The sequence below is a fragment of the Ambystoma mexicanum genome, chromosome 2p (assembly GCF_040938575.1).
Source record: "Ambystoma mexicanum isolate Mex_15411 chromosome 2p, UKY_AmexF1_1, whole genome shotgun sequence".
NCBI lineage: Eukaryota > Metazoa > Chordata > Amphibia > Caudata > Ambystomatidae > Ambystoma > Ambystoma mexicanum.
The window spans coordinates 909061649-909350006 of NC_090923.1; the positions used below are offsets into that span (position 1 = coordinate 909061649).

The window sequence follows — 288358 nt, forward strand, 5'->3', positions numbered from 1 at the left end:
AAGGCCAAGAGGTGCCAAAGGCCATGTACACTTCAAAGTGGTCTATAGAGCATGGGTTGTTGTTCCCATGTCTACCTCCAGACCCCGTGTCTCCTGCCAAGCATCCCCCCTCACGCTGGACGCCCCCCTGCAAACCGCATAATGCCACGACATATACACGTCATTCATTCACAAACACACCCCTGTTTCGAATTCTTTATAACCCACTTCATATTTCTAATGAGAACTTCTTTGCGCTTTGCTAGTCAACCCGTGAAAGTGCTGGTTATCTGCTCTTCGTCTCTGTGAACTTCCGTGACCACTTCGAGGAAACTCGTCAGTTTGCAACCTGTGAACTGCTCCCTGTTCTACGACAAGACACTACTCTGATCCCTGCATCTAACTGTTTGTTCGTCAAGGTAAGGCCATGTACCATAATCATTTTGCGTCCAATTTCTTTTCGTTCAAGACAGTACATGCAAGGAACTAGTCACATGTTCTGAGTTTAGTGAAATTATTTTTCTATTTTTTTAAAGTTATTCAAATACTTATCCGCATGTGAATAACGTGTATAGTTCCAAGAACCAAAACGAACCTTGCATTGAACCTTTTATGTGTCATTTTATTTTTTAACACATTGGTATTCATAGAGAATTGTTGATCTTTACTTTTCAGAACTTTCCACAATGCCTGCCTGTTCCATTGGCGGTTGCCCTTCGAAGACTCATAGTTAATCTGAAGGTACTATAATGCAAGTTTTCCCTAAGACAATAGATCAGATAAGAGAATGGGTCCGATATTGCGGATATCCACCGTCTGAGCTTGAAAGTAGAGTCCTAGAAGTCTTTGCGGACAAGAGGGGTGATCGATACCGCATCTGCAGCAGGCACTTTACCTCTGACATGTACCCCACATCATTGCTAATAAAGAAGAACACACCGCGAGCGAAGCGAAAATTGCTCTCAACCGCTATTCCCACTCTATTCGTCCACATCCCTCCACTGGTGAGTCAAGTTTACGGATTTAGCTCTCGGCCTTGCGGTAGTGTGTAGCATTAGCTAACAATAATTTCCCCATTTATGTATCCACTCAATATGAAGGCGGAAGATTCTCCATCCGTGTCGTTATTGCAGTCATCAGCCACTTCAAGCGCCTATCGGGTAATCTTACTTAGCTATTCTGCCACTGACTTGTTTTAGGCATGTAAATCAATAGTTTTAATTTATCGTGTGATTATTTTACCTAATGGTACACCCTTGTACTCGTCCTCTAGTCTTTGTTTTCAGTTATAATTATTGTTATCCAAAATAATGCAAGTACTGTCTTTCAGGGAGATGCTGAGGAGTCCAACGCATTGACGACAACCGTTGATGTCACTCAGATGCTCGAGGTACGTTTCCGGACAGTTCCATCGATGGAGATCATCAGATCTTGCATTCTTGTAGCGTGATTGTTACTCACAAAGTTTCTTTCGTTTTTAGCCATTGATATGTCCTTCTGTCGTCGCCCTCCTATGTGTCTTCTTTTTTCAATATTGTGTTCATTACTAATGAAAGTCCTATGTTTCAGGGAGTCGATGGAGCATTAGTCCAAGAAGAAGGGGGAGCATGCAGTTACGGGTTGGCGCAACAGCTTGCAGAAGTGTGCACCGCAGTTACATCGTCCCTTGATGTTCTTATGCATTTCGAGGTATGGATACTGACAGTTCGATCAAGCGAAATCATATGACGTGATTACATCCGCTATACTTCCTTCTTTATTAACGCAAGTACTATGTTTCAGGGAGATGACGGAGCTTCTTCTACAAGAACATCACCCCTAGTAGTTGATGCAGATATCTGGGTGGTGACACTTCCAACGATCGAGCAAATCGAATCATATTTAGTTATCCATTATTGATTTTAGACAACTGACCATTTGTGCAGGTCTATTTAGATGAGCCGTTGACGCCTGCACAAAGTGTATGTTCTTTATAACAAAATAGAAAACCATACTAATGCTATTACTGTGTTTCAGGGAGTTACTGAAGCATCATCTTCAATAATATCATCAATGGAAGTCTATGAGGAGCCCGAGGTATGGATCTTGACAGTTCCATCTAACTAGATCAACAATGCGTGAATAATTGTCGTTTGAATGTTCTACACAAAGCGTTCATTCGTGTTTTGCTATTGAGATGTATGTGGGTATTGGTCCCCAAGTACATTTTGTGTTTTCAACATTATTATACATACTAATGAAAGTTCTATGTTTCAGGGAGTCGATGGAGCGTCAGTGCGTGATGGATGTGCTTATCATGAAAATATAGTCGTTGCAGCGCAAGAGGAAGTGGAGACATGCACACACGAGTCGGAGCAACAGCGTCCCGATGTTGAAGTTCGAGGCAAGAAAGTTTCAAAGAAAAGAAAGCAAAAGAAGGTTAGTGTCCTGGTCACTATATTATGTTGTTTTTCACTGTTAATAGTTCAATACTGTAAGTTGTGTTTAAACTGAACATACCTTTTCCAATCTGTCCTCTAGTTGCGAGTGGGTGTACGAACTAGATCTACACAGACAGTGAAGCGAACGAGAGATGTTGCTTGTCAAACCTTTTGGCAGGGACTTGAGACTGGAGATGCCTCGTGCCAATGGGAAGAATATGAAGTGATTGACAACGGAGCTATACCACATCCAGCCATTGATAGTGAATGTCCTCCTGGTAGTTCGGATGCAGTCGGAGATCAATTCACAGAATCCACACCCGCAAAAACTAAGACCGCGAGAAAGTTGAAGAAATTGTTTTATCCACCCATCGCCGGAGAAGGAACAGATGTTGCAATGGAAGAGAATGAAGTGGACGACAATGAAACACCATCAATATCACTGAACATTGCGGAAGACGATATCAGAGATTCTACCTTTCATGTGAGTGACATGTCCTCAACGTTACAGGCCGAACCAGCTGGGATGCAGAGTGACAGTATAAGGAAAGAGGCCAAATTCATTGTATTCGATAGTTGTTTGATTGATATTATTATTCGGATGAAATGTGGGCATTCGGTTGGTGGGGAAGTATGTGGGGAGCCATTGATTAATGTGGCTCGTGCAATTCGAGGCACTAACCTTAAAATACATGCCACCTGTACAAAATATCATCCTTTCTCATGGTCTGCACAACCCATGCTGGGGCAACTGCCAGCAGGCAATCTACTTTGTGCAGCGGCTGCACTTTTTAGTGGTTCAAGTTTTAAAAAGTTAGAGTCTTTCTTTCAGTTTGTGGGAATCCATTTCATTGCGAAAACTCAGTTCTACAAATACCAAACCGATTATCTATTTCCAGCCATTAGCGAAGCTTGGAGAATGGAAAAAATGTCTATTGATAGTACATTCGCGGGCAAACGGTTCAGGCTAGCCGGTGATGGACAGTGCGACAGCCCAGGATTTTCAGCCAAGTACTGCACCTACCACTTTCAGGACATGGAAAGTAAGAAAATTGTGAGTTCGGTGGTCGTGCAGGTGTCACAAAGTACATCCTCAGTGGCCATGGAGAAAGTTGGCTTTGTAGCATCATTGCAAGAACTACAATCGCGGGGAATGGTGATCGACCTGATAGCCACGGACAGACACGTTTCAATTGCCAAGACAATGAGAGAAGAGTACAAAAATATAAATCACCAATTTGACGTTTGGCATCTTGCAAAAACAATCAATAAAAAAATGTCGGCTGCAGCTAAAAAAAAAGATATGCAAGGTATTTCACAGTGGTCCAAGTCAATCAGCAACCATCTTTGGTGGAGCTCAAAAACATGTGGAGGGTCGTTGGAAATTCTACTGGAAAAATGGCGGTCAGTAATCCTACACTGTAGCAACGTCCACCACTGGAACACAAACCAACATTTCCACAATTGTGAACATGGCCATTTGTCCACAGAGGAGGCACGGAAGAAGAAGTGGTTGATTCCTTCATCACCCACTCACAAAGCCATTGAAAAGATTGTATTTGATAAAACTATAACAAGAGATTTGAGGGGACTCACGGAATTCTGCCACACAGGAGATTTGGAGGTGTTCCACAATATGTGCCTAAAGTACAGGCCAAAACGATTGCATTTTGGCATGGAGGGCATGATAAATCGGACTCTTCTAGCGGTCTTGGCACATAACCATAATGTTGGCCGTCAACAAAGTAGGACGACCGGAACTTTAGGGACGCTTCGCTACAATAAAGCCTTCACTAAAAGAAGTAAACAATGGGTGATCAAACCAGTGTTTGAGGATATGCAATATGAGTTTATTGAGAGACTTATTGTTGATGTCCTAGATAGGCACATACATGGAGTTGTGAACGAACCTGTGCAGGGGACAACTGCATTGCCACCCAACATTGCCTCTGTTCCATGTCCACCTAAAGAAGAGCTCATTGAGAAATACACATCACGGTTTAAATGATTGTAATTTGATTGTCTGTTCTCTCGAGTCTCCTCATGTCGCAGGCCCATTGAATATGTGTAGCTATGTATTGTGTAAATAAAATTGATTGCTCAGTGTACATGCAATGTGTCTATCCAACCTTGTTCATTTGCGCATTAAATTAAGCCAAACTGTAATATAAATTATTTTTCAAAAAATAAAGAATTTATGGTTCTCTGGGTCTGCAAATGCAAATGCACGCAGACAAAATGCAAAGTTGGAGTGTAAATTTCAAGTCCTGTGAGATGGCCTTACACTGAATGTAGCTAACTAGGAATGTGTGCTCGTTCAAAGTGAAGGTCAGCTGCTTTGATTTTTTGCTCGGGTGCCGGAATGGCCCACGACTCAGTATAAGGTTCTATTGTTATTTGACCTTGACAGGCCGGGACCATCCCGAAAGACTTCTTTTTGGGGGTGTGGTGCAATAACGTAAACGATAATGAATATAAATTCAGAAACGAAAGCCATTTCATGTTCGTTCATTAGAAGAAATAACGTCGGCATAGAAGGAATGGTATTTCGGGGCTGCCCTACGCACAGACACAATGGAAAATGCAAATGTAATATAAGTAACTCTTTAGATGAGTTTATACCGCAATTTAATTACTATACAGTAGCTTTAAAGACGGGTTAAGTTGTACTTGTTCGTTATATGTAGCATATTGTTTTGTACCGCGCACTATCTTGAGGAGAACCATCTTCTTTTACGGAAGCACCTCAAAACCTTCCTCTTTGTTTCTGCTTTCTCTCTCCCTCTCCCCTGCTACAACTGGTCCACTGTTTGCTACCTCGGTCCTGGGCCCTTCCACTCTCCACCTGCACTGCCACCCTGTCAACCCCTGCACTGGGGGACTGTCTCAGTATCCTACAGCCCCCCCTTCCCAGCACTTGTTCTGCACTTACCTTGCACTCGCCACCAGCTGGCCCTATGTATTTATTATTTTATGCTACTTACCTTGTACTCCACTTCCCCCCTCCCCTTCCCCTTGCACTTTTACCTTCCACCTACCCCTGCACTTGCGCGATCTGAATGACACCTGGCCTAGTAGGATCCCTGCCTCGCCACGCCTTGAAACACTTGTGTATAGGCGCGTTGCAAATGCCATATTATATCATATCAGTGACAAAGTGGTCCACTGGCGCTCAGGCGGCTCTGAAAAAGGCAGAGGAGAGGGGGTGGGTTACTGGAAATGACGTATAATAGCCAGTTGCACTGTCCTAGCTATGAAATAATTTCCCGACCTAATATATATATTATATAATTTTAATAAAGATCTGATGGTGAGACTAATTTCATTTTTTATGTTTTTAAAACAGGTACACCGTTCATTATTGTCAGTGTCACGAGTACCAGACACCGCCGGATGGATTTTTCACCCGCCAGTTACTTCTCCGCGTGAACAACGTTACCACCCTGACCATTTTATGGGACGATCGCCAAGTACAAGTATGCCCTTACGCGGTACTAATGGCTAGATGCAACATACATACCGTTGTGGTGGCCTAGTGCCTCGTTGTTGGAACAGCCATGCGATTATCAGTGCGACCGAAGAGCTTATTTTATCGTAAACCAACACCCTGTGTACTGCACGCCTCAAGACGAACTATTTTGGATCGAGAGCAAAGAAAAATGCAAATCGCTGAATATTCTCTAAACATTTGATGTCAAATAAATGTACTTTACCAAATTTACAATCTTGCGGTTTGATTTAGAAGTACAGTTTCATATTCCGAATTGTGGTGCGCTGTGTTGTGAGCTGATCTGTGTTGGTTTCCGGGTTCTGTGTGGAGTCGCGTAGAAGACGCCTGGGCGCGTTTGCCTACGCAGCACAGTCACGTCACGGATAGAGGCGGGGAATATGAGTGTTTTGATAACGTCTGTTTCAGGGGCGGGGGATTTGATTTAGTGCCGCAAAAGCAGGCGAGCCAGGGCGATGGGGGGAAATGATAGGATTATCAGAAAATGGCGGCTGATTTCGAGTGCGTTAATGGACGAAAAGTCGGGTAAGGTCCATAGGAAAGTTTTCTACGATCTACCGATTTATGCTTAAAAACACATGGCCGAACCGTAGGGACAATAAAAAAAAATCCCGGAACTATCCTTTAATCCTCATGTTTTTCCTGCCCCTCAGCGCTTCACCTCAGGCTATTTGCTAAACATATCGCAGTCTTCAACTTGCATCCTATCTCAGTCTCCTCCTCCTGCTCTTTTTTTAAAAACACTTTATTTAAGTGACAGGTCAGCAGGTTACATCAGATACCAAGTTCACACAGTAGCACTATCACATTTGTATTTCTTTCTTTGATATAGTTTGAATGCTAACAATCTACTTTCTGTTTTATAGCTTTATATATTTTCTGATTGCCTATTAATGAGGTAGTCTCTAAATGGGCCCCATATGACCTTGGGCCTAATGGTCACGTGGACTGCCCATGTTTATCTCTCTTCCATCTCACTCACAAAAGTCATGTCTTTCAACCATTCCTGGCTGGTAGGTGCTCTTCTGGATTTCCATTTCATCACATAAATTTTTTAGCAATTATGCATCCCATATTAAACAGTCTACAAATCTCAGTGGAAACTTTGTCTATGGGCCTCATTCCGAGTATGGAGGTAGTCATGGCGCTATTTGCGCCATGACTACCTCCCATACTGGTACCGAGTCCGACCTGGTTCAATGGGGACTTACCGGTCCATTCCGTCCTTGGAGGGACCGGTAAATCCCCATTGAAAAAACCATTCCCAATTCCCATTTCAGCCCCCACAGGGCTCAATGGGAATGGAGAAGTAGCTAATAACGGTACTGCATTTTGCAGTACCGTTATTAGCTCTCTGGTCCCTTAGCGGATCCCTCTAAGGGTGCCTAGTAAAACCGGGCACCCATTGCTGGACCCGCTAAGGGACCTCAGAATAGGGTGCAAAGGGATTACCGGCACTGATGTCCTTAATGGTGCCCGGTATCCCTTTGCGCCACCTCGGAATGAGGCCCTATGTCTGCCAGTACATATTTCAATGGTGAGAGTAGAGGGGGATTCCAATCATGTTGTGTAATAGCTCTGCCACCTCCCGCCAGAACTGTGTTATATTTGGCCAATTCCAGCACATTGTATTGAGTCTGCCCCCTCATTTCCGCATTTCATACATACATCTAATGAACCAGGAAGAATTGCGAGATTTTTGCTGGTGTGTAGTGCAATTGGTTTAGTTTTTTAAACCATATGAGTCGTAAGCGTGCATTCAGAGAAATCTCTTTTGTCAATAAACAGTATCTTTGCTGTTTGGTTTAATTGATGTTCACTGCTAAATCTCTTTCCTATTAAATTATTGCTTTGTTCTGTTGTGTCTGGCCGGTCTGTATTATCTTGTATATTCTGGATATCAGTGCCCGCGGTATCTATTCTGTCATTATAACTTCCATGCATGTACAGCAGTCCCTTTCCTGTGGGAATGAAGACCATCTTTGGCGCACTGCCGCCCTTATGCGAAAATATTGCAATAGCCTGACAGGGCTGTTACCTAGTTTTTCTGTGAACTCATCTTGGGTCACAAATGTCCCTCCCGGAGACAAGTCACCCAGTCTCATGTTCCCCTTGGGGTCCCAAGCCTTGTGTATATCTGGATCATACGTTGAGGGAAGCCCTGGGCAATTCCATAGTGTTATCTTACTATTGCATGGTGTGTCTATATTCAGGCATTTGTACACCCATGTCCATGTGTTAACTATCGTGCGCACCGGATTAAATACACATGAATCCTCACACCTGTCTTCCAAGATTACTGCCCTGAGATCCGTGGGGGCTGCACCATATCGTTCCAATGCTAGGTGAGTTGGGGCCAGGGTCTATGAATAGCAATGTCCTGCATATTGTGCCTGTGCCGCTATGTAATATAGCTCGAAGTCTAGGCAGCTAGACCCCCTGTTCGTATGGTTCCGTCCGTCCCTGCCAACTCATCCTGGGCACGCCACCTCTCCATGTATATTGTATTAACATAGATCTAAATCTAGTAAAGAATTTGCATCCGGCCCATATCGGGATCGTGGTAAAGTAATAAAGTAACTTATTATGCACATGCTACATGTTACATATGCTGATGCATGTACGCATCTGTTAGTTAACATACTATTTTATAAATGGAGCCTCAAAAAAAAAATCCTCACGCAAAATTTTACTCATTTATACTGATTGAGACAAGATTACAAAGAAACAATCTGGCAGGACAGTGTGGATTTAATGCCACATGACCTCCCTTATCTAGGTCCAGGTCCCGTCTTTCCTTCCTGGTGCTGGTACAATGGCCACCTAACCCCATCGCCTGACACATCCAGCCACTGGCATGCCGGTAGCTGTGCCCGTTCTTCGCCACTGCAGAGCAAGGTGGATGTGCCACTGCTGCATGCACAGATGGCCAGGCTCGGACTGGCGGAACCAAAAATGCACAATGCTGCTGTGGGACAGTTTACTGGGGCGAAGAGGGCCACTTTTTTGGCGAAAGTGGGCCAGTTTGATCAGTTACTTCACTATGTGGCTAATAGTTTTGGCCAGTGTTGCTGAATAAATATATTTTAAAATGCACAATTTGCATAATATTTTATCCCAAAACTAACCTGTGGATACTATTCAAACAGTGTCACAAAAGGAATTAATTGCCGTTTGCAACTGTGGGCCACTTTTTTCATTGGTGACCGAGACAGTTTTGAGGCCCAGTCCGGCCCTGCAGATGGCTCAGTTATCAACCGCATCGCATAGCCTTGCATACAGGAGATCTGTGTGTCACTCCACACAAACCATGAATGCACTGGGCACAGGAAGTTTATTATTATTATTATTATTATTATTATTATTATTTATTAGTGTATTGCCTTGAATTATCAAACCTTTCGCTCATGATGCAAGAAACATACAAAATTCTTCACGTAGCATCAAATACAATTTTACAGTTTAAAATGTACAGTTTAAAAAACCAACGTGTTTATCAATAACTGATAAGCAGTGGTCAAATGTAGCTTCTCTGCAGTCCAGATAGATGCTTTCATAGTTCAATTAATTCTATTAAGCCTTTTGACATACATCTTATTTTAAACATCCTAATTAAAACATCTTGAATCTGTTTTAGATGATATTAAATTACCAGATCAACTACTTGAAGTGTGGTGCCCATCCTCTGCCCACTTCGTGACTGCACCCACTTTGCTACATCACTATATGAAAGAAACTGCTGACGAATATGACGTAGGCAGATTACTCTCATGTCAGTCAATTTCGGCCCTTCAACTGGAATATGGTACGGCACAATATCTACAAACACGTAATTCAAAATCCAGTTTAGCCTGGGAGCCCCAAACTGCTTTAGTAGGTAGAATATTAAGTCTCAGACTCAGAAAGATATTTCTGTAGGACGCATCTGGGAACCTACTGAGGTAGTTTGGAACATGCCCATTTTACTCTCACCACTTAATTTAATCGAGGTTGTATAAGCATTTCACTCTTCCTGTTTGTCAATCCCGTCCATTGTTTGGAGTTTTGCTTTTGCTTGGCCTGGATTTTGGAGGAGGAGCTCTTCCTCCACATCTGCTCTGAGAGCAATTTCCTGACAATTCTTTACCCAGTTTTGTAATCCCTGATTGGATTGCATTTCCATAGCCATCGTAACCCAGGAAACATTCCCTGAACTGAGAAAAGGGTTTCCAGCGCTCCCTATTGTGCAATGACATACGCCCTATTTCCCAGCGCAAGTACTGAATTGGTATAGCTTTAGAAAGAGAGAGGACCTTTTTCCAAAAGTTACCTTCAAGTAGGTTCCATAGGGTGCTTGTGGTACACAGTGCTACTTCTGCTCCATAAGTGAACGTAGGTACGTACCACTGTTGTCCTAAAGAACAGGAGCACTGGCCGCAAATAGAATCATCAATTTTTCCCAGGGATTGGCAGGCCCTGCACAGGCAGGGATTCTAGGACTAGACCGGAGGTGAGCATTATGCTTATTCACGGTAGGCATGCGCCGTAGGCTCTGCTTGTATAACGTTCCACTCAGAACGAAAAGGAAGCGTCTCGCCACACCGGAGCAGTTTTGAGCATTCTATGCGGCAAAAAAGAGCATTCTCCTCACAATTTTGAAGCGTTTTCATGAACACACAGAGGCTGAGCCCAAATTATGGTTTTAGAAAAAAGAAATATATATATATATATATATATATATATATATATATATATATATCTGAAAACGCTTCGCCAGAATCTGTGGTACAGACAGGTCAATTTAGCAGAGCCACTAAGCCTGCAGCTCCACTTCCCTATCATACCTCACAGAGATGGCCTCTGACAGACCAGAGGAGTACTGGTACGATTATAGCGACCAGGAACCCGAGTTCTCGGAAGAGGAAGTAGACCTCTCACAGAGTTTTAAGAGAGTTCTGGGAGACTCTCTAGTAAGGGCATTGGCCCAGGGAGTGCAGCCTATTCAGGACATTTTGCAGGTCCTGGAGGAAATATTGGGCACCAGAGCTGGCACGCAAGATGATCCAGGTGAGGGGACCTCCACTAGACAGCCTCTAAAAAATAACTCAAGGGGGTGTAAGGTCGCCCAGAAGAGGAAACACTCTTCTACCCCCCAGGCTCAGAAATGGGGAAGAATGAAAGGTCCCAGGAGGCGGCTGATGCATTCAAGAGACTTAAAGACGCCTTTTATCAAAGACATCAGCTGTGCCCAGCCTCTTACCCCCTACACCAGGGGCTGATAATATAGGGGACGCTCTCTCTTCCTCTGAGGAATACGACCAGGAGGAAGGACAGGAGGATGCCAACAGCCTCACCAAAGAGGAGAGTAGAGAGCCAGTGAGTAAAGCCAGTTTAGTGGAGAGTACCCCAGATGAGGACACTTCAGACATGTTTGAACCTGAGGCAATTAGACACCCCAGATCCACAGAGTGGACCCCATCTCTGAGAGTGGCTATCTATATGTCACAGGATCAGAAAACCACTGGAGAAGGAGACCAGATTTCGCCTTAGAGCAGAGTGCCCAAGACCTGAACTCTCAGGCAAAGTATCCGAGACCCCAGAAATGGATCCAAAGATGCTCACTTTCATTATGAAAGCTAATAAGGATACTCGGAGGTGCATGGATAGAGCGTGGAAGTCTTGTTGAGACAAGATCCTTGATCTTACGGGACCCATTGCTAAGATTATGGACCTGGCAGAGAGGTCCAAAGACACGGGAGAGCAGGTGGACCCCTCCATTCTCACAGGATGGGCCCAACGGGCCGTATGTTTACTCGGGAATGCAAACAGCGCGATCTCTGCAGAAAGAAGGAGATCGATGCTATTGAAAATTGACAATAAGCTGTGAGGCCTAGCATTTTATGAAGCGGGCGAGGGGGCGCTCGGTCTATTATTTGGCGACACATTCGTCAAAGAGATGAATACGTTTGTAGGAACTTACACAGCACTCGAGAAAGCCCAGTCCTCCATAAGAAAAGTATTCCCAAGTCGGGTTTTTGCAGGGACCGGCCGTTATAGAGGTCGATCGACCGACCGATACAATTCCAACAGGAGACATCAGGGCCCAAGAGCCCAGTACTGGAAATCCCGACAGCAGGACGCCTTCTTTCCCAATAGAAGTAGAGGATTCAGGGGACGCCGAGGCAGAGGTTACTACAGGCAGAATAACCCCACAGGTGAGAGAGAGAGTGCTTTACGCCCCAGTAGATGGGAGGAACCTGCTTTTCACGCACAATTGGCGCAAGCTTTCATCAGATGCTTGGGTGCTGCAGACCGCGCAGTGTTTCCACCTAGATTTTATTGCAGAGCCAGAGCAGCTAGCAGCCCTGCAGCGCATGCATATCCCTTTAGCAGAAAGGAATCTTCTAGATGCAGAGCTTCGGGCACTAGCGCGCAAGCAGGCCATAGAGAGAGCTGATCCCCACTGTACAGGTTTCCTCAGCAACATGTTTCTCGTTCATGGAAAAGGCAAGGTACATCCAGTTATGAACCTGAAAGAGCTGAACAGCTGGTTGATATACAGACACTTCAAGATGGAAGGAATCCATCTGCTCTCAGACCTCCCCAGGAAAAACAATTGACTAGCGCGCTTAGATTTAAAGGACACTTACCTCACAATACCCATAGCACCCCAGTTCCGACCGTATTTGCAGTTCGAGTGGGAGAAAGAGATTTGGCAATTCAAAGCCCTTCCTTTCGGCCTCGCCTCAGCACCCTGGCCTTTACCAAGCTTCTGAGGCCTCTAGCGTAGTGCTGAGAAGCCAGGGAATCCAGACGATCATCTACCTAGACGACATCCTTTTCATGGCAGAGGACAAGGAGAGATTACAGAGTCAAGTTCAATGGGCAGCTTCGCTCATATCGGGGCTAGGTTTTCTCATCAGCACTGAGAAATCAGTCCTGATTCCATCCAAAAGGATAGAATTTCTAGGCTTCACTATAGACACCAGGAAAGCCACGTTAGAACTCCCGACGGCCAAGATAAGAGCAATAAAAAAGGACCTGAGGACGGCTCTGAGGAAGCCGGTTATATCGCTTCGGAATCTAGCCAGGATAGTTGGACTCCCGGCAGCCTCCATACAAGCGATCTTCCCGGGTCCTTTACATTACGGAGCCCTCCAGAGGCTCAAGATCAGGTACTTACAGAAGGGCTGGAGATACCATCGGATAGTGGCGTTGGACGAGGACAGCAAAACAGAGCTCATATGGTGGCTGCCCAATGTGGAGGCTTGGATTGGTCGTGCCATATTTGGAGACCTTCCAGAGCTCACCATAGAGTCGGATGCCAGCAGTTCAGGATGGGGAGCCAGGTGCGGTCACACAGAGACAGGAGGAAAATGGTCGCAGGAGGAACTAGCCCTGCACATCAACTGCGTAGAGCTCCTAGCAGGCTCCTTTGCAGTCAGAGCCTTTACGAAGGACAGAGTGAAATGCTGCATCCTCTTGCGGATGGACAACATATCAGCTGTAAGGTATATCAACAAGCTGGGAGGCACGAGATCCATGATGCTAGCGGAGCTAGCCAAGGACTTCTGGCACTCCTGTCTAGAGAGAGAAATATAAGTCAAGGCCGAATACCTTCCGGGAGTGCGGAATAAAGTGGCAGACTGGAACTCCCGATACTTGGTAGATTCCAGCGACTGGAGTCTACACAAGTCAGCCTTCCACAAACTACAGCAGAGATGGGGACCTCTACATACAGATCTCTTTGCCTCGAGGCTGAATTCACAGCTCCCCAGATACCTCAGTTGGAGGCTGGACCCAGGAGCGCAAGGCACAGATGCCTTCCTGCACTACTGGGGGTGTCACACACATTACGCCTTTCCCCCCTTCACAATGCTGGCGAGGGCACTAGCAAAAGTGCGCAGGGACAAAGCGGAGATCATCATAGTGACACCAGAATGGAAATCGCAAGCTTGGTTTCCAGTTCTGATGGAACTTTCCACGGATTTCCCCCAGTGGATTTCTCACAGACAGGATCTCCTCTTAGATCCAGCAGGAGCTCCTCACCCTCTGATTCAGGATCAGACCTTGACCCTCTTAGCCTGCAGAGTTTCAGGCGCAGATGGTGCTGCCAGGACTTTCAGAGGAAACTTCAGAGCTTATCAAGGTGTCATGGCCCCCTCAACAATTTCAGCAGGACACGATTTAGTAGACTGTGTCAAGTGGGAGAGCACCCAGCAGCCACCAGACTCCTGAAAGGAGTAAAAGTAAGCAAGCCCTCAGGGCCGAGATACTCATCCCTCTGGGATGTTAATAAGATACTCCATCTATTCGAGGAATGGCCGAGAAATGACCTTTTATCAAAGAGACAGCTTTCAGGAAAGCTGGCTACACTGCTATGCCTAGTTTCTTGTAGAAGGGTGTCATAAGCAAAAGCTCTGGAGATCGACAGGAAGATTTTCTATCCGGAGGGAGGGCGTTTAACTTAGCGCAGCGTACAAAAACTAACTCCAGGATTATTACCTATCCATACTTTCCCGACAATAGCAAGCTCTACGTAGCGCAATGCATAAAAGCATATGAGGCATCAACAGCAGATGTAAGACCTAGAAATGTAACTCAGCTCCTAATAGCACGCAGGAAGCCATATAAGGCAGTTGCCCCAGCTACTATCGCAAGATGGGTGAAAGAAGTAACGGACATGGCAGGCATAGATATTTCTGTATTCGGAACTCACTCGACCAGATGAGCCATGGCTTCCAGAGCTTTTGCAGCAGGAGTTCCGCTGCAGGAGATCATGAAGGCAGCAGACTGGTCCAGTGATTCAGTGTTCAGAACTTTCTATTTTAAACCAGTACCGAACATTGCAGCAGCCTTGATACAAAGCTTTGAACAAGCATAATGCTCGCCTCCGGTGTTGTCATAGAATGAAGATTGTCAAAGTGCATAGCGCAGGAAGTCTTGATTCTATTAAAGACATGGAGGCGAGCATTATCCCTCCCAAGAGGAATTCGATCATATGCATTAATGTACGCAATTTGGCAGGAGAGACCTGCACAGGAATTTAGCTGTTTATGCATTATATCAGAAATCACTGGTGTTGAATGTATAACTATCATGTGATTTGCAGCGAATTCCCACCACCAGAAGAATCCTCGAGAATAACCAGCTAGCAGATCAGCATGGAGGATCTAAGAATCGTACTGCATAGAGAAAATAGCAAGTTCAATTATGAGACTGTTACTAGACTTTCGTCAAAGACAGGCAAAAGAAGAGGAAGGCACCTAGTCAGAGGGACACTTATACCAGAGGAGGACACCTCATTGGAGGACAGGAGTGAGGCTAGGACTACCAGAGAGCCAGAGACTCATGGGGGATGTAGTTAATACACTTCTATTTCGTTCCAAGTTTATTTTATTGTTTCTTTATTTTCTGTGCCAGTTGGGCACATTTAAAAAAAAAAAAAAAGGAAACTATATATCAGAAGAAATATGAAGATTTAAAAAGCTGTTGTTAAGCAGAATTAAAGAAGAATAAGCATAATGCTCGCCTCTGTGTCTTTAATAGAATCAAAACTTCCTGCGCTATGTGCTTTGGCAATCTTCATTCTGCCCTTAGTCTCAGTGCTGCCACATTAACATTAAACAAGTCTCTTGGGCCTGTGTTCCTATTAAACCCTAGGTACTTGTATGACTGCACACATTCCACCACCTTGCTCGAAATTATCCCTTTGCACTCAGTGGGCCTCATTACGACTGTTGTGGTAAGGCAACAACGGCGCCGGCAGTAAGACCGAGATTCTCCTCATCGGCACACCTGCTCCCTCATTTCCTGTCACTCTCTGGCCGGCCTCTCTTGGCCCTCTTCCTGCTCCCACCTGTGAGGCTAAAAGCCTTGTGGTCATCTTTGACTCCACACTCTCTGTCTCTCCTCACATCTCTGACGTCTCTAAGAAGTCACACTACCAGCTGAACCTCTTCAGAGGTATTCTTCCTTTCCTCTCCTTCCTCCAGAAGGTCACTGTCTCCAGAGCTCTGGTTCTCTCTAGGCTGGACTACTGCAACAGCCTCTTTCTAAATCTGCCTGCTATTACTCTCTGCCCTCTGCAACTCATCCAGAACAGGACTGCAAGACTTGTCCTTGGCCTCAAGCCCAGGGATCATTTCTCTCCAGGACTGAAATCTCTACACTGGCTCCCAGTGTGACGCTCACCTGACTCCCACGGAGGCGCTGGCCTGGTTTGCGCTGCTGTGACCTCTTCTAAGGTGATGCGCAGGGTTCGGAAGACGGACTGGACCGGGCCCCCCAAATCTGGCTTGTCTGGCTCGCAGAAGTATCCTTCTGTAGGCGAAAATAGGGGATTAACTGTCTGCGGGGTAATGCAATCAGCCTCCCACTTTCCCCTCTCACCCTCCTCGAAACCCTTCTGTGATTCCTCGTAGCGTCTCACCTTAGGGTCAGGAAGGTCGAGCTCTCCATCCTGCTTCTGATGCAGGGGCGCGTTGGTATCCAGTTACTTCACTGGATTTTCGGATTGGTGAGAACCAAACTTGCTTGGCTTCCAGGTAAGTTTTTTGATAAGAGGTTCCCCTTGTGTCCATGCATTAATGTACTAATGCTAGTGTCTTATTCCCCATAGGGAAAGGGGTACGGAATGCCGGAGAACAGGCACCGACCCGAGATGAGAGGTGAAATCCTTGTAGAAATCAGGTTAGTCTTTAATGAGCCTTTTTTGGTAATGTCTTTTCATTCGCTCATTAACGCTGATGTCTCTTTTTCCCCTTAGAGGCTGGGGTCCGGAAATGCCAGGATGCGGCGCGGACCCGAAATGAAGAGGGAATGAATCAACAGGTAAGTCTTAACATGGAGATTTAGCTTTCCTTATTCCCTTCTCTCTCTCCCCTTTTGTTCTGGTCTTTTTCTCCCTAGGCACTGGGGCGTGACTGCGAATCCGGATGATCGCTGCTGAACATGGAGGCGCCCTGTAAAGGTGAGTGGAATGCGGCGCTGCAGCGATCGACGCGATGAGCTTTTAAATAAAAGTCTTGCTTTTCAGGATTGTCGGCGAGATGTCTCCGGGATGCGGATTTAGCAGGTAAGGACTTTTCCTTCTTCTGTTCTCTTCTTCTCTTCCTTTGCAGGTGATCCAGGATGCTGGCAGGCGTGGCAGAAGTCAGGATGCAGGAGCAGACACGGTGAGCGTCCAGCTGCTAGATGCAGAACAACGCGAAGCACGTGTGGCTGTTCGGGTGGGGTTTAAGTAGCCTTGGAAGAAGTTCCAGGTATGTATCCTTCCTCCAATCAGGTATGTATCCTTCCCCGACCACGCCCGGATGGTAAATTAGTCCCACAGGTAAAGTAGTTCCTTTCAGGCCTCAAGGAGGCCAGGATCCTGCAACATGGTCTGCATCAGGTAAGTGCACCCAAGCACTTCCATAATGAGCCTGGAGCCTATGACGCCAGGACTGATGTCTTTTATGAGCCTGGCGCCATAGGCGCCAGGACACTGTCCAAAGGGCCCCTATGTGGGGTTGCTGGGTCCTTCCTTGGGGACTGGATGTCCGCTTTCGGGGACGCAGGGCTTGAACCGGCTCCCCGGGAGCGGGCATCATGACAGCACTCCCCCCCCAAGGCCCCTCCCAAGGTTGTTCCCTCCGGGGGTTTTGGTTTGTCTGGGAAGAGTCGGTGGAATTTCCTGACTAATCGAGGTGCATGCACATGGTCGCTGGATTCCCACGACCTCTCCTGAGGTCCGTACCCCTTCCAATCAATTAGGTAGAACAGTTTTGACCTAAACATTTTTGAGTCTAAAATGTTCTTCACTTCGAATTCGGGCTCCCCATCTATTAGAATAGGTTCTGGAGGTTTGAGTAGTCGGGTTCCGGGTACCACTGGTTTCAGAAGTGACACATGAAAAACAGGGTGAATTCGCATACTAGCTGGTAAATCAAGTTTAACAGCCACTGGGTTAATTATTGCCGTAATAGAATAAGGTCCCAGATATTTTGGGTTAAAAGTTCGAGGCCCTTTGAGTGGTAAATGTCTGGTAGCTAACCACATTTGATCCCCAATCTGATACGGAGGTGCTTCTCTCCGATGTAGATCAGCATTCTCCTTGTATTTTCTCTTGGCTTGTTGTAAATGCGTAGTTGACTCTTTGAAGGCTTGGGTAATTGTAGAATGCAGATGTTCTACTGCAGGCATTCCGAGGTTCTGAGGTGAGTCAAGGTTTGAGGTTCGAGGGTGATGCCCAAACAAAGTATAAAAAGGACTGTGGCCAGTTCCAGAGTGTACCGAATTATTATATGCGTATTCGGCTATCCAAAGAATGTCTTTCCAGTTGCTTTCAGATTGCTGTAACATACACCGTAAGTATTGCTCAAGGGTCTGATTTGTCCTCTCGGTCTGACCATCGGTCTGAGGGTGGTGACTGGTCGATAATCTTACGTCGATCTGCGCCATTTGACAACATTTGTGCCAGAAGTGGGAAATGAATTGGCTTCCCCGGTCAGAGATTAGTATAGATGGGAATCCATGTAGCCGAACAATATTTTCGAGGAATTCTTTGGCTAGGACAGAAGCTGAAGGTAAACCTTTCAAAGGAATAAAGTGAGCCATTTTGGAAAACAAATCCACAATTACCAGAATAGTATTGTACCCCGAACAAGGAGGCAGGTCCGTAATAAAATCCATTGATAGGGTGTGCCAGGGTGCTGGCGGTATGTCTAGAGGTTGAAGGAGACCGGCTGGTCTTTTCTTTTGACTTTTATTTTGGGCACAAACACCACAGGACATCACAAAAGATTTAACATCTTTTCGCCAAGAGGGCCACCAAAATTGTCGTTTCACCTTTTCCTCTGTCTTGGCAATACCGGGGTGTCCCTCTATTAATGCATCATGATAACCGGAAATAACTAGTTCGTGTAATTCCTTATGTGGCAGGAATAAGCGTCCTTGGAAATAAGGTAAACCATTATCTATGGTAAAGTCTGATCCCTTTTGTATCCAATCCTGTAAGGTTGTAGGGTCCAGGAGTTGTTTCACTCTGGCTTGAATGTCTTCAAGCGTCTGTAACAAAGTCATGCCTAGAATCCTCTGTTCGGGAATTATTGGTACTGGTTCTGAGTTTGTATTAGATTCTCCCATTCCAATTCGGGATAAGGCGTCTGCTTTGCCATTCTTGCAGCCAGGTCGATAGGTTATCACAAAATCAAATTCAGCGAAAAACAAAGCCCATCGGAGCTGCCGTGATGACTGAGCCTTGGCGGTTTTCAAATACTGTAAATTCCGGTGATCAGTGATCACTGTGATGGTATGTCGAGCGCCAAGCAGATAATGCCGCCAGGCTTTAAAAGCGGACTTAATGGCTAACAGTTCTTTGTCCGTGATTGCATAATTAACCTCGGGTGCCGAGAATTTTCTGGACCAAAACGCTACGGGATGCAGTTGGTTGGTTTCGGGATCTCTTTGGGACAAGACTGCTCCCATGGCTAGGCTGGATGCGTCAGTCTCGACGACATAAGGGAGATCTGGACGCGGGTGTTTTAATATAGGTGCAGAGGTAAACTTAGCTTTTAAATCCTGAAAGGCATGCTCGGCTTCTTCAGACCATTCAAAACGTTTATTTTTCCTCAAGAGTGCAGTAATGGGTTGTACAACGCGTGAAAATTCTGGGATAAACCTGCGATAGAAATTGGCAAAGCCGAGCATGCTTTGAACCCCTTTTACAGAGCTAGGTGATGGCCATTTGAGGATGGCATCCACTTTTCTTGAGTCCATTCGGACTCCTTTGGGTGTCAGGATGAAACCTAGAAACTCGACTTCTGTGGTATGGAAAACACATTTCTCCAATTTAGCAAATAGTTTGTGTTGGCGCCGTTTTTCAAGTACTGCCCTGACGTGTTTTCTGTGATCAGATTCCGAAGAGGAGTACACCAGAATGTCATCGATATATACGACAACACAAACATCGATGAGTTCCCGAAGGACATCATTCATGAAGTATTGGAAGGCAGCCGGCGCGTTACACAACCCGAAAGGCATCACCTGGTACTCGAATAATCCGTATTTAGTACGGAAGGCAGTTTTCCATTCGTCGCCTTCTTTAACTCATACCAGATGATAAGCCCCCCGGATATCTAACTTGGTGTATTTGCAAGCGTCCTTCACCTGGTCAAGGAGTTCAGGGATCAGAGGCAGAGGATAACGATTTTTAACCGTTAAATGGTTCAATGCGCGGTAATCGATACAAGTTCTAAGGTCGCCTTCTTTTTTGGGCACGAAGAACAAAGCCGAGGATGCCGGGGACTTTGACGGGCGAATAAAACCATTAGCTAGGTATTGATCCAAATATTGTCTCAAATGCAGATTTTGAGGTTCGGTAAGGGCATAAATCCTGCTACAAGGGGGTTGTGCACCGGGCACCAGATCGATTTGGCAATCGTACGATCTGTGAGGAGGTAACGTGTTGGCCTGTTCCTTTTGGAAGACGTCCTGAAAGTCTTGGTATTCCGGAGGTAGTTGCATGGAGGCAGAGGTTACAGATGCTAGATTAATCTTCAGGTTTTCTGGGTAGTAGGTTTGTGTACAATCCGGGAAGGTTATTCTCTTAGCTCGCCAATCAATTCGAGGATTATGTGTCTCTAACCAAGGGATTCCAAGAATAACCTGAAACTGTGGAGCCTTCATTACATCAAACACAACACCCTCCCGATGGCCGTCGGGACCAATAAGAGCCACCTCAGTAGTGGAATGTGTTACCGGTCCAGAGACAATTTCAGTTCCATCGACTGTGGTGATGACATCTTTGCTGGTTTTAGGACGGAGAGGGAGGTTAATCCTAGAGACCAATTCACGATCCACATAGTTTCCAATAGCCCCACTATCGATGTATGCCTTTATTGCATTCAACCGCTTAGGCTGTTCTGGATCTACGAGAACCATTGGCACAATGAAATGCGAGGTCTGAGAGTTCGTTTTCAAGCTCGGCAAGCGGACCCCTACACTTGTCGGGCGGAGTCGTTTCCCGAAACAGAGTCTTCATGGTTTTTATCAGCGGCTCCTATCGCCTTTCGGGGCGGTTTTGCCGGGCAATCTCGTAGAAAGTGTCCTGAATTCCCACAATAAAGACATAATTTTAACTGCCGCCTCCTTTCACGTTCCTTTTGAGTTAAGGGTCCTTTAACCCCTCCAATTTGCATAGGCTCAGAGACATCAACTCCCTTGGGATTAGCATGGGTCTTGACCAACACCCGGGTCTCAAACCTGGACCGATCTGCTTTTCTGTTTTGAAGTCTGTGATCCAATTGGACCACTAAGTCTATATGCTCTGTCCATTCTTGGGGCGGATTTACAACTTGGGCCACGACATCTTTAAGTTCTCCGCGTAGGCCTCGATAAAACAACGTGACTCTTTTATCCTCTGGCCATCCCGTTTCCACAATTGGTCTATTAAAGGTTGCAATATAGGATAGAAGGTCCTGATTGCCCTGTCGCAGGGATAGAAGTTCGTCATCCAGAGCCTGCCCCTGAGAGTGTCGAGCAAATAACCTTTCCATGCTTGCTTGAAACCTTTGAAAATCACGGAGAATCGGGTCATCTTGAGTAACCAGTGGAACTGACCAATCGGCAGCGCAGCCGCTGAGATATGACAATACAAAGGCTACCTTGGTCTGATCATTAGGGAAGGCCCCAGGTCTGCATAGGAAGTGCAAACGACACTGATTCATGAATACGGCGAATCGTTTGGGGTCCCCAGCAAAGCGTTCGGGTGGGGCCAGCGGCATGTTTCCAGGTAGATTAATCTGCACAGGGTTACTGGAAACCACAGGAGCGGGGTTCCCTCCGGAACCGGGTAGAGGAGTTTGCCCAGCTTGACTTTGCAAAAGCTGTCTGGCCAGGTCATCAGTTCTTTCCTTTGATATTATTAATTCCCTCCTGAGGGCATTAGTCTCTTGACGAGCGGCATGTACTTCGGCCCGTAATTCCCCCAGTAATTGGCCAACTGATCAGTCTCAGAACTTTCCATAGCGCTTGGGTGGGAATTTGTAGGAAGGCTTCGCGTTCTGTGACGCTCACCTGACTCCCACGGAGGCGCTGGCCTGGTTCGCGCTGCTGTGACCTCTTCTAAGGTGATGCGCAGGGTTCGGAAGATGGACTGGACCGGGCCCCCCAAATCTGGCTTGTCTGGCTCGCAGAAGTATCCTTCTGTAGGCGAAAATAGGGGATTAACTGTCTGCGGGGTAATGCAATCAGCCTCCCACTTTCCCCTCTCACCCTCCTCGAAACCCTTCTGTGATTCCTCGTAGCGTCTCACCTTAGGGTCAGGAAGGTCGAGCTCTCCATCCTGCTTCTGATGCAGGGGCGCGTTGGTATCCAGTTACTTCACTGGATTTTCGGATTGGTGAGAACCAAACTTGCTTGGCTTCCAAGTAAGTTTTTTGATAAGAGGTTCCCCTTGTGTCCATGCATTAATGCACTAATGCTAGTGTCTTTTTCCCCATAGGGGCCGGGGTACGGAATGCCGGGGAACAGGCACCGACCCGAGATGAGAGGTGAAATCCTTGTAGAAATCAGGTAAGTCTTTAATGAGCGTTTTTTGGTAATGTCTTTTCATTCGCTCTTTAACGCTGATGTCTCTTTTTCCCCTTAGGGGCCGGGGTCCGGAAATGCCAGGATGCGGCGCGGACCCGAAATGAAGAGGGAATGAATCAACAGGTAAGTCTTAACATGGAGATTTAGCTTTCCTTATTCCCTTCTCTCTCTCACCTTTTGTTCTGGTCTTTTTCTCCCTAGGCGCTGGGGCGTGACTGCGAATCCGGATGATCGCTGCTGAATATGGAGGCGCCCTGTAAAGGTGAGTGGAATGCGGCGCTGCAGCGATCGACGCGATGAGCTTTTAAATAAAAGTCTTCCTTTTCAGGATTGTCGGCGAGATGTCTCCGGGATGCGGATTTAGCAGGTAAGGACTTTTCCTTCTTCTGTTCTCTTCTTCTCTTCCTTTGCAGGTGATCCAGGATGCTGGCAGGCGTGGCAGAAGTCAGGATGCAGGAGCAGACACGGTGAGCGTCCAGCTACTAGATGCAGAACAACGCGAAGCACGTGTGGCTGTTCGGGTGGGGTTTAAATAGCCTTGGAAGAAGTTCCAGGTATGTATCCTTCCTCCAATCAGGTATGTATCCTTCCCCGACCACGCCCGGATGGTAAATTAGTCCCACAGGTAAAGTAGTTCCTTTCAGGCCTCAAGGAGGCCGGGATCCTGCAGCATGGTCTGCATCAGGTAAGTGCACCCAAGCACTTCCATAATGAGCCTGGCGCCTATGACGCCAGGACTGATGTCTTTTATGAGCTTGGCGCCATAGGCGCCAGGACACTGTCCAAAGGGCCCCTATATGGGGTTGCTGGGTCCTTCCTTGGGGACTGGATGTCCGCTTTCGGGGACGCAGGGCTTGAACCGGCTCCCCGGGAGCGGGCATCATGACACCCAGTGCCTGCGAGGAATAAGTGCAAAGTCCTCTGCATTGTCCACAAGGCCTTCTGGGGCTTGGGGCCTCAATACATTCAACTCTCTCTTCCTAAATATCTTTCTTCCCGAGCTCTCCGCTCATCCTCCTCCAACTCTCTCAGGGTCTGTCGCTTCTCCAAGCAACGAGTTAGTGGTCAAGCTCTTTCTTCGGCTGGGGCCTCCCTCTGGAATAGCCTCCCTGCCTCCCAGTAACTTGGGGAGAACCATCTCTGGTTTTAAGCACCTCAAAACCTTCCTCTTTGCTTCTGCTTTCTCTCCTCCTCTCCCCTGCTGAACTCTTGGCCATAACTGATACTGCACTGGTCACCTGGCTACCCTCTGATCTCAGGCCCAGGTCCCCTCTCCTGCAGTTGCACTCCTGCACTTCCCCCCTGGGAACCGCTGCAGTTGCTGACTGTTTTCTGTATCCTTACAGTGCCCTACCAGCACTTGACACCTGATGTCTGCACTAACCCTTGCACTTGACAGCAGCTGGCCGCACCTTTCACTTCTTGCTTATTTATTCTATTTATCTTGCGGTCGATCCCATGTAATGCACTTCCCCCTTGCCCCTCTCCCCTCTGCATTTTCCCCCTCCCCTTGCCCCTGCACGTGTGCGATCTCAATATCACCTGGCCTAGTAAGAATATTGTCTGTCTTCCCTCTGTTCCCCGTCCCTTGCCTCGTCGCACCTTGAAACACTTATGTACAGGCGCGTTATAAATGCCACATCATATCATACCTATCAGTGCCTTAGGTACAGGTTTCTTAGACATCCTTTGTCCCAGTGTCAGGAATTCAGCACTTTCTTTCACAGAGCCTCTTTTTCCTGGCCCCAAAAGAGGCTTTAACACAGAATCTCTCATTATCGGTTCAGCCTCCTGGCCAGCGGTGCCATCCATAGCTTGTCTGGCTGTAATCAGTGCAGTGCAGTAAAGCGGAGAGAGCAAAGAGAGCACCAACAGATCCAACAACTCTGAATTTTCATTCTCAGTTATTTCTTCTATCTCCGCTACCAGCAGTAGTGTTCTCTTTTTCTGCTTCTTTGTTTTAGCCGGGGTATCTTCTCCGTCCACACTCAGTGGATTATCCTCAATTGCCATTATAAGAGGGCTTAGGGCCTGATCCTGCATCCCGCATTGCCCCCAATTTCCTGATGTGGTTTCAAAGCTTCTTCCCATATATAAGGTGGCAGGCTCCCCTTTGGCTCTGAGGACGAGGGCAGAGGCACATTTGGCTCAACCACCAGTACGTCTTGTGTCTGCTTTTCTTCATTCTCCCTTGATAGCGCCAGCCTAGTTGGCTCTTTAGAGGCCATCAAGAAGCCCTCTATCCATGCAAGTGTAAACCTGCATTGCCTGTGGGTTTTTATGTGTGCACGGGCTATGTGTCACTTTGTTTGGTGGGCACGTTTGTTTGTTGTCCTTTTCTCTTGTCATTTTCACCTTGCTGCATGGATTTTGGTGCGCACCATGTGCGAGAACAAATTTGGCAGGGTCCACCAGCAGGAGCAGCGGGGCCATCTGGGAGGTGATTTCACCTCAGGACCGGTGCAAGCCCCCCTGCTGGTGGGGACATGTGAAGGGGTCCCGGGTGGATAAGAGCCCGTGGGTGTTAGGCAAGGGGAGATCGCCGGCTGAGACGAGAGAAAAGGGAGCTCCAGTCTTCCACAGAGGGCATCCAGGCCCTCGTAGTGTTGGGGATGGGCCCTCTGTTGTGTCGGCCTCTGTAGTGTCGGGGCTGGCCCCACCCACAGGCCGTCCGCCTGACTTGTGCTGCAGTCCTCTCTCCACCACCCGGAGTTGAGAGAGTGTGACGGAGATCGAGCTGAAGGAGCTCAGGGCGGGTGCTCTAGCCTGCCCGCCACCGCTCCTGAGAGAAAGAGCGGTAGCGGTTTCTCACACAAAGTAACAGCCCCCAGATAGGAAAGAGAGAGAAAGGGAAGTTAGAGCCCTGTGTGAGCCGTCATATGGCTGACAAGTGGACCATGCACGTACTGTATGGAAGGAATTATTATCCTCCCCCATCCCAAGCAAGCAGGGAGGCGGTACACAAGCAGTAGCCCCTCTAAGGAGGGTTTGGCCCGACTCTGGGGGTTTGGATCACCCTTGTAAGGGAGGTTTTGTTTTATCTACTGAAGGCCAGTCTGGCTTGCCTTGTATGTGCAGTATTAACTCCGACCTCTCCGATATATCCCCATTTGGGTTTGGGACCGTGAGCTAACTTGCTGTATGGAGCACTTTGCCAGCTTTGTGGGGAAGTCGAGAATTCCTGCTGGGGCCTTGCTGAGCATGGTGCAGTGGTGTCTTTCGGACTGGTAGCCTGACTGGGCGATTGATGTATGGTAGTGATTAGTGTTGTACGTCCCCGTGGTAGTCTGCAGCTACCTGTAGTGAATGGGACACCGGTAGGATCAAACTGGTTATTTATTTATCAAATGTGAATGCACACGTTCTCAAGAGATCCTACTGATATGTAAGACAAGTTATTTATCAAATGTGAATGCGAACGTTCTCAGGTAATCCCACAGAGATATCAGCCTATTATTTACCAAATGTGAATGTGCACGTTCTTAAGTGATCCCACTGAAATGTCAGACTATTTATTTGTGAAATGTGAAAGCGCCCGTACTCAGGTAATTCCACAGGGATATCTGGTTATTTATTTATCAAATGTGAATGCGCACGTTCTCAAGAGATCCTACTGATATGTCAGACTATTTATTCATCAAATGTGAATGTGCACGTTCTCAGGGAATTCCCCAGAGATATCTGGTTATTTAATGATCCAATGTGAAAGTGCTCGTTCTCCTGGACCACCACATGACCAACTTAAACATTATGACAGCAAATGTGTCATTTATGCTAACGTAAGGAATGGAATGAGAACTGTAAAGTTTAGTCCTTACATTTACTCTCCCAAAGCGCCTCTGCTAGGAGCACAGTGGTGTAATACTGTTCATATGTATTGAGGATTGGTTTGAGAGAGTTCTATTACATAAACCAAAAGCGGTGCATGCTTGTTATGAAAAGTAATACTGTGTCTGTGTATTTAATTATGGGCAAGTCCCGAAGTCAGTCATCTGGGCTGACTTACTTTAGGCCTGCATAGGGTCTGTCTATCATCCTCTGGGTTGTTTACATTTTGCACATGTGTGCTTTAAGGTGTTGTATTCCTATGGTCAGGTCTCCTATAGGTTGCCAATCACACAGTCCTACTGACTAAAGGGAAGAAACACCTTACACAACCTTCACCACAACTATAGTCAATAGAGCAGTAAAGTCATGCATTTTGCCATCTATCGATTCATAGAGCTTCATCATTGAAAGCAGATCAAAATGAAGAGTCTTTGACGAAGTTGAGGAATCATTAGTACCCCCCACATGAGTCTCACCCCCTCGAATATACCTAGACACTTGGTATGAAAAGACAGAGGCCGAATCACTCGAGGAGGAGGTTGAGTATAACGGTGGTGAGTTATCCAGAATCGGCGAGTAAGTAATTCTGTCTCCATTGGTCCCTATTCTTGACTCTGTGTCCCCCCAGCCTCTCCTGCTTTTATCTCTGTTGCTGTTGATGTACTGGTTGCCCCCACAACCACTAAATCCCCCATGGTCTTACAAATGATTGTTTGATGCAAAGACTGCAAGAGCCTCATTGGATCTTTGAATGGTAATATGTGCTGACGAGGAACCAGGTCAGTTGATTAACTCTCTGCACACATATCCCTAGATGGAATAATAGGGTTAACTTAGTCAATCATTTTAATGTCAATATTTTTTTCCACTATCTGATCCAATTTTGACCCCGCTGGAGAGGGCTGATATGATTTCTGAAAGTTTGTTTGTTTGTTTATTATATTTATATAGTGCACCTGACCCAGGGGTATCCAGGTGCTTTAGAAGAATAGTTACATATTGGTTGCATGTACATGGTACAGATTGGCAGAAAAAGCATAGATACATAAGACCTTGAGTAGGATTCAATGTGCATACAAGTATGGTACAAGCGTAGTCATTGCCGATTTTCGCACACAAGAAGTAGAGCAAGCTGGTGATTGAAGCTTAGTCTGTAAATCAGATTCAACTCCTGCCCTGCTTTTATTTCAATTGGAGGGGGAATAGCCACAACATCTTTTGGGCCCTCCAAGGCTGCTTCGGCCATTCGTTCTATCTTTGTTTCACAGACACTTGTGGAACCCTATGGCAAATTGTCAATTTTTATTACTGATTGAGGATTACTTCTAAGTGCACACACATGTGCTACTGGCCACAACAGTTTGGTTGTTTCAATAGCTTTTACAGTCCATAATATAAACAAAAGGCATGGTGAGCCACCGAATAAGTCTGAAAAAGCATCTTACCCAGCCACTCTCGTCAGGGGCGAGGGGGTGGTGGGGTAGTAAAGCATAGCGCGGCTGCCGAGTCCACAGTCTCCGATTCTGCAGGTCCGCAACTTACAGCAGACTACCGGTGACTGCCAACACTTCGCCAATGCTTTTGTGCTGGCGCTTCGCACTGGTCTTAGAATTAAGTAGCTCCGCCTCTGGTGCTTTGCCTCTGGTGGATTAAAGGGATAGTTGCTCCAGACACAGTAGAAGCATTCTGCCGTCGGTACTACCGCATGCCAACACTTTGCCAACACCTTTGCACAGAGGAAATTTAAGCTTGCCTAAACAAGGGGGTACACTACTAAAGAATTGACTCACAATGGGTTCATGCAATATACTGTTACTTCATATATAATAATCATGTTGACCATTAATAAATTAGACACCACAGAGTTATTTGTCTCTTGGCTTGCTGACACCACTTAAAAACCATCATCTGCCTGAAAAACAAAACACCATATATCACAATGTTTAGTGCCAACCTTCGTTCCAGCTTTATGCATACTTACAAATAAACATATATTTTGTACTCTTCCTCCCAAGGCACCAACACGCGCCTGGAGCACAGGACGGTGGGGAGGCTGGGCAGCCGGGCGGGGACGGCCTCCCACACCAAAGCAGGGAGCCGGCCCATTCCTGAGGCACCTCGGGCTAACCACTACTACCAAACCACCTTCAAGGCTGGAAGGCGACGCGCACACCTCTGCGGGGAAGCCCAGTAGCTTACGAGGCTAATGAGAAAGGGGTGCACGCACCAGAACAATAAAGCACCAAGGTGCTCATGACATTGCGGTTGCCAAGAATAGAAGGACCCAGTAACGGAATGCAAGGCAAGAGCTTGAGCCCCTAACTGACCCACGTGGCATCTACGCAATAAGGCAAAGGGCCACAGGAGGAGTGTACAACCAAGTAAACCTGTGGGAAGAGGAGGGGAGTCGAGAAGGGAGGACTGGAGGCCACCCTATGTGGCACATTAAGGGGCACATAGCCGAACCCGGCACTGACAACCCACACCTGGGACAGCACCCCCAAGTTGATTCATCTGGCCCACCAAAGTCGGAAGGGGACGAGCGCACACAGGCATAATGCCAAATAAGAAAACCGAAGGGAAAGCCAAGCAGAGTACCATGGACACCTTCACTAAGACGCCAGGGAATAAACAGTTGACGCCAACAGACACGGCAATGGCTGCAACTAATGCCCCCACCTGGCAAATGGTGCAAACAAGGGCACAATCCTCGAAGCAATAGCAGCCATGAAGGCATCTCTTGAAAATAAAATGGACACAGCAATAGGAGCCCTGAAGGCATCGCTGGAAAATAAATTGGATACAGTGATGGTGGACGTGGGCCTCCTTCGCCAGGACACAAGGAACTTGACAGAGAGGGTGACAGCGACGGAACAGCAGGTGCAACAAAACACGGCAGGGGTCACCACAACACAGACGCAAATGTTGTAAGTACTGCAAAGAGCCAAGGCCCTGGAACATAGAGCAGAGGACGCGGAGGGAAGAGCTAGGAGGAACAACATCTGTATAATTGGACTTCCGGAGGGCGAGGAAGGCAATGATCCCACGGAGTACATAGAAAACATGTTGCTCCAAGAGATAGAGGCGGGAGCACTATCTCAGGGTTTCGTGGTGGAGAGGGCAAACAGAGCACTGACTAAAAGACCTCAACCGGGTGCCCCTCCGAGAGCGATAATTGCCAGGATTATGAACTTCAAAGATAGAGACAAAATACTGGCATTCTCAAGGGGGGAGGGAACGATCGCCAGACACTCCTCCAAGATCACTATGTACCCGGATTACACAGCTATGGTCCAAAAGCAGAGGGCACAGTTCGGCCCAACAAAGGAACGTCTCAGGTGTGCAGGGGAGAGATACATGCTACTGTTCCCTGCCAAACTCAAAGTGATACATCAGGACAAAACATGCTTCTTTGACTCCACGGACGAAGCCCACAGGTGGATGAATGCACAGGGCATCCCCCAGCTGAGGCAAAGAAACGCCAACAATAATGGAAACAGACCCTGATAAGGCAAAAATGGAAACAATGCGGCCAAGCACAATGATACCAAACATTCGATAAACAACTAAGCCACAGAGAGAGCGATCTACAAGTTTAGATGTCAGTTTTAAGGCATCACGCTGCTGCAAGTCGGCCCCGTCTAAGGGAGCACGATGAGGGAAGTGGCGGAGCCCAAGCAGGGGGAGGGTGGCTGGGCGTTAGTTCATCAGTTTTTGTTTGGGTTAAAGACGTTGAATGGTGTGAATGGACAGCATATGGCGCAGGCAACAGAAAAAGGACCCCGAAAGACAATGGGGAGACACGAGTGCAAGGTGACTGGAGCAACATAAAGCAAAAAACAGGGGACAACAATTATAGTCGCACCAAGAAGGAGGGCCCCGCAATGGAGACCATAAGAGACTCCCACACAGGGATGGAGGAGGTTAGAGCGAAAAGATATGGCTGTGGGACGAGGAAGCCAGACCATAAGAAGAGGACATGGAGCCAGATGGCACGACAATAGTCACCTGGAACGTGAGAGGACTTAAGGAGTATGTCAAGAGACTCAGGGTCTACGCATGGCTAAACCGGATGAAGGTCAAGATAGTGATGCTGCAGGAAACACACCTAACTTCAGAAAAGCAGACCAAGGTGAACAAGAAATGGGGAGGGCAGACATACAGCGCCACGTATTCGAACTATGCATGGGGAGTACTAATATGGATTGCCCCGGGGGTCCTGTTTCAGATGCTCCAGCAAGAGACAGACCCAGAGGGAAGGCTGGTACTGGTGCATGGCATGCTGGAACATAGAGAAGTGTGCCTGGTTAACACCTACGCCTCAAACTACGACGCATGGATTTCTTTAAAAGATTGGTGCCCAGGCTCACCCAGAACAGGGAGGCGACGTTCATCTGGGCCGACGACTTCAATTGCACCATGAATCCACTCCTTGACAGGTCGGACGACAAGCACAGGAAGCCAGCACCCCCGGCCAAGGAACTGCACAGGACCCTTGAGGGACTACAGCTGGTCGACATCTGGAGACAGGTACATGGAGAGGGGAGAGGGTACACACACTACAGTGCACTGCATGGAACATTCACACAAACAGATTACATATTCACAGGTAGGGAATCGCTACAAGATTTTACAGAAATTACTATTAAAGCAGGCACACTCTCCGATCATGCCCCAATACTGGCGACATGGGCACACACCCATAGGAAAGCCCCGATACCAACCTGGCGGCTCCGAGCAGAGTCCCTGAGAGAGGGCGATTTGGAGGAACACCTCCAAGAGTCGATAGAGGACTACTTTGAGCAAAATGAAGGTAGTGTTGAAAGTAGCGCCACACTATGGGACGCAGAACAGGGGGGCTGACGGGAGCGGCCATGAAGGAGCTCAGTGAACTCGAGAAGGTGATAGAAACAAGGGAGCGACGAGCAGAGACAGAGGGGAGAGAGCCCCGAGAGCTAGTGGAGTTGAGAACAGACTGTATGGTACTCTGGGAAAAACTAGGGAGGCTGAATTATGGGAGGTATCTACAGTGCCTACAAGCGGAAGGGGATAAACCCAGTAGACTCTTAGCGTGGCTCACTAGACAGGAAAGCAAAAAAGACCCCATAACAGTGTTAGAAGACCACACAGGAAAGGAGATTAGAAACCAGGAGCATATTAACAACATATTTGCTCAATTCTATGAGAAACTATATGCCCCAAACCCAGAGATAGACCCGGAGGATATAGCGGATGCACTGGCAGAAATAAGACTACCAAAACTAGCACAAGAACAGGCTCAGTTGTTGGACGCAGCCCTTACGATAGAGGAAATAGAAGGCATGATTACAGAGCCTTCTGGACAGATGGACTCCCGGGGAAGTTCTATAAAATGTTTAAGAGTACCATTTCCCAGAAGTTACTTGACACCTATCAAGGCGCATATGAGAGCAATCAGCTGCCGACTAGCATGTCTGCATCAACAATCGTCCCAATCCTTAAACCCGGGAAATCGCACAGGGAAAGTGCCTCCTACAGGCCGATCCCCCTCATCAATTAGGACGCTAATTTCTAGCCAACTGCCTAAAATAAGTAGTGCCCACTTTGATTCACCCGGACCAAACGGGTTACGTCCCGGGGAGGAATACGTCATGGACCCTTAGTAGACTGCACCATGTAATAGATGAGACAAACCAAAAACAGGGCAAGAGCGCAATAGTGTCCCTGGACGCTGTTAAAGCTTTTGATTCGGTGCGTTGGGAGTGGCTGATGAGCGTAATCGCCCATTTTGGCATTGGAGAGGGGTTCCTCCGGTGGATCAAACTGCTATACAACGATCCTAGAGCAAGGGTGAAGACAGGGCGATTCATCTCAAAGGAGTGGAGGATAAATAGGGGAACCAAGCAGGGATGCCCACTGTCACCAATGTTATATATTCTGGCCCTAGAGCCACTCGCAGCCTTTCTCAGAGCAGAATATGGGCACACCGGGAAAGACATAGACGGGGTGCTCCATCAAATCTCGCTATACGCGGATGACATGCTGCTATTCGTAGAGAATCCAGCCGTTAATCTTCCATGCCTCTTAGAGGCGATCAGGGCATATACCAGATTATCGGGCATAGCAATTAATAAAGAAAAGTCCCTGGTCTTCCCCCTGGCATGGATGAGGCGGGTTCCCCTGGGCGGCCTCCCGGATCTGGGCCTGGCATGGGCACCAAGCTCCTTCAGATACCTGGGAATAGTGATGCACCACGAAACTGCTGACACCCACAGAACCAATACATTGGCAGCGCTGGAAAAGACACAGAAATCAATGACCTTCTGGGGAACACTTCCGTTGGGGATGTTGGGGAGAGCAGCGCTCCTGAAAATGGTGGTGTTGCCGCGCCTACTATATTACTTCACGAACATCCCATACACCATTCCCAGAGCCTTCTTCAACAAATTAAATACAATAACACGGAACTTCCTATCGGGGGCAGGAAGGAATAAGATTGCAATGGGGAACCTCCAGAAGGACTATGAGGATGGGGGTATCAGATTACCGGACTTTGAAAAATACTATCTAGCAGGGCAGTTGCAGTTTGCAGTGAAATGGCTGGGGGAGGACGAAACAATAGACACAATCATCGTTCAGCCAGCACTGAAACAATACCACTTGAGAGAAATACTGTGGCTTGACAAACCCCTGCTGAAGACCCTGCCGAACATGCTCAACATCGCAGCGGGGCTATGGAAAAGCGCATGAAGACTCCAGGGGACGAAAGACCCGTTCTCGGCACAGATCCATTTGGCGGACCTCCTGGGGGGGAACACAAACATGCTGGCGACATACCGAGCGGACTGGGAAACCAAAGGTGTAGCACAAATTGGAGACCTGACGAGAGGGGAAAGGTGGGCAGACTTTCAAGAAATGGTTGATGACCATGAGATACATGAAGGCCAATTCATCTTCTACAACTGCATGATACGAAACATCAAAAAAAGATGGCCAGAGTGGACAAACCAGGAGGAGGAGGAGATGACAAAGCTAGACGCATGGTATGATATCTCAGAGGGAATCCACACAACCTCCAGGTTATATGAACAATTGTTAAAAACAGTAGATCCGCAGGAATCACACACGAGGCAGCGCTGGGAGGAGGAACTTCGGAGGCCCTTTAGCGACCAGGAATGGGCCAGGGCACTAAGATACCCAAAAAAAGTGTCAATGAATGCACGGTTTAGGCAGGCACAGCTATACATAATGCACCGAGCATACCTCATGCCCAAGAGGATGAACAAAATGCGGAAGGAAAACCAAAACAGGTGCCCCCTCTGCCTGGCAGAGGGAGCTGACATGATACACATGTTCTGGACCTGCCCAGTGATACAGGCCTTCTGGGACAAGATCAGAACCAAAATAGCACAAAGTGGACTCCAAATACAAGCAGAGCATCCGGAAAAATACTTACTGGGCCTCTTCCCAAGAGGAAGTAGACATGAGTCGCACCAAGCAAAACTGAAAGACTTAATATGCATTTTTGCTAAAAGAAGAATAGCAATGACATGGAAGTCAAGGGAGGGACGGAACATAGAAGCATGGTGGTCAGACCTCCAAAAGTGGGCACTGGCAGAGACTGTGGTGTGGATAAGAGCAGTGAAAAGAGGGGAAGGGGAAACAGTGCAAAAACTAACCGCATGGAACTCTCTGATGCAGGACCTATTCGACACAAGAGAAGAGGGGGACAGTGATGAAGACTAACGAGTAAAAACAAGGAAGCCCGCTATAAAGCCCCATGGTGAGGCACCTCATGTAATGGACTCTGCGTTAGACCCAACAAAGGTGCTGGACATGAACGGTATGGTCACCTGCGAACCCCGACATTGCGGATGTACAGCAGGATCTGAGAAACATGCCAACGTGCCAGTCATGTTGTGTTATGAGTGTTCGTATGTTCTGTTTTTGTTGCTTTGTTTTTGTTGAAAACCAACAAAGAAATTAAAAAAAAAATATATATATATATTTTGTACTCTTCACCGCCTTCCAATATTGGTTTATGTTTCACAGTTTTGATTGTTCCATCTTCCGTGCAACCCTAACCAAGATGAACGGGAGTCACTGTCTACTGCTGGGGGAAGACTATCATGCTATTTTTTATGGAATCCCACAGATCATCTATAGATGGGTGGTGGATGGGTGGTCCAGGGATACCAAGGAAGGTGGCCTAGTCCCCAAAAGCTATGGGTGGGGGGTGGGTCAGGACACTCTTCTTGGGGACCCATTTTCACACCATACACATTCGCTCTAAGTCCTTGAATGAGAGCTGTTACTATCCAACATATTGATCATCACTTTATCAACCCTCTAGGGAAGAAAGACTGGTCTAGCAAGGATTCAGCTCTTGCACACAGGTTAGTGCTATGTTTACACAGATCATACCAAATAGATGGTTAATTCTATATAGCCTTGAATCTCAGTGGCCACATGTGGCAAATACCGGGACAGTGTGTACACAGTTCATTTTAAACATTGTTTGCCAATGCAACACATGTGAATCTTGAAATGCAGACTTATTTCGTAAGGCATCCCAATTTGTTAATGACCCTTGCTATGATTCCACATCTAATGTCACTTCTTAAGAAGCCTGTGACAGAATGGCATCTGCAAGTTTGTGCAATCCTGAGCTTTATTGATTTTTGCTATGCAAAATTAGGCTGAGTGTTTACTCTCTTGGAAAGGGATCTTTATTGAATAGGCAACACCTTCCAAATGCTGCATGATAAAAAGTGCAGTTCACATATGTACTTTGATGGGTCCTGTCTACTGACACGCCAAAAGCTGAGATTTAGCAACATGGCAGTTACAGAGTAGCACATGTCTTCTTGCAACAGCCTGCAGGAATCCAATTCATGCAGGAGATATGTGACCAAGCAGTTCGGGCTTGACTGCCCCTTTTGGGGTGGGCCCAAGCCTGATTTGCATATGTTATTTCCCTTTTGTAATGGTTTGGCAGGCAAAGATCGATGGCCTGGAGGGTTCCCCAGAGCAATGCAAGAGGTTAAGATTAATTCTAAACCTTCCAGACATCACCTCTTTTGTTTTGCTCTAATCAAATTAATTCCAAAAGCCAGTGCCGGCCTTTCACAATGGCCACTCATGATTCAAACAATATTTAACTGAATATCCTCATGGCCTGGTGGCAGAAATGTGGTTAAATATAAAACTATATATACTTATAGAAACATAATGGGAGATACCTTTAAAGCTGCCAAAACCCATACAGATGTCATTTTAATATTTACACTAGGTTTCCACTGATGTACAGTTGCAGGGTCATTTGTGTATTAGCACCTGGGCATGGAAGTTTCACCCTCACAATATAGTGGGACTGGCCCATAAAGCACATTGTTCTCTGCTGTGAAAGCTTTATACTGTCCAGGAAGGTCAGGTCATACCTCCTCAAGGTACAGGGTGAGGTCTGGGTGCTTCACAGAGGCCTCTCCGACACAACGGGGAAGTCAAATTAGATCATTGCTGGAGTTTGTTTGATCTCTGGCATGTAGGAGATGGGGGAAGTATAGTGTCCCTAGGGAGAGGGAAAGGACCGATAAACAGAAGAGTCCAATCATCATGAATAAAGCCAGGCCACATGTCATTCCTGAGACACCCCTAAATTACTGTAGACAAAGATGAACCCCTTATACAAGGCTTAGAATTGACCAATACTCCTGTGATAAAATGACTATAAAAGGGTGTGAGAACCTCCTCTTTAATTGAATTTTCTTTGCATATTTGGATCATCTTCATGGGACCATCTTATTGAAGCCTTTTACAAGGTTCCCTGGAACCTTGTTTGGATAAAGACTGCCCAAAGTACCCAACCATTGGGGTGAACATAGGCACTGCGAAGGAGAGTGTCCAAACTCTTCCACTTAACCATTTCTGGGGAATATTGGAAGTGACCTGCTCTGCAAAAGGCCTGACTACAGCTGGACAGTGGTACCCAGGACTGTAGGATATTTTGTGTAGGTTTGGGGTCTGGCAGTATTTTCTTACCGCCAAAACAAAATAGTAATTTGGCGATCACTTATCTTTGCATTTATATTGGGTTTGGCCTTACCTCTTTTCAGTGACCATGTCTTGTTACACTATATTAGATAATTTTGTAATATACACTATTGGTGGTAATTTCTAGTGGTGAGCATAACTTTCCTGTTCTATTTATGGCCCCAACATACACAAAACCTTCCTTATTCTTATAATATTCTTGTGATCTATAGAGAGCCTTGGACCTACATTCAGAAACACCACAATTTCACACAGAGCGTCATCAATAACCTGTGGTGTTATCACTGATTTATCTACATCAGTGAACTATGCTTCCATAGGCCTCATTACTGATTCATTACTGGTTCATAGACCCCCAGTAATCTATATTTTGTATTAGATTTCACCCAGACTCCATGCACTGGGTGAACACAAGCATACATCTATTTATCACCGCTAATTCTATTATTCCATCTGCATGGGAAACATGACAAATGTACTACCTAAAAATCTTCCCCGTGTCATAAAATGTTATTCCAAAGGCACCAAGAAAAGAGAAAAACAAAAACTCTCTACACGTTCTGCTTTTATATTTTGTGTATTGGAAACAATTGCAATTCAAAATAACATCTTACCAATTACAAATGAAAAGAAGAAAAGAAACAATACAAAAAAAGAGCAACATTCACTTTGCAACATTATCATATGACAAATTAAATGCATGGGATTTCTTTTGCTTTGCTATCCTAACTGCCTAGCATTTTTAGAACACATTTACTGAGTAATCGCATAAAAATAACTTCACTTCGAACTTGGCTGCTTACCAAAAGATTTGTGGTTTTCTCCCCCAGGCGATTTCCTTCAGAAGAGCGGCCCGGTCGGCAGGGGTTGCCTTCGTAATCTCAGTGTCTAAAGTGTGTGTGGCGAGAACATAGGGTTCTCAAGCCAATGTTAAGACGCCAAGATCATCCGTCTCTGGAGCCCAGCAAAAGTGATCTGATTTTCCCTCTGTCATTCTTTCCCCAGCAGAACTCTGCTGCTTACGTGGCATAACTGCCGATGCACTTCCTCCCAATCATATTAGCAGAAAATGTATTCTGTTAACACACTCATGTCCCAAACAATGGTAACTTCAGATTATAATAACTGTATCTTTTTTTTCCAATTTCCTGCTGCCTTCCTGCCTTCTGCATTCAGCACAGCAAGAGAAAATAAGAGATAAAAATGCACGTTTAAAAAACGAATTTCAAAATATGTGCTTTCACCTCACTTTGTACATGGGACTACATTATAATGTTAATGAGTTAGCATTAGTGATTAGTACTTGTTAATTAAATCAGTCATTTATATAAATAATATTCAATAATGTAGTTCTTTATGAATGAGGAAATCCAGAGAAAGAAAAAAAAGGATGCACATTTACTCTCTGTAATTTTATATTGGGCTTTGGCTGCATCATGAATTCCATACCTTGCATGGCCCCAGCCACATATTCACCTGTTATACTGGCAACATAGGACTGGCTCTATGTGTATGCCACATTATTGCTGGTAACAAGATGCCATCACATTCAGTGAGTTGCTATAAGCATCAAGGCACTATACTTCAAAGCACTATAAGTTACACTACATTATCCCTCCTTTTCTGACAATGTGGCAGTGGTCCAAGCCACAATTGGAAGAAACCCAACTTGCGCTCCTTTTTCTTTTTTCATCATAGCAATTCAACAAAACGAATATTCACATTTTTTACAATAAATCACTGTTTAACCACCATAAAATCAAAACTCATCTCAAAGAAGTCCATCAGTTCTTATAAAATATTTTACATATTTCTTTCCAACTGACATGTCCATAGTCCAGTGTTTTGTTTTTATACTTGAAGTCAATCATAAAACAATAAAATAAAATAAATAATTAAAACAAAGAATTAACATAACAAATTAAATTAATTAATTAAAATAATAAAGATGTGGAACTCCATACTTCCAGGATACATCTGAATTAATGCACCCAAAACACTGCAGTTTATTGTTCCTCTACTGTTGTCCACCTCTGAGACGTCCCAACCAGCAACATCACATCATCTGGTTCTTTTGGGGAATTCTTTCATTCTGGCATTCTTGGATGCTTTTCAATAGAAGTCATCTTTTTTTTTGCGTCCCGGTTACTTTGTCTTCAAGTTACTTCGGAGGCAGGCATCACTTGATCTTTATCCCGTGGACTCCAGGACTCCATTGCCTCCCGTGTCCTCCGGTCCTGTGACCTCTGACCTCAAAACACAGGTTAGTGTTCTAAATCAAATAGAAAAGAAACTGATTAAGTATATAGCACAGTACTAATTTCACCCTTTTACCAAAAATAAAATATCTATGTATTCAAAAATATTTCACCCTTTTTCTTTCGCTTTCTGAAATTAAGCACATGTTAGAGAGAAAACAAACATACATAAAGCATCATTGATCATTTAACATTTTCAAGTTTGTAAAAATAATTTCATTAGTTTCACCCCTCTTTTAATGATCATCACATATAGTCTTTTTATTCACATCTATTCCATTACAACAATCACTTCTATTTTTATTTCTCTGTTATTGGGCCCTGTGAATAGACTCATGTGTCTACTTTCATGTATTTAAGGGACCTGATCTGTTTCTACACGCTCAAGTCTCTTTACCTCATGCTTGGGGTGCCAGGGCATAATTTGGTTAACATGAACAAATTGTTCTGTTACCCTTTCACCTTCAGTTCTCAAAATATTATAGACCACTGGGGATACTTTATCTATAATTTGAAATGGCCCCTGCCAGGCTGCTAGAAATTTAGAATTTTTCTGTTTACCTTTTCCAAAATGAAATTTATACACCTGATCCCCCAAACTATACTCTTTCACCGATGTCTTTTTATCATAATATGATTTTGCACTGTCAGCAGCCCTTTCCAAATTCCGCTGCACAAAAGCAAATGCATGTTGTAAATGCTTCCGCAGTTCTTCCATATATTCATGAACTGTAGATGTGCTTACAAATGTCTGCTCATGTGTCCTGTATAGCAGGTGTTGCAGCAACACCGTTTTCCTACCTGCCAATACTTCTTGAGGGCTGATACCTGTTGCTTTGGCAGGAGTTGATCTGATTGCCATCAAAACCAGAGGTAAAAGTAAATCCCAGCTGGAACCTGCCTCTGCCACAAACTTCTTTAATATATCCACAACAGACCTATTACAGCGTTCAATTCCAACAGAAGAAGCGGGTCTATATGCAATATGTAGCTTTCTTTTTACTCCCAGTATTTGCCACACCTTACTGATTAAAGCGCTTGTGAAATGACTTCCTTGGTCTGAGTCTATTCTTTGTGGTAACTCAAATCTTGAAAATATAAGATTTACCAGTAACATAGCTGCTGTTTGCGCACTACAATCTGGTGCAGGAATACACTCTATCCATTTTGATATTAAACAACCACACTCAAAATATACAGGTTCCCCCTGCTCAACCTTTTTACAGGCCCTATATAGTCTATTTGCAAATCTGACCATGGAAGAGTTAAGCTTCTTTTCATTAATGGGGCTCTACGCATTGGTGAAGCAGGTTTACATTGGGCACATACTAGACATCCTCTACTGTATAGTTCCACATCTTGGAACATATGTGGCCAATAAGCATAATCTTTAAGTATCTCAAATGTTTTTTGTGAACCTCTGTGTCCTGCAGTTATTGCATCATGTGCATGGTGTAGCATTAGCCCTCTGAATGAAATGGGCACCACCCACTGTATTTGTCCTGTTATGGACTCCCTAATCATGAGTCCATCCTGTAGTATAATGTGTTTCTTATTCTTTAATAGCACCCTCAACTCTTCTTTTCCCATACAATCATTTTATGTTAAAGGGTTTTGTTCAGGGTCTAACAAATGATTATAATAGATTCCCTAAATTGGATCATCTTTTTGTGCCTTAATCAGATCTTGATCTCGTGTATCATAACTCCACTGTACCACTGGTTGATCTACCTCTTTTGGAGCTTTAGAGCGTGTAACTGCATCAACTTGTATTTCACCAAGTAAATGTTCAATAGGCAGCAACTCTCCCATCACAGCCCCAATTTTAGCTAAATGATCTGCTTTATCATTTCCCTCCTTATCCTCTCCTGGAGTTTTTAAATGTCCACGAATTTCCCTCCAGTATATTGTTAAATCATTCTCTTACACCAATTTGTCTAAGGTTTGTATCATTTGTCCATGTTTACAGGGCTTTTTTTGTATGTAATCATGCCTCTCGCTTTCCAGCCGGGCAAATATTCCACAAAACTATTTCGTGAATAATCAGAATCAGTCACCAGGACAATTTCACTAAATTTATTATCAACTGCAGTAGTAATTGCTTTATAAATGGATGCCAATTCCGCTACTTGACTGCTCCTAGCCCCAATTCTCACCCCTATACTGGGAATGCCTTCACATTTCAACCAGACATTTCCTATTCCTGACACCAATTGTTTATTACTGTCATTTTCAATGTGAAAAGCACAACCGTCAACATATACAGTTGGCAAATCCTTGCATGTCTTTTCATCAAAAGCTTTGTGTGGTGATTGCTCAAATTCATGTAAACTAGATTCCACTTCTACTTCGTTTGATACATGTTCAGCTGCACAGTCATGTAGATCTGCCAAACCTTGAGCAACTGGGCTCTTTTAATTTTGGCCATACCTCACTTCTACAGGAAAACCTTGCAATGCCAGTGTCCATGAAGTAATTCTGGACTGTGCTAGGTTGCCTGACCTAATTCTTTTACTCTCTAAAAACTCCAAAGGTTGATGATTTGTCTCAATAATTACCTTTTCTCCCTGAACAATGGGGCAGAAATGTTGTAGCGCCCACACAGTGGTCAAAAGGGCCTTTTCACATTAACTGAATTTAATTTCAACTTGGGACAATGCCTTACTTGCATAAGCAATGGTTTTGTGATTCAAATCATGTTTTGTGATAACACTGCTGACATACAATGTTCAGAGAAACCTATTTCTATAAAGAAATCCCTATCCTTTGTGGGGTATGCTAAACATGGTGCCTTTATAAGACATTCTTTTAATTTAGCTACTGCCTCAGACTGCTCTTTTTCCCATTTCCAGGGTGTATTCAACTTTAGTAGTTTAGTCAATGGTTGAGTAATCTCAGCATAACTTTCAATAAACTTTCTGTTATAGCCCGTCATTCCTAATAAACTTTAATCCTTTCACACTTTTAGGATCTTTCAGCTTTTGTATGGCTTCTACCTTCTTCTTTTGTGGGTTTAGTCTATGTTCAGTCACTTCATGGCCTAGAAAATTCACTTTTTTCTTGCACCATTGTGCTTTTTGTAAAGATACTTTGGCACCTGCCTTTTGCAATTGGCCAAGAACATGTCTAATTTCATCAAAATGGCTTTTCAAGTTTTCATTTTTTATCAGGACATCATCCACGTAAACTATGGTTCCTCTTTCCGCTGCACCAGGCATAGTCTTTCTCAAAAATATTCCAAATTGACTCCCACTATTAATGTACCCGAATGGAACTCTAACCCATGCGTATTGGGTTTTATCAAATGAAAATGAAAATAAATTCTGAATCTCCTCTGCCAATGGCACGCACCAATATCCAGATGTGAGATCTAATGTAGTAAACACTTTTGAGCCATGCACCTGAGCCAGGCCTTGATCAATGAATGGCAGTGGCCATCTGGACACTAGCACTCTTTTATTTAATTCTCTCAAATCTTCACATAGACGCCATTGACCATTTGGCTTTAACACACCTAATATAGGTGTATTGGATGTGCTATGAATAGGCCTGATAATTCCCCGAGACTTCAAATTTTTAATTATTTCTGCCAATGACTCTAACCATGCCAGTGGTAATCTATATTGGCGCACATATACTGGGCTTCTACTACACCGTTCCGGTAGTGTGGCAACATGTAAATTAGTTAGGTCGCAATCATAAGCATCTTTAGCAAAGACATCTTTAAACGCCATAAATATTTTTCTCAGTTCATTTTTATCTTCATCGCTATCGCATGCATCTGCTGATAAAATATGCTCCCCTACCAGTTTTGAAAATTCTGGGAAATCTTCCAGTGGAGGAATCTCTGTGTTTTCTTCTAACTGTGTGGCTGTTTCTCTCTGTAAAGCTGCCACTTTTAAATATTTTGGCATATCAGCTTCCACTTCAATGGACTGATTTTCTGTTTCCTTTTCATTTAAGTCAAATACTATATATCCTTTTGATGACAGCACACTGTCTAATTTGAATCATAAGGGTACACAGATTGAATTTTAAAGATTCCTTTGGGCTGAGAATCCAGGTACTCTGACAACACACCCCTGGCATCTACATACCTTTTAGGGATATTTCCAATCACCATGCTATTTAGATCTGCAGTATAATGTGATTTTTGTATGGCCATTTCTAATGAAGAATTTTCCTCTAAATGAATATCTTGACACCCTTTAGTATTCACCATAATTTTCACAGACCCTTCACCAACATCTATCAATGGAATGTATTCATAGTCCAGGCCTTGCTGTTTCATGGATTCATTCAAGCACACAAATGCATCAGAATCCTTCATCTGTTGTCCATTTTTGCATGTTAGCATTATGGCAACCTGCTTGGTGAATGCAGGGATAATAGTATCCTTCCTCAGCTGTAATTCAATTGTATATGGGACCAGCTCTGATCAATGATATGCCCTTCTTTTGTCTTCAAATTCAGGTGCCGGGCCACCTAGCCGTGACCATATTTTTTGATTAAGAAAATCTAACAACATACACATTCTGTGCATGATATCATTGCCCATGTAAAAGTCATTTTGTGTCCCACTCACTATCCACACATTATGGTGAATTGTTTTCTGTCCAATACTATTCAAGCGCTAGTATGGCTTTTACTACTTTAGAACAGTCATTTATACCAATGTGAACCCATGGTTGCTCATCTTCTATGTGCTTTTCAGCAAGAGTAGTAATGTGTTTTTCTGTGTCTGTTTTAGGAGTAGTATGTGTGAGTTGTAATGTGTGCTCATCTATTGCTGTTTGCCATTTTTTCCTAGGGTCTAAATAAATTTGTACAGATTGTCTCTCATTTTTGTTTCTCATTTTCACTTTGCATTTTATTTGACATATCAAGATAACAGTGACGCTAGGTATACAGCTATTCTGGAGATATACCTCTACTGCATCATTTGTTTTGGCAACGTGTGGCATTCATTTATATTGCTGTTCTGTGATTTTATTTTTTTAGGACTCAATGGGCCTCATTACGAGTCCGGCGGTAACCGCAGCGGTAAAATCACCTGGTTACCGCCGGACTCGTATTACCATTCCGCCTCCGTGATTCCTGGAATTACCGGGGCATTACAACCCCGGTTTTCCGGGAATCACGGAGGCAGAATGGTGTTAATCCCCATTCCCATTGAGTCGGATCATGGAAACACCGGCAGAATCTCGTAATGCTGCCGGTGTTTACTCGTCCGCCTGCAGGCGGGCAATGTTAAACCCGCCAGGTCAGACCTGGCGGGAACATCACCTCCCGCCTGCAGGGTTTGTGATCGCCCGGCATGGAAACAACGGTGGCGGCGGGTTTACCGCCACCGTTGTTTCCATACCGGGCTATTTGTAATGAGGCCCAATGTTTTTTTGGTTAATGACCACAGTACTCCATTCACCCCATCTATGAGGGGAGACAATCTTTTCAGGCAATCTGTACCCACCAGAAATGGAATTTCACAAATAGATGTGATCAATACCTCCTGTTTCATTCTGTGTTTTCCTATTTTTATGTCAACCTCGGTAACACCTATAATAGGCACCTCCTCCCCATTAAAATTATGCACAGGACCTTCATTTTGCCTCACTGTGATCTGATTCTGTGGAGATCTCCCCTCATTAATACTTTTTACCAATTCTTTGGACATAATTGTGGCCTGTGCGCCAGTGTCAATCATTGCAAATTTATTGCATTTCTCTGCAGTGATGGGAGCATAATACCTGTCTTCAACTTCCTCTAACACACATAAGAAGTGCAAATTCTTACTGATTTCAGGACTCACCTTTCTCAGGCCTTTTTCACTTTTGGCTAAACACATTGGTAAATGGAAAGATATTTTTCCCACCTTTCTGTCCATTTCTGTGTGAGACACTTTAGTCATTTCCCCATGTTCGGAGGTTTTTTGCAGTGTGGCCACTGTTCGCCCATCCATCCAGGTATCATCAGAGGTCACATTACAATCCTCCAACTGAACATGTTTAACAAACATCACTTGGCAATTTGCATTGTCAAACTCTGTGCATTTTTGATCATTTAGTATGGTACCAATCCTTTTAACTTCTTCAAAAATATGTGGCTCAAAGAATTCTTCAGGTGATTGACCTGTACCCTCCTTTTGAGTATTTCTTTTTTCTGCCTGTGTTTGGTTATTGTTTTGATTGCCCAGGTAAGGTGTTATAGCATCCCCACTTACTCCCTGTTCACTGGTATTCCCCATACATGAGTCATTCTTCTTAAATGTGTCTCTTTGTTCTATTGGAATTTCAGGTTTTCCTGTTTCATTTGTACAAATCTCCAACGTTTGATTTAGCTCTAGGTTAAACCGAACTTCCTTCATATAGGTATTTGCACTTTCTGTCACATGTTCATTTACCGGTATCTTTATCTTTGAATCTTTAGACATCTCAGAGTCATGATGCAAAATCACGTCAGGGCAATCTGTGTTCTTAGCATTGCAGGTATCATTAATACTTAGTCACTTATCAGAAACCACCCGGTCAGTGCTATGGCCTTCTGCCCCCTCCTTTGATGACTGTTTTTGTGCTGTACAGAGCTTTCCTATTTGCTCAGCCAACATTTTCACTTGGGCCTCGAGACACTGGAATCTTTCCATTTCTCTAGAATCCTCTCTCTGTGGCCTAGATCAATATTGGTTGTTTTCCCCTTGATTGGATCTATTCTGATACCTCTCAGGGGAATGATTTCTATTGGGCTTGTTCCTGAACTCTTGATTCATATGTGGAGGGGAGCGAGGTGCACCCAACCTTTGGTTGTAGTCCCCTGGTGGTGGTGAATCATTGTATTGACGTGGAGCATAATTCATATTCTGCCTCATGTCTTGTCTCTCATGTTGTGGGTACTGACCCCTATGTTGATTCCCATTATCAGTAAATCGATCCACATATCGAGGTTATCCTGATTACCATATATCATGGTGTTGGGATCAAATCTGCTCTGTGTCCCCAATGTCTGGTAGGGACCATTATTTCTTTGATCCTGACTTTGTCTCTGATTATTATTCATATCTAACATATTAGGCCGATAGCCTGCTCGCGGCCTATCTCCTAAGTACCTAGGGCTAATGTAGCTCTCCCTATTACTAGGATCATGTGATTGGAACATTGGTGCAGGAATTGACAACCTTTGTTGATTACCCCTTTGTTCAGGTGTCAAATTATTTTTACCTGGACGTTGAGCAGGCTCAAGGGACATTTTGGCTGACCTGATTTCCATCACTGTTGCTGAGGGTTCTTTAGATTTTGGTCTAGTGTCTTTCATTTTATCATTTTTTCTACCCTGACAATAGAGTACCTCATATAGTTTTGTGCTTTGGTGTACAATCCATTCAAGTGATTTGTCACGTTCAAATTCACAGACCAACTGTGATAAGATGTCTTTCTGTAGCCCATAGAAGTAGGCAGTTTTAAACTCATGAGAATTGTGGTCAAAAGATACATCAAAGCGAGAAAAAGCTCTTTTTAATTCTTATAAAATTGGTGAGGTGATGTATTATACCCAGCAGTAATCGTGTAAGCAACTTTCTTCGCCTCCTGTAATGACTGGAAAGGAGAAAAATGACGTCTAATCTCTTTTTCAAACTCAGCCCATTTCTTATTCTGCTGTTCATTTAATCCCCTTATGATACTGGCTGTGGGAGCATCTAGAGTTAAATGAAAATACTGTCTGTATTGTTCCTTCGGTATCTGGAGGGCTTTAAATATGTCATGCACCGCTTCTAAGTGATCCTCTATGCAGCATTCCCCTCCCTTTTTAAATGGTTTGATCAGAGCTTTGATGGATTTCATTATCTTTATGGGGCTACTCGTTGCAATGCATGGAATTGCACTACTTGGTGATTGAACCCTGGTTCCAGGTGTATGGGATTGGTGGGGGCCCCCAATGGGTGTATCAGATCCCCCAAGTGCGCTGCAACCAAGTTCAGTCACCGACCCACTCACTGGGGCACTAGCTCTTTGGGTAGAAATAGGATTCACCTCAACTCCATTGAATGTGGTGCCCTGCCGTCTATCCTAGGACCTGGAAATTCACATTTGCTGTTCCAAATCCTTACACTTCTTAAGGAGCCTGTCTGCCTCTTTTTGCAAATAGTTGTTTTCCTCACTCATTTTATTAATTACCTCCTGCATATCGCAAATTTGCATTTGGCATTCATTGAATTCTTTGTTTCTCTTGTCTCTTTCTTGAAATATTTTAACCATTTCCGGTTCAACATTTTGAATATCACTTTCTTTTTCACAATGTTCTTTTTGTAAAATCTGCATTCCCAAAGCAACCTCATCTTTGTCTTGTCTAATATTGCCTACCAACGCTTTTAAATGTACCACTTCTTGTTCACTATCCTCAAACTGTTTCTTGCTTTTAGACAATTGAGTATCAAGATCCCTACATTTTAACTGCATGTCTTTTTGACATACCTCCAATTCTGCTCTTAACATTTCCTCCTTTTTACTTGCCCCATCTATATCAGCTTTTAACCTGTTAATCAATTTAGTATCATTTTCTTGCATCCGCAGGGACCTATTCAAAATAAACCATGTCTTGGCGCATAGCCGTATCAGACAATCTTTCTCTGCATGCTTATCAGCTGCATTTAATAATCTCAGAAGGCAGACCGGAATTATGCTGCCTTCTGCAAAAATGCTGTCTAGTGGTTCTTTCTGTACTTCACCATAAATACGGTCATGTCATTCTGTGGCATTATTTGATGACCATGTCCCATGAGCATATAACTTTGCCTCCAGATATTGTACTAGTTCTGAGAATGTGGCTACTATTTGAGACATTCTGAAATTCACTTTTAGTGACACACTGCTATTATGAAATGGGTTTCCTCTAATACATGGATGGTGGTGTGAGACACACTTGCCACGCCCAGTAGGTGCTCTATGATCACTTTCCCGGCCTGCAACACACCATATATATGTGGGATATTTTGTGCAGGTTTGAGGTCTGGCAGTATTTTCTTACCGCTAAAAAGAAAAAATAGTAATTTGGCGATGAATTATCTTTGCCTTTAGATTGGGTTTGGCCTTACCTCTTTTCAGTGACCATGTCTTGTTATACTATATTAGATAATTTAATAATATACACTATTGGTGGTAATTTCTAGTGGTGAGCATACCCTTCCTGTTTTATTTATGGCCCAACATACACAAAACCTTCCTTATTCTTATAATATTCTTGTGATCTATAGAGAGCCTTGGACCTACATTCAGAAACAACACAATTTCACACAGAGCATCATCAATAACCTGTGGTGTTATCACTGATTTATCTACATCAGTGAACTATGCTTCCATAGGCCCCATTACTGATTCATTACTGGTTCATAGACACCCAGTAATCTATATTTTATATTAGATTTCACCCAGACACCATGCACTGGGTGAACACATGCATACATCTATTTATCACCGCTAATTATATTATTCCATCTGCATGGGAAACATGACAAATGTACTATCTAAAAATCTTCCCTGTGTCATAAAATGTTATTCCAAAGGCACCAAGAAAAGAGAAAAACAAAAACTCTCTGCACGTTCTGCTTTTATATTTTGTGTATTAGAAACAATTGCAATTCAACATAACATCTTACCAATGACATCCTGTTGTTCTCTGTAATAAAAACAAGAAAAGAAACAATACAAAAACAGAGCAACATTCACTTTGCAACATTATCATATGACAAATTAAAGGCATGGGATTTCTTTGGCTTTGCTATCCTAACTGCCTAGCATTTTAGAACGCATTCGCCAAGCAATCGCATAAAAATAACCTCAATTCGAACTTGGCTGCTTCCCAAAAGATTTGTGTTTTTCTCCCCCAGGCGATTTCATTCAGAAGAGCGGCCCAGTCGGCAGGGGTTGCCTTCGTAATCTCAGTGTCTAAAGTGTGTGTGGCAAGAACATAGGGTTCTCAAGCCAATGTTAAGACACCAAGATCATCCGTCTCTGGAGCCCAGCAAAAGCGATCTGATCTTCCCTCTGTCATTCTTTCCCCAGCAAAACTCTGTTCCGTCCCATTCTGCTTACGTGGCATAACTGCAGATACACTTCCTTCCAATCATATTAGTAGAAAATGTATTCTGTTAACAACCTCATGTCCCAAACAATGGTAGCTTCAGATTATATTAACAGTATCTTTTTCGATTTCCTGCTGCCTTCCTGCCTTCTGCATTCAGCACAGCAAGAGAAAAGAAGAGAGAAAAATGCATGTTTAAAAAACGAATTTCAAAATATGTATTTTCACCTCACTTTGTACATGGGACTACATCATAATGTTAATTAGTTAGCATTAGTGATTAGTACTTGTAAATTAAATCAGTCAGTTATATAAATAATATTCAATAATGTAGTCCTTTATGCATGAGGAAATCCAGAGAAAGAAAAAGAAATGATGCACATTTACTCTCTGTAATTTTATATTGGGCTTTGGCTGCATTATGAATTCCATACCTTGCATGCCCCCAGCCACATATTCACCTGTTATACTGGCAACATAGGATTGGCTCTATGTGTATGCCACATTATTACTGATAACAAGATGCCATCACATTCAGTGAGTTGCTATAAACTTCAAGGCGCTATACTTCAAAGCACTATAAATTATACTGCAGGACTTTGCCTGCTGAAGTGGGAAGCCCTCCATGTGTCCCATGGCTGGAAATCGCAGAAGATGCATTTACCATTCCCCAGAGACACAGTTGAGCATCTCACAGCAACCCAAGACCAGCAAATGCTGCCTTGGGTCAAACTCCAATCAGCAAGAAGAGTCAGAGGAGGGAGAGGAGTCTCCAGAAGGGAGCCACCCTCTTCCACAACATGCACCTGTACCTCCGTCACTTCCCATTGTGACCCCAGAAGGTCCAAATCTAAACGAAGAATATATTTCACTTGAGAGACTAAGATTAGAATTGGAATTCAAAAAGCTTGATGTACAATCTGAAAACAAATATCAGGAGGTGAAACTCAGTAAAAGAGAAATGCAGCATTAAATGCAAATGAAAAAGATGCCCTGTGATTCTGCTTCCCTTTCAGTGTCTTCTAGGTCTACTAGTCCCAAGGGGCCTCGCCTGCCTAAAGAAGCAGTGAGCATGTATGATCCTAAACCTGACGTGTTGGATTGGTTGAGCACATTTGTAAACACCTATGGTCTTCAAGGAATATGTAGGACTGTTTTGATTCCATGGCTTTAAGATGGATGTGTATGACACCATTCCAGATACCACAAAGGAATATTATATGGACAGTGTTCTTCTGAATGGTCAGGACACACCTGCCATGGGAGACATAGGGGCCAGCAGAACAGTAGTGGATGAACGTTTTTTCAAGCCTCAGAATGTAGCTAAGGTACCCAAAGGTCCCACTAGATTTGCTGGAGGACCTGTCCAAATGGTTCCAATTCTGCAAGCTCTCATTCAATGAACCAATATGACAGCAGGGATCCCTGTCAGTGTGCAGAAGTAGGTGAGTGGAAGGGACAAACTTTAGGAGTAGTGTCCAGTAGCCCCAGGCCTCCCAGTAGGAAGAAATAGGAACAAACCAAATTGGTTACTGCTCTAGTAACCTTAAGAGACCCCTCTGAGCCTGTGGAGCCTTCTACCGCAAACCCCATTGTAAGCCCTTGTGTTAGTAAGTTAACCTCTAACAAAGGCATATCCAAGACTAGAATATCAGGGAAATGAGAGCCCAAACCATGCTCCATCATTGCCATTCCAATTGTACATTCATTTACCCACACTGCATCTGAGGAAGAGGTGGACAGACACATTGGATCCCTATCTAGGCCTGTGAGAACTGGTAATTCTCAAAACTAGTGGAAAACCAGGAAGACCAGTGTAACGCATAACACCTTAAGACTGTTGGATATTTTGCTGAAGACTCCAGTGTAAATCCTAGTGTTAGGAAAGAAACTTCTAAGACAGGAAAAATAAGATATAAGAGGAAGTGGAAGCATGTAGCTTGCTTAACCACAACCCCTCCAACCAAGATACCAGAGACCCAACCTGCTCATGTGAGAGAGGTGGTGAGGAATCATGGAGACCCTTCTAGGTCGGAATCGTACCAAAATGTCGCCCTGACAATTACGATGGCTGGAAATACTGATGTTCTTTTTTTGGGGTATAGAATAGAATATTAATATGGGGGAGGGGTGCAGGGGGTCTCCCCCACATATATATGTGGTGCAAAGGTTTTTTTTATTTTTTAAAGTCGCCATTTACGGCCGATGCAATAATCACATAGATCCCTCTAGGTCTAAGGGATTCCTTTCTACGGACGCCTTGAAAAAGCCTATTGTAGGTTCGAAAGATGTCACTACTTCCGAGGGACTGTGAAATCAGATCCCCTATACTTTAAACAAGAGAGATGTACCCAACAGTATGTGTGGGTCATATAGCTTACAAATGAAAACCAATGTTAAAAAGTGCCATATCAAGGGTTACAAAAGATTGCTGGTGGACTCAGCATCCAGTTTAACCGACTTGCAACAGGAGATCCACCCTGATGAGGATTAGATCCTCCGGTCCCTGAGTCTGTGGGGGACTAGTTTTAGGGAGAATGTTCATTTATGTGCTAAATCCTCCCCCCTTAGAGACCCTGAGCTCTTTTTCTGGACTTAGGACTTTTTAATTTTAACCCTGGAGTGAGTGAGACCTTTTTCTCACTCTCTCATGTGTTTTACCTGATATGGATTTCTGTGTTTTGACTGTTTTTGGAGTCTGACAAATTCCATAGGCATCTGCATTTTGTATGGTGACACATAACACTTTCAGTGCAGTGTCTGTCACAAAGACATCATTTGGATTTCTGATAAGGTTTAAATATCTTTTCTTGTGTGAACTACAGTTCCCAAGAATAGTAAAGTGAAATCTGCTTAATGTTTCTCTTAGTAGGTCCAGCACACACCTTTTTATGTGGAGTGCTGGGGTGTTACCTAGTAGCCCCTTATCCTACTTTCTCAGGTAATATTTTTATGTTAACCTCACTACTCTAAATGGCTGGTGGCAGTGGTTTACATGTTCCTTCCATTGTTCTTTTCTACTGCAGGCTGAACCCTCAGCTGCAGTACAGCACCCATGGGTGACCATTTTGTCAAAATGGCCCCTTTCCTCTTTTTTGCCATTTTCTGTTTGTGAGGTCTTTCTTCGGTTTTACTCTGTGTGTGGAGACAGATGTGAGTCCTTAGTCTGTCTTGCATTTGGCGGGCTTCAGTCCTGAAGCCTGACTCTGGCTCCAGTGTGTCTGGGAGGACAGGATGTGAGGGAGGGTCCCGAAACTCCCCTGTCCTTTGTCTCTAGGTGTCCTTTGTCTCTAGCTAGGAATGCCTGAATGCAACTAGTTTGCTGGCTGTCCTTGGAGGACCGCCACCCTGCTGTGTGCCTGACAGCCTAGGCTGTACATTAATGGGAGAAACCATCTTAAAAGGAAGGGTTTTGGGACTACAGGCATGGTAAATCACAGGGAGAAACATGCAACAAAGAAACCATGAACAAAGCTTGCTGCAACCTCCCAGACCTTTGAATTGCCTGGTGAAGTCTGCTGCTGTGCTGAACTCCTTTTTCACCTCGACAGAGAAGCTCTGGACAGAACGATTTTTCCCTTTGGGTTAGTGGGACCAACTAACCCTGAGACAAACTCCACTGGACCACTATCCCCGACTCGCTGTACCATTCCATTGCTTCAGAAGCCCAATGGCAGGGGTTGAGTGTCCATAGTCGAGTGCAACATCTGCCAAAGAACAAAACCAGCCTGAATCTCCAGGAGACTCACGAGGACCATCCCGAAGCAGGACCTCCAGATCCAGAGCCCCTCACCAGAGTGCAGGACCGAGGGAAAGAAGAGAGTCCAACTGGTGCCCGTGATCTGCATCAGTGATATTTGTTAAGCGCTGAAACCGCAAAGTGCTGCAGAACCGAAAAGAGCCCATAGCTGCTGACTACCTCCTGAGTACTGCTGCAGGAGCCCTCCAGATGTCCACCGCTTGTCCCCACGACTGAGGATCAGGAACCAGGGTCTGCACTGATGTAGCAAGACAAAATCCAGCTGACCCACTCTCTTCAAATCAGACGTACTGTTTACGCTTGGGGTACCTACCTTATTGCCTTTAGCCACGCTCTTCTCACTTGGGAATTGCATTGGGTTACCTTTTTTTGAGTTGATTTCAACTCACTTCTCACAAGTCTAACAGCTTGTGACCCTACAAGTGATTTTACTGAACACTCTAACTTTGTGCAAGACTTTGATCCAAGAAGTCCATCAGATCCATAGATTGTGTCCCAAATTACTTTGGCTCTCCTGGCTCCATGAAGGCACTCTTCTAGTCCATTGACTTTGATACTGTGTGTCCCTCATAGGTGGTAGCTTATTGTATACTGTTATTGCTGGGAAAGGCTTATCTAGTCTTCATTGGAGGATTTAGCTGTCCTCAGATGTACTGATAAATTGTCCTTTCTTTGCCTAACCTTTCCTTTCCGCAGCCTCAGAATCTACAAAGTATACTAGTGTGATATGTAAATGCCATTACTGTCCTTGTGATTGAAGTCACCTCAGAATGTAGGAATTGTATATGAAGCATATCCAAAGTTTATCCACTAACTTGTTTTGATTCTGAAAAGTAATTTAAAAGTATATTTACATTGTTACAAAAAAATTGCCTTTTTAAAGAAAGCTTTCTTAAAAATGTATTTTAATTAAAAAAATAACTATTTATAACTGAAACCTTGGGTGTAAGAGTTACTTGGTTACATGTATTGACGAATTTCATTTGTACACCTCACATTTACCCCTCTTGAGATAGGCCTGGCCGATCAATCACACTACCACCTTGTGTAGTACAGACCTATACCAATCTGTGTGTTACCTAATACCAAGCAGATAAGTGTTGTGTAGTCTCACACAGTGTGACTGCACCAATTCTTACTTAACAAACAGCTTGAAATACTAGAGCCATTGGTAGAGTTGCTGCAGTTCAGTGCAGTGAGACATTTTAAAGCCTCTCACATACAATCAATTTCAAAGAGAATTCAAATCAGGGTAGTCAAAGGTAATGATGTCTATTACTGCGATTAATGATCATCTGTGCTGGTTGCCAAGGGAACGTCACACTTGAGATGCTCTCTGGACGGATGTGTATCTGAGGATGGGGACGTAGCACATCATGACACCCTTTGTCATGTAGAGTCGGATATTTAGTGGCATTCCCATTGTGACAAGACGCATTTCACAGAAATGATCCTTAAATTAAATCTAATCGCTTCAATTGCAATTTCTCTCCTTATCCCGGACTATTAACCTTTTCTCTTTCAGGGCGTTCGTCCAAATAGTTTTCTCTATGACATTTTTCTAAGGCTGTTAGTTTCTGTGCCTTTCATTATACCAAAACAAGCTTATGTATTCATTTTCGGCACAAGCTGGGATATTGAGAAGTATCCAGCCTGCGTATAGGCGTGTACTCTCAAGATGTAATGGGTAATGTGCGTTTTTGTTTTACCCGTCTCACAATACTTGGTTGTATTTTCCAATCTGATAAATATAAGTATGAGAGCATTAAGGTACGTTATGACGTCTTGATTGGTTGCAGCCGAAAACAATGACATTTCAAGTAGGTTCACATAGTGGATCTTGCCTGGAAGGTGCTACTGAGATTTGTGAGCAGTGGCACATTATAGCAGAATCCCTGGCTACTGTGTGGTTTGCATTTGGTAGCCGATACTGTAATTGAGAGGGAAATTTGCAAAATGGCCGCATCATCAACACATCACCCCATTGCCATTCAACAGTGCTCATTATTCCTAAACTTGAGACCCATGTGCAGAACTTACATTGCTGCACCGTTAAGTGCTCAGATGCACATCATAGTCAGAGCATTGGCGGACTAGTCATTAGATAACCCTAAGGGGGCGGTGGAGTGAGCAGCGATCTATGAGTTGGGCGGTGAGTGCTGAGAACAATCATCATTACTAATGCACTCCTTTAACCTTTTAAAGGAAAACATTACGAGGATGGCGGGAAAAAAGTGGCGGCAACGGGATTACTGCCACTTTTCCTGCTCCACCATACTACGAGTTTGGCCCTGGAGTGGGGATTTACCTCCAGCATAATGATGGAAGTAATTCCTCCAACTTTCTGCTGAAAAATTAGCTAAATCGGAGGAATTACTGTGGTGGTAGTTCTGCCGAAATCCCAAATGGAGTCCTATGGACTCCAAATTAATGGTGACTAACACCACCACCACCACTTGTGATCCAGTGATAAATCCGCCGGACCAAGTGGCAGTAACAGTAATTCCATTGGGCAGTATTCTAGTGGATTTACCACCGGAATAGCGGCCAACTCGTAATGAGGCCCATTTCAGTCATCAACTAGATATAAAATAAGAGGCCATATTACAGAAGCTATGTATTTGAACAATTAACACTAAGTGCAAAAAACATATAGAACTCTTGTACCAGGGCAGAGGACTGGTACTAGGACAAACATGTTTTTGCAGTAGGACAATGTTAGCGATGGTGGTGATTGTACTTGGACTGGTGGCAAGTTTGAGTAATACCTTCTAAGGTGTTCCATACTTGAAAGCAAAACATGCAAAATGCTATATTTGTAATTATAGACACTATAGTAAACACAATTTGCCTCCTCTGCAGCATTTGTTAGAATGTCATCATACTGTACTTGTCATTGATGTTTTTAATATTGGCTGAAACTCATGTAACCTTTGCCTTGATAAGAGACTCTTTGGGCTGAAATTACTAAAAAATTGCCAAGTTTGCGCAAAGTTTTTAGTGCGATAAAGAAGATTGCATGGACAAACAGAATAGCGCTGGGAGCAGATACATGGAACTAAATGCACGCAGAAACCTTCAGCGCAAACAATAACAAGTAGAGTCCAGAACGCCCCCAACATGCCCCATGACAAACAGAACAAAGCGGTTTCGAACTACCGTTGCACCGGACCCATGGAACAAAGTAATCACGGATTACATACCAGCAATCCCCATTACTACCACTCCACTGCGGCGACCGAAAAGTCTTCTTCCCAGCCCCCCTTCTAAACGGTGCTCAGGTACCCTAACTGAAGACATCACTCACATACCCCCACTAAATTGTGCCTCGGCTCCCTAACTGAAGGCAGCAGCCACAAGTCCTCCCTCCTCCTAGTACACCCACTGATCTGCGCCCCCAACCCCCTGGCTCAAGGCAGCACCCACAAGTCTTCCTTGTCCCAGTGCCCCAACAGATCCGTACACCAGCCCCCAAACCTAAGGCAACACCCACATGTCTGCCCTTGTCCCAGTGCCCTCACTGATACGTGCCCCAACCCCCTGACTCAAGGCAGCATCCACAAGTCCTCCCTTGACCCAGTAACCCACAGATCTATGCACCAACCCGCTAGCCTAAGGCAGCGCCCACAAGTTCGCCCTCGTCCCAGTACCCACACTGATCTGCGCCCCAACCCCCTGCATCACGGCAGCGTCCACCAGTCCTCCCTCAACCCTGTACCTCCACTGATCTATGCCCCAACCCCTTACTCAAGGCAGCACCCACAAGTCCTCCTTTGTCCCAGTACACCCACTGATCCATGCACTATTCGCCTAAACTAATGGAGCACCCACAAGTCAGCCCTCATCACAGTACCCCCACTGCTTTGCTCCCCAACCTCCTTACTCAAGGCAGAACCCACAAGTCCTCCCTCATCCCCATATCCCCACTGATCAGTACCCCAAACCCCTGACTCAAGGCAGCACCAACAAGTCCTCCCTTGTCCCAGTACCCCCACTTATCTGCGCCCTAACCCCATGACTCAAGGCAGCACCCACAAGTCCTCCCTCATCCCCATACCCCCACTGATCAGTGCCCCAACCCCCTGACTCAAGGCAGAACCAACAAGTCCACCTTCATCCCAGTACCCTGACTAATCTGCTCCTTGACACCCATGGCCCAGTTCACTGTGGAGCAATTACCTTCCTCAACTCCGCCGGTCAGTGTCTTCCATGAACCACACCTGGTAGAAATCCTTCTCCAACATGATCATTTGGAATCAGTGCTGGTGTATCCAGGACAGTCACTTCTTCCATGGCATCCCCTTGGCTCACACTCAGCTGCACACCATCAGCCAACCGCATAGTAGCTGCAGCTATACTTTGCTCTCTTGAAGTACACGTGGCATAGTCCACATGTGAGGTGTGTGGCCCAGTGAATCGGGGTGTGACCACATCCCTACTCCTCATCCCCACTGCCAATGGGCCATACCTGTTGTGGAATTGTGAGCACATCCACATGGACAATCAAGTGCCAAAGTCCCACTAACCTGCTGTGGTAGCATCAAGGAGCACTGCATGGATGAATTGGCAATCTGCAAATGTGAATGGCCAGAGGTGAAGGACCTGGCTCCAGATGCCTCAAATATCCCTGCACTGGAGAATATTTGGCCAGACACCTGAACTAATGTATACCCATCCACAATAAGAGACCTAAAACATATTCAGATGAATACCTCCCATAACAAAATATACACCCACATCGCCACCAATAGACACACAATGCAAATAATGCTTCACCACTACTGATACGCCAAAAGCAAACATGCAATGGCCTTGCACCATACATGGTGTCAGTCAACCATGGTATGCCACCCAGACCCTTGTGATATTCCCTTCCCTACTGGCAAACTATATGTCCATATGGCATGTCAGTCAAAGTAATGTCACCAGGCCTACCACAAATAACTCCCACCATCATTCAATGTCCATCAAAGAATTTACAAAGGAAGCACCATGCCAACTACACCATACATGTTTGACACACCCTTGACCACAACATGGACCTCATTACGGGTCCGGCGGTAACCCTGCCGGTGCTACCAGCAGGTTGCTTCTGGACCCATAAAAAATTACCAGTGCCTGACTTCCCGGTGCCACTGGGCTATTCCAAGTCTGGCGACCAGGAAGTCAGGCCCTGGCAATTTTGTTTCTCCCCATTCCCATATAGTCCCATAGGACTCTATGGGAGTGGGGACCATGGAAGCAGCGGTACTGTTGCTAATGGTGCCAGTGCTTATGTGACGGTCTGCCTACCATGGCCGCTGTGTCCGGCAGGTTCAGACCTATCGACACAGGGGCTCCGGCAGGCAGACCTGTAGTATGCCAGTCCGGAAACAATGGTGCAGATAAGCTTGCCAGCACCGTTGTTTCTGGACCGGCATACTTATAATGAGGCCCCATGTACAGAAATGCCAATATACCTGTATTGCAAAGCAAGGAAGTAGCTAAGCAACAGATGTGAAGAACAAAGATGGAAAACATGTGTAACTACAAACATGTCATCTCCCCACATCTACCATTGTCCACATACATACATTGGGCCTCATTACTAGTTCGGCGGTAACCAAGGCGGTAAAACCGCCTGGTTACCACCAGACTCGTATTACCATTCCGCCTCCGTGATTCCCGGAATTACCGGGGCATTACAACTCCGGTTTCCTGGCAATCACGGAGGCGGAATGGTGTTAATCCCCATTCACATTGATTCCTATGGGACTCAATGGGAATGGGGATCATGGAAACACCGGCAGCATCTAGTGATGCTGCCGGTGTTTCCTCGTCCGCCTGCAGGCGGGCGGTGTTAAACCCGCCAGGTCAAACCTGGTGGCAACATCACCTCCCGCCTGCAGGAGTCGGGATCACGCGGTCCGGAAACAACGGTGGCGGCGGGTTTACCGCCACCGTTATTTCCGGACCGCCTGATTTGTAATGAGGCCCATTGTCTGTGAAGGCATCAAACCAAACATCACACTCACCTGAAGCATGCACACAGTCCCACAGCAAATAGGTCAGTACCAATATAACCCAGGGAGCGTGCCCATAACCCACATGAAAGCCATCAGACATACGTACTTGGAGAACTCATTTAAACAAAACATGCAGATGGACAAAGAAGCACAAATGCACAAATAGTTGGCAAATGGTGGTAGTGAATGTTAAAATAGAAATATATTAATCAACAACTATGTACAAAAAGAATAAAAAATATTCAGCATCGAAAAAATGAATATAAACAAAAGGAAACCTACATCTAAAGAATTATATACATCAGTCAGCGGGCTGGTCCATGAAATGTCTGACAATGCCTGTGCCAAGGCCGACTCCCCATCAACATCTGCCTCCTGCAGGCCGACCTTCATTGTTTCCCAAAGGTCTTGCAGGGCTTCCCTCATACGACACTCATCTCCTCTGTTGGCCTGCAAGAATTCTCAAGGATGGCAAATCGAACCTGGGCAACCCTCTCCTCGACCTCAGCCCTGGCTATTGCCACATTGTGTGCCCGCTGCCGCTCCTGCTCCCTCACAAAGCACACCTGGGAGGACAACAGTGCCTGTACATGCAGACTTGCCTCCTGTCTCAATTGTACCATGCATGTGCCCCCTTACCTCTGCCTGGTCGCAATTCCTGCAAGAACTTGACTACAAAGCAACAATAACTCTTGCTGCCTGGCAATGTGTCTGCGATGCAGGTACTCCTTCCGAATGGATGACAGTCTGTGTCAGGGGAGTACACCACCTGCACTGCCATCAAGTGCCTGCCCTTCCGCCACAGTCTGTTCCCCTGTATGTTCCTCTGTGACCACCTCATCTGCCACAGTATGGACTTCCACCTGTATCAGGGGCACCAACACATCCAGACGGGCCAATGGTAGGACAAGGGCACAGGGGGCCATAGTGGTAGCTGCCATGGGGACCTCAGTTGAGGATGACTGGAGCACAGATGATGAAGAGGCAGGGGTCATTGCAGTGGCCTCTCCAAAGTGGCCACCAGAAAGCAGTGCTGCTGCCAGTTGTGACATGAGGTGGCCCATCTGCCTGTGATGCTCTACAAGCAACTCATGACTTGTCTGCCACCTCAAACCACCTGCCAGCAGTGGCAGCACTGCATCCCGGATGGTCACATCACCCAGAAGTATGGGCTTTCTCTGGATGGAGGCATCACTCAAGGTGGGCAATGCTGCAGCCGAATGCCCTGGAACAGGAGGTTGTGCTGACCCCTCTACAGTGGACTGCATAGCCTCCTGTCTCAGGGCCAGATCTGCAGCCTGCACATTCGCCTTGGTATCCCCACCTGACACTGTACTGCCAAGATGTCCACCACAATGATGGAATCCTGGGACTCCTCCTCAGCAGCATTGACAGATCTATGGGACAATCCCCCAGGCACATCACCCCCAGAAGAGCTTGTAATAACTAGGGATGCCCGGGGTCTGCATCTGCATCTGAAGGCATTGTCCCTGGGTTGCAGCTCCACAGTACAGCTGCTGCTCTCTCCCTCCAGCCACTACATTCCGTGGAAAAGTGAACAAAGAACATAGGAATCAATCATAGGTGCCAATGCATGTGTACTCCCATCAAACATAGCAGTAATGTGCTGTCTGCATCTGTCAAGAAGCAACTGCCTCACACACACAGGCCTATGCTCGTTAATCTGGCAAATTCCAGTTTCACAATTAAAGGAAAATGGACGAGTCACAATGAAGAGAAATGCGTATGCGAACAGAGCACATTGATGTCTGCCCACATATACATGACAACAAGTCCTTTCACATCACAAACACAAAGTAGCAGTGGCCCCAGTGTATTCTTCAAGCAGAGCTGTGGCAAGGGCGCCTGGCCACCTGTGCCCACAGCACCATAGACACATCAAAACCTAACCACATCTACCAACATGTACCCCTTACTGTCCAACATGAAAGCAAGCAACATGTACATGCACCCAAAGCTGATGATTAAGCAGCAATTCTCTTGCTCCCAACACAAACTTCATGATGAAATACCGTGGATGCCCCCACTCTCAGTTCCCTGACAGGTCCCAGTGTAGATCCGGGTAGCAAAACAATTAACTAGCTCAATTCATGCATACCCATGCAGGAAATATGACATCTGTGGAAAGGTTTGCCCTTTGAGTACTCACAACAGATTGGATGTGTGCATGCAGGTCAAACACCTGGGCAGGGACCTCTGGGTTCACCCTCTCTAGGGCCTGGAGGTGAAGGGTTGACACAAAAATGACGGCCTGCAAGGTCCACCTCCACGGTGGCACTTGCCTCAAGGGCTGCGTTTGCCTGGCTCCGGATCCTGAGGTCATCCCATCGCTTCTTTGTGTGGTCCACTGTATGGACTGCCACCCCCCCGGATTGATGGCAGCTGTGATTTCCACCCAGATCTCAAGTCGGCCAGACGGTCAAAGCTGCTACTACGGCATGGACAGGGCATCATAATGGGCGAGGACCTGGTCAGGCAGGATTTGTCCAGCTCTGAAGTTGAAGGCCCTCAGCCTCGCCTTGGGGATACTGGTGGATGGTACAGGTGGAAGTCCTTAGATGGCAGATGAGGTGGCCACTGAGCCTGACATGAGTGGCACATAGGAACAGGCTGTGGGGGAATATCAGGTACTCCTAAGAAGTGCTAGTTGCAGCAGCCAATGCCACACTACCAGGCAACAGGGGATATTGAAGTTTGGAGGCAAAATGAGGCTGGAGGAGGCAAGATATGGCGAGAGGCAGGAGTTAGAGCAAGGCACAGGTATCTCCAGTAATGCACGAGGCATCAGTGACAAAATCAGAGGAAGTGTCCTGTGTGTATAACCTACGCGCTGCACGCAGCACCTTTACACACGCGTAACGCTGCCTGTAACGTGCATTCCCTTGTGGAGCATATTAGGGGGTTACGGCGTGCATTTCCTGGTGTGCGCGGAGGCAGAGACATTTAGGGGGTGCAATGTGCATTTCCTGGTGTGCATGGAAGTGGAGATTGTTAGGTGGTGCAAGGTGGAATTAACGCAGAGACCTGAGGGTAACGTGAACCCCATCAGCACCAGGAGTGGGAAAGCTCAGCAGAGAGGGAGAGGATGAGGACGGGGAAGAGGGCAAAAGAAGGGTCCACCTGCTGTACGTGGTGGCTAGCCTACAGGATCCCCTGTACCACCAAGGGCCACTAGGGGCAGGAGGGGTCAGTCTGCAGAGCAAGAACAGGCTGCGCCCCATAAAGAGGCACAGGTGAAGAAGAAGGAGCCAGCAAAGAAGGGGCGCCTTACAGATGAGGAGCTGACAATCCTCACTGATTACATCAGTGAACACCATGGTGACCTCTACACTTGGGCAGGCAGTATCCTCCCTGTGACCCAGTGGTAGCGGATGTGGCAGCATGAGGTCACAGATCAAATAAATGCATGTGGTGTGGAGAGGCGCACTTCGTAAGAGGATGGGGGACCTCATGCAATGGACCAAGGAGAAGCTCAGCAGCAATGTGGCCTTTGCCTAGGCTAATGGAGGTGGATCACCACATGTGGAAGAGCTGCCTCCATTTGAAGAGGTAGCCATCAGACTCACCAGCAGTGAGTAGGTGGTTGGCATGGGAGGCATGGACACCTATGCATCCTCATCAGGTAGATGGCATGTGCGCATTTCATGTATGCCTCCATCTTCACATGTTATGCTGTCAAATGTTGTGGTACAGTTGTCTGGGGTACTTCTGACACATCCATGGCCTTTTCCATCACATGTTGTGCATCCTCCAAGATGGGTGTTTGATCTCTGTGTGCGGTTGACATCGATCTTACAGCACATATTACTGTATTCATATGTTTTCACTACAATAGACCAATATCTGGTAGTGGCCTGCAAGACAGATGTCACTGATATGCTCACAGTCTCATGCTTGTGGATAGTGCTTTGTGAACACAAACTCTGACTCACATGGAATGACACCAGGCATTGGACAACGTCAAAGATATCCATTTACTGGTCCCAGTGGCCAGTGGGCATGCATGAGTGACAATGTCAGTGCAAAGTCACATGAGAGTGTGTTCCAGGCTGGATTTGCAGTGGTTGGCCAATTAATGCTTGAGTGATGTTCATTCCAAATTTGGAGTGTCAATTGATCAGTGGTTCATGTCCATGTTGCACTCTCCTCGCACATAGGTGCAATGCATGTGAGTGTGTGTAGCCACAAATCTGGCCTTGGGCAATTTGCTGTAGGGGTGATGGGGATTTTGGCAATACCAATGCCTGCCATCAGGTGTGGTCAGCAGGAGTTAAAGTGATACTTCCATATGCAAAAAGTAGGATGGTTGACGTAGAGATGGGCTCAGCAATGAGGCACATAAATCCATCTGTCTACTGTTAGGCCTTCCACTCTCATACATATCTGTATGTATATATGGGCACCTATCTCCCCAATCTGTGGCTTGTTGCATGGCCTGATACGCACCATCATGATAGCACAGATGCCAGTCAGCTGTGCCTTTCACATTTCAGAGTGGCCACTTTCAATGTTTGATGTATCTCTGGCTAGCCCTATTGTGTCTGTATGCATTTAGATTCACATATGCATGTTCTGCCAGATGGGTAGGCCTCTGAATATTCTCTGAATTTGTGCAGGTGAGGATGCAGTGGATGAGGGAGTGGAGGAGGAGGAGGTGGCAGATGAGGCACAACCATCCACCAGTACAGCCCGGGGGTTGCTATGCCTGGTGAGAATCCACGTGTGTTGCAGTCCATCATCAGTAGGTCTGCTGACTCTTCAGATGATGCTGTTGAATCTAATATGGAGGGTATATTGAGGGACATGGTGGAGGGTACACCACTGAGTAGTCCTTGAGTACCTTGATGTCCTTGAGAACCATGACACAGGGCTTCCCACTGTCAGGGACAGGGTCTCCTGGCTCTCCTCCTCAAACTCAGGAGACCCGTGCCCTGACAGTGGGATGCCAATGTCTACAAGTTTGCCTTCACCAATCATGGAGCCAGCAGCAGAGGCTTGTGTCAGTCGTAGGGTTGTACCCTGCCAGCCAATGACGCTCACTGCAATGGGCCCGGGCTTCGGAATCCCGGCTGGGTAGGCCCCACACAGAGGTAGACATGTGCCTGGCGGACACTCAGATTGATTGTGAGGAGCAGTTGCTGTGTGCAAGTGCCCAAGAGGGCAAGGTGCTGCAGGAGATGACCAGGGACATCCATTACCTGGCAGAAAATGCAATCTCCTCAAATGCTGCACACACTGCAAAACACTGCCTATTGTTCCAGGAGAGGAGAGAGGACATGCAACAACTGAGGCAGGTGATTTGTGATGATGGTTTGGCTTAGAGACAGTGCCTGCATGATGAGTTGTTGGCCTCAAGGGAGTAACAGAGGCAGGAGATGGTCACCTTGAAGGAAACACTGAATACAGAGATATTGTCCTCAAGGGAATCCCAACATCAAGATGTGGAATCCCAGAGTAAATGCCTGCAGGCGGAGTTGTTGACCTTGAGGGAGTCCCGCCATCAAGACACAGATACCTTGAAGCAATCTATGCAGGATGAAATGTTTGCCACAAGGGACAAGCACCACCAAGAGATGGAGTCCTTGAGACAATCTCTCAGCATTTAGTTTGAGATGTCAAGGGTCACCATACAAAGATGACTCTTTGGCCACTCGTGACATGCATCACCAGGACCTTGTAGCAATTGGGGGCCTCATGCACACTCCCCTCTCATGAGTGGCCATAGCCAATGAGTACCAGGTTTTGGCATTTCGTGGTCAGAGTTCCCCATACAGGATCCACCACAGGATAGGGCTTCCAGGTATACGCAGGTGGTGTCATTGCCCATGCCCCCACGCATCCCGCTCCTCTTGCCACTACCAAACCTTCTTTGTGCATCCTGGTGTCAATGTTGCTGTGGAGGGAGCATGCTTTTTTCTATTTTTTTTTAACCCCATCACCCACCATCACCCCTTCTCCATGTTTTATTTTGGGTACAATTTGTGTATCCCCATCCAAGGAGGACTGTGTCTTTTTTGTATCCCCGTCCAAGGTGGACTGCATTCTTTTTTACCCACACCCAAGGTGGACTGTAATTTATTTTACCCCTGATCCAAGGTAGACTGTATTTGTTTTTTGTCCACGTACAGGGTGGACTGTATTCCTTTTTGTGTCCTCATGTCAGGGCCATTGTGCTCATGCGGACAGTGGGTCAACTGCTCATGGTAGTGCGTACAATTTTGGACTGTGGGACAGGGCATGCAGCCATGCTCATTGGAGTCAACTGACATGGTGTTGTAGACTGCTACAACCTCCCACATACAGGTTAACATTCCATCATACTTTGATGTGCATATGTGCAGTATGTCAGACATACTCCTTTAGCTGATTCCAACAAATGTCCAATTTTAATTGAAGTATGCTGCCTCATCCAGTGCCCACACTCCTTGAGAGGACACCCCAGTAAACTATTTGCACCCAAGTCCAAATTCCCTCAGCTGGACACTAGCCCTTCTAGCACCAATGCAGAGGCCAAGTGTTAGATAGAGGTGGTGAGGGATGTACGGCACCAAAGCTGTACCACCAGGTAAGGTTGTGCACTATCATACATTTTCATGGTTGGTGACATATGCATCCCAATTGTGGCATATTGTGGCACACATTGGGATTGCATGTATGATGTGATTTGGTGATATTTGTGTGATGGTCACTGTCACTGAAGGAATCTGTTCTACATAATGGTGTGTGTGCATTTCTCCTTGATGAGCTATGCATGTGCTTTGGTTTACTGGCTGTGCATCCTTGACTTGCTGCTTGGAGTCAGTCTCCTTGGGATATTCCTATGCACATGTTTTTAATGAGGGCTGATGCAGTAGCTACATTTTTCATGTAGCATTACATTTGCACTTCTGTCATGTTTTCCTTCCATGCCATATCCATATATGCCTCATGCTGGGTAGCCACTCTATGAACAGGGATGGACTGGCCTATTGGAGACTCTGTTTCTTTCACAGTAGGACCCGGCATCCTCTCTTTTGTGTGGTGTAGATGTAGAAGTGTGATATGGGTCTAGTTTGCATATTATTTCCGTGGCCTCTTTTGGTTATCAGTCCAAGTCCAAGCCTGTCCATATTGCATGGGCATGCAAAACACCTGACTGTCAAAATCCACACGGTGCACTGCTGGTGAGGTGATGAGTTGGGGGCTGTAATCTCCTTATGTGTCATGGGGAATGTTGTTGATGTGTTCCCAATAATATGTTCAGGCCCAGGACCAGCAGCAATGGTGCGGAGGGACACATCAGCATGATGGCAGGCAGGTGAGCCCTTTTTTGCACTTGATACATACCTCTCAGGGGGACACAAGTTATGGGAACATTGTGCCAGGGGCTGGCTTCACCATGTCTTGCATTTTGGGCATGTGATATGGTAACTTTTCATTCCACTTGAAATGACTAAGGCAGTGGTTTGTGCACCTCATGGGATGTATGTTGATGGGGTAGCATTGTACTTTTCCTGTTGTGGGGCACACACAGTTTGCCAGTCTGAGAGGCGTATTCTCAGGGTGTTGTTATGGGCAAGCTGCATTGGCCCGATTGCATCATTGAAGACCCACAGGAATGTGGCTTTACTGTGTGTGTTCCACAGGGGTAGGTATTCATGTGAAGTAGGTTTGTAATACATTGTTGCGTGTGTTCTGCCCCTGTGCCCATTGGCCTGGTATGGGAATGGGTTGTGCCAGTGGATGAGGGCAGAAGCTCGTAAGCACCTCTATTGCTATGCCACTGTGTGTTGCAATATTATGCAGGGCACAACATGTCACAATTAATTTGCATACTACATGGGGTACATGTAGAAATATCCCAACTGAATGGTCAAGGGAAAGGAAGCATGACTTGAGCACGCCAAATGTGCGCTCCACTATGCCCCTATTGGCTAAGTGTACTGCAATGTAGTGTGCCTCGTCTGGGGTGGCTGAATTCCTGACTGGTGTCAATGTTGACAACAAGTTGGCACTTTCCCCTCCAAAGGACTAAATGGTTGTTAATTGCATGTTGTCTTTTGTTGTGTGTTTGTGTGTCATGTGACTGCTTGTTTGTGTGTGATAGTTGATACTCACCCACCAGCCATGTGTTTCCGAAGGTTCCTGATGCAAGAGCCTGGTATATGGGGGAATAGCAGAGGATGTAGCAGTCATGCATGCATCCTGGGTAATTGGAATTGACATGCATGATGTGTCCCCTGGCAGCACAGATCACCTGCACATTGATGGAATGCCAATGCTTCCTGTTTTGAAATTCGTGCTCAGTGACTCGGAGGGTTGCGTTGCTACATGGGTGCAGTCAATGGCTCTCAGTACCAGGGGAAAGTATGCAAATCCATAGAATTCCTGGCACACGCTTTTCCTTACCTGCAGAGTGTGTGACATGTACATATGCATACGGCACAAGTGCAAGAATGCAGCGCAGGACCTGGCAGAGGAACCTTGATTATGTGGGCTGCGATATCCCCCCACAATGGCTGTTATGTGCTGGAATTATCCAAGTGTAGGGCTGATAGCACTTTGACCAGGTATTAGGCACAACATGTGAGCACATGGTGGGTGATACCAGGTCATTAGCCAACTCCATGACCTGATCTAGGGTGACATGTGGAGAAAAGCTGTATCGTCCATGCTCCTCCTCATCTGGCATCCCAAATAAAGTTGTTCTTGGATGGAATATTCTGGGACTCACCCTCATCTTCCTTCCATGCAATAGTATCATTGTTAGCCATGAAGGGTCCAACAATGTGGCAATCTATTTTAAATGGGGCTGCATTGCCCTTTTATACCTGAGCTTTCATTTAATTTGTGCTTTGCGATGTGTAATGTGTGATGGTAAGATTGTGAGATGTGTGTTCTCCTTTGGACTACAGGCAACTGTGCAACAGATTCTGTGAAAGGGGTTTCCTTAGCACTTGTTGGGGTTTGTGTGTTGTTTGCAGGGTACCCCCATGCCCATGCTCCTCTTCATTTTCCTCCTTGAATGGGGATTTTGCATGTTTCGGCCTCTATTAAGTTCTTTGCGCTGGCCATTCCCAGGCATTGCTCTCTGTGTCGCACACAGTGCACATGCGCAGCACAAGGTAGGAAGGGCCTGCACGAAATCCAATCTGTGAATTGGTAATTTGCGCCACAAAGAAAGGTTTGTAAATGAGGCCTTTTATCTCAGCAACTGGCTTCCTATTGCCAGTAGACTTAAAGATAAAATAACAGTACCTATCCACCCTCCAACATTGGGGAACGAGATGGAAACTTCATTGCCCATAAGCAAAGGTTTGGTTGAGCCAAGCACATTGTGATGTGTAATAACACAGCCGGCTGTGTAAAAGATTATGTTTTCATAATTACTGTCTTGGTTCGGAAGTGGTTTAGTTGCTTGCCTCCCTAAAGGAAGCAACCCTGGACCTGGAGGTGAAATCTCACTTCCTCCAATCCCTTTTTTAAATGGCCTTGTTTTTTTTATTTTGTTGCTTTACATAGTTGTTCACCAGTACAGTAGGACAAAAACGTATACATTATGATACTAAAGCTTATATATGCTTAGAGCAGCAACTAGCCTCACGTTTTAATATTGTTCAGAAAGTGGGTTCTGCCATCAAATTTGCAACAGTGTGTGATAATTTGAAGATGTCTGTCCACACCTAAAAGTGTTCCAGTTCGGAGCCCCTTGTCATCCAATTCCATTCTTGATTTTGCAAACAAATAACTAATAATAACACGCAGACTTGTTGTTATGTCCCGCAGTGGATTTTGCAGATACAATTCCTGCATCCAGCATGATAATCGTGTCCATGATGTTCATCCCTTTGGCCCAATGAAAATGTACTGCAGCGTTATCGTGCTCTGGCTAGGAACATTTATTTAAAAATGGCCATGTTGAGGACTAGTATTAGTTTTTGGGGTGAGAGGTAGAACGGTGTGGGGGTTAGGCTCTGACTGCACTGTTCCATACTCTGCTTTTAGTGATGAGAGAAATTGAGAAATTGGTACTGTACAACCTTTAGCTCAACCACCCTTGGCTTTCATTATATCAACGTGAACATTTTGATTTCCCATGTCTCTGTGATCATCACCCATTCTGAAAGGTGATACCCTTATGTATTAACTGTTAACCAAATGTTTTTAACTACAACTCCCATCAGACTTGCCCAGCATATTCAATGGTGAGGGATGATGTGAGTTGTAATCTGAAACATCTTCAGAGCCACAGTTTGCAGATGCTGCCCTTACTTCTCTTGTTTTGCATGTGCCACCATAGCAATGTATCCCTGATGTTTGGGAATGTTAATTAATATAGACAGCAGGACCTGTATTGATGATCTATGTGCCCACTAGCCACTAGCCACACTCATTCTGAGAAGCCATGCCCTGTTTCTGCAACTGTGACCAAACAGTGTGTATATCCATCTCAGTCAATTTGGGAGGTTTGATGGGCATGTTGGCGGTCCAAAATATCTGAAGATCCATTGGTTGACCAAATGTGTTTGACTATATTTCCCAGCAGCCATACCTTCCATAGTCAATGGGAGGGATGGTGGGATCTTAGTTATTCTCTTGGCATGAATATGCCAATGTAGTCTTGTATCCTCTGATGTTCACCAATGTTTGGTAATTGCAAATGACATAACCGTAATATGATTTTCTGTAGGTCAGAAGCATTCACTGTTGCACTGATTGACAGAAATATGAACAAAGGTGTGTTTTTGTCTACCTTATTTGCAGATATAGACATATGCATAATGTTACTGCAAGAGGATCTTGGTTACCTGACCCAATTGTCAATCACTGCTAATTTGTTAGTTCTTTCATGTTTTGCTATTATTTTTCTCTTCCCCACCCATTTATCCCCTACTTAAGCAGGCTTCCAGATGGTTTTCCTTTCCAGTTGCTCGGCTGGTGCACACTCAAAACAAGGATGAATGAACATAAATCTTGCATCCGCAACAAGAATATGAACTCAACAGTAGCAAAACATTACATTGAAAAGAATCACAGTGTTGCACAATTTAGAATTCTGACATTAGAAGTAATGGATAACTCCCGGACAGGAATTGAGCCCAAGAAGAGAAGACAATAAAGAGAAGCCTATTGGATCGACCGTTTGGACACGTTGGCACCAAGGGGCATGAACAAAGAGTTTGACCTAAATAGTTTTTTGTGATGAACTTAAATTGATTTGACCCTCATGCCAACATATGCCTTTTGATTTAAGAGTACATACATGCTTGGCTACTGTATACTTCAAGCGTGCTTTCTTAAAACTAGCAACCCTTATTGTGCACTTTGAATGTACATATCTATAACTGCACAGACTGCAGTGGTCTAGTTACACTGCTTTGCTGAAATATATATATTTATCTGTCTATTTGTTGATTATGTTCCAGTGAACTATGATGCACTTCCAATCACATTGTACAGGAGGGCGCAGTGACCTCTGATGGGCCCATAGGATCAGAGCTCACCCTCAAGTACTTTTAAGATGAGATAGCTGCACCTCAGGAGGATGGGGTGCAGGATTCGCTTACTTCAACACAAATCAATAAGGACAAGTCAATGGTTTGGCAAAGGGAAGTCTGTTTAATGACAAGTACAAAAAACGGGGAAACATATGGAAATGAACAGTGATGCGATCGCCTGTCTCGCTTCAACTCCCCAATTCTTCATTCAGACAGCAATAGTTATAGTACATTCTCGTCATCCTTGACGTTTAACACTCAAAGTTTGTCATGCAATTCTATTGGTCGGAAAAGGTAACTTAAGTATAGGTGCTATATCTGTATAGGGTAACAGAGTGTGAGGATTGGATAACTCTTATCGGGTGGGCGATTACGCCCATCCCTCTACATCACACATGATAGACGTCACTACAAGTACAACGTTTTATTGGTTCTACTAGCTATAGGACCCTAGATTATTTGGTCCATTGTGATTGGGTGGGTTACATCCCTAGACATAAATCTCAATCTTGCAGAATGGACACCCAGGTGCCTTGTGCCCCAAGATTCACCCTGCCTCCCTTCCATCAATCAGTACTTTAGGGCTATGTGTCAATTAGTTGGCTGAGGATGGCCTCGAAACTGTAGCTTCTTATCAGGAAAAGTTATGGCATCCTTGGGTCCTGGGTGACATCAGACGTTGGTACCTCTTCGCGCTTGGCTGGTCACGTCTCTGTTCACCGTTAATCTGCTTCATTTTCCTTCTTTTCATGTATTTGACTCTTCCGTAGCCTCGCCACCTGCCTGGGGCCTCTTTATCTCAACCTTCACTGGCTGGCAGTTATGCTCTGAAGTTTCGATTCTTAGGAGTTGCCGCTCTCCTCCCTTCTTGGAGTTGACCTCGAATTCCCAGGCATGAGCTACTTCTTACTGAGTTTCGATTCCGCTCTTCCCTTCTGACTTTAGCTGGAATATGAATCTCGGCCTTTTGGCCCCTTGCAGCCTGGGCTTAGTTCTGCTTTTACAAAATGGAGTCACACTTGTACAATGTGCTTTATTGAGGTAAATATATAATTGGCGCTTGCCGCTCTATTCTTCTATTAAGCATTACAAGCAGTACTGTTCCCTTGGCTCCTTGCGTTCCATGCCTAAATACAGGAATTTAGTTAGTTGCATATTTTCATCCTTCCTTCATAGTTACGTTCTTTGTGCTGCAACGTTGTTTCTTCTTTTAAGTCTGTTGCACCATTATTCATAACTTTTCGTCTTGTGTGTCATCCTTTAGCCGTTGTTTCGTTCATCTGTGAGTCTGGGCCCGTGTGTCATCACCACTCGCCTTCCATTAAGGCTCTATGGGTCGCTTTGGGGGCAGTCTGCAAGTAGTCTTCATTTCGTGTTAACTGCTGGTACGATTGTCTCAGTGGGTACCGGGCTGCCCAAGGTTTCTGGTTATTGGCACTTCGACAGGTATTGTTCTTCTGATGGGCACTGGGCAGAATCCTAGAGCTGCTCTCTGTTGGCTCATTTGTTCCTCATACGTCACATTCCTTGGCGAAAATGTTCCTGGTACCTCGAACTGCGGGTGTGGGTGCAGGCCATGTCTGCGACCTCCTCTACACTATCGTGAATGTTGTGCAAAATTGATGAACCACCAATGCTGTGTTTCTCTTGAGTCGCCATTATTGTTTACCTCTTCCTAATAAATACTTTAATTTGTATCGAAGCATTCAGAGAAATAATTATTGGGAATTTTTTGGGGCAATCTTTTTTAATTTTTTGAAATGTGCAATAAATGGGGAACACATGCCATTATGTAACATCGTAGTAGACAATAACATATATAATACACATGCACACCATTATTGACAACCATCACTTCACTATACTTTTATTGCCCTCTATACTGCACATCACGTGTGATTCATAATTCCTCCCACACCAAGATGGCCGACGGCACACGATGCAACCGGCCATCTTGGTAGCAGCGTTTTCACGACAACGAACAACAAGATCCCAGCAACAAGACTCGTACCATTTTCGCTCGCGGTACGAGGACGCTGTGTAGACACGCGCGACCCGTCTCAGGTAGGATCAACAAATAGATTACTGTATGTGAACAGGGGCACTCAATTAAGTAGGTGAATCATAACGGAATCATTGAATGTTATTCTGTTTTCAAAAAACTTACTGCAGCGCTGACCTTATATATGCGCCAGATACGCGCCAGACACTGATGATGCCATGTCAGACCTTTTGCTTATGGTGACATACTAGCATGAGACTCCTTAACCCACAACACAGTGGAGGGATATGTTGACACAAGTTTTCCACAAATAGCGCTCATGATTCCAACCAAAGCTAATTAAGTACACATATCCCTCCACTATGACTCGTACGTGCCTACATATAGTTTAATGGGTCACCTGTAACAGACGTATACACTACATACCACTCGGGCGCAGATAACCTAACTGGGTGTAACAAATTAGGGATATGCAATTTAGATAATGTACCTTATTGGAACATCTAGATTGAGTAAGTTGATGAAGACTGGGATACTTTACAGTAATGTATAAAATCGACAGAGAGCACAAATAATGATGATGTTTTTGAAAGGTTGTATTCTAATATGTTCTCTTTCACGATGTACGTTTTTTCTCTATGTGTTTTATGTGTGTCCTGTGAGTACCCTGTAATTAATGCATGCTAATGTGATTTCAGTTGCTATCCTTTTGTGGCATCTTTCTTACATGCACATAGTTGAATGCAGAGGAAAATAGGCCCTGATGAAGGATTTTTACATCCGAAATGCATCAGCCATTTTTTTGCAGCTATTTTGTTGTTTGCTTAAAGAAGAATATTCCTGATTATATAAGGAATTTGTGAACGAATACATAATTGAATTACTACCACTCACAGGTAATTCTCTTGAAGATTATTTCGTTAAATTGATGAATTAACTCCTTAAATTGAATAAATCCCTTTGGGATCTAAGGGTGTGCGGCCCACACCGATTGCTAGTTAGCCTAGGTCTTTTCTTTCCAATTTTGTTCCTGGGCCCACCACGGTGGCATATTATAGTGGGCTGCACCCCATCAAATATTGATATTTTTCAATACCTTCATATTAACTACAAGACTCTAAACACTTCGAACTAAGCAGTGCCCACTCATTTCTTATCTCTTATGTAAATCATCGCTATCATCTGTTATTATACATTAAACATAATTGGAATGAGCCACTTGTTTCATGATTTCTATTTTGTTGACTATAGACTGAATCAACAAACTGTGATGCGTTATGGGCATTTTATTTGGTTGTGTGATCCAATACTGCTTGGGTTTACATTATACGGATGGAATGGGAGGGTCCTAGAATAGAGGTACCTGTCCCACCCCAACATGGTGACAAGAGGTTTGCGTGGCATGAACTAGTCTTCCGCGTCGCTTCTTATTGCACAGAGTTGAGATTTACACATCGCCCACGTGATCGTCAGCTGACCGCAGGTAGAGATATGCATTAATGTCAGAGAATGGCAGACATTACATGGTTACTGGAGGACGCTGAAGTCCCTCCTCGTGTATACATACTATGGGCCTCATTACAACCTTGGTGCTAAGTGCACCAACTTTACCACCATGGTGTAAACTCCGTTTACACCATGGTGGATGGCGGATTTACCGCCCCATTCCAAGGTGAGTGGGGCGGTAAGTCCCCATTTCCCATTTTCCCTTCCCCATTCCCATTTTTGCCCCATAGGGCATAATGGGAGTGGGGAAGGCGCCAATTACGCCGCTGTAAATTACGGCGGCGTAATTAGCACCATGGCAGGTTAGCGCCATGGATTTTAACGCCTGCTAAAAGCAGGCGTTAAAATCAGAATCAGGCGTTAAGGGTTAACGGTGGCGTTAACCCTTAACGCCTGAGTTGTAATGAGGCCCTATGACGCCAATTATGGCACTTGACCTCATATTTAGGATACATTGTTATTCCCCTTAGGTGCAAGCGAGATTCTCTTGTTTTGCCGGCTCTCCGGTGTTTAAAACTTGGACGAACGTGTAGTTCTTGCGTGACATATGTCGCTGGCACTGGATGAATTGCTCCTCTACGCTTATACCAGGAGGTTTGGTAAGTGGATGATCGTTTTTCCACGTCGCTGTTTCACTTTATGATAATTACTTGACACACTCTGTTAATGTATTTGCCTCCAGTTCCTCCAGAGAGCGCCATCATTTGAAAGGGGATTTTACTTCATTTTTACCCTTGTTGACAAAGGTCAGGTAGGCTTTTGTGAATACTTTCACAGCTTTGGCTGTTGCACTTGTGCATGGGTGAGAATTCCTAGGAGGTATGAGGGTAAATTGTGCAAGAACGTCCTATTCTTGGGATCCCCCAGCAGCACAGGTTGTTGGTTCATAAATAGACCAGTTGAATACTATGTGGGTCCATTAGCTTTTTGATACACTATGTTAAGATACATGAATATTATGTACTTTTGGCTCTGAGTTATACCCTATTTAGTAATGATATTGTTTGGATCTTGATTTGCAGTATTATTTGCTCTTGAAGAAGGGGGAGGACCCCCGAAACGCGTCGAGCACGACTGGAGTTGTTTGGCCTCTACATTTATCATTTGATTGAAACCTACACAATCAACCGAATTAAAATCAAATTGGCTCATTTTTTATTTCTTACTTTTATATTTCTACTTTATTTAGTTTATTTCTAAATTTCAGCCATCCAGTGTGTGGGGAACGAGAGAGTACATAGTTTGGACTCCTTTCTTTCACTTAATTTGTCCCATAAACAGGAATTAGGCTTTGAATTGTGGGCAAAAGGTGAATAGCAACGGTTTGCACATTGTCAACTTCTTAAGCTGCTGTGGCTTTTTAAAAATATGTTAAATATCTTGTAAAGTACATAATGCTTACATTTTAAAGGGACAGTATCTGATATTTAGCAGAAAGTTATTTTTTCCCCTTCAGATGATTGTACTTCATTTTTAACATTGTAGTTATGATGTGGCATGACAGTTAACATGGAACATGGTTTTGGATAAGTGAAACTGCAATGTCATTTTTTTCTTTAAAAAGTCTCCCAAAATAAAATACAATGGGCTTCATTGCGAATTTGCAGAAAGGCAGCAACGGCGCCGGTAGTGCTACCGGTGCCATTTTTACCTCTCCGCCACATTACGAGTTCTGCTTGCTGGTGCCGATGACGGACTGCACGCGTGGTCTGACCAGGCGTGCAGACCGGCACCCGCGAGCAGAACTCGTGATTGCACCGGCACCGTTATTAACGGTGCTGACGCAACCATGCTCCCTATGGGGCAGAATGGGGATCGGGAGGCCAGCCATATCGGCACCCACAAATGGGCAATTACCGGCCCATTCATCTCGCCGGTAATTGCCCATTCGCGGGTGCCGTGGCCGGTAGCGAGTTTGGCGGTAGCCGTGCCCTTAGTAAGGGCACGGCTACCGCCAAACCCGTAATGAGGCCCAATGACAGTTAGGCAAACGGTACACCTCAGGCTAGGGGGTTATTTTGTCAGCATCCTTGTTTTGCTAACCACAGGCCTCAAGTCCTTTCCTCTAACAAACATTAATGTGTTCATTATGTGCCATTGAAATATTACAGGATTTACTCTGAAATTAAGAAATAGAACAATAAAGTCAATAAGTTCATTTCAGAATGCACGTGTTTTTTCACTTCATTTTGACATTATTCTGGTGCAAAAGGCCAAAGTACCCCCTTAGACAGACCAGCCCACCACAGAAAGCTTGAAAATCACATTGGGCCATTCAGCAAAGCCAGTTGTGCACCCCTACATTAGTTCCACAGTCCAGTTTTGGGACATGAAGTATCTATCCTAAAGAGGATTAGAAAGTGAATGCTACCAACGTATTGCAATGCGTGTTGTTTATGTATTATGTGTTCTCCAGCACTAACCTTTGGATGCCTCTAGCAGTGGTGGTGCTACTACTCATGAACCAATTTGAAGAAGCATTACTCTGAAAGCCACTGGACAAGACCTTTGAGTGGAAAAAGAAGCAAAGGGCTGAATAGCCTGCTGATGAATGTGACAGTATAACAGAGGTGATAGTACCAAGCAGCATGAGAGTGCTTTCAGTGCAGGGCAAGTACTATTGTGGGGCATGCAAAACACCTTCCCACACCTTCACAGTCCTGCACACTCAAGGAAGTGGATGTTCAAAGAACATTGTAGCCAGGTGCGCAATACTAAGAAATGCTGTTCATCCCTTACACAAAATTATCAACGCGAACATGGGCAACTCACTTCCAAGATAAGAAAACTCAGTGAAATGTCTTCTGTAATTTATTGCACAAACGCAGGGAACAAATAATCGTATGTAACCCACTTGCACCCTCAAATATCAGCGGTCCTCACAGGGCCTTTTTCTCTACACCCTTAACAATAACCACATGCACAGCTGCAGAACACACCTCTCTCCCCTGGACACCCTTTCCAGCATCTACTAGTGCCATGACAACATCCCAGATTACAGCATTCTTCACACTACATCACCCCTCTGCATCAAATATGTACATTCTAGTAACTCTTTTTACACCCACAAATGTGCACCTATCAAGGTTTATGCCTTACGATGGCACACACTCCCCAAACTTACTATTCCAAGAAGAGCACAGTTGTCCCCTTGGGTAGATACCAATGGAGAACCATCAATGCGTAAGGTGAGCAGGTCATTATTAGCATCTTCCAACACTTTCAGGGTGAGATGGTTCATATTCTGTTCAAACATTCGGTCAGTTTCATAGATTATCAGCAAGGGTTGAAAAAAGTAAAAGTCTATGGGTTGAACCATAAAACATCCCTGCCTTTTGATCTGGTGACATCTATTTCCCCTTTGCCTAGTCCAGGTTCCTGGGCAACAATACTCACCTTAAGAACTAACCAATTAGTTATTTATGATGAAATGGCAAACTCACCTGTCCACCAGTCTTCACCACCAGCATCCCAGACCAGTAATGTTTACATCACTAACAAAAGACCCTCCACAATCCATATCTGTGACATTACTGATGCCAACAGCATTAACCATGACTGAACATTTAACAGATTAGAACGTTCCTACAGATTTGCCACTTTAATATTATTTATTACAAAAGCATGTAGGCAATGTAAATACGAATTTCACACTACGAAATAAGTTAGTGCTTTTGTCTGCAACTTGGAAGCATCTAAGACTCAGAATCGCACCCAATCATTGTGTGATCTTCTCTTACGTAAGGGACAGAATCTGAACAACTTACATAGGCCAGTGTCAATGACAGGGCCACACCATGAGCAGAACAGCAAAACACAGCTATAAAATGACAAAATGCAACTTCAGTGAAGGACTTCGCGACAAGGAGTACTATCCACTAAATGTAGTTCGTTCTACATGAAAAAAGAGGAAAGGTGAGCTATCTAACACAATACATGATGGTGGGGTTACTAGTGTTGGCATCCAATTTCAAATGGATGTAGTACTGTGAAAAGGCAGTATGCTGAGACTACATATAGACAATGCGGCAAGGATGAAATCAAGCATGGAGCATGGCAACATGATCCTGTACCAATTAATTCTGTGCAAGACGTACCTGAGGTCAAATGTCAGTTTGGAATGAAAAGTGCTTTTCAGTGCCTGAAAATATTACCTGGGTGGGAAAATACCCCTCTGAAACCTGTGTACACTATGATATTGGAACTGAATGTATGGAGATAGTGTTGCTTGTCCTTTTTTAGTATCAGCTGAAAGGTGACAAGACCTCCTTGGCAACCAAAATATTACGGTAAATGCGGTTTCTATGTTCATTTAAGGAATGATCTCTTTGGGCTGCTCTACTTTCCTGCTGAGTATTCATCCAGCCAGGCTTTGTCCAGCCCTGTTATGGCCCAATCAGTGCAAAACCTAATTGCATTTCAAAATCTGCTTTCTAAGTGCTCCTCTGGCAGCTCCAGCTTCAGGAGCTAATGGCTTGCAGCCCTGCTATCATGAGCAATCCTGTGGCTTCCACCTTCACCAATCAGCATCTGGCGCCCGAACCCTCCTTCAGAACTCTTCCCACTCCCATGATGCTGAAGCAGGCAAATCACTCGTGTGCATGGTGGCCAGAAACGTCTTCTTGCACAGTGCAATCAGCACTACCTTCAAACTGGGGTCACAGAGAAGAGGATGCATCCACGCACGCACACACAGCAACAACTCCCCGATAAACTGTTTGATCAAGAGACAATTTTATTTAAGTAGTGTTTGATGACTGTATAAACAGAAAATGCTCTGGCAACAGAGCCGCGCATCTATGGATTACCTGTGCCGTTTACCGAGGCCTCCCTGTGTGCCCCACCATTCATGAAAAACTTCAGGGTCAGGATTGTTTAATTCTTGTAGGCAGGGCTGTGTGTATTGACCTGTATAAACCAGCACTGTTTGTTTGTACTGTACTGCAAGTTTAATTTCTCCTCACTCTGCGACTTAGACCAACTGTACATCTAATGCTGTCCCAAATAATGGCATTGCTAATTCCTTGTTATAGTACCTAGAGCGGGAGATATGCTGCGGTGAAGCGCTGCATTAGTTGTGTGTGCTGAATGGTGCTCAATATATTTACTACAGACGGGTATATCTGAGCCATTTCTGCGGGGATTCAATCCTGCAGCCACAGATGTCTCCCTTAACAGCTGTTACTTTATCTTACGCTGGAGTGAACTGAATGCTAGTCCCTCGTTCGCCCCAAAAAGATGAACATGTTCCGCTCTCAATACGCTGCTGTGATCATTTTCAGCTGTAATACACCACGCTGTTTTTCATGACTGTATCTTTTTATTCTGACATTAGTCCTTTAGCACGCATGTTGTTTCTTAAGGTATACAAGCCAAACATATGTGTATTTTGGTGTTTCTTAATGTTAGCTGGAAAATGGTAAGTATGTTGTGTAATGCGTTTCTTGATCCATCTGTTACACAGTAATGCTGTAAAGACAATGGGCCTCATTACGAGTTTGGAGGAAGTCAGGCCGTTAATAAGGGCATGGCTGCCTCCAGACTCGAGTCCGGGTCCGTGGTCCTTGAATGGGGAAATACCGGGCCATTCTGACTTTGTAGGGCCCGGTATTTCCCCATTCAGGGAAGCCGGACCCAGAACATCCCCATTCCCCATCCCCATTTGAGCCCCCATATGGCTCAATGGGAATGGGGAGCATGCTAACAACGGGCCCGTTAATGACGGACCTGTTGTTAGCATGCTGGTCTGACCAGACGTCCAGAGCGGATCCCACGAGGGAACCTCGTAATGAGGCAGTACGGGGTTAACAGCACTAACGCCTCTACTGGCGCCGTTAACCCCTTACTGCCTCAATTATAATGAGGCCCAATGTTCCTCATTACAGTTTTGCTGGTTCGATAAAATTGACGGTATAGTTACTAGTAATTCCCGGACCGGCAATTTGACCGGACTGGAAAAACACAAGTTTGCCGGTGCGGGGGGGAGGGTGAGCACTAAATCAGGCCCCTACTGGCAAATAAATGCCAATTTACGGGCACCGGTATTACTGGTGCTGGTAATTCTGGCAATCCCCTCCATGGAGTCCTATGGGGATTTAACGCCCTTTCGGCCGCCTGTAATTTCCTGGTAATTCTGGGATAGCAGTCAGCAGAAACAGTAGTGGCAGTTTGCCGGATCCCGCCGGAATTATCAGCGGCATACCACCAAACTTGTAATAAGGCCTAATGACATGAGTCAACATTCGTTTTTTGAGTACATCTCACATATTGAAAAGAAAGAAGTTGAAAGCATTGGTAGTAGAATCCTGTTGTGAAAAAACACACGCTGCGGGGAACTCCTTTGGTACTATTTCTTATTGGTTTTCTGGCACAAGTGCCTGCCCTCACTGACATAGGACTGGATGAAGGGACATTAGTAATAGAACCCTTCAGAAGCTTCTCTGCTGAATAACATGTTGCAGCTTTTTGCACAGTGCTTAATAGGTTTAGCTGAGGCACGTGGACATTACATGACTTTGAAAAGCTCTACACTTTTACACAGCAGACCACATCCCCCCTGAACACGTGTACAACATTTTTAGAATGGACAGACCTTTCTACGGCTCGTTTTCAGGCACTTTGAGGTTGTAGATAACTATTTCATACAGTTTAATTTAGGACTTCATTGATAATCAGCCAGTAATCTCTCAGCATTGCAAACAGTGGGCGTATTGGGAATTAGAACTGTACTGCCTACTGGGTATATCCTTGAAAAAGGTGTGAGTACATGGGCATTGTGTGGCAATGGTATGAGTACCAGAATTTTGATAGTTATTTTTCCCAATGTTGTCAGAACAGGTGCTTTTATTGGGAGTGCCCAGCTTTCCCGACAGCAATTTCCAAAAGGCTGCTTTTTTCGCTTTGCTGGAATTGTTGCAAGCACTTTTTCGGGCATGTCTGAGGAGAGACAATAAGGAAGCTGGGCCGTGAGGTAAGGAGTGAGACCGGAGGGTAGGTGGGCAGGGAGGAGGATGGGTTGGGGGATTGGCCTGGGGAAGGAGTGGGCCTAGTGGGAGATAAGGGCTTGTGGGGGTGCCCTCCCCATAACAGAAGAGAAGGGGTGTTTCCAATGGGCAAGAGCTAGAAGGGTTTTCCCCGCACAAGAAAAGGGTCTAGGGGTGAGTGGGGGACAAAGACATTTCCTGCAGTACCAAAAAAGTAGGCTGCAGGCATTTTTCATATATCCCTTTTAATAACTAAACCTGAAAATATACCTGGCCTTTTCATTGGCAAAATCTAATGTTTGTTAGGAACAAATGTGGTGGGTATCAGAACCTAGCAACACAATACTTGAAACAATTTGGTAGTTCCTTGGCAGACGAAACTCTTGTCTGCCAAATGCCCACACAATACCTGGATATCAGCCCCGACTCTCATTTCCCACTCCTTTTTTAAAAAGTTGATCATGGAGTCGTTATTAAAAGATAATGGGCCTCATTACAACCCTGGCGTTAAGGGGTTAACGGCGCCGTAAAAGGCTGCGGCGTCGTTAAACCCTTAACGCCATATTCACACTTTAACGCCTGCTTTTTGCAGGCGTTAAAGTCCAAGGCCCTCATTACGACCCTGGCGGAAAGTGACTGACCGGACCGCCACAGCGTAAATAGCGTTTCCGCCATTGCACGATGGAGCAAAGTGCGGCCCATTCCGACCCATCGGGCACGAGCACCACGCCATGGCGGAAGTGCAAAGTCCGCGATGGCGGAAATGACCCCAAAACGGCCCACACCGCCGCCGTACGGCGCCCTAGGTGCAATACCGCCACCCATCATAGCGGACACCGCAGTGAGCGCCAACCGGAAAGTACGGCGACCGTAAATATACGGAAACGGAAGTAAAAACATGGGCCCGGAACGGGAAACAACACCCCGTACACCTATAAAACCACAAAATACACACAACCACTAAAAACACCACCCTGAGACACATCCCAACCCGTCATCCACCCTAGTGAAACCAAGAAAAATGGGAAAAGTAGCGAAGAAAGCGTGCGACCGCAAGCGGCAGGTCCACTTCTCCCGTGAGGAACTCACCGTACTCACAGAGACCCTCCAGGAGAATGCCGCCGCCGTCTTCTCCACGCAAATGACCAGGACGGCACTTGCGAACAAGAAGGCCATATGGGCCCTGGTGGCACAGCGGGTAAGTGCGGTGGGGACCGCACCCCGCAACCCACAGCAATGCAGGAAGCGGTGGGACGACCTGCGGATACGTGTCCGTAGCATACTTTCTGCCAACCGCAACATTGCCACAGCCACCGGGGGAGGGTCGGAATCACCCATCAAGTTGACCCCCTGGGAAGAAATCTGTGCCTCCACCATTGGAATGGAGAGCATAGAGGGAGTCGGAGGGATGGAGAAAGGAGTGCAGACATCCGGAGAATCAGGTAGGTGGCCCAAATAAAACCATGCCAAATCCACAATGTCCAATCATGTGACTCACATGTGTCCACATAGCGCAACAGCAACACATGGCCAGGAGAACGTCCACACACATTGGCCTGATAGCGCACTTTAAAACACACAATAAATACATAAATAAGTAAAAACCCCAAAAACACCCACTACACGTGCAGCAGGCACACCCTAACTGCAGGCTGCCAAACAACTGCACCCTCACTCCACACACAAATGAAAGCACCTCCAAGGCCCCGACCCAAATCACCCTCAGGTACCACCCCAATGCATGTGATACATTGCCATTCCAATTCCCACAGACCCATTAATAACGCTCGCCCTCCTTTACTCCACCACAGGGTCCGATCCAAACGACGAGCTCCAGGACACCCCTACCAGCACACCTGCAAAGAGGGCCAAGACCGACGGCCAAAGACCCTCCACCTCAGCTGCACGCATCAAGACACGGCAGCAGCACATATCAAGTGGCAGCACACAGGAGGGAACATCAACAGGCACCCCAGCAGCCAGCATGCCCACAACAGCACCACCACAGGTCCCCCCAATGGATGCCACAGAAGGTACTGCCTCTGGTGGCAGCAGCACCATAGGTGACACCCCATTAATGGCAGCATGCTCCGACACAGAAGACGGGGATGTCGAAGTCAGATCCATCCATGACCTGTCCCAATCCCCCTGTCTGTTCCATCCCGTACACCATGAGGATACCACGCAGGGGCACCCACAAGACGACGACTGGCCATCCCCCACAAGCCCTGTGGCCGGGCAACATGAGGCGAACAGCCCCTCTGTGACACCACCGCAAATGGCCATGGCCCAGCAGAGGCAACAGTCCCTCGACCAGTTAATCGTGCAACAGCAGCAACTGGCCACGCTCCTCAAGGACCATGCCGATGGATGTGGGGGCACTAAGGCAGACATAGAAACATCAACTGAGACACTTAGGGCACAAATCGAGAGTAGCACCGAGAGCCTGAGAGTCCAAATGGAGAGAAGCACCGAGAGCCTGAGGGGGGAACTGCATGCGACGTCCAAAGACGTATGTGCCGAACTTGCCGCAGTGCGCCGTGTGCTCACTGAGCTCTCACAAACCCTTAGGGACATGCATGGACGTGAGCAGGCAGAGACATCATCCGTTGCAAGTTCCGTCCAGGGCAGCCCCCAACGTAGATCTGGGAGGAACCTGCGCTCCACAGGCAGGGGTGCCCCTGATACCCGCAGAGGGGGCTTGCAATAGCGACTGCCCACTGACAATGAGCATCTTTGGACACTGGTGTTCGGGGGGGAGGTGGGAGGGTGGAGGGGGTGTGTTGGGCTCACTTGGGTGGCGGGTCGATAGGGTGTTCCACATGATATCACATATGCCATAAACAATGCACAATCAAACATTGAGATGTGTGGACAATGATCTTTGTGTACTAGGCCATCATAGGCGTACAGTCCATATTGTGCATGTACCAGACACACACAGTGCCACGAGTCCCGTGTCCATGTATCAGCAACCAGGCGTGAGTGCTAGAAGCATGCATCTATGAGATGCTGACGAATTTCACGGCCCTCCTGGGCCTCGCAGACTCCTTGAGGTGCTGCCACATCCCCACCCTCATCATGACCATCTTCAGGTGCTTGCAGTTCTGCGTCAGGGGGCATGGGCACATTTCTACGTACGCACATGTTGTGGAGCATGACACATGCCATCACCATCTTTGCAACCTTCTCATGGCGGTACAGGAGTGCCCCGCCAGACCTGCTGAGGCACCGGAAACGAGTCTTCAGTAGGCCGAATGCCTGTTCAATGACTACACGGGTACGTGAGTGGGGATGGTTGTAGTCCTCCTCATGCTGGTCCCGTGGGTTCCGGACTGGTGTGAGGAGCCATCTCTTCAGTGGATATCCGGCATCACCTGTATGTGGACGATAAACGAATTATGTGGAATGCCATTGCTACGTACGCACCCCCCCCCTTCCTGCCAGGTCATTGCCGCATCACATACCCCACATCATCATGCATGAAATGAGACTCACCGAGTAGCCAGGATCTGTTCCCTGCGTGTCGCTCCATGTAGCGTGGTATTGTAGAGTTCCTCAAGACCATAGAATCATGGGTTGATCCAGGGAATCGGGCACAACAATGTGTAATGATCCTGTTGGAGTCACACACCATTTGTACATTCAGTGAATGAAATTGTTTTCGGTTGCGGTACTGGGCCTCCATGGCATGTGGGACGACCAATTCCACATGGGTGCAGTCGATGGCACCAATGCAACCCGGTATGCCGCCAAGTGCATGGAATCCCACTTTTGTGTTGGTAATTTCCTGCTCCGAGCGTGGTAGAGAGATGTAGTCGTCTGCGTGCTGCAGGAGGGCATCGAGCACTTGCAATAGTGTCCGTGAGAACAGTGGCTGAGAAATGCCATGCAACTGTCCAACTGTGTGCTGGTAGGTGCCTGTGGCCAGGAAGTGGAGTACAGACACCACCTTCAGTAGGGGTGGGATGGCGGTTGGGCTATCTATCATGCTGACAAGGTCAGCCTGTGTCATGTCCACAATGGCGGCTATGGTGTCCCGGTCCAAACGGTAGAGGGTGTGGATCTGCTCATCAGTGAGGTTGAACGGATGTGCTCGGAGGCGTGGGATTGCGGGCTGCCTGCGTGGTGGTAGTGGCTGTGCTGGCAGCCCTTGCTGGCCCTGCCTTGCCCTCCTCCTCCTGCGTCTCCTCCGTGCGGCCGGTTGTAGTTGGTGTTCGTCTTCTTCTTGGAGTTGGAGTACTTGCAGTGCTATCAGGTCCCCCAGGGCCAACATCGCGAGTCCTGCCGGTAGCATTTTGGAGTGGTTGTGGGAGGAGACTGGGCGTGCAATTTATGTGTTTTCAGGCTGTATGGCCTCCACCTGTGGTGATTCATTCCACCTGTGCAAGCTGCTCTCCCCTTTGGGCGAGCACGTCCCGCACACAACGCTGCAATTCGAGGAATGGCATCTTGCTATTACAATCATGTATTAGTACCCGATGGCCGTGTAACATTGGTTGATATGTTCATTCGGCTATGGTCCCATTGTTTCACATGCATTCTTTGCAGTCGCGAACAGACTTGTGAAGGGTCAGTGGAACGTAGTACTCGAGTAACGGTGGGCCCTCATGCATCACTGTACCGAGTTGCACCGACGGGCGGGGCGTCCCATTTGTGGGTGAAGGCAGTTGCCATTTTCACACACAGCCGCACTAGATGGATTAATTTGTGATTTCAAGCGGCCACAGATGCCTTTTCGACGTGATGTTGCAAATGAGGAATTCGAAGGGCGGCGCTTTCGGTCTTCAGCTAGCGGCGAGGAGATGCCCACAGGTCTGACTGCAAATATAACGTTCTATTGTTCAGTGTCCTTGGGACAGGGGCCATGGCGAGGATGCAATGATTGATATGAATAGTTTGGGATGCGCAATAGCGAAGTGGATGATGAGGCCGGACGTTCCCAAATACATGTTACTTCACAACACTGGAATTACGGGCTGGGGCACAGTGGATTTTGCAGGCTGCATAACGCACAGACTCAATGGAATTCTCACATGTTATGTGAGTATGGAAACAGGCGTTATCATTACGGGATGAGGGAATGATGAATGGATGCATGGGCAGATGATTTGATACGGTGTTTGCCATGTACAGGGCTTCTTGGAATCTGTCCGCCTCCCCTGCGCTATGTGATGCAGGGCTGCCATAGTGGGACCATCGTCTATCTGGCCTTGTTGAGCCCTCCCTGTCTCGACGCGCCTTCAGACACTTGTGTCCATGCACGTTACCAATCCCATCTGATGGATTCTGTTTTCACAGACGCATGCACAGGTACACTCGTTTGTGATGGTGTTTTCACCTCGATATGGATAGTTATGAGTCGCAAGTGGTTTTGGGGTGGTGATGATCCTTTGGAGTGGGCTAGCATGCATATGGCTGTGGATCTAGTGTGATCATTGAAGTGAGTTGTTCGAATGTAGTTCTGATGGCCATTCTTTTCTTTTTCTTTTCTTTTGGTTGACAGGTATCTGCCACTGCCATCTGTATGCCACTCCTGCAGATGGGTTTTACTCCCGACACCTGCTGCTTCGTGTTAATCAGTGGAGCAGCATTACAATCTTATGGGACGATCGCCAATGGGCCACATGCCCTTACGCAGTACTAGTGGCTAGGAGCAACATTTCGGCCTTTCAGCTGGACTAGTGCCTACCTATTGGGACAGCCCTGCGGTTCTAGGCGCTTCCATGTTGCCTTTTCGTACGAGAATGTAGCCCCTGTGTACCATGAAGGAACAGGGCGTCACACAAGAAGTAGCTGGTCATTTATTGCGGATGCAGCCCACAATGGTGAAATGTGTTTTGGAGTTCATGGCCTAATGGCTGTATGGGCTTGGTGAATTTGTTGTGCATTAAATTTCTATTCTGATATGGGCCGTGTAGCGTTCTTCTTTGCAAGTGATGTGGCATATTCCTATTTGGGGAGCGATGTATTGTGAGGAGATCTGCATTGGGTTCCAGCTTCGGAGTATAGTTGCGTGGTACTGTGCTGGGCGCGTTTGCCTACGAAGCCCAGTGAGGTCAGGGGTGAGGGCTGCCAATATGATTGTTTGGATGATGTCATGCTCAGGGGCGGGGGATTAGGTTTTGTGTAACAGATGCCGGTCAGCCAGGTGGATTGGTGGAATGATGTGATTATCGGAATGTTGCTGGTCACAGGTGCCTGTGTTTGCGTGCGTTTCTTGGTGGGAGACTGGGGTCATGTCCATTGGTATAGCTTCTGTATTCGTGCCATCTGTGCCCTGCAGCTCCCATTGGCCCCTCTTGTGATTCTTTTGTTCGTTGGCATGCATGGGTGACTTGTACATTTCACTGGTTGCATTGTGACTTCGTTGCACCTACGGGGAGTTGTACTATGTGGCCAGGGAGCGGTGTACAGGGACTCAGTGGGGCCGTTTACGGTTGATTCGCGATGCCGTACTTCTCACCATGGCGGAATGGTACTTTCCGCCGTGCTTGATGGCGTTAAGTACATGTCCGCTAGGGTCGGAATTCGCGTACCCTTGCGCCATGGTGGTAATTACGGTTTGGCATGGCGCGCGCGCGCGTACTTGGTGCAGTTAGCGTTGGCGTTCACTACGGTGTCGCTAATGGCATCGTACTTTACGGTGACGGGTCATAATCGCACCGAGCGCTATTCGATGGCGGTATTGCATTTCCGCCATCGTTTTTCGATTTCCGCAAGGGTCGTAATGAGGGCCCAAGGCGCTAAGCGACCTTGGTGCTAATTACGGCACCGTAATTTACGGTGCAGTAATTAGCGACTTCCCCATTCCCATTGTGCCCTATGGGCCAAAAATGGGAATGGGGAAGGGGCCATGGTGAATGGGGAATTAACGCCCCGCCAACCTTGTAATGGGGCGGTAATTCCGCCATCCACCATGGCGGAATCCGGCATGGACCATGGTGCTAATAGCACCATGGTCCAACGCCAGGGTCGTAATGAGGCCAAAAGGGCCTCATTACGACCCAGGCACTAATGGGTTAACAGCGCCGTAAAAGGCTGCAGCGCCGTTAACCTATTAGCGCCTAATTACGAGGTCCCTTTGCGGGACCCGACCTTAATGGCTGGTGTAGACCAGCCGTTAAAGTAGGGACCCGCAAAGGGACCTTGGTGCTAATTACGGTGCCGCAATTTGCGGCACCGTACTTAGCGCCTTCCCCATTCCCATTGAGCCCTATGGGGCAAAAATGGGAATGGGAAAGGGCCATGGAGGAAGGGGGAATTACCGCCCCGCCAAACTTGTAATGGGGTGGTAATTCCCCCTTTCTCCATGGCGGAGTCGGTAACTTACCGGCATGGACCATGGTCCTAATAGCACCATGGTCTTCCGCCAGGGTCGTAATGAGGGCCACTGGCCCTCATTACGACCCTGGCATTAACAAATGGCGCTATTACCGCCATGGTTAACGCCGGTAATTTACCGGATCCGCCATGGTGACATGGGGAATTACCGCCACATTCAAAGGTTGGCGAGTGGTAATTCCCCGTTTACCATTGTCCCTTCCCCATTCCCATTTTTGCCCCATAGGGCTCAATGGGAATGGGGAAGGCGGTAATTACGGTACCACAAAATGCGGTACCGTAATCACCTTACAAGGTCCCTTTGCGGGTCCTTACCTTAACGGCTGGTACAGACCAGTTGTTAAGGTCGGGACCTGCAAAGGGACCTCATAATCAGGCATTAAGGGATTACCGGCACCGGTAATCCCTTAACGCCAGGGTCGTAATGAGGGCCAATGGACCCCATTACGAGGTTGGCGGAATGGGTTTACCAGCACCGGTAATGGTGCTGGTGCCGGTAATCCCATTCCGCCCTATTACGAGGTTCCCTTTCGGGACCCGCTCAGAACGTCTGGTCAGACCAGATGTCCTTTGCGGGTCCCACAAGGGGACCAAGTTATTAGCTCCATCCCCATTCCCATGGGGATTGGTTTTGTGAATGAGGAATTACCGGGTCCTCCAAGGTTGGAATGACCCGGAAATTCCTCATTCACAGAACCCGGAACCGGACACGATTTTGGAGGCAGCCATGGCGCTAATAGCACCATGGCTACCTCCAAACTCGTAATGAGGCCAAATCATTTTAAAAACATGCAAGCACAACACATCGTCTGTGGTTGTATGCAGAGATAAAAGGGCCAATTCTATGCTAAATAGAGCAATTAGACACCAGTTAGGTAAATTCATGCTACATCTCCAAAATGCATATTCAATTATATCGATCTCTTTAGGTAGCACCCCTAACTCCATCTCTATCCATATAAGGCACTGGTACAATTCTTTTGAATGAATGCCCTCTTGTAGGAGTTAGTGAGAAACCTCCAAAATTATTATAAACATGCTTTACAGCAAATGTTGGTTTCATAATATCAACTTTGGACTTGCATACAACATGCTTATTTTTCCTTGCTTGGAAACATTTTCCTAAATACCTATATTTAGAAACAATATCAAGGGGATTACAACCACGTTTCCATACAGACTTACTTTGCTTCTTTTATGAGATGGAAACACTGTAATCCTAGATTTGTACTCATTATTTACTAATTCAATTATCTTAGAGTAATCATACATGACCCTAACAGAATGTTATAGTCCGATTTGTGTGCAATCCAATATCATGAGATCATCAGCATATGCCAACCATTCCAGGTGCAATACACCCATCTTTGGATGAAACGCGTTAACATTTGTGGTAAGTCAGACTCAGGAGGAAGACAAGTGGTCATTGTTACGTGAGTTTTATTTAAATCAATTACAAAGACTATTCTATTCTTATCTGAGAAGTGTGTCTTGCCTCTATCTAACAAAACAAAAGAAGAACACATTATGCTCATCAGTAGGTCCTGCACACCAAGCATAGGCCTCTGTCCCAAAAGCCTAATCCAACCTGAGTGCTGGCCCTACCACTAATAAAGATAACTAACATAAAGTTGACCAGACCAGGTGTCAAATCCCTTTCTTCCTGAACGCTGACCTAGTGGTTGGATTCTGAACCCCACCCAATTTTCCATCTTCACGTTTCCAGGTCTTGTACTTCACTGTTTAATCCAAAATTCTGGCAAGGATGTCTTTCAAATCTCTCTCGTTTTCTAGTACTGCAGTCTATGATTTTACCAATGAAATGATGCGTCCTCTGACCTAGATTACATTTCCTTTCACTCTTTCATGAGCTTGTGTGTCTCTTGCCTCTTCTTGAAGTAGTTTGGCTTTCACCCTGCCAAGGACTTTCTAGGTCCTCATAACCCTGTGGGGTGTGGTATCTCCCACCCATTCTTAGGGCTGTTTGGTCTTCACCCGGTGAAGGGTTCGCAGGTTGCTCACACCATTGAGGAGTATGGTCTCTCTCACTCCTTCTTGGGGTTCTTTGGCCTTCACCCAGCCAGGGGGCCTCTGGTTCATCACCCGAACTTGGGGTATGGTATCTCTCACCCCTTCCTGGGGTCATTTTGCTTATATCCTGGTCAGGGCCTTCTGATTTCTCACCTCACTGTCGGGTGTCACTGGGCCTTTGCGCCCTCCTCCCTACTCCCACCAATGGCTGCATACCTTCTGTGTTGTGGTGGCATTCCTTTGGAGGAGGCAGCCTCTTCCACTGTTTTATTACTGCGTGCCGGCTTCCTCCTGCTTCCCCTGCTCTGGTCCTTGGTGTTGGGCTCCTCTTCTGCCCATTGGTTCAGTGGTGCAATGTACTGGGGGCGCCACTTCCCTGCCTATGGTTTGTAAGCTGCTTCTCTGCTCGGTCGAGCCAGACTGGCTTCAGACCGGTTTGGAGCTTGCAGAGTTGTGTGGACTCATTGGTTCCTCTGCACACAATGCCTTCTGTGTCGGTCTGCTGCTTGACTCTGCCCCCAGCAGTACGTCCCATCATGTGGCTCACTCCACAAGACTTCCTCTACCGGTTCCTTCTTCTTTGATGTTGCTCTTGGGTTGTCTTTAAAGTTCAAGCTGAAATGCGATTGGATGTTCCGTGGACTTTGTGTTTCTTGTAATGATTGTCAGATACAGGGGTCAGAAGCCACACCAGCCTTTTCTTAACGGTTATAGGTCCAATCATCCTGCTCGATCCCCATATAGCCAACAGATACATAGGACTTTTCACATGAAGGAGAATGAATACAATCCCTTTCTGAGGATTCCTTGTTCACCAAGGGGGAGTCACCACCAGTTGGATCCCTCTTGCCCTGTCCCCTATGGGGTGTTAAGCTTAGTGGGCTCACCTGCCTATTCCAAACAGAGTGGCTCCCCCTTAGTGAGAAGGGACAAGGTCCCTAGATTCATCATACTTTCCAAAAAGCTTCTTTAAATCACAGAGGTAAAGGTCAAACAGGGTTGAAGCAATCACACAGACCTGCTTAACTCCAACATCCCTGCCAATATGTTATGTTATATTGATTTATACTGCACAACACTTCCAGTTGCGTGGTCTCCATTATTAGAACATTGGCACGAATATCTGCATGTGCATGGATCCTTGTGGAAACATGGAGGGCCCTGATCAGTGTCAATAAATCAAAGTTAATTCCTCTCATACTCAGTTTAGACAAAAGGTGTTTCCTGTTTACTTTATCACTAGCTAATTGAAGTTGATAAATGCTACATTCCTAGCTCAGATAGAACCCCATCACTAGAGGAGCACTCATTAATGCCTGCTCCCTGGTCGTCCACGCCCTAGACATTGGAGACCTAATCACAAGCAATGACCTTCACTTCCTGGCAATCACTGAGACCTGGATGCTTCAAGCGGCTGGCCCAGCACTTTCGTTAGCTATCCCAGATGGCTACTCAATAATAAGGAAGGACAGAGAAAATAACAAAGGAGGCGGGGTAGTCTTCATCACTAAAACATCCCTCGGCCTATGAGCAGCCCCCACTGCCAACCCCACCTCAACAGAGCTACTCTCAGTCAAGCTCATACTCTCAGCTACCCAAACCATCCTCATCCACCTCATCTACCGTCCCCTAGGTCACATCTCCTCCTTCGAGGAAGACATATCTCACCTACTAACCAATAACACCAAACCTAGATCTCAAATAATACTTCTTGCCGACTTCAACCTAGGTCTCTCTGATCCCAACGACACCAATGCATCCTTCATGGAAAACACTATCTCCCAATTAGGCTTCAACCGTTGTATGATCGCCGCATCCCACAACAAAGGTAGAACCTTAGATTGGTTGGCAGACCTCAACTGTTCTACAACCATCCTCCAAAATGATCCTACCGCATGGTCGGAGCATTACTTCATCGCCTTTATCATCCAAGGGACGACACCAACCACCCCCTCCTCCTCCCATACTGCCCCTCAAATCCTCACCAGGAATAACCGCAACCTAACGCTTCAAAACGTATGCCCTCTGATCCAGAACATCCTAGACCCAACCATTTTTAAGGACTTGGATACAACCAAGCTAGTGGATCTCTATAACAATACTCTCAAGGCCGCTGTGAACAGCATCGCCCCATCAAACTAGCCAAAACCAAACCCACCACCCACCTCAACAAATGGTTTACACCCAATCTCAAAAATATCCAGAAAGAGCAGCAGAAACCCTTTGGAGAAAATCACCCAACACACCAACAAGGCCCTCGTCACCGCAGCAGCCGTATCTTACAAATCGGCCATGCTTAGTGCAAAACAAGAAACCTATGACAACTGTATCCTCAATGCCAAATCCAAGACCAAAGAGCTCTTTAGTATTCTTAGGGAACTAGAGTTCCTAGGCCTGCCTTCGGAAACCTGCACTAAAGACGCAACCTTGTGTGCTAACATCCAGAAATCCCTTGCAGACAAAATCGCACTACTCCAGTCCAAAATTGAGCAAAGAAAGAGCAGCCTTGCCAAGAACGCCTAGCCCTCCTCCACCATCCCATTGCCTAACACCCCAGATTGCCCATCCTTTTCCTTCTCGCCAGTTTGGACTAAAGAAGTGGAAAAAATCATGATTAGTCTCAAACCGTCCAAATGCCAAGGTGATCTCTGGCCAGCTACAGTAATTCAGGAAGGCGCAAAGGAGCTTGCAACTTTCATCTTAGCGCTCATCGCTTATCTACTCCCCCTTCGAGTCCAACACAGTCCCTAACAACCTCAAGGAAGCCTGGGTCATAACCTAGATCCGAACATTCCCACTAACTATAGGCCCATCACCACCATCCCATACATCCTAAAGATCCTAGACAGAGTGGCCTAACTCCAGATCCAGAAACACCTGGAGGATCGCAACCTTCTAGGCCTTAGACAATTTGGCTTCAGGCCCAGATACGGAATGGAAATAGCCCTCCTGGATCTCAAAATCCAAATGGACGAGGCTAAGGACAACGGTAAACTGGCCATGCCCCTGCTGTTAGACATATCGGCGGCCTTTGATCTTGTTGACCATCAATTCCTCACAGACCACCTATCTACAGCAGCCACCTTCTCTAGCAACGCCTCTACCTGGATTCAATCTTTCCTGTCCAACCGCACCACTAGGGTCTTTGCACCCTCTGCCTCTGCGGACCCGATTCCTATCCACTGTGGCGTACCACAATGCTTGTGCGTTACTCCAGCGCTTTACAACATCTTCACCAATCTTCACCAAGCTCCTCTTTGACCGTCTTGACAATCTGGGTGTCACATAAACCAACCATGCTAACAACACCCAGGTTCTCATTACCCTCTCGGGGAGCTATGAAGATGATTGTAAAAGAGTCAATGAGATTTACCTGGAAATCCAGGTGTGGATGGCAGATCATTGCCTGTGCCTCAATGACGATAAAACTGAGCTCTTCATTGTCGGCTCCCAAACGCGCTTGAACAAACTAGACCCTTGTTATGTCTCCTTCAACAATGACAGAAATCCATTTAAAGTGGCAAATGAAACCTTTGGGAGTCTACTTAGACTACTCACTGTCCCTCAAGAAACAGGTGAACTCAACTGCCTTTTCTATGGCCTACAGTGACAAACTAATTAGCGCCTGCAAACAATTCCTCTCGCCCAGTAGCTGCACAACACTAGCAAGGGCGCTAGTGTTATCCAAGATCGACTACTGCAACACTCTCTTCCTAGAGTTTCCCAGTTCTAGCTGACAAACAGTGGACAAACAGTGGAACGCCCTTCACCTTAGCCTCAGGACGGACGGAACCCGCATTCTGGTCCTTCCGAGCTAAAGTCAAAAGCTGGCTCTTCGGGAAGCTCCCTGCATGCTCTGACCCTGTGCCTGCCAAACAGATTCCACCCTGCCTATCACTTGCCTGACACCTTACCCTGCTGTTGCTCCTTTCTGCAACCACTTCTATAACCACTGGTCTGCAGCTATGCATATCACTTCGTCGAAAAACACCTGTATTGCCTTCAACTGTCTTGTATTATTTGTTGATATGTATTTTCATGTCTCTGTAACCTCTGTCTAAGCTTTAAGCGCCCAGTTACCTGAGCATTCGGTGCGCTGTACAAATAAAAAAACTAAATTAAACTACACACAGAGGTAATTGGTCTGAGGATGAAGTCTTCAAGACCAGAATGTACAAAAACAAGATATTGTAGAGAGTCAAAATGCCTTTGAGAAAACCATTTTTTTTTGTAAAAGGATTCTTTTCTCTTGCTATCCAATCAGAATGGTTATTCAAGAGGAGAGAAGCAAACATTTTGCTGCTCACATCAAACAAGGCAACCATATGGTAATGTTCAGGTCTTGAATGGTCTATTTTCTTAAAAATGGGGATTAAAACACTCACATGCCAAGAAGCAGGAATTCTTCCAGTTTAAATAACAGCCTGAAATAGGACAGCAATAATGTGTGACCAACGCTTAAGATAACCCTTTACAGCCATAACAAGTCCACCAGGTCCTGCTGCACAAGATGATGTGTTTTTTGGAGATCCTCAAATGTATTGTTTTACAAGGTTTTAGCCATTGTGGTTTTATTTACAATGTTGAAACAATTATGAACTGATATACCCTTCTTAGAGTTTTCTAAAAACAAAGCCATACACCTTGATGAATAGGGTTAATTTTACTTGCTATAATTGAAGTGTGAATATTATTCATCAAAGTCCAAAACTTTCTCGTGTCTTTCCTGTGCATAGCCTTCAAAATGTCTTGTCCTTTACAAGTTAATTTAATTCTCTTATAATACTTTTACACATTCTTGTATTCTAGGCATGATCGAAAGAGGCGTAATTGTCGGTAAATGTAATCCTTAGTTGTCTCATTTTTGCACGTGTATACCTTTTCTTTTCAGATATAGACCAATCATAGTTAATACTGGGACCTTTCATTGAACCACCTTTCACAGGGACATTACACATCTTTAGAGATTCATGGACCCAATAGGTAAACAAGAGTAGGTCAAAAGTCCAATAAGGTGGATACCCGTCACGGGCGACCTGAGATGAATACAAATAACATTCATATACATTACTGGAGGACCAATTTACTCTAGTGCCACTTTGCATGACCTCCAGATTTTGAACATACTTCAAATTGGATTGCCATTCAGAATCAATCACAATAATCAGAGACAGAGTGGAATGGTCACAGTTGGTGTTATCAATACTATTGATATCAAGATCCTTTGACATAAGATTAATGCTAAAGAGAAAGTAATCTAACGTTGCTTTTAGAGAACCAGAATGCCAGGTGTACTCACCCAGTACATCACCTGAAATTCACCCATTTAACATAATCAGTTGACAATGAGCCAATCTTTGAGCCCATCTTATCCCCTTAGTGTTTGTTACCAATTTGTTTAGATTGCACATCAACTCATGTCCATTCCGGTTGTCTTTTCGAAACAGAAAAGTGATCAAAACCAGTTTGTAGAGAATGAATGTTTGAAACTCTTAAAACATTGAGAGTAAGCAATTCAATTTATATTACTCATTAATTTATTAATTTCAAATTAATTCAAAATGTTCACACTTTACAACACCATATAAAAATATTGACAAAACATATCTGTATAAAAAGTTTACACCTTAATACATTCAGCTCATTCCATGCATATCTCTCATCTATACACATTACCCCAATAACAAAAATATATGTACCCATCCCAACTATTAGCACCTTGGTTCATGCCGGTAAAATACCGGCACCGCCTTGGTGGAAAGGGGAATTACCGCCCTATTCCAAGGTTGGTGGGGCGGTAATTCCACCTTCCCCAATTGCCCTTCCCCATTCCCATTTTTGCCACATAGGGCATAATGGGAATGGGGAAGGTGTTAATTACGGCACCGCAAATTGCGGTACCGTAATTAGCTCCCTGGTCCCTTTGCGGGTTGGTTTTTAACGCCTGCAAAAAGCAGGCGTTATATTCTCCAACCCACAAAGGGACCTCGTAGTAAGGCGGTAAGGTTTTACTGGTACCGGTAAAATACCGGTACCGGTAAACCCTTACTGCCTACCGTGTAATGAGGCCCTGAGACTGAGGCGGTGGACCAAGATGCTATTAGCATTAGCTAATAGCAGGTGCTATTATAGCACCTTGGTCCATGCTGGTAAAATACCGGCACCGCCTTGGAGGAAAGGTGAATTACCGCCCTATTTCAAGGTTGGCGGGGCGGTAATTCCCCCTTCCCCCATTGCCCTTTCCCATTCCCATTTTTGCCCCATAAGGCATAATGGGGAAGGTGCTAATTACGGTACCGCAAATTGTGGTACAGTAATTAGCACCCTGGTCCCTTTGCGGATTGGTTTTTAACGCCTGCTAAAAAGCACCAACCCACAAGGGACCTCGTAGTAAGGCGGTAAGGGTTAACGGTCACCGGTAATGGTACCATTACCGGTGACCGTTAACCCTTACCGCCTTCCGTGTAATGAGGCTCTGAGACTGTAAACATACTGTAAACATCACTGGTCTAAAAAAGAGGATCTCGGTTTATTCCACCTAAGCATGCGTGTCTGCCTGAGCTGGAAGCCTTTAAGAATATAGTGGGGGGACGTGGCTTGGACGGCCATGTAATAGGACTTGCTTCGGAGGGGCTCCTTTGATCCGTAGATGATCCTGTGGGGGAGCGTGGGTGCAGATCCCTGTCAGCGTTGGGATTCAACACGCTTGACTGTGAATGTGGCAAGCGCACTCGCTGAACTTTTGGGGCATGTGTGAGGCGAGAAAACAAAGTTATATCTACTGGAAGTTTGCGAGCCCCGAGGTGGAAAACGAACAAAGGACTGACTGGGATGCATTGGGATGCTGCGACGACGATGCTACGTGAGCCCGGCGGGACCCAGTTATGAAAAACAGCGGGGGCTGGTGCGCTGAGGAGCGGACAGAGGAGGCAGGCTGTCCGAGCCACGCGTCGGTCTTGCTGGCAAAAGGAAACTGAACACGCGCGTACCCGGCGCTCGCGCATGCAGGGCGGGTAACTGACTAAGACCCGCCGTGCACAAGCGAGCAGCTGGTGGACGCTGGACCGGTGCTGGAACGCGATTGAACACTGGAGGACTTCAAGCGAGACACACTGTAGCAGCGTGGCCAGGGAGTGCACGGATGGGTGTTGGGCCCGAGTCGCACTAGCAATAATGTTACAACGGGAGAGAAGTATGTGTAATGGACACGTTCGCAACTGAGCCTGCGGCGAGCCATCCTGTGTAAGCTGATCAGCATGATGGCGCTATAAAATACACGGACGCCACACGGACAGGCAGAGGAAGGAGGCAGCGTTTGTGGGGGTGACTATGCTGGCTGACGCAGACCCTGGACCCTGAATGCATGGACAGTAGCTGTTGGAGGTATGATTGTGAGACAGACGCGAACGGCACTGAATCTAAAGAAAGATATGAGTTAAAGGCTCCCATTTGAGTGAGGCACGTAGTTCGTGTGACATCCACACAGTTAAGCCAGGCGCCGGAGCAGGAGCGCACATTTAAAGCACAGGCACGAAAGCCCATTCCATGCAAACGGGACTACAGTGTACAGCATAAAACACAGAGAAATACGCACCTAATTTAAGTAATTTAAAAGGGAAGGGCATACAACCAGCGAGCCCAAAGTGCAAGCACATAAGCACACAGAGACCATGTCGCTGCGGCGCGAGTAGCCGCTTGATGGCTTTGCGGTGACACCCTGAGACGCTCCGGGCTAGCGGCGTGGAGGAGAGCGCAGGCCCCCGTTGGGGAGATCCTGGGCAGCGGTGTGCCCGTAGAGCAGTGTTGAGTCCGGCGCGGGACAGCTGAGGAGGGGCGGGTGAGTGGACCCGGTTAAGAAACAGCAGCGGCGAAGGATGTAGGAGGACATAACCCACTCGTGACTGGTCCCTTGATGCTTATAGGGTCCCCCCCTGGGCCTGGGTGCGGGAGCACCACATCTGTGACTGTTTTGTGCCCCGGATGGCCTTGTGATTGCGGAAGAGAGGGTACAAAGAGTGCGGGGGAAGGGTGAGCGCACCTGAGCACTGGCCACGGAAGGAGCATGGCAGAGATCGGCGCCACGACACCAAGGCTGCACGAGTACATGGGATTCAAGCGCACGTCTGGATTGCTGAGGATGGTTCGTGATCACGCAGTCATTGTGTGAGGGGAAGCACGACAGGCTTCTGCCCAGTCGACATAGCAGGATGTCCTCCAAAGTGGTTAGACCCAGGATCAAGCAGCCCACGATGGAGGCCTATGCCAAGTCGCCCCCGGGTGCGGAGGGGGGTAAAAGTAAGGAGGCCCCCGCGGCAGCGGCGGAAGCACCGGGTACGATCCAGGAGGTGTTGGCAGCGATTGCTGATCTGAAAGTGGCCTGGGAGACGAAGTTGGGCCTGGCTATGAAAGAGCTGCAGGAGGGCCTAGACCTCAAGAGGTCCAGGAGGAGGTGACCCTGCTGAGACAGGATGTGCGGACGATTGCGGAGCGCACTGGGGCCTTGGAGAAGGAGATGGCCCCGACTACGGAGGCGTGCGCCGCGCATGCAAAAGAGCTCCATGCCCTCGTGCAACGGTGGGCAATCTGGAGGACAGAGCTGAGCAAGCAGAGGGGCGCGCCAGGCGCAATAACATATGCATAGTGGGCCTACTGAAGGAATGGAAGGGTCAAACCCCACACAATACATGGAAACCTTGCTCTTACAGGAGATAACAGGCGGGGTGCTGACCCAGGGGTTCGCGGTTGAAAGAGTGCACAGGGCCCTGACAAGGAGACCGGCCCCAGGAGCCTCCGCATGGCCGCTGATCGAAAAAGATCCTGAATTATCGGGATCGAGAGAAGATTCTCGAATTTTTCCAGAGGGGAGGAACGATTGAGAGGGGGTCAGCAAAGATCACGGTGTACCCAGACTATACACTGCTTGTACAGCGCAGTAGAATGAACTTTGGGTTGGTAAAAAGAAGGCTAAAAGAAGCAGGCCATTGCTACATGTTGCTCTACCCAGCCAAGTTTAAGGTGTTTTATAAGAACAGATCCCTTGTCTTTGAGACGCCGTCTGAGGCGATGGACTGGTTGGACATGCAGGGCCGACCTCAGGAATCGGATGTCCAGATGGAAGCTGCGGCAGATAAGTAGCATGTTACTGCGGTGCCTGGGGTGACATAGTCAAGACATTGGGTCTTGAATATAGAGTTGTATTATGCTTGTGGGGAGTGAGTCATGGTATCAGCCGGCTGGATCCGTTGGAAGCACTTCTCCTAAAAATTGATAATTGGGAGCTCCTGGAAGGCACCTCTTGACCCCAATAGTTGTTTACTTAGTTAGGTCACTGTTAGATTGGTGACGCCCCGCGGGGTCCTACTCCTCCGATACGAGACAGGACCAGATGCGGGTGGGCCTGAGATCCAGGGATGGAGCTGGGCATTTGTTGGGGTAGGGTAGGGTGGGGGGAGGGGTTGTATTGTGTGCTGTGGTGTGTAGTTGGGGTACAGGGAGGGAGGGAATTGTTGAAGGAGGGAAGGGGGAGAGTCGGAAAACGAACCATCAAAGGGAGCGTTAAAGGGAGTGGTGGGTTGGGAACAGACCGAGTAGATGGCATTGGGTAATCTCTGAATTGTGACCTGGAATGTACGGGGCCTCAATAGCTATCTGAAACAAAATAAAGTGATGCTGTACTTAAAGAGGATGTGCATTGACATAGCACTGCTGCAGGAGACTCATCTCACTAGGGAGAAGCTGGAGGTGGTCAGGAGAAAATGGAGGGGTAATGTTGTGGGGGCTACGTACTCAGCGTACGCTAGAGGGGTTATCACCTGGGTGGCACCGCACGTGCCGTTTCAGGCGCTTAGCTCAACGGTAGACCCGGAGGGCAGAATGGTGGCGGTAACAGGGCTCCTGGAAAACAGGGAAGTGCATATCATAAATCTGTACGCCCCCAACCACAACACTGCGGCTTATTTTAGGTCCCTTTACGGCAAACTTGGCCCCCTGGCTGGGGGTGCGGTGGTGTGGGAAGGGGACTTTAATTTCACCCTGAATCCCAAAATGGATAGGTCAGTTGACAAGGCGGGGAAAATGGCGCCGGCGGCCAGAGCGATTGGGACATTTTTGGAAGACCTAGGCCTAGAGGATGTGTGGAGAAGTCTGCATCCTATGGATAGGCAATACTCGCACTACGCAGCGCCGCATGACTTGTACACGAGGCTAGATTATGTGTTTGTAGCGGCTGAGATAGCGGGAGAAATGGTAGGAGCAGAATACAAGGCCCGGGTATTATCTGACCACTCGCCTTTGGTGGTAGAGTGGCGACACCAACCCCCCAGATCACTGATCCTAACATGGAGACTTAGGACAGAGGCACTGCAAGATGAGGGGTTCCGGGAGGATCTGAGGGATGCCATTGAGGAATATTTTGATATAAACACGGGCAGCGTACGCTCTGTGGGAACGTTGTGGGAAGCGTTTAAGGTGGTGGTGCGGGGAGTAGCCATTTCCAAATCTAAAGGGCTCCAGGGGGGTATCGAAAGGGAGCTTCAGGAAATGGAAGGGGAGCTGGAGGGCCTCACATGACATGAGGATACCGCTCGTGATAATAGAACAAAGATAAAGGATCTACAGTTAACCTGCAGTGCACTCTGGGATAGACTTTGTATATTAAACTACAACAAATACACGGCAAGGCTACATGCAGGGGGCGACAAGCCGGGCAGATTGCTGGCCTGGCTGTACAAGAGTGAGACCCCCCGCTCAGTGATCAGTGAGATTAGGGATGAGAGAGGTTGCATCTGCAACACCCAAGAGGGGGTAAACGAGGAGTTCCTCAAGTTTTATAAACATTTGTATGAGGACACCGGGGAGGATATGAGCCAAGACATACTGGACACATTAGAAGACATAGAGCTGCCCACCCTGGACGACCTACAATGCGCAGAGTTAGACGCTCCTGTCACCTCGGATGAGCTGGAGGTGGTAATTCAGAATCTGCCCACGTGCAAGGCGCCCGGGTCGGATGGGTTACCCAGTGAGTTTTACAAGACATACAAGCAGGAGATGCTTCAGCCACTGCTTGCCATGTTCAACGAGGCCTATGAGCAGGGGGAACTTCCATTGTCCCTTCGCGAAGCTGTGATCATCCCACTCCTGAAACCAGGCAAGCCGGCCGTGGAGTACGGGTCCTACAGACCTTTGTCTATGCTCAACCAGGACAGTAAAATACTTACAGCACTGATGGCTAACAGGCTGAAGAGGGTGATAGGTAAGCTGATACACCCATATCAGACGGGCTATGTCCCAGGCGGGAACATCACTGACAACCATAGGAGGCTACACCACATTATTGACCAAACTGAGGAAGACACGGGCGAGCTGGCTATCGTGTCGCTTGACGCGGTCAAAGCCTTTGATTCGGTACGGTGGCCTTGGCTGAAAGCGGCCCTGAGGGGATACGGATTGGGACCTGGATACATCAGGTGGGTCCAGTTGTTGTACAGCACCACGATGGCGAGAGTCAAAACAGGGTCCATAGTCTCAGACATCTGGCAACTCAGCAGGGGGACCAGACAGGGATGCCCCTGGTCACCCATGTTATACATACTGGCGCTAGAGCCGTTGGCAATATGCCTGCGGCAACAATACGGGGAGGTGGGTATTAGCACAGTAAGCGGTAGACACCTGGTATCACTGTATGCGGATGACATGCTCCTTTATCTGCGTTATCCGGAAGAGAACCTGCAGTATGTGTTGGAGGTGATGGACCGTTACGCCAACCTCTCGGGCATATCGGTGAACCCTAGAAAGTCTAGTCTGTTTCCCTTGAGCAGATATAGGAATGTCCCGTTACAGAGGCTGCTTATCCTGCCAATACCATGGCAGATTGAGACATTTAGGTATTTGGGAGTAAATATTTACCACGAGATCGAGGTGGAGCACAAACATAATACAGAGAAAGCAATAGAGGGGGTCAAGAACAGCATGGTGTTTTGGTCTAGATTGCCCCTGACTATGATGGGGAGAGCGGCCTTGCTCAAGATGGTGGTCCTGCCTAGACTCTTGCATTTTTTTGTGAATGTCCCGTTTTTGATTCCCAGGAGCCTATTTGTGAAACTTCATAGTGTGTGTAGGGGTTTCGTGTGGGGTAACTCCAGAAACAGGGTGGCCCTGTGGAAACTCCAGAACCCGTGCGATAAGGGGGGTATAGGCCTGCCAAATTCTGAACTCTATTATCTGGCGGGGCCAGGTGGCTGTCGGCTGAAGATTCGGCAGAAGCCAGGCTTTTGCAGGGAGACTCAGCCGCATACTTTTTGAGGGAAGTGGTGTGGTTGGGAAAGGACAAACTGGTGGGCGGCTATTGAGGCTGGGCTGGGAGGTCTGGCACAGAACATGGAGAATGATGGGTGATTCGGAGCCGCTCTCCCAGCAGGCCCCACTGGTGGCGCTGTGCGGGAACGACTCTCAACTATTTGAGTCGGTCCGTAGATACTGGGAACCGGCAGGCTTGGCCACCCTTGGGGACATATGGCAAGAAGGGGAGGCATTGGACTTTCAGAGGTTGCAAGAAGAGACAGGGCTGCATAGAGGCCAATATATAATTTACGCCAGGCTTATGAAATGGGTTAGGGAGAGATGGCCTGAGACATTGCTAGCTGATGACCCTGATGCCTCCCTGGAAACCATGTACGATGTTTCCGAGGGCGGGCATGAAATATCGAGGATATGCGAGCTTCTGAGAGCGAAGGCTGGGAAGGAGCTGCTCCAATTGAGACAGGACTGGGAAGAGAAGGTAGGAGGACCCATGACAGACAGGCAATGGGAGAGAGCCCAGAGGTACCATAAAAAGGTGTCCCGGAACGCGAGACTCCAACAACTTCAATTGCATGTTACCCATAGGGCTTATCTGACTCCCGGGAAAATTGCAAAGTTTGGAGGCTTGGTTACGTAGAAATGCCCCAGGTGTGGGGAAGTGGAAGCGGGGCTGCTACACATGTTCTGGGCTTGCCCGGAGGTGCACAGATTTTGGGAAGAGGGTAAAACGAAACTGGCTGGTGGTGGAGTGGTGTTGGACGTGGGAACAGCTTGGTTGGGATTTTCCCCAGATCCCGGGACTTAAAGCACGTAAGCAAGATGAAGGATTTAGCTTATGTCCTGGCCAAAAAAAAAAATATATAGTGATCCGGCAAGTTTTAGAAGCAGCTATAAAACACCATTACACAAGAGACAACTTAAGTGTAGAACTACAGAGCAGCTTAAAAAACCTTCATAATAAATTCGATATAACTATAAAACCAGACAATAAAGGTAGAGGCATGGTAATTCTCAGCACAGAGGTCTAAGACAAAGAATGTCAACGCCTGCTAGCAGATGCCACTGCCTATAAAAAAACTTGACCGAGATCCTACGAGATGGCTAAAAGATGAGATTACCAGCTTAACTGACCATGCTGAGAAGGAGGGCTGGCAATCCAATGAAGAATTACAGTTCCTACTGAAACATCATTCTAGAATTGCAGCTTTAAAAACCAACCTAAAAATACATAAAAGTCTAACACATATACCGGGACATCCACCGGGACGACCGATACTTTCATCTACTGACTGTTTGCTGGAACCTCTACCGGTCTATGTTGAACACTTTCTCAATCCGTTGTTGGTTAAGACTATGTGAAAGATTCAACAGACATGATCAATATCCTAGATACTATAGGTATTCAAGCCACTGATATACGTGTCACCATGGATGTAGAGGCATTGTATACCTCCATTCCACAACTAGAGGGCCTTAAATCTTTCTTGTACACACGTAGATACCCGGAAGAACTACCAACCAATTTCATCTTAGAATGCTCTAGAAAAGCAATGATGGAGAAATAAAAAAAAAAAAAAAAAATGTACATCCAGAATAAAGGGGTCAGCATTGGGGCTACTTTCGCCCTGGATGTGGCCAATTTATACATGGCAAATTTTTAAACCAAGTTTGTGTCCTCGGGCATTAGCCAGCTCAGGGACGACATCCTGATATGGAGAAGATACATTGACGATGTATTCCTCATTTGAAGTGGTTCGGTTGATGCATTGAAAGAGGTCCACCGATGGCAAAATGCCTGTGATAGAAACATTAAGTTTACTATGGAATATAACATAAATTCTGTGAATTTTCTAGATCTCATGATCCACAGGCGAGAGGGAAGTCTACGAACTACCCTCTTCAGTAAACAAACAGATAAAAAGCTCCTTCTCAACTATACCAGCTTCCATTCGGAGTGGCTAAAAACCGAACTACCTTATGGCCAACTTTTGAGAATTCTGAGGAATTACTCCGAGAATAAAGATTTTGAGACACATGCTGATCAATTAAAGCATAGACATATGGCCAGAGAGTACCCGTCTAGAGACCCAAGATACTCCTCACTGATAAGGCCCAACAAGGCCGAAACATGTTTGGGGATGCTTCTGGTCTCGTGCAGAAGGGATGTGACCTAGCAGTTTGGGCTGGACTACTCATTTTGGAGTGGGACCAAGCCTGATTTGTATATGGTCTTTCCCCTTCTGTAATGGCTCGGCAGGTGAAAAACAATGTCTGGAGGGTTGCCCAGAGCAATGCCAGAGGTTAAGATTCATTCAAAACCTTCCACTCATCACCTCTTTGTTTTTGCTTTGTCACCGCGTTTGGGACGGGTATGCCCAGACGTGGGTCCCATGCCTGCTGGGCCTAGAGACCAAGCTACTCCTCACTGATGAGGCCCATCAAGGCCGGAACATGTTTGGGGATGCTTGTGGTCTCGTGCAGAAGGGATGTGACCTAGCAGTTCGGGCTGGACTGCCCCTTTTGGGGTGGGTCCAACCTGATTTGTATATGGATTTTCCCCTTCTGTAGTGAATTGGCATGTGAAGAACGATGGTCTGAAGGTTTGCCCAGAGAAATGCCAGAGGTTAGAATGAATTCTAACTTTCCTGCCATCACCTCTTTGTTTTTGCTTTGTCACCCCGAGTGGGACAGGTATGCCCAGACGTAGGTCCCGTGCCTGCTGGGCCTAGAGACCCAAGCTACTCCTCACTGATGATGCCCAACAAGGCCGAAACATGTTTGGGGATGCTTGTGGTCTCGTGCAGAAGGGATGTGACCTAGCCGTTTGGGCTGGACTGCCCCTTTTGGAGTGGGACCAAGCCTGATTTGTATATGGATTTTCCCCTTCTGTAAAGGATTGGCACGTGAAGAACAATGGTCTGAAGGGTTGCCCAGAGAAATGCCAGAGATTAAGATTAATTCTAAACCTTCCAGCCATCACCTCTTTGTTTTTGCTTTGTTACCCCGAGTGGGACGGGTATGCCCAGACATGGGTCCCGTGCCTGCTGGGCTTAGAGACCCAAGCTACTCCTCACTGATGAGGCCCAACAAGGCCGAAATATGCTTGGGGATGCTTGTGGTCTCGTGCAGAAGGGATTAGACCTAGCAGTTCGGGCTGGACTGTCCGTTTTGGGGTAGGACGAAGCCTGATTTGTATATGGTCTTTCCCCTTCTGTAATGGCTTGGAAGGTAAAGAACAATGGTCTGGAGTGTTGCCCAGAGCAATGCGAGAGGTTAAGATTCAGTCTAAACCTTCCAGCCATAACTCTGTGATTTTGCATAGAGTACCCATGCAAGCTGGTGAGGAGCAACTACAAAAGGGCAGCTAACACTGACATCTGCCTTAGACCACACAAAAAGATCACTACAGACAGACTGATGTGCGTCACACGTTTCAGCCCCATCAGTAATGCCATTAAGAATATCAATATCATCCCAAAAAAATGACATTTGGTAAAACACAGTGGAACTTTAGCCAAGAAAACCATGTTTGCCTTAAAAAAACGTCAACCTGAAGCAGAAGCTAGTACACACCTATAGATGTACAGGGGAAGAGACAGCAGTACGGAACACATGGGGCCTGCCCCCATCAGAGGACACTATATATGTGGTAATTGTGTGGCATGTCAGTTCACCAACACCAAACACACCTTTGAGCAAGGACACATTAAATGGGAACTTCGAGCCCACACAAATTGCAATACTAAAATGTAATATATATCATCAAATGCCCATGTGGCTTATTATATGTAGGAAAAACCACTAGGACATTGAAACAATGCATATCAGAACATCGGTCATGCCTTAGGAATAAAGTAAACGACAAACCACTCGTTGAGCATTACACCAGGAAAAGACACACAGACTGAGACATTTTTTGGTTTGTTTTACAGACCATCAAGCCACACCCTGTGGTAGGAATGTAGGGAAAGAGTTACACAGATTGGAACAATGATGGATTTATCATCTTGATACTGCCAACCGGGGACTTAACATCTCAGTGGAGTGGAATTAGTTAATCTTCACATGAACCAAGGCATACATCAGATATGATGTGCAGACTCATTGCTCAGCGTAACAACCACTATACAATGCAGCAAAAATCTTTCTAGTCACATTTTTCTGTATTCAAGAGATGCAGTGCATCAACCATTTTTGCTGGGGTCTGGACACACCAGCAGACAAATAATGTTTGTGCCTCAATAAACAAATGTGTTTTTCAGTGATGTAGCTAATCTGGTTAACTAGCAATTTCTGGTTCGCTACTAAAGATAGATATGTGACATGTGATGTTAGATACAGACCTTTGCTGTAAGTCTATCAATAGCCACACATGGAAGAAATATCAATTTTCACAACATTGAGATTGATCTATTCCTGTGTGCACTGATCCAATCCAAAATCATCTTTTATAACATAGAAATTCATCTATTCCTCTGCGTACTACACCAGGTGGAGCATTTTCTGAATAGAACTGGGACATCACTATTTTCTAACAAAGTGCTTTTATTAGAGAAGATTTCCACTAGCTTAGCCAATAAGTGCATACTAGTCATGCTGTAAACAAGGTAACGATTCTCAGTACGCTTTCTTTTCCCATGATTAAAGAGGATGAAGAATGAACTGCATCACACTGATGGTTTACGATCAGGTGCAGGCAATGCATGGACAAAAAACGGTCAACAAGGTAAGTGCTCAAAGAATTCCAAGCAGAAATGTTCTATTAGATATAAACAAACAAAACAGGGTTTCTCTTGGGCACCAAGCAATATCGCGGCATAAAACTAATGCAGTTAAGAAACTGCTAATGCAGAAAGGCTCCAGACGTGTATGCTTTAGAGATGGCTCAAATGTCACAATGATATTTTATTCATTTAGGCTGCCATTTATTGCACATATGCCACACGGGCACAACCACCTATCTATCAGAAGCCCTAGACTGTGCATTCTAATATAGTAACGGAAAGTGTCAAGTTGAGGAACCCTAATAAATGGTTGTACATTAACTTTCAGGTACATAGATTGTGAACACTGGGCCAGAGGAACACTCACAGGGCCCTATAGAGCGTCTCAAGAGACACACCAGACAAAGGTAAACAATTACAAGTGAGTAAGTTGTGAGTAAGTTCTGTTGCAGCTGGAGCTATTGTGAACCCCTTGGACAGCCACTGATAGACTCAATAAATATTGGTTTTCTCACCCCACAATGAATAGCTGAGAATATATTGGAACGATCCTCACAGCAAATCCTTTGAAGTCTGATGTGCGCTAATTCATAGCAGTACAAAGTCACAAGACGAGTGAGAGAGCTTTTTCTTACCAACAGGGTATGATCGAAGCAAACAGATTGCTTTCCCATAGAGCTTGATATTTCACTACTCCCCTGTATCTTTTGTCTATAGATACAGTAATTAAACAAATAGTCAATGCAAGCCAAGACATTCTGTGATCAAATAGAGAGAAGTGCATGCAAGCAACATAAGGTATGCACCATTGTCCCATAATTATTATGACTCTAAGTTGATATCATATGATTAAGTCATTCCTAAACACTGTTGTACAGCAATACATTTTTAATAGGGTGTAAAGTGTTTTTGTTGTAGACAATTTTGAACACCAAAGTTTAGTAAGGAGAGAAGTCCATTCAGAAGTCACTCCTTGCCCTGACGATGGCAGGAGCAGGATTCGGCGTGAACGTTTAGCCAACGAGCCCCGCTTGAAACACGTGTCGACATTAAAAAGATCCACTATTTATTAAACATTGTTCAATTTACGTGATCGTTGACGCGTAGAGAAGTGGACAAGATATGGAAGTTTATCTAGATGAAATGATGTGTATAGATGACAGATATGCATGGATTGCGCTTAATGAATTAAGGTGTAAGCTTTTTATACAGGTATGTTTGTCATTATTTTTACATGGTGTTGTAAAGTGTGATCTTTTTGAATTAAATTGAAATGAATAAATGAATGAGTAATATAAACTGAATTGCTTACACTCAATGTTTTGAGAGTTTTAAGCATTAATACAGAGGTGTTTTTTTCTGCTCTGGTCTTGATCACTTTTCTGTATGAAAATGTTATGAGAGCCTGCAAGATCAAGACGAAATATTCTATACATTTGGCTTTGAAATCCCCTCCAATGAATAAAGTCATCCAATTCTGATCTAACATTAACACTTTTACATAGGGGATCATAAGCATTTCTTATCAATATGGCTTGCCACTGACCATTATGGGAGAGCAAGATCTTACAGGCTAGTGTGTTTTCACACATAGGCCAATTTTCCATTTTCACAAATTCCAAATCCATTTCTACGCCTTTTAACCTATTAATAGGCTACTTTTTGGTCTGCCCCACACGCCTTTTGTAGCCAGATTAAAAATCAAAGTAAAATCTTCAAATATTGGATCATGCTCCAGCCAGTTCTTTTATTCCAGGATACAGGATAGAATTTTTCGGGAGTTGTTATGTTTTTTAGAAATATTTATGGGAATTTCCTTGAAGGGCAGTAGCAAGCCATGACCAATCTTGCCCCTGACATTCTGCAAAGTTGCAGTATTTGTTATTATGAACTAGAATTCTCAGCTTGTAGAATATAGATGATCTTTCGGTTAAGTTGCTCCTTTAAATTTTGCTTAGTATTCAATGTGTTTGTCACTGAACTTATATCTCTCTTGTCCTACCTATGGCTTACTGAAAATACAAGAGATTTGTTGTGGGATAATAATTTGCCAATCTTAATAAAATGTTCTTTATTACTAAAAGACAAGGAAGCCACCAGGGTTGATGTATAACTTGTCAAAGCGTTGCCATTATTAAAACTATAATGAAACTCCACAACATCAATATCAAACAAATTAATAACTCGCAATTTGGGAATTTAATGAATGAAGTGTAACACTTTCAAATGGGCCATCAAAGTTGTCATTAAAGAAGTTAAAAGATTCTAGCAATCTTGTCTCATTTCCCAAGATTAAATCAAACTTTGAGAAATCCATTAGCATACTCTTTATGATGGTATCTCCTTTTAAGACAATGGATTCCATAACAGAAATCCTCCCACTTTCACCTAAATCCTCTCATTACACCCCAGTGAACCATGTTCAATAATAAGTGTGTGCTGTACAGAATAGGTCTTAGGTTCAGTAGACCATAGCTCTCTCAGATATTTAGAAGATTTGATCAGTTTTCTTTTCCAATTTATTGTTATTTGGACCATTCACTAAATGTGGGGGGTCATTCACCTTGTTTTATTTACCAGATTCTTATTTTGGATAGGTCAATCCAAAATAAGGTCAATCTGGTTCTATTTTGGATAGGTCAATCCAAAATAAGGTCAATCAACTTATAAATCATCCATCGAATATCAATCACGCTGATCAACTAGTGTCACAGTTGCTGTCCCAGTCACTCTTATTGGCAGGTTCTTTCATGTTGTGGAAGGGTATTTAAAAGGTTGACCATCCCTCTTCTTTTTTACATTTTCCTTTTTTTGACAGCATGGGACACCCTTTCCCATTTCTTACTTTCAAACAAAATAAAAGGGAGTTAATCAGTGGGATTCAATCCGGTCAGTACTTTCATCACTGTCTTAGGGACCAGCTGAAGAATTATCTGATATAAGACCCAGTGGATTATAGTGTGTTAGTAGCTCAGCTCTGTGGAAATTATCAATTAGTGGAGGTGGGTCATCGTAGTACCGAAAGCACGGGCTGTAGGGCGTTTAAATCATAAATGCTCAGGACCAGAAGTCTATGATGCAAACCGAGTGCCAGTGACTCCATAAGAAAAATTACCACACAGTAATGCTAACTAATTGAAATTCAACGCGGAAGTCACATGTGCGAGAGAGTACCAATGTTTAGAATGGCCACTGCCTGGGCATGAGCAGAGCTACCTGTCCTACATCTTATACAATGTAAGCATGTGATTGGGCTTATGCTTTTACAAGGGCAGTATTTAATTTATCCAACACCACACAGTAGCAAAACTCCAGATATACAGTGGCTTTTGATTTAGGTGTATCAACAAAAGGAAATTAAAATGGGGATATGTGCAAGGTGGCACACAGAGAAGAGAGATGTCATATTCTGAATTGGTGGAACATCACTGTCAGCCAACATTTTACACAGTACTGAAAGGTACTGTACATGCCTGGGTGGATAGCTCATTAGTTAGGTGCTCTCGTCAGACACAAGTTTTGAATCTCTTGGTGGGGCCTACTCAGCTATTCATTCTTCTGAGGTCGAAACCTCTCAATGCCTATTATAACTGCATTTATGATGAGTATCAGGATTCTGGCACAAAGTGCTAAATAATAACATACATTATAAATTATTATTTTTGTTATTATTTATTTATACTATAACGATTATTATTATTATTATTATTATTATTATGTAATGTATATACGTGCTGCATGCCTGAGTCTAGGTGTGTGTAGTAAGGGGCAAACTACACAGGGGCTGAATCTATCATAGGAGTGTCTTTGCACATCTTTTGTGTGTCATTTGTCTACACCGGGTGGGTGAGTTATTTTTGAATTTTTATTTTTTTTGGCCAGTGCATAGTTGTTTTTGTCTTAGTTGCGTATTTATAACACGCTTAAACACCCAGAAGTTTCTAAGCGCGGACCCGGGATCAAAACCGTGTTGCTTCATGTCGTCTTGCTTCCAAGGTGCGCACGTTGCCGCTGAGCTATTCTCTCATGATGTTGCAAGACTTTGCCCTGAGCATGGGCGATTAGTTCAGAGAATGGACGGAGGCTGGGAGAGAGCAGTCCCACCACGGCGGTCCGCCTGCTTTAGGAGTAAAGCCTCAAAGAGACACAGCAGCTGAATACACTGAATGCAACTGCTCCTCATGTGAATAGTTAAGTTGATGTCAAATAAACATAGTCTCACAAGATTGAGTCTGAAACATCCTTGTCAGGTCACAAAGTAATTGGCGATGCCAACGGGATCAAGCAAGCAACCACAGAGGAAGCATGCAAGGAGCAACACCACCCCCAGCATTCCTGCAGACTCCAGGTAGGCCAGTGATTTATTGGCTCCAGTGGGCACCGCTATTCAGGACATATGTCAGTGCCTTGGGAGGGGTGGATTACAACCCAGGAAGGAAGAAGGCCATGCTGTTGAATGCATTGAGAGTGGAATGGTAGAGAATATTTGCCGATTAAATCCTGAACCGATTGAGGACAAAGAAATTGACATATATAAGGAAGCTATCAGAAAGATAGGTAAGAGACTCTCCAACAAGAAAAATATTGTACTGCAAAGATTACGATCCTACACCAGGAAGCAGTTTGGTGAAAAGCCAGAAAATAGGATATGTGATAGGGTGGTAATGCACACAAATAGCAGGAAAGTACAAGACAGGTTCATACTGGAAAATGAACTTCAGTTAGATATAGGCATTCAGGTTGCCACAGCGGCAGACAAGACCAAGCTGAGATGCAAGGAAATGGCGGGAAGTTCACAGAATGCAGGGGTGCATGCCCTGCAATATAGAAGGAACAGAGAAAGGCCCATAAATTACACCAGAGAAAAGAGAGATAAACAGAGGGAACCAATTAAATGTCACAGGTGTGCAAGCAGTCCATATCTGGCAAATGACAAGGTGTGCCCGGTCAGAGGCAAAGAATGCACAAATTCTTAGAAAGTTGGACATGCCGCCACAGCATATCACTGGCAGTGAAGGAAAGTGATGGCCACGGAAGCAAGGGGAAGAGCGGCAGATGATGAATCTTCAGAAGATGATAGACCATTGATCATTATGGTGAACAGTTTCAAATGTAGCAGAGAGAAACCACACTGCCTGATCAAGGTAGATGGTAATGAAACCAGATTAATGGCAGATTGAGGATCAGACTTGACTGTATTACCCATTCACAACTACAAAGAAATGGTAGGAATAAAAGAAGTGGAAGTTCACAAGGCGAAACACTGACCCAAGGTATTTGGAGGTGCACAGTACATCTGTTGGGATACATTAAGGGACCATCGAATTCAAAGGCAGACAGAAGGTAACAAGAGTGCACTTTTCCAAGTAGGGTCCGGAAGTACTAGGGTGGGATGTCCAGGCGAAGTTGAACATCAAGCTAGATCCCAGCACAGAAGACCAGGTTCTCTCCATAAGAGCAGGACGAGCATTGCTGTCCAGAGAGGAGTTACTAAGGTTGTTCTCCGAAGAACTGGGAAGGGTAAAGAACTATGTACATAAGATTCAGCTGAAGGAAGGAGCAGTGCCAGTCAAGCACAAGGTCAGACCAGTCCCAGCTGTGGCGAGAACTGTGCTACAAAATTACTTCATCAAAATGGTAAAAGTGGTCAATATTGGACAGTGGAATCATCGGAAAGGTTAAGCTTGGTTATATTGATCAAAAAGTAGCAATTCAGAAATATCAGAATCTGCATTGATCTGCCCAGTGTCAACTTCGAGATCATAACAGATAAGCTACCCGTTGCCTAGCATTAACAAGCTGATTTTGATGGTGAACGAAGCCAAGTACTTCTCAAAGTTGGACATGCAGAACACATATCTTCAAAACAGTTCACTCAAGCAATCGAGGTCCCTAACGGCCTTCATCTCACCGGTCAGCACGTATCGCTTTACCAGAATGCCATTCGGCTTGTCCTTGGCCGCTTCAGTGTTCCAAAGGATGATGGACTCGCTACTATGCAGCATAGGAAACGTGTCATACTTCCAGGACGATATCCTCATTTATGCGAAAGACAAGGAAAGTCATGATGTCGTACTAAGAAATGTGTTGAATAAATTGCAGGATTCAGGAGTGAAGTTGTGATGCGAGAAGTGAATGATCAAGGCAAAAGGGGTGGACAATATGGGGTACAACTTTTCGCGGGATGCCCCAGATAAATGTGCTTTAATTGATAAGCAAGGCCCCAGCGCCATCCAATAAGTCAGAAATTAGATCGTTTTTTGGCCTTGCCGAATATTTGTGCCACAATTCTCATAAATGGCTGCACCCATGAGAGAACTGCTGAAGGGTGTAGAGTATGTGTGGAGGCCTGAGCAGACAGGATCATTTGAAGTAGTAAAGAAATTGATAGTAGAAGCCCCATGCCTAGGACCATTCAACCTGAAGTGGACGACCTATACCACCACAGATGCAAGCACCTCTAGGTTAGGAGCGACACTGACACAGAAAAGAGGTGAGGTCGAGCATGGGGTGGCATTTGCATCCAAGACACTGTCCGAGGCAGAGAAAAACCACTCCACGGAAGAGAAATGGATGCTAGCATGCGCATGGGCAGTGGAGTACTTCAGGACCTATATGTGGGGCACCAAGTTTCATCTGGTCACGGACCACAAGCAACCGTTGATGCACACGCTGAGCCGAGGGGGCCTGAAGACATATACTCCATGATTGGCACGCATACCTGCAAAACTTCCACAGTACACGTACAAAATAATACATATGCTGGGCTGGAAGAATTAACAGGGGGACTGTATGTCACGCTTACTCGAACAAAATGGTCAAGTTACCACGTTTCTGCAAGATGAGTGTCTGTTGGCATCAGTTGATGACTTGAGGAGCAAAGAATTCATGAAAATGAGCAAGAGTCACTGGTAGAGGAATGAGCCAAAGACAAAGTCGTGGTGCAGTTGACGAGATGAGTCATAAATGGATGGTCAAATAAAAGGGGGATTCTGAAAAGGCCAGCGACCATACTGGAAAGTGGCAGAGGAGATACATGAAGACAATGGCCTACTGTTCAGGGGTGACCAAGTGATACCCCCCATGGTAAGGAGGAGACTCATATTGTATAGAGCACATTTAGTACATTTAGGAAGCAATATTACAAGGCTCAGTATAAGGGAGACTTATTGGTGGCCCTGCATGGACAAGGACATCAGAAACATGATGGACAAATGTCCTGAGTGCCTCAACAGTGACAAAAGACTAAGGGGGTAATTCATAGAATTCAGCGCACAAGTGGCGCACGCGGCTGGTGCACAGTGTGCGCGTGCGAATCCCTGTGCCAGCCGCGTGCGCTAAAATCCATTTCTGCGCACAGCGTATTCATGGATTCCAGCCACCAAAACCAGCCGAGGCGCACAGTGGCGCAGCGACCCTGTAGCAGCGCCAGTTACGCCCCCAAGAACGCCTCCCGCACAGGGAAAAGCCATCAATATACCCAATCCAGCGCACAGGGTGCGCTAACCCTGTACCAGCACGGCAAGTGGGCTACGTGTATCACTGGGGTGCGCGGGAAGTACCTCACGCGATTGGCCCCGTGCGAGCAGGGTACGCGTATTTCAGGGGTGCGCGGGAAGTTCCACACACGATTTCCGCAGGGTACGCGTATCTCAGGGGTGCGCGGGAAGTGCCACATGCAATTTCAGCAGGGTACGTGTATTTCAGGGGTGCGCGGGAAATTCCACACGCGATTGGGCCCGTGCGAGCAGGGTACGCGTATCTCAGAGGTGCGCGGGAAGTGCCACACGCGATTTCAGCAGGGTACGTGTATTTCAGGGGTGCGCGGGAAATTCCACACGCGATTGGGCCCGTGCGAGCACAGTACGTGTATCTCAGGGGTGCGCGGGAAGTGCCACACGCGATTGCAGCAGGGTACGTGTATTTCAGGGGTGCGCTGGAATTTCCACACGCGATTTCATCATGGTACGTGTATTTTCGGGTGCGGGGGAAGTTTCACATGCGACATCAGCAGGGCACGTGTATTTCAGGGGTGCGCGGGAAGTTCCACACGCGATCTCATCAGGGTACGTGTATTTCGTGGTGCGGGGGAAGTTTCACACGCGACATCAGCAGGGTATGTGTATTCCAGGGTTGCGCGGGAAGTTCCACACGCGATTCCATCAGGGTACGTGTATTCAAGGGGTGCGCGGGAAGTTCCACACACAATTGGGCCCGTGCGAGCAGGTTACGCGCATTTCAGGGGTGCGCGGGAAGTTCCACACGCAATTCCATCAGGGCACGTGTATTACAGGGGTGCGCGGGGAGCACAACACGTGAATTGCACGTGTGGGTCCTCCCAGGTGTTCCCTCTACACCCTCCACGGCCCCTGCAGGTGGCTCACACCACAGGGGCCTACCCTGCACATGTCCTGCAGGCACACCATCCACCATGGCCATGACCCCCAGCCAACCCACATGTCAACTTGCACTACTGCCCACCAACGCATGTCCCCCTGCACCCCCAGCCACCAGGGGCACCCTCCACCAGGCCCCCACCCATGTCTCCCACCACCCCCACCCCCCAGCCACCAGGGGCAGCCTCCACCAGCCCCCCACCCATGTCTCCCACCACCCCCACCCCCCAGCAGTGAGGGGCAGCCTCCACCAGGCCCCCACCCATGTCTCCCAGCACCCCCACCCACCAGCCACCAGGGGCAGCCTCCACCAGGCCCCGACCCATGTCTCCCACCACCCCCACCCCCACCCCCCAGCCACCAGGGGCATCCTCCACCAGGCCCCCACCCATGTCTCCCACCCCCCACCCCCCAGCTGTGCAGGGACAGCCTCCACCAGGCCCCCACCCTTGTCTCCCAGCACCCCCACCCCCCAGCCACCAGAGGCAGCCTCCACCAGGCCCCCAACCATGTCTCCCAGCACCCCCACCCCCCAGCCACCAGGGGCAGCCTCCACCAGGCCCCCACCCATGTCTCCCACCACCCCCACCACCCAGTAGTGCAGGGGCAACGTCCACCAGGCCCCCACCCATGTCTCCCAGCACCCCCACCCACCAGCCACCAGGGGCAGCCTCCACCAGGCCCTCACCCATGTCTCCCACCACCCCCACCCCCCCAGCAGTGCAGGGGCAGCCTCCACCAGGCCCCCACCAATGTCTCCCAGCACCCCCACCCCCCAGCCACCAGGGGCAGCCTCCACCAGGCCCCCACCCATGTCTCCCACCACCCCCACCCCCCAGCAGTGCAGGGGCAGCCTCCACCAGGCCCCCACCTATGTCTCCCAGCACCCCCACCCCCCAGCAGTGCAGGGGCACCCACCACCAGGACCCCACCCATGTCTCCCAGCACCCCCACCCCCCAGCAGTGCAGGGGCAGCCTCCACCAGGCCCCCACCCATGTCTCACACCACCCCCACCCCCCAGCAGTGCAGGGGTAGCCTCCACCAGGCCCCCACCCATGTCTCCCCCCACCCCCACCCCCCAGTCACCAGGGGCAGCCTCCACAAGGCACCCACCCATGTCTCCCACCCCCCAGTCACCAGGGGCAGCCTCCACCAGGCCCCCACCCATGTCTCCCACCGCCCCCACCCCCCAGCAGTGCAGGGGCAGCCTCCACCAGGCCCCCACCCATGTCTCCCAGCACCCCCACCCCCCAGCCACCAGGGGCAGCCTCCACCAGGCCCCCACCCATGTCTTCCACCACCCCCACCCCCCAGCAGTGCAGGGGAAGCCTCCACCAGGCCCCCACCCATGTCTCACACCACCCCAACCTCCCAGCCACCAGGGGCAGCCTCCACCAGGCACCCACCCATGTCTCCCACCACCCCCACCCCAGAGCAGTGCAGGGGCAGCCTCCACCAGGCCCCCACCCATGTCTCCCACCACCCCCACCCCCCAGCCACCAGGGGCAGCCTCCACCAGGCCCCCACCCATGTCTCCCACCACCCCACCCCCCAGCCACCAGGGGCACCCACCACCAGGCCCCCACCCATGTCTCCCAGCACCCCCACCCCCCAGCCACCAGGGGCAGCCTCCACCAGGCCCCCACCCATGTCTCCCACCACCCCCACCCCCCAGCAGTGCAGGGGCACCCACCACCAGGCCCCCACCCATGTCTCCCAGCACCCCCACCCCCCAGCCACCAGGGGCACCCACCACCAGGCCCCCACCCATGTCTACCAGCACCCCCACCCCCCAGCCACCAGGGGCAGCCTCCACCAGGCCCCCACCCATGTCTCCCAGCACCCCCACAACCAGCCATCAGGGGCACCCACCACCAGGCCCCCACCCATGTCTCCCAGCACCCCCACCCCCCAGCCACCAGGGGCAGCCTCCACCAGGCCCCCACCCATGTCTCCCACCACCCCCACCCCCCAGTCACCAGGGGCAGCCCCTACCAGGCACCCACCCAAATCTCCCACCACCCCCACCCCCCCAGCACTGTGGGGCACCCACCACCAGGCCCCCACCCATGTCTCCCAGCACCCCCACCCCCAGCAGTCCTGGGGCAGCCTCCACCAGGCCCCCACCCATGTCTCCCAGCACCCCCACCCCCCAACCACCAGGGGCAGCCTCCACCAGGCCCCCACCCATGTCTCCCACCACCACCACCCCCCAGCAGTGCAGGGGCAGCCTCCACCAGGTCCCCACCCATGTCTCACACCACCCCCACCCCCCAGCCACCGGGGCAGCCTCCACCAGGCCCCCACCCATGTCTCCCACCACCCCCACCCCTCAGCAGTGATGGGGCAGCCTCCACCAGGCCCCCACTCATGTCTCCCACCACCCCCACCCCCCAGCCACCAGGGGAAGCCTCCACCAGACCCCCACCCATGTCTCCCACCACCACCACCCCCCAGCCACCAGGGGCACCCACCACCAGCCCCCACCCATGTCTCCCAGAACCCCCACCCCCCAGCCACCAGGGGCAGCCTCCACCAGGCCCCCACCCATGTCTCCCAGCACCCCCACCCCCCAGCAGTGCAGGGGCACCCACCACCAGGCCCCCACCCATGTCTCCCAGCAACCCCCACCCCCCAGCCACCAGGGGCACCCACCACCAGGCCCCCACCCATGTCTCCCAGCACCCCCACCCCCCAGCCACCAGGGGCAGCCTCCACCAGGCCCCTACCCATGTCTCCCACCGCCCCCACCCCCCAGCCACCAGGGGCAGCCTCCACCAGGCCCCCACCCATGTCTCCCACCACCCCCACCCCCCAGCCACCAGGGGCACCCACCACCAGGCCCCCACCCATGTCTCCCAGCACCCCCACCCCCCAGCCACCAGGGGCAGCCTCCACCAGGCCCCCACCCATGTCTTCCAGCACCCTCACCCCCCAGCAGTGCAGGGGCACCCACCACCAGGCCCCCACCCATGTCTCCCAGCACCCTCACCCCCCAGCAACCAGGGGCAGCCTCCACCAGGCCCCCACCCATGTCTCCCACCACCCCCACCCCCCAGCAGTGCAGGGGCAGCCTCCACCAGGCCCCCACCCATGTCTCCCAGCACCCCCACCCCCCAGCCACCAGGGGCAGCCTCCACCAGGCCCCCACCCATGTCTCCCACCACCCCCACTCCCCAGCAGTGTGGGGCAATTGCCAACAGACCCCCACCCATGTCCAACTCATGTTCCATACCACCCCCACCCCCCAGCACTGTGGGGCACCTGCCAGCAGGCCCCCACCCATGTCCAACTCATGTTCCCCACCACCCCCACCCCCCAGCACTGTGGGGCACCTGCCAGCAGGCCCCCACCCATGTGCAACTCATGTTCCCCAGCCAACATGTCATCACAATCTGGATCCCTGGTCCCTATGGTCAGCCTCCAAATGCAAAACACCCACCCGAGTATTGCATCCACCCACTCATAATTTGCAATTACATCACAGAACACCAATTGCAAGTTCCGAAACAAACACATTTCCCTCACATACACCCAATGGGTGTCAGTGAATCTCAAAACACATATCATGAAATGCATGAAACCAATGAGATACCACACATTGAAGTTCACCAAATAAAATATGTATTAAAGGAAACATAAATAGAATCAAAAATGATGAAACAGAAATGTGAATGTACAAAAATAAATACAATCCAACAGTGAACTATGTACATGGGAACAAGCCAGGGTCCATTATCCCAACAAAAGAAAGGAAACCTATCTAACTACACTAACTGATAAAATAAACTATATACAAAAATGTGGCCAATGTCCGAAAGGTCCAAATAAAATCAAAACAAAAATGAAACCTAACACTACCTACATAACTATGTACAAGGGCAGCGGGCTAGTTTCACGGCTCACTTGTGGATGTCCCGGGCCAGGGCATCATCGAACTCCTCCTCAATGTCCCAGAGGCGGTCCTCCTCCATGGCCCCGAGGGTCCGCAGGGCCGTCGACGTGTCCACCTCCAAACCCCTGCGGATTGCCTCGAGGCACTCGGCCCGCCTCAGGGCCCTCCGCATGGAGTTTTCCGCCCTGACCATTGTGAGCCGTGCCTCTTCCGCCCGCTGCCGCTCCGCATCTATGGCGTGGCCCAACCGCTGCCACACGGAAGACACTCTCTGTCCTGGGTCCTCCTGCCCTCCGGCCGATGCCTGCCCCTCCGATGTTGAAGGCCCCGAGCCTTCATGGCTCCCACCACGTTGCTGCTGCTTCTGTGCCTCTGCCCGTGCACTGCCTCCTGCTGCCTGCACATCCTACGCCGACTGGGGTGCAGTCGTAGATGTGGCCACCCCTGCTGGACGTCCGACTCCCGACTGTGGCAGGGATGCCTCCTCCACCAGCCTGGCCGCACCGTAAGAGGCAGCTCCACAGGGCACCCAGGTGACTGATGGGTGGGAAGATGGCACGGAGGACGACTGGCGCGTAGGGGGTCCAGTTGAGGAGGGGGTCGTAGCAAGCCCCATCAGACGGAGGAATCCGGCCTGGGTGACCTGTCCCAGCAGGCTGACATGGTCAACGAGCCATTCGAGATGACGTGCAGTCTCCTCATGAAAAGACTGCAGGTCACCTCGCATGGCCCGTTGACGCAACGCCACACCAATCAGGACAGGCTGAACCCGGACCCGGATAGCCACGTCCGCAGGCAGAGGAAGGCCAGTTGACGTGAGCTCATCCCCTGCCTGAAAACGGGTCTGGACGTAGGCATCCCTGCTGGTGCAAGATGATGCAGGGACAGGATCAGGGACAGGATTGCACACAGGCACCTCCGCGGCGGCCTGTGCTGCCTCCTGTCCCTGGTCCTGCACTGCACCACTAGCACCATGGGATCCCCACCTCCAGACCCCGTCTCTGGTGCTTGCACGGCCTCCTCCACCAAACCCCCCACCAACCTGGATGACTCTGTGCCATCTTCCCCTGTTGGGCCCTATGGGGTCCCAGCTGCCCCTTCTGCTGCCGAGGAGTCCAACTCCAACCTCCGCCTCTTGGACCTCCCCCTGGCAGCTGCGGCCTGGGACGCGGCACCGGACTCCTCACTCCCCGACGAGATCACAACATGGGAAGGGAGCCGGGCCTTGCGTCTCCGGCTGGTGGTGGGATCCCCGCCGCTGTGCTCCACAGCACCTTCTCCGCCCTCTTCATCAGTTGACGCTGCAGACAGGGAGAAACAAAACACAGGCATCAGGGCACTGTACAATGGACACATACACACATGACAGTTGTACATGAGTGGCATTGGCAAACCTCAGACATGTCATCACAATCCCCAACACACATGTCATTTCAACTCGCACACATGAGCCATACCACAGCCATATCGCAACTGCCAGCACCATCCATACACATACAACAGCATGAGCAGCCAAAGGTGAGCCAGACATCACATGCAACACAGGAAGTGCACCACACATGTACACACGCCACCACACTTGCATGCATGTGTACACCTCTGCCAAGTGTCGCAGTGTTCAGACGGGCATCCATGTCTCATCTGCCAATCAGGCTTCCACATACCGCTGTCACATGCATCCATGTTGCATCACTGTTGCACCCTTGTCAAATACAAACACATGCACATGTACACAGTGCTGATACATGCAGCCGAAAACAACATACATGCGTGACATCAAGGACATGTCTACTTACATACAGATTCATCGAAACATGTGTGCCCACACAACTGCATTTGGCATGCAAGCCTACACACACAAGCACCATCCATGTCTCACACATACCAGCCCTCGCATGAGTTAGCCCCACGGCCCTGTACACCCCCACCCATACTCGACCCCATACAAACAGATGTGCAACCTACACACTACTGAATAATCACCACACGCACTGCTCACAATCAGGATGCATGTACACTCACCGCTCGACTCCAGACAGGTCTGCCTCTCAAGGACCTGGACGTGGAGCGCTGGGGATATGCGTTCCAGGACCCACATCTGTTCTTCCGACAAGTGGCCCCGGCGCCCCTTGGCATCTGCTGCCTTCATGAGCGCCGGGCCTTGTTCAGGGTCCTGGACCTGAAGTCCTCCCAGCGCTTCTTGACATGTTGTAAGTCGTGGACTGCCACCCCCTCCGCGTTGATGGCAGTCACGATGCCAGTCCAGATCCGAGTCCGTCCTTCCTTGTCGGCGCGGGAACTTCCGAAGAGGGCATCATACTGCCCCAGGACTTGCTCCACCAGGACACCAACTTCGGTGGCACTGAAGCTGGTGCCCCTCTGCCTCTCTGGCCGGGGGATGTCAGTGGTCTCAGATGGTGTTTGCCCTGACATGACAACCCCAGAGGCAGGAGTGGGTGGGCAACTGGGTCCTGGAGCTGGGCTGTGGAGCGATGGAATCCCAGTCGGGAGTCTTCGGTTCCAGCAGGGGTGGTCACAGCAACAGCACCCCTGGCTGATGTGCAGGCAGCAAATGGCAGGGCACGTGGGCAGCAGGCAGTCAGGCAGCAGCAGATGGCAGGTGGGAGCGTGCTCGGGGCTCTGGGGGGCAGTAGTTCGGCCTTCTGGGCAGGAGCGTGGTCTTCCGTGTGCTTACGCGTGGCCAGCTTGATACGGAGTGATTTGACACGTGAAAAATCTGCACGTCAGCGTGTGATTCGAGGAAAGGCCCTTAGCGCGTAAGCGTGTCTGCACGCATACGCATTTTCATTGGACAGAAGGCCCCTCAAGCGCAAGCGCCCCTGTGACGTGACGCGTACAGACGTGCATGGGCATTTCAGCGTGCATGAAAAACTGCACGTCCGCGTGTAATACGAGGAAAGGGCCCATGCGCGTAAGCGCGCGTGAAAAACTGCACGTCTGCGTGTAATACGAGGAAAGGCCCTTAGCGCATATGCACGGCAGCACGCATATGCGATTTCATTGGACAGAAGGCCCTTAGCGCGTGAGCGCGTCTGTGACGTGACGCGCGTGGGTGTTTCCCTCATTGCACGTGATGACAGAACACACGTGGATTTCCACCAATCGCGTGTGAAAGTTCCCGGCACCCCGGAACACACGTACCCAGGCTAATCGCGTGCGGAACTTCCCGCGCACCCCGAAACACACGTACCCAGGCCAATCGCGTGTATGCTCACTCCCCTCCGATCACACGCGATGACACTCGGACCTACAGTCTTACCACGTATCCGAATACGGGAAACCCGCGCATGGCAAAAGACGTGCACAGGCGTCAACGCGTCCGCCCACACGAAGGCAGGCGGGGGCGTCCCCGCGCACAGCATAAAAGTGCGCGCAAACAACAAACGCGTATATAGAGCTACGATGAATGCCCCATTTGTCGCTGCACTGATCGTGGGACACTGCAGGAGGAGGAGAATATCCAGGGCACGTATTTTCGAACCACGGACAAGCCTTTTTGGGATGCCTGACGACCAGGTCTACGGCAGGTATAGGTTTCCATCCCATATCATCCTAGACCTGGTCAGGGAGTGGGAAGATGACCTCACATCCCCCACCCTTTGCTCCCAAGCATTGAGCCTCTTGGAGAAGCTGTTCAATGTCCTGCATTTTTTGGCCACTGGGTCATTTCAGCGGACCACTGCCATAGTGGGGGGGTCTCACAGGCCACGCAGTCACGCTGCCTACACCAGGTACTGGCAATCATGACAGAGCGCCCCTCAGTCCGCAGGCACATATACATGCCCAGAACACCCGCAGAAAGGCAGGCCGTTGTCCTGGATTTTTTCAGGGTGGCACACTTCCCCTAAGTGCTCGGTGCCATAGATTGCACCCATGTGGCCCTACGTCCACATAGGGCCATTGAGCACATCTACCGAAACCGCAAGCACTGGCATTCCATCAATGTACAGGTGGTATGTGATGCAAAGGGAATCATCACCTCTGTCTATGCAAACTACCCTGGCTCCACCCATGACAGTTTCATATACAGAATGTCCGCCCTGAGCCGGGCCCTGGAAGCTGGGCAGCATGGCGACACATGGCTCCTAGGTCAGTACAAATACCCTTGCACATGCATGCAAGTCACACACAGACAAATATCCAAACCCTAATGATCTCAACTATTATCACCTCCCCAGGGGACAGTGCCTACCCTCTGAGCAACCACATGATGACGCCAATCCGGAACCCCACCACACCACCCCAGGTAAGATACAACGCAGCCCATATTGCAACCAGGGGCATAGTGGAGCGCACATTCGGAGTGCTCAAGTCACATTTCCACTCCCTTGACCGCTCTGGTGGGCAACTACTCTATGCACCACCAGTTGTGTGCAGGATCATTGTGGCAGCATGTGTCCTGCACAATGTTGCAACACGGCAGGGCGTCCCGGTGGACATGGTGGTGCCCCCACATCCCCAACCACAGGCACAGGCGCTGCCCATGGGAGAGGATAGGGCACGTGGCGAGGAAGCCCGGACCCAGCTTGTGGCCACATTTTTCACCTAAACTCCCACCCCTGCGGAGTGCACACAGGCATGGCACATACCAGGTGACAATCGATGACGACAAAGAGACAGTCAACTGTCACAACCCTACCACCCTGAGATAGTTGCCATGGAAGTGCCACATCGTCTGCATCCCTAGCTACTTAAACACAAGCTATCCTATGTGACCAAAAGGCACACATATGACATATGACATGATATGAGCCATACACAAGTATTTCAAGGCGCAATGAGGCAGGGAGGGGGGAACAAGGGAAGACAGACAACGGTACTACTAGGCCAGGTGTCATTGAGATTGTGCAAGTGCAGGGGTAGGGGGAAGGGAAAAGTGCAAGGGGAAGGGTGGGGGGGGAGTCCAGTACAGGGGAAGTAGCCCAAAAAAATAATACATAGGTCGGCTGGTGGCAACTGCAAAGGTAAGTGCAGACAAGTGCTGGGAAGGGAGGGTTGTAGGGATAGAGAGACAGTACTGCAGTGCAGGGGTTGCCAGGGAGGCAGTGCAAGTGGAGAGTGGCTGGGCCAGGGACAGAGGTCGGTGAGAGTGGCCCAGTTGCAGCTCCTGTGCAGTTCCAGTGAAGAATTCTGCAAGGGAGAGGCAGAGAGTAAGCAGAAGCAAAGAGGAAGGTCTTGAGGTGCTTACAGAACTGGAGATGGTTCCCCTCAAGTTCAAGTCAGGCAGGAAGTCTGTTCCAGGGGGAGGGCCCTGCTGCAGAGAGAAATCTACCCCCAGCTAGTTGCTCTGAGAAGCGGATGACCCGGACATGCAAGGTGTGCATCACACATACCTGCAAAACAGGCCATGGCCATCACTGTCATGTCACTCAAACCCTCCCAAACATCAACATGACATGGCAAGCAATACCCATACACCAACACAGTAACGATAAGCTACACATTGCCATGTCCTAAATGTACAGTGACATCGGACAATGATGCCTGACCCGGAATCAGATGAAATGACAGACCAACAAAATCTCCCTCCCAAAATAAGTCATTTCCAAATGCATTACAACAGTCGTAGACGTAACATAACAATGAATGCCTGTCTACATGCACATTATGCATTGCAAAATCAACACTGCAGCTCATGTGTGCAGTGTCCTACTCCTGCATCACACTGCTCAGCGCACAGCACAGTGAACAGCCATTGTGTGTGATGCACACCCTGAGCATCACATCTAAGTGACAGACCACATCAAACATCAAATTAGGCATGTACTGGATCCATAATCGGTCACAGAACATGTGCTGCCGGGACACAGTGGGCACCAGAAGGCAAACAGTGTACACGTGGATATGCAAGGGTGGGAGTACATGTAGTGCATCAGAGTGCAAGTGTGTGGTTCTGCAAGGACATGCACTCCACATATGCATGTGCACTCAAGTGGCCATCAGTGTTCCCTACACATCACATGTAAACATCCACCATGTGTACACCCCAGCATGTCAAACCACAACTATCCCCTCGCACCTGAATGGAAAACACAACACATGAACAGGCATTGATCAGCAGAACACAACATGTACATAGAATACCACCATTACTATGTCAGAGTTCCCATCACACTGCAGGGCAAGGCAACTATCAACAACAACCCCCCCCCTCCCTCACAAATGACCATGACCCACAGAACAACTGCACCTGGGTCATGGAACCCCGAACCCTCAATTCCACCTGGCCACAGGATCACCTTTACCCTTTGTCACCATCTCCCACCTTGTGTGTAAAAAGATGCCTGAACCCTCAGAATCCACACTCATTTCCAAAATCACAAAATCCAAGGCATAAAAATGAACCCGAACACCCTCCAGTAGATGACTTGACGTAGCAGTACCTCACAAAGGCCAAGTACTACCACAATGATGCAACAACCAAGGTAGCACAGCAAAACAATGTCACGACAGGATGTGAGACATGTGTGGTACATGACATAGGATGATGCACCATGAATGGATGTGTACTGTCACAGGTCCCCTGTACAGGTGCGGGAGTGTCACGAAACAACCACCCCCACCATGTCCCGGGTGCCTGCAAGGTCAAACTCACACAGGCCCCTGAGACCCTGGTGGGGAAGGAGGTTCAGGGATATGCAGTCGGGACAGGTGTTGACACACTGGATGACTGGAATGAGTGGCAGGAGAGGGGAGGAGGAATGACACATGAAACTAGGGAATGCACGAAAATGTACAACCTGCATGAACACATACACAATCCAAACAAACTTGGACATCATTGTCATGGCCTTCTGTAGCCCAGGCTCAGGAGTGGTACGAACCAACCACCCCCTCTAGGGTTTTGGCGCCTGCAAGTTTGGGGCTTACACAGGCATCCGCAACCCCAGTGGGGAAGGAGGGTCAGGGAACATTGCTTGGATAGGTACGGGAAGCAGGAACACCGGGTAGGGGGTACAGGTTTCAAAATTGCATAGGATCACGGGTGATTAGGGAGAAAAAACATACCAAATTGAACCACACATACATCCATGCATCAGTACACTCCCCAGCAAGCCTATGCAGAGCAGTTCGAAAGAAAAACAACAAGACACTTAGCTCTGGTTTTGAGTGCTGGCCTCCTGCCTGCACACTCTCAGGTCCGGTTACAGGAGCACTGCAATGCTGCAAAGAGAGCCACAGTCAACAACCTGTACGTGCCAATTACACAAAAACACAACACCAAACATGCCCCATAGCAACAAACTACTCTACAAACAGACAATCTGTGGTCGATGCTTCGTACCCATATATAACATCACCCCTGTGACGGGTCATACACAGTCAATGCAGTAAGTCAGCCGCTGGTGGGTGCGTGGCAAATGGAACACCAATGTGTCACAATTCACACAACATGCAATGTTCCCTGGGTAAGCAGACAGACCCATATAGCAAGCCATGACTACAGAGCAAGTTGCGTACCACCATGACCGAAACAAAGTTGGCAGTGCATTTATCATGAAGTACGTGGAAAAGACATGCACTGCACCCGAGTATGTCCCTTGCTGTATGTCCCTGTTAGCTGCCCCTTTCCATGTCTCGGAAGGCTACATGGTTGATACAAGTGCCTCAATGGACCTTGGTGTACCGGAGGGTATGTGCCACTGCCCCTGCATGTGTCCCAGACAACCCTACTATCAACAGCCATCAGTCCACAAACACATCTGAGCTGCATTGTGTGCTTCAACACCAATATTCGTCTAAACTCACCCTCAGTGCTGTGACTAAGCCTGCATGTGCAACTCGCCTGGTGCAAGCTTTGCTGTGTCGTGGCCCCCCTGTGATGCTCACCTTGCCTGGAGTTCCTTGGAACATGTCAGCAGTTCTAGGATGTGGGTCTGCAATCACTGTGCCTCTGCTTGTGCACACATGTGCATGTGGGCACCAACAAACGGGTCCAGAATTCCGTCGTCCAATGGGCCATGTCTGCTGGCAAAGGTGCTCTGGAGGCTCATCCCCCTGCAGAAAGGGCATGAAACACATGATTAATGCTTCAAAGTCATCTGTGTGTGTCTCATCAGGCATCTCATTACTTGACCATGTTAGAGAGTCACATCACAAATCACACCATCAGTCCGTCTTTCACCTCCAAAGTGTGGAACACTATCTACAGCATGAATTGCAACAAGCACGTGTACAGGAAAGATATGAAACATACTACACAATGCATAGCAATCAATGTACACATTAATCATGACACACCCCATCTAGCAAAAGCTGAACAGTGGACAATGACACCTAAATCATCCCCACTAGGGGTGTCAACACAAGTCACACAGCACCAGACATGCCACAGATATGACAGTCCAAAGCCCTTGTGTAATATTCTGTAACACCAAACCATCCTTGCGAGCCCATGGATAAGGGAGGCAGGAGTGGCATATGTGAGTCAAGGACCCCAAGCAGCAAACACATACACAAGACAACCATGAAGGGCCCAGCTGGAACAGACAGTGGATGCATTCAAAAGCCACAAAGCACCGCACTGTCACATGAAAGCACAATAGACTAGCAATTTTAAACTAACTCAACTATTAACTAATTACACTAACAATGGAAAACCTACATTACCTATTTAAACTAACTATCAAACAGAAACTTAACTAACTAAACTAAAAGAAAAATCAAAAATGGCCACATATGACCCGGGGGGGAGGGGAGGTACCCAGGAGGGGGGAGATACAGGGTGCTGCTCAACATCCACATGCGATGATGCTGAGCCAAAAAAAAAATCCTCCATGTGCTCAACGCCTGCACAGCCCGACCTATGTGGGAAATAGATGGTCGTCCGAGTCTGGCTCATCCTGTAAAGGAGGACGTGGCACAGTAGCCTGGCCACGCCTAGCCGCAGCTTGCCCCTCGTCGGCAGCAAGTCTGCCGGACGGGTGAGCCTGGTTCTGTGTGGCGATGTGACATAGGTGTGCATGCAGAACCTCACGTGATACACATGCTTCCTCTTGCAAGGTAGCACGTGTAACATGGAGTTCCTCCTGCAAGGCCTGGCTGGACAACCGCTGCACCTCCCGGCAAGCCTGTAGCTCAGCCGAGATGGTACGCTCAAGCTGTGCAAACCTCTCCTGTGCCTGCTGCCTCTGGGACATCATAAGGACACCCAGAGTGGATCTGAGGGAAGCATACTCCTCCCTCAGGGCATCCATGTGCGCCTCTGCGTGAGCAGCAATTGCTTGACGCAGAGACGACATTTCAGCCTGGCGTGCCCTGTCTGAGGCCGCCATGCCCAGCCTGAGCGAGCGGGCCGTGGACCGTGCCGCCTGCTGCTGGAGAAGCACCTGCCTAGCAGGGGGGAGCACAGATCGGGCCACACGCTCCATGCTCTCAGCGATGTTCTCCATTGCTGCCCCCTGCCGTTCGGAATTGGCAGTCATGTCTTGCTCCCACTCAGTATACAGCGGTTGCGCGCGGCGACCGCGTTGCCGGGCTTGACCCCTGCGGGACCCAAGGACCGGGGGTCCTCGCTGTGTTGGTACCACCTGCGGCTGCACGACTACATGCCCCCGTCGACGTGATGTCCCAGGCACATCAGTGACTGGTGTGGAGGGTGACCCTGCGTCCCGATCCACCACGGGCGGAGGAACCAAGACTGTCTGATCCCTCAGTGCAGGTGTCGCAGACAGAGGAGTGGCCACATCAGAATCACTCACCCCTGACACATGGACTTGATGCTCATCCAACTCAACATGGACGTCAGGGTCGTCATCAAAGCTGGACTCATAGGCAGCCAGAGACAAGATGGACTGCAGCACTTGGGGGTTTTCGTGGCCTACCACCCCACGACCCCCACTAGTGCCGGGTTGATGTGGTGTTACCAACCCTGTGTCTGGCATGACAACACCATTCTCTGCCTCCATTGCGTCATCACCTGAAAAATAGAGAGAAAAAGGTCACTACACATGTCAGAAGCACACGAAACACACACACACCAACAGCAAAGGCATCCGGCAGACATGTAACACACAACATATGACCTGGCATGCATGCTGGGTCTACTTTGAAAAGCTTCTGTGATCAGACCTGTTGAAAGGTGGCAGTTTCCATGCAAGTGGGTCTATGCAGTGCAGAAAATATGTACGCCACTCACTACCTACATGTACAAGCACTCCATGGTGTGCCAGGAAATGTGAAGGCAGTGCAATGTCAAATTCAGACATCACGTGCATTGTGCATTCAATGTGTACCATGTCTAGAAGCCAAGCACCCCTCCACACCAGTACCAAAGCAGGGATGCCTAGCATGGTATCAAAAGGCTGACCATACACCTGTGTATTGACAGGCAGTGTTGACTGGCATCAACAGCTTAATGTGATTCAAATTACAACACTGCAAATGATGCTGGGACAGTGGGCAGGACACATGATGAAAACTCTGGAGGCCGCCCACATGTGAAGAAGACACAACAAGAGTTGGACAGGGTCATTGGCCATTGAACAGGCTGAGGCCTGTGAGCCACACAGATCGTCAGAGCCTAAACATGTGTGCAATGCAGGACTGAGCCACAGTTGACATGGGGAGGCCGATGAGATGGCAGGCAATGTATGTAACCAAGGACTCATATTACAGTGATCATCCAGTCAAGGACACATAGGGGCATGCGTGCAATGCACATGGAGCATGAATGGGCACTCATGTCCCTGCGGGACATCTGACACATGCACAGTACAAGTGGGATACCCTGCATCGAGTACTAAGGCTGTACCACACGGCATATGTCTGGCAGTTTCTATGCTGGAAGTTAGCATCTACACAGGACACATGAACAAGAAACTACACATTGGCAAGATTGAAGCAGACCAGTGCAAAGGTGGAACTGGGGTGCAGAGTGGCGGAGGAGGGGCAAGGGAGCATGCCCACATGGAGTCCCGCATGCAGGCAGAGGAGACATGCATGACGGTAGCATTGCATTACTTACACATCAGAACCATGTACACGTCACATGTAGCAGCAATCATGCACAACACATCCCACAAATGAAACACACACGTCCTCAACAAACACGCATCAACACTCACTGGACTGGGCATCAAAGTCCAGCATCTCTCCCACTCCTTCGACCAATTCAGGTGGTATGAACTCCGCAACGAGAGCCTCATGCGGAGTGAGTTCTTCCTCCTCTGGTGCAGGCCCACCGCCAGTCACCAGAGTCAAGTTGTAATTTGAGGCACGCTTAGCCTTAGTGCTGCGCTTGATGTCATTCCAACGCTTTTTGCACTCCTGCGCCGTGCGCACCTCATGGCCGAATGAACTGACATGTTCCGCAACATGCTTCCAGTGGGTGTCACGTTGGGCAGCCGTAGTCTGACTATTGGCACCCACTAGCATGTCACGGCTGTGGCCCCGCACGTAGTCCACGAGGAAGTCCAGTTCCTGCTTACAGAAAGGCTTCTTCCTCGACGTGCAGGAGGTCGTGGCTGTGTGTGGGGTCCCAGCCTGTGCTGCAGGTGCAACCTTCCTCCTCTTGGACTGTGGCGCAGACCCTGGCTGGCTAATGCCGCCCTGACCAGTATGGCCAGTGGGTTCGGTGGATTGAGCCAAGGGAGTGGCAGGTGGAGGGATGACCAAAGGCCTGACTTGTGTCAGTGGCAGCTGGGTGCCCACTAATGGACCCTGCGCAGCAACATCAGCTGTGGCAGGGTCATTGACCGCAACGGTCCTGGTTGGCAGACTCACAACCGGGGTGCTGTTGGGTGCATCTGCCCCTGCACTTGCCAACACCCGGCTGTTCGGGGCAGCAGATGACATGACTGCCCCAGGGACACGTGTCTTGGTCTGAGCAGCCCGGCGTGCCCCTATGGTTTCCCCTCTGGCCTGTTGGAGATCTACCAAGGGCTCTTCAAGGGCCAACGCAGCCTGCGCTGGCAGACCCTGAGCCTGGGTGGCGGTGTCCACAGCTGCACCTGCAGCTACCACTACCCTTGGGCCCGTGGCAGTCGATGGAACGGACTGCCGGGTCATACGGGTGCCAGTGCCAGATGCAGGAGCTGCAACCCCCGGAACCACAAGGGGTGTGGCATGGCTGCACCGACACATGGCACAACATTGTGCTCAAGTGGCGCACCCCTGCCTCTTCCCCCTCTGTGGCTGCCCTGGACACCCTGGAGTCCCCCTACTCCCTGGTCACCACGGCCACGTCCCAGATCACGCCTGCCACGAGGAGGATGCCCAGCTGAGGCGCCCCTCACCTTTGGTGGCCTCCCAACCATGGCACAGATGTAGTAGTGCTGGCACAGATGGAGTGGTGCCAATGGGCGGTGTACACCACAATTGACCTGGGCAATTGGGGTGAAGGGGGTGGGAAGCAAGATGTTAACAGCCCCCCTGCACCTGCAAGGCTGTATGTGACCCCGGTGATGTGGTGACGGGTCACGCAACGCTCAGGCACCCCAAAACTGCAGTTAAACCGTGCACGCAACCCTGCAGCCTACCTGCGTGGATTCAACCTCCCGCAGTACACGGTGGCACCCAGTAACACGAATAACGCATACGCGTGGGACACGCAGGCTACTATGACATCGAAAATGGGTGCGATACACAGGGGCAACCGCAGTGGGAAAAAGAGCATGTGCGACTCACCGTCTGACTAGCGCGATGCAGAAAAACACGCGTAGCCAATACCCCCGCCAAAAGAAGAGATACGTCCTTGATAGCTGTGAAGTTGTGATGGCGCGCGAAACAACAGGAAGCAGCAACACACGTCGGTCTCCACGAAAGGCACGTACAGCGAACTGCTGGGCCCGCTCACCTTTAACCCGTGCTGAGGGAAATGCACGCGCGTGTCACATCACTTACGCGCATGGGCCCTTTCCTCGTATTACACGCGGACGTGCAGTTTTCCAAGTGCGCTTACGTGCATGGGCCCTTTCCTCGTATTGCACGCGGACGTGCAGTTTTTCACGCGCGCTTACGCGCATGGGCCCTTTCCTCGTATTACACGCGGACGTGAAATGCCCATGCACGTATGTACGTGTCACGTCACAGGGGCGCTTGCGCTTGAGGGGCCTTCTGTCCAATGAAAATGCGTATGCGTGCAGACCCGCTTACGTGCTAAGGGCCTTTCCTCAAATTACACGCTGACGTGCAGATTTTTCACGTGCCAAATCACTCCGTATCAAGCTGGCCACGCGTAAGCACACGGAAGACCACGCTCCTGCCCAGAAGGCCGAACTACTGCCCCCCAGAGCCCCGAGCACGCTCCCACCTGCCATCTGCTGCTGCCTGACTGCCTGCTGCCCACGTGCCCTGCCATTTGCTGCCTGCACATCAGCCAGGGGTGCTGTTGCTGTGACCACCCCTGCTGGAACCGAAGACTCCCGACTGGGATTCCATCGCTCCACAGCCCAGCCCCAGGACCCAGTTGCCCACCCACTCCTGCTTCTGGGGTTGTCATGTCGGGGCAAACACCATCTGAGACCACTGACAACCCCCGGCCAGAGAGGTAGAGGGGCACCAGCTTCAGTGCCACCGAAGTTGGTGTCCTGGTGGAGCAAGTCCTGGGGCAGTATGATGCCCTCTTCGGAAGTTCCCGCGCCGACAAGGAAGGACGGACTCGGATCTGGACTGACATCGTGACTGCCATCAACGCGGAGGGGGTGGCAGTCCGCGACTTACAACATGTCAAGAAGCGCTGGGAAGACTTCAGGTCCAGGACCCTGAACAAGGCCCGGCGCCTCTTGAAGGCAGCGGATGCCAAGGGGCGCCGGGGCCACTTGTCGGAAGAACAGATGAGGGTCCGGGACGCATATCCCCAGCGCTCCACGTCCAGGTCCTTGAGAGGCAGACCTGTCTGGAGTCGAGCGGTGAGTGTACATGCATCCTGATTGTGAGCAGTGCGTGTGGTGATTATTCAGTAGTGTGCAGGTTGCACATCTGTTTGTATGGGGTCGAGTATGGGTGGGGGTGTACAGGGCTGTGGGGCTAACACATGCGAGGGCTGGTATGTGTGAGACATGGATGGTGCTTGTGTGTGTAGGCTGGCAGACCACAAAAGTGATGGGTGGAAGGTTTCGAATAAATCTAAACCACTGGCAATTGCTCTGGGCAACCTTCCACACCACCGTTTTTTAGCCCATCTGCGCCATTGCAAAAGGGGACCAGCCATGTGCAAATCAGTCAGCAGCTGCTGCCACCAAAGGTAGCAGCCCAGCCCGAACTGCTAGGCCAGGTCCCCTCTGCACAGAAAACCAAGCAACCCCTTGGGGGGTGGGACCAAGCCTGATTTGCATATGGTTTTTCCCCTTTTGTAATGGCTTGGCAGGCGAAGAACGATGGTCTGGAGGGTTGCCCAGAGCAATGCCAGAGGTCAAGATTTATTCTAAACCTTCCAGCCATCAACTCTTTTGTTTTGCTATTGTCACCCCGAGTGGGAAGGGTATGCCCAGACGTGGGTCCCTTGCCTGCTGGGCCTAGAGACCCAAGCTACTCCTCACTGATGACGCCCAACAAGGCTGAAACATGTCTGGGGATGCTTGTGGTCTCGTGCAAAAGGGATGTGACCTAGCATTTTGGGCTGGACTACCCCTTTGGGGGTGGGACCAAGCCTGATTTGCATTTGGTTTTTCCCCTTTCGTAATGGCTTGGCAGGCGAAGAACGATGGTCTGGAGGGTTGCCCAGAGCAATGCCAGAGGTCAAGATTTATTCTAAACCTTCCAGCCATCAACTCTTTTGTTTTGCTATTGTCACCCCGAGTGGGAAGGGTATGCCCAGACGTGGGTCCCTTGCCTGCTGGGCCTAGAGACCCAAGCTACTCCTCACTGATGACGCCCAACAAGGCTGAAACATGTCTGGGGATGCTTGTGGTCTCGTGCAAAAGGGATGTGACCTAGCATTTTGGGCTGGACTACCCCTTTGGGGGTGGGACCAAGCCTGATTTGCATATGGTTTTTCCCCTTTTGTAATGGCTTGGCAGGCGAAGAACGATGGTCTGGAGGGTTGCCCAGAGCAATGCCAGAGGTCAAGATTTATTCTAAACCTTCCAGCCATCAACTCTTTTGTTTTGCTCCTGTGTGTGTAGGCTTGCATGCCAAATGCAGTTGTGTGGGCACACATGTTTGGATGAATTTGTATGTAAGTAGACATGTCCGTGATGTCACGCATGTATGTTGTTTTCAGCTGCATGTATCAGCACTGTGTACATGTGCATGTGTGTGTATTTGACAAGGGTGCAACAGTGAAGCAACATGGATGCATGTGACAGCGGTATGTGGAAGCCTGATTGGCAGTTGTGACATGGATGCCCGTCTGAACACTGCGACACTTGGCAGAGGTGTACACATGCATGCAAGTGTGGTGGTGTGTGTACATGTGTGGTGCACTTCCTGTGTTGCATGTGATGTCTGGCTCACCTTTGGCTGCTCATGCTGTTGTATGTGTATGGATGGTGCTGGCAGTTGCGATATGGCTGTGGTATGGCTCATGTGTGCGAGTTGAAATGACATGTGTGTTGGGGATTGTGATGACATGTCTGAGGTTTGCCAATGCCACTCATGTACAACTGTCATGTGTGTATGTGTCCATTGTACAGTGCCCTGATGCCTGTGTTTTGTTTCTCCCTGTCTGCAGCGTCAACTGATGAAGAGGGTGGAGAAGGTGCTGTGGAGCACAGTGGCGGGGATCCCACCGCCAGCCGGAGACGCAAGGCCCGGCTCCCCTCCCATGTTGTGATCTCGTCGGGGAGTGAGGAGTCCGGTGCCGTGTCCCAGGCCGCAGCTGCCGGGGGGAGGTCCAAGAGGCGGAGGTTGGAGTTGGACTCCTCGGCAGCAGAAGGGGCAGCTGGGACCCCACAGGGCCCAACAGGGGAAGATGGCACAGAGTCATCCAGGTTGGTGGGGGGTTTGGTGGAAGAGGAGGCTGTGCAAGCACCAGAGACGGGGTCTGGAGGTGGGGATCCCACTGGTGCTAGTGGTGCAGTGCAGGACCAGGGACAGGAGGCAGCACAGGCCGCCGCGGAGGTGCCTGTGTGCAATCCTGTCCCTGATCCTGTCCCTGCATCATCTTGCACCAGCAGGGATGCCTACGTCCAGACCCGTTTTCAGGCAGGGGATGAGCTCACGTCAACTGGCCTTCCTCTGTCTGCGGACGTGGCTATCCGGGTCCGGGTTGAGCCTGTCCTGGCTGGTGTGGCATTGCGTCAACGGGCCATGCGAGGTGACCTGCAGTATTTTCATGAGGAGACTGCACGTCATCTCGAATGGCTCGTTGACCACGTCAGCCTGCTGGGACAGGTCACCCAGGCCGGATTCCTCCGTCTGATGGGGCTTGCTACGACCCCCTCCTCAACTGGACCCCCTACGCGCCAGTCGTCCTCCGTGCCATCTTCCCACCCATCAGTCACCTGGGTGCCCTGTGGAGCTGCCTCTGACGGTGCGGCCAGGCTGGTGGAGGAGGCATCCCTGCCACAGTCGGGAGTCGGACGTCCAGCAGGGGTGGCCACATCTACGACTGCACCCCAGCCGGCGGAGGATGTGCAGGAGGCAGTGCACGGGGAGAGGCACAGCAGCAGCAGCAACGTGGTGGGAGCCATGAAGGCTCGGGGCCTTCAACATCGGAGGGGCAGGCATCGGCCAGAGGGCAGGAGGACCCAGGACAGAGAGTGTCTTCCGTGTGACAGCAGTTGGGCTACGCCATAGATGCGGAGCGGCAGCGGGCGGAAGAGGCACGGCTCACAATGGTGAGGGCGGAGAACTCCATGCGGAGGGCCCTGAGGCGGGCCGAGTGCCTCGAGGCAATCCGCAGGGGTTTGGAGGTGGACATGTCAACGGCCCTGCGGTCCCTCGGGCCATGGAGGAGGACCGCCTCCGGGACATTGAGGAGGAGTTCGATGATGCCATGGCCCGGGACATCCACAAGTGAGCCGTGAAACTAGCCCGCTACTCTTGTACATAGTTATGTAGGTAGTGTTAGGTTTCATTTTTGTTTTGATTTTATTTGGACCTTTCGGACATTGGCCACATTTTTGTATATAGTTTATTTTATTAGTGTAGTTAGATAGGTTTCCTTTCTTTTGTTGGGATAATGGACCCTGGCTTGTTCCCATGTACATAGTTCACTGTTGGATTGTATTTATTTTTTCACATTTTAACCATGGAGCAATGGTTTTCTTTTTTATTTCCCATTGGATTTTGTTTTGTGGACATTGACTTTGGACAACATTACTTTGGAATTTTATTATTGTTTTTGCTTTTTTTCACGGACATGCTTCTTTTAATTTTTGTACATTCACATTTCTGTTTCTTCATTTTTGATTCTATTTATGTTTCCTTTAATACATATTTTTTTTGGTGAACTTCAATGTGTGCTATCTCATTGGTTTCATGCATTTCATGATATGTGTTTTGAGATTCAGTGACACCCATTGGGTGTATGTGAGGGAAATGTGTTTGTTTCGGAACTTGCAATTGGTGTTCTGTGATGTAATTTCAAATTATGAGTGGGTGGATGCAATACTCGGGTGGGTGTTTTGCATTTGGAGGCTGACCATAGGGACCAGGGATCTAGATTGTGATGACATGTTGGCTGGGGAACATGAGTTGCACATGGGTGGGGGCCTGCTGGCAGGTGCCCCACAGTGCTGGGGGGTGGGGGTGGTGGGAGACATGGGTGGGGGCCTGGTGGAGGCTGCCCCTGCACTGCTGGGGGGTGGGGGTGCTCGGAGACATGGGTGGGGGCCTGGTGGAGGCTGCCCCTGGTGGCTGGGGGGTGGGGGTGCTGGGAGACATGGGTGGGGGCCTGGTGGTGGGTGCCCCTGGTGGGTGGGGGGTGGGGGTGGTGGGAGACATGGGTGGGGGCCTGGTGGAGGCTGCCCCTGGTGGGTGGGGGGTGGGGTGGTGGGAGACATGGGTGGGGGCCTGGTGGAAGCTGCCCCTGGTGGCTGGGGGGTGGGGGTGGTGGGAGACATGGGTGGGGGCCTGGTGGAGGCTGCCCATGCACTGCTGGGGGGTGGGGGTGCTGGGAGACATGGGTGGGGGCCTGGTGGAGGCTGCCCCTGGTGGCTGGGGGGTGGGGGTGCTGGGAGACATGGGTGGGGGCCTGGTGGTGGGTGCCCCTGGTGGCTGGGGTGTGGGGGTGCTGGGAGACATGGGTGGGGGCCTGGTGGTGGGTGCCCCTGCACTGCTGGGGGGTGGGGGTGCTGGGAGACATGGGTGGGGGCCTGGTGGAGGCTGCCCCTGGTGGCTGGGGGGTGGGGGTGCTGGGAGACATGGGTGGGGGCCTGGAGGTGGATGCCCCTGGTGGCTGGGGGTGCTGGGAGACATGGGTGGGGGCCTGGTGGTGGGTGCCCCTGCACTGCTGGGGTGTGGGGGTGCTGGGAGACATGGTTGGGGGCCTGGTGGGGGGTGCCCCTGGTGGCTGGGGGGTGGGGGTGGTGGGAGACATGGGTGGGGGCCTGGTGGAGGCTGCCCCTGGTGGCTGGGGGGTGGGGGTGGTGGGAGACATGGGTGGGGGCCTGGTGGAGGCTGCCCCTGCACTGCTGGGGGGTGGGGGTGGTGGGCGACATGGGTGGGGGCCTGGTGGAGGCTGCCCCTGGTGGCTGGGGGTGGGGGTGCTGGGAGACATGGGTGGGGGCCTGGTGGTGGGTGCCCCTGGTGGCTGGGGGGTGGGGGTGCTGGGAGACATGGGTGGGGGCCTGGTGGTGGGTGCCCCTGCACTGCTGGGGGGTGGGGGTGCTGGGAGACATGGGTGGGGCCTGGTGGAGGCTGCCCCTGGTGGCTGGGGTGTGGGGGTGGTGGGAGACATGGGTGGGGGCCTGGTGGAGGCTGCCCCTGGTGGCTGGGGGGTGGGGGTGGTGGGGAACATGAGTTGGACATGGGTGGGGGCCTGCTGGCAGGTGCCCCACAGTGCTGGGGGGTGGGGGTGTTGGGAGACATGGGTGGGGGCCTGGTGGAGGCTGCCCCTGGTGACTGGGGGGTGGGGGTGGTGGGAGACATGGGTGGGGGCCTGGTGGAGGCTGCCCCTTCACTGCTGGGGGGGGGGGAGACATGGGTGGGGATCTGGTGGAGGCTGGCTGCCCCTGGTGGCTGGGTGGTGGGGAACATGAGTTGGACATGGGTGGGGGCCTGCTGGCAGGTGCCCCACAGTGCTGGGGGGTGGGGGTGGTGGGAGACATGGGTGGGGGCCTGGTGGAGGGTGCCCCTGGTGGCTGGGGGTGCAGGGGGACATGCGTTGGTGGGCAGTAGTGCAAGTTGACATGTGGGTTGCCTGGGGGCATGGCCATGGTGGATGGGGTGCCTGCAGGACATGTGCAGGTTAGGCCCCTGTGGTGTGAGCCACCTGGAGGGGCCGTGGAGGGTGTAGAGGGAACACCTTGGAGGACCCACATGTGCAATTCACGTGTGCTGCTCCCCGCGCACCCATGTAATACACGTACCCTGATGAGATCGAGTGTGGAACTTCCCGCGCACCCCTGTAATACACGTACCCTGATGGAATTGCGTGTGGAACTTCCCGTGCACCCCTGGAATACAGGTACCCTGCTGATGTTGCGTGGGATACTTCCCCCGCACCCTGAAATACATGTACCCTGATGAGATCGCGTGTGTAACTACCCGCCCACCCCCGAAATACACGTACCCTGATGTGATCGCGTGTGTAACTTCCCGTGCACCCCCGAAATACACGTACCCCGCTCAATCGCGTGTGTAACTTCCCGCACACCCCCGAAATACACGTACCACGCTCAATCGCGTGTGTAACTTCCCGTGCACCCCCGAAATATACGTACCCCGCTCAATCGTGTGTGTAACTTCCTGCGCACCCCCGAAATACACGTACCCCGCTCAATCGCATGTGTAACTTCCCGCGCACCCCCGAAATACACGTACCCCGCTCAATTGCGTGTAACTTCCCACGCACCCCCGAAATACACGTACCCCGCTCAATCGCGTGTGTAACTTCCCACGCACCCCCGAAATACACGTACCCCGCTCAATCGCGTGTGTAACTTCCCGCGCACCCCTGAAATACACGTACCCCGCTCAATCGTGTGTGTAACTTCCCGCGCACCCCCGAAATGCACGTACCCCGCACAATCGCGTGTGTAACTTCCCGCGCACCCCCGAAATACACGTATCCCGCTCAATCGCGTGTGTAACTTCCCGCGCGCCCCCGAAATACACGTATCCGCTCAATCGCATGTAACTTCCCGCGCACCCCCGATGTACACGTACCCCGCTCAATCGCGTGTGTGACTTCCCACGCACCCCCGAAATACACGTACCCCGCTCGATCGCGTGTGTTGCTTCCCGCGCACCCCTACAATACACGTGCCCTGCTCGCACAGGCTCAATTGCTGTATGTTGCCACTTTTGTGATGCGCTGGGACTCTACCGCCTGCCTTCGTGTGGCGGACGTGTTTCAGCTTGTGCGTGTCTTTGGCTGTGCGTGGCTTTGCCCTATTCGATTCCATGAATACGTGTGGTTCGAGTGCGTGTGGGTGTTCCGTCTGCTTCCCTGCAGTACATCCCCAGTTACGCCCTTATTTTCGCGCGTTGTTCCCCATTCCGCGTGTTACGCCCCGTGTCCCGCCCACTTTCTGGTGTATGCGCCGAGGTTGTGCGCTTTCACTGTGCGCGTCGCGCACGCCTTTCGGGATGTTGCAGTGACTTGTGCGCCATGCACGGGTTTGGCGCACATCCCGAGGTGAACACGCGCAGGGACTTCCATGAATCGCACGCGTGCGCATGCGCCTGTTTTTTTCCGCTTGCGCCTGCTTGCGCGAAGATTTTCGGCGCACGTTTGTTCCATGAATCGGCCCCTTAATGTGAGGCAGGCACCACTCGTCCCTACGAAGATCCTGCCGGGAGTATGGCAGAAGTTGGGGTTGGACTTCATAGGTCCCTTGAAACCATGACATCTGAACACTGTTACGGCATTGTGCTCTTGGATAATCTCGCAAAATGGGTGGGAACGTCATTTGTGCCTGACATCAGCACGACAACAGTGATCGATGCACTCACGTCAGTGATCCAAAGGGAAGGCCTACCAAAAGAGATAGTGACAGACAATGGAGTACAGCGGACATCCATTGAGATGTGAAAATGTATGAGTAACAATAACAAAAGGCAGCTCAAAGCAGCCCTGTATCATTCCCAAGCGAATGGGCAGGTGGAAAGAACAAATACATTTATAAAAGGGGCCATTCAACTGACAATGGCGCCAGGTATGGATCCACACAAGACAGTGAAGGAGGCAGTGGCCACAGGCTGACTCCCAATGGAACCCCATGGTGTTGCCCTTCCACATGCTAAGAGGCAGAAGAGCTGAATCCACGCTAGTGCCTCATTGCCAGTCCAAAGTGAGAGAAGATAACACTATTAACATGGAAGAAGTGGGGTGGAGGATCAGGAAAAGCAATGACCACATGAAAAGATGTAATGACAATCACAGGGTAGTACAAAGGACTCAGGAAGAAGAGGGAGAACTGCTGAAGATCTGACTACCTCACAAGGACCGAATGACAGAGTTCCTCTATAGTCAACCTATCAAGGTTGTGCAGAAAGGCATAAATCATGTGTGTACCCAAGATGGAAAACGGTGGAACTTAGTGAGAGTAGTTTGGAAAGGAGATTGCAGTGGAAAATGGGTTACCGGCTAACATGCAAGCAATCAACGGAAGAAAGTCCTCAGGAGAAGTGAAGAGACCTGATGAAGGAGTGAATGGGGAATGATCAGTGATTGAAGAGAAATAGAGGTTGCGTCAAGTGGGGTCCAGGAAGTGCAAGTGAAACCAGGAGCCCAGACACACAAGAGAAGCAGTGATGGAGGTGAGGAAGAACAACCACGCACTGCAGTGAGTGAGGCAGGCCGGCCACAGCGTGAAAGAACAAATCCAGTGATGTATCAGTACTTTATGATGGAGTAGGACATTATTCTTCTCAAGAAAAGGAGGTATGTGAAGGGCTAGTCTCACCTGAATGGCTCTGGTGATTAGTTTAGAGAACGGATGGGGGCTAGGAGCGAGCAGTCGTAGCACTGCAGTCCTCCTGCTTTAGGGGTAAAGCCTCGGCATGGCAGCTGAATACAGCAGCTACAAAGGGACTATCAAGAGTTATGCAGGACAATGAATGCAACTGTTCCTCATGTGAATAGTTAAGTTGATGTCAAACAAACATAATCCCAAAAGATTTCGTCTGAATCATTCTTGCCTGAGGCTAGGAATACTGCCAATGTCAGAATCAGGCAGGCGGTGCAAGTGTGCGTGGCTCCCCGCCTGGCCACCTGAAGAAAAGAAGTGCCAGGCTGTGGCAGTAACAGTTGCATTGCATCCATTCGGGCAATGATGCGCCACATTAATGGTTCAGGCCACAGCAGTGATGACGGTTCCCCTTGTGGCAACAGGGTGCCATAATTAAACTTGAAGATCAACCAGATATTCCTGAATTGAATTAAGTAGTGAGGCCATGCAGGAGGGCACCAGCTCAGTCACCCTCAGTGAGTGTCGGGCTCAACTGTTTCAATGGGGCTGCACTGCCAGCCTCAGGTAACATTCTTGTTTAAGTTTGAATGGTCCCTGAAGCGCAATACTCACAGAAGGACCATTCACTCCGGTGCAGGTCTGGGGTCCTAAGCTGTGCCAACTCTCTTTATTCAGCAAAACAAACAATGGGTTTCCCCTACTTCGCTGGCTGAAGGGAAGCAACAAACAATACTACATGGAGGTCAAGCCAGCGGAAAGGCCAAAAAGTTCACTCAAAGGACATCATTCAACCATGTAGACAAGGAAAAAGACTCCCCCAGCTGCCCAACAGATCATCATACATAAAACAAACAATTAATTTGCAATATTATATTTATTTGATACAAATAGAGTCTTAAAAAAGTATTAAATTGTCTAAAGCTCTAGTACAATATACAGAATTATATCTTACAGTTCACTAAAAAGGTGCATACTGTTTGAAGTACTAATGTCAAATAATGACTGCTGCGAAAGGTCGCAAGCCAGTTGATCACATGAAATCTAAGAATTAATCTGGGCATGCCGTGGGTGGTGCCCCAAGCAAGTGAAGGGAATCACTCAAGTGGGGGACCCCCAGTCGCTCTGACCAGACTAAATATATGAACAATCAAATGAATATCAAAAACGCAGTCAAAATAATTTTGAGTCCAGAAAACCAAACAAAGAAGGTTTCATTTCAATAATCAAATCAGGAACACAAAAGACCAAACTGTGGAAAGAAATTGTATTAAATTCCAAACAAGAAACAGTAAAGCACACACACTAAAATCTCTCTTTATTCAAACAAACTTGCGCCTCACAAGAAGATTCCCATCAAAGAGGACCGGGCAGAGAGCGGATACACAGTCATCTCTCAGGCTAATCTATCGCACCAAAACAGGTAAGGGATGCAGCCTGGCCAAAGTAGCCTCTGGGAACCAAAACCACAAAGTTAGGCTTGCCAAAAGGAATTTACTGAGCGACAGTGCTAAAGGCAGTCATATATCTAGTAAACCCGAAGACTATTGGCCAGGGGAGTTGCTAAGTCTGGAAAAGGCCCGGGGCTACGCTGATATCGGAACTGTTGGGACTGGGGGCTAGCTAGTCTTTAGGCTGTAGCTCCTGAGATTCTATCCGGGGCTACAACCAAAAGATCAGGGGCTATAGCCTCCTTAGCCCCCCCCTAGCAACGCCCCTGCTATTGGCTACCCTTTGTTCGGGGATTTTACTGAATAATCGTTTGCGCAATGGACACTATCTCAACCTTTTCTTTACTGTCAAGGTATTAGGTAGCCTCCCCATAGCATGAAAACACTGTGGTGACTCATCTCTCAGTGACCTTCCCAGGAAGGGTGTATTTGGAAAGGTTGATTACTATTTTCTAGGCACTCCACTTTATGTTTAGTAAGGTGAAGTGTTGCCGCTGCATAGATTAGCACTTTGGAACACAGATGTGCCTGCAATGCGTAATATATAGCGCCAAAGTAGCCATCCATTCATAACAGCACTGTGCGGCAATGTGAAGGAACCGATGAGCTATCAAGCGACTTGATGAACCAATATATCCAATGTACACCCACTTCCAAAAGCAAGATGAGGGTAGAAAGAGATTGAGAAGATTTGTGCTCAGTGACTAACACTGTCACAGGTCCTTTATTTCTGGAGAAGATGTGCAAGGCGTTCCTGATGTTGGCGTGGAAGCGGTACAACATGCAAATGCATTCATTTGTTTGCAGAGTTTAAACAGGTCTGAAGTGGTTCTCCGTGCATTGATGACCTCTGCTGAAAAAAGTATGCTTGTGAAATCCCTTGGTTCGACGCTCCCTCTCCAGAAGTCACGGCTTTTTCCACTGACACACAGTTTGCTCCACTTTTTCCTCATAATTATAATTTCCTTCCCTAAAACCATTTTCCCAGAACGTTTTATTCACTTGGTTTAGACATTAGCTATGGGGCAATAATGTCTAACCTCCCGGTTACGTCGGCAGGGTGGATTTTAACGGATCATTAATCTGCATTTCCGATGTTAATAAGTCTTTAGGGGTTTTAATAACCTCTTAAAAGAATTTCTGGGTGGCCTCCCGCCATTGTATTTCCATTACTTTGTGTCATTTATCATTCTGTTTAACTTTCATGGGAACACCTCCAGCATCCCACGCACCCACCCCCACATTTCACCACAGAAAGTGTCTGCCAGGAGTAAAGTTATTCAAACGAACGAAAGCAGTATGACGGATCGAACCTGTGTGCGTTGTTCTGCGTCTGCACTTTGCCCCTGAGCTCTCCTCCTCCCGAAATGAGACGTGAGTCTCGGTCCCTGAGGACCAATTGCTTTTCTTTACAATCTCAAATGCGATTTTGACTTTAAATAAAGTCAATTCTGCTGAGGAGAGGCTGTATTTTAGGGGTCTCTAAATCTGGTCCTTACGTGCCAAAATCACTCAATATTTCCAGGATATCGGCACAACATTCATTTGAATGCACTTAAATTAAATGAGAGTAATTTACAAAGGCAGTGGTTATCCTGAAAGCCAGGTGTGGGATGGGCTTTCAGAGCCCTGCTCTAGCCCCATGCCAACAGCCCCTTCTCAAGCAGTAAGTCATTTTTATGTTCATTTCAAGGATGTATCATATTATCACCTTAAATCTTTAGCTACAATAAAGCTTTATAGAAGGCTTTTAGGGCAGGTCATACTGGGTGTTATACGTCTGGGGGCCTTCAACAAGTTATCAGTGACCATAACACCCACTATCAACCGTCAAGGTGGTCTATAGAGATATTAGTATCCCCTGGAACAATCTCTATGGGCAGCTGTGACTAAGAGGCACTATTTGTGGGTAGACTGGTTATTATTATTATTATTATTATTATTGTATTTATTGAGAGCGGAACGGTCTTTGGAGCGCTTTACAGAGGTATACAACAATACAGATACATAACAGGGCACTGTACAGAGGTATACAATAGTAGAGAGGCATAACAGATCGCTTTTCAGAGGTAACAGCAGAACAGATATTCAGCGAGGGGTAGGATACAGAAGGGCACAGAGGACCGGTACAGCTGTACTGGGTGGCAGGGAGGAGATGGAGAGGTGGTGTCTAGTGAGTTAGATGGCACGAGTGGTAACATGATGGCCTAGGTGTTGAGGAGGAGAGACTCCTTGAAGAGGTGGGTCTTGAGTTCTTTTCTACATTGTAGGAGCATTGGGGCGAGTATGATGCTGTCAGGGAGGAGGTTCCTGTCATGATTTCAGGAGGCAGTAAGGGTGTACCCCTGCTAGGAGACCGATTAATCACAGAAAGTTCTGCAGTCGGACAGTAGACCGTAGACAGTGAAACTTTCTACCCAAGAGCGTGGCCTGCAGGAGAGTAAACACCTGACAGGCCAGGGGCTTGAGTGAAAAGTCAGGAGCAGCAACAGAGCTAAGGGAAAAAGACAAAGGTAGCAACTTCAATGTAAATCCACAGAGTAGTGAATCCCCGCCGCACCTCCCTCAGCAACCCCACTCTTACCTGCTGTGATTTGTGAGAAAGCGGAGAACCTACTTGACCTCAGGAGTGGTGTTGTAAGCGAGTGCAAAAGGTCCAACAAGTCTTGATCCGAAGAGTGTAAGTCCCAACAATCTAACCCGAACGGCACAACTGCGCATCTAACATTGTCCAAACAAATCCAATGTGAAGCAGCAGAGCATCCCAAAGAGTCCACAATAAGAAGCAATCCACAAGTGACCAAAGTATCACCCAGCAGAGCGCCCAGGGGGTCACTGAAGTGTAGAAAGAGACGTGATGGTGCACCGGACCAACAGCAGAGCGTCCCTTGTAGGATCCGGTGTGAAAAAAAAGAAAAAAAACACAGCGATGCATTTCAGGAGGAGTCTGCCGTCAATACAGCAGAACTGTATCCCACGGGAAGGTACACGACACCAGCACACAGCGTTAGCACATGGAGCAGAACAGAAGTATCAGGGATGTACGAAGATCCAAAATGGGGCAATGCAAGAGCAGCATCGTGGGACAATCGAAGAGTCTGGTAACCAGGGGAGAACAATATGGGGAACCGGGCGCCGGGAAACAGGAACGGAACAGGCAGAAATCAGGAGCCGTTAAACAATCAGAGGTCAGAATACCAAAAGTACATAAGAATTCAAGCGTGACTTAACTCAAAGACAGAAATACAACGGTTAAGGAGCACTTGGGCAGAGATTTCCACTTGTACAAATAGCCATACTACAGGCGAAGCGAGAGGCACGTCGCATATGAGTCAGGTGACCACCCCCAGCTCGGGGATGCCGGGAGAAGTAGTTCCTTTGGTATTGGTGTTGAGACAAATGCCAAGGCAGTCTCCAGGCATTCGTAGAAGTACCTCGGAACAACGGCATGAGGAGCCAGGGCATGACAGTTCCATAGTATTGGGGCATAGGCAGAGAAAGCATGTTTTGTAGAGCTTTCCTTTTTGCAGTGGTGGATTTCAAGTCTACACGTTTCCTGGTTTCTGATGTGCACTCTCTGTCAGAGATGCTGAGTTTCTCTGCAAGGTAGCTGAGTGACTTGAGGGCAACTGCCTTATAGATGATGCAGCAAGACTTGAAGGTGATTCATGCATGCAGTGGGAGCCAGTGAAGGTCGATGAGGCCCAGGGTGATGTGGTTGTTATCTGCATAGATCGTTGATGAGGCATGCAGCCGCATGTAGGACACTTCCCATCTCAGGGGCACAAGGGAGGATGACGGGAGGCTTTCGAGCTGGGCATTGGCAGCATCCAGGTGGGCTAGGACCAGTGCTTGAATGGTGGATCTAAAGCTGTCTGATCGAGGAAGGGCTTGACTTTCTGTAGGAGGGAGAGCTGATACCAAGCTGTCTGTGTTTTCATAGCTATGTGTGTCTTAAAGGAGAGGTGTTTGTTGATGTGGAACCCAATGGACTTGGTGCAGGAGGTGAGCTTGGGTGTGAAGCCCAGAGTTCATGGCTGATAGCCAGGGCTGTATGTCTAGGTGTTCAGTGTTGTTGGAGAGGAGTAGGAATTCCGTCTTGGAGGGGTTGAGCTTCAAGTATGCACTGGACATCCAAGACTGGATCAGCGAGAGGAAGGTTTTGAGCCTACGGATGTCCTTGATCGAGTCGATCTTGAGGTATAGCTGTGTGTCGTGGGTTTATTGGTGGATGTGGATGTTTTATGTGGCTAGGAGGGCTCCCAGCTGCTCCATGTATAGATTGAGGATCACTGGGGAGAGGATGGAACCCTGCAGGACACCAGAGGTGACGGGTAGCATTGGCAATCTAGAGGAGCCCCTCTAAACAAACTGCTAGCATTTGGTGAAGTATGATTTGAACAATCGTAGGACAAGGATGCTGATCCCCATGTACCGATGTAAGGTGTCCGTAAGTGCCTGATGGTCCACTGTGTCCAAACTGGCTGAGAGGTTGAGTAGAACCAGGAGGCAGGGGTGGCCATCGTCAAGGATGGTGAGGGCGTTACCAACCACCTGTATGGTATGAAAGCATCAAAAAGCAAGATACAGACAGCCGATTCAAAGTTCAAAATCAAATGGTTTATTAAATCAAATGTCAGGATGGATGAAGGTATTACTTGCCCTGTGCTAAGGTGGGATTTCCCTACCTGAATGAAACTAAGGAAAGTCTGAGTCAAAGAATCCAACTTAATGATCTGTCTACGGGCCTCATTCTGAGATTGGCGGTAGTCATGGCGCTATTTGCACCATGACTGCCAACAATAACGGGTCCGGCACCGGTGTAGTTCAATGGGGACTTACCGGTGTAGTCCGACCCTGGCGGGACCGGTAAGTCCCCATTGAACATGCCATTCCCCATTCCCATTTGAGCCCCCATAGGGATCAATGGGAATGGGGAGGGTGCTAATAATGGGCTTGTGACTTTCAAGCCCGTTATTAGCACCCTGGTCCCTTTGCGGGACCCGTAAGGGACGTGTGGTCAGACCACACGTTCCTTACGGTCCCCGCCAAGGTACCTTGGAATAGGGCGGTAAGGGATTACCCACACTGGTCTCCTTACCGGTGCCTGGTATCCCTTACCGGCCACCTTGTAATGACCCCCTATGTCTATAACCTATCCTTGCCCTCACAACTAAAGCTAAACAATGTGTAGGGATGTCAGAAATGGTGATGAAAACAAAGTTCTGAGCTTCTTCCAGCTCTTAGCGTCCACTTAAGCCCCCCCTTCGCCAAGTTCAAGAAAGTTCCACAAATCCTTGAGGTTCCCTTCCCCAAGTTCAAGACAATACAGTTCCACACAATCCTTGGGGTTCCCTTACCCAAGTTCAAGACAACACAGTTCAAAAGGAAAGGGTCTTGATGTTGTCTTGAGGTGGAGGGCTCCACCCTCAAGACAACATTTGCAGTTCATTAAGTCTCAGGGTTCCCTTCCCCAAGACTTTAACATAGCAACGTGTACTTGTTTGAGTCTCTCAATGTGCAGCACAACTCTAGGTCAACTTCACTATCCTGGATTGTATCAACAGTTCACTTACAGTCATAATTCTTGGTTTGTTCCACCATGTCTCTGGCTTTCCCAATTTTAGAGCCCTCCAGTCTAGGCATAGTTATCAGACCACACTGTCCACCCATCAGAGGTTGTGCAACCAGGAACCCTATGCTCTTAAGCCCAGACCGGGTCTTCTGTATTTGCCCCTGTGTACCAATTCACATTCACTTAGCTTCTCCTTGTTGGCCTCTTGGCTTTATGTGCAGGTTCTCACTCTCATGGTTTCCCCTGGCTAGCCTCTTGGCTTTGTCATAGCGTGTCACACATCTCATGCCAGTCTTGGGCCTTATTGCAGTGTATCCTTTCATAAGGTTCACTCTGCAGTGCTCTTTTTGTTCCCCACCTCTCTGTCATATTCTTTCATGCATGCGCTCTTATTTCGTAGGTTGCTTTGAAATGGCTATTCTCCCTTTTCACTTTCATCAGCTAATAACTGATCATAACATTTTCACAGAGTTTCAGTATGTGAGATTTAGCTTTGCTTCTAGTGTTCATTCAATTCAGTGTTCAATATTGTTTTCCATTCATTCGGTATTCAAAAGTTTGTATGTACCAGACTCTCATGATTGCGCTCTGCCTCTTCTGGACCAACCTTTTCGCCACTGGTGTCTGGCAGTCTCACCGGTCTTTGCAGCGTTCCATGACCTCTGCTTAATGCAGCGTCAGCTGTGCGTTTGCTGGGGACATCCGGCTGCCTCTCCCACCTGTTACACGGCTCTGTGTGCACTTGCCAGCTTCCTCTCTGGAGACGGACCAGCGATCTGTGGGCAGGTGAGTGGCCCGACCCTCTGAAGCAGTTGCTTCGCTCTGGTCCTCTTGTGGCTCCTTCTGCTCTTGCCTGCTGTCTTGCTGCCTGCTCCCTCTCTCGGCTCTGCCTCGCCTAGCGCTCCAGCCTCCAAGTTGCATGCCAGTCTCCATCCCAGAGCGCACCACATTTCCTGCTTCCTGCCAGCCAGTTTCCCTGTCTCTCCCTGCTCTGAACTGCTTGCCTTCTTTTATTCATGGCAATTACTAAATGACCTAAGCTGTAGGTCCATTTGGTCTTAGTGCCTGACCATAGATAAGGAGACATGCCTGATCTTTACAATACTTAACATGTCTCTTCCTCGTCTCATGACCAGAGTGGTGAAATAACCCACTAGTGTTCATCCCTCTTAGTCGCTTCTTCCTCGTCCCAGTACTATCATAGGTAAAGTGTGGTCAAATGAGGGGAGCCGCTTGACAATAGCCCATAAATGCCATGGGGAGGGTTAGTTTGGTTTTCAATAGGGAAAGGGGAATACCATTTCTCACCTCTAGGTACCCCACTCCCAATTCCAAAGCACCCTCCACCCAGGTGATCCTCCCTCGCTTCTCAACCCTCAGGATAAGGATCCAAAAGTGATGGCCTATGCCTGGCCACCTGAGAGGAGGATCCAGGGGAAGTAGGAGTGAGGATACCGTCAGGATTCTCACAAACCCTTCCCCAATGCAGGTTGGACTGGGGTGCTTCACAGGGAAACCAGGAGAGGAAGTCTATGTTACCGTGCTCTCTGCTTTTTTCCGGTGTTCAACTGTAAAGCAGTGTGGTTGAAGGTCCAGGAACCATTACATTACCCGAGGGTTGGACTCTTTCATCTGACTGATCCACACTAGTGGTCTTTTAATAGGCAAAACCTATGACCCAGGAGATCATAATTTAGATGAATTACTGCTCACTTGATTGCCAGTGCCTCTAACTCAATGACTGAGTAGTTCTTTTCTCTGGGGAAGAGCTTCTTGCTGACGTATAAAATTGGATGTTCCAAACCATCATGGTCTTTCAACAGGACAGCTCCTAACCCCATTAAGAAGGCATCGGTCTAGAGGATGAATTCTTTGGAAAGGTCTGCAACTTTCAAAATGGGGCTTTGGCATAGGGTCTGTTTCAAGGTCATATAACAGATCTCATCTTCCTCTTCCCATCGGCTCTTTTGGGGCTTTGCATGTTTCAATTTGTCTGTCAGTCTGGAGGTTTTGCTAGATACATTTGGAATCAATCGGCGGTAGTACCTGGTTAGTCCCAAAAAGGCCCTTAGATCTTTATTAGTTTTTGGAGCAAGGGTATAGAGAACCGCTCTCACCTTCTCTTGCTGTGGTTGGACAGTGCTGTTACCTACAAAGAACCCCAATTACTTTACTAAAGATTGGGCCAGCTTGCACTTTCGGGGATTAGCGCTCAATCCTGATTTTCTTATGATTGTGTAGAGGTGGTACAAATGATCTTACCATGTCCTGCTATGTATCACAATGTCATCTATATAGGCTCTGCACAATTCCGAATATGGCTATAAGATCTTATCCATTAGTCTATGGAATGTTGCAGGAACACCAGGCAGCCCGAAAGTCAGGACTTTAAATGAAACAACAATATGGGAGTGGCAATGGCAGTGGCAGTGTTTTTTTCTTTATCAGGCTCATGTAAAGGAACTTTCCAATACCCTTTCGTGAGATCTATCATTGAAAGGTAGACAGCATTACTTAGTCGGTCAATCAGATCGTCGATACGGATCATTGGGTGAGCGTCAAAGGCAGAGATGGTGTTCACCTTCCCAAAGTCTATCCAGAATCTCCAACTTCCATCAGTTTTTGTCACCAACACGATGGGGGAGGACCAAGGACTATTACAAGGTTTGATGATGTTAGCCTCCAGCATGTTTTTACCTCCTGAATGATGGTATCTTTTCAAGCTTTGGGTAACCGATAAAGTTTCAGGTGTACCACTTTGCCTACGGGAGTGCAGATGTGATGAAAAATACCCTTCACTCTTCCAGGCTCCTCATGAAACACATCAGAAAATTGTCGGATAAGGTCATGCGGGTCTTGCTTTTAATTGTTACTGAGGTCAGGGGAAATTAAGGCTTTGTTTTCTGTGCCCTCTGTTAAAACACAGGATAATATTGTAGCCTGGGACTTTGAAGGATTTTCTTCCCATTCCTTCAACGACTTTACGTGGTGTACTTGTGTTTTAAAACAGCGGTCAGTTTGTGAGATCAAATAATTATAGGGAAACGTTTGTCCCAGTAGCTCGTATGGTCTATGCCACCTGGATAACAGCTTATTTTCAGAGGTAGGCACAAGTACCAGCACCTTTTGACGTATGGAAAAGAATCTGAGAGAAAGCTTTTTTTCATAGGAGGTATTTAGTTGTTCCTGTGCTTTAACGATGCACTGTCATATGAGCTTTCAACCTATTTGCAGTTTGGGAGAGTGGAAGTGGAGCCTCCACTCTCTCTTCCCATGTTTCTCTCAACATATCCAGGACAACCCGGGGTTCTGCTCCACAAAGGAGTTCAAATAGGGAAAATCCAGTTAAGGCCTGAGGGGTCTTCCAAACTGCAAACAAGCCCCAGGGTATCCTTGATCTGATTTCTTACCATCTTGCTCAACTAACTTTCGGAGTATGGTTTTAAGGTTCTTATAAAATCATTCCACACGGCCATCTATCTGCAGTTGATAAACAGATGTTCTGAGGGTGGTGATATGCACCAGTCGTTTAACTTCCCCCATAAGCTTGCTCATGAAAGTAAAGTCCTGGTGAGTCAATATGTATTTTGGAAACCCTACTCGAGAGGAGACAGGGAGAAGGTGTTTCAGGAATTTTTGTGTTGTGTTGGGTCTCAGGGGGAAGACCTCGGGATAACTTGTGGTGCAATCTACAATAACCAGAATGCAATTATTCCCCAGTTTGGAAGTTTCCAGGGAACCTCAATTATTGGTGACGGATTTAAGGGAACTGGTGGTGGTATGTGTGTGTTAGTTTTTGGGCAAATTATGCAAGCTTGAATGTAGATTTTAATATCAGTGTGAATTCTGGGCCAGTAAAACATGTTTGCTATATGTGTCTGAGTTTTAGACTGTCCCAGATGGCCTCCCATCAGATGTGAATGGGCTATCTCTAGGACCACCTGCTTGTGACTTTCAGGTACTTCCAATTGTGTTTTAACCAGGCCCTCTGAAATGGTGTCTCCTCTATGAACAAGTCCATGTTTCAAAAAGAAAAATGCTCTCCCTTTATCACAACCCCTTGGCTAGATATAACTTGCAAAAATGCTTCAGCTAACAAGGGGTAATTTCTTTGGGCAAAGTCTGGAAGTGTCTCTGGCTCTTCCTATTTAGTTTTTCTGGGTTTAGGGTTGGGAGGACCACCAGATATCTCATCGGCCTCCCCAAAAACTCAAGTGCCTCTATCTGTACTTTCCTTTCAGGATTCTTCTTAAGCCTAGGGAACATTGCTTTCTCAAGCACCCCTTGATGGATTTGGAGTGGGTCCTTCCCGTGATTTTGTAACAATACCTTAACGTCATCTCGAAAGTCTGGGTCTATTACTCCCACTAATACATCAATTCCAAATCTCCATGTCAGCCCTGATGTGGGTACTAGTCTAATGTATGTATAAGGGGGTGGAATTAAGATTAAATCAGTGGTTATCAGTCTTCTTTCACCTGGAATAATTGTTTCATCCCTACTACAACAGATATCAAACCGGATAGAGCCCTTGGTAGCTACTGAAGTGTGATGCTCTGGCACTTAGCTTTTCAAATGTTAGGGTCCCAAAATTTGTATCGGTTGAGCAACATCCCACTACTGACACCATTTTTGAATGCATCATGAAGCAAGACAAAGACAAAAGATTCAAAGTTCAAAATCAAATGGTTTATTAAATCAAATGTCAGTATGGTTGAAGGTATAACTTGCCCTATCCTAAGGTGGGATTTACATAACTAACTAACGAAACTAAGCAATGTCTGAGTCATAGAGTCCAACTTAAAAATCTTTCTGCACCAAAACCTATCCTTGCCCTCACAGCTAAAGCTAAACAATGTGTAGGGATGTCAGTAATCAAAGAAATGGTGATCAAAACAAAGTTCTGAGCTTCTTCCAGCTCTTACCTTCCTCTTCAGCTTCCCTTCCCCAAGTTGAAGAAGGTTCCACAAATCCTTGAGGTTTCCTTCTCCAGGTTCAAGAAAATACTGTTCTGCACAATCCTTGGCGTTCTCTTCCCCAGGTTCAAGAAATCACAATTCAAAATAAACAGGTCTTGAGGTGCCGCCACCAAAACAATAGGTCATCAAGTCTCAGGATTCCCTTCCCCAAGACTTTAATGTAGCAACTTGTACTTGTTTCAGCCTGTCAATGTTTAACTCAACTTGACTCTCCCTCTTGATTGTATGAACAGTTCACTTACAGTGCTTCTTCTTGTTTTGTTCCACCATGTCTCTGTTTTTCACAATGTTAGGGCTGCCTGATTTAGGTACAGTTGTCAGACCACGCAGTCCACCAATCACAGGTCACTCAAACAGGAATCCTAGGCTCTTAAGCCCTATTATGGAGAATTCTCATAAATGTTCTAATGTCCCTTACCTTTTGAGACCACCAGCAACGTTGCTGGATTTTTAGGACTTTAATTTTTACCTGGAAAGAGTGTGAGCCTTTTTTCCCACTTTTTGATGTATTTTGTTGTGTGTTTTACTTTTGTGTTCTTTGGATATGGAGTTTTAGACAACTCCATAGGCATCATCTTTTCTTGTGTCTCACACAGCACCCTCAGTGCAGTGGCACAGGGATGTCTCTCAGACTTCCCAAGGTTTACATACCTTCTCTGGGACTGACTACTGTCTCCCAGTGAATGTAAAGTTAAATTGACTTTGCTAGTCTTTTTAAATTGCTAGACCCAGCACACACTGCCTTACAGCAGAGTGCTGGAGGGAATACCTAGTATTCCCTATGCCCAGAAAACTCATGTAGCACTCAAATGCTACCCTTTCCTCTCAGAATGGCTGGTGGCAGTGGTGTTAGCATGATTTTCATGACCGCGACCCATTTAAATGCTCCGGTAGCTACAATTCACCAGAGATGGTTTCTGAGCCCCCTCGGTAAAACAGGTTCCGATCGACTTTTTTCACCATTTCTTTTTGGAAAGGTCCTTCTAGTGTTTGTCTCTGTGTGCCAAACCAGGTTTGGTCCCTTTGTTCATTTGCTTTTGGCAGGCTTCAGTACTGAATACTGCATATGGTGCCTGAGTGTCTGGGGGGACAGGATGTGAGGGAGTTGCTCGAAACTCCCTGTGCTTAGTCTCCTAGGAGACCTGAATGCACTTTGTCATGATTGGCTGTCTGACTGTCCGGCATGGACAAATAGCCTGCTGGGTGAGTGGCAGCTAGGCTGGAATGAATGGGAGAAAACTGTTTAAAAGGCATGTCTCTGGGACTTGGAAGGCAGAGTTGACCACTGGAATGAAAGAACCGAAGACGAGCTGATGGAAGACGACTGCTGCAACTCCTGGACCGTTGGTTTGCCCGGTGAAGCCCTGCTGCAGGTCTCAATAGCCTGAAGCTCCCCCGACAGAGAATCCACTTCAAGGACAACTTCTTCCCTTGAGCTGGTGGGAACAACCAACTCGCAAGCCACCTGGAAACCATCTTCATACTGGTCGAATTTTCTTCCGAGTGCTGTTGAAAACCGGATAGCCAGTGAGAAGGATACCAGTTTATGGACTTTAAGGCACTCACACCTTAAACCAATGGTTTGCCTAGCTTGTGGATCTGTCCCCGTGCAGTGCAGGAACCTCCCGACATCCTCCCTCTTGTCCCCACAACTGATGCCCAGGAACAGCGAGATCTGCAGGAACTGCCAGGAACAATTGCCTCAGCTACAGCTTTTCTTCATTACCAAGGTACTGTGCAAACGCAGTTGAGAAATCCTCTCTGCTGCGGTGAAAGTTTGTGAAACATTCCCAACTTTGGAGTCTTGTTCGCTCCTAATCCAACATAAAACTCTTTTTCGTGCAAACTACTTCTAAGAACATTGGCAAAGAGTTAACCGTTCACTTCCAGAACTGTCCTATCCTATACAAGACACTGATCCATTGACTTTGGCCCAGTGAACTGAAACTATTTGCCCTGACTAAAGAAAGTATTTGTGTTCAATTCTCATAACTTGTGTCTTTTACTCCCATTTAAAGTTACTGAAGTGCCATTTTGCTCCCACTTCTGGGGAGCCTAATTTGTTCAGAAATGTATTGGTTTGGGTACTGGAGTGTATTGTAGTGTGATATTGAGCTGCTTATTGCTAGTGGAATGGTTTAATGACTGTGTAAATAAATTATTGTTTTAACAAGAAACCTTGAGTAAGTGTTTGTTTGAACCACTGTGATTGCAAGTCTTTTGTATAACACCTTGTACTGCTCACATTCCTCTTGAGATAAGCCTGGCTGCTCAGCCCTGCTATCACAATACTGTGTAGTACAGACTTATACCAAAGGTGAGATTGTGCTCACACCTGTAGTCTTAAATGTGTGTAGTGTTCCCAAAGGGTACTGCATGTAATTCTGCCTAACAAGCCCACACAGGTTATTCTGTATTTTCCCATGTGTTCCGATTTACATTCACTTAGCTTCTCCATGTTGGCCCCTTGGCTTTATGTGCATGTTCTCACTCTCATGGTTAGATTCTTGGCTTTTTGAGAATGTGTCACACATCTCATGCCAGTCTTGGGCCTTGCTGCACTGTATCCATTCATAAAATTAACTCGGCGTTGGTCTCATTTGTTCCACACCATTCGGTCATTCTTTCATGCATGCTCTCTTATTTTGGAGGTTGCTTTCAAATGAGTATTCTCCTTTCTTACTTTCATCAGCTAATAACTTTGCTCATAACATTTTCATACAGTTCAGTATTCACTATGCAAGATTTACCTCTGCTTCTAGTGTTCATTTAATTTGGCGTTCAATAATTTTTTCTGTTAATTCAGTATTCAAAGGTTGCATGTATCAGACTCCTATGATTGCGCTCTGCCTCTTATAGACCACCTATTTTCCCACTGGTGTCTGGCAGGCTCACCGGTCTTTGCAACATTCCACAACATATGCTTACTTGTCTGTGCGTTCACTTGGGGGATCCAGCTGTCTCTTCCTCCTGTTACACAGTTCCCCGTTCACTTGCTGGCTTCCTCTCTGTGGGTGCAGCACTGATCTCTGGGCAGGTGAGCGACCCGACCCTCCCACGTGGTCGCTTCACTTCTGGTCCTCTCGCAGCCCCTTCTGCTTTTTCCTGCTGTCTTGCCGCCTGCTCTCTTTCTCCACTCTGCCTCGCCTAGCGCTCCAGCCTCCAGGTTGCCCGCCACCGCTCCTGCTTCCCACCAGCAGGTTTCCCTGGTCTCTCCCTGGTCTGAACTGCTTGCCTTCTTTTACTCATGACAATTTCTAAATGATCTCAAGTGTGGGTCATTTGGTATAGGTGCCTGACCCTAGTTAAGTAGACATGCCTGATCTCTACAATACCTTACATACCTCTTCCTCAACTCAGTACCAGAGTGGTGAAATAACCCACTAGTATTCATCCCTCTTAGTCACCTCTTCCTCGTCCCAGTACTGTCATAGGTAAAGTGTGGGAAAATGTGGGGAGATGCTTGACAATAGCCCATAAAGACCGGGGGTGGGTTAGGTTTCTTTCAATAGGGAAAGGGGGATACCATGGGCCTCATTAGGAGTTTGGAGGTAACCATGGCGCTATTAGCGCCATGGCTGCCTCCAAATCCTTACCGACTCCGCCCTGGTGAATGGAGCTATTACCGCCCCATTCCAAGGTTGGCGGGGGCGGTTATTCCCCATTCACCAGGGCCCTTCCCCATTCCCATTTGAGCCCCCATAGGGCTTAATGGGAATGTGGAAGGCGCTAATAATGGTACTGCAAATTGCAGTACCGTTATTAGCACCAAAGTCCCTTTGCGGGTCCCGTCCTTAACGCCTGGTAAAACCAGGCATTAAGGGAGGACCCGCAAAGGGAACTCTTAATAGGGTGGTAAGGGATTACCAGTAACGGTGCCCTTACCGGTACCGGTAATCCCTTACCGCCAACCTTGTAATGAGGCGTCATGTGTCACCTGTGGGTACCCCAATCCCAATCACCAAGAACCCTCCACCCAGGTGATCATCCCTCGCTTCTTCACCCTCACGTCAGGATCCAAAAGCGATGGCTTTTCCCAGGACAACTGAGAATAGGATCAGGGGAGTAGGAGTGAGGATACCCTCAGGTTTCTCACAATGGTTGCTGTCTCTGTGCTGCATTTGGGTCTGTACCCGGATTGATAGGTTTGGAGGAGATTGTTGGTGGCGATGTTTTGCTGCAGTTGCGCGGCCACCACTTTCTCGATGATCTTACCTGGGAATGGAAGATGGGTGATGGGGCGATAGTTACCTAGGTTGTCAGGATCCAGAGTGGGTTTTGTTAGTAAAGGGAGGAATTGTTCTGTTTTTAGGGTCGATGGGAAAGTGCCTTGAGGTAGGGAACTGTTGATTATCTCCAGGTAGGGAAGGAGAGCTTCTGTGGGGAGGGTCCTGAGGATGAATACTGGGAGGATGTTGTGTGTATATGATGTGGCTTTGAGTGTAGCCAGGGTTTCTACCAGGCCCTCTATCAAGAGTGTCTTGAATGTTGTCCAGAGTGTGGAGAGTTCATGAGCAGGTATGCAAGGTGGATCTGTGGATTCAGAGCTAGTTTTTATGTGCTGGTGAATCTTGCTGATTTTGTCGATGAAGAAGGTGTTGATGGCAGTGGATTTTTCGATGGAGTGTGGTATGGCAGGGTCAGATAGGGGGTTGACACAGTGCTTAACCGCTTTGGAGTGGGCTCTGCTTTTGTTGTCGGCTTCTGCTATGGTGTTCCGATAGTAGGAGGCCTCGGCTGTGTTGATTAATTGTCAGTGGGTTCCTCAGAGTTCCTTGAGGAGTGCCAGGTCAGATGCGGTCCTGGAGCATCGCCGGGTTTTTCTGTGTTTCCTCCATTTGCAGGTGCATTGTTTTGGATGTACGTGTCAGTCGATGGAGGTTGAGAGGGTGGCGCTGAGTGCTTCCAGTAGAGAGACCCAGTTCAGTCCATGTGAGGTGGAGGTTGGCGAGGTCTTCTGTGAGGACTTGCAACAGGAAGTACGTGAAGGACCTGAAGGTTTGTCTGATGGGTTTCTGCTGGGAGTGCTTGACTGGGGTGGTATGCAGGATGTTCAAAGGCACGGCTAGGTGGTCAGACCAGTGAAGCGGGAGAGGAGAGCTGTAGTGGAGGGAAGACAGTGCAGTGATAATTAGGTTGAGAATGTTACCTTTCTCGTGTGTTGGGTCTTTCATATGCAGAGTGAGGATGGGGTGTTGAGACGGCTGAGGAGAGCTTCCTGCATAGGGTTGCTGGCCTTGTTGGCGTGCGTGATGGACATGTTGGAGACCAGGTTGATGAAGTCTCTATTGAAGGCACTGTTGGGTTTGTGCGGTCTGTAGTTGAGTTGGAAGGCGATTGTGTCTGTAGGGGAGAGTGGGAAGTGTCGGGTGAGGGCTTCCTATTTTTTTATTATTATTATGATTTGGTTTTAAATTAACCTTACACAAAAGTATAAAACAGGACAAAAAAAATATTCAGTATTCAAATAAACCATAAAGAAAAGATATACACTCAATTTGCAAGTAATTCTTAAAATATACAAATAATATCTCTGAAAAGGAGATCAACTCTGGATGTATAGTTGATTCACAATGAATACCAACAGTCCAAATGGTCTAGGACATCAGATAAAAATTGACATGAAGTGAGCATCAAAGAAACATTTTCCGTCCACATAAGCCTGGAACAAAATCATTCCTTTGAAACTACAGATTCAGTGCATACCCGATATTTGAAGTATCTAGCTCTCTTAATAGCAAGAGCCAGATATTCGGTTACCCAATGCTTCACGGTTTCAATGGAATCTGAGCCAAGACAAAACTGACAATCTGCCATTGTTGCAGAAGATTCAGAATGCCCTTCCCAATGGATGGTCCATTCCTTAGCAGGGAGTTGATTAAGTTTAAAACACATGTAGAGGGAGCACATTTTCGAACAAGGGAAGCGAAACAAAAACATGGAAAAATACTCCCTTTTTCTCTGAAATTTGGCATATTACATGTAGGGCTCCGAAGGAGCCATTGTTGTTGACGTCAAGTCTGTTGCAGGGCCAGATGGTATTGTGGAGGACTGCAAGTCCTCCGCCTGTCTTGTTTCGGCCGGTCTCTGTGTTGGATGTTGTAGCTGTCAGGGACAAGGACGTGTAGGATATGGGTGTAGGTAGGTATCAGACAGGTCTCGATGAAGAAGATGGCATACAGGTTGCGTTTATTAATGAGGTCAGTGATGTCTGCTGCATGGATGAAAGCTGAGCGGACGTTGGCGAACATGAACTTCCATCTTGTGGACAGTGAGCGGGTGCTGATGGGCTGGGGGCTGGTGTGCTGAGGTTGCTGCATTGAAGATCCATGCCTTAGAGGATGGGTAATGTTGTTGGCGCTGCCTGGTGATGGTCGGGATGGCCTATGGAGACAGATGGAGAAAACACACGTCGGTGCGTGCTTACCTGTTGTCTGAGTAGGAGTTCAGGCCCTGGATCCTCCCGGTCTGAACAGGTCCAAACAGGAATTGCCCTTTTCTTTGTCTGGCCTTCACTTCAGACGCCCGGGTGAGAGACGCCCGTAATCTAAGAATTAAGAGGAGAAAGGAAGAGGCAGGACTAAGAAGGCAATTGGGGCTTAGGGCACGTGACCTAGATCCACTGGCACCTGCAAAGGAAAAGAGGCTGGAGGGCTGTGCAAGTAGGAAAAAAGGCTAGCAAACCAGTAAGGAACAATCAGTTTAAAGTGATTGACAGGTGGGTGGGGCTTGGGCCACATGACCTAGATCCACCTGCACTTGCTCACCAACTGCAAAGGAAAAGAGGCTGGAGGACTGCTTAAGTAGGGAAAAAGGTTGTCAAAACAGGAAGCCCACCAACAGTTTAAAGTGATTGACAGGTTGACGGGGCTTAGGCTGTGTGACCTAGATCCACTTGCTTTTAAACAGGGGGGATACCAGGTAATTTAGAAGAGATGGGGGAGCAAACCTGATTTGTATATAAACTCAACATAAGAGGCTCCCCATCTCTAAAGGTTTTGTAATGTCAGTCTCTAGGGTGTATGAGATTTGCCACTAATTTGATTCCAACAATTATATGGGAAAGCAATGTGTGTGGACTATTCAACCAGACAATGTTAAACCCAACATACTATATTGAAAAAATAGTGTACCTTTATTGCATAAAGAGGACAAGTTAAAAAAAAACATTCTATTAAAACCATCACAAAAGTGGCTAGTGCTGAATAAAGTGTCCTGTGCCTATCACCTGTCAGGTGATTAAAAAGTGCAAATTCAATAAAATACAATTATACAATCAAAACACAAATATACAGTAATAATATCAAATTAATGTAGACCACAAATTTTGTAGAACAAAGACCAAAATTATTGTCCGGAATCAAGAGTACGCAGTTAATGTGCAACTCTAATGTCTATGTATGGGCACAAATCCCTTTGTTACATATGGCGTTATCTTAGTGTATCATAACCCAACACTCATTCTGGTGTTGCCATGTAAACCAACATGTTTCATTCCTCTGGGCTGAAAAATCAGATAATTGCGGGAACTTCTTCAGGGGTAGAGAACACATTTTGTTAATCAACCAGGTGTAGCATGTGGTATCTAAGAACAATGCTCGTAACACTCTGTAGTAGTCAAACACTCTCTAAAGGGCAATCTCATCTGGTAGTGTTCCGAGGCAAAAATGATTTACATCGTCAGTCTCTTCTCTCTTAATAAACAGTGAAACCCGTTCTTAATTTTCAGTAATGCATCCGTATCTACTGCAAAACTCTTTGTGTAATAGTCGTCATGCCCTTTAAGTGCGTTGTGGTCAGTCATGCACTTACGGTAGTCCAATCAAGGGCCTCCCTGTTAATGAAGCATGTATCTAAGTATTATGGAAGCCAGGGTGGGTCTGTGGCATGCTAGTGCACGTTGACAAACTTTGATGGCGTGGTAGTACACTACAGCATTAAAGGCTAAATTCCACTTGCACCTGCTCACCAACTGCCAACTCGTGGGTCAAAAAGATCAAAGGTGAGTCTGCACTAAGCATTGCTGGCTTGATAACATAAAGAAAAGTTTGCTGTCCATGCAGCCCCAGCATCAAGATCAAGGGAGCTAATATACAGCATATTGCCATTATTGTTTGGCAAAATGAGGCGGCCGGAGCACGGTGAAAGCACAAATGCAGCGTTACTGCTCCGCAACTGATAGAGATAAGTGAGAGAGGACCCTAATGTCTCTGCTCTGCCTCACCAATAGTTGCCACCCTGAGCCACTCTGTAGACCTGTACATATGATAATAAAATTGATATATAGTGTCAGTACATGGTCATATGAAAACAATTCTTGGTATATTGTGGGCATATCTTGGGCTATGATGGCAAAACAAACCAAATGGTTTACACATATGTGCATTAAATGCCAAAAATAGGAGAGATTTTGGTCAAAATATGGCACTCCCTGGGAAATGGTGTGATTACCTGGGCAAATTACAGCAATCTCTGGCAAGTGGTGTGAGTATCTAAACATATAAAGCAACACCTAGGACATTGTGCCAGTTCCTTGACAAATTAGTGCAATACCTCGAAAATGGCCTGAATGCCTAGCATATGGTGTCAACAGCTGCACAGGTGATGGCATATCTTGACATACTGGGTTAGCAGAGGGGAGCCGTCCAGAAAGGTTGTCATTGCCAAATGATGGTAGCATGTGTCAAATAGTGTGACTGTGTAGACATTTCATAACAATTCGTGATAAACACCTCCGAAAATGGTATTTGGTGAATTATTCATGTACCTTGGTATAGCATGAATATCTTGACTTATGATGACAATAACTGGGAAAGGATGTGTGTACCATATGGCAATATATGTCAAATGATGTGATTACCTTAACGAATGATGTCAACAATTGACAAGTCGTGTACATCTTTGAACATTTAAAGGAAATAACTGGCAAATTATGCGAGTACATGGCATTTGACCCCAAACAGTGGTCTATGGTGTGAGCTGCTGCACTATCGATCTTACAACCTGATATAACATATCAGTACTTGGCCGATTTGGTGGCAATACCTTGCAAATGGTGTGATTGCCCAGACAGATGACGACTTTGTGTATTAAGTAGTTTGAGTATATAGGCATTTCATTGCAGTCCATAGCAAATGATGAGTACCTGTGAAAACAGTATCAACACCTTGCAGATAGTGTGGGTACCTGGGCATTTGTTGGCACAATATGCCTGGTATAGCGGTTGATGCAGCGGATGTGTGTACTTTTAGGTCTTTACTTGTACCACTTGGGGTTGTTTGGCACATAAATTACTGTATGTAGTTCTAGCCTAGTTGCTGATTTCTATTCCATGACATTATATTACTTCTGTAAATATTCATCTTGAGAAAATTGCCATAAGTTGCCTAGCTTCCTAAATGTATTGTATTTCATCATTGCGTTTTGTCAGTGCTTTTCTTCGTGTTAACTTGGCATTTGCATCACTACATCCCTAAATCAGCTGCTCTTACTCTTGTGCTGATTTGTTATCTGTCTTCAACTGATTGAGTGGGCCATTACAGGAAGTGCTGGGGTGGACTTGGCTCTTCTGAATAGTAATTCCTTGCACAGTAGCTCAGCGTGTTCTCGCCAGATGTGTGCCATAGGCAAGCCACTATGTACCAGACCATGTCCAGTTCAGGGCCCGGTGTCCTCCGTCCTACCCACCCCAGTGGCATCATCTACCCCACGTGGACTCACATATAAGTATTCCATCTCCTTCCCTCATGATTAATCTAGTTGTTGGGAGACACTCTCCCACGCTATCTGATCCACCCTTCTGGTGCTGGGCATCTTTAATGGTACACCCACATCTTTTAAACCTCTCTCTGCCCTCGCTGGTCTATGTATTTCTAAAAATGTCGATTACTTATCTGTTACTCTTTGATAACAAACCATGAGTATGTTCACGAGTGTATTCTCGATTAGAACACTGATTAACAATGGGGTTGTATTTTCTGAATCAGGAAATAGTTTTAGATCCACAGCTGTCGGCATAAACTCGGATAGCGAGATGGGGGTCCTTTTATAAAACGAGACCCACACCCTAAAATAAAACCTGGCCAAACTAGTCAGGACCTTGTGAAAAATCATGTTTGGACTGAACATCCCAAATATGTGATACCTACAGTATTTAGAACAGTGTTGCAACCAATTATTGAAACAAATTGACTCAATGGCTAATGAAAAAATGAAATTAGATTATCTATATTGCACAATTTTAATTAGTATCCGGAAGAGTGATGCATACATTTACAAAGGTAAAATGAAAAACTAGCCCTAGTTATTTAGGTCGTTTCAATAAATATATTGGCATAGATATAAACAACAGACCCTGGGTCCATACTTACTATGGTCTAGTAAATCTTGAATGCGGAAAAAATACTAATCCCAACATTTCTTTCCACCTTTATATATGTATATTCTAATATAAGAGACATCAATCGATCATCACATTATACTAGCGATAAATATTTAAAAAATATTGGTTTGAAAATGGTAAGTAATTATTAGTCCATGATTCGATAATTTAACAATTTTATTATTCTTTGACCGGCTGTATTTATAAATTATCCCGAGGTGTTTGCACCTACACAAAATTTGGTAATTTTATATCTAATATGGGCATCAGGTAACCTACAATACAGGAATATGGGATTTGTTTCCCAAAATATGGCGCCCGTCCGGTCGGACAGCCGGCAACAACAACAAAGGACTTCTGTTGCCAGGGCAACCCCTGAACAACAGAAAACCACAGCGTGCCCGCAACGCCAGGTTGCCGACGCTTGAAACGAACATTGACACTTTGAAGCTAAGCCCCAATCTGACCGTAGTTGACTGTTATCTACCTAATCAGTTTAACGCTGTCTAAATGAAATGCAGCATCAATGCGCACCGAAGTAGTCCGTGTACATACAAAGTCCCTGCTCACCTTTGTGAGTAGGAATCATTTCTTTGTGGCTGGATTTAACTAAGGAGCCATGACAAACATTGTTTGATATCATATATATGCATACAGAATTAAATATTGTGTTTAACGACAACACTAAAAATGGTAAGCATTGAGGGACATTCTATAACTAGCTAGGATATTTCCATTAAGTAAGGGCACAGGTGCCGGTAATCCCTTACCGCCCTACTATGAGTTCCCTTTGCGGGTCCTTCCTTAATGCCTGGTTTTTCCAGGCGTTAAGGACAGGACCCGCAAAGGGATAGCGGGGTCAATAACGGTACCGCAATTTGCGGTACCTTTATTGCCACCTTCCCCTTGAGCCCTATGGGGGTCAAAAGGGAATGGTGAATGGCTCTGGTGAATGGGGAATTACCGGTCTCGTCGACCTCGGAATGGACCAGTAATTGCTCCATCCACCAGACCGGAGTCGGAAGGATTTTGGAGGCAGCCATGGCGCTAATAGCACCATAGCTACCTCCAACCTCGTAATGAGGCCCAATGTATCTAGCACTATTTGTTCAAAGTAGGTACAGTCATTCTTTAGGACTTAATCCGAGGTGCCTCTTAGATATCGTCTAGATACAAGGCATTCTAAAAATGTAGTTATTGTTGCATGGTGTCTTTTCTGTTGAAGACATCTGTTGAGTATATGGTCGACCGGTTTCGATGATATCTTGATGTTACCATCTTCTTCAGGACCAATTTCTTATCTGTTCAGATTATATCTTCTATCCGCAAGTAGTAGCGGAGCCCACCAACCACATGGGGAAAGAGAGGACCTTTTTAGCATTCAGGTCGGGGGGACAACTTATGTCTGTTCAATTGAGCATATATGCTCCTAGTACTGCTATAAAAATATTACAGCTCAAAAGGCATTTGAGTTACCCAAATCCCAACTCCACTAGTGCCGGGTACGTGCGTTGTGCCCATGATGCCAGAAAGCCTCTTTGGCTATTTATTAATGGTGCATGTGTGCAGTTCCCTTATGCGCCTTCTGTTTGTAGAGAGAACCCAACAGAGTGATCGTGCAAAAAACTCCAAATGGAGCCAAGCGGTGCATATTGGTACGGTGGCATGCTTGTGGTTATTTTGAAGGTTTTTTCTTATACCACCCTAAAAGTGGACCAAAATGTAGGAGATACCTCTAGGTGCGTTAGTTCCCACTATAACGTAGTAATCCTTCCTCAAACACACGTGGTGAGCGTAGCTATTACTTAAAGCTTTTTTACTTTTTTTCTTTTTTTTCTTCTTCTTCTTTTGAGCTCAATCCAGACCACAGGTAGCTGTTGAGTAATGGATCGTGCCACATTTTCGAATGCAAGTGCATTATTTTTCTACATGATACAGATCTGGATTTTACCAAAGCCACAAGGGCGTTAGCAAACCCTCTTGTTTGTTATGTCCAAGAAGCCTTGCTAGCCAAAATAAATTCAACAGTCTGGGTGCATGTTTTTTCGATGCTGCATGAGCCCGTCTGTGTTGTCATAGCTCTTATGACCGTAGGACTAAGTCACATTGTGCTCAGCATTGTAAACTTATCACAATGTGAACGCTCAGCCCATTCCGATATGTATTACTTAACACAGACAGTAACCCAAAGTGGGAGGTTATATGGCTGTATGACCGTAGTGTCTAATCGTATGCACAACGTCATCTTAGATTTTCACATACACGCGCTCTAAATGCATATACAGTTCAAGTCGCTCACCTGATGTGGCATCTATGAGGCGCTCAGGGCAGCGAGGCTCAGAAAGGAATCTTGCGCATGAGTGCTCCCGAAAGACTGTGTCCAGTAACTTCCTTGTTTTTGTCCGACTGGCAGACACAAATGAAGGACTATTGTTTAGATGAATTCATGTCGGCCGTTTTTAACCCATATAGACTAATTCATACACTATTGCATGGCGGCCATTAGGGAGTATCTACAGGTATGCGTCCTGCCATATTTTTCTCCAATTGCTGAAGGCTATCATTGCTGCGTTTCTATATGCCAATGTATGGGCAAAATGTCCAAAAGATAAAAAGGGAGAAACCAAATTGGAATGTTGCTGTACCTCTACGTTGTAAGCACAGGTATTCGACAATGCTGGAGACAAGGCATATATATAGTCAAAAATTTCTCAATTTCTGCATTTCGCCATTCCAGTTTTAACATTTTATTTGTGTCATGAGATAGCCCAGTGATTACATTGGGTTCCTTTTAACTTATTACCCATTGTAGAGTTAGGGTCAGTTCCCGCTCTTATCCATCCTTTGTTAGATAGGCGGACCACCACACACATCGTAGCGACAGTTCATCATGCAGGAACAGGGTGTTCTTCCAGTCAGGGTCACAATACATAGTATAATCAACCCAGCCCTTGCTCTTCTAGTTTTTCGGAGCAAGTGTATTTAACACGATGGCCTATATTCTGTTTTGTGTGATACGGTGTGTGAATGAACTCATCAGTGATGGATAAGCCTTATTCCATGGGTAGCCTCGAGGTATCACATTTTTAACTGTACTATTTGGTGGCACAGGTTTTGCGGCGCTATGGAGAGAATCGAATGTCAGCTACCCACATATTAAGATGAAAGAAAAGCAGCGGGCCGATGAAATTAGAAGCTAAATTACTTTGCGTGGGCTATGTTGATGCATGCCTGTTTGGTCCACTGGGGTCATACTTCAAGCATGGCAGAGGATACTGAAGCAACTGGGTGTAGACCAATCGCGCAGCCATGGTGCATCTTTATGGGGTGTTTTAGGGGTTGGGCCAACGCTGGATGCAGTGATTACCAAGCACTGGACACAGCAGGAATCGGAACACATTGGGGACCTTCTACCTAATTGTGCATTTCTGAGCATGCTGGAGGTGCAGGATAGGGTGGGTCATGATCCCACAGTGGCGCTTCAATACATGCAACTAAGAGAATCCGTGTGTGCTAAGTGGGCAGAACTACCAAGTGAACCAGCCCATCACAGATGTGTGGATTATTTACATTTGACCGGGACAAGTACGATACTGGTAACATTATTCTATAGCCTGGTAAAAACTGAAGAACAGGGTACCCTGACTAAAGCCTGAGAGGGCTGAGCAACCAGTATGAGTGTGGGAATTGATGATGGCATGTGACGCAGGGCATGTATATTGACAAAGGGGGTCTCACTCAACTCGAAGTTCAGGCTAATATGTTTTAAAAGATTGCATAGGCTACATTACACAACAGCTACTGTAAATAAATGGGGGCTGTCGCGGTAGATTGTGCCAGATGCAGCATTTTAGATACAGAACATTACCACATGTTCTGGACTTGCTCAGTCGCTATTGGTCTAACATATGTGCTGAGTTGTCCCTAATAGTTGGGCAGGATATACCGATGGACCCCTGCGGGGCCCTATTGGGCAGATATGGTAAAATGTCTAGACTACAATACAAATTCCTTAATATTGCATTCATACTAACCAATAGAGCGATCCTACTAAAATGGAAGCTGAAAGATCCTCTAATGCTAGAACACTGGCTGATGGCGTTGACGTGGGCTAATGATAATGAGGGTGTGTACATTCCGTCGGGTGGGAGGCCCAGAAATATATGGATGGATTACCGGGCACATCACTTTCAGAAACACAACACAGTGGTTTTGAGGAATAGTCATTGAATTGTGATGCTAATCTTGGTGGGCAGAATCCCAGCACCCATGCATTAGAGTGAAGATGTACTGATATCAGATAAATGTATATTATATACCCACGAATTGGTGACCAGAAGCTTTTAGACAGGAAGAGAAGATGTTGTCTGTGTTTGCTAAGTGATTAAATAAAGGTTTAAAAAGAGGAGCAAATGATTGCCACAATGTACAATATTTCAAGAAGATTGGCCATATCAGTTTACTTTAAATATTATAAATAGGAAGGTTAAAGGCCCTTTGATCAAACAAATAACAAACGTTATGAAATGAGCAATGGAAGAGCAACCTCTCTCCCCAATGTAGAGATGGGCCCAATTTGCTAGACTGGTAAAAACAATGCTCAATAATGGAGTACTCAGAGTGCTTGTTAAAACCCAGCTTTATTCAAAGCATTGAAACTCAGCCGGGACAGCATAGAATCAGCCCTCAAAATTAGAGTGAGTGTGAGCAGATTGTGTACTAAAAATATATAAGCAATTATGTCATAATATGATATAAATTACAAAACATGAGTTGTTAGGATTGGTTAATACCTTGAGAGATATATAGAACACATTAGTGTTAATTTCCTCATTGGCTTATACATCTCTGATGGCTCCTCCTGAGCCCAACATAGATAAGTTTCACTACATAATTACGTTGGCCACTAATTGGCTGACATTATTCATCACGAGCGGTGTGGCAAGAGGATTTCTATTGGTTAGTACTTTACTCAATGACCTTGCATACTTTGACGAGACGTCAAAATATGAGATACACATAGGGTAGGCGGAGAGAGAAGACCATTATCTGCACTATTCCAATTAAAAGTACTCCCCATCATTCCCAGGCCATGTGGTTTATCTATTCCTTTGTATTTGGCCTTTGTATCCTCTTGGGTCTGTGTGTGTGCTAGGGAGTTCAGCAGGTGTCTTATCTATACTTGACTCATAATGAATAGCCAGTATTCTTCAAGTCTTGATCACGTGTTAGGGGTCTGTGTTGGAGAATTACTTTCTTCCTATTTATAGAACCTTCAGCGAATTCTAACATGCATGTTGTACTCTTTGTGACTCTTCATCTATCGGCGATAGGGTCTTTTGGCATGCTGATCTCATGCATCTGGTCATCAATGGATGTGCTTTCATAGAACTTTAATTAGCTTGGGAGTCTACTGCTTTTCATCTTGGGAACTATCTCGTAACTGCATGCTGCACATTCAATGCTCCCTTCCGTTCATCTGACCTTGGTGCTTGATATGAACTACTGTCAGGCAGCTTCAATGCTTCCAAAATAAATTTGTTTTTATGAATTCAGCATCTTGTCTGAGGCCTTGCTAACTCCTAAGCTTGCTGCGGATGCGGTGCTGGAAAAATGGTTGTACTTCTGCGATTCTCACCTAAATGTTCATGTCTGTTCATGTTACATTCACCTTGTGTCTGCCATATGTTGGCTTCTCTACTTGTGTATGCTGCATCTTACCTGTTTCTAATTTCATCTGTCCTATCAGTGTAGCGAGTCTCTCTCTTGGTATTCCAGAATTCTCCTGCCTTCTGTCCTATATACAGTACACTACTTGTGATTTCTACTGTCTAACTGTAATCCTTACTAGTGTCGCACAACCTAACTAATTGTTTATGTCATAGGAATGTACATTACTTGTTTAAAGTATTGTTTCTTGGAATCTGCCTTAGTTGGTTTTATCTCTCACCCTGACACTAATGGTGCAGTAGGGCTGCCTGAGCCTCAGCTGGTATTGTTCCTCACCTGTAGGTTAATGGTGAGCAGTAGCTGATACTTGCTTATTTATCTGCCCCATTACATCAGTCATGTTATGGTCCACTCATTGCCTCTCATCAGCTGCAGATTATTATACCCTTCCATGCATTTTCTCCCCAGAGCAGGATCTAATGTGTTTATTAAAGATTTGCTAATATGATTTCAAGAAGGTGAAGGCAGCAGTGGAAAGGAGCATAATGCGTGGACTGCTTTAGGGAAGAAATGGGGTCTCATTACAAGGTCAGCGGTAACCCGCTGGTGCTACCGGTGGGTTTTGCCACCGACTTCGTAAGACTGTTCTGCTGCCTGAGAACCCAGTGCCGCTGGGAGATTACAAGTCCCGGCAGCCCGGGATGTCAGGCGGCAGAAAGTGTAAGTCCCCATTCCCGTAGAGTCTCATAGGACTCCATGGAAATACTGGCAACGCTGCCAATGGTGCCTGTGCTTCTGTGAAAACCATCCATGCATGGGCTGGTGCTGGTGGCAGGTCCAACCTACCAGGAGCAGCAGCCCCTGCAGGCATTCTTGTAGCCTGGTTGTCCGGAAAGGGTGCCAGTATGTTTCAACCGGCACCCTTATTTCCGTACTGCCAGACTTGGAATGAGGCCCATGGTCTTATTAATTGTTTAGGGGTGTCATAAAGGATATTTTGGTAATTTTCTTTAGATTTACATATGATCCATCATCAAGATTTAAAGGTAAAGGTTTCAGTGTGCACAACCTGTTTACATCTGCATTGATTTAAGGGCATGCTTTGATTTATCTGAGCTACAAGTCCCAGAAGGAAATTGATCAAACAGTTACAGGTAACGTGATGGAGAATTTTCACAGTTTGTATAATGGTGTGACAAAGGATTTGAGGCTGTGAAAAGACACCAATGTTGGGAGCATGAAACGTGAAATCTGTATATTACCTAATTTATCCATGGTTCTAGAAGTGCCTCTGAGCACTAAAGGGTACCCTGCTATGCTAGGCCACAATATTGTATGCCTTACATCGAGCATCACAGGCCAAACAGTCCCACAACTTTATTTATTATACCCAACAATACGATATATTGCCAATTATTAATGGCACACTGAAAGAGAGAATCCTACGCCTTCTTTTCTCCACTTTCCTCAATGTTTCACTTCATATTTTCATTTTTCACAGTCTACTCTTTACTCTGCCACTCTTGGCAGCCAGTCTGGGCTGTCTTGGAATTATGATTCTGGATTTTGTTGTCGACAAGTAAATGTAAGAACAACACCTAATTGCACTCCATGCTACAAAGATCCACCTGAGCGCATCTCAAGCCCATAGCACAATCAGACATTATTTTAAGAAGTTTATTACTCAAAACTCACTCCATGAAAAACCTCCTCTCTTGAACAGATGCATTGCAACTCCCTCGTCTAATTCTTCGCACCCTCCAATCCACCTATTTTGATTAGCATGCTTCCAAAAGGCCACCCGAATTGCCCTTTCCACTATGCCTGCACATCTTTCTCCAAAACTCTGTTTGTTCCTTTCTGCCATAGACTATGTTATGGGTACGCTTGGTGTTGGAACAACAAGCCCACACACGTCCATGTCTCAGCACTGCGGAACCACTCACACAATAAAAAGCTTTCTTACATAATATAATATGTATGCTGCCGGCGCTTGCACACCAACTGTACATTGGCATCATGATTAAATTGTTAGCACAGCCACCATTATGAAAGTCTTTTACAATGACAATAGTGTGATATATTTGGACGCAGGTGGCACGACAAAGTGTTCAACAGAGGCATGCTGCCATATATTGTGGGCATCATCCTAAAGGTTTTTACAATGTAATACTGGCATATATATTTGGGTGCAGGAAGCATGAACAGGGTTTTACATGGCTATGCTGGCATATATTGTGGATACAGTTGTGGATACAGGCTAAGCACCACAAGCATGTGCTTTACAGTAATTGTGTTGGTGTGTATTGTTTGTACAATCATAAACATATTATACAATGGGATTTGTGGCAGACTAGAAGAAGGACTCAGACTCTGTAAGGACATTTCAAGGGTTTTTATTTTGACTAAAGGAAAGATAATACCTATCAAACCTTATCGCTATGCGGGAGGTTCCTACCTAGTAAACTAAAAAGTAAGGGTGCTCGTCAGTCTTCTTAACAAAAATCAGTCCTACTTCTGAAAACCTAACTTTTTTCTAGCCCTAGCACTATAGAAACAAACCTAAATTGTCAGCGCACTGTGCTTCTGACCTATACCGCTCTTGGGGTGCTCTCATTCAGTTTGTGGCTCCGTGAAGCAACAACAACGAAAAATAGTAGCAAAGAAAAGTCCTCTTGCTATTCTCAAGAAAAGAATGTTCATAGGTATTCTTCAACACAAATGCTTTTCTCAGTAAGTTTGACACTCCTTAAAAGTTGCAATAGGTCTTGATATATTGTTGCATTTACAGCTCCTCTTCCTTTGGGGGTATCTCTCCTGCCTGAACACACACTAAATAAACCAATCTCTATCAATGTCTGATTTATGTTGCTGAACCCTGTTGGTTCGTGCCCTTTATCATGTTCACAAGGGTTCTCCAGACCGAGGGCTTCTCCTTGACTTAAGCCCTTGATTGGCACAGTTAAAACCAGGTACTTTTACATTGCGGACAAGAGGTAGGAAAGCAAATAGTAACAGGTTGTAAAGTTTCCAGGGTAAAGTGTCCATGGCACTAGGTAAAGAGAAAGGTTTTCAGAGCTTTTCTGAAGGCCCGGTACAATTGTTCCACCCTCAGATGCGGTGGGCATGAGTTCCATTGAAGAGCGGCTAACTGACACCTCCGCTTTTGGCTTCCATAGATTTAGGAAGGAGAAGTCTGTGGACGTAAGCCCTCCTGATAGGTCTGGAGGACTGGGCTGTAACAAAACTTTGGAACTGGTAAGGTGGTGCCGAGTTGGATAGGCATTGGTGCGTGATCGAGAGTGTTTTAAAGATGATCCTTTCCTTGACTGACAGCCAATGGGCACTTCTTCTTGCTTCAGATTGTGCTCCCCTTTGGGGATGTTGAGAGCCGCACGGATGGCATTGTTCTGGAGCACTTGCAATTTGTGAATGTTGTGTAATGATGTGCCGACAAAAAGGGCATTGCAATAATCCAGTCTAGCTCCAATAATGGCTCTTGAGATGGTAAGGCAGTTGGTGGGGGCTTGGAATGGTTTAGCGGCATTGATGAGCTTTGTCGTGTTGGCAGCTGATGTCATGATGGCGTTGACCTGACGTGTCAGGGAGAGTGAGGAATCCAAGTAGACTACTAGGGTCTTTACCTAAGTAGAGACCGGTATCAGAAGATTGTCTATGTTGAAGTTTGCATATTGGGGGGTGGTTATGACAGCAGGAGGCACGACCATCAGGATCTATGTCTTTTGATCATTTAAGCAAAGGCCATTGGCTGCCATCCAAGCCTGGATAGCTGAGTAGATTGTGTTCAGGGTGTGGGAGTCATCCAAATAGTTACCAGTAAGGGGTAGTACAATTTGCATATCATGGGCATAATTAGTGTAGGAGATGCCGATGGAGTCCAGGAGGTCAAATAGGGGTTTGGTAAAGATGTTGCAGAGTGAAGAGGAAACACAAGGAAATTGGGGCACTCCGCATGAGATGGGAGAGGGAGTGACACAGGCAACTTCTGAGAAGACTGTTATTGTTCTGTCAGCCAGGAACAAAGCTATCCAGGAAGTGGCTTCCTACAAAAAAATTGACTGCTGAAGTAAGGTGGTTAGAATTTTATGGAGAACCATGTCAAAAACAGCAGAGAGATATAATAGGAGAAGGAGGGCAGGCTTGCCTTCATCTCTGAAGGCATCCAGTTTATTTTCTAGGTCCAACAAGGACCTAGATTCCATCCCATGACCTGGTCTAAAACCTGATTCACAAAAACCGAGATAGTGCTGGATTTGTAAGTATGCAGCCCTATATAAGATTTTGAGCAGGTATGTGACTGTCATGATGGAGCGATAGTTGGTAGGCTTAGTCAGGTCTAGCAAGGGTTTTTTATGAGGGGGAGGACCCAAGCTTCCTTCAATGAGGTGGGAACTGTACTTGAAGAGAAGGAAGCATTGATGAAGCTGGTGATGAAGGGAATGAGAGCTTCTGCTCATTCTTTGATGACAGGGGCAGGGCAGGTGTCCCCTTTACATATGGAGGGATTAAGACTTTTGAGGATGTTGCCCACTTCTGTTTCGGAGACCTGGCAGAAGTGGAAAGGGGCTTAGTCTTAATGGGCAGATTGTGGCAACGTGGAAGACAGGGCTTTAACAGAGGTTTGTTTGGTGACAATTATTTCCTGAAGAGTGGCATTTTTTTTTTAGCAAGGCCTCTTGAATATTCGCTAACCTGGTTTCATCTTTGATAATGCCTGGGGAGGCCAGTGCTGGGGCTTCCAGTTCCTTGGCCTGGGTGATAGCTAGCTTGAAAGTCCTGGCTGTGGACTTTAACAAATCCTTGTGGGTATTGTGAGAAACCAGAAGTTGTCTCACCCACTAGTCCCTGGAGACCTGTCATCCAGGTGGCCAGGACACAGCCATCACTTTTGTATCCAGTTCCTGTGGGTTTCAGTGAGTGGGAGTGGGACACCGGATGGTGAGATGCGGTATCCCCATCCCTGTAACGCTTTTACCCCTAAGATACTTAGGAACTCTAACCCCCCCCCCCACCCTTTTACAACATGAACACTTTCACACGGACAGCCCGCCAAGGAGTATGTCTGACATGTCCCAATAAAATGGTCAGGCCAGGTGAGGTCAGGCAATTACTGACCATCACAAACATCTGACTTCCAGTAAGCTTTCCCACATGGATAAAAGGCAGAGCACAAGAGCACACTCTGAGCGAGGCAAAGCACACGAGGAAACAGCAGTTTTGAGATGGCAGTTGAACGAGAGAAGAAAGACGGCAAAAGAGGAGGTGCTCGCAAGGAGGGAAATTCCCTTACCCTTTCTGACAAGGAACCATTATTTTCAAGAGCTCTCAAGATCAGAAAGCGTAAAACCAGGAAACCAGGCTGAAGAATCCTGCATTGTGTGTTGGAGATATGTGGGGCGCTCCCGCCTCAACAACAGGGAGAAGCAGCAACTGCTGCATACCGTCCTTGGCTCCAAGACAAAAGCAGCGTCAGTGAAATCAACATAGGCGGTGAGTTGGGGAGACAGATACAAGGCCGGTTTATCTTGAAGCCAAGGTTGCAAGCGGCAACATTGTATGGCAAGTGCTGGAACGAACATTGTTAAAAAACCTGTGATAAAATATGCAAGTAAAGTTGAACTGCTGATGATTGATTAAAATTTAAAAGCAAGATACGATACTTTTGACAGAGTAGTCCGGCACTGCGTGGGTGCTCAATTGAAGGTCTGTGTAAGGATCTAGCTGTAAAGTGGCAAAAGTGAAAGTTAAACGGGTTTGTGATTAAAAAGAGAACAAATAATTGTGAATCAAAGAGGTCCTGCGATGGGTCGAGCAAAATCCTGCACACACTCGAAAGTCTTCAAAGTAAAGAAAGTTTGGAAAAGTATATTAATTTGGTCTGAGCCTGGCAGAGGGAGACCAACTGAATGTTTTCAGTTAAAGTGGGTGCGAGCCCGGCGGAGGGGAACCCGGGGTGATCAGTGAATTACCCGAGAAGTTGTATGTGTGAAATCCTGAGTAGAAAGGAACTTTAATGTTTGTTGTGTCTCATCAGACCCTCTTAAATAAGAGGCTTTGAGTGACAAAGAGACTTTGGCACAGAAGGCCCTGATGTTGAGGTTTTGAACTTTGTGCTAAACTCGAGTGTTCAGCCTTGTCCCGTGTGAAATACGTGGGAAAGGGAAGCCAGCGGCTCGAATATCCTGACATATCATTTATTGAACACTTTCCTTTTGCAGAACATTGTTTCCCACATCATTGGTATTTAGAAGTAAGAATTGGCAACATGTGTATTAGTATAGGCCCTTTTATTTTGACAAGACTCTACTGGGACTGCATGATTATTATTTGATGGTCGTAGCTTGCTCCCATCTTTAGACGTAGGATTAGATAGGCCTTTTTCAAACCCAATTTATGTATTTACTGTTTGCTTGTTAGGAGCTTATACAATAAGAATATAGTGTTTCGAAGTGCCCGCAGGGCAGGGAGGGAGATTCGAGTGGTAAAAACATTACAACATTACAGCACAATATTTAAAAGCAGAGGGGGAACAGGGAGGGTAACAAACCACTATGCCTTGTGAGTATTCACAACGTGCAAGTGCAGAAAGGAAGAGGGAAGAGGGGGTAAGTGCTGGGTAGTGCGAGCCCGTGGATAAGCCATAGACGAAGTGCTAAATGTTGAGTGCTACACAGCTTGGGCCCTGGGAGGTGTAAGTGCAACTCTCCAGAGCGGAGAGTGTCCAGATGCAAAGTGATGTGGAAAGACAGGAGGTGGGAAGACTTGGTGTGGGAGGTGAAGGCCTCGAAGATGCATTAGGACCAAGGACACCGATTCAGCAACTGTAAGATAAGCAGAGGAGAGAAGGAGGGAAGAAGGAGGAAAAGAGGAAAGTCTTAAGGAGCTTCCAGAATTGGATAAGATCCTGTTCAAGGCGCAGCGGGAGGGATTTATTGAAGTTCAATAAACACCCTTGAACTGCTATCACTTGTGTCAGTCTTACTCTTTTATACCATGCCTTCCTTACAGTATCTGTTTGGTTTTTCATCCAGGAGGCTTCTGCCTTGCACTTCTTAGCTCTCAGGTTTTGGAGGTCCACTATAAACCAGGAGTTGGCATGGGAGAGGGCTTTTGCCTTGCGTGGTGCCAGAGGAGCAACTGTGTCCACTGCAGTTTCTAGTATATACACTGCAGTATATGCTTTGGGTTTCTCGGGCTCCCATAAATCACCAGTTGTGTAATTGTCCCACTTCCAGGAGTTTTTTGCTGTGCTCCCCAGTGTACCCTGCTACCTGTCAGTCAGAGCATCGGGTCGACTCTGTGGGAATGCCATCCTCTCCTCACAGCTCCGGCTTCAGTGCGCTTGCTGCGTTGTATCTGCTCTCATGCCTACATGCAGGTGTTCCATGCATGTAGCTTCCACCTGTCTGCAGGGGACAGAGGATTTGCTCCTCCTTGGGTGTCTGGTCTCAGCGCTGGTTGATGGGTGACTGGCCCACCATGACCTCGGCGTGGTCACACCACCAGCTCAGATGGCATCTATGTCTAGGTTGCTGAAATGGTTTCCCCACTTCCTTCTTCTCGTCGAAGCTCCAGTTTCGGTACACTGGCTGCATCGTAGCCGCTCTGCCAGCTACATGTAGGCTCCTGTGCAGGTGGTCTCCACCACCCGGCATGGGATAGAGGATTTGTTCCTCTTTGTGTGTCTGGTCTCGCCATTGTTTGATGGGCATCCAGTCCACCATGACCTTGGTGTGGTCACGGCACCTGCTGAGACTGCGCCTTCCTCTTGGTTGCTTAAGCTGTTACCCTGTTTCTCTGAGCGCCGGTCTTCCCGCGACTCTCCCACTTTCTGCAGGGGCGCAATGCCACCACCAGATCTGTGGTACTATGTGGCCCCGCCCTTCCAGGATGTTCTACACCTCTACGCAGGGGTCTCTCTTCTCTGTGTTACATAGTTTCTTGTACCTTTATGAACGTTATCAAAGGAAAAAGGGGTTTGCCATTTTTCGTTGACTGTGGATTTCAGGTGGGATCCAGTATTACCTGAAGCCAAAGGGGCTGAAGAGATGTGACTACCGGCAGAATTCACAATAGAAGTAGTAGTTTTTTCCAGTTCCCATGTAGGCAGACAATGTACTCTGTGCATTGAGTTCTTTACCGAAGACCTTGTCCCAAAGAGGGGAGTCACTTTCAGTGATGTTCCACTTGATGAGACCCCTAGGGACGGTCTTGCTGTGTAAACTCACCTCTCCAACCTCAAAGGGGGTGGCTCCCCCTGGGGAGAAGGGACAAGTAGTCCAGATTCATCAGGGAATGCTGGCAAATACTATTGGAAAATCACCATGAAAGCATTTTCAAATTTACCACTGTACAGTTGGTGACCTGGCATTTGTTCACTTTTTTCCAAGAACGCAACGGATTGTAAACTTAATGGGCCTCATCATGAGTTGGGCAGTATCCCAACTGGGACCCCGCCCAACTTTATTTGCGTTTAACGCCACCCGTCTGGCAGTATTACAGCTGGATCGCGAGTTGGGCGGTAAACGGTATTCCCCATAAACACATCATACTCATGATTGGGCGGACCGTTAAATGCGGCGGTAACCCTGTTCACCACATTTAAGGGCTACCGCCCAATTCGTGTTGACGCCCAATGACTTTTACCCGATTATTATAGCATACAATTCATAATTTCTTCCTATTATTTTAAAAATGTTATGGGTGAGACCCAAACTTGTTAAGGAGAATATTATTGCCCTTAATTGAAAATATTCACCCAACACCACTAAACTTGAATAGTTGAAAATGCTTGTGTTGCCTCAGGACCTCTGCACTCACAACACCTCAGCTCATAAACTGCCTTTCATCACTGGTCTGAGAGAGGGGATTATGTGCTTATGCTCATGATGTAGAGTGTTTAGGGAAGGGCTTCACTTTCACATATTTTATTGAATTAAAGTTAATTCAGGCATTTAATATGTGTAAGAGCCCTCCCCGTCTTAGACGTGCAATTAAGAGTAAATGAGACTCACCCCTGATGGGGAATGAGGCTAAGAGAACAGGTTGCAAGAGTTCAAAAAATATATTAGATAACTGGCATCCAAAGAACTCTGCTGCCTGAGAGCGCTCTGACAAATATCTAAATTACATCACATTATAAAGTGCAAAAATCGTCATAGTGACGCAATTAACATAGGGTACTAAGTCAGCGCAGGATTGGACAGTCATTATAGAACTGTATAGTTGTGGCGGCACCGTTTCATCCGGATTTGTTGCTCCTTTGGTGGGAGGGTGAACATCACGTGGTCCGGCTGTCAGTGTCCAGGATGGGTGAAGGTCAGGTTGCAGTGAAGCGGGGCAGCCACTAACTAAGCTAACATAATACATCTTTGTGAAGCATGCACTAAATAATGATCATTGCAACTCTTTTGAACAAATCATTGTAAACCTATACACTTCATACATGTATTTACATCATTAATAACAGCGGCTTATATAGAGCATCAGGTTAAGGGTTTTGACCATCATGATAACATTGATTGAAGTGAGGGTTGTTGTGTCTCATCAGACCCTCTTAAATAAGAGGCTTTTAGTGACAAAGAGACTTTGGCACAGAAGGCCCTGATGTTGAGGTTTTGAACTTCGTGCTAAACTCAAGTGTTCTGCCTTGTCCTGTGCGGAATACGTGGGAAAGGAAAGCCAATGGCTCGAATATCCTGACATATCATTTATTGAACACTTTCCTTTTACAGAACATTGTTTCCCACATCATTGGTGTTTAGAAGTATGAATTGGCAACATGTGTATTAGTATAGGCCCTTTTATTTTGACAAGACTCTACTGCGACTGCATGATTATTATTTGATGGTCGTAGCTTGCTCCCATCTTTAGACTTAGGATTAGATAGGCCTTTTTCGAACCCAATTTATGAATTTATTGTTTGCTTGTTAGGAGCTTATACAATAAGAATATAGTGTTTCGAGTGCCCACAGGGCAGGGAGGGAGGTAGAGTGGGAAAAACATTACAACATTACAGCACAATATTTAAGAGCAGAGGGGGAACAGGGAGGGTAACAAACCTACTATGCCTTGTGAGTATTCAGAATGTGCAAGTGCAGAAAGGAAGAGGGAAGAGGGGGTAAGTGCTGGGTAGTACAAGCCCGTGGATAAGCCATAGACGAAGTGCTAAATGTGGAGTGATACACAGCTTGGGCCCTGGGAGGTGTAAGTGCAACTCTCCAGAGTGGAGAGTGTCCAGATGCAAAGTGCTGTGGCAAAGACAGGAGCTGGGAAGACTTGGTGTGGGAGGTCAAGGCCTTGAAGATGCATTAGGGCCAAGGACACTGATTCAGCACCTGTAAGATAAGCAGAGGAGAGAAGGAGGGAAGAAGGAGGAAAAGAGGAAAGTCTTAAGGAGCTTCCGGAATTCGATAAGATCCTGCTCAAGGCGCAGTAGGAGGGGTTTATTGAAGTTCAATAAACACCCTTGAACTGCTATCACTTGTGTCAGTCTTACTCTTTTATACCATACCTTCCTTACAGTATCTGTTTGGTTTTTCATCCAAGAGGCTTCTGCCTTGCACTTCTTAGCTCTCAGGTTTTGGAGGTCCACTATAAATCAGGAGTTGGCATGGGAGAGGGCTTTGCCTTGCATGGTGCCGGAGGAGCAACTGTGCCCACTGCAGTTTCTAGTATATTCACTGCAGTATATGCTTTGGGTTTCTCAGGCTCCCATAAATCACCAGTTGTGCAATTGTCCCACTTCCAGGAGTTTGTTGCTGTGCTCCCCAATGTACCCTGCTACCTGTCAGTCAGAGCGTCGGGTCGACTCTGTGGGAATGCCGTCCTCTCCTCGCAGCTCCGGCTTCAGTGCGATTGCTGCGTTGTATCTGCTCTCATGCCTACATGCAGGTGCTCCATGCATGTAGCTTCCACCTCTCTGCAGGGGGCATAGGATTTGCTTCTCCTTGGGTGTCTGGTCTCAGCGCAGGTTGATGGGTGACTGGTCCACCATGACCTAGGCGTGGTCACACCACCAGCGCAGACGTCATCTATGTCTAGGTTGCTGAAGTGGTTTCCCCACTTCCTTCTTCTCGTCGAAGCTCCAGTTTCGGTACACTGGCTGCATTGTAGCTGCTCTCCCAGCTACATGTAGGCTCCCTGTGCAGGTGGTCTCCACCACCCGGCATGGGATAGAGGATTTGTTCCTCTTCATGTGTCTGGTCTCGCCATCGTTTGATGGGCATCCAGTCCACCACGACCTTGGTGTGGTCACGCCACCTGCTGAGACTGCGCCTTCGTCTTGGTTGCTAAAGCTGTTACCCTGTGTCTCTGAGCACCGGTCGTCCCGCGACTCTCTCACTTTCTGCAGCGGCGCAAAGCTGCTGTCACGATGCCTGCCCCCGGGAAACCAGGTTTGGCCCAGCTACCCCGGAAGCAGGCATCATGCCATTTAATGCAAGCCCATGAACCCCAATTAGGGGCTATTTGGGTGCAGTCCTGGCGCCTATGGCACCAGGCTCATAAGTTCAGAATCAGTCCGGCTCATGGTCAAGAACTTACCTGACACAGACCATGCTGCTAACTTACCTGAGGCAGACCATGCTGCCAGTGACCAGAAGTCAAATGAGGCCTAGGAGGGACTATTTTTCCCTAGGAACTATTTTTTACTCGGGTGGGGCCGCGGAAGGATACTTACCTGGAACTACTTCCAAGGCTATTTAAACCACGCCCTGACAGCAACCCATGCTTCGCGTTATTCTGCACCTGCAGCGTTACGCTCACCGTGCCTGCAGCAGCTTCCAGTCTTCAGCCACGCCCGCCTGGATGCCGGAGCTCCTGAAAACCTGAAAGAAAGCAGAGGGAAGGTTAGAACCAGAGTTATACCTGCAATCCTTACCTGAATCCTGAATCTTCTTGGCTCTGACCTAGAAGGAAGAAATCATCAGACGCGCGCCGCTTCGCATCCTGTAGCGCCGCGCGGGAACTCACCTGAAGCAATCCTCCGCATTCCATCGCGCTTTTCAGCATCCAGCGGCCGCTCTCCAACACCTGTGGAAATAAAGACAATAAAGTGAGCAAGGGAGCATTCCCAGACAATAAAGGCAATCCCCAGGACTTACCTGATACCACAGGGGGTACTTGCCTCATCTCGGGTCGGCGCGGCCTCCACAGCTTCTCCGCCGTACCCCAGCCCAAAAGGGGAAACAAAAGCAACACAAAAGCGCAAGTAGGGGAAACCGAATTCCGCTACAGACTTACCTGGTTACTGCCTGAGGCCGCAATCACCGGAACCTCCACCGATTCAGCACCTGCAAAAGGAAAGGGTCACAGGTTAGACCAGGTCCTCATTATCGAACTGAACAGAATCCATAAACACTTACCTGCATCTTACTGGTTGCCACTTGGAACTCTTCTCAAGAACTATTAAGGCAACCTAGGGATTTTGGACAGAGTGAAGGCCAGACGTTTTTGAACTCTTTTTCAAACTATTTCCTTACGGAGTCAATACCGTTATGCAACTCTCCAACATCCCACACCAGTGAAGTAACTGGTCATCTACGCGCCCCTGCGCTCGAGGCAGGATGGTGAGCTCATCTTTCCAAACTATCAGGTGAGAACATAGCAAGAGTTCGGAAGTAATTTGTGGGAAGAGATCGCAGGAGTCGGGGAAGGTGGGGTTGGCGCCCAGTCCCCGCAGGTGGCTAATTCCCTTTTCTCCATTACAGAAGAATATTCATACGGGCAAAACAAGCTAAGCTGAGTGGTCCGGTCCAGTCCATCATTTCGGCGCCCCGTGGGTCGCTGGAAGAGGTAACAACAGCCCAGTTTAGATCGATGCCCCCGTGGACACCAGGTGAGCGTAACAGAACGCGAAGACTACCCACAAAAGGCCACCTGGGCGTTATGGAGACCTCAGAGACGGATCAGTTAGCCCAATTATTAGGGGAGCTAAGAGCTGAAGTGCACTCCGCCCGCCAGGAAACTAATGCCCTTATAAGGGAACTGATAGTTTCAAAGGAACGGACAGATGATTTGGCCAGACAGTTATTGCAAAACCAGGCGGGGCAAACACCGCTACCTGGACTCGGGGTTAGTCCAGCTCCTGTACCATCAAGTAACCCAGTACAAATAAATTTGCCAGGAACTGTTCCATTGGCTCCGCCCAAACGTTTTGCCGGAGACCCTAAAAGGTTTGCCGTATTCATGAATCAGTGCCGCTTACACTTTTTATGCAGACCTGCAGCATTCCCAAGTGATCAAGCCAAGGTAGTCTTTGTACTGTCCTATCTCAGCGGCAGTGCAGCAGATTGGTCCATTCCTCTAGTTAATCAGGATGACCCAATTCTTCGGGATTTCCAGGGGTTTCAAACAAGCATGGAAAGACTTTTTGCCCGACACTCCCAGGGTCAGGCCCTGGATAACGAACTTTTGTCCCTACGACAGGGGAATCAGGATCTTCTTTCTTACATTGCAACCTTTAATAGACTAATAGTAGAAACCGAATGGCCTGAAGTTAAACGAATCACATTGTTCCATCGAGGGCTTCGAGGAGAACTCAAAGATGTCTTGGCCCAAATTGTGAACCTGCCTCAAGATTGTGCGGAATACATCAACCTAGTGGTCCAACTAGATCACAGACTTCAAAATAGGAAGGCCGATCGAGCCAAGTTTGAGAACCGAGTGTTGGTCAAGACCCACGTCAGTTCCAAGGGAGCAGAAGCCTCAGAACCTATACAAATCGGTGGGGTGAGAGGACCCTTGACTCAAAAAGAGAGAGAAAGGAGACGGCAATTGCAGCTATGCTTATATTGCGGGAATACTGGTCATTTTCTGCTGAACTGTCCTATAAAACCGCCTAAGAAGGTCGTGGGGGCAACAGATAAAAACTCTGACTCGGGAAACGATCTCGCCCGGCAAGCGTAGAGGTCCGCTTGCCGAGCTTAAAGAAGGACACTCAGACCTCGCATTTCATCATTCCAATGGTCCTCGTAGATCCAGAACAGCCATCTCGGATGCATGCGGTAAAAGTATACGTTGATAGCGGAGCCATAGGAAACTACATGGACCGTGAATTGGCTTCCAGGATGAACCTACCTCTCGCCCAAAAAACCACCTTAGATGTCATCACCACAGTTGATCGAACGGAAATTGCCTCTGGTCACGTAACTCACTCCACCACAGAGATGACATTGCTGGCGCAGGATGGGCACCGAGAGGCTTTGGTGTTTGATTTAATCAAGGCCCCGCAGTTCCAAGTAATACTGGGGATACCTTGGTTGGAAAAACATAATCCCTGCATTGATTGGCGAGAGAAGAGAATCACCTTCCCAGAATGTGCGCACACTTGTTACCCCAGGAAATTTCAGAACACAGCCCTGGCTTCTGTAACCCCAGCTGCCATGCAATTACCTGCGGAATATCAAGAGTTTCAAGATGTCTTCCAAAAAGAACAGGCAAACACCTTACTTCCGCACAGATTGTATGATTGCCAAATAGATCTCATCCCAGGCGCACAACCCCCTTGCAGCAGAATCTATGCCCTTACGGAGCCCGAAAACCTTCACCTACGCCAATACCTGGACCAGTACCTTGCTAATGGTTTTATTCGCCCGTCTACGTCCCCTGCATCATCCGCTTTGTTCTTCGTGCCCAAAAAAGAAGGTGACCTCAGAACATGCATAGACTATCGCGCACTGAACCAGATAACCATTAAAAATTGGTACCCGTTGCCTTTGATCCCAGAATTACTAGACCAAGTGAAAGAAGCTTACATTTATACTAAACTCGACCTCTGGGGGGCATATCATTTGGTACGTGTCAAAGAGGGCGACGAATGGAAAACAGCTTTTCGCACTAAGTACAGACTATTTGAGTACCAGGTGATGCCTTTCGGACTGTGCAATGCACCAGCAGCCTTCCAGTTCTTCATGAACAATGTCCTTAGAGAACTCATCGATGTTTCCGTTGTCGTTTATATTGATGACATCCTAGTATATTCTTCATCAGATTCTGATCATATCAAACACGTCCAAGCAGTTTTAGAAAAATTACGCCAGCACAAACTTTATGCCAAATTGGAAAAATGCGTTTTTCACACCACCGAAGTAGAATTCCTAGGATTTATCCTAACCCCGAGAGGAATCAGGATGGATACACGAAAGGTGGATGCAATTCTCAAATGGCCTTTGCCAAGTTCTGTCAAAGGTGTGCAAAGCATGCTCGGCTTTGCCAACTTTTACCGCAGGTTTATCCCAGACTTTTCGTATATTGTTCATCCCATTACGGCGCTCTTACAAAAAAACAAGCGCTTTATGTGGACAGACGAAGCGGAAAGTGCCTTTCAAGAGCTAAAGGCTAAATTGACATCTGCACCAGTCCTAAGGCACCCACGTCCTGAACTCCCGTACATTGTGGAGACTGATGCATCCAGCTTGGCAATGGGAGCTGTCCTCTCTCAAAAGGACCCCGAAACTAACCAGATTCACCCAGTGGCCTTTTGGTCAAAAAAGTTCTCGATTCCTGAATTAAACTATGCCATTACTGATAAGGAGCTGTTAGCTATCAAGTCCGCCTTCAAGGCTTGGCGGCATTATCTACTCGGAGCCAGACATACCATTACAGTCATCACCGATCACCGAAATTTACAATATCAAAAGACAGCTAAGGCCCAGTCTTCTCGCCAACTCCGTTGGGCACTATTCTTCGCTGAATTTGATTTTGTAATAACCTATCGGCCCAGTTGTAAGAATGGTAAAGCAGACGCCTTATCCCGAATAGGGATGGGAGAAGCAGAAGTGACCCTGGAACTCGTACCTATAATTCCTGAACAGCGAATTCTTGGCATAACATCTGTACAGACGCTGGAAGACATTCAAGGAATTATCCGACAACTCTTTGATCCTCTTGCCTTACAAGACTGGGCAAAGAAAGGCCCAGACTTCTCCGTCACCAATGAGCTACCATATTACCGAGGACGTCTATTTCTGCCACAAAAGGAACTACAAGAGCTAGTCGTCTCTCGTTACCATGACACGTTAATGGAGGGGCATCCTGGTATTACAAAAACGGAAGCTAAAATCAAGAAACAATTTTGGTGGCCCACCTGGCGAAAGGACATTAAGTCGTTTGTCCTATCTTGTGGCATTTGTGCCCAAAACAAGAGTCAAAAAAGAAGACCAGCTGGTCTATTACAACCTATGGACATCCCACCGATTCCTTGGCACACCTTGTCATTAGACTTTATCACAGACTTACCCCCGTGCTATGGTTTCAACACTATCCTAGTTATTGTGGATCTTTTTTCTAAAATGGCCCACTTTATTCCATTAAAAGGGATACCTTCAGCTGCAGCCCTGGCCAAGGAGTTCCTTGAAAACATCGTTCGCCTACACGGCTTCCCATTCGTGTTAATTTCCGACCGAGGGAGTCAATTCATCTCACACTTCTGGAGAAAATGTTGCCAACTGGCACAAATAGATGTTAGGCTTTCAACTAGTTACCACCCCCAGACCGATGGTCAAACTGAGAGGACCAATCAGACTCTTGAACAGTACCTGCGTTGTATGCTACATCAGTCTGAGAGCAATTGGAAAGACATCTTATGGATCGCTGAATATGCGTACAATAATTCAGTACACTCAGGAACTGGACACAGCCCCTTTTATACTATATATGGACATCAACCTCGAACCTCGGACTTGGATTCGCCCCAACGTTTGGAGATGCCTGCAGTAGACCATCTCCACACCGTCATTACACAAACCTTCAAGGAAGCAACAGAACATTTACAGAGAGCTAAGGATAAATACAAGAAAAACGCTGATCAATTTAGGAGAGAAGCACCACAATACCAGATAGGAGACCAAGTATGGCTATCTACTAAACACATCCCACTCAAGGGAACACAAACCTTTAATCCTAGATATTTGGGACCCTACTCGATCAAGACCATTATCAATCCAGTGGCCGTCAAGTTGGACCTGCCTGCCCATATGCAAATTCATCCCGTCTTCCATGTCTCTCTCTTGAAACCAGTCCAACCACGAACTAGATTAACCAAACCACCAGATCCCATCCTCATTGACGGGGAACCTGAATTTGAAGTTAAAGACATCTTGGACTCCAAGAGGGTTAGGTCAAAACTCTTTTACCTAATCGATTGGAAAGGATACGGACCCCAAGAAAGGTCCTGGGAAAGTAGTGACCATGTGCACACACCCCAATTGGTGAAGATATTCCACCGGGAGTTTACTAACAAACCAAAGCCCAGAGGAAGAACGACTTTAGGAGGGGCCTTGAGGGGCAGTGCTGTCATGATGCCTGCCCCCGGGAAACCAGGTTTGGCCCAGCTACCCCAGAAGCAGGCATCATGCCATTTAATGCAAGCCCATGAACCCCAATTAGGGGCTATTTGGGTGCAGTCCTGGCGCCTATGGCGCCAGGCTCATAAGTTCAGAATCAGTCCTGGCGCCATGGGCGCCAGGCTCATGGTCAAGAACTTACCTGAAGCAGACCATGCTGCTAACTTACCTGAGGCAGACCATGCTGCCAGTGACCAGAAGTCAAATGAGGCCTAGGAGGGACTATTTTTCCCTAGGAACTATTTTTTACTCGGGTGGGGCCGCGGAAGGATACTTACCTGGAACTACTTCCAAGGCTATTTAAACCACGCCCTGACAGCAACCCATGCTTCGCGTTATTCTGCACCTGCAGTGTAACGCTCACCGTGCCTGCAGCAGCTTCCAGTCTTCAGCCACGCCTGCCTGGATGCCGGAGCTCCTGAAAACCTGAAAGAAAGCAGAGGGAAGGTTAGAACCGGAGTTTTACCTGCAATCCTTACCTGAATCCTGAATCTTCTTGGCTCTGACCTAGAAGGAAGAAATCATCAGACGCGCGCGCCGCTTTGCATCCTGCAGCGCCACGCGGGAACTCACCTGAAGCAATCCTCCGCATTCCATCACGCTTTTCAGCATCCAGCGGCCGCTCTCCAACACCTGTGAAAATAAAGACAATAAGGTGAGCAAGGGAGCATTCCCAGACAATAAAGGCAATCCCCAGGACTTACCTGATACCACAGGGGGTACTTACCTCATCTCGGGTCGACGCGGCCTCCACAGCTTCTCCGCCGTACCCCGGCCCCAAAGGGGAAACAAAAGCAACACAAAAGCGCAAGTAGGGGAAACCGAATTCCGCTACAGACTTACATGGTTACTGCCTGAGGCCGCAAACACCGGAACCTCCACCGATTCAGCGCCTGCAAAAGGAAAGGGTCACAGGTTAGACCAGGTCCTCATTATCGAACTGAACAGAATCCATAAACACTTACCTGCATCTTACTGGTTGCCACTTGGAACTCTTCTCAAGAACTATTAAGGCAACCTATGGAATTTGGACAGAGTGAAGGCCAGACGTTTTTGAACTCTTTTTCAAACTATTTCCTTACGGAGTCAATACCGTTCTGCAACTCTCCAACATCCCACACCAGTGAAGTAACTGGTCATCTACGCGCCCCTGCGCTCGAGGCAGGATGGAGAGCTCATCTTTCCAAACTATCAGGTGAGAACATAGCAAGAGTTCGGAAGTAATTTGTGGGAAGAGATCGCAGGAGTGGGGGAAGGTGGGGTTGGCGCCCAGTCCCCGCAGGTGGCTAATTCCCTTTTCTCCATTACAGAAGAATATTCATACGGGCAAAACAAGCTAAGCTGGGTGGTCCGGTCCAGTCCATCATTTCGGCGCCCCGTGGGTCGCTGGAAGAGGTAACAACAGCCCAGTTCAGATAGACGCCCCCGTGGACACCAGGTGAGTGTAACAGCCACCACCAGATCTGTGGTACTATGTGGCTCCGCCCTTCCAGGATGTTCTACACCTCTATGCAGGGGTCTCTCTTCTCTGTGTTACATAGTTTCTCGTACCTTTATGAACGTTATCAAAGGAAAAAGGGGTTTGCCATTTCTCGTTGACTGTGGACTTCAGGTGGGATCCAGTATAACCTGAAGCCAAAGGGGATGAAGAGATGTCACTACCGGCAGAATTCAAAATAGAAGTAGTAGTTTTTTCCAGTTCCCATGTAGGCAGACAATGTACTCTGGGCATTGAGTTCTTTACCGAAGTCCTTGTCCCCAAGAGGGGAGTCACTTCCAGTGATGTGCCACTTGATGAGACCTCTAGGGACAGTCTTGCTGTGTAAACTCACCTCTCCAACCTCAAAGGGGGTGGCTCCCCCTGGAGAGAAGGATGTAATGCTTTTTTCCATACGGGAAAGGGTATCGGCCTTCCCGTTTTTCACCCCTGGTTGAAATGTAATCACATAGTCATATTCAGCAAAAAAAAGAGCCCAACGTCGTTGTCGTGAGGATTGGGCTTTTGCCGTTTTTAGGTACTGGAGGTTCCGGTGGTCAGTTATTACGGTGATTGTGTGTCTGGCGCCCAAGAGGTAGTGTTGCCATGCCTTAAAGGCTGACTTAATGGCCAGGAGTTCTTTGTTTGTGATAGCGTAATTGAGTTCAGAGGGTGTGAATTTACGCGACCAGAAGGCAACAGGGTGTAACTAGCCCGTTTCGGGGTCCTTTTGTGAGAGGACGGCTCCCATAGCCATGCTTGAGGCGTCCGTTTCCACCAGGTATGGGAGATCAGGGCGAGGGTGGCGTAAGATTGGGGCAAATGTTAATCTTGCTTTAAGTTCCTGGAAAGCCTCCTCGGCTTCCACTGGAACTTTTTGTTGCTTTTCATTAGTAATGACGTGATGGGATGCACGATTTGCGAAAATCCTGGGATGAACCGGCGGTAGAAGTTTACAAAACCCAGCATACTTTGAACCCCCTTGAATGAATTTGGGGATGGCCAGTTCAGGATAACATCTACCTTGTGTACATCCATTCGGATTCCATTCGGGCTGAGAATAAAGCCCAGGAATTCCACCTCGGAGACGTGGAATGAGCACTTTTCGAGCTTAGCGTAGAGGTGGTGTTGACAGAGTTTCTCCAGTACGGATCGGACGTGTTTAACGTGGTTCTGCTTTGATGCAGAATATACTAGGATATCGCCGATGTACACTAGAGCACAGACATCAATCAATTCCCGTAGGACATCATTCGTGAAGTATTGAAATGCAGTAGGCACGTTGCAAAGGCCAAAGGGCATTACTTGATATTCGTACAAGCCGTATTTGGTGCGAAAAGCGGTTTTCCATTTGTCCCCCTGTTTTACGCGAACAAGGTGATATGCCCCCCTCAGGTCTAGTTTTGTGTAGATTTGGGCATCTTTGACTTGATCAAGCAATTCAGGGATCAGTGGCAGGGGGTAGCGATTCTTTACCGTAATCTGGTTCAGTGCGCGATAGTCGATGCACGTTCTCAAGTCCCTCTCCTTTTTTGGTACGAAGAATAGAGGACTAGCTGCTGGAGACTTCGAGGGACGGATGAACCCATTGGCAAGGTATTGGTCAAGATAGGCCTTCAGGTGCTGGTTTTCTGGTTCCGTGAGTGCGTAAATTTGCCCACAAGGGATTTGTGCACCGGGTATCAGGTCGATTTGGCAATCGTATGATCTATGCGGTGGCAGGGTATTAGCCTGTTCTTTCTGAAAGACATCTTGAAAGTCCTGGTATTCACTTGGTATGGTGCCGATTGCCACAGTCGCAAGCGTGGAGGTTCTGGTGTCTATTGGTTGTTTCTCTTGGCGATAACATGTGTGGGCACAAGTCTTGGGAAAGGCCAATTCTTTTGCTCACTAAATCGATCCGAGGATTGTGAGCCACCAACCATGACATTCCCAAAATCAACCAGAACTGTGGTGCCTTAATGAGGTCGAAAACGATAGATTCTTGGTGTCCATCCTGGCACAGAAGGGTGAAAGCTGCAGTGCATTGGGATGCTGGACCAGAAGCTATTTCCGTGCCGTCGACAGTGGTAACAGTATCGGTGGTTGATTTAGGGTGTAACTGAAGCCCCATCTTTGCTGCAAGATCCTGGTCGATGTAATTCCCAACGGCTCCACTGTCTATGTACGCTCTTACTGCGTGCATCCGATATGGTTGTTGGTGATTGATCAAGACCACAGATAGTGCAAAATGGGAGGTCTGTAGTTCACTTTCTTCGCTCGACAAGTGGACCCCTACACTTTCCGGTCTGGGGAGTTTTCCGATTCCTTGATGGTATCTTCCTTGTCCATGGCCCCTACCGTCCTACTCGATGGCTTCACAGGGCACTCTTTAAGGAAATTACCTGACCTTCCAGAGTACAGACATAACTGCTGCTGTCTCCTTTTATCCCTTTCCGCTTTAGTCAAGGAGGATCTGACCCCACGATTTGCATTGGTTCTCCTGAACCTTCCGTTGTTCGGGCAGTATTGTCCTTTGAACGCACATACATAGGACGAGGGTCCGGTCTGGTTCGATCTGCTCTTCGGTCCTGCAACCTATGATCCAGTTGAACAACAAGGTCAATGAATTCTGAGCAGTCTTTCGGGGGGTTCACTACTTGTGCAAGAACATCCTTGAGCTTCCCCCGCAACTCCCAATGAAATAACGTGGTTCTCTTCTCCACTGGCCATTCTGCTTCAACTACGATTCTATTGAACGTGGCTATGTATGTTAATAGGTCTTGATTCCCTTGGTGTAGGGACAGAAGTTCGTTGTCTAATGTCTGCCGATGACTACGACGGGCGAACAGCTTTTCCATCTCCTGCTGAAAGCCCCTGAAGTCATGCAGCAAAGGATCGTCTTGGGCCACAAAGGGTACAGACCATTCCGTGGCGCTACCCCTCAGGTACGATAGCACAAAAGCGACCTGTGATTGGTCAAATCGGAAAGGCCCCTGGATCACAAAGGAAGTGCAGGCGGCACTGGTTCATGAACGTTGCAAACCTCTTGGGATCCCCCGTAAATCGTTTGGGCGGGGCCAAGGGAACTGCACCAGGAAGGGTTATCTGAATGGGATTGGATGATGGCGCTGACATCGAGAGCATGCTTCCCGGCAATGGTGCATGTCCTGCTTGTGACTGGAGAAGTTGCCGGCTTAAATCATCAGTGTGTTCTTTGGCTACTATCAGATCTATCCTCAGGGTGTTGGTCTCCTGCATGGCTGCATGTACTTCGGAACGTAGCAACATGTGGGCTAACTGGTCGGTTTCTGATGTTTCCATGACGCCCAGGTGATGTGAGGCTTTGCATTCTTTAACGCTCACCTGGTATCCACGGGGACGTCACTCAGCCTGTTCTGACCTCTTATGACCTCAAACCCGTCCCTGGAGGCTATTCGTCTGGAGACTGGGCCTGAAACACAGGATTGGTAGAGTTTAACTCCCTATTGTCTCTGTGTGCTTGAACCCCTTCTTCCCCGGGGTCCAACCCTTCCCTTTGATCCACAGCTCGCCTTGTTTTCTTGGATAGTGTGCTCTCCATCCTGCTTTGAGCGCAGGGGCGCGTTGATTGATGCGGGCTCGGTGCTGCCTAGTTACTTCACAGGCAGGAGTCCAACAGGTAAGTATAATGAGTCTTTTGAACAGTTCTCTAACTTCGTTCCTTTCCTTCCTTAGATGATGGCCGGCGTCCGGGGATGGCGGCGTGCTGCTGAGATGAGTAGCGCTGAAGGTGAATGAGAGCGTGATGCGCGATGCACCCCTTTCGTATTTGCATTGAACTGAGTTCTTTTTCTGTGTCTTTTAGGTGCCGCGACGTTTTCAGCGTGGATGCCGGTTATGAAGAACAAATGCGGTGGGTAAGCGCGGTATGCGGCGCCTCTAGCTGTTTCCACGCTAACCTGGAGTGTCTTTTCCGTCTTGCAGATGGATGAGAAGTTCCGGAGACAGAGTTCCCCCAGAGCGGCTGGGATTCAGGTAAGCGTTTGAAGCTCGTACAGTATTTAAAAATAAACGAAGATTTGCAGAATGGTTACTAATGCCTTTTTTCTGTTCTTTTCCCTTTTCCTTAGGAAGCGGTGTGCCGGGATGGGAATGACACCGCCGAAGATGCCTGCAGAACAGAAGGAGCGATGAATGATGGGCAGAAGCTCCGCAAGGTAAGGCTGTTCCTAATGGTGTTCTTGTTCTTGCAGGAGCTGAGCGCAGAAGAAAGATGCAGGCCTACCGGAGACCGATCCGAACACGGTGAGTGTCGCGCTGCAGGTGCAGAAAACACAAAGCATGTTTGTCAGCCTGGGTGTGGCTTAAATAGTCTATAGGTATCCCAGGTGTCTCTGGGCTGAACCACACCCAAAAGACTAGACCGCACATGCAGTTCTGGGAACTGAAATATGTGGGGGCATCCATCTTGCCCCCATCAATTCACTACAAGTCCAATCCCCAATGTTATCCTATGGGAGTGAATGAGTCTGGTGCCACAAGCGCCAAGTCTGACTCCAAGTGGGTGTTTGGGGGGATGGAGAGGCCCTTGAGGGCCATGTAGGTGATCGTGGCCTGGCTCCTCCAGCCTGACATCTTGGAGGGCTGGGGACATGAGGGGCAGGAATCATGAGAAAGGGACAAGTAGTTCAGATTCATCAAGGAATGCTGGCAAATACTATTGGACAATCACCATAAAAGCATTTTCAAATTTACCACCGTACAGTTGGTGACCTGGCATTTATTCACTTTTTTCCAAGAACGCAACGGATTGTAAACTTAATGGGCCTCATCATGAGCTGGGCAGTATCCCAACTGGGACACCGCCCAACTTTATTTGCATTATCCCTCTCCCTTCTGGCAGTATTACAGCTGGATCGCGGGCTGGGCAGTAAACGGTATTCCCCATAAACACATCATATTCATGATTGGGCGGACCGTTAAATGCGGTGGTAACCCCGTTCACCACATTTAAGGGCTACCGCCCAATTCGTGATGACGCCCAATGACTTTTACCCGATTATTATAGCATGCAATTCATAATTTCTTCCTATTATTTTAAAAATGTTCAGGGAGAGACCCAAACTTGTTAAGGAGAATATTATTGCCCCTTAATTGAAAATATTCACCCAACACCACTACACTTGAATCATTGAAAATGCTTGTGTTGCCTCAGGACCTCTGCACCCACAACACCTCAGCTCACAAACTGCCTTTCATCAATGGTCTGATAGAGGGGACTATGTGCTTATGCTCGTGATGTAGAGTGTTTAGGGAAGAACTTCACTTTCACATATTTTATTGAATTAAAGTTAATTTAGCTATTTAATAAGTGTAAGAGCCCTCCCCATCTTAGACGTGCAATTAAGAGTAAATGAGACACACCCCTGACGGGGAATGAGGCTAAGAGAACAGGTTGCGAGAGTTCAAAAAATATTTTATATAACTGGCATCCAAAGAACTCTGCTGCCCGAGAGCGCTCTGACAAATATCTCAATTACATCACATTATAAAGAGAAAAATCGTCTTCCATGTCTCTCTCTTGAAACCAGTCCAACCACAAACTAGATTAACCAAACCACCAGATCCCATCCTCATTGACGGGGAACCTGAATTTGAAGTTAAAGACATCTTGGACTCCAAGAGGGTTAGGTCAAAACTCTTTTACCTAATCGATTGGAAAGGATACGGACCCCAAGAAAGGTCCTGGGAAAGTAGTGACCATGTGCACACACCCCAATTGGTGAAGAAATTCCACCGGGAGTTTCCTAACAAACCAAAGCCCAGAGGAAGAACGACTTTAGGAGGGGCCTTGAGGGGGAGTACTGTCATGATGCCTGCCCCCGGGAAACCAGGTTTGGCCCAGCTACCCCAGAAGCAGGCATCATGCCATTTAATGCAAGCCCATGAACCCCAATTAGGGGCTATTTGGGTGCAGTCCTGGCGCCTATGGCGCCAGGCTCATAAGTTCAGAATCAGTCCTGGCGCCATGGGCGCCAGGCTCATGGTCAAGAACTTACCTGAAGCAGACCATGCTGCTAACTTACCTGAGGCAGACCATGCTGCCAGTGACCAGAAGTCAAATGAGGCCTAGGAGGGACTATTTTTCCCTAGGAACTATTTTTTACTCTGGTGGGGCCGCGGAAGGATACTTACCTGGAACTACTTCCAAGGCTATTTAAACCACGCCCTGACAGCAACCCATGCTTCGGGTTATTCTGCACCTGCAGTGTAACGCTCACCGTGCCTGCAGCAGCTTCCAGTCTTCAGCCACGCCCGCCTGGATGCCGGAGCTCCTGAAAACCTGAAAGAAAGCAGAGGGAAGGTTAGAACCAGAGTTTTACCTGCAATCCTTACCTGAATCCTGAATCTTCTTGGCTCTGACCTAGAAGGAAGAAATCATCAGACGCGCGCGCCGCTTTGCATCCTGCAGCGCCACGCGGGAACTCACCTGAAGCAATCCTCTGCATTCCATCACGCTTTTCAGCATCCAGCGGCCGCTCTCCAACACCTGTGAAAATAAAGACAATAAGGTGAGCAAGGGAGCATTCCCAGACAATAAAGGCAATCCCCAGGACTTACCTGATACCACAGGGGGTACTTACCTCATCTCGGGTTGACGCGGCCTCCACAGCTTCTCCGCCGTACCCCGGCCCCAAAGGGGAAACAAAAGCAACACAAAAGCGCAAGTAGGGGAAACCGAATTCCGCTACAGACTTACCTGGTTACTGCCTGAGGCCGCAATCACCGGAACCTCCACCGATTCAGCGCCTGCAAAAGGAAAGGGTCACAGGTTAGACCAGGTCCTCATTATCGAACTGAACAGAATCCATAAACACTTACCTGCATCTTACTGGTTGCCACTTGGAACTCTTCTCAAGAACTATTAAGGCAACCTAGGGAATTTGGACAGAGTGAAGGCCAGACGTTTTTGAACTCTTTTTCAAACTATTTCCTTACGGAGTCAATACCGTTATGCAACTCTCCAACATCCCACACCAGTGAAGTAACTGGTCATCTACGCGCCCCTGCGCTCGAGGCAGGATGGAGAGCTCATCTTTCCAAACTATCAGGTGAGAACATAGCAAGAGTTCGGAAGTAATTTGTGGGAAGAGATCGCAGGAGTGGGGGAAGGTGGGGTTAGCGCCCAGTCCCCGCAGGTGGCTAATTCCCTTTTCTCCATTACAGAAGAATATTCATACGGGCAAAACAAGCTAAGCTGGGTGGTCCGGTCCAGTCCATCATTTCGGCGCCCCGTGGGTCGCTGGAAGAGGTAACAACAGCCCAGTTCAGATCGTCGCCCCCGTGGACACCAGGTGAGTGTAACAGCCACCACCAGATCTGTGGTACTATGTGGCTCCGCCCTTCCAGGATGTTCTACACCTCTATGCAGGGGTCTCTCTTCTCTGTGTTACATAGTTTCTCGTACCTTTATGAACGTTATCAAAGGAAAAAGGGGTTTGCCATTTCTCGTTGACTGTGGACTTCAGGTGGGATCCAGTATAACCTGAAGCCAAAGGGGATGAAGAGATGTCACTACCGGCAGAATTCAAAATAGAAGTAGTAGTTTTTTCCAGTTCCCATGTAGGCAGACAATGTACTCTGGGCATTGAGTTCTTTACCGAAGTCCTTGTCCCCAAGAGGGGAGTCACTTCCAGTGATGTCCCACTTGATGAGACCTCTAGGGACGGTCTTGCTGTGTAAACTCACCTCTCCAACCTCAAAGGGGGTGGCTCCCCCTGGGGAGAAGGATGTAACGCTTTTTTCCATACGGGAAAGGGTATCGGCCTTCCCGTTTTTCACCCCTGGTTGAAATGTAATCACGTAGTCATATTCAGCAAAAAAAAGAGCCCAACGTCGTTGTCGTGAGGATTGGGCTTTTGCCGTTTTTAGGTACTGGAGGTTCCGGTGGTCAGTTATTACGGTGATTGTGTGTCTGGCGCCCAAGAGGTAGTGTTGCCATGCCTTAAAGGCTGACTTAATGGCCAGGAGTTCTTTGTTTGTGATAGCGTAATTGAGTTCAGAGGGTGTGAATTTACGCGACCAGAAGGCAACAGGGTGTAACTAGCCTGTTTCGGGGTCCTTTTGTGAGAGGACGGCTCCCATAGCCATGCTTGAGGCGTCCGTTTCCACCAGGTATGGGAGATCAGGGCGAGGGTGGCGTAAGATTGGGGCAAATGTTAATCTTGCTTTAAGTTCCTGGAAAGCCTCCTCGGCTTCTGTTGTCCACTGGAACTTTTTGTTGCTTTTCATTAGTAATGACGTGATGGGATGCACGATTTGCGAAAATCCTGGGATGAACCGGCGGTAGAAGTTTACAAAACCCAGCATACTTTGAACCCCCTTGAATGAATTTGGGGATGGCCAGTTCAGGATAACATCTACCTTGTGTACATCCATTCGGATTCCATTCGGGCTGAGAATAAAGCCCAGGAATTCCACCTCGGAGACGTGGAATGAGCACTTTTCGAGCTTAGCGTAGAGGTGGTGTTGACAGAGTTTCTCCAATACGGATCGGACGTGTTTAACGTGGTTCTGCTTTGATGCAGAATATACTAGGATATCGCCGATGTACACTAGAGAACAGACATCAATCAATTCCCGTAGGACATCATTCGTGAAGTATTGAAATGCAGTAGGCACGTTGCAAAGGCCAAAGGGCATTACTTGATATTCGTACAAGCCGTATTTGGTGCAAAAAGCGGTTTTCCATTTGTCCCCCTGTTTTACGCGAACAAGGTGATATGCCCCCCTCAGGTCTAGTTTTGTGTAGATTTGGGCATCTTTGACTTGATCAAGCAATTCAGGGATCAGTGGCAGGGGGTAGCGATTCTTTACCGTAATCTGGTTCAGTGCGCGATAGTCGATGCACGTTCTCAAGTCCCTCTCCTTTTTTGGTACGAAGAATAGAGGACTAGCTGCTGGAGACTTCAAGGGACGGATGAACCCATTGGCAAGGTATTGGTCAAGATAGGCCTTCAGGTGCTGGTTTTCTGGTTCCGTGAGTGCGTAAATTTGCCCACAAGGGATTTGTGCACCGGGTATCAGGTCGATTTGGCAATCGTATGATCTATGCGGTGGCAGGGTATTAGCCTGTTCTTTCTGAAAGACATCTTGAAAGTCCTGGTATTCACTTGGTATGGTGCCGATTGCCACAGTCGCAAGCATGGAGGTTCTGGTGTCTATTGGTTGTTTCTCTTGGCGATAACATGTGTGGGCACAAGTCTTGGGAAAGGCCAATTCTTTTGCTCACCAAATCGATCCGAGGATTGTGAGCCACCAACCATGACATTCCCAAAATCAACCAGAACTGTGGTGCCTTAATGAGGTCGAAAACGATAGATTCTTGGTGTCCATCCTGGCACAGAAGGGTGAAAGCTGCAGTGCATTGGGATGCTGGACCAGAAGCTATTTCCGTGCCGTCGACAGTGGTAACAGTATCGGTGGTTGATTTAGGGTGTAACTGAAGCCCCATCTTTGCTGCAAGATCCTGGTCGATGTAATTCCCAACGGCTCCACTGTCTATGTACGCTCTTACTGCGTGCATCCGATATGGTTGTTGGTGATTGATCAAGACCACAGATAGTGCAAAATGGGAGGTCTGTAGTTCACTTTCTTCGCTCGACAAGTGGACCCCTACACTTTCCGGTCTGGGGAGTTTTCCGATTCCTTGATGGTATCTTCCTTGTCCGTGGCCCCTACCGTCCTACTCGATGGCTTCACAGGGCACTCTTTAAGGAAATTACCTGACCTTCCAGAGTACAGACATAACTGCTGCTGTCTCCTTTTATCCCTTTCCGCTTTAGTCAAGGAGGATCTGACCCCACGATTTGCATTGGTTCTCCTGAACCTTCCGTTGTTCGGGCAGTATTGTCCTTTGAACGCACATACATAGGACGAGGGTCCGGTCTGGTTCGATCTGCTCTTCGGTCCTGCAACCTATGATCCAGTTGAACAACAAGGTCAATGAATTCTGAGCAGTCTTTCGGGGGGTTCACTACTTGTGCGAGAACATCCTTGAGCTTCCCCCGCAACTCCCAATGAAATAACGTGGTTCTCTTCTCCACTGGCCATTCTGCTTCAACTACGATTCTATTGAACGTGGCTATGTATGTTAATAGGTCTTGATTCCCTTGGTGTAGGGACAGAAGTTCGCTGTCTAATGTCTGCCGATGACTACGACGGGCGAACAGCTTTTCCATCTCCTGCTGAAAGCCCCTGAAGTCATGCAGCAAAGGATCGTCTTGGGCCACAAAGGGTACAGACCATTCCGTGGCGCTACCCCTCAGGTACGATAGCACAAAAGCGACCTGTGATTGGTCAAATCGGAAAGGCCCCTGGATCACAAAGGAAGTGCAGGCGGCACTGGTTCATGAACGTTGCAAACCTCTTGGGATCCCCCGTAAATCGTTTGGGCGGGGCCAAGGGAACTGCACCAGGAAGGGTTATCTGAATGGGATTGGATGATGGCGCTGACATCGAGAGCATGCTTCCCGGCAATGGTGCATGTCCTGCTTGTGACTGGAGAAGTTGCCGGCTTAAATCATCAGTGTGTTCTTTGGCTACTATCAGATCTATCCTCAGGGTGTTGGTCTCCTGCATGGCTGCATGTACTTCGGAACGTAGCAACATGTGGGCTAACTGGTCGGTTTCTGATGTTTCCATGACGCCCAGGTGATGTGAGGCTTTGCATTCTTTAACGCTCACCTGGTATCCACGGGGACGTCACTCAGCCTGTTCCGACCTCTTATGACCTCAAACCCGTCCCTGGAGGCTATTCGTCTGGAGACTGGGCCTGAAACACAGGATTGGTAGAGTTTAACTCCCTATTGTCTCTGTGTGCTTGAACCCCTTCTTCCCCGGGGTCCAACCCTTCCCTTTGATCCACAGCTCGCCTTGTTTTCTTGGATAGTGTGCTCTCCATCCTGCTTTGAGCGCAGGGGCGCGTTGATTGATGCGGGCTCGGTGCTGCCTAGTTACTTCACAGGCAGGAGTCCAACAGGTAAGTATAATGAGTCTTTTGAACAGTTCTCTAACTTCGTTCCTTTCCTTCCTTAGATGGTGGCCGGCGTCCGGGGATGGCGGCGTGCTGCTGAGATGAGTAGCGCTGAAGGTGAATGAGAGCGTGATGCGCGATGCACCCCTTTTGTATTTGCATTGAACTGAATTCTTTTTCTGTGTCTTTTAGGTGCCGCGACGTTTTCAGCGTGGATGCCGGTTATGAAGAACAAATGCGGTGGGTAAGCGCGGTATGCGGCGCCTCTTGCTGTTTCCACGCTAACCTGGAGTGTCTTTTCCGTCTTGCAGATGGATGAGAAGTTCCGGAGACAGAGTTCCCCCAGAGCGGCTGGGATTCAGGTAAGCGTTTGAAGCTCTTACAGTATTTAAAAATAAACGAAGATTTGCAGAATGGTTACTAATGCCTTTTTTCTGTTCTTTTCCCTTTTCCTTAGGAAGCGGTGTGCCGGGATGGGAATGACACCGCCGAAGATGCCTGCAGAACAGAAGGAGCGATGAATGATGGGCAGAAGCTCCGCAAGGTAAGGCTGTTCCTAATGGTGTTCTTGTTCTTGCAGGAGCTGAGCGCAGAAGAAAGATGCAGGCCTACTGGAGACCGATCCGAACACGGTGAGTGTCGCGCTGCAGGTGCAGAAAACACAAAGCATGTTTGTCAGCCTGGGTGTGGCTTAAATAGTCTATAGGTATCCCAGGTGTCTCTGGGCTGAACCACACCCAAAAGACTAGACCGCACATGCAGTTCTGGGAACTGAAATATGTGGGGGCATCCATCTTGCCCCCATCAATTCACTACAAGTCCAATCCCCAATGTTATCCTATGGGAGTGAATGTGTCTGGTGCCACAAGCGCCAAGTCTGACTCCAAGTGGGTGTTTGGGGGGATGGAGAGGCCCTTGAGGGCCATGTAGGTGATCGTGGCCTGGCTCCAGCCTGACATCTTGGAGGGCTGGGGACATGAGGGGCAGGAATCATGACAAAGGGACAAGTAGTCCAGATTCATCAAGGAATGCTGGCAAATACTATTGGACAATCACCATAAAAGCATTTTCAAATTTACCACCGTACAGTTGGTGACCTGGCATTTATTCACTTTTTTCCAAGAACGCAACGGATTGTAAACTTAATGGGCCTCATCATGAGCTGGGCAGTATCCCAACTGGGACACCGCCCAACTTTATTTGCATTATCCCTCTCCCTTCTGGCAGTATTACAGCTGGATCGCGGGCTGGGCAGTAAACGGTATTCCCCATAAACACATCATATTCATGATTGGGCGGACCGTTAAATGCGGTGGTAACCCCGTTCACCACATTTAAGTAAGGGCTACCGCCCAATTCGTGATGACGCCCAATGACTTTTACCCGATTATTATAGCATGCAATTCATAATTTTTTCCTATTATTTTAAAAATGTTCAGGGTGAGACCCAAACTTGTTAAGGAGAATATTATTGCCCCTTAATTGAAAATATTCACCCAACACCACTACACTTGAATCATTGAAAATGCTTGTGTTGCCTCAGGACCTCTGCACCCACAACACCTCAGCTCACAAACTGCCTTTCATCAATGGTCTGATAGAGGGGACTATGTGCTTATGCTCGTGATGTAGAGTGTTTAGGGAAGAACTTCACTTTCACATATTTTATTGAATTAAAGTTAATTTAGCTACTTAATAAGTGTAAGAGCCCTCCCCATCTTAGACGTGCAATTAAGAGTAAATGAGACACACCCCTGACGGGGAATGAGGCTAAGAGAACAGGTTGCGAGAGTTCAAAAAATATTTTATATAACTGGCATCCAAAGAACTCTGCTGCCCGAGAGCGCTCTGACAAATATCTCAATTACATCACATTATAAAGAGAAAAATCGTCATAGGTGACGCAATTAACATAGGCTACTAAGTCAGCACAGGATTGGACAGTCATTATAGCACTGTATAGTTGTGGCGGCACCGTTTCGTCCGGATTTGTTGCTCCTTTGGCGGGCGGGTGAACATCACATGGTCCGGCTGTCAGTGTTCAGGAGGGGTGAAGGTCAGGTTGCGGTGAAGCAGGGCGGCCACTAACTAAGGTAACATAATACATATTTGTGAAGCATGCACTAAATAATGATCATTGCAACTCTTTTGAACAAATCATCGTAAACCTATAAACTACATACATGTATTTACATCATTAATAACAGCGGCTTATATAGAGCATCAGGTTAAGGGTTTTGACCATCATGATAACATTGATTGAAGCGAGGGTCTGGATTCGTAAAGAATCTAAGGCACGTTGTCATTTTTTTAGTAGTGGGAGACAATATACTGCAACAGAGGTCTAATGTTAGTTGGGGGCCCGCTAGGTGGGCACCATGGTGGGGCGCATATCTGGTACATCAGGAGAATACCTTGCAGGGACACAGGGTTACACTGGCATTAATTTTCCAATAGCGAGGGTGAGGGGGCATGGACAGATTTGTGGAGATGGATGAGCCACAACACTTGGCTCAAGCCGGTTCACACATGGGGCAGTGATCTCAGAGGAAGAGTGAGATATTACATTTGTTCTTTGTTGCAATTACCTTCGGCTTCAGTGTGAGAATGGGGCGGCAGAGTTTTCCAGACACAGTGAGAGAAAAGGTGGGTGCCATGTGTGCTGTGTGCGCGGCGCTGCAAAGGGGAGAGAAGCCTTTTTGTATTATCGCAGTGAGGCCTAGTTACCAAGATGGAGTCAAGGGGGCACAAAAATGGATGCCTTGTGTCCTGCGCAAAGGCCCCATCTACGCGAGTGCCAACCGATGCTGGCATCACATAAGGGCAACGGGGGTACTCCCCACCATTGGAGGCACATGCTCCAAGTTTGTACTAAGGAAAGGAGGGACGGGGGGCCTACTGGCCCCTCACTCCCACACATATGTCAGTGTGTTTGGCTGGGAGGAAACAGTTCCCGTAGAAGGACAACAGGTTGAATCAAAATATTTCTGAGAGGTGTATGCTTGTTTGTTGATTGGTAGAGGGATTGAGCTACAGAGGCGAATGTAACTTAGTCAAGAGGTGACTTGAAAGGAATGAAAACCCCCTTATATTCATGTTTTCTTTTATCCCTAACATTCTAAACATTCCTTAGTAATCTCTACAGCAGCACCCACCTGGCTATTTGACTATTTTGCTTTCCTCTCTCTCTCTCTCTCTCTCTCTCTCTCTCTCTCTCTCTCTCTCTCTCTCTCTCACACTCTCTCTCTTTCTCTTTCTCTCTCTCTCTCTCTCTCTCTCTCTCTCACACACTGTATCTCTCTCTACCTCTGTCTTTTGTTTGCACATTTTGCTTCTTCCACCTCACCTGTCTCTCTCCATTGCTATCTCTCTCCCTCATAGCTTCTCACACCTCGACTCTTCCCCCACTACATCAGTCCATTTATAACCTTTTCTTCTGCCCCGTATACTCTGTCTCTCTCTGTGGTATCCCTCCACTCTACACCCCCTCTATATCTTCCTTCCTCTATTGTCTAGCTCTTCCTCCATCTTGTTCTCATAAACTGCCATTTATGGGGCATTTTAGGACATGCTTGTCATATTAAAGCAGCAAATGGGTGTGTGAGCCTGTACATCACCTATTGAAATTGCCTTCCATTTTTGTCACTCCTGATGTTTTGCACTACATCCCTCCATCAATCCTATACAGTTTAATCAGTTGTGAGGGATCATGGGAGTCATAGGCAAAACATCCAATTAACTACAGGCTGCAGACCCTGTATGGAAATGATGCTGTGTATATGAGAATATAAGTACATTATGCATGCTCAGAATCAATGGAAAACCTCTATACAAAATGTATATGTACATGTAGAATATGTACATTACACCGTCTCAGAATCAATGTACAGCTTCTATCCAAAATGTACATGTACACAAGCTATCTTATGACACATGCTGTTGCAGCACTCACAATAATGATACTCACCTTATGAAACACACTCTTATGACACATTACGCAACACATGCTCCTATGACACACACACATGACACATAGTTTTTACCACACCTACTCTTGCAACACACAAACTTACAACACATAAACTTATGCTACATGCTGTTATGCAATTACGACACATGCTCAATACCAATGTACAGCATCTATACAAAATGTACAAGTACATGTAGAATGTTTGCATTATGCATGCTCGCAATAAATGTACACCTGCACAAAGTGCACATGTACTTGCTTATATGCCTTATAACACAGTCTTACAGCACACTCTTTTCCAGCACTCACAACAATCACACTTAGGACACATGCTATTACGACAAAAGCCCTGATTACACATATTCCTATCACACACACAGACAACACATGCACTTACCACACTTGCAACACATACACTTACACCATGTGCTGGTGCACTATTACAACACAAACTCAGAATGAAGGTACAACTTCTATACAAAATGTACATGTAATTGTAGAATATGTGCATTACAGAAGCTCAGAATCAATGTACATCATCTGTACAAAATGTACATGTACATTCTTCTATGCCTTACAGCAGACAATCTTATGATACACGCTCTTGCAATATTCCCACTTATATTACTCACCTTATGACACACACTCTTATGAAACTCACTCTTATGCAAAATATGCTCCTTTGACACACACTCTTAACACACACTCTTACTTACAAAACACACTTAGGACACATGCACCTATGCTACATGACGTTACGCAATTACGACACACACTCAGAATCAATTTTCAGCTTCTACACAAAATGTTCAAGTACTTGTAGAATATGAACATTACAACTGCTCAGAATCAATATACCGCTTATATGCAAAATGCACATGCACATGTAAACTATGCACTGTACACTTACACCATTTGCTGGTGCACTATTACGACACACACTCAGAATCAATGTACAGCTTCTATAATAAAATGTACATGTGCATGCTGCTACGCCTTCCAGCACACAATCTTACGACACACACTCTTATGCAACACATATTCTTATGACACATACTCTTATAACAGATGCTCCTACAACCCAGACATGGCACATACCCTTTTTTTCTTTTGGGGAACGCTGGGACAGTCTTTGTTTCTGAATTGGATTACTTCATCATAGGTCCTCTTTGTTTCTCCTTCTTGTTTTTAAGTTCAACTTACTGTCCCTCATCACACTAATGGATTGTAGCTTCTTTCGTTACGTCAGACATGGGTTTCATTTTAGCAAAGGTATTGGTCTTCCATCTTGAAATATTGGTTTTCCATCTTGAAACAACTTCAGATTACAAAACTAAGAGAGAAGAAAATAAAGGCTGTGTTACGTTATCGCTGCAGAGGATATTTTTGCTTCCTATTTTACATCTTACATATTTATACATTTATACATTTTAACATTATAATTTCAATAATACAATCCAAGGCTTCGCTGTTTCAACTAAACAACATCCTCCTGCCAGCACAGATTCTGGTCTTATTCAGAGGCCACCTCAACTATGGGAACAGAAGTTTCTTCTGATTTTCTGAGAGTTGAATGAGGGTGAGCGGTAATCAGCTTGTTACTATGTACCCAGTATATTTCTGTGAGATCCCCTTTTGGTATTTCCATTTTGCAGGCAATTTGAGATTATTTTTTCTAATTTAAAAACACTTTTGCTCGTAAAAATCATTCCTTTTGAACTTATAGAAACAGACTCTGACACTTATTTCATAGTCCAGTTTGTAGGACTTAAGATCATAACATGGCTTCATACTGACTGCAGATTTCTCCAGGTTTGGTTGGTCATAATCAAATGCAGGTTGAAGGTGTTTTTAATGATTCTCGATGTATTTATGAGCAGTAGAGGCATACATCATTGTCTATTGCTGTGGTTTGTATAATAGATGCTGAAGTAATGATCATTTTTTAACCAGTCATGATTTTAGTACCAATGCTAATCCATGTGTCCAGAATGCAGCAGAATATTTCTTTAGAATACACACAATATTCTTATTATATCACTCTGCTCCCTCTAGAGGCTGTGTTTTAGGTGACCTTTAGTTTCCTCTTCACACATAGGATTTCCCACATTATAGCCATCATGTCACTGATAAAAAAAAAACGACCCCAGTAAGACTCAATCCTTTGAGGAAGACTGAAAAAAGAATAATGTGTTTGGTTAATAGAGTGGCTGCAGTGTCAGTCTTGCATTTTGGGGTTGGCAAACATTCAATCCATTTGGTAAATAGACAAGTAACCATTAATATGTATTTGTTACTGTGGTAAGAAGGAATCACCAGTCGAACAATAGTGACCTGCGGGTCTGACCATGGTAATGTCATTCATGTTTTCTAAAGAAGAGCCCGGTGAGGGGGAGTACTCATTGGGGACTGTGCACATACCATATACCCATTTTAATTTGTGTGTAGGTCTTGACCCATGTGTGGACAATAGGTGACCTCACAAAGGATCCCCATTGCCTTTTCAAATCCAGGATAACTAGCTGTTACTGCATCTTGGATGTTGTTTAGCATTATGACTCAGTATAAGGTAGGTACTACCCACCATTTGTAATGAGATTAGGGTTTCCTACCCAACAGACCATCCTGAATTTCGAACATGTTCTGTAATTTCATTAATACTCTCAAAACCTTCTTCCCGAGGTAATCTTGTTCAGATAAGGAGATGCTTTCTAACTCTTTTAGATATTGATACAATGTTCCAATGATTGGATCTTCTATTTGAGATATCTGGAGTATTTCTACTCGAATGGAAAGTAGAGTGTTCACTTTAAGCACAATATGTTGATCGAGTCACTGTTGTTATTTATGTTGTTATTTATTTTTTTCCTAAGGAGGTGTTCGATATACATGATTTCCCCTTGGAGAGACCCAGTTTTCACTAATTGATATGCCAAATAATGTCCTGCTTTGTCAGGAACTTATATCTTAAAGAGACATATAATGTTTGTTCAATTACACAACCATATTGTTTGATGTCACAAAATGTGCTTTTGTCTGGATCAATCTTGCAAGCTTCAAGAGTTTGTTGTTTGCATACAGACTACCGCTGGCCTTCCAATTTATCAAGTGTTCAAGAAAACTGTTCCGGGAATAATCTGAATCAAGAGATATCAGCTGTTCCTCGAACTGATGATTTATGTCAGTGAGAATGGCTTGATATATGGCCATCAGTTCTGTGGCCTAACTGTTCTGGGGCCAGTGTTATAATTGGCTGTGGGTTCAGGGATGCCATTCACTCAACAATTTCCAACCTTAGATACCAATTCTTGTTATAGCTGACAGGTATTTTCATCATACACTTTATGAGGAGAAGCTAGATATACCATTAAATTATCAGTTGTTTTTAAATGTTCATCTTTGAAACAGTTATCCTCCTACAGTCATCTTCTAAACAGTTATCTTTCACACAGTTATGCACCACACAGTTATGCAGGTCTGATAACCAGTCTCTTATTATTCTGGACATATCTAATATCTACAGTATAGTCTCGCATAGAAAGAATCTAGGAGATAATCCTTGAATTAGAAGCATTCCTAGTCAGTATTCTGTCACTTTGCAAATATTTCAGAGGCTGGTGGGAGCCCTGAATTATAATTAATTATAATATATTCCACATGTGTCAATAGTTTTTCAACACCCATATTGTTGCCAGGAGTGTTTTCTTTTTCACTTTCGTTACATTCTATTTAGACAGGTGACAATTGCTTAGCTGCATATGAATTGCATTATTAACCTGGTTATGCTTGTGATACAAGGCCCCACTTAAACAGGTGATGGCAAATCCTGTTTCCAGGAAAAACACCAGCCTTGTTGTAGGATAATCCAAACAAGGAACTTGGGAAAGACACATGTGTATTTGTTTCACAGCCTCTGTTTGTGAGTTCCCCACTCCCTCTTCACCCTTTCTTCAATAGATGGACTAAAGGCTCTGTGATCTGTGGAAACCTTTCTGTGAATTGTATGTATATAGCTTGTCAATCCTATGAGAATTCGTAACTCACATGAATTTGTGAGGTTCTTCAACATCAGTTAAGCCTCTACCTTCTTTTTCTAGTCTGTCCTCCACCAACTTCAGATGGAAAAAGAAATCAGCTGAGAGGTTCACAGACATTGGGCCTCATTACCAGCATGCCGGTCTGGGAACAACGGTGCTGGTAAGCTTAACGGCACCATTGTTTCCGGACCGGCATACACCAGGTCTGCCTGCCAGAGCCACTGTGCCCGACAGGTCGGACCATGCCAGGCACTGCAGCCACGGTAGGCAGACCATCATGGAAGCACTGGCACCATTATTAACGGTGCCAGTGCTTCCGTGGTCCCCACTGTAATGGAGACTTGCAATTTACCAGAGCAAGACTTTCCCGGCTGCCGGGGTTGTAATCCCCCGGTGTTACCAGGGAGTCAGGTGCCGGTAAATAATTACGGGTCCAGTGGCAACCTGCCGGTATCAACGACACAGTTACTGCAGACCCATAATGAGGCGGTTTGTCTTGAGCATAAATGGTGGTAATTCTGCCAGACGGGATTACCATTACTGCCAATGCGCCCAGTGGAATTACTGCTACATTAAAAGTGGATAGGTGCATGCACCAACTAACCATCAATGTTAACAGTAATTCCATCTGGCCAAAATACACTATTGAGTGGTAATTCTGCAAATATTTGGCGGAATTAGCACCAGTGGAAATAGCGTTATAAATTAAATGGGAAGCTGGACAGCGACCATCTTTAAAAATACAATGCATTGGAAATCACCCATTTCCTGCAGCCATCGGAGGGTGAAAGAGGGTTGAAAATGTCTGGGGAAAAGGAAGAAGCAAAATTCCTGAAAGACGTCTCAGGAAGCCCAAGTTCACTGACGCTGAGCTGACGGTTTTGGCAGAGGAGGTTGAAGCCTCTTCTAAGGAGCTGTCTAGTGAGCAGTGCAAAACATCTACACACCAGGGGAAGGGTGTCATCTGGAGGGAATTGTGGGAGGGGACGTACCCAGAGGCATCAAGGAAATAAAAGAGCGGTTGAATGTCCTCAAACCGAGAGTATGGTCACCTCAAAGCTAGGCTGGTGCAGCATCACAGGGGAACAGCAGCCACAGGTGCAGGCACTGCTGAGCCCCCTAAACTCACCCCATGTCAGGAGACAGCAAGCGCCATCCTCCATATGGCTGGCCTACCTGAAGGCTGTAGGTGTGGCCGATTTGGTGCTGGATCATTTGCAGACCATGGTGAATAAAAGTTTAACCTACTGAAAAGTGCATAACCCATATCCAATGAGAAGCCACATACTGTTTCCACCATTGCACATGCACAATGTCCACCATCAATCCAGCGGACCCAGCAATGAGTGCAGAAGAAAGGCCATATCCATACACATTGACTTGCAGTTCACAAATAACGTCATGAAATGGTGAAAAGCAATGTGCCATTTGACCTGGCATGTGCATGAGAGCTCCAGTACCACCAAGTAACCATGGCTCCACTCCCTTTTACACATGTCTACCAACAACACAATGGGCCTCATTACGACCCAGGCGGTAAGGGGTTTACGGCAGCGTAAACAGCGCCGACCCTTACCGCCTGATTCCGAGGTCCCTTAGCGCCATGGAGGTTTTAACACCTGCTTAATCCATGGCGCTAAGGGACCATGGAGTTAATTACGCCACCGTAATTTACGGTGGCGTAATTAACGCCTTCCCCACTCCCATTATGCCCTATGGGGCAAAATGGGAATGGGGAAGGGAAAATGGGGATTTACCGCCCCGCCAAGGCTGGAATGGGGCGGTAAATCCGCCAACCACCATGGCGTAAACATAGTTTACGCCATGGTGGTAAAGTCACGGCCCAGGCGGTAACTTACCGCCTGGGTCGTAATGAGGCCCAATGACCCCTGATCACCACATCAGGGAGACAGCATGTTATGCAAAACTTACAAAACATGGTGTCATATCATGTCTGCCAGACGTGCATAATGTCATGGACAACAAGCAGCTGCCCCAAGGGCAATGCAAGATAAAACACACATCAATCAGGGGGCACAACATGTCCCAAGAAAAGTCTGGCACAACATTCCCAACACCCACATTTGGCCTGCTGGTTGTCCATATGCACTGTGTACACAAAATGAACCTAATATATTCTGGGTTGTGTCTTGAAGGTCACTAGGCATCTATTTGTACAACGTGCAAGGGCAAAGTCCCAAATGATTCATTCAACAATTCATTTCATCTGATTAAAACAACATGCATTTACATTTACTATTTTGCCACATTTATAATACAAACTTGAGCCTTAGACAAACATTTACATTTATACAAATTCTCTCTTGTGAAAATACATTTCTCTTAACCCTTTCTTATAGCACATCACATTAATGTGCATACCAATATAACCCAATGTCCATATTACATTGGTTTATAACCTGTTGTCCATCCACCTCTCACTTTCACTCATATTCTTCAACTGTATCTATTTCAATTACATTTCATTTTGTGATATACAGAAATCTGCTCTAAATGACATGCTTCTGTTCTTATACATCTAATGGAGAACATTACTCAGGAGCCAACAATTGTATGCATCCTGTTTAATCCCGTTTATGAGGGGTTAACTCTTGTGCTGCCCTTCTCAATGGCGTATGTCTCTGTCATCCAAGAGGTTGTCTAGTCTGCACATAATAAAAGAACCCTATGACGTGAGGGCTAATCTATCCCAGATCCTGTATTACTATGGTCTTCTGAACTTGGTCACTAAAACGAGTGAATGAACTGCCGTTTTTACCTTCTCCTCCCTACCCTTCATCACAAAGTTGTTTGTTTTCACAATCCACTACAGTGTTACCTTTTGTGGACAAATATATATGTACCATGTACATCATTGTTGTATTTGCCTAGAATAGAAAAATGGAATTCTACTAATTCCATCTAGTGTCATAGTCTATTCAATCATTATAAAAATGTCACCATGTTGTGAGGCTTACCGGAAAGAAGATTTAAGCAATGGCAGGTTGACTAATTGGTCCTAGTTTCAGTATCAGTAAAGAGAGTGCTCCAAGTCTCACTCCTTTTGAAAGGTGCTTCCCAAAGCCTATTTAAAAGTAGAGAGTAGGTATGTTTTAGCGAAATTCTAAACCCTTCCACAAATAAACAAATTAACTTGTGGGTTCATAAATCTTACTGAATTGTTCTGGGATGCACGAGTGTTTAATGAAGTGTAAACAACGTTCCCCATGCAGACACGAAGCAACATTTTGGTGTCCCTTCCATTTGTATATAACGGCCTCGTCTCACATGCTGTACAGTCGTTTTGATACCACCACCATTTATATTCTTCAAATGTATGATTCATTTCGATAACATTTTTTAACAAGCAGTGCATTTTCCACTTTATCTTTTGAGTAACTTCTATGCTCAAAAATGTGTTTTTGATCTTCCTTTTAATTTTTCCCAAATACTTTAACCTGCAAGGACAAGTGATCATCTATTTGATGTTGTCTGAATTACCATTTGTGTTTTATTTTTTGTGTCCACAGTTTTCCAAGAGCAATATATATCTCCTTGCTCTCTTGGGTTAGATTGCAAATACCACATTTTCCACAAGGGTAGTGGCCAACTAATGTTGCTAAGCCCCAACATTTTGTCAGGCTTTCTGATATGGGCCCTTCCTCTCTGGTTCTGTTTCTCATCACCATGTCCCTCTTTCTGTCTGGTTTGTAGAACATTCTCCAATGTTTGTTTATTATGCCTTTGATTTTTAGGCTTAAATTAGTGTATGTGATCACACATACTATTCGGTTATCTTCCTGTTTTTTTTTCTCTCTTCTAATGTAATGTCCCTCTATTGTTATTGTATTCACTTTTGGCTGCTGTTCTAATTGTTGTTTTAGGGTATCCCCTAGTTTTCAATTGTTGACAAAAAAATTCTGCTTCTGCTTCATATGATTTCTTTGTGCTGCTGTTCCTTTATAGGTGAAGGAATTGGCCCACTGGAAGATTATCTCTTACATGTTTCACGTGATGACTTTGCTAATTTCGCAGAGCATTTTTGTCAGTTTTTTTGTGAAAAGGTTTAATAAGCAGTTTACCTTGCTGGTGATATACTATAGTATCAAGGACGTTTGTGTATTCTGCATTGATACTGTGTGTAAACGTCAGGTATCTGTTCTGATTATTTACCCATTCTATAAAATGTAGTGCTCATCCAGTACCTGTACAAACGACTATTAGATTATATTGTTAATATACTCTCTCCCGGCTCTGATCTGATCCTTTGAGTCTGTGTAAATATTCACTTATCCAAAGCTCTCCGCATATATATTGCCTACACCTGGAGCCATTGTGGCCCCCATTGCTGTGCTTTCCATCTGGTGGTACAGAGTACCCATAAATTCAAAATAATGTTATGTTAACGCCAGTTCCATGTACCAGAGTACTAACAAATTCGGACATGGGTCTTTGTATTATCTACTCCATGATACTTCTTCGACCACTTTTATTGTAGCTATTTGTCAGATCTTTGTAAACAATGATATAATGTATAGTCCAATCAGGAGGTCACAATTGGGGTAAGATGCATATTTTCTAATTTCCTGATCTTATCCCCTGTGTCTTCAATCTACGGTTTCATCTGTGTGATAAACGGACTGAGGTAGTGATATGTGAAAGTGGATAGGGGTTCTGATACAGTCTATTCCTGAAAATATTGGTTCGCCCATGAGGGGCTCTGTAGACTTTTGTAAACCTTTGGTAAGCAATAGAAACATGGAATTGTAGGCTTTTCATTGATAAGGTGGTCTACCTCGTGTTTACAAATTCAATTCCTTTCTAGTGATTTTGAATCTTTAGTGAGTCCCTGAGTGAGTCCTGGAGAGTCCCGCTTTGCCGCAGACGTCTCTGCATTGTTGGACTGTGTTTACTTTTGAAGTACAGCGTTTGGACCACTTCAAGACTCACCTTCCCACAAGGTGAAGCCTGCACCAAGGACTTAACAGTCAATACCCAATTCAATGTTTTAGTATTTACACCCTTCTTTTCTTCTGTTTAGGCTCTGTTTCCTGCATATTGTGGGCGTGACTATAAAGCAGTGCACGGGCGCGCACCGTGCACGCGCACCCGACTGAGTCCCGGAGAGTCCCGCTTTGCAGCTTTGCCGTGGCGGCGTGGCATTGGGGAAGCTGTAGTGCTCTCGGGTACGCTTTGAAGGGTGTAGTGAAGGCAAGAGACCTTGGAACAATGACCCGCATAACTCTAAAATCAGGTATGCCTCCACGTAGCCCGTTAAAGAGTGTGAAAGCTGGACGAGTTGGAAAGTCCTGCGAGGCAGTGCCCAAATGCTCCACCCCTATGCAGTGGGGATTGAAACAAACAGCAGTAGGAAATGCCGACATTTGGAAATGTTGCAATTGGGGTGGATAAAGTGCTTGAGGTAAGGAAACAGGAGCCCGCTTTTCATAAGTTAACACCTGTTGTGCAAAATGAGGGGCTGCCGGGCTGTGCACCGAGGGGCGGGTGCTCAATCTCAGATTCTGCTTTACTAGATTCAGTCCCCGTTTCTGGGCATCCGCATTTAATCCCTGTAGTGCTCCACGATCTGGTGGAGGACCAAGACGATGCGGTGGTAATAGACTTGGATCCAAATGACACAGTCTTCTCGGATAACCTGTTACCCGAAAACTTATCGGCAACCCCAGTAATGTTCTCTGAGAACAGTATAAGTAACTCCATCTCAGTTAAGGAATCTGCAGGCGCGATAAAATCAATAACTAATACGCATAGTATGAATAATGCAGTGTTCATTCAGCAGCCGGATAATGTATGGTGAATTGCTTTACAGTCGATGAATCTTGCATTAACATCTATGTCTGGGTCTGTGAATATATGTGAACAGAAATAGAGTGCACAGAGTGAATGTTTGGTTAAAATTATGGCATGGCAAGAGAGGAACTCATCCCAAATTGTAAAGGTGTTGGATAAAAGAGTATCCACATGTGAATTGATGTCTTGTAAAATCTCGGTAGCATCACAAACTGGAACCGGTGTAGACAACAGCCAAACTCTCGGAAATGTTCCTCATGACACTAATAAGCCCTATGTGGTTAAGTCAGTACTGCCATGTTTTGATGATATCATTTTTGAAAATTCAAGGGAGGAGCTGGGCCCGGTACCTGTGGAGAGTGTTAGATAAAAATCACTGCATCCAGTTAAGGATGTAGCCCAATGTGAACATGCCAATGGTAAGAATGTTTTAACAGCGGTTCCCCCAGCCAGCCAAGTGAATAAAAAAGGAAAGGTTGGAGTCAATAAAACAACTAAAAAACTCCCAAAGAACCAACAAATCCCGAAAAACATAGGGAAAGCTTCAGTAAAACACTTCTTTAAGGTGATTACTGTTCCAAAACGTACCACCATAGCTGCATCACAGGCAATTAAGCAAAAATATCAACTGCTTGCTCTTGAGAGAAGAAATGAGCAGTTGAAGTTTACCCCAGCCCACGCAATGGAATATCCGCCATTTGATGAGTTTATGGAGGTGCTGTCAAACAATGATTGCCCTGCGAGTAAAAGAACAAACATAGCGGCAATCCAAATGCCAAAGGCAGTGGTGGAATCGAATCATGACCGAGGGGTAAAAAACTCAACCCTAGCCACACATGGAGGCGAAATTCGGAAAGCCGTTGACGCCTATTTGGCCTGTTTGACTCCTGCTTTATTAATTCCACCCCCCCAAAGGAGTGTAATTGGTGGCTTGGATTCCCATCTAACTCCTGTTAGTGGATGACAGACTGAGCACTTGGTGGTGATACCCGAAGGGGGTACGGGTAAAATCACCCCTGAAATAATACCCCCAGTAAGAGATATGAGCATAGATCCCAAGATGAAACCGGACCCAGCTCCACCGGTGAGCGGTTTGGTTCAAACCCAATCACAAGAAGTAGCTGGGCAAAAGGAAAACAACGGTGATCTCTCACATATGTCGGGGGCTATTATGTCCCTAATTGAGAGTGCCTTGAATAAAATGCAAGGTCACAATCAACATTCAGAGGCCCTATACCTGCCCTCCTTTATGCCCCCCAATGGGGGGAGTTTCCAGAAGCCCACGGTGAGGCCCAATCCGGCACAGTATTCATTAGTCCTGGCTTGTAGGAGGCCACCTTGCATACAATATGATTTAAATAGGCGGGCAGTGTTGGCAATCTTTTCAGAGATTCCTCAATTAGAGGATGTTGTGTCCTCCAATTTGGTATTAGTTGATTTCAATGTGAAGGGCCAGCTAAATTCTGTTAATCTGTGGTTCAAATCTCGCGTTGTCCAAAATGTAATCTGGCAGGCCAAAGAAGATCTTTATGCTCTGGGTTTTGCCCTCTCGACTATGCCAGACCCAGTATTGAGGTTGACTTTCACATGCCATCCAAGGAGTATGCAAATGGGTGATGTGAGGGGAAATACGAAAGTAGAGAAAATACAACCCCGCTTCATAGCTGGTACAAGTAGTCGATTGGGAACACAGAAGTAATGTGAGGTCGGGGTGTGGACAAATCAGATATCCCTGGTAAGCTGGAATACCAGGGGTTTTAGCCATCTCATAAATAACGATCATATCGACTTGTGTAATTGTGATATTGTTCTTCTGCAGGAGACATGGCTCACCACTGTCCCCATTTGGGATAACCATGAATTGTATTTAAATCCTGCAATAAAATCTGCCGTTGGTCACCCAAGCCCTGGGAATCTAACAGCAATAAATATGGGTAAGGGGCTATCGTCGGAATTGTGGGCCATGCCAAACAAATATATGATCCTGGTGAAAGTATCTGCTGGGGTTCACAGATACGCAATTTTAAATATTTGCTGGAACCCTATTGCCATGTCTGACGATAGTTTCTTTAATGACCTAATTGCAACACTAAATCTGGTGGTACTGGATCAAAATGTTAGTGCACTAGTAGTGGCAGGTGATCTGAATTTAAATTGCCTGAGCGAGTTTGGCAACAAAAAAAAATAAGATTCAGAAGGTGGTCCTCATTTGTGAAAGCGAGAGGGCTAATTGCTGTTAATGGGGCATTTGAAACATACATTCCCCCTGCTCCGACTTGGCAAATGGGTGAAAGTAAATCTACCATTGATTATATCTATGTGAATGAGGCCTTGTGGCCAGCAGTAATGAACTTTTCTGTGTCCAAATCTGAGGCAAGTGATCATAATATACTCAAGACAAAATGGGTCGCTGGTCCAATAACCGTGGGTCATGAGCATGAGCCCATTAAAGGTGTGTGTGTCGTGAATGCAGGAAGGAATAGACTTTGATGGTCGGAGACAGAAGTAACACATTTGGAGCGACTTTTGAGACTAGGTCTCCCTGAGTATGGCATACAGGGTGGGAATGTTAGCAATGTGCAAGCTGACTTACTTCTGGTGTTCCAGCAACAAACTGGTAAAAGAAAACAAATAGCACCACATCTCCATTCATATGATAAAGAGGTGAAGGTCAGGAAAGCGCGATTACGCGCTCAACTGAGAGCTGTCCAAAATGAACCTGTGCACTTGAGGAAACCCCTAATTACTAGGTTGAGAACCTCTTATAGAAATTGGGTAAATGGGCATCGTGCTATATTATTCCATGAGGACAGAGCCAATATGTTAAAAATCTTAGCTGATAAAAATATTGCAAAGATGTGGGCGACCATAAATAATTCTGTTGCTGTCCCGCAAGTGGTCCTCCAGGCGAGTGCAGTCCAAACACACGTATGGGTAAGCCATTTTACCCGACTGTATGCTCGCCCAGTCTCTAAAGAGCTACCTGAGCTAGTCATTCCCCCGCGCACCTTTTTTTGGAGTTTGAGCGGTCCGATATATTAGCCCTGATTAATTCGGCCAGTCATTCCAAGGCTAGGGGCCCTGATGGCCTCTCAAACTCCGAACTTAAAAAATATCCGGAATTATGTATAATATCTTTCGGTTAATAAATGTAACCTAGAAACTTCCAAGCTCATGGACACAGGCGGCGATAACAATCCCTATATATAAAAAAGGGGATAGACAAGAGCCAAGCAGTTATAGGCCCATCTCCTTGCTTGATGTTCTGGGAAAATTGTACTGTCGGATAATATTGGGCAAACTGAAGGCATGGGTAAAGAGTAAAAATCTAATAGACCCCCTGAAAACCAGTTTTGTAAAGGGAATGGGGACCATTCCAAATATAATAACACTGCGTATGATCAAAGAGTACCAGGAGGAACGCAAGCAACCCCTGTATATGGGGTTTATTGATTTTAGAACCGCGTTCCATTCAGTGAATAGAGATCGGCTCTTCTAAAATTAATAGAATACGACTGCCCTCACTATCGCTTGTCATTAATAATCTTATTCCACTCAAAGACTTCAATGAGAGTGCGTATTAGTCTAGATGGGAAGTTGTCACCTGAAATTGTGACCCATCGTGGGCTAAAACAGGGTTGTGCATTGGTGGCGTTTCTATTTAATTTCTTTATCTTAGACCTGGGTCACGAATTAGTAAATTGTAAGGGTGATGCCCCGAGGATTGGCGCTCAGCAAATCCCTTATCTGCTATATGCCGATGACCTGGTGTTACTTTCACAAACGCCACAAGGTCTACAGCGCATGTTGACACAATTGGGCGAGTATGTAAAAGTAAACAATCTTATGATCAATGTCTCCAAATGTCAGATTTTAAGTTGCTCAGCACCGCGAGATCTAAAATTCTGCTCACAGTGCTATCTTGGTCGTTGCAAGATAGTAAATTACTAAGGGTGTCGAAATACAAATATTTGGGGATTGACATTATCAACAGACAATTTAAATCCCCTGAGGGGGCATCTGCCGGGAATAAATTACAGCACCTAATTTCACAGTCTAGAATTCTAATTAATAAGTACAGGAAGTTTTCCCTGTAGCACCTGGTCTCCTTCTATAAAATGAAGGTCATGCCAATCATGCTATACGGTGTGGAGAGTAGGCTGCTCGATAAATCCCATTATTGGGAGGCGCTGGAAACAAGGTATTGGAAGCAGATTTTAGTCGTACCCAATTCAGTACCAATTGCGCTAATACGCCATGAATTTGGGTTGTTATCCATTAACGCCCAGGCGGTGTGGAGGCAACGTACTTTTCTACGCAAATGCCTGCTGGGAGTAGGAAGTGGAACTATTCTAGAAGTAATTGGTCATAATCTCTTAAAATCTAGAAATGTTTTTCCTAAAACATGGCAGAACTATGTGCTAGATTATCTGGCTGATGGTGATGTGTCACTTGATTTGTTGATTTCGAACCTTGATCGTGCGAAAATAAAACTCTTCCAAGCAGAATCGGCTAGCAATTTAGCAAAGTGTTCCCAATATATAGATTTCAACATCTGGACATTTGGAATAAAGCGCCATGGAATAATGGCGCCGTACCTACTGAAATGTCCATCACCGAAGGTTCGGGCTGAATATTTAAGGTTCAGATTCAATTTATGGGGTACTCGTGACGTCCTGTGTAGGCGAAAACTGATTCCTCTAGGATGAAATTATTTTAGATATTGTCTATCAATGGAAAAAAGGGAAACCTTACAACATTTGTTGGTTGAATGTTATGCTCTGAAGAATGTATGGTCAAGATGCTTTGATAACGTGTTCTCAATCCATACTGAGGTGGCAATGGATCACATATGGCAAATGCTGTTCTCGAATCCTAGGGAGAGGGTGCAAATTGCAATAGTTCCATTTTTAAAAATGGTACTACCTCGAGTTGAAGAAACGCAAAGAAGTATAGGGAACAGAGCTTGAGATTATGTCTAGCGGCTCTTTTATGTTTCTGTAATGCCTTGTGTTATGTAGGATCTGTGACTGTATCCAAGTATGTTATAATATTTTGCTGTAATGTGGAATGGGAATTTATATGTGCCCGAGGTAGTGGTATTATTATTTTTTTTACTGTGAATACCCCATTCAGACGAATGGACCCTGGCGGAGGCAATCTAATTGATGAGTGCAACCTGCACCCTAATGTGATGATTGTTATAAGTATGATTTTAAATTGTTGATAAGCAATCCAAATGTCGGAAAAAAGAAACTCTTTGAGCACGATTGGATCAGGACAACAGAGAATAGAAGTGCTCATAAATGCATGGCAAACAGCCCAGTAGAAGCAAAGGGTGTGAACCAGACACTCCAATACATGTAATCGTTTCCGTGCAAAATTCTAAGAAGATACTATCTGAGGTTCAGACTGAATCTGTACGAAACATGAGATGTTCTCAGCAACAGAAGGAATTGGGCAGGCAAAGATGTGAGATGTCGGTTCTGCCAAGCCCATACTGAAACTCTGAAACACTTGGTATTGCATTGCACTGGGCTTAAAGACGTACAAACTAAATATCTGATCCAAGAAAAAAACCTGGTGGCAACATACAGTACCGAAGACTGCTGGATACGTCTGCATTGCAGTACTCACAAAAAACTGTCCTTAGCACTTGCCTTGTTTCTCCAACAGCTGGAAAAAATGCTGGATAAAAAAGGCGAAGAATCACAGGAGCAGCCTCCCAGATGCAACAAGTGAACGACAGGACGCAAGTGAAGTCATAAAAAGAGACTTATGGTTCAGGCGAGAGTATATAGTAATATGCATCCAACGAATTGTGAGAAGTTTTAGAAGTTAAAGATTCGATAGGTAGCAATTGTATTATGTATTGAGTATTAAGTATAAAGGATTTTGTTCTTTCTTTTTCAAAAGTTTGTATAAACTAAATGAAAATAAAAAAATAAAAATAAGTATGATTTTATATCTTTGTATTATGTATATATGATCGATTCTGTTTATATGTTTAAATATTTGAAAAGTTGTGTTGCAACTAAACCAAATAAAAAAAAATAAAAGAAAGAAACTTTAGCTTTAATCAGGTGTAGAAATGAACTTGTGGGGTCTTGGTCCAATTTCTGATAACTAGTCACGTCCAGTAATAGTGTATTTCACTCTTTGAGTAAGTCATTTTATTCATCATGACTATTGGCCATTCGTGTCAGCTTTCTTTATTAGAATATTTGTATTATTCAGCACTTCTTTCAAAGCTGCCATTTCTTTTTTTACTTAGATTGTAAAAAGGTTGTCTAGCTCTGTGTTCTAGATCTTCAACATCTTCTAGTACTTTCCTTTCAAAGATCAGAGATTCAGGATGTGTTGGTGATACAAAGTTTGATGGTTTCCTAAACCTTCTCAAATTGTTAACCTGTTCTCTCTGAATGGTAATGAAATATTCTTTGAAATACATTTTTCTCATAAAATGTTTAAATTATATATGAAATTTAAATGGATGTTGTACTTTCATGCCCACACAGTCTAATCCTTTAATTATCATTGCTCTTCAGTTTCTTTTAGAGTAAAGTCAGAGAACGTCTACAATCACCCATTTTTCATCCTCTGTTCTTCCCCCAATCTCCTCTATTGTGACCTACCTAAAGAAAATGTCTACCTGATCTTCTTCTATTGCAATTGCCATGCCCCCTTCTACATTTTGGCTCATCTCTTGATGGTCTGCTTTTCTAGTTACTGATAGTAGTCCCTTAATTGTTCCGTTCCTGTTGACTACTAACCTCATTCATACTGTATGAAATGTTTCTAAAACATACTTTTTTTCTTATTGCTGTTATTGTGGGTGTAAACAATAGAGGCTGGAATGCAGTAAAACAATGACCGGCAATAGGTACAACAGACCTAAAATTTGCAATTGTATAAAAAATATATCTTTATTATTCTTTCTTTAAAACCACTTGTTGCTTTTCACTTATTGCACTGTACATGATATGTGTCTTGTTTGTTTAACCACCACAACACATATCCAGAGACGATAATAGGAACATAAATCCAATTTAAAACCCGACACTCAGCCAGTGACAATGTGCCTAAAAATACTTAATGAAAAATGATTAAAATCCTGTCTGGTTGAGAAGTATACAAGGATCAAATCCAGCTGTTCTCTTCAAAATCCCAAAGAATTGCTGTTCTTGTTATTTAGAACATTCTTCAGAGGAACTGTCACCAATTTAAATCTTCCATCATATCAATAATAGGAAAATGTTCTTAAAGAGGTGACTGTGGCATATTCTTAGTCATTTACTGGTATAGGCCAGAACCACCAAGAGAACTCCAGTGCATGCTGCCTTGATGGAACTCTTCTTGAATAACATGGTGCCTGATTCATTCTTTGTTCTCCATACTCAATCAGCTGCCTCCACTCCTTGGTTTATACATAGCTGGACCAGGACACTTGTCAGCTGTATGAATTGAAGGGAGTATTTAGTGCCGAGACAGGATGAAACCCTCTTAGTATATAAGGGCTGCACAACTTCCAATGCCTGGAGAATAACTCTTGGTTCGTCCATCCTTCGGGTCCAAAATAGATGAACCAAGATATGTTCCGTGTCCATTCAGAACTGAACAACGGGGGCGGTGTCTGCATGTTCCTCTGAGGTGGACATATCTGCTCATCGTCCAACACATAATCACACAGAGTTCTCAGTCCCCTGCTCTCTGACTCTGCCCAGACAGCTCTGCCGTCTCTGCTACTGCTGCAGTGACACCATCGACCAACAGGGCTGTATTGACACTACCAGAGCAGTTTATTGGTAGTGGTAGAATTGCAGCCCTATTTGGGTAGTCATGGCGGTATCAACTCATGAGGTATTGCCAAATGACCATCAGTAGAGGGAATCTGGATCCCACAGCAGTAGAGAATGTCATAGAGAGTGTATGCTCAGGTACCATCCTACCTGCTTTTAGGTGACTGGAAAAGAGAATTTGAAAAGAGTACACAGAGTGACTGCCCTTTGACTTGGCTACTTTCAAAATGTAACATTTATCGAAAATAATTCAACCATACTCAACACTGGGAGTTGCACCACTGTCTGAAGAGTTGATACTTGGGAATTAGTTTACATTTTCCAACTATCACTGATTCCTATTGTCAGCCTGTGATAGTAAATCATTCTGATACTTTTATAGTATCCTCTCAAATTGGAAATGTAATATATCACATTCGACCAGGTCTTATAAATGTTCAGTTTAGATCAGCGGCTTGCAAAACTTAGCTAGCTTGGAATGTTCCCCTTGTGAAATTCTTCTATCATGGATGAAAGAAAGCACTTTGTGCATTTGAAATGGTGGAGATGTTTGGAAAATGCATCAAGGCTCTGATATTGTAGTTATATTATCTGAGATGAATAAAGAAGCTAATAATATAACACTTCGAAGAGAATGTGAGGTAATAGTTATAACACAAGACACATTTTTAAACAACATACATTTTCTGTTCTCAAATGTGCCATCCTGCCATTAGTGGGTCTTAAACTGTGTTTTCTGATGCACCTCTTCAGATGTTTGCCCTGTGAATATATGACTGACTCATATTGTTGTAACAAGCTTTACAGATACTTACCCTAAAAAACGCTTTCAGTGCTAGGTGAACTTTGGTGGGGGCTCAAACTTTCATGTTTACCGATGTTATATAGGGGGGATGTTTGGGGGATTTCTCACACAAGTGCTAAATTCCCTCTACCTTAGAGCCTTCCAGCTCTTTTGGTATATTTTGGGGCTTTGAACTTTTCATTTTCAATGTGTTTCACTTTTGTGTTCTTTGGTTATGGAGTGGTATAATAACTCCATAGGCATCATCTTTTTCTGTGTGTCATACAGCACCTTCAGTGCAGTGACACAGGGATGTCTTTCAGACTTCCCAAGGTTTAAATACCTTATCTGGGACTGACTACTGTCTCCCAGAGCATGTAAAGTTAAATTGACTTTACTAGTCTCTATAAATGTACAGACCCAGCACACACTATCTTCCTAATGAGTGTTGGAGGGGTTGCCTAGCATCCCTTGAGTCAAAACACTCATGTAACAGTGGTTTAGATCAAACTACCATGATTTTTCCCGACCTCGAACAACAATAGCTAAAAATCGAGTCAGCCATGTTTTTCCATATGGTGCCCAAGACCTATCTGTAAAAACAGACTCAGGTCAACTTTTTTCACCATTTCTTTTAGGAAAGGTCCTTCTTTTGTTTGTCTTTGCGCGCCAAACCAGGTTTGGTCCCTTTGTTCATTGGCCTTTGTTGGGCTTCAGTGCTGAAGCCCTCCTCTGGGGCCTGAGTGTCTGGGGTGGACAGGATTTGAGGGAGGTGCCCGAAACTCCCTGTGCTTAGTTTCCTAGGAGACCTGAATGCACTCTGCTGTGTGAGTGACAGCCAGGCTGGAATGAATGGGGGGAAATGTTTAAAAGCAGGTCTCTGGGACTTGGAAAGCAGAGTCAACCACTGGAACGAAAGAACCAAAGACGAGCTGAAGGAAGAGGAGCTGCAAATCCTGGACGACCGGTGAAGCCCTGCTGCAGGTCCGAATTGCCTGAAACTCCATCGACAGAGAAGCCCTTCAAGGTTAACTTCTTGCCTTGAGTTTGGTGGGAACAACCAACTTGTAAGTTGCCTGGACACCGTCCCCTCCTGGTAGAATTTTCTGCAGAGTGCTGTGGAAAACCGGATAGCCAGTGGGAAGGATAACAGTTTGTGGTCTTTAAGGCACTCACACCTTAAACTGACATTTTACTAAGCTTGTGGCCTCATCCCTGTGCAGTGCAGGAACCTCCCAATGTCCTCCTTCTTGTCCCCACGACTGAAGCTCAGGAACAACCAAATTTGCTCAAACTGCCAGGAACAACTGCCTCAGCTAAAGCTCTTCTTCAATTTAAAGGTACTGTGCAAACGCGGTCCGGAAATCTTTTCGGCCATTGCGAAAGTTCGTGGAACTTTCCCAACTTCGAAGGCTTGTCCTTCCCTAAACATTTTGCCTAGCCAAATTCTTCTAAACTCTGTGGCAAAGACTAAACAGTTTACTACCAGAACTGTGCTATCCTATATGAAGACTCTGAACCATTGACTTTGGCCCAGGCCTATGAACTGAATTGCTGGTTGTAGTTTACTGAAACCCTTTGCCCTGCCTATGAACGTATTTGGGCTGTTGATTCTTATAACCTTGTCTTTTTACCCCTTTTTAAAGTATCTGAAGTGCCATTTTGCCCCCACTTCAGGAGAACTGAACTTGTTCAGTAATTTATCGGTTGTGTATTTGTAGAGTATTAGTAGATGATATTGAGTTGCTCTTGCTAGTGTAATGTTTTCAAACTGAATGTGTAAATAAATGCATATTCTTTTACCAAGAAACCTTGAGTAAGTGTTTGTTTGAACAACTGTATTTGTTGGTCCTTTGTGTAACTTGTTCTACTGCTCACTCAACTCTTGAGATAAGTCTGGCTGCTCAGCCACTGCTACCACATAACGGTGTAGTACAGGCTTGTACCAAAGGTGAAATTGTACTGACACTTGTAGTCTTAATTGCATGTAGTGTTCCCAAAGGGTACTGCATGTGATTCTGCCTAACAGGGGGAACCCAAATGTGCGTTATGTTTTTGGCTCCTGCTTAACAGGGAGCACCTAATAACAATGCTGATGTCCGGAGCTCTTGTTTAACAGGGAGAACATATGCATTGTAACGTTTGTGGATCACATTTAAAACGGAGGAATCCTAGAAATTGAAACAGGTACTTTCTGGCTTATTGGAAGGTTTCTCTCCTTGCTTTACTGTGGCTGTATAATAGCCAGACTTAAAAACATAACAGTAGTAGCACACAAGCTAATGACAACTCACACTATTACAGTCACTAGCAGTCAAACATCATATCTCAGTTCAGTGTGGTGGTTGGCTGTTGGCGAGAGTGCTGCGGTGGAGGGCTTCTCTGTTCATCCCAGTCCTATGAATGATGTCACAGCATACGGCACTGCAAAAGCGTGGCAACCAATTTAGCACCATGGCGTCCCCAGCACAAAATGTACTTACACAGAATGCAGGTGGTGAGATGCTGACATTCTGTCTCCTGTATGACCCTCCTTCATCCGTTTTGGGTGTGAGAAGTTCAATACTAATACATTCATATCACCATGAAGCTCATAGAGATGGTAGTGTGGTTGCAACAAAGTGACATTTTGCAGTCTGATCTGCAAGCCTGTGTTGAAAGACTGCATACAAATGAGTCATTCTGTCTTTCCCTCCACATCCTTCCCCTCTGTATTACTGGTTTCAAGCATCATGCACGCTAGCTTGGACTCGAATGGGTCATAACATGTATCTTTTTTGTCATTATTCACAGATCCATTAATGGATATGGGTGGTGGTACAGACCAAGAACTTCCCAAATCTTCCTCTACATTGTGAGTTTATTCTACTGGCTCATCAGTAGATTCAATCAGCAGCTAGTCTTCCTCCTTCTACCTTATAGGCAGCGGCCTGAAACACCTCGCCCAGCTGCAAAACCTTACCTTGTATTACTTTATCTTGCACTCCCAGGTGATGTGTGGCAGAAGTGCTGCTGTGGAATCCAAAATGTATGCCTTCTATTTATCATATACAATTTTGATATCCCTGATGCAAACAGTAACTGATGTTGCTTATGTAAAATGCCATCTTGTCACTTGCCTCAGACTCGCAATTACACGTTTTATATAATTGACACCTATATTGTCAAAGAAAATGGTCTGTTCTCTTCCAGCACAACCAAAGATGGCACATGGCTACTGAAAGCAATCTCCTGCATCCAAACAAATCTTAGAATAATTCTTCACAACTGGTTTTCAATCTCATCACAAGGTTTTGCAACAATTGTTTTGTCTCGCCTCTCACAAAATGCATAAAGTTTTCACAACCAAAGTCACTGAATACATATAGTGCCTCCAATCATCTTAAAGAAATGTTCTACATAACTGGCCTTTTGTCTAATATTGGCTCAATTATTTACAGCCAACGACTGTATATTATGCTTTTAAACAACTCTGGTATGTCCTCCTCATTTCATGTTTGAATGTTATGGAAGGCGGTCACTTGGATTCTCTCCAGTACTACTCACAGATGGCTTATCCCATTTACACGTTCTTCCTCTCCCTCAACTAAATCCTAGTAAATTTTCTAAATCTCACTCCACTAAATTGATTTCCAATTAGTTAGCTCTCTTTCACTGCTCTAACACCATCCTGCCTTTGAATACAAGACTGAATACAAATTTGACCTGCACATCCCCTATCTCAGCTGCAACACTTTACTTGAATGCAAAAGACATTTCGGGATTGTTTGACTCAATTTACTTGCCCAATAGTCGGGGAAATTTGGAATTTGTGTGACATGTTTGACCTTTTGATTGCACTGTGCCCTAAATGCAATCCATTGAGTCTTAAATGAGTGGAACACACCAGTGACCCTATCAAGATGCTGCAGGGAAGTGTTTGTGAACATTCGGGGGTCTTTGTTACATCCATGGTCTCCTTGCTCCTCCAACAGGAGTACTTTATGTCAGGCATTATATTAAGGCCCCAATTGTTATCTCCTTTACCTATCTGGGGGTTCAGACCTAATTGAAGCAATCCTTCAAATACGTTTGATATGACAATATTACAATAATCTTTCAATTATTGATCAGAACGCTGTGGTTCTACTACCTGATTGCTTGCTATGATCAAGGTACACCCCAAGTAAAAATGCATATTTCCAAACCTTCGTGAAGCACTATGTTTCCAATTGTATGCTTTTAAACTTTAGCTCTAAAAGCTCCTTGTTTTGTTACGTTTTAACCTAATTGTTTGACTGTGTGCAATTTTCTAATGAAAAACGTACATATACATTTTCAATGCAATAAACTCCTCTTGGGCATTCATAATTGATATCATGTGTTACTGTACACGTAATGCTATATATACTGGAAGACAATGCTACCAGCCATCTTTTGAGCTAACTCTTGTTGTTCTATCACTGTTTTCAAGGTGAACCAAGAGAACTAGAAGATGTTGCACTGGATTGTGTGTGAGTTGGAAAACACCACCATTTAAACTACAGCTCACCATTAAGACTACATATCAGTGAGTGTCTGACATTGTGCCAAGCCCAGCCCCCTGCTTTTTACACAGAATACAATGACACAGAGAACATTGTCCACATGCTCTGTCATGGAAAAGAGGCTTCCCATTGTTCTACACATTTTTCATGTATGCACAAATAGCAGTGAGAAACAACATACATTATAGAGTAATGCTCCCACAGTTCGAATCACCATATGATTCTTAGTACATTGCCCTTTCTACCAATCGCAAGGGCCCATTCTACTTAAGCACTTGCGCCTCCCATCACAAGTCCTCTTTTCTGATTGCTCCCTCTTCAGGACAGATAATTACACTCTGTACTTGCTGTGGTGTGGAGAAAGAGTGAAAACTTTTGCTTTGTGGTTCATTAGGATAAGACTTCAGAGATGGTTGTTTTGTATCTGGATGATAGAATCTATTTTGAGTGTTTTGCAGGGAGGTAAGGCGCCAATATGCATGCAGCTGGTGCTAAAGAAAGGCACCTATCAGCTTGAGCTGCCGTTCAAACAGACACAGGGATGATTGTTGATGGCCTGACTGCTGGAAAGGAAAATTCCAGTAGGTGAACATTTTGAGAGAAGTCAATTCAATGTTATTGATTCCCATGTGCGATCTGCAGACATTAGAGGAAAGCACCTACTGTCATACAGTGAATCCATTGAGATACACAGCTAAGAATGCAGTGATGGCAAGTGCGTCTGTGCATATGACAGGTGAATATTAAAATAGTGAGCAAACTGTGGTGAGGCTGGCGCCAGTTTATTGCTTGGCACCCCACGGACACCTTCTCTTGATTGGCCTCGAACATCCAATCATGGACTTCCAAGTTTCCATGGAACCCTCACAACATCTCCAAGGTGAACAAAAAGTTATGCACACGAATGCAACTGTAACAGAAACATGTTCAAGCATACACATTGAAAATATGCATTACTTATTTATTTATTTATTGTGATTTAGTTTACATAAGAAACTTTGCACATATTATAAGAGAAAAATACAAAGTATATTATAATATCCATAAAATGTAACATAGTCCTAGTAAAAAATATGCACTACACTACAGCACAAACGTTTTGAGTGTAGTAAGCATTCATTTCTGGTTCCTGACATATTGATACTGCCTTACAGAAAAGGGCATTGCAGAAGAGAATGTAGAATTGTGTCTTGTAAGGGTGTTGAAGAAGGATGCTGACACAAAGGTGATATGGTTTTGATTATAGACTTTCATTTCCTTAGGTAAAGAAAACCCTTACTATCCCTAACTTCTAAGAGGAGTTTCCCTACCTCAAAACTAATACTAAAAGAGTCTGTCAGAATGTCTGTCAAAGTGAAATGCACTGTAAATTCCACCGTCCTATGTCACAAACTACTTCTGTCCCTCAAACTACAACTAAAAAGGTAAACTAACAGAAAGTTCCTTCTTTAAGGAGAATGGATCCCTACTCCTGCTTCTTGGATGGGGTTCAACAAATAGTTCTCTCAAAACAAATATACCAGGGGGAATGACTCTCTTCCCCTGGCTTGTGGGTTTCAGCCTGTCTTTACACAATGTTCTCGACAGGAGAATGGCTGCCTTCTCCTGGTGTGGCTCTGTACAATTTCCAATAAAACCAGGGGGAATGACTCCTTTGCCCTGCGATGGTTTGGTACAATTCACAACAAGGACAGGGCGAATGGCTCCCTTCCTTTGGCGTCTCCAGCTCAACTCTCAGTTCAGGACCAAGAGAATGCCTCCGTTCTCTTGGTCTGCTTTAGCACAGTTCAACACAAGGCCAAGGGGAATGACTCCCTTTCCCTGGCATTTCTATCAAAGCTTCTTCTGATTCGGTACCAAGAGAATGGCTTCCTTCTCCTGGTATTGCTTGATGCGGTTCTGTCTCACTGCTTCCAGCTTGATACAAGCTTTGCCACTGTAACTTGTTTTCAACAATGTCGTAAATTTGATTAGGGTCCCAGACCCATCTCAGGGCTCAAGGGGTCTCCTCTTGACCACTGTGATGAGGAAGAGACCCTCACGGGTTTCAATCATTCACGTTGGGGCCCCAGACCCTTCTCTTGTAACTAGTGGACTTACCTCTGCCACTATAATGAGGAAGACTTCCCCTATGCTTTGGTTTATGTCTGTTGGGGTCCTCGACCCTTCTAGTATGGCCAGTGGTTTCTGCTTTCCCACTGTTATGGCTGACAGGGTCCCATATCCTTCCGTGGTGGCCAGTGTGCTTCTCTCCCCCAGTGTTGTGGTGGATAGGGTCCCAGACCCTTCCCTGGTGGCCAGGGGGCTTCTCTTAGCCACTGCTATGAGGAGGAGGTTGGATGCCCCCTCTACTCTTTGGGAGTCTGTCAGCGGTATGCCTTGTACAAAGCCAGGTAAGAATTACCTGTGCGCCTCCTGCCTGCAGCCCTGCATTCCCCCCAGGGCTCCCGTACCCCTCTTTACCTGCTTTCATGCTTCAGTACATCACCAGGGCTTCCAGGGATGGCGGTCTGACTTTTTCGCTGGCTTGGCTTTCCCTGTCTGCTTCTTTGTCTTGGTATCATGCACGTGTCCGCAACTGTGGAACCCTGTGAAGTCTCACGCAGCCAACCATCAGCGTCCTCGGCTCCTCTTCTCCTCGGGTCGGCAACCAGCCTTTGGATTTTCCACACAAAAAAACCCTCCATGTCTGTTGCCTCACCCAGCAGATGCTGCAGCTGGGCTCTGCGCTGGGATTGACCAAAACTGTTGGTCATTGTTTGTCTTTATACATTGTAGCCCGTTCCTGAGGGGTGGGCTGTCAAAGTCCCTTGTCACTTTTAACAGCTTGATCTTTATGTCTCCTCTGGGCCACCTCATCTTAGTACTAGAACTTTCTACTAGTATTAGTATTGGGAGTAGGCTTTGTGTTTTCTGTGTTTTTCGTCATCTTGGTGTTTTTGAGGCCATTTGTTTCTTTTGCATCACAGTAGTATATGGTTCTGTTTTCAACATGAGGGTTGGGGATGGAAGGATGGTCTAGAGAATGTGGAGATGTTTTATTATTCCTTGGGCTAACCCCAAGATGGTTGTCCTTGTCCCAATGAGGTCCTCCACATTAAACCACTATTAGGGGGACTATTGGGCACTGGCCTCCCCTCCCAAGCTTTATGAGAAGGGGCTCCCCTTGAGGAGAAGTGACAACACTTTGTGAATCGTCACATACCCTTGCCCGAATACTGCTGACTTCCCCATCTCCCTATAAGGGAAATCGGTACAGGAAATCATAATTTCCATATGCTTTGCCCTTTCTGTGTTCTACGTGAAAACAAAAAGGCTGGAGATCAAGGAACCAGTGCATAATCCTGGGGCTTGTGTGGTTAGTGATCAGTTATTAATGTGAATTTTCTCCTTGTCAGACAATATTTCAAATAATCCACAGTCCATTTGATTGCTAGGGCCTCAAGTTCGATTGTGGCATAATTCTTTCTCTTGCGAAGAGCTTCCTACTGATGTATAAAACGGAATGCTCTATCCCATCGTATTCTTGGGCTAAAATGGACCCTGTGCCTACTTTGGAAGCTTCCGCCTGGAGGATGATCTTTATTGATATTGGGAACTTTCATGACAGGCTCACTACACAAGATATGTTTCTATGTATTACAGCTAGCCTGATATTCTTTCTGCACCAGAGTTTTTGTGGTTCGCCATTTTTCAGTTTATCAGTGAGGCAAGATCGTATGGCCAAATAGTTGTGAATAAACCGCAGTAACATCCGGTAATCCTCAAAAAGGCCCTTAAGACTCTTTTAGTCTTTGGTGTAGATGTTTCCTGTCGAACACTGACTTTTTCCAGTTGGGGTTGGACCATCCCATTACCCATGAGACTGGTGGTAAGGCCGACTTGCCTCAAAGCACGGCTGATCTCATACAGGCGAAACTTGTGATCCTCCCAGATTTTGCTGTGGATCACAATATCACCCTGATACGTGCCACAGAAGTGGGAAGAGGATTGTAGTATCTGGTCCATCCGCCACTGAAAGGTTGATGTGGCCCCATGAAGTCCAAAGGGAAGGACTTTGATATGAAATAATCCTCTGGGAGTGGAAAAGACTGTCTTTTTTTATCCAAGGGGCTCAGTGACACCTGCCGATAGCCCTTGGTTAGATCAATCGATGAGATGTAGACAGCCGATCCCAGTCAATCAATGAGGTTGTCAATCCAAGGAATTGGATAATTGCCGAACTGAGACAGGGCATCAACTTCCGGAAGGCTATGCAAAACCTTCACGATTGATCAATTATGGCCACAAGAACTATTGGAGATGACCACGGACTCTGGGATGGGTCTATTATGTCGACTTCTAACATCTTCTCCACTTCCTGGAGGACTACCTCCTTTCTCGCCTCTGGAATTTGATAAGGCCTCAGATCAATTACTTTGCCTGCAGGTGTGAAAATGTAGTATTTAACACCTTTCACTATCCCGGGTTCACTACTAAATACATCTTGGAATTGATCCAGTAATTCCTGGTTGTCCCGTTGTTGTCGTTCAGGGAGATCAGAGGGAACTCAGCCTTTTCATTAGATAATAAGGTAGCCATTAGGACAGAGGAAGATTCTAGTGGATCCTCCTTCCACTCATTTAGGAGGTTGATGTGGTAGATCTGGGATTTAACCCTTCTGTCTGGTTGAGCGACCTTATAATTATAATGGCCCTCATTACGACCCTGGCGGAGAGGGGTTTACGCCAGCGTAATGCATGGCGTACCTCTCCGCCAGATTACGACTTTCCGTAGCGCCATGGTGATTTTTACGCCCGGATTTTCCGGGCGGAAAAATCCATGGCGCTACGGGACCTCTTGTTAATTACGCCACCGTAATCTACGGTGGCGTAATTAACGCCTTCCCCACTCCCATTATACCCTATGGGGCAAAAATGGGAATGGGGAAGGGTAAATTTGGATTGGGGACTAACCGCCCCGCCAAGGTCGGAATGGGGCGGTGAGTCCGCCAACCCCCATGGCGGAGTTGGCAGCTCTGCGCCATGGACCATGGTGCAAATTGCACCATGGTCCTCCGCCAGGGTCGTAATGAGGCCCAATGACTTGTTTTTTCTAAGATTTGATATAGTCCTTACCATCTTGAAAGCATTTTTTCCTCTGAGGTGGGTAAAAGCACCAAGGCATTCTGTCCAATGGAAAAGGACTGTGATACCCCCTTCCTATCATACTTTTTGCCTATCTTGGGTCTGGCCTAGATGTTTTTCTACCAAATCCTGCATGATAGTCATGTGCTCATTAAGCCTCTGGGCTTTTTGGGACACAGGTAACCCTGCCTCTTCCCTTTCTTCCCAGGTTTCCCGTAGCATGTCTAGTACATCTATGGGATCTCATCCATAAAGGAGCTCCAAAGGAGAAAACCCTTAAGTGTTCTAGGGGGCTTTTATGATGGCAAAAAGGGCCCAAGGGATCATTGGGTCCCAGTTGAGTCCATCTGCTTCCACTAGCTTTTTCAAAACATGTTTGAGTTTTTTTAGTAAAGTGTTCCACTAACCAGTCTGTCTGAGGATGGTACAGAGTGGTGTGTATGCTTTTTATCTGTAAAATAACCTTTACTTCCACCATCAACTGATACAAGAAGGTACTTGGTCTGTCAATTTTTCTTTGGTGTTTAAGGATCTGTTGTGAGGTATAGCCCATTCTGGAGGGGTGGGGTGTCAAAGTCCCTTGTTACTTTTGATAGGTTGATCTTCATGCCACCTTGGGGCTACCTCGTCTTAGTACTAGTATTGGGTGCAGTATTTGCATTTTCTGTGTTCTTCATCGTATTAGCGTTTTCGAGGCCATTTGTTTCTTTTGCATTACGGTAGTATTTGGCTCTGTTTTCAACAAGAGGGTTGGGGATGGAAAGATCTGCTAAAGAATGTGGAGATGTTTTATTATTCCCTAGGGTAACCCCAAGATGATTGTCCTTGTCCCCAAGGAGGGACTCCCTCCCATGAGGTCCTGATGCATTAAACCACACTTAAAGGGACTTTGGGTAGCGGTCTCACCTCACTAGCCTCCAGAGAATGGGCTCCCCCTTGGGGAGAAGCGACAACATCTTGTGAATCGTCACAGTCTATAATATGCAGATTTCAGATCCCCCCCACATTTCTCAGCTGAGGAAATACAGAGCAACAATGACTGTAGAAGTGAATTAGTTGACTCTACTGACACCCCCATGTCAGAGGCAGTGGGAAAGGCGTTCTGCTTCCTCTATGGACACAATCACTTGGACCATGGAGAGTTCTGTTAGCAGAGCCAGCTCCACAGATTCTCCAGTGCCTCTGATGCCCGTAGATAATGTGGGCCTGTGCTAGTGGTATGGAATTCTCTCCCTTTTGCAGAAAGTCCCCCACCAATACTTTGAGAATGAGGGAGCAGCATTCAGTGCCATGCTTCAGCCTACCAACCTCAGAATTACAAAGGGAACATAGCCTCAATACAGGAGGTGCTGCAAGCACTTACCAGAGTCTCAGGCAAGGCGGAGGCCCAGGAACTGGATATGGAGGCTAGACATCTACTAGTACCTGCCTGGTGCCAGATGAAGACAAAAGCAACTCCCCACCACTATTTCCAGTGGTTGATTTGAGGATGTGAGAGATTACTGAGGATGATGATGATGATTTTGTTGATGTTGTTGATGATGATGTTGATGGTGTTGATGATGATGCTGATAATGATGTTGTTGATGATGCTGATGATCCAGAAACTGATACTTCTGGTCTGCAAGACTGTCCTATGGTCTGAATCTTTACCCAGCCTCTCTTATGCTCCCTAATTCCAAGGGATTGGTTTGTTTCCAAATAGTGGGGCAAAATGGACTCCTCTACAAGACATTCGATTGTTAGGGCCTTGTCTTCCTACCAGGATAGTTTACTAAATATTTATCACCCACGGATCAAAATACTTTATTGGGAAGCAGAGGCATTATTTCTTGGTACTACATTGGAACCTTTAGAGATCAGCAGCTGGGTGCAGCGAACATGGTGTTTCCTGAGTGGTGCTAATAAAACAATCTTTCAGTAGCATAGGGAGGGAACATTACTTAAAATGAGTCCGCAATTAAGTCTGGCAGAGGCCAATGAAGCTCAAGTTTCTGGAGCACATTAGTTTGATGGCACTGGTTAAAGAGCTATACATTTACTATTATAGGACTATCTTGTTAAGGAAGATTTTCAAATCTTTGTCTTCTGAAAGTGGTTAAACAACGAGCTAGTTGTCTCACATCTGAGGCATAAACATGAGAAACATGAATTTCTAGCAGGATTCCCAATAGTAAAAGCCCACCTTCTTTCCTCAGTATGGCCAACCTGGAGAATTAGAGGAAAAAGGGGTCACTGGAATTTCTTTCAGAGTAAGCAATTACAGAAATATGAAACAAGGCATTCCTTTGAGTTGAAGGCATCAGCCATTTTTTTTTTTAATGGTCTTATATTTCTCAAGATCGTTATGTTCTGAAGACAGAAGAGGGGTAGGTTCTAAAATGTGGAAGTCACTTCATTTCCCCAAGGAAGGACATACTTTATTAGATCCAAAAGTGAAAAAGCCGTTGAAGAAAGGTACTCCAGAGGGGTACATTTTTTATTTATTGTGTTTCAGTATAAATCTTTACACAAAATATCAAAGATATACAAATTCAAAGAAAATTCTCATGTCAGATAACATTTAATAAAATTCGATACAATTATCTACAAATCATACCTAGTAAATACATGGTAAATCAGAGGTAAATCGCAAGTAAATCACAAGTAAATATCCTAACAAACATTGAACATTACTTATTTAAATAATTAATTGGTACTTTGCCATAAGTTGCCCTTTACGGCCACATGGATCGTTACTTCCAGCATCACTAATATATTCTACCTTCACACCCATAGCATCTCACCAATTCCATTTCAAACTCAAGGATCGATGCATCTAGCGATACAAATACATCACTTTCATGCCCTGTAAATCATACTGATTCAAATGCATTAAAAAGCCACCACCCGCTCCTCCAACTATTCAATGTCTAATAGTTTGGATCCAATCAACAACAGTCTGTGTAGATCAGTCTGCAGCTTTTTATTTTGCATAATACAGCATCTTCTCCAAAAATCTTCCGCAGTGATGGTACGTAGCTCAGACATGTACTCCCCCAAGTACTTTGCATAGTACAGCCCCATTGCCGGTCACTCGGTTAGCACATGTTTTTTAGATTCTACGGCTAAATGAAATTTACAAAGTTGGCAGGTACCATATTTCATACCATAGGTTCATAGACCTACCCAATATCTCCAGAACTGGTAACCTGTTCAAGCGCAGTAAAAGTAAGAACCTATGGAGGTACTTTGAGGGACGGATAGTAAAATACCTTTGAGGTCACCTATAGGAATACAAACTCTCAGCAATAAAACCATAGGACCTCAGAGTAGATAAATGGGTAAAATTCCTCCCTCAATCCCAAAGTTCAATTTTCCGGTAGACCTCTTTTAGCTAACTTGTGCAGACCCTTTCCCCGGTCAGGAGACCAGTCAAGCAACTCAAATAGTTCCAGAATATTTTGCTCAAAAACTTGGGTTGGTCTTCAGATCAGCGAGAGGGCATCGGAGAAAACGTAAGAAATGTGACTCCCCACAGGTTTCAGTGAAGCGGTACAGTGCCACCCGTTTCTTAAGAACCATGCATTCCAGGGAGAGGAGGCCCATCTCCAGCCTCATGGCCTCCATCGGGACGCACTGAGGGAGCCCCAGAATCTTCCTCCAGTATCTACCCTCAATTAGCTGCAACCAGACTAGGTCGCACAGGTATAGGCTTTGCAGCCCATATACTATACATGGGGCCAAGCTCTGGACATAGAGACGTCTGGCTCCCTCCACTGTAAATCTCCCTGTACGAACTACAAACAGGTGCATCAGGGGAGTGAGTTGGGCTGCTCTCCTAATGCGTGCTTCTTTACATGATGTATAGTCATTTTCAGAGGAGATCTCAACTCCAAGATATTTGAACGCTGATACGTATTCAATCGCCTCACTAGTGGGTCTAAACTCAGGGCAGCAAACTTTCTTGGTGGTAAACAACATCCTCTTGGTCTTACTACTATTTATACGCAGGCCATTTTCCTTAGCATATTGCCATAATATTGTCTGCAGCCCGCTTTGAACTAGCAAATGAACAGTCCAACACAACAAGATCGTCTGTGTATGCTAGGACTTGACAATGGACTTTGCCCAGAGGAGTAGGAGTACAGTTAGCAAGCGACAGTTTATCAGGAAGGGGTAAAGGTAACAATACTTCTAAGGTCTAGAAGAAACAGAAATGTTTCCGACTTTCATAATTTTCAGGGGTCTCAACAATTTCATAGTATATCTTCACATCACGCTGGAGACAATTGCTCTGTTAAGAGACTTGTGGAGGCGAGACCATTGGCTGGTCAGACTGTACTTGAAAAATGCCTACGGATGGTGACAATATTTGTCCCACATAGAAGTTTCTTTCAGTCCATTTTGCAAGGGGGGGAAGCACCAGGTCATATATCTTCCTTTAAGGTAGCATCCATTCTGTGGTGATGTACAAAGTCCCTACATCTGGTTGCTGCATTTGTCAGAGGAAGAGGGAATTAGATAATAACATGTTTGGATGATATTGATGATATTGTCATATCTCAGTGTGAGGCTGTAACTAATCTTAATTTGACTATGTACTGGCATTAGGTTTAAGCATAAACAGGGCAAAGACATAGCTGAATACAATTTCTGGAATGTGTGTTAGATTGCAAATCATCCACTTTGTGTCTTGCGCAATCCATGATTGTTTCCTTCATGGAGGAATTAAGGAATTGTACTAAGATACCGTACCCATATCAAAGGGCTTTTAGCTTCTTTCATTCATGTATTTTTTTGGGCCCTATTCATTGAAGAGCGCTTCAGCATGTAAAGATTAGAACGCTTCACAGAGGTCTGGATTGTTTAAATCGGGTCCCGTTTTCCAATGAGGCAAGACAAGAGCTTCTACGGTGGATACAAAATGTGGGGGTCTGGAATGGCTTCCACCGCATATCTTCAATTTGAATTGGATGCAAGTACGTGGACATGGGATACCCCGAACTGCAATTCAGTTTGAACTGTGGGGCCATGTTCTCCTCAAGAATCTCTTTGGCACATAAACTGTTTAGAGAATTTTGCTGGGTCCTTTGCAGCCCACAGGTTTATCAAATGTTACTCTCATTGTATGCTGGGTATTCTCATGTAAGACCAAACAGCGAACTGGGGTGTTGCTAGGTCTGGAAATGATCTGGGGCTGCACTAATTTTGGGACTGTTGGGACCGGGGGCTAGCTAGCCTTTTTGGTTGTAACCCCTGAGCTTTTGTCCGGGGCTACAACCAAAAGACCGGGGCTAGAGCCCCATCAGCCCCCCGCCCCAGCAACGCCTCTGCAGCGAACCAATATATAAACAAACTGGGATTGGAAGGAATCAAAATGCCTCTGCGAATTGACTTTTAACATTTGGGATTTTTTACGTAATGCATCAACATGAGAGTATGTTTCCTCTTGAGGACCTAGTACCTGGTTGTGGACTTTCGCATCCAACACTGGATATTCTAGCAACTAGAGGCTTCACCATTGCATATAGTTTCCTCCTTTAGGAGATAAAGGGTCTATTCCAAATATATCTTTTTGCTTCTCACCTCAACATCCAGATGCCAACATTATTCAGTTGAGTCCGGACCCCTATTCAAAGACCAAATATGTTTTTTTTAATGTTTGGGGCAGAGGGGTTCATTAGGCACTCTCCATGATTTCAGGGACAAATCTACACACTGAAAAAAAGAAGAAATACTCCTTGGTGCTGATCATCCCATTTAGACTTGCTCAGCCCTGGAAATGACCACAGACCTTCACACGTTTATTCTGACCTTCAGTGAACTTCTTCCGAACCATCCGGCCAACACACACCTGTTGTGCTTGACAGGGTCTCTTTCCCTGCTTCCATGATGAATTTCAGGAAAAGAGGGCTACCCAGAGGTAACTTGGCAGAGGTTTCGGTCCTCATCAGACAGTCATGGGCCGCTGGTGTTATCAAGACTTTAAAAAGTGCCTGGAATTCCCATTACATAGGGGAATGAGGCAGGGTGCCCTCTGTCGCCTCGCCTGTTCCTTCTCGCCATAGAGTCCCTGGAAGTGAAGGTGAGATCGGTCCTGCGTATAATAGGTTTCAGATAGCCGGTGATGGTGGGTGTGAAGACTGCATTTCCCTGTATGCCGATGACGTTCTAATTTATCTGGGGGACCCAAAGAAATCTGGCCTAGTGGTGATGGAGGTGATATGCAGATTTGGCAATCACAGTGGGCGCCGTATTAATTGGAACAAGTCGGAGCTCCTTCTGGTGAAAGGGGGCGAGACGCAATTACGGAGACCTGTCCTCTTACTATGGCCAGGGGCACACTGAAATACATGGGTGTCAAAATTGGGACAGAGGGGACCGATTTCTTGAAAAACAATATAGACCCTGTCCTGGAGAGATTATAGGAGGATGCCAGGCACTGGACAAATTTAGCGGTCTCCCTATTGGGTAGGGTGAATTTATTCAAAATGATGACGCTTCCACTGCTACTTTTATGTTCTCCAGTATACACCAGTTAAATTGTCCCGGGAGGATAGCTCAGCGCGGCATGTACGTCTTGGAAGCAAGACGACACGAAGCAACAACAGGTTCGATCCCCGGGTCCGCGCTTAGAAACCTCTGGGTGTTTAAGCGCGTTATAAATACTTAACTAAGACAAAAAACACAACACAATTACACAACTAAGAAAAACAAACAATTCCTGTAACAGCGCCTCGATGCCTGTGGGCTGTGTGAGCGCTTTATAAATGTTAAATAAATTTATAAATGTTAAATAAAATCCCCTCAAGCGTATCCTGGCTCATAGATAATATACAGAGAGATGTTATATGGGGTAAGAAAACCCAACGAATTGCGGCGCTCACAATCTTGACTCGCTCAGTTTGGGAGGGTCAACTGGGTGTCCCTGATGTAAGTATTACTGGGCAGCCTAATTAGTTGCTGCTAATGAATGGGCTTTTGGTGACGGTAGGGCCTCACACATTGGTCTGGAAAAAGAAATGATGGGAGATCTCGCTCGTACACAAGTATTACACGGGGCCCCGCTTCGACCGGGATTGCCGCCACCTGGCCTTCGCACACGTGCGGTGTGAAAAGAGACACTTAAAACAATAGGCTGGGAGGAGTGGTGATGATAAAAGCTCCGATTTGGGAAAATCCAGATCTCCCAGATGTGGGGAAGTTGGGACGACAAGCCAGATGGGTTTCCCTGGGTATTGCGAAGGTCGCCAATATAATCATTGTGCAGAAACAATCGGTTCCCTTTCAGCACCTATCCGAGACATATGGACACCAAGAGTGTGATTATTTTACATGCCTACGTCTGAGGGCAGAGAGGGATGGGACATCCCTGAGACTTCACCACTGGAGGCCAACCTCCTAGAGGGAAAGATCACAGGGAAGTCCATCTCACAGCTTTACCAGGCGATTTACAATGTCTCCTCCCCGCTGCTATTAAAACGGAGGGATAAATGGTAATTTGACCTTGGGGCCATAGAATAGGAAGACTGGATTTAGGCCTTGGGGTCCCCAAGGGAAGCAGGCATCTCTAGTAGACTAAGGCCCATGCAGTATAAGGTACTTCATAGAGCTTACTATTCTAGAGAAAGGTTATATCATATGGGAAGGGCCATAGACCCACTATGCCTAAGATGTAAGAGACAGGTGGGCACCTTTATGCACACAATGTGGGACTGTCCTCGGATTTGGGCCCTCATTACGAGTCGGGCGGTACACAGTTAACGGCACCGGTAAAGGTACCGGTGCCGCCAACCCCGTACCGCCCGATTCCGAGTTCCCCTCGCGGGACCCGCTCTGCACGTCTGGTGTCACCAGACGTGCAGAGCGGGTCCCGCGAGGGGCAGAGGGAGCAAACAACGGGCCATCTCCTAATGGCCTGTTGTTTGCTCCCTCTCCCATTCCCATTCAGCCCTATGGGGGCTGAAATGGGAATGGGGAAGGACCGGGTCCGGGTTCTCGGAGGGAGGAATTACCGGCCTTCCGACCTCGGAATGGCCCGGTAAATCCTCATTCCGAGGACCCGGACCCCGACGCGATTTCGGCGGCAGCCATGCCGCCAATAGCAGCATAGTTGCCGCCAAACTCGTTGGTCTTTTTGACCAAGATTTGGGAGTCCATCTCTGGGGTTTTGGTGAATCCAATCCCAGACGGCCCCCAACTGGGCATTCTACACATCGCGCGTAACTTAGACTTCAACCTTAATGAAAAGAGTCTGATTAAGACGGCGTTGATGGTGGCCAAAAGGGACTTGGCAATGGGGTGGGGTAGCCAGACTCCTCCTAACTTCACCAAATGGCAAGAGGGCATGGACCACTGTTGCAAGTCGGAATGTAGAGTGTATCGGGTGAGAGGATGCCCAGTGGATATGGGGCAAATGGCAGGCTGCCGATTGGCCGTGGGTTGGACAGGGGTATTGTGGGAAGTTCGGTGGGTGGTTGCTTTGGGGTCCTGGGAGAGGGGCGGTTGGGTTGGGGATTGTGGAATTGCACCCAGAATGGGAATAACTTGCAGATCCCTGGAATGTTACTTGGCTCATCCTTTTTGTTTTTGATGGCTATGTTCTGTTATAGGGAAAGTTTGTGTTGATAATAAAACCAATAAAATATGTTTTATTAAAAAGAAAACCATGTGCTGGAAGATAATGAGCTTGATAGTGCAATAAAACTGAGTTGGATCCCCTTGATATGGATGTCATGTAGGTGGAAAATATTCTCGAGACATCATCCAGTTCTAAAGTATACCCCTGCAATGTGTTCATTTCGTCAGGGAGTGGAGCGATTGTCAATTTGCTTTCACCCTCTGTTTTCTAAGGGCCTCATTACGAGTTTGGAGGTAGCCATGGCGCTATTTGCGCCATGGCTGCCTCCAAACCCGGGTCCGTGTCCGGTCTGGGTGAATGGGGACTTACTGGGACATTCCGACCTGTGCGGACCCGGTAAGTCCCCATTCAACCAACCATTCCCCATTCCCATTTGAGCCCCCATATGGCTCAATGGGAATAGGGAAGGCGCTAATTACGTGCCCGTAAGTTAAGGGCCCGTTATTAGCGCTCTGGTCCCTTAGTGGGACCTGCAAAGGACGTGTGGTCAGACCTCAAAGCCTTTGCGGGTCCCGCTAAGGGACCTCGGAATTGGGCGGTAAGGGCTTAACGGCACCGGTCTCCTTACCGGTGACCGTTAACCCTTACCGCCCAACACGGAATGAGGGCCAAAGTCTCCTAATAGTTTTCAACTTACTGTTGCGCCTAAGCTAAACCTAAATATTCGTGGGTCTGGGAAGTGAATGTGGCACTTTCTTCCTTTTAAGATTGCCTGATAATGCTGCTCTGTCTCTGCAGGAACAGCCTGCCAAGCTCGTCATGATGATGTGGTCTGGAGTCCTTTCAAATAGATGTGTGTGCCTTGGATTTGTCTGGTCGATATGTCATGCTGTATAGGATGCCTTTAAAGACGACCGACAGGACAAAATCTTTCGGTCCGTTATTGATGTTCCCTTCTTTAGGGACATTCTAGTTCTCTGTGCCCTTCAATGCCTTGAGGACTATGAGGGCCAAATTGCACATTTGAGAATATCAGCTGATCAGTTTTTCATTTCTTTTCATAAACCTACCGTCCAGTTTCTCTTTCCCCCCTGGCTAGATGCATTAGATGGATGATGTTCTGGTCATAATTGTGATCTTCAGGGCCATTTATCTAAGGCAACCTGTGGATCTCCAGAAATGTGTTCGAACTTTCTATGACTCTTGACTATGCTAGCTATGGTGCCATGGTAGTTTCAGCCCAAAACATCTGGAGAATCAAAGGCTAGCAGATCTCTCCTCTAGGGGGGCACTGGTCACCAGGGGAGTTTTCGTCTGGCCCCAGACTTGACGGCATTATCGTGGTGAGAGATTGGTCAGCTGAGCCCGGGTTTCTCAGATTTTACTGTCAACATGTTCTTCATGCTGCTTCTGTTGAATTGCAAAATAGGAAGACTCCATGCCGTGGCAGAATATTGCATTATTTCTAGTAAAGCATTATCCCGCCCGCCCGCCCGCCCTCTTTGTCGTCTTTGTTTGCCCTCTCCTGCAATCCTTCTGCTACACTGCCCAATTTCACAGGATTTTCAGGGAAATCCTGGTGGATACTTTGATTGATGAAGGTCCTTGTTTTCCTGCCTACAGTGGTGGTCGTGCCGGAAAAGAGAGCTTGTAGTGGGTGGAAGAACAGGTGGGGCATGTCACTAAGTTAAACTTGCCTCCACTCTGTGCTGTTGCCCTGTGTAATTTGACACTAGTGGAACAAAACACAGAGAGATGTACCCCACATGAGAGAACAGGCAGGGTGGGGAGCAGGCACAGCCAGTGCCTTAAGTGGCACAGGAAAATGAGCCGGACTCATGAAGGGAGCGTGCCTGATGGCAGGAGTCGCCTGCCAGCTCGTTAGGCCATGCCCCCTTAACGAGCCGCGGCTGAATGGGCTATAGCCACCCCTGCTAGGCAGCCCTTTGCAGAGATCAGCACCCGCTCGCCTAATGGGGGGAGAGGGTGCTGATCTCTGCATTTATCAACCCTGTGTTTATTTTTTATCAATTAACGGCATGCATGGTGGGGGACAGGCCACATGTTTTCAGCTTTAATAGTACCGCTGTCCCTCGTCCGGCATGCATCACTTAACTAAAGGGATTCCTGGGGAGGGGCAGCGGCCACCATTAAGGCTGAAAAGATGACGCCGTTGGAAGCCAGGGCATTTTTTCCTAAAGCCTAAAGCTCCGAAATTGATCTGGAGCTTCAGGCTTTAGAAAAAAAGGACATCTGCTTCCTGCGACCTTCACATTTTCTTACATAATTGTGGCACTGGCCTACAGGTATCTCTTGGTTAAAGGGATGCCTGTCAGGTGCCGGCGCAACCATTAAGGAGAAAAAGCATTTTTTTCTAAAGCCTGAAGATCTCGGACATGAGCAAGAGCCTTGTCCTCTAGCGGTCGGGGACATCAGGGAGCCCTGGCAGGGCCCCGCCTCACAACAATATTTCGGAGCCTCCCAAGCCTCGGCCCTGGCTAGCCTCGGCCCACTTAAAGTCCTGGCACAGCGAGGTGTTTTATCCAAAGCATTGCAATCAGATCCGACAAACAGGTTTTCGTTGAGTACAGCCTGCAGGGAAATCTCATACATCTATGCAGTTTATCTAGCTTGGCCCTGGGAGAGGAGGTTGGTTACAGATCGCCATATACACAAAGCCAAAGTCAGTCACTCGTGCCAGTAGATCTTTATACTGCAGTGCATAGACCTTCATACAGCTCTCATCGCATTATGAGTGCATAGTGTTCAGATCCACACATCACCCCACCTCACTGGCCCCCTCCACAGCAGCTGCTTCCGATGACTGTAGCTTATCCCTTTACTGACTGCTTCCCATAAGTGGTTTGCAAGTGGTTCATATCGATTTCACAGCCTTCAAGAGTTTGACGTGCAATTACACTTCAACTGACAAAGAGAAAAATATACACAGAAGGACAAGAACGAAAGAGATCGGCTTCTTGCTCAGCGGTGCAGATAATAGCTGTTTTATATGGCGCACGCATGCCCCCTACGGAGTCCGGTGTGAGTAGTGTTTTCTTATTAAAGGTGTAAAAAAGAAATACTGTGCCTGTTACCCAGCAGCATGAATACTGGATGTATTGACCTGGTATGGATCAGAGACTGAATCGTACTGCCGGTCTGCGACTGCTGCCGGGTGAGATCGCAGCAAAAAAAAGAAGCGTCAGCCACCCCCTGATGTACTCACTGGACGTGGAACCAGGGCAGCCGCCCCGCTTTACCCACGTGGCATGTTATGTTATAGGGAGCAGATATTCTTTTTTTAGATGTCTCTGTTTCTTTAACTGCAAACTTTCATCACGCAGAAGGCAGGAAACCTCTGAGGTAAGCACTATACTGATCACCGTAGCAACATGGCCAGTGGATTAATAATCAAATTATAAAACCATCCTAAGTGTGCTGGAATAAACCTCCAACTGCGAAAAAGCTCGCTCCGGCTAGAAAATGCCATGTATAGTCCATAATGCCACATAAGTAAAAGGGGTGGCCATTAAAAGGAGCAAAGGAGGAGAGAGATAGTTCCACTCTGTGCAATGTCCCCATAACCATGCCAGTTCAGGAGAAGTATTTCCTGTCAGGGAAGGGACAGCCTTTCACCTAAATGCCAAAGATGACGGAAGTGACATCACACGACCCTTCACCTCTGATGACATCACAGGATGTGATGTAAGTTGACCCCGCTCAGAAGTGACATCACAGGAAGCAATGGAACATGACCTTTCACTCCTTGACAAAACAGGAAGTGGCATCACATAGCACTGTTTCTAAGTACACTACGAAAAATATGGTTATGATATCACTGTAAAGTGATGTACATTGAATACAAGAATGAATCCCCATATGTATTGTTAATATCAGTGTGTATAGGCCCATAATACCAAATCACTGTGATTGCAAGCAGACATCCAAGGCCAAACGATAATGATGTCTTATTATATAGCACTTACTCTTAAGCGCCTCATATTGAACAAATATAAATACATTATAATCCAACCTATGTTGGCACTCATTTATCAATCTCAGCAGGATGAAAGGCTGAATTGACTTTGCTGGAAGTCTAACCTCCAACCTGCAGATCAGACACACACATTGTAGCAGCCAGCACTCAACCCACTGAGCTATCTCCTAAAGCTATGAGAAAACCAGCCACTACAGAAATAGAGCCACTTGCTGCTCGCCACAGCCATATAGCCTCAATAAAAAAAAAGTGTTTTGATTTATTTTTTAGGGGTAGCACAGTTGCGACCCCTGGCGACCCCTAAATGACGTCCATGTCTCCTGTCCATATGGGCAATCAGATGCCACCTGCAGCTGGCGCCCTGGGCATCTGCCTTCTCAGTCGCCTGATGGTTACATGTTCTTGCAGTAATTACCAGATTGCTCCAAAGTCACCAGGCCAACATGTTTATAGTCCTCTGCTTACACTTAAAAATAATGAATGCATTCTGGGAGTTGTAGTTTCTGTGAGTTGTAGTTTTGCTTCACTTAATGTGAACCCTTTTGGCGAAAGTGCGATATTCCAATGTTTTGTAAAAGGAAAGTCCGGGCCCGGAACTTGGTGCATCCAGTGTAATCACCTGGCGAGCCTATATTCAAAGCATAGCCTGGATGAGTAGAAGCCTATAGCCAACAGGCCAAGAGAAAGACTCCAAGCTCGAGCAGAGAGCCAGTCTGAGCCTCAGATGGAAGCCTGCGTTTCCCAGTTGATGTGTCATCTCCTAATGACTGAGATCCTCACTCACACACTGGCTAAGGATGAGCAGACTTTATGAACAGAAAACCAGCAGGATTAGTTTCACCTTGACTGTGAAGTATCAGGTATGCAAGTTTCCCATAACAAAATAAATGAATACACAAATATAACTAAATAAAAAGGCCGGGCACTGAAAAAAAAATAGTCAGCCCAGAATGGCAAGGGCCACAGATGTTATATTAGACTTGTCCTTTCCTCCCAGCTAGATTTGAGATATTTGCAGACTATATCACTGATATTCTAGAGTTGCTGTATCCGTTTCAGGAGCAATTTGAATAGTTTAATCTTTTCCCAGAAGATACAGGTCTTGTTTTGCAGAGTGCTTGGGTCTACTAATGATGAATTGCTCTGGGCATCTCCACAGTTGCTGCATTTTCTGGCTTTGTGAATCAGGTATATTGCAGAAGGAGCAAACCAGAGATGATTACATGGCTTTCTGAATTGCTCCTGGGCAATATGTGTGACTGGTGGCCGTTATGTCTGTTTGTAGCAGTCTACTCCTTGGTGCATTTATAATAAAATGCATAACAACATAAGAACACTACAAAACATCTGCTTACAAATTGGGCCTCCTTACGAGTTTGACAGTAATTGTTTAGTACATCTGAGGAATCACCATCAAACACATTTATAATTTATCATTGCTGCCACTTTGGCCCGTCACTTTAGCACAGGATTACGAGTGGTTGGTATGGCAGTGTAAACAACCAATTTTGGAGTATATAAGACTGCATGTGAATTTTTGTCAGAAGTACCACAAGCAATAATTCTGCACGTAAATCCACTGAACTTTGGTCCTATAGTGGAGTATTTACCTTCAGCATTATTCTTGGGGTAAATCCTCCACTTCAGGGTCATACTCAGAATTCGGCAATGCTGTAAAAGCAGCAGTAATTCTGTTACCGCCAAACCAATCAGCAGTAACGAACTTACTGCCACTTGTTTTACTTCAGTGCCAGACCCATAATAAGGCCATTTTGTCAATTCAAGGAATTAAGCTGTTAGCATTGTCTCAGTTGGTTTCAAAACCTGTTGATGATGGCCCCTGGCCTAGGTCCTTTGCATTGCACCTGGCACTGTTCCTAAACATTTACTTGGCATTCTTGGATTGCATCAACAAGAAAAACAACAATCATTTTCAAACATAAATGGTAAGAAATACACCAACTGTGTGTGTGTGCTTCTTGCATTGAGGAAGCTGCTGTTGTTTGCACAACCAACCACAGGAACTAGTTTTAGGAAATATGTTTAAACCTTTGTACAACTCTTAACAGCAAAATAACGGTTTCTCTGAAGTTGCCCCAGGAATTACACAGACGCTGTCCCAGGAAGTACCCGTTTAGGGTGCTACCACCAGGCCAATAAAGTGTTGTTCTCCCTCAGGGTCCTGGAATTTAGGGAAGGCGGATATTGTTGCTGTGACAGAACGCCATTTCGTCAGGGTGGGATAGCATCAATGATGCAGGTAATTCTGCTCCTGAAAGGGAGATCTGCTAATTATCCCCTCCCACTTTCATCAGGCTCTATGCCAAAATTACAGAGTCATATGCCTTTGCTGAGATAGTCTTCTGACACACAGAGCCAACATTGTGGTGGTAGCAGGGTAAGGTCATATGTGCATTCCTGACAGCTACTGGAACCCAAAATTCCAACATGCAGGTGTGGATTTTTATTCAGCTGCACCTCTGATTTAAACTATAATAATTGTGTACCCTAGTCAGACTGATGGCGCATTACACTGTAAAAATAAACCATGGCTGGTTATGGCATGGTGGCCATTAGGGTCACACAATTACATAGCCACACCATTTGATGTCATATTAGTGTCCAGTTGGTGACCAGTGCTCAGCTATGCCAGGGCTGATGTGTTTTAGCTGTCTGGCCTGGATGACTCCACAACAGCCATGTGGGACAATGCACAGGAAGCTGCTCCTTTGATCCCGCAGACAAAGGGCAACACTATCTTTCCCAGGCACAGTACCCCTTGCCAGGAGGTTTCCCTGGGAACCTGTTATTCATAGACAGCCTTGACATCCGCAGACAAAGGGCAAAACTATCTTTCCCGGGCACAGTACCCCTTGCCAGGAGGTTTCCCTGGGAACCTGTTCTTCATAGACAGCCCTGACACAACAGAGCTACAATCACAACATGTTGCTGATATCTAGAGTGCTTTTGAAGTCAACAAAGATGGGAAGGGGTTGGAGTTAGTGTAGCCCAGAGTGAGATTCAGGCTAGAAGAGGGGTTCCAACATTGGGTTTCTGCTAAGGCTTTCTACAGATTCCTGTCCCCCCACGTCTGGCAGACAAAGCACTTTGGCAGACACTTGTTACAACAGCTTGCATTAGGCCCCTGACAACAGGCTTGGTTTGTACCAATATCCGGTAAACGTTTTCCCTTTTGAGGAAAGGAAACCCTTTTCTTGATTGATTCATCTTTGGACTTCCAGATGAAGAAGCATGATTCACTGGAACTCTGCTGCGAATACAGTCTACTCCAAAGTCCTCCGATTTAGTGGTGAAGACAGATGGCTCAGAGGCAGAGGCAACCGTTCCTCCATAATCATCCCCAGGGAACAGTGGGGTGACACTAATGTAGACCAAGTCCTCTCTGCTGCTTGTGCATTGGAACTGTATCTGCTCACACCCATTCTGAAGATATAGCCTGACCTCAGCTTAACAGAGGCAAACGAGGTATAAATGTTAGGCTGTGCATGTTTCACCTTTATGAATGGGATCGCTGCTGTATTGATAGCAGTGTGGGGTTAAGTAGGCGGGTTAGACACAGCACATCCTGCCCAAGCTGCACAAGATTGTCATGATCTGTGATTTTATGCAGTGTTTGTGTGTGTGTGATGTCTGCAAGGTGCTTTACAAGTTGTTACCTCGTACAGTATTCACTGTGACACATGATCACACGTTCCGATAATTCAAATCTATGCCATGTCAGTTTAAAATATCCGCCATTTCTAAAGTGAGGACCAGAGAGTGAAATGTCACCACCTAGCCTACACCACCTGTATTGTGCCAAGGGCTTATGTGTTGTATGTTGCAAAGCGTTGGGGTCCCTTTGTCTATCACTGCCTGATGTGTAACTTTTGAGGATGAGGTGGTTTTAAAATGTTTGTACAATGTGAGCAACCTCTGAATGGTGGGCACTGGTCTTGCGGTACTTGAAACTGTGGGCACTTTGTAGATAGTTAATGGTGGTGCTTAGAATGTTTGCTTTTGATCATCGAGGAAGAAGTGTGTATTGTATTGCTGGTGTGTGTGCAGGAACATCTGGTGTGAGGCAGGCAAATATTGACTTGAGGGGAATAAATAGGCTTGGAACGCAAGAAGCTAAGAAAACAGTACAGCTTGCTATGCTTAGTAGAAGAATAGAGCAGCAAGCGCCAACTGTTTATCTAACTCAATGAAGCACATTATACAAGTGCGACTCCATTTTACAAAAGCAGAATTAAGCCCAGGCTGCAAGGGGCCAAGCAGGCCGAGATTCATATTCCAGCTAAAGCCAGAAGGAAAGAGTGGAATCGAAACTGAGCACGAAGCAGCTCATGCCTGGGAATTCGAGATCAACCTAAGGAAGGGAGGAGAGTGGCAACTTCAAAGAATCGAAGCTTCAGAGCATAGCAGCCTGCCCCGTGAAGGTCAAGATAAGGAGGCCCCAGGCAGGTGGCAAGGCTAAAGGAAGAATCAAATACACGAAAAGAGGGCAGATTAAGCAGATTCATGGTGAACTGACACATGACCAGCCAGGCGCGAAGAGGTGCCAACGTCTGATGTCACCCAGAACCTGAGGATGTCATAACTTTTCCTGATGAGAAGCTACAGTTTCGAGGCCAACCTCAGCCAACTAATTGACACATAGCCCTAAAGTACTGATTGATGGAAGGGAGGCAGGGTGAATCTTGGGGCACACTGCATCTGGGTGTCCATTTTGCATGTTGCTAATTAAAATGGAGATTTATGTCTAGGGGTGTAATTTACCCAATCACAATGGACCAAATAGTCTAAGGTCGTATAGCTAGTAGAACCAATGAGACGTTGTACTTGTAGTGACGTCTATCACGAGTGATGTAGAGGGATGGGCTTAGACACCCACCCGATAAGAGTTATCCAATCCTCACGCTCTGTTACCATATACAGATATAGTACCTATACTTAAGTTACCTTTCCGACCAATAGAATTCCATGACAAACTTTGAGTGTTACACGTCAAATGATGATGAATTTTGCCTATAAGAATTGCTGTTTGAATGAAGATTTCGGAAGTTGAAGCGAGACGGGCAATCGCATCACTGTTGATTTCCATTGTTTCCCTGTTTTTGTACTTGTCATTGATTGTTGGAGTAAGAGAATCCTGCACCCCATCCTCCTCAAGGTGCAGCTATCTCGTCTTAAGGTGCTTGAGGGTGAGCTCTGATCCCATGGGCCCGTCAGAGGTCGCTCCGCCCTCTTGTACAGCACAAAAGTCTTGCACAATGTTAAAGAGAGTTTTGTAGCAAAAAGAATCACTGTTGGGCCACAAGCTGGGAGGCTTGTGAGAAGCAAAGATGCAAGCAACTCTGCAAAAGGCAGCACATGCAAGTCTCCACTGAGAACAAGCAAGCCACACACAACCAGAGGTAAATACCCCTAGTTACACAGTATCTTGAGTCTGAAGAAATGGATCCAGCTGGCTTCTGTTCCTGTTGCAGTCCTGCAGATCCTGTTGTTCCTGGGCCTCAGTCGTGGGGACAAGAGGAAGGACGTCTGGGGACTCCTGCACTATGGTTTGAAGGTTGGCGGCAGCAATGGGCAAAATTCAGATCAGCGGCACTTTGTGTTTTCAGCTACTCGCAAATAGCACCTCAGCGGTTCTTGGACTCCTTGTGGACTCGCCTTACTTATGGGGTCCAGAACTCTGTTGAGGTGGTTCAGGCTTGGAAAGTCCTGCCTTTGAGGGAGTCTGCAGGATCTTCCTGGAGGGCGGGTCCGGCTTAAAAACGATGCACTCAATTCTGGTGTCCCTGTCCCCTGGCACTCGGTTCCAGCAGCAGTGAAGAAGTACAACCTGCAGGGAGAGGGGTTCCAGTCAAGTTCGTCTTGGGGTCAGTTTATCCCACCAAATCAAGGGAAGAAGTAATCCATTCCGGGCTTCCCTAGTCGATTTGAAATATGTATCTTCAGCAATGCAGCGGGGCTTCACCGGGCAAACCAACGGTCCAGAAGGGGGCAGCAAGCTTCTCTTCCAGTTTATTCTTCGGTTCTTTCATCCAGTGGTCGACTCTGCCTTCCTTCCAAAAGACCTCTCCTTTTTATGCAGGTTTCTCCCGTTCATTCGGAGCCTAGCTCTCACCCACAAAGCAGGGTGGCTGTCCCCCTAGGACAACCAGCCCGCCAATCACCTTTGTGTGCATTCCTGTTACCAAGGAGAGTAAGCACAGGGAGTTTTGGGAACATCCTTCGCTTGCTGCACTGCCAGACACGCTGGAGCCAGAGGCAGGTGTCAACAGTGAATGCTGCCAAAGACAAAATGAACAAAGGGACCAAACCTAGTTTGGAGCACAGAGTAAATTTCAAGAAGGACCATAAAAACATGAAATAGTGAAAAAAGAAGACCCGGTACGTTTTGACAAAATGGGCACCCATGGGTGCAATACTGCAGCTGAGGATTCAGCCTGCGGTAAACACGCAAAATGGTAGGAAAATTAAACCACTGCAACCAGCCATTAAATGTAGTAAGGGTAACATAAACATTTTTACATGAAAAGGTAGACAAAGGGGATACTAAGTAACCCCCAGCACTCCACATAAGATGGTGTGTGCTGGGTCTACAAAGAGAAAAAGGTAAGTAAAGTCAATTTCAATTTACTACTCTTGGAAACAGTAGTTTATCCAAGAAATGGTATTTAAAGCTTAACAGAAATCCAAATAAATCTTCTGTGGCACTGCACTGAAGGTGCTGTGTGTCACAATACACAAAGATGAGGTCTATGGAGTTTGTCAGACTCCAAAACCAAAAGAAGCACAGGTTCCAAATCAGAGAAGAATACATGAGAGGGTGAGAAAAAGGTCTCACTCACTCCAGGATAAAAATTTAAAGTCCTAAAGTCCAGCAGAATAGCTGGGGGTCTCTAAGGTAGAAGGCCATTAGCACAGAAATGATAATTCTCCCTAACAGTCCCTATAGTGAAAGACCTTATAGCTTAAGAAACCAATGAAACACTGTGTAACTGATTTTTCTTAAATGACACCTATGAAGAGGTAGGCATAAGTTGTCCACCTGATATCGGACAGCCAAAAACAAACCTAGCTCCTATATAATTGTGTATCTAGATGTATCCCTTTGAACAATCCCAAACCTTGATAGGTTTTTCATTATTTCCACATAGCACAATGTCATTCTGACACATAAAAAATTATGTAATTTTATTTTTTGTGGAAATCATGGAGAGAATGAGCATGTTGATGTTTGTTGTAAACTCCCTGTTTTAGATAATTGCTAATAAAACAGCAACTTGCCATCTTCTTGAGTTTTTCTAGTTATTTGGATTCAGATTAACTCTGGTGTAATCCCATTCACTAATTGAAAGCACATTTCAAAGACCAAAAACTCATGTGGTAGTGGTGCGGATGGTTTCAGATCTAAACTAGTTTGACTTCAGAGTTTCAGACGATTGGGAATCCTCTGCCATTAGCTGGAAGATCGTAGAGTTTCCTGTGGAGAGCGGCCGATAGAAATAAACTTTCAAGAAGAATCAAAACGGTGGGCAGGTCCCTCTTTGTAGAAATCCCTGCTCAGTTTCCACGGGCGCTCGGCAGACAGAGGGCGAACTGGTCGGATTGAAGGAGGAGTCGATACTGAAGGCCTCCAGTCAATTAAATGGATGCAATTAGACTAAGGGAAATGGCAATATAAACGGGCCGGATTGTGGTATTTTATGAAAATAAGTGGGTAACAGGAAATTTCGTGTGGATAAAGGAACACCTACGTAATCCTATTTCAAGGGAGATAGAAGAAGACGTCTCAAATTCCAGTCAGAATATTAAGAGAGAAAATACACATGGTCAGGTCCGTGGAAGGTGACGTCTTAACATCCATACGGGGTAAAATAATTGGAGTTGAAGAAAAAATACCTCTTACTATAAATGATTATAGGGAACAGAGAAGGTGACCACGGGGTATGTTGTTAATGTGTATTGTGTTATTATTGTGATTGTTATTTGATGTTTGAAGTTCTGAAAATTGATAAATTGTGAAAGTTAGAAGTGAAGTTGGTTTGAGTTAAAGTGTCTTAAATGATTGCTGATAGTCAGAAGACAGATAGGTGGTTGAGACAAAAAAGGATTGAGCGGCGATTGCTGTTGCTTGCTCATATTTATTGTATTTTAGATTAAGGTGGTGAGCAATAAGCCTTGAGGTAGGTAGGTAACAATCTGCTAAGTATTAACAGTGACTTGTCATTATGGAGGACACTCCTCTTAAGAAGCTTTGTAAAACATTACCATGACATGCACCCAAGCTCAAACATTGGATTGCAGAATGGGGAAACGGCACAGCTGATCAAATGTTTATGCCATGGCCACAAGGGGGATCATTGTCAAAGGCAGTAGTACAACACATGACCACATGACAGTTGTGGTACTGTTTAAGTACTACTAGCACATATGAAAAGTCTGATTAGGTGCTTTATTCCCTTAGCGCATAGGAAGAGGATAACCATGTTTGGTCAAACTTAAGGGACAGATGGGTTACTGCTTCTGGGATAAGACACATGTACATTAGTACTGGGCGAACATTCCCAAATGTGACCTGTGCATTTTCGTGACATTATGTGAATGTTTGTGGGTTACTTCAAGTGTACAAAGCTGGCCCCCACAAGCCTGCCCCTCACAACCCCGACACCTTCTCGCCATGTTCTCCTACTTCCCTTCCCCCAGTCGCAAAAATAGTTGAAAGCTTTTCCTTTTACTAGCACTCATGCACTGCAATTAGAACTGAAGTTTACATGCACCATTCCACTAACGGGGAAGGCGGATGGGTGTCCCCTGCCCCAGTAAGGCAGTGAAGCCTTCTATAGAGCTTTGTGTGGTTTGGCAGTAGCCTACCCTCCCTTGCATGGCCGTAAACAGTGGTGTCGCTAGGGGTGGGTCTGGAGGGGCCAGGGCTCCTCCTCTGAAAATCTCTGCACTGTCTGTAGTGCTGTGCCCACCCGCACGGCACACACACAGGGCCACAATCAACGATGAATAGCTGTTAAATTCCCCCTACAGCCAAGACCAGACCCTACAATCAGAAAGTAGCACACAAAACCGTGAATGATCGGTCATTAGTCACTTAATGGTTTAGGGCCAACATTCTGATTGGAAGTAAGATGCAGTGGGGTGTGGTATTTGGGTGCAGAAAAGCTTCTCTGCAGGAGTGCTTCTGACGTCACACTGCCCTTTTATAGGCGGCCCCCCTACTTTTGCCTGTGCCACCCCATGTGACCCTCCTAAATTTGATTCCTGGCGACGCCACTGGCCATAAATATGCACCCCTATGTGACTTCAAAGTTCCAAGACGAATCTCCAGCGAAGTTTACATTTCGTAGCAGCCAAATCACCAGAGTTCAGGTGATTCAGCCGGTCCCTGAACACGCTCATGCTCTTAGAACTGCAAGAGGGGCTCAGTGTGATGAAGGTTACAGTACGCAATAAGGGCGTTTTACCACCAATTGACACTTAATAGGATGCTCCTTCAAGCGTGTTTCACTGCCCTCTTCCCATGGCTTATTAGGCACAGTGCCGCTACAGGTCGACTCTCACCTGTCCCAGCAATGTAGGATGGTGAAAAGATGTCATTTGATTCCAGACCCACCAGCGCCATTTGCTTCTCGCTGCACAGAATTGTGCGCCTGAATCACAATGCAGTGTTTTGGGCTCAATTCTTATCTTGCAGCAAAGGGGTATCTTATTTGGAGGCTCTGAAGGCCGCTCTTGGAAATCAAGCCTTTTCCTGGTACGACGTTCATTAATCGCCTGGGATTTTGTCACAGAGTTTTTTACTGCCAATTTTTGGCAAAAAAACATGGCACACATGGGGCGTAAAGAGATATAAGGTCGTATGGAGTGTTGGGAATAGGTAGTAAATAACTGGGAAGCTGTATTGGTGGGGAAACCCCCCACAAATACAATTTTAAAAGTTTTATCCGTTTTGTCGGCCAAAAAATGGCATTAAAAAGCTGTGGGAAAAAACCTTGCAATGGAATGACATAGAATTCTTTTTTCTATTATTTAGGGAGACTCTGGAGCTACGTACCTTCCTTCTAACCTGGGATATATTTCCAGTTACCTATGCTGCATGCATGCATGCTAACTTGCCTTATGGCATTCGGAAAATTCTCATGCAATCCTCATTTTTCTTTGCAATCCTGGACTTGTAATTTTGCTTTTCCCATTATAAATACAAGGCTATAAACCCCCAGAATTAAAGAAAAAACATCCTTAATGAGCACCTACTCAATGGCATGGATCATGTAGGGCATTTCAGAAGGCAAATGTAGTTGGGGACTGTTTGGGATTGTCTACAGGTGTGAACCCATTTTTCGTATGGTCGGATTATGGTTAGGGAGAGCTGTAGCCCAGGCAACAGTGTGTACGGAAGCCCTGGAGTCAATCCGCTGTCTCATTCTGCAGAAAGACTGCATCCCGGTGAAAGGAGCCTGCGGGTACACCATTTGGTCCCTAATATCATTAAATCAGCTCCTTAGTTAGCTTTCTTTTTTCATATAGTGTGAATGTATTCACTTATAAGGACTCTAATTTGTCAGTTAAATCAGAACGATATTACATATTTTGTCCAGGATTACACACATTGGCTAAACAGTGAAGCTGGGGTTTAAATCCACTCTGCAATGTAAGCACTTGGCCAGACACCTTCCAAGCTTGACTCTGTAAACATACTTAAGTTTTTGATTTCAAGCCTTTTGAGGTTAGCTCAGGGGCAACGCGTTTGTCTTGGAAGCAAGACAACACAGGTTCGCGTCCTGCTCTCGCGCTTAGAAACTGAAACTTGTTTCTGGTGTTGAACTGGTTATAAAAGAACTATAATAATAATTAGAATCATACCATATGATAGTGTTTCTTGCAAAATCCACTAATTGTAGCAGCCAGACGTTATGTAAATCCTTGATGAAACATGTTAAGCTAAAAGAATATCATTGTAGTATATTTTCCCCATCCTGGAATCAACACTCTAAGAAGCAGACTGAACATTAATAAAAGCCTGAAGCGTCATCTAATTAACGGCACTGTAGTTTCACCACTTTCATACTCCCTGAAAGAACTTGTGTTAAACAGCGTTGTTATGCACAATTTTAAGAATCTTTGACCATGTACATAAAGCAAACCTTTTTTTGCCTCTCAAGCTAGTAGGCATCCTGGCTATAAATGAATCTTTAAAATGGGGCTTTATTCTGTTACTGACTTCTACTGATTTTAAAGTGGGCACAGATTTGCAAGGCAACTCCTGCTGTGTCCTGGTCTCTCCGTTGGAAATCCCATAGGACAGATAGGAAAGCTGCTGATGATAACGTGCACAAGGACATTAAGGTTCTGTCTGCAGAGCCACAACACTGTGTACGTGTCTCGGCCTGGCTGTGACTTGGGAAATGGGCAGTGCTTGCTCATCTGAGCCACCAAGCTGATTCTAAATTTAGAAAGAAAGTGCGCCCAGGACTCCTTTCGTGAGCCTTTGAAGTAAAGATGTGCACTTTGAACTTACACATTATGTTTGCACTTCCACCACTGAATGCATATGATATATAATATGATGTGCATTTATAACGCACCTGTACACAAGTGTTTATAGGCGCGACAAGACAAGGAGGGGGAAACAGGGGAGGACAAAATAATGATCTTACTAGGCCTTGTGTCATTCAGATCGCGCAAGTGCAGGGAAGAGGGAAGGGGAGAAGAGCCAGGGGGAAGGGGAGGTTGGAAGTGCAGTTTACTCACAAGTGCAGCCAGAGGGTGGCACATAAGTGCCGAGAGAAGGGACTGTAGAGTTGCAGTGACATACCCTTAAGTGCTGGGGAGCCTGGAGGCAGTGCAAGGGCAACTGGACATGCAGGAGCCTGGACCCGAGTTTGGAGGGTGACCAGGTGACAAGTGCGCAGAGCAGTCAGGTGCATCAGCAGGGGAGAGGAAGAGAGAAAGCGGAAGAGAAAAGGTAGGTCTTGAGACCCTTCCGGAACCAACAATGTATTTCCAAATACACTGCTCTGCCGAGTAGCCCAAAATAGCCCTAAAAAACCCAACCCCCACACTCCCGTAATTTCCCCTGCAATTGTGCGGAAAAGAGCCCAATCTGGCAACCCTGTTTGAGAGCGAGTGTACACACAGACAGATGAGGGGTGATCCGGGAAAGGAGAAAGGATCATTACGTCAGTACAGGATAAAAGCATGTGCTTTCGAACAAGACTTCTATTTGGAAGAATCATTGTTAAACAACCACACATTGGTTTAAATGGCCCAAACCCACATAAAATAACATGTTATCTTGCAGAAAATCGTGCCTGCACATTTCCAGTTACCATGTCAATCCTGCTACTTAAACATGCTTATTTCTTCTGTTAGCAATGCTTTGCCACAAAAGTGGCGCTACAGTCGCCATATGTACCAAAACCTCAAACAGGGAGATTTACGACCTGTCAGAGATTATAAAGTGGAAGCATCAGGAATTCTCATCAATGTTAAATCTACAATAGTAAGCATTGGCAAAGTCCATAGATTTGTCTTTGCAAAAGTCCTTTCTTAGCTTTCCCCAAAAATTATACCCTCAACATTTATGTAGCTTATTTTTCCATGGATGTCGCTTGCAGACATAATATTTGTATTTTAGTTGAATGTATATGCTGCCTAACACCTAAGTGCTGTACAAAATATAATGTGGTACAAAAAAGAAGCAAACATCTTACACCTTAATGTCCATTATGAAGAAGGAAGAGCGGAGCATTTTAAATGAGTACGATACGAAGAAGAACAAGTGATAGACCGAACAGAAAATTGGCAGTCATCCAGGATTCAATAGCAGAAAGACAGACTGAGAGATTCAAGTGCAGAGACTCAAAGAATGATGAAAATGAAAGGAAGATCTGAGATTCATCTGCATAGAAGAGATATAAAAAATGAAAAGAAGAAATAGTAGCCGAGGAATACTATAACAAATTCTCTTATTCCACTTCCTTTGCCGGTTTATGATGGAACTTTTCTTTTTGGTTGTGATTTTATGCGGACTTGGATAAGGATGTGGAGAAATGTCACATAAATGCATTCTTGTAAAAATTGTAAATACAATTAAAACAAGTAATAAAATAAAAAAAATAAAAATAAATAAAGAATAAAAAGAAGGGGACCAACAACAGAAATCCAAAGAAAAGTGTATGTGATGCGGGTCCTGAATGTTACAGAAAGGAGGCACTGTGTTCGCTACGGTATACCACCTGCTGTGTTTCAAATCTGTAACTGAATGTAGTGAAATAATGGAAGACAAGGCCAACATATTATGTGGGCTTGAATGTCAGTTCATTAGCGGGGATCCTCTGCCCAGAACAAGTCCTCTCAGGATCCTTCAACCAGGTTTAGGGGTCAGATCCATGAAACATCTGGGAGCCGGTCTGATGCTGGTGTTTACGGCTTGGTCCTGTCTCTGTTCTTTGCGATCCACCTTGTACATGGTCGATTCACACTCACAGGCATCAGATCAATAGCAGCGCAGATCCTTGCAGACCCAAGTTCTGGCAATCTCCACACTGTCCTGGGCTTTAATCTCATGGGACACTGTTTCGCTGAAAGGTGGAAGGTACAAGACAGCAGCTCATAGCTGAACGCTTGTTCCTCCTCTCTGCCGGGCATGCAAAGGCATGTTCGATTCTGAAGCAAGTCCACAAAGGCTGCCTGGACGAGGATCTTATGTTCCCGGTAGAAAATGTCGTCTTTCTGGGTGTATGTGGCCTTGAACTGAATCACCCTTCATTGCTGTCAGCCTATCACAGGCCCTCACATCCTTGCTTTCAGTCTGAAGCAAGGAGAGAATGGACTTGACATATAAAACAAATCCATATTTCACTATGCCTTATTAGTAACACTTTCTACCTTTGTTTGAGAGGTTTACATCTGTATCAGGATCCAAACTCTCTCAACTGGAAACCAGCACCCATGGAGTTACACAGTGTGACGAATTCGACCATCTGCATGGGGAGTGTGCGCTCAACTGGGCTTTTTTGATTTTTTGATAATGAAAAAGAATGAAGGGAGATCAACCTCCGAAAATGAGTGAGGCCATTCTGCACATATTTTCTCTGCTCACTGCATGAAACGCATTGTCAAGTGTACTCCGGGAGGACACAGCCTACAGGCTTTGCCCTCCCCTGTCATGTTTAAATGGAATATGACAGCCACGGGTACATCAAATCATCTCAAGAAGGGGGAAGGCATACCTTCCTCCGGCCATGGGAAGCATAATTAAAATATCAAAGCCTCCATGGATCTGCTTTCCGATTGTCTAATCTGGCTGATGGCAGTGCATACTGATGAGAGATAATTGAGGCAAGACAACAGGAAAGCGGGGCTAACACCCCTTTGGTATGCAATGTGTCAACTTAAAGCTAGTTCCCACCCCTCTGTTTGAAAGGCAGTGAATGGCATGTTTGGGTCCATTAGTTACCGTAGGTACCCCTCCAGGGGGACCACTTTCAGAGGGGAGAAGTATGTGATTTGAGGGAGACAGGAAGTCTGCTCTTGTCACAAACTTCAACGGAGACCTGCGCTTTAATCAAGAGTCACAGATGGCTCAGTTAACCAGAGAGACACTTTGATCTGCAACAGATAGGATGATGGGTGGGATTTAGGGATATGTTGTCACCCCTTACCTTTCCTGTTGCAGAGCACTCGGGTCCTGACCTCATTCATAACAGAAGATTGTTGGTGAGGACCTAGGATTGGTTAATTAAGGTAGGCTTAGCCTGCACCAATCACTGGGGCCCATTTGGATTTAAAAGAGGGCTGAGCCCCTCACTTAGCAGATCATCCGACAACTTTGAAAGGAGTAAGAAGAAGGACTCATTTGAACCTGGGCTGAAGGTTCGGTGAAGGAAGGACAGGAGTTCCAAGAGGGAAGCAAGGTCCCTCCTCTAAACATCTCCCAGGGAACAGATGGAGATATCGAACTCAGAGGACCTGTCCAGCAGCTCCAGAACCGATACCTAGCCAGCACACAGTATGCCCTGGCTAGCTTATGCCAGCAAGCTTCCTAGGTGAGAAGTGCCAGAGAGTATCAGAAATAAGGACAAGGCTGTTGCTTGCAAACACTCTCCTGAAGCATGGGGCCGTCTGCCTTGAAAGGACGACACAAGCCCGGCGAAGAAGCTAGTAGGAGTGGCACTCAAGCATCAACCAGCGCCATTTGTTTTTTTTCACTTTTGTTTTTATTGAACATTTTTCAATAGGCAATACACTGTATTCAAAACCAAAACAGCAACTGAAACAAACCCTTTCTATCCCGCTCCTCTCTCCCTGAACCCTTCCCCAGCACATGAGCTACCATGACCAACCATCGGGAGGGACCTTCGGTTAATAATTGAGTCCAAACCTTCAGTTTTATCTGGCGTTGCAGGTTCAATGCATCGTACCTATGCCCCACCAGTGGCTCACTCCACCCAGGAAACCAGTGGTTCTACAAAAACCGGGGACCACCCTTCCAGTTAGAGCTTAATGCCCTCACATCCTTCCTTTAACAACACAGTGCCCCACTCGGATAGAAATCTTTCCATATTATCATTTGCAATAGCTGACAACTTCTCATATGTACACAAATCCCACAGTTTAGTTTGCCATTCCTTGTTAGTTGGGGCGGTTTTGCTCTTCCAATTCTTTGCCAGTGCTACCCTCCCAGCCTGTAAGATGGCTGCCACAATTTTTGGGAACCTAACGGTTTCTGAATCTGGGAACGGGGCGCCTAACAAAATCTCAAGGGGGCACAACTCAGGAGCAATTCCCATCAGACCATTGATCCAGCTCAAGACATCTGCCCAGTAAACTTGCATGGATGGGCACTCCCACCACATATGGCACCACGTTCCGCACTGGCTACACTCCCTTGGAAAAAGAGGAGAAGCTCCTGCAAACATTTTGGAAAGCCTTACTGGGTGTATGTGCCATCAATGTACACACTTTACCCCAGGTTTCATCCAATATGTCTGCTCCAGCACTCGCCTCCCAGCATTGTCTAAAATTCTGTCTACCCTCTTGGTCAGCTGTAACCAACACTCTGTACGTCTTTGACAACACTCCCTTCCTTGTGGTGGCTTCGCAGAAAGATTTTTCGATGGGGTGAGTGCTCGCGAAACCGCAGTATGCCACCTAGGGTCTGTCCTGATATCCTTGAGGCAAAGATACTCAAAGCCAGACAGGGGATTTGTTCCCATAGCCTCTGCTAGGGCCTCATATTCGATGAAGCTATTCTGCCTGAACAATTGGGCAACTCTCTTCAAACTCATGTCTGACCACTGCTGTGTGTTGCGGAAGCCCTTGCTACCCAGATACAAACTCAGAGGCGAAGGCCAAGAGGAGAGGAGGGAGTTTGCTTCACTACGTTTCCACAGGCCCCAAAGCGCTGCCAAAGTGGGATGCGTTCAGACATTGGGCGGGATCGTTTGGCCTGTGTCCATAGGAGGTCTCTTACTTTTTTTGGATGAGTATATGTATCCTCAATGAATGTCCAATAAGTACCCATGTCATCTCTGAGGTGCTCCAACATTACCCGTAGCTGTGCTGCTTTATAATATAGTCTGAAGTCTGGGAGGCCAAAACCCCCTAAATCTCTGGGGAGAGTCAGTTTTGCATACTTAATTCTAGACCTCTTCCCATTCCATATAAACTGGAGCACCATACACTGTAATTTCACAAAGAAGGACTCTCGAAGGGATGCGGGGAGGGGCGTGAATGAATACAAGAGACGGGGAAGGATTTTCTTTTTTATAGATACCATTTGGCCAAACCAAGTGAGTGCGAGGGGCCCCCATCATAGGAGATCTGATTTTATTTTCTCTAGAATAAGAGTGTAATTGACCTCGGCTAATTTTTCCAAGTCTCTAGGGCGGAGGTGTATTCCTTCCTCTGGTCTCTTGGTCATTATCCCCCATACGCATAACACTTGATTGGGAGAGATTTGTTTTCAGGCCCGAGAACCTGACAAAAGATTGCATCTGGTGCAGGAGTTACGAAAGTGATTTTGATAGATTCATCAGGTAGCAGAGAATATCATCAGCATATAAGGAAATCTGAAAGTTTACTTCCCTGCATTGAATTCCTTTAATCCCCTGGTTCAGTCTAATGCCAATCGCTAGAGGCTCCATAATGACAGCGTACAGCAGGGGGGAGATGGGACAGCTCTGCCTCATCCCTCTAGTGAGCGGCAGGGGGAGGAGACACTGCCACTAACTGCCACTCTTGTTGGAGCAGGGACCTTCCCTCTTTCTGTCACTTTGAGGGTATAAGACCATATTGAAATCACCTCCTATTACCAAGGAGCCCTCGGCAAAGGTCAACATTTTACTCCTAACCAATTTCCAATAGTGGTCCTCGGCTTCATTTGGGCAGTAGTTGGAGACCACCATAATCATAGTGCCCTTAATCTCCCCCTTAACCATCACAAAAATGCCCTCTGGGTCTTTGCATTGTGCCTTTGGTGTAAACTGTATCCTACTGGATACTAGGAGGGAAACTCGTTTTTTTGTTGGATGGGCCAGAGGCGTGGTAATCATCTTTTATTGACTTAGCTCTTAAAGTCAGTTCCCTCCCCCTCACCCAGTTGTTCTCCTATATAAACATGAAGTGCAACTTTAACCAGTAGGGTTCCCAGTAGGGACTTTTTGTGGGGGGAATTGAAACCCCTTACATTCAGTGAACCCAATGCCAGGGAATGTCTTGTGTCATCCATTGGGGGGGCGCACAACTCTCATATATCTCTGATGTTTAGAATCCCGGTGTGCACTCCCTCCAGGGCTTGGCATCGTACCTCTCTCTGAATTCATGTCTATCCCTCCGGAGACTGGACTGGACATCAGTAGCTTGAAAAAGTTGAATCTTACGTTAAGTAACCATAAACCCCCCAACTCACCCCCCTCTCCCGGGTGCCTGGATCGCCTTCGACTTTGGTCTTACCGCTGGGCCAGGCGGGCCACCAACTCCTACCCCCTTGGGCCTGATTGAAGCAAAATACCACCTCTGAGCCCCCTCTATTAGCCCAATCATGATAACAAAGAAAACCACACACATCCACACCGAATACAAGAGAATCAATGGAACACCCCCTAAGGAGAGCTAAACAGCTCCTGGGGAGGGTGCCCCACCCCAGGGACACTGGCGGAGGACATAAGAAGCAGAGAGTCAGAGACAGAGAGAGGCTGACCATCGGCTAGACATTCAATCCACTTCATTGCTTCTACAACTCTGGACCAAAACAAGTACTCTGAGGCTCCCAACCAGTCCACAACGCATGATCCCTCTGTACGCTACCAAGAAGCCGCCCAGGTCCATCTTTAGGTAGTGGGGCTGTCAGATTTTCCCTAAAATTCATCAGCCCCGCCCTTCATTGAGTGGTGGGGACGCTGGGTTAAATTTCTTAAAATTCCTGTAGCCACGAACACGGCGCATGTGCATGAACCCATCAGTCTTCTGGGATTCAATGAGTCCTCCCCCTTGGAGATCTGGGGCGTTGGCCGGGGCAGCTTCTCCTAACAGTTCCTCTGCACCCTCTGTATATCGTCTTCTGTTACGAGGTTGAAATTGTATCCATCGTATTCAAAGGAGAGGTAAAAGGGGAACCCCCACCTGTAACGCAATCCTTTAGTGTTGAGCCACAATGTTAGGGGCCCGCAGAACCTTCTTCTTGTCAGGGTAAATGCCGCGAGATCCTGGTAAACTGTTGGTAAACTCTATTGGGCCCCTCTTCCTTTCCAACTCTAAGACCTTTGACTTCTCTGCAACCTTACCGAAAAATACACTGGGACCCTAGAGCTTCCTCCTGCTCTGTGAGCTCTGTCAATAGTTGCTCCGTTGGGGTTTTCTTCGTTGAAGAATTTCATGACCACTGCATTAATGGCATTGACAATGTCGCTCCGGGAAATCAAAAAACCTAAGATTATTGCATCGTTCTCGGTTTTCAAAATCGTCCATCTTTAGGTTGCACTTTTCCTCTCTCTGCTCCAGTTCTGAGAGCCTTATATCGATTTGAGTTTCGAGAAGGTCCACGGAGGTATGGTTGTCCTCAAGGTCTTGTATGCAGTCATCCATACTGTCTAATATTTTATCCTGACCATCTAGCCTCTTGCTTATGTTGGCCCTAAAACCCTTTATTTCATCCAAGAGTGCGGCCATGCTTTTACTCACTGACTGGGCATCCTCTGAGTCGGTCACTGTTGAGCTCGGCATGGTTGTTGCCAACGAGGCAGGGGGCTGGTTGTGCCTGAATTTTTGGAGAAAGGCTGCCCAGCTCATGGATTGTTCTGGAAGACTAGTTTTCCCGGGTTGCATGGCGGGTTGGGAGAGCCCTATGTAATCGCCTCGCTTTGACCGGGGAGTTGCACCAAAGGCAGTAGCGTCTCTCTCCATGGGTTCCACTAGGGTCCGCTCCAGACAAGAAGGGGGGGTCAGGCCTTGGTAGGGAGGTCAACTGCCTTCTTCCATGATGTGTTGTACGGCGAGAGCAACATGCTCACCACATAGTCCAGTGGCCACAGAGTTCCTCAGCTAGTCAGAGGGACCTGGCCCAGGGTGGGGAGGGAGGGTCTCTCTGTTTGCAGGGCTGGAGGGCAGCCAGGCAATGTTGCAAGGCTATCACCGGCGTAAAGAGGCATATGCACAGAAGCGAGATTTCGCGTGAGGTAGGGTAAGCAATCTACCGGCCGTATTCCCAGTGTTCGAGGTGCAGTCAAATTATTCTTTGCGGGGTCCTCACAGGGTTAGAGTGGGTCTCCACCATGTTATTGGAGGGCGGTATCAAAAGGTGACCCCAGCTGGGGCCCGTTACCTCTCATCCACTAGGCCCTGGGGTGGTTGGGACTCGGGCTGTTTATCACTGACTGCTTAGCCGAGCTGCCCGGGTCCAAGTTGTATGTGCCCCGCCTGGGCCAAGCGTACCCACCGGATTCTGAATAATGGCAAAGTGCAGGCCAATGCTGGAACAGTTTGTAATTGTGAGAAGAGATTTGTTGGTGCACTCCACAAGTTTTTTCTTAAAAAAGGGCTTTACAATCTGTGCCTATATAGTTATTTATCAAATATTTAAGGTGTGGGGGAGGAAATGTGGCCCTGGCACAGGACCACTGCCACACATATGTAGAGAAGAAAAGAGGATTCAAAAGTAGGAACCCTCCCGTCCCCTGCACACTGATACGATTCCGTCATGAGACGGTTCACCAAATTTATGTATTAAAGCTAGTAGTGATTATTGACAATTGAAGACATTCATTTGGTAATAAACACAGTAATTTAATATACACAACAGATTCTTTTTCATTTGCAGACAGTTTGTAATTGACTTGTGGGCCTGATCTGGAGAAAATTAGGTCCCGAGTTTGCTGGGGAGCCTCTTTGTACGGCGTCAACAGACCTCAGCAATCTGCTTCCACTGAAGAGGAGCAGGTGGCCTCCTGTGCAGGCCCTTATCGGGGTGTGCAGCCCTCTCTGTGGGTTAAGTGCCGGCTAATCAGCTTCACTGGGCTGCACTACCCAGGTGGATCTTCCAGGGGGCTGGGGGTGAGGGCCCTCCTGTCCCCCACCCGCAGTTGGCCCTTGGAGCCTAGGTTCGCTCACCTTCCAGGGGTTGCTGCAGCGTTCAGATCCAGCTACAGGCTCCGTGTGTTTGGAGCAAGGGGGGAAGGGCCCCCTGACGGCTGGCAGCGTTCAGAGTGACAGGACGTCCCGTGGGACACTCAATGTTCCCCAGCTCTTTCCAATCGCCTCAGTGTCCGCGTGGGGTGTGGGGAAGGTGTTGCTGTGGGTGCTCTATCCCTCACCAGGCACATCGCTACTGTACGGGCCCAGGGGTTTGGGGGTACAGCATTCACATCTCACCTCCATTATACAGTCCCAAGGCACAGGCTGGTCCATCTCCCTCACGGACCGCAGGTGCTCTGGGATGAGAGGGGGGAGTGCCGCTCTTTGGTTATTGTTTCCAGGGGGGTGGAGGCTGGTTTCCCCTGCATTTTACCCGTCTGCGTGGCCCGGACTCCTCGGCCTCAATTAGGTTTGACTTGGAGCCGGAAGGGCGGCTCGTAGTTTTGACGGGCTCCGACCTCCTGAGAGCAGTGTCATATCTCCACCAATCCGAGCGTTCTAGCCCCCGTTCTTTGCCTCCCACAGTGCACTTGGTGCAGTATCATGGAGGGGGGGTCGTTGCAGCACTCTGGGGGCTATCTGGAGGGTCTCAATTCCCTTTTCAGCCTCTGTAGAGATGAGCAGACGCAGACGTGCTACCACATCCCTGCGCCCCCAGGTGGCAATCCCAGCGTCCTTCTTTTAAGGACATTTTGGATCCAGTTGAGTCCTCGAACAGCAACTAAATGCTGACTCTTGTCACGCCGCAGTTGCCAGAGCTGTCCGAGAAGCCTCAACCAGCATTCCAAATCCGCCAACCAGCACAAAGACAATTATTGACCCCGAGCCACTATGTAGACCTGCCTGCAGCTGTCTGTCCAACCTCGCTTGTCGAACTGCCTGCGGCCTGATACCTGCAGCTGTTTCCCGTCTCAAACTTCGTCTTATGATCTGCCTAGTGCCCTGGAACCGAGCTTCTGAAGCACCAGGTACATTGTGGTTCTTCCCCCCTGGTCCTTCTCTGAATGCCCCTGGAGACAGTTATGACCCTTTGCCCCTTGGGGCTGAAACCAAATAACCTTGAACAGTAAGACTGATTTCTTCACCAACTACCCTCCTGTCAGTATCGAGGGTGCATTCATTTCCTTTGTGGAACTGTCTGTCGCTGTGTTCCTTTACAGGGTGGGTTGTATGTTGTAGTGTGCTAGAACTGTCTGTTGTAGTTATAATATAGTAGATATTTTTTTAAAATCTTGACTGGACAGTCCCCTTTATCATTGGGTAATAATTGCATTGACGCAGTGTGGCAACTAACCAATGATCCATGACCTTGTGGGGATAAGCCTGCCATTCCGTCCATGTTACCAAAAATTGGACAAGGAGATTGATGATTGACTTGTGTTCCAATCTGTTTGGATCCCTTCTGGTGTAATAGAGGTGTGGGTCTGATTGATGGTTTAGGAACCGATATTCATTCCTGTACCACTGGTGCCCCGGAAGTTGATTTGTCACACACAGCGGAGCATTTTCGAATGTATAACTTGGAAATGAGGTTTCAATTTCTCAACTACATTTCATTAGCAACGCCCAGTGTAACATTGTTACATTTACAAAGCGAGACTTATTGGCGGTTTTAGTGCTTGTTTTTATTTCCTTTTGCGTTAATGCCCCTCACAGTTGTAACGTTATATTGTACTTACTGATTGTTTTATGTTACAATCCAGCTATTGCAGAAATCATGTGCAATGTTAGTGTTTTTTTGCAGTTTAAAAAACAATAAATACAATAGAATGAATACACTGACCTACTATGAGCATGCAACCTTCGATGTAACAAGAATATACATGATTTCGCCCCAACTTTCATGGTCCTGGATTAAAAAAAAAATGTATGTCAATGTTTCTAGCTAAATATTATGCAGCTTTGCAGGAACATTGTGTTTATCTCCACTGTTCATTCCCTTCTGAGAATGCTTTCAATGATTGAAGTAACGGATGATCGCTTAATTAGCATTTAAATAGCATCCCTGCGTTTGTGGATGTTCAAGCAGGGGAGGCTGCTGGAACATGCAGGCAGTTCGTGGCGCAGTCAGGGTGGCGTTCCCCCGGAGACATGCAGAGGAAGGGACGAACTGCTAATACATGCATTGCAGCTTGCATTGTCGGTTCTGCATTGCCATCCAGCCGAGCTGGAACGCCCTCTGCATCCATTCAGGTCGATAACACGACAAGACCCTAAAGCATGTCGCAATTATTGATTAAGCCAGAGCAGATTAGAAAAGAAAAGGAAAGAGAAGAGCTTCAGTAGTAATGGAAAATACAGGAACTGGTGTTTGTTTATGGTGCATAGCTGTCCTCATGGCAGGTCTTGCGAAGTTATTCGAATTATTGTAAGGTAAATGGGGTGTGCAGCGACCCCTCCCCCAAATGCACCTTTACTTTAATGAAGTAGGTAACACATGGGCGTAATTTTGGGGGACAGGGGTGTTTGTCCCCCCCAACTTTCATGGCACACCAGTGTGTCCCCATTCATTTGGCTTGGGCACCTTTTCTTCAGATAACATGTCCTCCCCAACATTTTCAGCAAAGTTACTCCACTGGTAACAAGTGCTTGCTGGGAAAGAGTGGGTGGTAAACTAGGTTCCTGGCTGTGAAGGTGATGAACGAAATATAGCTGGCAAATTATCTCAGCAAGTTAAACATTTGCATCAGAGAACTGTGTGCAGCCACAATGATCATGCTTCCTGCAATGAAGGGACGCCAGCTGGGACAAATACATCCTGTATTCGTCTTTCAGGAGGAGCTCTTTTCCCGTCCTATCACATTCCTCAAACGCGGGGTTCTGGAGTGTCGCTGGAGCGTTGACCGGACAGCGATGACCCGTGATTGAGCACGTAACAAAAATAGAATGAAACACCTTCAAAGTTAATACATTGAAGTAAATTGAATTATTTTCAGTTGGGGAGACACTAATACTACCATTTGATATAAACACACATTGACATTGCACAAAGATGCGGCTCTTATGTAGGCATTGCTTAGCAACCATGTCCAGTCCTCTAGTGCCCTCTGCTTATACCTGGAGCAGTGGGCACTCAGAATTTGTGAATTTATGTGTCTGCAATCTGTTCACAGCTTTGCTGATGCCAGTGCTTAAAGAAAGCAATTCAGCAGTGTGAGGAATTCGACCATCCACATGGTGGGTGTGCACTCGCCAAAGCTTTTTGAAATTGCTAATTAAATGGAATGATGGTCGACCAACCTCAGGAAAATGTGTGCGGCTAAATCACACACATTCCTATGCTCACACCACAACAAAATCATAGGCCCATATGCTCAGGGCTGGACAACGCCTACAGGCACTATCCACCCCTGTCATATTTAGTTGGAATGTGACAACCAAGGAGTGCACAATGCCATCTCCAGGAAGGGGGTGGACCAACCTTCCCCCTGCCATGGTCAGCCTGATTAACTAACAAAGGCTCCATGGATCTGCCCTGCTCTTTTTTGTCCCTGCAGCTAGTGGCAGAGATTAACATACCAATGGAGGGTACGTCAAACAGGCCCACATGGGCCTAGTCGCAGAGGTTAACAAAGGAGACAGGAAACCCAACACCCTTTCATATGTAACTGTGTCAACCTGAAGCCAGCTCCCGCCCTAATTATCAATGACAGCAAACTGTCATGAATGGGACTGTTGTTTATAGTAGTCCACCCCGCTAAGGGGTCCCCATTCATAAGGTATGAGAATGTGGTTTGCAGGAGCTAGAAGTCTGGTCTCACCACAGCTTCAAGGGAGAGATGCCACTTTAGCAGAGACCACATAGAGAGGACCATTAACCAGAGACACTCTTTTAGAACAGCAGACAGGAAGATGGGTGGGGCTTAGTAACCCAAGAGAGTGAGCCCAGAGCTGTTTCTGTGGAAAAAAGGATTCCACCATTTTAGTTCTGAGGCACACTAGTGAACTGGGTTCTCCCAGCTTTTAAGATGATTAGCAATGCCCTGGAGATAGATGGGGATGCAGATTTGTATTCATACATCAATAATCAAAACGACTCAGGTAGTCCGTTTTAATAACAAGTATATAAAACGTGGAGTACAACGAACATCAGCAGTCATTCGATCCTCTTATTCAATGCATTTTAGTAGAAACTGAGGTTATATTGCATAAAATCATCATCATTGACATTGACCTGCGTCACTATCTACGAGGCAAACTACAAAAACCTATTGGAGGGAGTGATTGGTTCTAAGTGAATTTCTAAGCATATGTTCAATATCAGTATAGAAGGGTGAAGAAAAGTAATAGGGTGTTTAAAATCAGGTTGGGCAACTAAGCCTTCCCTAAAACATGGCCACTATAAACGTCATTAAATACAAGACGCTCCATTGGCTATACAAACTATAGGACTCTTGATTACACGGTCCTCTATAATTGGTTGGCTTCTAACACCCATCAGTACTTTTCCACTTACGTTTAGCAGCACGCAGACTGAACATCCAGGTGTTAGTGGATCATCTAGAAACTAACTTCCCACCAATTATTATATCAATCCATCATCACCTCAATGGTCCAGTGTCAATTAGTGCTTTGAAGTTTGGCATCAAGTTTGTACTGCGCTCTTGAGAATTTTAAGGAGTGTAGACATAGCCGGCCCTCTTGCGTAGGTGTGACCACCTCGTCCTTCCAATTTCTTCTTTTCACATGACTGGACACCATGAAATCGAGTTTTTCGTGTATTTAATATATTTTTTTAATAGCCCTCTGACGTATTTTGTTTTGCTCAAGCTTCCTGAACAGGAGCTGCTTGTTCCTTCACACAATTTGTATCCAATGTCAGCCAAGTCCTTGTTGATAAGACTTTTGGCTTCCTGGCTCATCCTATCTCCATCTGCTGAGATTCATTTTTGCAATTAAAACTTGCTTCTAACTGTAACACACTGGAGTGAGGCCTTCTTATTCATGTTCTGTACTGCTTTATAACATACAATGGAAACATCCATCTTGTATTTGTCCATATGCATCTGTTTATATATGTATATATTGGTACTTGCCACAGTCTATCTATTATAAGCTTAGAGCTAGCTTCACAATCATTTTGCCGCTTGTGTTTCAATTGCATCTGTACACATGTACATTGACTTGATATCTTCATCTGTTTCTGCGGCATAAGCTTCTTCACCCTGAGCCCAAGATGTCACTTATCCTTGTTGCTTTCTTGATGCCTTATAGAATATCTGCATTCTCTGATCTCTGTATCATTTCTGTCCGCGTCATCTCTTTCTGTGTGACATCACCATTCATTCTTGCCTTTCATCTGCTCTGCTTCTTCAGGAATCTTATTCAAATGACCATCATATTGTCTTGCCTGCAGGTATGTTTTTCTCAATGGGTACCTTGTCTCCCAGATTCTCTTAGGTACTGGGACTCTTATGGGTACTGCACAGAGTCCATGCTCTGCTCTTTGCTGATTCAATTGTTCTGCATACGTTACATACTTTGGTTCCCATTGTATAGGTAATATGGGTGGGCAGTTGGAGGGGGAGTACTTGGCTCCTCTTCTACTCCTTGTTCCTTTTTTTACCCCTTTACCTTCCCTGTTGCAAAGCACTCTGGTTATGACATCGCGCATACAGGAGATTGTTGGTAGGGAGTGACCCCAGTATTGGTTCTTTCAGGTAGGTTTGGCCTACACCAATCACTGTTGCCCACTTGTCTTTAAAGGAGGGCAGAGGCCCTCTTTTGGCAGATCATCGGACGACTTCACCAGAGGTAACAAAGAAGAACTTAACCTTGGAACCAGGCTGAAGGTGCAGTCTGACTTGCATCTTATGCCAGTGAAGGAAGACCAGGATATCCAAAGAGGTAAGCAAGATCCCTCCCCTAAACATCTCCCAGGGAACAGAGGGAGATACAGAACTCAGAGCACCCTCCAGCCACTCCAGAACTGGTACCCAGCCAACACACACCGTGCCCTGCTAGGATCTGCATCAAGCTTCCTGAGTAGGAAGTGCCAGAAGGTCCCTGAACCGACAACCCAGGACAAGGCAGCTGCCTGCAATACACTCCCCAGCTTTGGGCTGTCCACCTTAAAGGATGACACAAGCCCATTGAAGAAGCTGGTAGAAGTGCCTCGACAAGCATTGCCTAACATCCGCCTTAAAGGGCAGTACTTTGAGCTAGTCCAGTTCCTCGATCTGCAACTGTCAGCAATGCTGACCATTGTCAAGCTTCCAACACTTAAAGACATCGAGACCTTCCCACCAGTGATTCAGAAGCACTGTTCAGCAGTGCAACCTGCAGACATTCATCCAGCTTCGCTCACCAAAGCATCTTGTTGCCTGATACCCGCAGCTGACTCCCATCTCGAACTCTGTCACAGACGCCTGCAAAACGATGTGAAGCTGATGCGACCCTGTCGAGCACCAAGAACACCTGCAGCATAAGGTATATTGTAGTTCTGTCCCCCTGGTACTTCCCAGAAGGTCCCTAGAGACATATTAGGACCCATTGCTCCCTTTGTGCTGAAGCCAAGACACCTTAAACTATTGTGGTTATTAAGCATACTGACTACCCTCCTGTCAGTATCCAAAGTGCATCCCTTTTCCTTCTTTAAATCTGTCTGTCCTCTGTATTTCTTTACAAGGTGGGTTGTATTTCGTAGTGTTGTTAGACTGTTGTGATTAATAAAGTAGATATGTTTAATACAACCTTGACTCGACACTCCTTTTATCATTGGGTAATAATTGTATTTTTGCTGTGTTGCAACTAACTAAAGATTCTCGGCCTTTCCGAGATAAGCCTGCCGTTCCATCCACGGTACCAAAATTGGACAAGAAGGTTTATAATTTGCTTGTTATTCCAATCTGTTTGGATCCCTTCTTGTGTATTAGAGGTGTGATGTCACGAATAGGGGCTGAGGCAGACGTGGGTTGCTGCAGTTTACTCGGTAAAGTCTTGCGAGCTACGAGTGGTTGGAATTGCAATTCCCAGCAGCATTGAGGACAAAATGTAGTTCTGTACTACGCGCGCATTGCCAGCTGACCGTGATTGGGGACAGCTTATCAGCCGGCAATGGCGCAGAGCAGGTGCTGATTATTTTGTGGTCGGTTGGAAGACATCGGAGTTCCGTGCAGGCCGCCTGTCCCGGCAACTCTGCGGACTGCAGGAAAGAACCACTGGCCAGGAGGTGGTGAATTCACTGGGTCTACCATTCTGCACAGCGTTCTTCATCCGGGTATTCCCGTGGGGCTCCCGGACTTAAGATAAGTATGGGAGGGGGGTCCAGACATTATTGAAGTTACTAAATGCTGTAGCATTATGTGCCGGCTATGAAAGAACTATGGTGTAACATTCATGTGGGTTCCTCTGTGTGCGCTACGTGCTTACTCGAACATTTTTGCAGCCGGGTTATGGCACGCTCACTGACTAAGAGGGAGAGTGTTTGTAGGAATTAGGTATAAACTTTGAGGTGCTAAAAGCAAAAAGGTTTAAAATCACGAGGTAAGACAAGTAATCCTCGATCATGGGGTCATGTGTGCTGAGAGAAAACGTGTTTTTGTTTAAAGCAAACTAGCGCTACGACTAGTGCTGGCTACAGAGTTATGTTTGTGTTCATATATGTTTGTGTATGCCTGCGTAATGGGCCATAAATTATGTCATCCCATCTCTGAGAAGTTTTCTCATTTGTTTGTTCCATTCCTCTTACTGCAAATTGTCCTCCATGTTTCATGCTGATATTGTACATGTATTAAGTTGTGCTTGATTATGTATGACCAGGATAGAGGTATAGGAGTGGGACTATCTCATTCTATGCACGTGCAGTCACACAGGTATTGAGTTGTATTATGAGGTACGAAAATCCTCAGGCAGGTTAGGTGTTACCCTGTGCTCTCCCATTCCTGACCAATCTAGGTGTTCCCTTACCCTTTTGCCGGTGTTCCTAACTTCCCCCACCCTATCCACAATCTCTCCCTAATCCCTCTTCCCCCATTGGCTGCCACGTGGTGGCCTGTGTGCTATAATCAGGTGCCTGTGCCAACCAAAGTGGGAGGGTCGAATTCATTTGGTTTCTGTGGTTTGGGGGAGAGTGTCGAACTCTCTTCCCTTACAAGCAGTGATTGTGACATGTGGGGCTGATTGATGGTTTAGATGCTTATGTTCACCCCTGAACCACTGGCACCCCAGATGTTGATGCGTCACAGGCAGGCCATGGCCAGGCTTGATAGGGCAATAGGGCAAAGCCGATTTGCATGCCATGATTCTAGTAGGGGCCATTTTAATGGCCACAATGGACCAGCATTTTGTCTACAGTAGCACTACACTAGTTTTAACCAATGGTACTAAGCAAATATGCTTTGAGATGCTTTATTTGCAACACGTTTGACGAAAGACACCCACTTGGGTTGAACTTGAACACTCTTTTTCTGAAAAGTAACAAATTGTAATATTTGATTGTTGGCCACTTTTTCATTGGTGCCTAAACTGATTTTATGCACGAGTCCGTCCCTGGCATCCCTGCTTCCTCCTGCCTCATGGAAGATGCATTTCCAGTGGCGTGCCACAGGGATCCAGCCTCTCTCCTCTGCTTTTCAACATCTCTATGTACCCACTGATGAAAATCATTCAAACCCATGGACTTTCCACCTACAACTACGCAGACGACACAAAACTGATTGTGAAAACACACAGAATCCAGGAACAAAATAACAACCTCAACAACTGCCTCACAGACATCTACAATTGGATGACAATGAGCAACCCTAAATTGAACTCTGCAAAAATGGAAATAATGCTCTCACCCACAGGATTCGAAGGAGGGAACCCACAACTGGACTGGCCGATCAGCATGGGAACGTAGCCAGAGACTACCGATGTAGTAAATAACCTAGGAATACTCATGGACTCTCCCTAGAACCGCAAGTCATCATAAACGCCAAAAAATGCTTCTTCCTCCTATGACTGCTCAGAGGATTACTCCCCTATCTCTAATTCCCCCACAGAACCCTCATAATCCTATCCCTGATACTCACAAGAACTAACTATGAAAACAGTCTCCACCTAAGAATGCTGGAAAGACTAGCCAAAAATCTCGAAAGGGTGCAAAATAGAGCAGCAAACTAAAAAGAAGAGACCACATCACTCCAGCACTGCAAAGCCTACACTGTTTACCAGTAAAAAAGCGCATCAAATTCATGGTACTCTGCATCGCCCACAAAGCATTGTACAAACAAGATTAGCCGGTATTCCTCTCTACCACCGATATACAGCAACTGAGTTTCCTACTTAATTCAGAGCTAAACACTGCAAAGCTTCGCATGAACTCAAGATTGGCCTTTGAAACCATCTTGGGAGCAAAGGATGATTGGATTACAAGAGGCTACCAAATATCAACTACGCTTCCGCATGCAGATAAACAGGAGACCGTTCCAGCATTAAACAAAGTAGCCCCTGGAGTCCAGCTAAACTGTAATGAAAAATCTATGCCCCTGCCAACCATGTGGGAATGTGTTCTGGAAATTATATCACAAATCTTTCTTAAGCTGGGAGTAACGGAACAGAAGCTCTAGTTACAGATGTAATAAGATGTTTATCCTGGAACTCAAGAGACTCTAGCTCTTTCTCTGAAAATTCTAAAAAGTGTTACATTTTGCAAAATGTCCATTAGATTTCATTTCAGGAAACTTTGGTCTCTGATGTCCTGAGTGTGGATGGGTTTAAAACATATCAGCAGATGGCATCCAGAGACTCAAAAGGGCGCCCTAGTGGAGGTTTACTCACCCTATGTAGTAATCTGATTTTTGGTGCTTCTATTTTACTATCTAGTGACATCAAGGGTATACTAGGGATTAGAGTTGAAAGAAGAGGGGTTGACGCAGGACCGAACTGGATTATAATTAATCTGTAATGGAACCCTGAATCTTCTCCTCTGATTGACTTTTTGGGTCATCTATCTGATCTCAGCCCGAGGTTATCAGCCCGTTTGCCAGATGATGAGTTGATTATATTGGGCTACCTCAATTCCCAGTGCACCAAGACAATAGTGAATAGTGTCACAGAAAAAGAGATAAATGGTAGAGGTTATGCCGGGTGTAGTTTTATGTCAGACCGAGAGCTCAGGATGCTCAATGGTAATATCCAGGGCGACATTCCCATTAGTCACGCCTGGCATTATCGACAATCGAGTATATTTTTACCTCTGCTTTCATTTTTGATAATTGCACAGAATTTATAATAACAGAGGGGAATATAGATGATCATTGTATGCTAGAGGCAACCTTTACCTTCACACCAACTGTACAACCCCTCTACTATTCTCAGGAAACGGCTGTCAACCAAGCTGGTAGTCGTGTGTTGAGGTTTGAAAGGGGTGGGCGTATTTTGGCTAACAAATTAGAAATAGTAATCAATGACCCTTCAGTGCAGCAAGAACTGTCAACCCGCAAAGTCGAGTGAATTTCTATGGCACCTAAACCCTCCACTATCTGCCCTATCATACCTAGTAGATCTCATTAAAAAAATGTGATCCAACAATCTATGAAAGGAAAAAGCTTAAAAGGTGACAAAGGTTGCCACTAAAGAGAACTACAAGGGACCCGAAAACTCTGGAAGCTGAAATAAGATCTTTAAATAACAATCATAGACATTGGCTGAGATCCTATAAATTCTTGAGGACACAGAAAGAGGGGGAAGAAATGTTGATGGCTGTTTGTGCCAGAAATTCGAGAAATGTTTGGTCCTTTGTGGGTGCGATAAAGGTATCAGTGAGCAACTCCCAAGACACTGTTATTCAGGAGAGCACCTGGATAGACCACTTCTCTATGTAATATAGCCCCATTGACTCACAGGATTCTAGATTAGAATTATCCTCAAACTGGTCCTTGAATTATATGTGCGAGGACATTGAAAAGCTAATAAAAAAATTGGCTACCTCTAGGGCCTAATGGACTGAGTAATGCTGTTCTCAAATTAAACCCTGAACTATGGTCTAATGTCCTAAAGCGATTGTTTGATAACATAATTCTTAGTAAAATTATCCCTGAGTCATGGACTATTTTGATCATAATTCCCATCTATAAAAAAGGTGATAGTTTATCCCCTTTGAATTGTCACCCCATATAGTCTCTCGATGCTGATGGGAAGATTTTTTAGGGCCTCATACTGGGAGAGTTAGAGAAGTGGGTGGATGATTTAGGTATTATCCCGAAGCAAAAGATGGGTTTTAGGAGAGGACTCTCCAATACTCTTAACACTAAGATTCTTAGCGGTTTCACCTCGAATCTCAAATAAAAGGAGCGGCCCATTTATTTGGTGCCTGGGTTGATCTCACCCAGGCATTCGATACCATTATTAGAAATAGACTCTGGTTGAAATTAAAATCATGGGGACTCCCAGATAATCTGTTGTCTATCCTGATAGAGTTGCATGAGAGGTCCTCATTGAGAGTTTGTTCGTCTAAAGCAGGGGCCCTTTCTCAATCCATCGAAATAAAAAGAGGGGTGCACCAAGGTTGCTTGATGGCACCCTTTCTTTTTATTCCATATTTGTCGGATCTCTCACAATGGTTGAAGAAGAGCGGTCTGGTGGGTCCCAAATTGGGCAATCTGAAAATTAATTTGTTGGCGTATGCGGACGATATTGTAGTCTTTGACTACACACAAGTCAGTCTGCAGCACCTGCTATCTGCATTTTCAGAATAAGCCATTGAAAACAATTTAAAAATTAACCTGAATAAATCAAAAATACATTAAGGAAGTTAAAACCATTTGTTTGGCAATTGGACAATGCTTTCATCCCTTTTTGCAAAGAAGTTATCTATTTGTGTTCTAAGATAATGGCCTTTAACACCAAGACAGACCTTATTTCAAAGATAGACCTTAAGGTAATCAGTTTGGTTGCACAAATGAAGAAAATCCGCCTTCAATACTGTACATTTTCCCTGTTGCCTCTTCTAAAGTTTTATATTGGTAAGGTGGTCCCGGTGATTACATTTGGTATGGAATGTAATCTTTGGGCTTTTGACATTGATCAGAGCAAGATTGAAAGTAAAATCTGGAAAAAATCTCTTGCACTGCCGAACTGTGTCCCTATTTCCTGTTTAAGGATTGAACTGGGTCTCATCCCTTTGTTTGCATGGGTTGAGTGGAAATGGGTCTCTACATATAGGCTCATTTTGGTCCCTCCTAAATCATCCTTGTATGAAGAAATGGCTGTAGCTGTGCATGACTGAACCACTATCTTTCTGAACAAATTGAGACTTAGTTGTAATGAGACGCTGGCCACTTCGGATACTGACATTGATACCCTTATTACAAACCCGCTGAAAACAAAGGAAGCATTACACTGCATTGCTTGTATCAGGACCGTAGGAAAAATGAGATTATGTAAACTCTCGTCATCACCACTATTAATCGACAAACCCAGATCATGTGTTCCTCAATATCTAAGGAAATTCACTGATTCGGTATAATGGATGAATTTCTTGAGATTAAGACTCAATCTGTTACCAACTCTGGAAATTCTTCATGTCTGGTTTGGCAAAATCTATGTGAGAGACATCTGTGACAAATGTGATGCTAATGTAACACAAACTATTCATCATCTTTTGATAGATTGCTCTGGAACTTGGTCTCTTAGAGTAAGACTTCAGAGATTTGTTTATGAGCCCTATTTACTTGCCTCAGACATGTTTTGGGACAGATTAATCTCAGTAAGTGAGGTTTTCCTCACTATAAAGTTGGCCTCCCTCCTCAGAGATCTTAATCTAACTGTTAATAAGGGGGTCCAGACTACTAGCTTCCTGTCAGATGAGTGATACCAGACTTTTTTTGATTGCTTGGTTATGTTCTAGGATTCAATTGTTGTCTTTCTTCTCTTTTCCTGTTCTCTGTTTCTCTATCTTTTTGAGTTTTTGCTTTCTCTTTCCTCCTTTTATATGAAAAAAGAAATTGTGATTTTAGTATTTTGTAATTTTGGATTTTTCTTTTTATCTTTTTTCTCTCTCTCTTCTTGTGAATTGTGTAAAATGTCATGTTTTTTTAGCTAATGCACAATAAGAAATAAATAAATAAATAAGATTAGCCGGTATCGCCCAGGAAGGGAACTAAGATCCAGCAACAACCTACAAATAGAGACAAAGCACTATAAAAAAAGGAAATTCGGCAGACCAGCATTCTCACGTCTAATTGCTAACATCTGGAACACCATGCCCAAAGAGGTTAGAACCACAAAAGACCAAATCACCTTCAGGAAACTGCTCAAAACATGGCTATCCAGCAGACAATGAAAACCTAGAGGGGACACCGACAATGAAAACACCGCAGACAAACTACTAGAGAGGAGAAGCGATGTGTCAAAGAACCACAAACAAGAACCTGGCTAGATACTGCAAGCGGCAACCAAAGAGCCACACCAGAGGCTCCAACAAACTGACCGACTGACTAACCCACTTTCCCCTTTTTGCTCCTCCCACATAACTGTTGCCACTACACCAGACCTCGGACTAGCCACACTACACATTAACAAACACAGAATCAGGCAAAGAAATATCAAAGACACCCTTGTACACACTTATCCCATTGCCATCAGGGATAGACCGTCGCAAATACCCCTGTGGGGCTTGCCTCTAGTAGACAGTCATTACCATTGTGGTAAATGGTCAGTATGCGCACAAACCTCAAATAAGAAAAGAATTAAACTGAGAGATACAGTAGTCCAACTTACATCTTTCACCAACTGCCTCACTCAATGGGCTGCCTTTGCTATTAAATGCCCCTACCATCTGGTCTATATTGGGAAGACCATACGCCAAATACGCGAGCATAAGTCTTGTTGTCGAAACAAGATAGAGACCAAACCATTAGTTTCTCACTTCACAGCCAAACAACATAAGTGTACAGATATGCTGTGTTGTGTTATTCAGGTCATCAAACAATCCCCAAGAGCAGGGAACCATGATCTAATTCTCACCAAATGCGAGCAAAGGTGGATTTAAAATCTAGACACGGTAAAACACGGCCTCAACATCGCCGTGGAATGGAGTGTATTCATTTAACTGCAGCATTCTGATCACAGCTCAAAATATCTTCAATCTGGCCCCCACTTTGTGAGGTACATTACATCACACTAACAATAATTGCAGTAACTGTTCTCTTTTTGTGCAAAAAACCATAATTCGAAAAGTAATCTAACAAGCAATATAGATGCTTGACATTAAGTTAGATCATCCTAAATCAAACAAGATATGGACGCGACACGGGAATTACCCCGCTAACTAAATAAACCATAAATCCACTTCAGCATATTAAAAGCGATCCGTAAAAAAACCCTCAGCCCACTACAGACACTCTGCGTGTGGGCGAAATAATGACACAGTCTATCATTAGACTACACTGGTCTGCGTTGCTGCTTACTTAAGTATTTTGTGGACCCCACCCGGATTCTACATGGCGAGTTTCATACCTCACTTATGGTACCCGCAGTTCATATTACCTTCAATATGCTAATAATGCACGTAACTCCCTGATGCAAATATTTTAGACACCAGGCTAGTTATTATATCAAAACGTCCTTACACCAACATCCAAGCCCCATTTGATAGATTCAGAAACCCAAAATCTAAAAGGAAAATCGGTTTCAACACGTTCGTTCAACGAAAAAATCACATGACTATATAAAGCCAGTCACGTGACCGCTAAGAAGGAAGACAATCGCAGCCAGTCCGACACAGTACGGAACGGCCGAGCAGCAGAATCTATTCCTGCCACTAGGAGCAGTAAGGTAAGCCCTATAGACAGCCATACAGCCTCTATTAGTAATTAATCATGTATTTGATGGCTCTCTAATATTGGTTCCTGAACCATTTTTGGCATACAATGATATATGTAATTCTCTAATATGCAACAACAGCAATATGTCCCACAGTACTAACATAAAGTATATTCTGTGGCTATCAAACTTACAATGAAGGGCTAATAATATCCCACCGTTATAATGACAGATACTACAACAGAATTATTTCTGAAGTGTCGCCCAAAATCAACGGATTGCCATTTCCGGCTCCTACACCATTGAGACGCTAAGAACAGAACACACGGCTCGACACGTGAACCTTTGTAAATTCGGTTTCAATTAAGGATACATCCATAGCACAAACAAATGTCAGAACTCTTACAAATTCCTTTTTTCTTCACCACTAATAGATAGTACAACAGAATCACTTCTGACGTGCCGCCCCAAATCACCAGATTGCCATTTCTGGCTCCAGCGCTATTGAGACGTTAATAATAGAACATACGGCTCGACAAGTGAACCTTTGTAAGTTCCATTACAATCTCTAATTGACGATTCATCCATAGCATAAACAAACGTTGGAACAATTACAAGTTCCTTTTTTCTATTTTTTCAGAAAACTGCATACTGGATGATAAAATTCCAAGTATACAAACTCAGAAGTCCTAAATTACACTATATGGACAACACGTGGGTTAAGTGGGTGATTCTTTCAGTATACTATATGAGTCATCACCTTCAAAACCAGTCGGGTAGTACAAGCTCTGTTTTAAAAAAAAAAAAATCTCTTGTTTTATGTATCTCTGTAGATCATTAAATCTACCATTGGGGAATGAAACTGATCTTCCAGCAAAAATAATCTATGTCCTGAATATGGCCCTATATTTGCACAAGTGATCACCCCAGACAAGGGTGGTATAGATTCACGGGCCGAAACATATGTCGACCTCCAAAGGGAACTCAATGCAATTTTCCTATGTCTTCTATGCATAATCCACTGACTGTTATGCGCAAAGAATAACTAAGTTGAAATACCCCATGATTGTATTAGTTTATGTTGAATGAAAGTGATGAATGATGATCAAAGGATCAAATGTTAAGAAATGGGAAGCTACTGACTGATGAATGAGTTGCTCTTTTATTAAGTGAACCGTTGTTGAGGTGGTCAAACCTTCGAGAAATGAAGGCATCAAACAGTTGGGTATTCGCTGAAAAAACAGAAACTCGATACTTTTTTTACTCTTCATAGATAGGCAAGAATCCAGAATGATTCCAACATTATGAACCCTAACTGGAAGCTGAGATAGCCAAAGAAGACAAGCTGACCTTCAGAGAGCTTACCCACATTCTGAATGACATACAAACAAAATCTCTGTTTTGGCCGGATTGCATGTTGGGCAGTTTCTGTTAACCTACAAACCCACTCGCTTTTTGCAGCACTGCACAATATCAATTTTAGCTGCCAGATCATTGCCCAGAGAGTGATGGTGGCGTACATGAAGAATAGTAGGCTGTGTAAGTGAACAAGATCAACAAAAGGCTTCCTGTAAAGTCTGAAGGGTAAAGGGCTGAGCGTCTAACCCTATGCAACCCCACAGATATTGGGTTTAGGAGCACACTTACAGGGTAATTCATAGAATTTCGCAGAAAAGTGTCGCAAGCGGCTGGCGCAGAGTGTCCGCGTGCGATTGACTGCGCCAGGCACGTGCGATAAAACCGATTTCCGCGCACAGCGTATTCATGGATTTCATGCTCCCAAACCAGCCGTGGCGCAGAGTATCGCAGCGACCCTGCAGCAGCGCCAGTAACGCCCCCAAGAACGCCCTCGCGTAAGGAAAAGCCAGCAAAATCGCTAAATCATCGCAAAGGGCTGCGCTAACTCTGGACCAGTTTACAGGGCAGCCAAACAAGGAACGCAAAGCGGGTAACGTGCATATCAGGGGTACACGTGAAGTCATACACGCGATTAGCCAGGGTACGTGTATTACAGGGGTACGCGGGAAGTTTAACACGCGATTGGCCAGGGTACGTGCATTACAGGGGTACGCGGGAAGTTTAACACGCGATTAGCCAGGGTAAGTGTATTACAGGGGTACACGTGAAGTCATACACGCGATTAGCCAGGGTACGTGTATTACATGGGTACGCGGGAAGTTTAACACGCGATTGGCCAGGGTACGTGTATTACAGGGGTACGCGGGAAGTTTAACACGCGATTAGCCAGGGTAAGTGTATTACAGGGGTACGCGGGAAGTTCAACACGCAATTAGCCAGGGTACGTGTATTACAGGGGTACGCGGGAAGTTTAACACGCGATTGGCCAGGGTACGTGTATTACAGGGGTACGCGGGAAGTTTAACACGCGATTGGCCAGGGTACGTGTATTACAGGGGTACGCGGGAAGTTATACACGCGATTAGCCAGGGTACGTGTATTACAGGGGTACGCGGGAAGTTCAACACGCAATTAGCCAGGGTACGTGTATTACAGGGGTACGCGGAAAGTTTAACACGCGATTAGCCAGGGTAAGTGTATTACAGGGGTACGCGGGAAGTTCAACACGCAATTAGCCAGGGTACGTGTATTACAGGGGTACGTGGGAAGTTTAACACGCGATTGGCCAGGGTACGTGTATTGCAGGGGTACGCGGGAAGTTTAACACGCGATTGGCCAGGGTACGTGTATTACAGGGGTACGCGGGAAGTTATACACGCGATTAGCCAGGGTACGTGTATTACAGGGGTACGCGGGAAGTTTAACACGCGATTGGCCAGGGTACGTGTATTACAGGGGTACGCGGGAAGTTATACACGCGATTAGCCAGGGTACGTGTATTACAGGGGTACGCGGGAAGTTTAACACGCGATTAGGCTGGGTGGGTCCTCACAGGTGTTCCCTGTACACCCTCCACGGCCCCTGCAGGCAGCCTACAAAACAGGGGACTACCCTGCACACCTGCTCATGTCCCCCTGCACCCCCACCCCCCCAGCAGTGCAGGGGCAGCCTCCACCAGGCCCCCACTCATGTCTCCCACCACCCCCACCCTCCCGCCACCAGGGGCAGCCTCCACCAGGCCCCCACCCATGTCTCCCACCACCCCCCGCCACCAGGGGCACTCTCCACCAAGCCCCCACCCATGTCTCCCACCACCCCCACCAGTGCAGGGGCACCCTCCACCAGGCCCCCACCCATGTCTCCCAACACCCCCACCCACCAGCACTGTGGGGCACGTGGCCAGCAGGCAGTCAGGCAGCAGCAGATGGCAGGTGGGAGCGTGCTCAGGGCTCTGGGGGGGCAGTAATTTCGCCTCCTGGCCAGGAGCGTGGTCTCTCGTGTGTGAACGCGTGGACAGCCTGATAGGTAGTGAAATCCCACACGTCAGCAAAGGCCCTTAGCGCGTAAACCCGTCAACAGCATATGCGCGCCTATAGTCACCTGCACGTGCAGGAAATTGTTGCGTGACACGTCCCAGTGTCAAAGCGTGTTATTGGTGAAAATGGATGTACACGTAGAAGTGACAAAGCGTGTGATTGGTGAAAATGGATCTACACGCAGGAGTGACAAAGCGTGTGATTGGTGAACGTACACGCCGCGTAAGTGACGCTGTACGTGTGGGCCTGTATATAAGGTACATGTAGAACACCATTTCCTTGTACGTGCTTTTCGTGGAGAGCGAGTGGGTGAAATCTGTACTTCTTGTCGTTTCACACGCGATTTACTTCACGGCGTTTCCAGTTCGTATTCCCTGTTACCTCTGACAGCTTTTTCTCTTTTTTCTCTATTACTGGTTTACCTGGGCCTGTTCCCTCAAACAGTGTCCCCTTCTACTGTTGTCCTGTCTTCTCAGACAGCGTACACATCTTCTTTTGGCGGGGGTTTAGCCAGCCAAACGCGCTCATTCTTCACGCTCTTTTACCTGGCAGACGGTGAGTCACGCACGTATCCAACTTCTGTGCTTGCCCCGTGTGTTGCCTACCCCTTCAGAGGTCATTCTAGGCTGCGTGTGACACGCATACGTTCATTCTTGTGTTACTGGGTGCCACAGCGTAGTGCAGGTTTTTCTTTCTGCACACGTGGTCTAGGAGGGGTTGCGTGCACGTCATCTCCCTTTTTTGGGCCTCCTGTGCGTTGCGTGACCCGTCATCATTCCCCAGGGGTTACAATCAGCCGTGCTAGAGCACTAGGGTACAATTACCATCTGGTACCCAACCCCTTTGACCCCCAATTGCCCAGGACAATTGTCTACAGCCACTCCCATACGCACATTAATATCAGTGCCATGGCTGGGAGGCGAGGATTCCGTAAGGGTGGCAAAGGTGGAAGAGCCACAAGTGGTGGCCGTGGTGGATCCGGTAGGGGACGTGGTCGTAACTTGCAGGGTGAGCCTGTCCCCCCATGTGTGGAGGACCAGTCAAGGGCACCCATCATCCCCCCCGCTCCCCCCCTCCCCCCCTCCCGTTGAGGCTGAAGTGGCTGACACCATCCATGCTCAGCCCTTGTTGGACCAGCCCATTGTGGCACCAGACCTGGCTGACTCCATGGCTGACTTCCAGGTCAGCAGGGCTACGACACGTGTGCTGGTGCACGTTGATGCCATCATGCCACGTGGATCTGGGGCAGCAAGGTCATCTGCTGCACCAAGGAGGCAGGGCGGAGTGGCTGCAGGGGCAGCTGCGGCTCCATCCACCCCAGCCCTCACACACCCAGCCAGGACAGTGTCGGTCCTAGTCCATGCTGCTGACATTCCCCCTGACACCATCACACTAGAGCCAATGCCTGCACCAACTCCCATGCTGAGTGTGCAATCCCACACTCCTGATACAGAGTCCACCAGGGCTCCTGCCCCTAGTGTCCAGAGCGGCGCAGGACACTCAGGATCACCACCACCTTCCAAGCGGAAGAGGAAGAGTGCTCGTCCGGCACAGGCTGATGCCCCAGACACGGCTACACAGTCCTGCCCGTCCAGGAAGCCCAGCTTCACGGATGACGAACTGAATGCACTTGTCGAGTATGTGTCCGGACATGACAACAAGATGGTCATTGTTGCAGGATCCAAGACCACACCTGCACAACGCCAGGCACACTGGCAGACCGTTGCGGACATCGTAAGTGCCCTTGGAATCGTGAGGCGCACAGCCAATGATTGCTATAAGCGCTGGAATGACCTAAAGCGCAGGGCAAAGAGTAAGCTGGCCTCAAGTCATGCCGCAACTCTAGTGACTGGAGGTGGGTCTCCAGTAGTAGACATGGAACTCACTCCACATGAGTCAGTCGCTGGGACCTACGTCACGGAGGAACAGATCCAAGGCGTGGGAGATCTGGCTGATTACGAGGCATTGTCCGGTGAGTGCACATGCATGTGTGTGTCATACATGTGCATGGTGTGTGTGTGAGGGCTTCTGTTTGGGTGGCAGGAGAGAGTGTGTGCGCCTCAGTCGTATGGGTCAGCCATGTGCTTCATGCAATACTTCCTGCGCAGCTGCATTTGGCCATAGCAGTATCCCTTCTGCCAACAGTAGACATCTAGCACAACTGCACGCCAGTTGCCCTTGAAGTGTCACCTTGACACAACAGATTTGCTTATTTTTCACTGTTCATTCAGTCAGTTTGTTTGCATTCCACCACTTTCACTAGGCATGTCGCTGTCCACTAGTCACATGTCTGACATGGGTATGGTAAAGGGGAGTGACTTTGTTACCTGGATATCATTTGTACACACATGTCCCTGTGCAATTTGACCATTACAGACTGGCTGCTCCATGTGAAAAATCTGACCTGTTAGAATCAGAAAAGCTATTACATGCGGGAACTGGACTGAATGAATAGGTGCTGCCCTCCTCTCCATCTTCACTCAATAGCAATGGTACATGCCATCTGTGTGATGGCATGTGTGTTTCACCTGCCAATCACAGGCCAATGTGTGATGCCACTGCCAGGCAGCATGCAGAAAATTTGTTCATCTTCCATCTTGGTGTCATCAGTGTGTGCCGTTTGCCTGCACTTCATACGCAGTGTGGGTGCATGCATGGGAGGGTTTTAGTCATGTGGGACATGTCAATCAAGTACTGGTTCTCTTGCTTCTCAGCCCTCAATGTGTGCCATGGTGCTAATGCCTGTTTCCATTACTTTGTTTTCATGTCTTTGCAGGGGAAGACGCACCTGATACTGCTGGGGTTGTGGAGATGGTGCAGACCCAGGAGGTGTCCCAGGGCCGACCAACCACCAGTGAGGGACGTGGTGTGGTGGTGGGGGAGAACCCACAAGTGCTGCAGGTCGTGCTCTCAAGGGGTGTCTCTGGCTGCACCTCCCCCGAGCTGTACTCAGGTGTTGATTCGGATGAGACCTACGTGCCGTCGCAGGTGAGTGTTCCAGGGAGGGATTCTGTTCTGTCTCACCCACCTGCACCAGGGTCAGTACCCTCCATGGGGATGTCAGTGTTGGCAGCTACGCCTTCGGTGGTTACGGATGCAGGGTCACACTCCGCGACATCTGATCCTGTTCCTGGGCCAGCAGATCAGAGGGGGAATGCAGTCCCGCAGCCTCAGGCAGTGCCGGCACAGCAAGGCGCAGACAGGTGTGGTGCCCGCCGACGTGGTGGCCGTACGCCACCTGGCAATACCGCATGGGAGCAATCCATTTACGGTATGGCTACCCAACAGGCTGCATCATCCGAGATGATGGCTCAGGCCATGGATAGGGTGGCCACTTCCATTGTCCCCCCAGAAAGGCTGATGGAGCGACTAGAGCAGGCAACTGACTCCATCTGCCAGTCACACAGGGAGGACATGTTGGGGTCCAACAGGGACAGGCGGGCGGCACTGGCGACTCTGCAGGAGGCCATCTCCATTGAGTCCCAGGGCCACAGGGAAGCCCTGAGGCAGGAGCTCCTACACCTCAGGACGACTCTTGTTGAGCTTGAGGCTTCAACACACCAAAGGACAGAACAGCAGCTGGAGCGTCTCACCCGTACGCTCTCAGCTGAGATGCAGGCAACGAGGGCGGAGGTCCGGGCATCCCGTGAGTTGTTGCATGGGGACCTCCGCACACTCATCCTCCAGAACCAGACCTACCACACCCGCATGCTTGCAGCCATGGAGGAGCAGACTAGGGCCTTGCGTGGGCTGCCTCCCATAGTGCAACCACCTCCGGATGCAGCTGCACAGGGTGATAATAGCGACAGCAGTGACACTCCCACAATAGGGTAGCCGTGTGGGCCATGAGCCCATGGAGGTGTTTTATTTTCCCAGGATCCACGCAGGTGGGTTCTGGTGTGCATCCTGTCCTCGGACCTCCTGGGTGGCCTCCCCAACCCCCCCGGGCCCATCAATGGCCATTTTTGATTGTTTCTTATTTTTATTTTGATTTTGATTTCTTTTATTCCCAATTTTTTTGGGAGGATCTGTTGGCTCCGATCTGTTGGCTCCGATCTGTTGGCTCCGATCTGTTGGCTCCGATCTGTTGGCTCCGATCTGTTGGCTCCGATCTGTTGGCTCCGATCTGTTGGCTTCCGTGGTTCCTGTGGGCATACGCTGCATTGTGGCTGGGCACATGCAGGCTTGTAATGTATTTGGTTCAGATGCTTGGGTTTGAGTCACACACACCCCTCCTGCTTCCCGTTTCCATGGGCTTGCAAAGGGTGTGCCCAAGTGACAGTGAATTACACAGTGACGTTGGACTCCCATGAGCTGTGTGGCCAGTCTGTAGTCAATACTGTGTATACATTCCTAGTGCATATTGCTGTTGTGTTGTACACTGCATGTTGCATTGATGTGTAACTCTTCTTCTGTGTCTACCTCCCAATTTGCAGGTCCCTTCCTCAAGTCCACACAAGGACCTCTAGTCTGGCGATGGGGACCATGTTGGCAGCAGTGCACCTACAACTCTACATGGCGCCAACACTGCACAGTTGGTAGTGGTGGGAGTGCAGGCATTTCCAGGTGGTGAGACTACTAATATGTTACATTTTTGATGTCATGTTAATGGTACTACGTGCTCAAGTATGTTGTTGGCCCGGCATTGCTGTGAGCATTTCAGGTGTTGCAGGTTTCTAATAGTGCCACTGTACATAGTGAGAGTGATGTCATGTTGTGGGGATTACTTTGTTTACCTGCAATTAGCATGACATGGCACGGTGTGTCGTGTGGCAGTGCTGGGGTTGGGTTGGCTGACATGGCACTGTCCTCTTGTTGAATTTTGCAAGTGGGTATTCATTTTAGCTGCTTCAATGTGTAACTTCACAAAACTGCATTGGTGGTGTCTGTGTGGGTAGGGATGCACACATTGTGACACTTCCAGGTGAACAATCTCAGGCTGACATGGAATTCCCGGTTCATTCTCCACACATTCAGGATCAGTGTCAGGTTGAGTCATCATTGATTGTCAGATGGAATGTGCCAGGGCAGTGTGCACTCCACACGGGTGTGATTTCTATGTGAAGTAATTAGCCACTAGCTGTGTACGGGCTGCCTCCCCCCGTGCCCTTTCCCCTCCCATGCGCAGCGGCTGTGCATGTGGTTGGGGATGTGGGGCCACCACCATGTCCACGGCCAGGCCCCGGCGTGTTGCAACGTTGTGCAGGACACATGCTGCCACTATGATCCTGCACACTACTGGGGGAGCGTATAACAGCTGCCCGCCAGAACGGTCAAGGGAGCGAAAGCGTGACTTCAGCACTCCGAATGTGCGCTCCACTATGCCCCTGGTTGTAATGTGGGCTGTGTTAAATCTTACCTGGGGTGGCGTGGTGGGGTTCCGAATTGGCGTCATCATGTGGGGGCTGAGAGGGTAGGCACTGTCCCCTGTGGAGGTGGGGATTGGTATCATTGGTGAGGTTGTGACCTTGCTCAGTATCCAACATGCATGCATGTGCAGTGGCATACATACTCACCAAGCAGCCATGTATCGCCATGCCGCCCAGCTTCTAGGTCCCGGCTTAGGGTGGACATTCGGTAAATGAAGCTGTCGTGGGTGGAGCCGGGATAGTTGGCATATACTGAGGTGATGATTCCCTTGGCATTACATGCTACCTGCACGTTGATGGAATGCCAGTGCTTGCGGTTCCTATAGATGTGCTCAGATGCCCTGGGGGGACGTAGAGCCACATGGGTGCAGTCGATGGCACCTAGCACTTTGGGGAATCGTGCCACTGCGTAAAAATCCAGGGCGGCAGCATGCCTTTCTGCAGGTGTTCTGGGCAGGTATATGTGCCTGCGGACTGATGGGCGTGCAGTCATGATGTTCAAGACCTGGTGTAGGCAGCGTGACTGGGTGGCCTGTGACACCCCACCCACTATGGCACTTGTCCGCTGAAATGATCCAGTGGCTAAGAAGTGCAGTACATTGAGGACC

The 288358-nt window shown here is 46.7% G+C and overlaps 1 long non-coding RNA gene across 1 annotated transcript; it reads right to left on the reverse strand.

Moving 5' to 3' along the window:
* Window positions 1–36879: 36879 nt before the first annotated feature.
* On the reverse strand, window positions 36880–165859 carry LOC138566896 (uncharacterized). Its single transcript, XR_011302055.1, has 2 exons — window positions 165758–165859; window positions 36880–38593 (listed from the first exon to the last, which is right to left on the reverse strand). It is a non-coding gene; the product is annotated as an uncharacterized lncRNA (long non-coding RNA).
* Window positions 165860–288358: the final 122499 nt, after the last annotated feature.